Source organism: Hyperolius riggenbachi, chromosome 3 (genome assembly GCF_040937935.1).
Source record: "Hyperolius riggenbachi isolate aHypRig1 chromosome 3, aHypRig1.pri, whole genome shotgun sequence".
In the NCBI taxonomy this organism is placed as follows: domain Eukaryota; kingdom Metazoa; phylum Chordata; class Amphibia; order Anura; family Hyperoliidae; genus Hyperolius; species Hyperolius riggenbachi.
The window spans coordinates 280,591,385-280,798,233 of NC_090648.1; the positions used below are offsets into that span (position 1 = coordinate 280,591,385).

The 206,849-nt window shown below is 44.0% G+C and overlaps 4 protein-coding genes across 11 annotated transcripts; 2 read left to right on the top strand and 2 right to left on the bottom strand.

The window, feature by feature from the left end:
• Positions 1 to 31,226: 31,226 nt before the first annotated feature.
• Positions 31,227 to 46,921, bottom strand: LMOD2 (leiomodin 2). The gene is made up of 3 exons (XM_068276377.1): positions 46,523 to 46,921; positions 35,757 to 37,172; positions 31,227 to 31,502 (listed from the first exon to the last, which is right to left on the bottom strand). The coding sequence occupies exons 1-3, from the start codon at positions 46,790 to 46,792 to the stop codon at positions 31,476 to 31,478; spliced, it is 1,713 nt and encodes a 570-aa protein (XP_068132478.1). The 5' UTR covers positions 46,793 to 46,921; the 3' UTR covers positions 31,227 to 31,475.
• Positions 46,922 to 54,062: 7,141 nt separating this feature from the next.
• Positions 54,063 to 138,748, bottom strand: ASB15 (ankyrin repeat and SOCS box containing 15). 5 transcript variants are annotated; one of them, XM_068276388.1, is made up of 12 exons: positions 138,623 to 138,748; positions 131,345 to 131,412; positions 105,630 to 105,748; positions 85,783 to 85,904; positions 69,746 to 69,801; positions 69,540 to 69,671; positions 66,889 to 67,047; positions 64,627 to 64,872; positions 60,959 to 61,130; positions 57,384 to 57,954; positions 56,569 to 56,722; positions 54,063 to 54,209 (listed from the first exon to the last, which is right to left on the bottom strand). In XM_068276388.1, the coding sequence occupies exons 4-12, from the start codon at positions 85,878 to 85,880 to the stop codon at positions 54,151 to 54,153; spliced, it is 1,647 nt and encodes a 548-aa protein (XP_068132489.1). In that variant the 5' UTR covers positions 85,881 to 85,904; positions 105,630 to 105,748; positions 131,345 to 131,412; positions 138,623 to 138,748; the 3' UTR covers positions 54,063 to 54,150. The 5 variants fall into 5 exon arrangements, with proteins under 5 accessions (XP_068132489.1, XP_068132482.1, XP_068132487.1 ...); XM_068276381.1 differs by lacking the exon at positions 54,063 to 54,209 and adding an exon at positions 55,744 to 56,350; XM_068276386.1 differs by lacking the exons at positions 54,063 to 54,209; positions 105,630 to 105,748 and adding an exon at positions 55,744 to 56,350.
• On the top strand, positions 95,713 to 111,176 carry NDUFA5 (NADH:ubiquinone oxidoreductase subunit A5). Of its 2 annotated transcripts, XM_068276391.1 has the most exons (6): positions 95,827 to 95,883; positions 97,910 to 97,961; positions 100,630 to 100,674; positions 100,816 to 100,932; positions 108,699 to 108,764; positions 110,985 to 111,176. In XM_068276391.1, exons 1-6 carry the CDS (start codon positions 95,834 to 95,836, stop codon positions 111,084 to 111,086), a joined length of 432 nt encoding a protein of 143 aa, XP_068132492.1. In that variant the 5' UTR covers positions 95,827 to 95,833; the 3' UTR covers positions 111,087 to 111,176. The 2 variants fall into 2 exon arrangements, with proteins under 2 accessions (XP_068132493.1, XP_068132492.1); XM_068276392.1 differs by lacking the exons at positions 95,827 to 95,883; positions 97,910 to 97,961 and adding an exon at positions 95,713 to 95,810.
• Positions 138,749 to 138,782: 34 nt separating the features above from the next.
• On the top strand, positions 138,783 to 205,874 carry IQUB (IQ motif and ubiquitin domain containing). Of its 3 annotated transcripts, none has more exons than XM_068276379.1 (13): positions 138,783 to 138,847; positions 147,921 to 148,520; positions 151,793 to 151,927; positions 152,814 to 152,981; positions 153,552 to 153,727; positions 158,073 to 158,228; positions 159,347 to 159,557; positions 165,323 to 165,498; positions 175,200 to 175,370; positions 181,414 to 181,590; positions 183,726 to 183,974; positions 185,100 to 185,285; positions 205,556 to 205,874. In XM_068276379.1, exons 2-13 carry the CDS (start codon positions 147,959 to 147,961, stop codon positions 205,727 to 205,729), a joined length of 2,541 nt encoding a protein of 846 aa, XP_068132480.1. In that variant the 5' UTR covers positions 138,783 to 138,847; positions 147,921 to 147,958; the 3' UTR covers positions 205,730 to 205,874. The 3 variants fall into 3 exon arrangements, with proteins under 3 accessions (XP_068132480.1, XP_068132481.1, XP_068132479.1); XM_068276380.1 differs by lacking the exon at positions 138,783 to 138,847 and adding an exon at positions 138,917 to 139,072; XM_068276378.1 differs by lacking the exon at positions 138,783 to 138,847 and adding an exon at positions 140,331 to 140,358.
• The last annotated feature ends 975 nt before the right edge of the window (positions 205,875 to 206,849 follow it).

Sequence of the window (206,849 nt, forward strand, 5' to 3'; positions counted from 1 at the left end):
TACAGGAGAGGTAACGTAAGGAATGAAGAGATAAGATAACTCTCTTACTGTGTGGAGGTAAGTTTTCTCTTGCCCTATTATCTCCAGCATGATCTTAGTGATTTGAGGCCAATTGTCTTGCCTTTCTCTGTTTTCACTTAATCATACCTCCTGCATAGTAATACGCAGGCAGATTCTTTATTGAGGTTTTTTTTATGGAGTTTCTTATGGGGACTGAATACTTGCCTGTCTGATTTGGATGACCTTTCAGTGTTGGAGACTGAGGGATGAATGCATCCTCTTGCATACCACATACTTTAATGGCATCCCATTCCATTCCAATGGTGGTTTTCACCATGTTCACATTGTATATTACTGTTTATTTCACTGAACTGGAATTCTGTGCTGCTATGGGAATAGTGACAGACAGAACAGGTTCAATTTTCACATGACTTTGACTTATGGTCTGTATAAATAGTATAAACTGCTGTGTGATCTATACACTGCAGATATGAGACATCATTTATGATACGAAGGTGGACAAGCTGTTTAAAGTACTCCTCCAGGGGGGCGGAGCCGGCAATGGAGGAGTAAAGAAGTGCTGCTGCTGAGCTCCCGGGCCCGCATGCCTCAATAAGCTAACATATGCGCTCAAAACACCTCTTTTCATGACCAAAGTGGTATGGATAGAGTGCAGAAAGGTAGGAGCAAGAAACGGAAGCCTCAAACCCCGTCTCAGCGCCCTGTGACCCGGTATTTTCAAGCTGCCACTCCGCGCACTGCAACTCCTAAGATGGCGGATCCCGCTGATGTCTCCCCGCAAACACCCAGCCCTCAGAGGCCCGGACCAGCGGCCATGAGCAACTTGGAGGACATTTGGAGGTACCTCCGCTCCCTCCCTACCAAGCAAGACTTGGATGAGCAAACGGAGCGCATTGTCTCCTCCACGAGAACAGAGATTGCGGCCATCCACGCAGATATCTCAGGCCTCAACACCCGCGTATCTACTGCAGAGACAGACATTGCTCAACTACGCGCTGAAGTTGCCCGTCTGAGGGAGTCGAGTGAGAAGCAGCAGACATCCACACAAATGATGCGATCGCAAATGGAAGACATGCAGAATAGAGGACGGCGTAACAATATCAGAGTACGTGGCATACCTGAAACCGTCCAGGCAGACGACATAGTGCCGACCCTGAGGTCCCTCTTCAACAGCTTGCTAAACCGCCCGCTGACCCAGAAGATCAAGTTTGATCGAGCGCATAGAGCCCTTCGGGCTGTGCCTAATGATGGAGACCAGCCAAGAGATATTATATGCCGGCTGCACAACTTCACTGACAAAGAAGAAATCATGGTCGCCGCACGCAATGGAGGCCCGTTAGACTACGACGGCACACAGGTCACCTTATACCAGGATTTGGCGCCTTTCACCCTTGCTCAACGCAGGGCACTGCGCCCTCTAGTACAGGCCCTGAAACAGAACGGAATATCATACCGCTGGGGCTTCCCTTTCCAACTGATAGCGACAAAGGGGTCCCAAACCTACATACTGCGTCACCCTCGAGACCTACCATCTTTTACGAACTCTCTATCGCTTCCGGATCTATCCGAATGGGATCCGGACTCTCCGGACTTTGGTCGACCCCAAAAATCAAAGAAAGCACGCGGAAATTCGTAAGTACTGACGCCATGTTTCCCCCCTGAGACTCACTATATATCGGGTATATGCTTCTCCCACACGAAGATACGCCCCACGTTTAATATCAACACCCTGATCTAGAAGCTTGGACACAAATAAAGCTCCCCGGACTACCCCACTTCGGGGACACAGATGTTGCTTGTGTGTGTACTGCCTCCCATGTCCCCTCCGTGCACGAGGACGGGCTTCCACTCCCCCTCCCAGTCCTGTAGCAGTTTCCTTATGCTTCATCACGATGCCCGCAGACACTGGAACTATCAGACATGCCCATCTATCTCAATGCTTGTGCACGCTACGTTATATGTCCACATTAACATCTGAAGATATATGAGACCACGAGAATGGCTTGGGGGAGGCGGACATTGGCTCTAGGCCGCAGGGGATGTGGGGGGTGGGGATACAGGCTATGCTAAAATACTCTCCGCTGATACGGGGAAGGTATATATGTGAAATGTACCCCAAGTATGCATAACAATGTCTCATGGGAGGTGTGGAACATGACTAAGCTTTGACAGTCCTGGTGTGCCCTGACCTAGTAGATGCAGGCGCTGCCTGGCCCCCGACGCAGTGGCCCTCGCGGCTGTGCGTTCGGGTGCTGGACAGGAGCCTGTCTATGCTGTGAACCCACTAAGTGCTTGATACTTCCTTATCCCAAGGCACTCTGCAGGAAGGTAGGGTAACAGGCTTAATATATAGAGAGAAAGCAGGATATCTTGGAAAGTGGGCTTGTTTCGGTTGTACCCCTTCTCTCTGTCATAGCTCACCCTGCTTTTATTTGTTTGCTGAATATGACTATCCATACTACTGTTAAACTGCTAAACTTATATGTTCTTTTAGGTTACCTTTAGACTGACATGCGGCCCCCCGGGGGATTGCGGCTCACTTGCTGTTTTGTTGTGGGCTTCCTTACCCCAGGGCGTCTCGCCAAAGTAATAGGGAACCCTTGTGGTTCACTGATAGTCGAGTGAAAGCTCCCCATGGATTCAACCTTTGTTGGTCTGATCCAGGTAATACAATGCATCCATAATGTACTAATGTACACTACGTGGATTCTTACACGTTCTCTTACTTCATTTCTCTTCACTATCCCTCCTGCTAACTATCCTTTCACATTACTACTCAATACTATTATATCTCTTAAGATGGACTCTGCGACACCTTGGTACCACCCTCTGAATGAAACCATTCCAGCAGTCACTTAAACTATTAACACTCAATGCCAGGGGACTAAATGTACCCGAAAAAAGGTCTTCTGTCCTACACCTGTGTCGTAGAGAGAGAGCCAATGTGGTCTGCCTTCAAGAGACACATTTCAAAGGCCCGAGGCTACCTAAGTTACTAAATAGGTACTACAAAACTGCCTTTTTTAGTTCACCCCAGACATCAAAAATTAAAGGAACAGCGATTTTAAACTCAAGAGATACACCCTTCACGTTACTTGATCAATATCAAGACCCGCAAGGCAGGTATAACCTAATAAAAGGAACAGTTTACGCCCAAAAGATTACCATTGGCTCCTTCTACGCGCCCAACTATCAACAGGCTACCTTTTTTCAGTCATTTATGTCTAAACTAGATTCATTTGCTGAGGGCAGTATCTTACTAGGGTGGGACCTAAATGCTACCTTAGATCCGGAATTAGACTCCTCCTCAAGGAGATCCTCTGTTTCCCATACTATTCTACGCAAATGTAAATCCCTCTTACGCTCAATGCAGTTGATTGACGTTTGGAGGCTGCACAATCCTTCGGCAATCGACTACACATACTACTCTCACCCTCACAACACATACACAAGAATTGACTACATCTTCATATCCCATAACCTACTTTCAACTTCTGCAGCCCCAGCAATTGGTAATATATCTCTATCTGACCATGCACCAGTCTCTGTAGAGGTAGCTATAGGGGAGAACAGACGTGGCCCTGCTTCCTGGCGATTAAATAACTCACTCCTAGAGGATAAACAGGTTTTCTCAAGACTCAAACGGGAGATAGAGGAGTTCTTTGAGATAAACACTGCAGGAGACCCGCCTCCCATGTTAATTTGGGAAACACACAAATGCTTCACGCGAGGTCTACTGATCCGCGAGGGAGCGAGGAGAAAGAGAGAGAGAGACAAAGAAATCAGCGATACCTTGATATCAATTGGCGAACTAGAACAGAAACATAAAAGGGATAGATCCCCAACAACCCTTGCGACCCTTACAAAGCAGAGAGAGACCCTCAAATCTCTTCTATTTTTTAAGGTTAAGTATGCAGCGCTACGCTGCCGCCGCACCTTCTACGAATTTGGTAATAAGTGCAGCTCTATTTTGGCCAAGGCACTAAAAGCCCAACAACTATCCAACTATATTCCATGTATAAAGGATAAAAACTCGGTAATACACCATAAATATGAAGAAATAGTGCGAATTTTTAAAGACTACTACTCTGGTCTTTATAACCTTCCAGCCCATCACCCCACATCTTCGAAGGGCACCAAGCAGAGTAAAATCCTAGAATATCTTAAACATTCACAAATGCCAAAGCTCCTCCCAGAAGACATTAAAACACTAGAGGAACCATTCTCAGAAGACGAATTATATATAGCTATATCCCAAACCCCATCAGGCAAGGCCCCAGGACCGGACGGGTATACGGCTGAATATTACAAGAAGCTCAAACAGCTGTTATCTCCACACATGATTAAAGCGTTTAATGCAATTTCAAACCCTTCCTCAGGGGGGGCCCCCCTTTCCCCACAAATGCTTGAATCACATATCTCTGTCATCCTGAAAGAGGGGAAAGACCCTGCACAATGCAAAAGCTTTAGACCTATATCTCTACTCAATGTAGACCTGAAGCTCTTTGCAAAGATGCTAGCCAACAGATTGGCTCCTCTCCTTCCCTCTTTAATTCATTATGATCAGGTTGGATTTGTCCCTGGCCGTGAAGCCAGGGACAACACCATCAGAACCCTGAATATCCTGCACTGGGTGGGGTCCCGGTCCGACCCTGCACTTATGCTGTCAACTGACGCAGAAAAGGCTTTTGACAGGGTGGACTGGGACCTCATTGAAGGCGTACTCAGATATATTGGTTTGCCGGATGATATGCTAACTCGCATCTTGGCCCTATATACCTGCCCCAACGCCAGGGTTAGGGCGAATGGAACACTGTCTGACACATTCTCCATTCACAATGGAACTCGCCAGGGGTGCCCCCTCTCGCCCCTGATCTTCGCCCTAACGTTGGAACCGTTCCTATGCACAGTTCGTAAAAACCCAGATGTATCCGGGGTCAACCTTCCAAAATCTACCCACAAAGTGGCAGCATATGCCGATGACCTTTTATTTTTTCTCACCAGTCCTCATATTTCATTACCTAACTTACTAGCTGAATTCAAGACCTATGGGGAAATCTCCAACATGTCTATTAATTATGACAAAAGTGAGGCACTGGGGCTACAACTCCCCAGAGATCTTAAAGCCCTATTACAAAGCAATTTCCCATTTAAATGGCCTACCCGCTCTTTGAAATATCTGGGTATCCAACTCACTCCTAATCCTAGAGATCTGATCTCAGCTAACTTCTCCCCGGCTTTTGAACGTATAAAACAGGACCTCATGAGATGGGATAAACCTCAGTTCTCCTGGTTCGGCAGGAACTGCATCATTAAAATGACAATAATGCCCCGTCTCCTCTACCTATTTCAGACAATGCCCATATTTCTACCCACAGCATATTTTAACCAACTAACGAGAGCCTTCTCCCAGTTTATCTGGAATGGTCGGAAACCCAGGCTAAAATACCTCATACAAACCGCCCCTAAGGAGTCAGGGGGAATGGCAGTGCCAAATCCCCGCTTGTACTACACTGCAGCGGTGCTAATCAGGATAGTCGATTGGCATAGACATAGGTCTCTTAAGAGATGGGTGAGCATGGAGGAAGAGTTGATGGGAGGTGAGTTACAAGACATGCCCTGGTCCATTAGCCGTCCCTCTAGTGCTTCCTCGGCGGCAGCCATTCCTTACCAGACATTGCGCATCTTGGCCAAGTATAGAAGCTTTCCACTTATCTCCCCATGGCCTTCCCCGTTAATGCCCATCCTAGATAACCCGAACTTCTCCCTGGGCCTTAACTCTAGACGCTATACACTCTGGCGATTGGGGCAGTCTTTACGAGCTCGCCAATTGGTGTCAGGAGGAAGCTGGGTGGAAATCGAGGACCTCCGTCTTGCTCTTAACACTCCAGAGTTGGACATCTGGAGCCTAATTCAATTTAGGCACTTCCTTTTGTCTCAAGGAACTAGAACAGGATTTGATAGGCCCAATACGCCGTTTGAGCAATTATGTATTGACAAGGGCCAGATCAGGGGAACCCTCTCTATAGTTTACTCTCTACTTAATAACACTGATGAACCCTGTCAATCATATAAATCCAAATGGGAAGGTGATCTAAACATGACTTTCACCGACAAACAATGGCGGAAAATTTTAATCTTTGCGCATAAATCCTCTATATCCTCTAGGAGCCAAGAGGCGGGTTATAAAGTTTTTACCAGATGGTACCTGACTCCCTCCAGACTTCACAAAATGTTCCCCTCCACTTCACCACTGTGCCTGAGATGTGGACTGGAGACAGGCACCTTGGTTCATGTCTTTTGGTCCTGCAGCAAGTTGAAACAGTTTGGGGTTGATGTGAGAGACATTATGCAGATACTGACGGATTACCTTCCTCCTGACTCACCTGCGTTCTTCTTACTACATCATAACCATTGGTCAGTTAGGCGCTACAAGAAAACTCTGACTAGACACTTGGTCAATGCAGCCAAGGTCCTAATTGCTCGCTGCTGGAAATCAACAGAACCGCCCACAATTAAAGATTGGCTTAGAGAGATTGACTGGATACAAAAAATGGAAGACCTGACTTCTACTATACAGGAGAGACGGGACCAATTCATGAAGACATGGTGCGGATGGTTTGAGTTTGTTGAGACTCCAAGATATGCTTCTCTCATATCCACTTAGCCCCTACATCCCCAATACAATATCATTTGCGCATTCTCTCCACAACAAGCCCCCCTGGCATTCAAATATTTAGCAGGGTGTTGCCGAGTGTTACCGCAGACTCCATCTACTCTTCTTTCCCCCCTTTTCTCTCCTTCTCTCTTTTTCCTCTTCTTTCTCGTTTCTCCCTGTTCCTTTTCTTCTTCTGTATATGTTAGCTTTCTGTTCGCAACACAGGTATTTCTAGGTTACAACTGGATCACTACAAACCACCTAAGCATACCATACGGAATTCTTTTGGTTAGAATGGGCTCCCTCCCACTATTACATAACGCAAAGTCCAGGTGTATGATCCCCTATGGGCCCTAGACCTCCACTGTAATCGTTTCATCAACCGGTAGAACCCTATTCTTTCTAAGGCAACCTTAATTATTAGCAGAATCTTTGTTGGAATAATATGCATTGTTAATTCTCACTTGTATGTTGTGATACTGCTTGCTTACATTATGGTAACTCTAGTTGAATACCAGATTGTACCTTATCACCTATTGATTCTGCTTATCACTATGTAACCTGTATTCACCTTTCATTTATGTTCCAAAAAAAAGTTTATCTTGAAAATAAAAAAAAATCTTAAAAAAAAAATAAAGTACACCTCCAACCAGAAAAAAAGAGTTTCTGCAGACTCATTGCAAACAACATTGAATTGGATTTTTTGAAAGAAATGCGTTGTGTTTTGTTCACAGCTTCCCATAAACTACATCCACATTAGACACCTTTTCAATCATGTAAGGGGCCAAAATTTAAAACATAGTCTAACTCCCAGGCCAAGTTATTTAACCACTTGAGGACTGCAGGGCTAACCCCCCCCCCCCCCCCCCCCCCCAGGGACCAGGCCATTTTTACTAAAATTGGCCACTGCAGCTTTAAAGCTAAGCGGCAGGGCCGCACAACACAACACACAAGTGATCCCCCCCCCCTTTTCTCCTCACCAACAGTGCTCTCTGTTGGTGGGGTCTGATCGCTCCCCCATGTTTATTTTTTTTTGTATAAATATTGTTGTTTCTATTTTTAATTTAAAAAAAACCTGTTTCTTTAAATACCAACCCTCCCCACAGCCAGCCAATTATGGAGATCGGCTGTCATAGGCTTCTGCCTATGAGAGCCAATCGCTCTCTTGTCCCCCAGGGGGACAGTCATGTCACACAGCTGTCCCCAGTGCAGCGCTGCTGCTGATCGCAGCGCTGCACCATGTAAATAGACCGTCTCCCGAGCGGCAATAGCCGCCCGGAGACTGAGGGCGGGGCGGAGCTCTGCCTCCCAAGCAAGAGATATGCACGCGCAGCCTGCGCGCAATCTCCTGCAAAACAGAGCCCCAGGACTTTATGCCAATTGGCGTTAAGCGGTCCTGGGGCTGCCTCCGCGGCCACGCCCATTGGCGTGACGCGGTCGGAAGAAGGTTAAGCTTTAACATTTATTGGGGAGGGAGGGCTTCATCCCCTTCTGCAGAGTAGCACAGTGGAGCAGTTTAATATTTACCTGCTCCTGTGCTGCCTAAGGTCTCCTCTAATCTTCTTGACAGACACATGATCTATCCTGCATACCTCACATTTCATACATGTCACATGATCGGGAGCTGGAGGTGTCAGGAACCGGCCCCGGGCAAGCCTGCAGATACGGTTCCCGACTGCGGGTTTGACCAGATCGAGAGGGAAGTAGCCTTAGTCAAGCTACAACAAGGCTGTCGCCCCTCAAAGCACTTCTCACTGCCACCACTAGCTGCTGCTAGACACCTCCACGATTCCCACTCTGCTGTCGAGTGATGTGCGCGCAGTCCGTGTTTTCGTATTCGGGTCAGCTTTGCAGTTTAGGCCGAATACGACACACACACACACACACACACACACACACCCCTCTAGGCTATGAGCGTTGGCTTAGTATAGCAGAAGTCAAACTTATTAAATAACGATTTAATATTCCAGAAAAAAAGTGGAACAATGCAGAAAATAATATATACACAACATTTACAAAAAACAAAGTAAAAATTACAAAATAAAAGTTACAAAGATACACAACAAGACAGGTTGCAGAAATAAAAGGGAAATAACATTTACCAGCGTGTAGGTTAGAACGTTGTTTGTGGGAGAATGCAATCTGACCAGGGCAGCTCTAGCGTCTTTGCTATCTCCGAGGAACTACAACTCTAAATCTTCCTAGCTTGGGTTTTATAGCCAGATTTGTGACCCGGGGGCCACGCAAATGTCCAGATCCAGGAATAATCCAATTTCCTCAGGTGTGACTGGCTTGCTGGCTATGCAACTTCAAAGCTTTCCTGTCCCACCTTGATCTTTTGCAGAGATTTCCTATCTCCCAACAGAACTAATTTCCACAGGTAAAATTGTATGTACACACACATCAAAAGGACTTCCCTACTCCAGGTGACAACTGTCCAAGCACAAATACACATCTGAGACAGTCTTTCATAGCAGATCACAGGTAAGGACATGGCTGCCTAGTAGCCATCTCCTTGCCAGAGGCTAGCAAATCATTTTAGCATTTCCTGCTCCTATTCAGACCAAAGGGTAGCCGATCACCTGTATAGGGTTCTAAGTAACTTAAGTGTTTCCTAATTAGACGCAGACAATGGTAGCTTCCCTGCTCTACTGTTCACAAGAATTCACCTTCAGATGCAAATGTACTATTTCCAGGCTACACTACAATTTCATAGCCCCACACATGTGAAGTAGACAAACAAGATAGAGGCTACCTTTCTTAGATACTAATAAGAAAACGGTACTCATGTTCTGCACATTACTGTACATATCACCACATATATCATCACAGGAGGTATGAAAGTACAGAGCATGCGGCTGCTGGGAAGAACAGAAGAGACACGACGCATTGCTGGAGCTCCAGCAGGAGCATTGGCTGCAGCTGGAGGGAGTAAAGATGGCCCCTGCCAGCGAACAGAATTCTCTCCATTTCCCTTTTTTTTTATTTTATAAAGTTCACTTTATAAAATAAAGTAAGTAGAGCTAGTATTTATCTACTTTTATATGTCGTTTTTTTTTATCTGGCATAGTATGGCTGACAGCTCCTCTTGAAAGAGAGACTGAAGCAAACAAAAATTGCTGTTTTTACCTGCTAGTTCGCTTCAGTCCTCTCATTAGATCTAAACTGCCGCATCCTCACCGCAAAACGATCCCTTTAGACCCCCAACTCTCCGGGGGAAGGGACAGAGCTTTCAGCTGCAGCTCTGCCTCTCCTGATGTCAATTGCCACGGATCGCCGCCTCTCCCCGCCCCTCTCACTCTTCCTTCACAGAGAGGGGCGGGGAGAGGCGGAGATCCACGCGGCGACTGACAGCAGGAGAGGCAGAGCTACAGCAGAAAGCTCTGCCTCTCAGGGCCTCAGTGGTGGGAAGCCTCTGGCTCCTGCTACAGCCCAGTCTGTCTTGTGGCTGTGCAGTGCAACCACTTTTGTTCACAGATGGGAGTGCAGCCATGCAAACCTATTCAACAAGTCCTTGACGAATAGCTGTCTAGATTACTCTTCCATCCCATCATCACCCATATTAAATAGCAGGGGCAAGAGATGGTACATACAAGTTGTCTTTCTCTGTAGCACATATCTCCTGACCCAAGCCTCCTGCACTCTATGAAAGTCAATAGAATCTGTTCACATCTGTCTATTCTGTACGGATCTGTTCATTCATTTCCGAACTGAAGGCTCTGCGGTACATGATAATTGTGGATACACATATGTATTGTCAGCACAGCGGATGCCAACGGAATCAGTGGGACCCTATGAAAATGGACAGTGTCTGTTGTCACTAGGCTGGTCACTGCATACATTTCTGCACTTTACTTACTTGTCTTCTGTCATCTTAGGTCCATTGCCATCACCGCTCAGGTCCACTGCACGGGACAAGCACTGATACATATCCGAGTCCCAACAGAAGGATGGGGTTCCCCACTGGATTGGAACAGACCAATGAGAATCCATTCTCAAAGGAGGGGCTCAGATCTGTATACCACCAATTGCAGTGGACCCGAGCGGTGATGCCACGGAATGGCTGTGGTAGTGATGGACTGGACGGATGGCAGCTACAGTGGACTGGATGCACGATGGTGTGTGTGTGAATTAGTCAACATTCCACAGCGCATCTTTTTATGGAGATATAGGCCCCTTCTACTTATTAAAGCCTTTGTCCACAGCTTGGAACCAATTGATACATTTTTTCTCTGCTATTAATCTTTCTTTCGATTATTTGAGGCCACCCTTCAGGGGTGGCTTCAAATCACCCAAAGAAAGATTAATAGTAGAGATAAAATGTATAAATTGGTTCAAAGTTGTGAACAAAGGCTTGGATAAGAACACAAACTTTTTATATTGGTATGAGGTTGATGATATTTAATGCCTTAACTCTTTCTCAGCCTATATTGCATCCACTCTGCTTGTAGTTAAAACTTGTGAACTCAGAGTTTACGATGCCTCTGTGACAGTCTGAGGCCCAATGTACAAAAAAAATATCTATGTATCTGTGAGAAAACGCAGAAAAGCCGCCGCGTGCGCTCAGAACAAGGCGGCTGATTCCGCATCCAACGCGGCGGGTTGCACGCGTAGGCCTACATCTGCCGGTGTGGCTGAACGCGGAGAAACCGCCGCATGCCTTGATAGAGGTGCGGCTGGCTCCGCGTCCAGCGGTGCAGGTGGTACGCAAGACATGTCTGGTGTGGCTGGGACTGATAGTCCACACAGGTTCAGAAGGACGCGCGCGCACACGCTGAGAGGCAGAACTTTTATGACAGCCAGAAGGGAGTCAGCTGACCAAGCCGGTCAGCTGACGATTGTACCAGTTCCCATTGGTCCAGCACTTGGGGGAGGCGCTGGAGAGCGCGGGGCTATATATACTGGGTGCTGGTCATTCGCTGGTTGTCTGCCGTTGCGATCACTACGTGGTAGCACTCAGACCTTATTGTCAGTATCTGTGTTATTACTCTGTTATACTTCAGACTAGTTCCAGGGTGTTGATGATCACGGAGCTCACACCCAAGACTAGGCATTGTTTATTATCTGTTATGACTTTCTGCTTTCCTGACCACTCTTCTGTTCACTGATTTGGTACTTCACTATATCTGATACTCTGTTGCCAAACCCTGCTTGCCTTAGGATTACCAAATCAGCCTCCTGTCTTTGTACTTTGTATGTCCGTGTGTTACCGACCTGGCTTGTCCGACCTTGAGAGCTATCTCCCCAGTTAAGAGAGAGTTCACAGATCAGTCAGTGACATCCTCCTATTGGTGTCACTCACGCTCTGGTCCTTCCCTCTCCCAGTCTGACTCCTCCCTGCGGGAGAGTCTCAGGCTGCTGGAAGGTACTTACTCTAGCAGTATTCCTTACTGCCTTGTACCTGTCCTCCTGGTATTGTTCTCAAAGTATTACTGTTGCACCAAACACTCATATCTCTCAGGTGTCCAGAGGTTAGTAATATATCTGATTATCGGTGATACTGCAGATCATCAATAATCAGGTATTTGTCTGTTTTTTTGGTGATACTGCAGATCACCAATAATCAGATCCTCTCTGTGTTACACCGATCGTTACAGAACGGCAGACCAAACCCAAATGGACGCACTGTATAGTAATGTTGAAGTCCTGCCTGCCGCGGTAAACAATCTTTCCGGGGCAGGTTTGAACCAACAGACCCAGATCAACCAGCTATTTGGGTCTATTCAGGAACTTCAATCAGCTATAAACTCAGTGCGATCTCCTCCTAGCACAGACATACGTATGCCTGTACCAGAAAGATTTTTCTGACTTCCGAAATTAGTAGAGTGTTGTCATACTTTGAGTTAAGACCTAATTCTTCAGGAACTGTGGCCCAAAGGGTTACCTTTATTAAAACCTTGTTATCTGGCGATTCTCAGACCTGGGCGTATAGCCTTCCCACCAGTCACCAGGCCCTAACCTCTGTAGAGGAATGTTTTAAAGCTATGGCTATAATTTACGACGATCCAGACATTGCCTCTACTTCTGAGCGGAAGCTCAAACTTTTACGTCAAGGCAAGAGTCCGGTAGAAGATTATGCTGCTGAATTTAGGAGATGGTCAGTATCGGCCAGGTGGGACACATTTGCCCTATTAGATTGTTTTTTATCAGGGTTGTCAGACGAGGTCTCCGATCTTATGTTAAGTCAGCCGGAACCTAAGTCCATCGATGAAGCCATTTCATCGGCCATCAGGATAGATCGCCGGCTGCGATATCAGAGACAGACCCGGGGTAAAAGCCATGTGAGAATGGTGTCCCACGCTGCACCACCAGTGACTCCACTTCCACCCGCTTCACCTCCACCAGAGCCAATGCAGATTGGTCGGTCAAAGTTGTCTCAAGTGGAGCGGAAACGCTACTGCCTAGGTGTAGTCGGGGGTAATACCCTAGGCATGCAGTTTTTACCCCTGGATGATAAACGTTTGCTTCTTCCCTGTATTATTTCATGGGAGGATAGGTCTGAAGTCACTGAAGCATTCATTGACTCGGGCTCAGCGGCTAATTTTATGGATTTTGAATTTGCAAAAAAATTGGGTATTCCGGTCACCCCGGTAAAACCACAGATACAGGTTACTGCAGTAGACAGGGGCGTAGCAATAGGGGGTGCAGCGGTAGCGACCGCATCGGGTCCCTTGGGCCAGAGGGGCCCTGAAGGGCTCTCCCTCAACTACATTATTAGCTCTCTATTGGTCCTGTGCTCATAATAATCACTTCTATAGATACTTTGAATAGTGGTAATCACTAACACACTGTTCCCCATCCCCTTCTTGCACCTCTGACACTGTAGTTGCCATTGGCAGGTTTTGGTGCGCCGTATCAATTGTTATGTATAGAGTGCTTGGGGGGGCCCCAATGTAAGACTTGCATCGGGGCCCACAGCTCCTTAGCTACGCCACTGGCAGTAGATGATTCCCCTCTACAGGGTAACAGTCCTCTGTCACAGACTCCAGAAGTGGGGGTCACTATCGGGGTGTTGCATAGGGAAAATTTGTTTTTTTTTGTGTTACGTATGACGACCTCCACGATCATTCTTGGCATGCCTTGGTTACAACTTCACTCACCTCAGATTAACTGGGCCACGGGTCAGCTAACAAGCTGGTCTTCCCAGTGTTTTCAACATTGTTTAGCGAAGGTAACCTTGGGTGAGACCAAGATTCATGTGGAAGGGTTGCCAGATCAGTATTCTGAGTTTGCAGACGTGTTTTGTCCTAAATCAGCCGATAAACTTCCTCCACACCGCCCTTTCGATTGTCCGATTGATCTCCGGTCTGGTTGTATGCCCCCAAGAGGTCATCTCTACAATTTATCTGGGCCCGAAAAATTGGCCATGCAGGAATACATTCGTGAAAATCTAGCTAAAGGGTTCATTCGCCCTTCCCGGTCGCCTGCTGGTGCAGGTTTCTTTTTTGTAAAGAAAAAAGACGGAGGCCTTCGGCCGTGCATTGATTATCGGGGCCTGAATAAAATCACAGTAAAAAATCGCTATCCATTGCCTTTGATAGACGATTTATTTACGCAGGTCACCAATGCTAAGATTTTCTCAAAGTTGGATTTACGGGGTGCATACAACCTGGTACGGATCAGAGAGGGCGATGAATGGAAGACGGCCTTTAACACACCCGATGGGCATTACGAGTACCTGGTGATGCCCTTCGGGTTGTGTAACGCCCCGGCCGTCTTTCAGGAGCTCATTAATGAGGTGTTCAGAGAAGTTTTAGGCAAGTTTGTCCTGGTATATTTGGATGATATACTAATCTTCTCAGCCAACCTTTCAGAGCATAGAGATCTGTCTTAGCTTGCGCAACACAAACCTGACATGAACATGTTATATGCCAAGTTGGAGAAATTCATTTTTGAGGTAACATCTGTCACCTTTCTGGGGTACATAATTTCCACCTCGGGCCTTTCTATGGACCCCGCCAAGGTCTCTGCTGTTCTGGAGTGGCCTCAGCCCGTGGGTCTGAAGGCTCTCCAGAGATTCTTGGGGTTTGCTAACTACTATAGAAGGTTCATAAAGGGGTACTCCACAGTCATCGCACCCCTTACCAGTCTCACAAAGAAAGGAGCAGATACTAACCACTGGTCTTCCGAAGCTCTTGCTGCTTTCTCCACCCTGAAGGAATTGTTTTGTACTGCACCCATTTTAACCACTTGAGGACCCCCCCTTTACCCCCCCCTTAAGGACCAGCGCTGTTTGTTGGGATCTGTGCTGGGTGGGCTCTGCAGCCCCCAGCACAGATCAGCGGGCACGCAGAGCGATCAGATCGCCCCCCTTTTTTCCCCCCTATGGGGATGATGTGCAGGGGGGGTCTGATCGCTCCGGTCTGCAGGCATGTTGCGGGGGGGGCACCTCAAAGCCCCCCTCCGCGGCGAAATACCCCCCTCCCTCTCCTACCTGTCATTCCCAGTGATCCGGGCTGCACAGGACGCAATCCGTCCTGTGCAGCCAGTGACAGGACGTCCCCTGTCACATGGCGGCGATCCCCAGCCGCTGATTGGCCGGGGATCGCCGATCTGCCTTACGGCGCTGCTGCGCAGCAGTGCCGTACAATGTAAACAAAGCGGATTATTTCCGCTTGTGTTTACATTTATCCTGCGAGCCGCCATCGGCGGCCCGCAGGCTATTCACGGAGCCCCCCGCCGTGAATTGACAGGAAGCAGCCGCTCGCGCGAGCGGCTGCTTCCTGATTAATTAGCCTGCAGCCAGCGACGCAGAACTGCGTCGCTGGTCCTGCAGCTGCCACTTTGCCGACGCAGGGTATAAGCGTGCGGTCGGCAAGTGGTTAAGACACGTTGACATCTCCTATCCCTTTATTGTGGAGGTAGATGCCTCAGAGGTTGGGGTAGGGGCTGTGCTGTCTCAGCGTTCTGGGTTGCAGGGAAGGTTACACCCGTGTGCCTATTTCTCTCGTAGATTTTCACCCGCAGAGAGAAACTACGATATAGGCAACAGGGAGCTCCTAGCCATTAAATTGGCCTTTGAAGAATGGCGTCATTGGCTAGAGGGAGCAGAACATACGATTACAGTTTACACTGATCACAAAAATTTGGAATACATCGAGGGGGCTAAGAGATTGAGTCCCCGACAGGCTCGGTGGTCACTGTTTTTCTTGAGATTCAGATTTATAATTACGTATACCCCGGGTAGTAAAAACATTAAAGCAGATGCTTTATCCAGATGTTTTGAGCCAGAGACAGCACAGCCCTCAGACCCAGAGACTATTCTCCCACAGAAAGTGGTGTTGGCAGCCACAGAGACCTGGAGGAACTGGACTGAAACTTTAGGTCTTTTCCAACAGGATGTCCCTGAGGGAAAGCCTGAAGGGGTCATGTTTGTACCGTTGCCATTCCGCCTCCAGATCTTGCAGATGTTACACTCCCACAAAAATGCTGGACATCCTGGTGCCACCAGAACACAGGATCTTGTTGCTAGGTGTGCATGGTGGCCTTCATTGGCAACTGACTGCAAGGAGTATGTGAGAGTATGTGAGAGAATGTGCAGTATGTGTGTAATGATCCGCGCAGCTTTTTGACCACTGTTCAGGTCTGCATTCTGCAGGTCTCTGGAAGAGAGACCTTTTGTCAGTTTTGCAGCTTGCTGCTGCTGAGGAATTTGCATACGTTTGTCATGCAAATTGCCTAGCCACATCCTTTGTAGGCTTGCTCTATATACTATGTGATTCCACAGTACTTCGCTGGTCATAACGGTTTGTCCTGTTAAAACACTCCTGGAGTGTCAGCCATGCTCATTGTTTAAAGATTAGCTTAGAGTAATTCTTGGGACTGCACTAGGCAGTTTCCCTAGTGCAGTTAGGATTGCATATCTGTTTTGTTTGTCTGTTGCGATTGTTCTGTCCCAGCGGTGGTCGACAGGAAGTCGTTCTGATCTTTGTTCTTGGAGTATAGCTGGAGCAGCCGTTGCTTCCAGCTATCTCATCTAATCTGTCTTGCCTGGATCGCACTCGCCTTGCGCTAGTGCTGTGGATCCGTCTGATCTCCATCTCTCTTGCTGTACTTGGATCGCACTTGCTCTGGCGGAAAGAGCAGTGGATCCAGCTCGCTCTGTTTCTATACTTGGATCGCACTCGCTCTGGCGGAAAGAGCAGTGGATCGTATCTCTCTCTTATTCCTGTTTTCGTGTATCTGTCTTGTCTGCTACGAACGCTTGCTGGAGGCTCGGTGAGGTAACCGTTAAGCAAGCGCTCGCGTCCTCTGTTTCATGTTTGTCTGTCGGTGGTTAGTTAGGCGTGCTTGTCTCTGTTGTGCTTAACACGCGGAGACCGCGCATAAACGCGTGCACTGTTGCGAATGAGTGGGGTGTTCGCGTTTAGTTAGCGTTTGTTATTTTCCTTATCTTCTCATTGTATGATTTGCTGTGCCTTTGCTACTCTCGTGCTCTGCCTTGCTGTAGCCTTGTGTCACCTCTGGCAATCGCCTCTCTCGCGATTGCGTTCCTACTTCATATCTGCTGTTGTGTGTGCACCGTCGCGGATTGGTGACTAGATTGGGGCACATACATACATTCTGTCCCTGTGCTCATTCTCTTTCGCAATCGCTTCTCTTGCGATTGCGTTATCACTTGGTTTCTTCTGTTGTGTGTCCACCGTCGCAGGTTGGCGGCTAGATTGGTGGACATACATACATACATTCCTCATCTGTGCTTATTCGGTCTTGTGTCGCTGTTAGCAATCGCCATCTCTGGCGATTGCCTTCTCACTTTTTCTTCATGGTTGTGTGTTCATCGTCGCAGGGTGGCAACTAGATTGGTGGACACACGTACCCTCTGTCACTTTGATCTCTCTCTTTCAGGGCTATCTTGCCCTGCGTTTCTTCCCTTCGTGCAATTCCTGTCTGGTGTGTGTGGCAGGGCAGAGGAGCTGTTCCTCTGCACTCCACAGCTCCACCTGCCGACAGGAATTTCCCTCTACAGGTGCATTGCACCTTTTGCTGGGTTTCCTCAAATTATACGCTTGTGGAGGATTTCCGCAGTGTCAGTGCACGTCTTGTGCGCTGATCACAGAGAAAATTCCACAATCGTTACAATGTGCAAGAAGTAAACCCTCCCGTCAGGCACCTGTGGGAACATTGCAGCCTTTACCCACCCCGAGTGAATCATGGACCCATTTGTCCATGGATTTTGTGGGTGAACTTCCGAAGTCTGAGGGCATGTCGGTCATTTGGGTGGTAGTCGACAGATTCAGTAAAATGGCCCATTTCGTGCCCCTGAAAGGACTCCCCTCGGCCCAGGAGCCGATCTCTTCATCCTGCATATTTTCCGACTACACGGTATTCCGGAAAATATAGTGTCAGATCGGGGAGTCCAATTTGTTTCTAAATTTTGCAGGGCATTCTGTCATCAGTTGGCATGGAACTTTTGTTTTCCTCAGGCTACCACCCACAGACCAATGGTCAGACCGAGAGAATTAATCAATCTCTGGAACAGTTTTTAAGGTGTTATGTGGCGGATGCACAGACTGATTGGGTCAAGTTCTTGCCATTTGCAAAGTTTGCACACAATAATTTGAAAAGCTCTTCTGGATTCTCTCCATTTCAGGTGGTAACAGGAAGGTTGCCTAGGTTCTCCTCATTGCCAGTAGCTTCTACTCCGTTTCCAGCTCTGGAGGCTTGGCAAAAGTCTTTTAAAAACATTTGGGGAATGGTGAAAAAGAATCTAGAGAAGGCTTTTCAGAGTCAGAAAAGACAAGCTGACAAGAAACGTTCCATACAGTGGGAGTTTTGGCCAGGAGACTTGGTCTGGGTGTCCACTCGTCATTTGGCCCTAAAACAGCCTTTACCCAAGCTAGGACCCAGATTCGTGGGTCCTTTCCCTGTAACCAGGAAAATCAACAATGTTACTTATGCCATTGATCTTCCTGCCAGTATGCGGGTTGTGAGATCATTCCATGTATCCCTGCTTAAGCCAGCAGTGCAGATTCCACTCCTCCTCCCCCTGTGATGGTGGATGATCAACCTGAGTGTGAAGTGGAAAAGATTTTAGACTCACGTATTGTGCAGAACTCAGTACAGTATTTGGTTCACTGGAAGGGTTATGGCATTGAGGAAAGAACATGGGTACCTGATTGCCGCATGCATGCGGATTAATTGAAGAGGGAGTTTCACGCCCTACACCCTGAGAAACTGGGTAGGAGCTGTCCGGAGTCCACTCCTCAGGGGGGGGGTACTGTGAGAAAACGCGGAAAAGCCGCCGCGTGCACTCAGAACAAGCCGGCTGATTCCGCATCCAACGCAGCGAGTTGCACGCGTAGGCCTACATCTGCCAGTATGGCTGAACGCGGAGAAACCGCCGCATGCCTTGATAGCGGTGCGGCTGGCTCCGCGTCCAGCGCGGCGGGTGGTATGCAAGACATGTCTAGTGTGGCTGGGACTGATAGTCCACACAGGTTTAGAAGGACGCGCGCGCGCGCTGAGAGGCAGAACTTTTATGACAGCCAGAAGGGAGTCAGCTGACCAAGCCGGTCAGCTGACGATTGTACCAGTTCCCATTGGTCCAGCACTTAGGGGAGGCGCTGGAGAGCGCGGGGCTATATATACTGGGTGCTGGTCATTCACTGGTTGTCTGCCGTTGCGATCACTACGTGGTAGCACTCAGACCTTATTGTCAGAATCTGTGTTATTACTCTGTTATACTTCAGACTAGTTCCAGGGTGTTGATGATCACGGAGCTCACACCCAAGATTAGGAATCTGTGTTATCATTCTGTTATACTTCAGACTAGTTCCAGGGTGTTGATGATCAAGGACCTCACACCCAAGATTAGGAATCTGTGTTATCATTCTGTTATACTTCAGACTAGTTCCAGGGTGTTGATGATCAAGGACCTCACACCCAAGATTAGGGACTTGCGTTATCATTCTGTTATACCTCAGACTAGTTCCAGGGTGTAGATGATCACGGAGCTCACACCCAAGACTAGGCATTGTTTATTATCTGTTATGACTTTCTGCTTTCCTGACCACTCTTCTGTTCACTGATTTGTTACTTCGCTATATCTGATACTCTGTTGCCAAACCCTGCTTGCCTTAGGATTTCCAAATCAGCCTCCTGTTTTTGTACTTTGTATGTCCGTGTGTTACCGACCTGGCTTGTCCGACCTTGAGAGCTATCTCCCCAGTTAAGAGATAGTTCACAGATCAGTCAGTGACATCCTCCTATTGGTGTCACTCACGCTCTGGTCCTTCCCTCTCCCAGTCTGACTCCTCCCTGCGGGAGAGTTTCAGGCTGCTGGAAGGTACTTACTCTAGCAGTATTCCTTACTGCCTTGTACCTGTCCTCCTGGTATTGTTCTCAAAGTATTACTGTTGCACCAAAAACTCATATCTCTCAGGTGTCCAGAGGTTAGTAATATATCTGATTATCGGTGATATTGCAGATCATCAATAATCAGGTATATGTCTGTATTTTTGGTGATACTGCAGATCACCAATAATCAGATCCTCTCTGTGTTACACCGATTGTTACAGTATCCCTTTTTATGTTGCATGTATATAGCTCTCTGTTCCAACAGCTTGTAAGCCAACTGGATTGAGTCTGATGAATGCTGCACAGCCGAAAGCTTACTCTTATTCTTACCGAGGACAATAAATTATATCATCCTGATTCCATGCTTCTTGCTTTTACTGATGGCTAACACGGTACAATACTCTACTGGTGGCTGGATAGTGTAATGGTTAAGGGCTCTGCCTCTGACACAGGAGACCAGGGTTCGAATCTCGGCTCTGCCTGTTCAGTAAGCCAGCACCTATTCAGCAGGAAACCTTAGGCAAGTCTCCCTAACACTGCAACTGCCTATAGAGCGCGTCCTTGTGGCTGCAGGCTGCAGCTCTGGCGCTTTGAGTCCGCCAGGAGAAAAGCGCTATATAAGTGTTTGTCTTTGTCTTTTGTCTTTTACTGCAACTAAAAGAAAACCGATTTACAAAGTAATGTCCATGTTTTCCTATGGCACAATTCCCACTATACACGTTTTAACTGAAATCTACTAATGCATATTAGTACACTAACGCATACGAACGCATTAAGCATAAAAGAGCCCTAACTTGTAGCTACAGTACTGCAGAGGCGTAGCTAGGGTTTTCAGCGCCCGGGGACAAAGACTATTAATGCGCCCCCTAAGGTGAAGGGTCGTGACCAAATGTGGGCGTGGTTATGGGTGCTCCACATTTGGTCACGCCCCTTCAAATGTACATGGAGGTTAGCAGGCTCACGCTCACCCACCCTCCCTAAGTATGTACCTTCCAGCATGTTCCAAGACAAATTCAGCAATCATGAGCCCCCTCCATCAAGACAAATTCCGCAATCATGAGTAAACATGAGGCCCCCAACATGACCAACTCAGCAATCATGAGGCCCCCAACAAGACAAATTTAGCAATCCTGAGGCCCCCAACAAGACAAATTCAGCAATCATGAGGCCCCTAACAAGACAAATTCAGCAATCATGAGGCCCCTAACAAGACAAATTCAGCGATCTTGAGGCCCCCAACAAATCATGAGGCCCCCAACAAGACAAATTCAGTAACCATGAGGCCCCCAACAAGACAAATTCAGCAGTCATGAGGCACATAAATAGACAGCATTTCACATAAATGGGCAGAATGCCCCCTTAATATGGTAGACACCTCTCACCTGGCAGCAGTTCCCCAAAATACACTCAATCTGACAGCAGTGCTTCCCCAAAAATAGGTAGCCCCAGGTCTATAGGTGTCCCCAGAATAGGTGGCCAGCAGTATAGATGTCCCCAGAACAGGTAGCCAGGGGTAGAGATGTCCACAGAACAGGTAGCCAGGGGTATATGTGCCCAGTATATGTAGGCAGGGGTATGTGTCCCCAGTATATGTAGCCAGAGGTATATGTGCCCAGTATATGTAGCCAGGGGTATATATGCCCAGTATATGTAGCCAGGGGTATATATGCCCAGTATATGTAGCCAGGGGTATATATGCCCAGTATATGTAGCCAGGGGTATATGTACCCAGTATATGTAGTTAGGGGTATATGTGCCCAGTATATGTAGGCAGGGGTATATGTGCCCAGAGTAGGTAGCCAGGGGTATATGCCCAGTATATGTAGGCAGGGGTATATGTGCCCAGAGTAGGTAGCCAGGGGTATATGTGCCCAGAGTAGGTAGCCAGGGGTATATGTGCCCAGAGTAGGTAGCCAGGGGTATATATGCCCAGAGTAGGTAGCCAGGGGTATATGTGCCCAGAGTAGGTAGCCAGGGGTATATGTGCCCAGAGTAGGTAGCCAGGGGTATATGCCCAGTATATGTAGGCAGGGGTATATGTGCCAAGAGTAGGTAGCCAGGGGTATATGTGCCCAGAGTAGGTAGCCAGGGGTATATGTGCCCAGAGTAGGTAGCCAGGGGTATATGTGCCCAGAGTAGGTAGCCAGGGGTATATGCCCAGTATATGTAGGCAGGGGTATATGTGCCCAGAGTAGGTAGCCAGGGGTATATGTGCCCAGAGTAGGTAGCCAGGGGTATATATGCCCAGAGTAGGTTGCCAGGGGTATATGTGCCCAGAGTAGGTAGCCAGGGGTATATGTGCCCAGAGTAGGTAGCCAGGGGTATATGCCCAGTATATGTAGGCAGGGGTATATGTGCCAAGAGTAGGTAGCCAGGGGTATATGTGCCCAGAGTAGGTAGCCAGGGGTATATGTGCCCAGAGTAGGTAGCCAGGGGTATATGTGCCCAGAGTAGGTAGCCAGGGGTATATGCCCAGTATATGTAGGCAGGGGTATATGTGCCCAGAGTAGGTAGCCAGGGGTATATGTGCCCAGAGTAGGTAGCCAGGGGTATATATGCCCAGAGTAGGTAGCCAGGGGTATATGTGCCCAGAGTAGGTAGCCAGGGGTATATGTGCCCAGAGTAGGTAGCCAGGGGTATATATGCCCAGAGTAGGTAGCCAGGGGTATATGTGCCCAGAGTAGGTAGCCAGGGGTATATGTGCCCAGAGTAGGTAGCCAGGGGTATATGTGCCCAGAGTAGGTAGCCAGGGGTATATGTGCCCAGAGTAGGTAGCCAGGGGTATATGTGCCCAGAGTAGGTAGCCAGGGGTATATGTGCCCAGAGTAGGTAGCCAGGGGTATATGCCCAGTATATGTAGGCAGGGGTATATGTGCCAAGAGTAGGTAGCCAGGGGTATATGTGCCCAGAGTAGGTAGCCAGGGGTATATGTGCCCAGAGTAGGTAGCCAGGGGTATATGCCCAGTATATGTAGGCAGGGGTATATGTGCCCAGAGTAGGTAGCCAGGGGTATATGTGCCCAGAGTAGGTAGCCAGGGGTATATATGCCCAGAGTAGGTAGCCAGGGGTATATGTGCCCAGAGTAGGTAGCCAGGGGTATATGTGCCCAGAGTAGGTAGCCAGGGGTATATATGCCCAGAGTAGGTAGCCAGGGGTATATGTGCCCAGAGTAGGTAGCCAGGGGTATATGTGCCCAGAGTAGGTAGCCAGGGGTATATGTGCCCAGAGTAGGTAGCCAGGGGTATATGTGCCCAGAGTAGGTAGCCAGGGGTATATGCCCAGTATATGTAGGCAGGGGTATATGTGCCCAGAGTAGGTAGCCAGGGGTATATGTGCCCAGAGTAGGTAGCCAGGGGTATATATGCCCAGAGTAGGTAGCCAGGGGTATATGTGCCCAGAGTAGGTAGCCAGGGGTATATGTGCCCAGAGTAGGTAGCCAGGGGTATATATGCCCAGAGTAGGTAGCCAGGGGTATATGTGCCCAGAGTAGGTAGCCAGGGGTATATGTGCCCAGAGTAGGTAGCCAGGGGTATATGTGCCCAGAGTAGGTAGCCAGGGGTATATGTGCCCAGAGTAGGTAGCCAGGGGTATATGTGCCCAGAGTAGGTAGCCAGGGGTATATGCCCAGTATATGTAGGCAGGGGTATATGTGCCAAGAGTAGGTAGCCAGGGGTATATGTGCCCAGAGTAGGTAGCCAGGGGTATATGTGCCCAGAGTAGGTAGCCAGGGGTATATGTGCCCAGAGTAGGTAGCCAGGGGTATATGCCCAGTATATGTAGGCAGGGGTATATGTGCCCAGAGTAGGTAGCCAGGGGTATATGTGCCCAGAGTAGGTAGCCAGGGGTATATATGCCCAGAGTAGGTAGCCAGGGGTATATGTGCCCAGAGTAGGTAGCCAGGGGTATATATGCCCAGAGTAGGTAGCCAGGGGTATATGTGCCCAGAGTAGGTAGCCAGGGGTATATGTGCCCAGAGTAGGTAGCCAGGGGTATATGTGCCCAGAGTAGGTAGCCAGGGGTATATGTGCCCAGAGTAGGTAGCCAGGGGTATATGTGCCCAGAGTAGGTAGCCAGGTCAGGTGTCCCCCTCCCCAGCAGGAGGGGAGCAGCGCAGAGAAGAGCTGCTCTCCCTTCCTCGCTGTCCCCTCCAATGTCCGGGTGGCTGGCAGCGGCGGGCGGAACTTACCTCCGTCTCGTCGCAGCGCCGGATGGATCTGCCACTACTCTGGTCTGGTCCAGACCAGAGCAGCGGCTGCGCACCCGAACTTCCGCCCGGCGCTGGAGCAAGACGGAGGTGAGTTCCGCCCGCCGCTGCCAGCCAAGAGCCACCCGGACATTGGAGGGGACAGCGAGGGAGGGAGAGAGCACCTAAGGCGAGGGAAGGAGGGGGGATATGACCCCCCTTCCCCACCGTCCGCACAGCTCTCCCTCTTCTCTGCACTGCTCCCCTCCGCCGCCAAAAAAAAAAAAAACAAATGAAAAAAAACCCCGCAGCTCAGCCAGGCGGAGGGCGCCCTTGGGGACCAGGCGCCCCGGGGCACTTGTCCTACCCCGACCCCCCCTAGCTCCGCGCCTGCAGTATTGGTCGCAAGTGGATAATCTCTGGGTTCACATTGCACCATGTTGTGTTCAGTAATCACAGATGCAGAATACCTGGAACTAGGTTTATTTACAAGTCACTGCAATTCTTTATATCAAGTCATGCTTATAAGTTTATCTCCTGAAATACCTCCTTATTTGTCTTAACCCACTATTTATATCTTCTTATTTGTTTTACCTCATGATTTATATCCTCTTCCCCAATATGCTATTAGATTTTCTTTTCAGCACTTGAAAAAGCAATTGAAAAAGTGTCAAAAAATACAGTAGGAGAAAAACAAAATCAAACTTGTTTTGAGAATTTTCTTGCTTGTTGGGGGCTTAAAAGGTATTTTATTGAGAAAATGTAAAAACATCTCCTGTGGGAAAACTCTGGTGAAAATATAATTAAATAGGGTTCCTTATCTGTCTGTTTACCTTTCCTTATTTGTTTACTTTTGTATTATTTCTCATTGGGATTAATCACTAATAGTCGTTACTATTGCCATGCGCAGACAGTGCACAGCCATAGTAACGGTACTTACGCAAGCAGAGCATGCCCGATCACAAACACAAAATGGCCTTCTTTCATTGTGGGAAATAATAGCTGTTTCCAACTGCCAAAAAGCAGTCAGCATCTCCTTCCAGTGACATCACCTGCCAGCAGTAAAAATGTTACCATGTAATAAATGTCTGACTATAAATCAGGGAGAGGAAAGATTTTACAATGAGTAAACACTGACTAAATCATTTCTACTTAATTATTGTAAAAATTAAGCACTTTTTATTACATTATTTTCACTGGAGTTCCTCTTTAAGTCCACGATCATGTATCTAACACCCCTCCAGCCAGTTTCCCATCAGTACACAGTACAGACTACGTTTCACTTGATATGAACATGTCTGGACTTTGAAGTTGCTGTTTATTTTTTCAAATCATTCAGTGGATTTTAGTTTTCTTTTAAACAACTAGCACAGGGGGGGCTAAGAAATAAATATATTATCGTAACAGGCGCCAGCAGGATAAAATGTAATAAAAGTTTTAAAATTTGCTGGCAGGCAATGGTGGACTTACCTCCGGAAAGCAGACTCAAAATACTGTCTGAATTAAACAAATACATTTATTATTGGTACCCCAAAAGATGCAACGCGTTTCGCAGGCACAGCCCACTTCATTAGGCAATAAGGCGCTATTCGTGCTACTGACGAGCTACTGTTTGTCCCCTATCCTATTGCCTGATGTGGTGGGCTGTGCCTGCGAAACGCATTGCATCTTTTGGGGTACCAATAATAAATGTATTTGTTTAATTCAGACAGTATTTTGAGTCTGCTTTCCGGAGGTAAGTCCACCACTGCCTCCCAGCAAATTGTAAAACTTTTATTACCTTTTATTCTGCTGGAGCGTCTTTTCTCATACAATAATACTGTGTCCATCCCTGGTGGAGGGGTGACCTACAATATTTACAAGAAGGTATTGCACACCCTATGTACGCTAATTAATGCACTGGGTGCGGTGGGTGCTGAGTCTGTAATTAGGCTAAAAAAGCCCTAGAGACAATATATATACAAAAGGACTCGCACACCAGCATAAAATTCATCAAAATTATATTGTAAACACAAAAACTGATTATATACAAACAAGTGCAAATAATGCACTATGCACAAATAACATAAGTGTATTGGCAACAAAAGACCAAACCGGTCAAAAGAAATACAGCATAATGGTATATGTCAGCAAAACATGAAGTAAATGACTGCACAGGCAGTATCCCTTTAAGAGCAGCAGTGAGAAAGCAAGAACAGTATTAAACATAAATGCAGTACATACAAACAGTAAAGTAGCACTGGAGCAGTAGTCAAACTATTGTGCAGTTACAACATGAATGGTATACCCTGACAGCGGCTGTTTCGGGGGTTCCCTTCCTCAGAGGGTATCACCTGGCTCAGTGCTGCTAATTCAGACAGTATTTTGAGTCTGCTTTCCGGAGGTAAGTCCACCACTGCCTCCCAGCAAATTTTAAAACTTTTATTACCTTTTATTCTGCTGGAGCGTCTTTTCTCATACAATAATACTGTGTCCATCCCTGGTGGAGGGGTGACCTACCCCTACTTTTCTGATCTACAGAGAGCAACATCTGAATCCTGAGTGAGGACAGGTCTAATCTCCCCACCTGCATCTACAGTGGTTGCCTAAGAGGTAACCCATGTTTGTGAGTATATTCATCTCACACTTACATTTATCCACGGTTTCCAATACATCAATCATCAGTCCCTGAAGACGGGGCAAGGCCGAAACCGGTAGGAACTGGAGACTGGGCAACTTATATGAGATCGTTTTTGGGATTTTAAATGTGTACTGGGTTACACTATATGCTTTTAACTACTAAGGGTCCCTGTCAAAAGGACCCTGGAAGTAAGTCATTGTATATGTGATGTAGATTCAGCTTCTAATAAATGTTTATGTGATTTTTGGATGGAGAAGTGACCTTTCTCGATTTATTTCTGGTGATGGTCACTGTGGAAATATGCTTTTGAGCACTGTGAGGTTACTGCAGATGCCGATTTGAGTACCAAGCGCTGTGGATTTGTATGCAGGTTTCCAATACATTCTACACTATATTGGGCTCTCAGTGTTTCCTATTTAAGAAAGAAATATACATGTTTCTGTATTATTTGTGTAATAATCTTTTAGTGTAAGAAACCTGTAATTAAAAAAAAAGTGTTACTCTTTAAAGTGTTAAGGTATTAATGTACTTATGCTTACAGTTGTATAAAATATCTCAGAGTAAGGCCCTGATAATTAATGAGCTGTACTTGCAATATTTATGTTACATCCGTTTTTAAAGAGAATCTGTACTCTAAAATTCTTACAATAAAAAGCATACCATTCTATTCATTATGTTCTCCTGGGCCCCTCTGTGCTGTTTCTGCCACTCCCTGCTGCAATCCTGGCTTGTAATTGCCAGTTTAGGCAGTGTTTACAAACAAAAGACATGGCTGCTAACCAGAGTGTGATAGGCTGAGAGGAGAGCTTGGAGAGGGTGTGTAAAGCTTCTGCCTATCACAAGCAGTGCTGCACATTCCACACATTCCAGCCTGAGCCCGACAGAGCCGACAGAGGAAAGAAGATACAATTTATTACAGAGACAGTGCAACTAGAAAAGGCTGCAGTAAGACAGAGCACATTAGAACAGGTATAGGAACTTATAGGATAGAAGAAATAAGGCTCAACATTTTGTTACAGAGTCTCTTTTAAATACAGTAAAACTGTTGTTACTGTATCTAATGCTAAACAAGCTGCATCTGTTGCTGATCTCTGCTTAAAAATGCAATTGGAAGCCATCTGCACTGCTTCTAAGGGGTAAAATAAAAGGGTTAAATTGACTCTTTCAACTCTCAGCATATCTCTGCTTAAGTAACTTCTGCAAATAACTACCAGGACTGTGGCCCACAGGGATTGGGACTTGATCCCTCCCCTCTTGCAACAGCCTAGCAACAATTTTGTTGTTATGGAGGGGTATGGAGGAATGACAGTGCACCGTATGATGGAGAAATTTCCAGCAGGCAATGTACGGAGGGGAACAATGCACTTGGCTGAAATAATCTGGCACTCTGGATGTCTTGACAATGCAGTTTAATCCTACACTAATTTCACTGCTGCTAATTCTACCACTAACCTTCCTACCTCTACACGTTACAATACTCTTCTTTCTCCTACTTAGTGTGATATGCCTTCTCCTCCCGGGCGTTCAATTTCCCCAGGATTTCTGTGCAAAAAGTGATAAAATTAATTTTTATAACTTTTTTTTTTCCTGTAACTTGCCAAAATGTGCCGAGCAAGGGTCTAGTATACAGTGCAGGAGAGTATTGATGTGTATGCACGTTTATACTGTTCACAGCATGTTTTGTATGGATGGATAATCTGTCCATACCGTTAGGGAGGTTAAAACAGAAGGTATTTGTGATAATTCAACTTTAAGTGAACATCTGTGGTGGAAGTTGCCCCCTGCTGATCACATTACTAATGAGCCATCGCTTCCCAAACGTTATACTGCTTGCAGATCGTGTTACTTTTGCACCATCACTTTCTGAATGTAATGCTAATGCGCCACCGCTGCCTAAAAAGTACATTTATAGTGTACCCAAGGAGGATTTAGGGGGGGCAGAGAGGACACAGAGGCATGTTCCCTGTTTCATGATATGCCTCTGTGTCCTCTCTGCACCACTCTATGCCCTCCCTGCCCCATGCTGCCACTCTTCGAATCTACTGATAATCTGCTTGTCGGCAGACTAGCCGACCCCTCTCAGCAGTCTAGCTCTACCTCTCTCCCACCCCTCCATCACTTCTTCCCCACCTCTCTGTGCTCTGTGCTCTCTAAAGAGAAGCACAGAGCCAGAGCTACAGCGTTGTTACCCCGGTGTTGCTGCCATTTTTAAAAAGAGAACGAAACTTGGGAATTATGAATAGTAGGAGCGGTGGTAATGGGTGCTACCTGATCTGGCTAGCCCCCCGCATCAGGTAATATATTTCTTTTTACAATAGTTTGATACTCAAGTTCTCTTTAATGTTTAATTGTCTCAGTTGAATGACACAGTCTTTCGGATACAGTACAGTATATAAATTATTGACCTTTTTTTTATCAATTTCCTGCATTCTGATGCTGTTCTCTTCCAGGGAAAAGTTTTATGGCTGAAAATCGTTATCATTGAGGGTCAATGCCAGGCCGATGCAGAGGCAAGAGAGGCTCCAGCCTCAGGGCGCAGTGTAGGAGGGAGCGCACAACTCACTCAGCTATTATTCTTCTATTGTGTTTGAAGCAGAGAGAAATAAGAAAAGGGAATACATGGCAGTGACTGCAAGCCAGATAACTAGAGATTAAGGTGTTGGGGGCCCTGAGGCACCTCTTAGTCTAATAGCAATCAGTGTGTGACGGCTGGGGTGGGAGGGATGGAAGGGCGCACTTTGGTATCTCAGCCTTGAGTGGTGGAAGACCTTGTCCCAGCTCTGGGTGTCTATAGTCCTTACTGGAGAAAAACGTGAAATGTCATTTGCATGCATGAATATTTAACTCTTTCAGGCAGAAAAAGATAAAACAGCAACACAGTCTAGTTATTTGCACATACAGGTACACTTTAAAGTAAACCTGAGATGGTGGAACAATTACTTACCTGGGACTTACTTACCTGAGACTCGTGGCAGGGACAGTACATGCGCAGTAGCCTGAAACTCAGTCAGTTGCAGACTTTTTAAAGTGAGATTGTCAGCCATCAAACCAAATTCCATTAACCCACTGCTCTGTGTTTATTATGCAGCCTGCAACCTGACCCTGCATTGCAAGCTTTCCAATCTAATCAGAAATGTTTCTGTTGTAATAAATCTTATACCAGTCAGCCTGGCTCTATTTGGAACATTGCCATTGAGAAGGAAGCTTGCCATCACACCTCCCACATTCCTGCTCCTCACTGATTGGCTTAGGGTAGTTCAGTGAGATGCTGAAATACGATCTATTCTGTGCTCACATGTGTTTACAAAGCAAGCTAGCTATGACAGTGCAGTTTCTAGGAGGAAAAAAAATAGTAAGTGGGGAAATTAAATCAGGATTGGCTTCAGTCAGAAGGAGGAAAATCTGTCATTAGCATAGCTGAATATTAGCTCTTTCAGGCAGGGAACAAAGAAAAGGAGCACAGCATATTTATTGGTATGTTTGCCACTGTATATGCACATGTCTATCGCATGATGTCACATGTCACTTATCTGTGATGGCTTATTGTGGTCTCCACTGTCATGAATTTTCCCCTAGTTCTTATTCTCCGTGACACTGTCCCTAAAACAAGAACTGGGGAATCTTTTCAATGAAAAGGGACAGGTGCTGAATGAGAAGCCATGCATGTTGATCTTATTCCTGCAGCAAGAATGTTGTTTTTTTCAACCTATAAACCTTTTTGGCTGCTTACTTGACAACACCCACTTTAATTATTTCTACTTATTAAATGTTATGTCATCTATGTGTCTTGTTCTAGTATCTACCATTCCTTCTTTCCGGTAGCTAATTGTTGCTGCCATTTGTTTTGCCTACATGGGCACAACATTCTGATTGCGATGTCAGCACCTCACATAGCAGTATGGGATGATATTGTATCTTCATTCTGACTCTCTGCAGAGTGATCACAGCTTGTTATCTGAGCTACTTGCTAGTCACAGAGAAGTCCTTTCTTATCAACTCAGTATTTGCAGAAGGAAGATAAGAGTTCTGCAAGTAGAAAGTGGCTGCATCTCCTTCAGGGCCTGTTTCCCCTAGCTACAAATCACAGCCGTTTTCAGGATGCAATTTTGGATGCAGAATCGCAGCCAAATGAGATAAATAGGTTGCAGCCAATTCGCATGCGGGCAAAAAAAAAAAAAAAAAATGCCCGCTAAAGTTCTCCACAGTACACGTCTGAATCCCCATGCATGGCATAGTAAAGGGATAGCGTTGTGAATTCAGAAACGGACGCTGCAGCCCAGTGGAAATGTGCTCCTGGGGGTGTTTTGCAGCTGTAACAATCTCTATACTGTTTTATCTAGAAAGGATTGTCCTAGTGAAAGTTTAATGACAATAACTATACATCCAATTGTTCTGTTTGTTTGTTTTTTATTAGAAGTCATAAAAAATACAAACCAAAGACATAAAACATTTTAGTGCAAAACACCAGGCTTGTGAACACTTTTCAATATAGATAAATATGTCTTTATTCTCTAGAAAACAAAAAAAGAAATATTTAAAAAACAGAGAGAAAAGTTACTTGGTATTTACATATAGTTGACGTTCTCTTGCAATTGCATTTTCTTCAGAAGAGTACTTTGCTAGCTTACGTATGTTAGCAAACTGCAGATTACCCAGAAAAGCTTCTTATTTCAACATTTAGGCAGGTGTGAATTTTACTGTAGTGCAACAGGTACTTCCACCTACAAAACAAACAAATACATGAATGTACTGCCATAGTGCATCCACTACATGTTTTGTTTAAACTGGGTATGATAAAATAGGTAAATATGTATTTAGCACAGGCATATTACATATGACATTTTGGATTATACAGAACCATTCAGAAGTATTTTTGTCCATCATGTGAGCTGAAAGAGACACTGAAGCGAAAAAAAAGCATGATATAAGGAATTTGTTGTGTAGTACGGATATTTACTAGAACATTAGTAGCAAAGAAAATGTTCTCATATTTTTATTTTCAGTTATATAGGTTTTTTTTTTATAACATTGCGTCATTCTCTAATATTTAGTTTACACACTACTCAGCATTCTAAATGATCTTACAGAGCAGGCCAGTGAACTTTTAAACTGTTCTCTGCATAAGAAAAAACAATACAGTGACTGACACTTGAGATAATAAGCTTCAGATGACAGAGCTCTCTGCGAATTTTATTTGTGGAGCTCAATGGCTCTTTTGCATAGATAAGAACTGGAGTTTCTTAAAGAGAACCCGAGGTGGCCTTGTATTACGTTAGTGGGGCACAGAGGCTGGTTGGGCACACTAACACCAGCCTCTGTTGCCCCATCGTGTGTCTCAAAGACCCCCCTGCTCGCCGCTATACTCTCCGCAGTGCTGGTGACACGCAGCGCGTCGCCAGCACAATGTTTACTCTAGCACTGTCTGTCAGCGCCGCTCCCACGCCTCCTCCGCATCGCCGCTACCCGCCCTCGTCCCTTCCCTCCAATCAGCGGGAGGGAAGGGACGAGGGCGGGTAGCGGCGATGCGGAGGAGGCGGCGGAGCGGCGCTGACAGACAGCGCTAGAGTAAACATTGTGCTGGCGACACGCTGCATGTCGCCAGCACTGCGGGGGTATAGCGGCGAGCAGGGGGGTCTTTAAGACACACGCTGGGGCAACAGAGGCTGGTGTTAGTGTGACCAACCAGCCTCTGTGCCCCACTTACGTAATACAATGCCACCTCGGGTTCTCTTTAACTCTTCCTGTACTGGAAACAATATTAGACGTATGTCTCTGCTCCTAATGTTTTATTTCTTAGCTGTACTACACATACAAATCATTATTTTATCTTTTTTTTTGCCTTAGTGTCTCTTTAAGGTGGTCTTACCCAGGGGCATAACTACAGTGGAGCAGTCCTTACGACCAGGGGCCCAGAGCTGTAAGGGGGCCCCAATACTACTTTATTCCCTCTGATAAAGGGGTCCATCCTTCAGATGTTTTTGTGGCTACACTTGTTACGGATGTGAAGATTATGATGTCCACACTTGTCTTATTGGAACAGGGTTGTGAGGAGGCGCTCAAACTGTATGAGGTCTTGTGACTAATAGATTTTATATATAAAAAACAACGAACAAAAAAAGAGATTTCTTACCTCTATAGAAGACTCACAAGAAAGAATTGTCAGGGAGCCTTTATTAAAAGAACGGTTATACTGTTGACAATGCATTTCACGGGACCAAGCCCGCTTCCTCAGGTCAATTAGGTTTTCACTTCTGCTTCCTCAGGTCAATTAGGTTTTCACCGTGCATCACACGGCTCTATTTTAAGGTTAATTGTTCTGTAATTGACCTGAGGAAGCTGGCTTGGTCCCATGAAACGCGTTGTCAACAGTATAACCGTTCTTTTAATAAAGGCTCCCTGACAATTCTTTATTGTGAGTCTTCTATACTGTATAAGGTAAGAAACCTTTTTTTGTTTGTTGTTTTTTATATATAAAATCTATTAGCCACAAGACCTTATACAGTTTGGGAGCCTCCTCACAACCCTGTTCCAGTAATCCCACACCCTTAGAGGTGACGACTTCCGCTACGGTGGACCAGTTCCATCAGTAAAGAGGACCTAAGGAGGGGAGCGACCACCCGGTTCCAGAATAGTCCGGGGTGCCCGAGCGGGAACAGTGTTTTTTTCCGCACATCTATAAGGTGGATGCAGGATTGCAACCCATGTTTGTGAGTATACCTTTCTTTGAATTTCAAGCCATCTGGTGGCACTACGATACTGCACTATGGGGCTCCCGGTCTTCCCTTTTTCAACAGAAACAAAGGGACCCTACCTCCCAAGTGGAAGAGGGACCTTATATCTGTTACACTACTTGAGCGACACTTGTCTTCTGACCCTTGCAAGATGGGCCCCAGGCTATGAGAGTCACAAGGGGTAGGCAAGGGTAAGGGTGAGAACATTGGGGGGCCCCATCAAAGTTTTACTGGGAGGGGATATGATTTGTAGTTACACCCCTAAACTCTTACCTGAATTACATACACATATCACACAGATGTTGGTAAGATTGTACAATCCAATTGTATACAGTATGTCCAACTTTACAGTCTAATACCCCTACAACATTCAAAGGGCGATTTCTTTTTGAAGAAAACAACGTAGCAGTATGTTTTTCAGACATATGAGGAAACGGATGTTATTGGGGGAATCCCACGCAAACTGGAGCAAATAGCAGATAGTGTCAGGAATACTACTCATACATTTACTGCTGCAAGGCGGAATGGCTGTCACTAAGGCTCCAGGATGGGTTTCACTATCTTCCAATACAGGAACCATTTTACTTCCAGAAAATGAGAAAGCATATTTTGCATTGCACTGAGAAGAAATATATTTTATTACTGGCACACAGTTTTAGAGACGGTACGGTCTTTAAGAAGATACATTCTCGGGACAGGTGGAGTGCTTGTGGTTGCTGATCCTCACACTTAGCAGATGTAGCCTCGGCCCCCTACACTATTACCATATCTAGAATTCTCTCTAAAACCACATAATATACTGTGACTAAGTTGTACAAATGCAAAGCATGAATGTCAAACACCAATTTCAAAGCAAAGGTTCCGATCATAGAGACGCAGCAAACATAGTGTGATCCAATGGCCACTTTAATGATAAGATTTAATGTTCATGGCAATCAAAGTGAGGACAGAACAGAACAACAATAACAGTAACATGTCTATAGCGCTTTTCTCCCATAGGGCTCAAAGCGCAGAAAAAGAATTAGCATATAACAATTATAGTTTGCAAATGCCAACTGAGCTGGGTTATGACTTCAATAGAAGTAATGGGAATGACTTGTCAACATGGATGTAATTACAGAGTATGAGGCTCCCTTGCAAATATCTCATGCCTACTCCCCCCTCACCTTAGTTCCACCCTCCACCAAAAGTTAACCACCTTAACATCTCCCATTATCCCCTTAGTAAGTGAGGTCTATTGACTTCTTAGCAAGTGAGGTCTACTGACTCCTTAGCAAGTGAGGTCTATTGACTCCTTAGCAATTGAGGTCTATTGACTCCTTAGCAAGTGAGGTCTATTGCCCTTTACACCAACTAAAAACAAGTGTAGCCAGCCAAACCCCTAAGTATGAGCAGCCACCACAATAGTTGCCCTCCCCTCCAGCAGGGGGGCCTAATATAATAAGCCCCTCCCCCCCCCCCACACACACACAGTAAGTGTGGCCAGAATACACCCTCCTCCTCCTCCCCTTAGTAAGTGTGGCCAGCATTTTAAATACACCTGCCTCTCCAATTAAGGTAGTCACTATAATATTAAGCATGACCAGAATACACCCTCATTCTCTGTTTAGTAAATGTGGACACTAGCCGACATATTAAATACGCAACCCCCTCCCCCCCCCCCCCCCCAAGTGTGACCAGTATAACAATTTTCTCTCCCCTCAGTTTGCCCAGTATAATAATGCCCGCTCACCCCACAGTGTGTCCTTCCCTCTTGGTGAATTTGTCGGCACTGGTAGGCAGTATAAATAATCCCCCCCACCACCTATTAAATGCAGCGATCATGAGAAATTCTTCCTCCCCCAATCCAGTAGCAGAGCAGTGCAGCAGAAGACCAATACCTGCTCCATCAGCCCCGGGTCCTCGGGAGACAAGACGATGCTGCTCTGATGGAAGTATTCTTTCGCTGTGCTGCTCTGCTATTGAATGGGAGGAAAGGTGGCACCCTTAGCCCCTGCACCCCTCTCCGCCATGGTGGGGGTTGTGGGGGGCTATAGTTATGCCCCTGCTAGCCAAGGACATTACAGATGCAGCTAAGATGATGTGTGCTAGCAATAGTTCAGGATATCATTGAAATATTTCTAAACAAATATACTTAATTTTCCTTAACATGCACTGATCTTTCTAGTTGAACCGCAGATATTCATTACGTTTGATACTTACTGCATTTTGTTGAGATGAAATGAGTTATGTTATTATGCATACCTTCTTTAGCTGTCGTACACTGCTTCCTCTTATGGCATCCATAAGGTCACCATGTGCAGATCTCTGTGGTGTAGAAGGTCTAGAATTTTCTTCTACTTTCTTGTCTGAAATTGACCTTAGAGAATTTTTTATTTCTTTTAATATATTAGTTTGTTCTTTTTTACTCTTTTTTCCTTTTGTTTTACTGTGTCCATTTTGAATTTTCTTTGCAGATCTTTCGTGTTGTTTGATAGCTTCAGCTATATTTCTTGTGGGTACCTTTTTTGATTGAACTGCTGAAGGTACTGGAGGGGCAGGTGGAGGAGGTGGTGGAGGTGGTGGGGGTGGAGGAGGAGGGGGAGGTGGAGCTAAGGTGATTGTAGCCTGAACCTTTCTAGTTGTTTTTGGCGATGACCATGGTGAACCTTTAGGGGAAGGACATGGAGAAACCCCAGGAGTTCCTCTCTGGAACGTCTTGGGCCTTAGGGTAGATGAGGGATCATAACCAGATTCCTTTTGTTCTTGCATTCTTTTTTGCCTCTGTTTGTCCATGTTTCTGGTAAGTATACTTGTCATAGACATACGTGGTCCTGGAAGCTCAAAGTGATAACCTAGTTTGACAATACTTGTGTTGTCCCTTAATAATTTAACTATTTCCATTTCCACCTGGCTTCCCATGATGTGTCTCTGATTATGAAATCTTAGTTCTGTCAGCACATTGTTGGCGTACTGGAGAGCTCTCATAATAGCCGATATTCCTTTCCCAGTGATGAAGTTTGATTCTATGTTTAGACATGTGATACTTTTATTAACCCTCAACATGTTAGCGATAGCCATTGCAACATTGTCATCAGCATGAGTATTTGCTAAACTGAATATTTTAACACTAGTATTGTTTTTCAAAGCTTCTGCAAATGCTATTAAGGTATCAGTTGTTGCATTTTCTATGTTGTTCAGGTTCACTTCTATGGTGTCAGGATCATCTATTTTGATATTTTCCAGTGCTTCTTCAATAACAGTTGGGTTAGAGAGGAGAGGGCCACAAGAAGGTTTATTGTTTACAGGATCATCTGCTTGCCTGTTGTATTTGCTACTACTTCCACCAAAGCCATTGCAAGTGGGTTTCTCAACAGTAACTCCATTACATTGTATGGTAGGTGCTTTGATGAGAATTTTCATGGCTTGGCGATGCTGCACAACTTCATTTTCTATTTCTTCTTTGCTGATGTCTTCTACTTCACTTTCTACTTCCTCATCGTTTTCTACCTCATCCTCCACCTCCTCCTCCACTTCTTCTTCTTCTTCTTCTCCTCTGTCCTCTTCCTCTTCTTCATCTTCCTCTGTATAAACCTCCTCTGAAACCTCGCTGTTACTTCCTGTAAAATCCTCCTCTTCACTTCCATTTTCATCTTCTTCCTCCTCCTCCTCCTTAGGATTCTAAATAAAATACATATAAGTATATCTCAGTTACTGTAAAAGGCTATACTTTTGTATTTTTGTGAAAATGAAAGAAATCCTTATTACATTTGCAGCATTTAATCTGTCTCTCCATATATTGTAAATTTATTACAACAAATTTCATCACCAGTATCACACTGGGTTCAAAAGTGTTATACGATAGAAAGAATTGAATAATGGGATAACGTTGAGAAATAATTGTCCTTTCCTTAAAGTCTAACTATAGGAACAAATGTTTTCTTGGTGATGTGAAAGAACACAGTGACCAGACCTCTTTTGAGTAAGTAGAAGTTCCTTTATCAGCAGAGGTCAAATAAAATAATGTTAAAGTACAAGAATTGAAAATAACACGATCTGTTTTATTTAAATCACTAAACTTTGTTTTTTTTGTTTTTTTTTAATAACATGAGTTTTATGGGTGTGTTGAGGATGCTGATAGATAAGGAGAAGCAGTAATACACAAGGCCCCTTATGCAATTAACTTTTCTTATGACATTTATCTCAGGAGATGTTTTCACACTTTATTATTAAGCCCCCAGCAAAAAAAGGAAATACTCAAAATAAATGTGATATTATTTTTACACAATTTTTCAGTCGATATATGCTGAAAGATTATTTTGTAAATGAGATTAATAATTATTTTATCCTGAGACAACTCAGGAAAAAAGTTACTTGCATAGGGGCAAAGGTATGAAGGTCTTTTTTCTCATGAATTTAACGTTCATTGCTCTGTCTACAAAGATTTACTGAGATTTAATACTTTATAAAGATTTAGTCACATTTTGTACACTTCAAAGATTCACTCAGATGTGGTACCATACCAAGATTCACTCAGATTTGGTACCCTACCAAGATTCACTCAGATTTGGTACCCTACCAAGATTCACTCAGATTTGGTACCCTACCAAGATTCACTCAGATTTGGTACCCTACCAAGATTCACTCAGATTTAGTACCCTACCAAGATTCACTCAGATTTGGTACCCTACCAAGATTCACTCAGATTTGGTTCAGTTTGTTTTCCACACACATCCTTGCAGTTTAAATAACAGGAAGAAGTCAAACAGTAAGATTACCCCCCTTTTTTCCAAACTCAGCCAAACTGTAGCTTATACACAACTAAGCATAAAAACTTCATTCAAACCTTTTTCATGTGCCTACATATAGTGCTGCTGCTGCTTGAGTTGGACGCACGGGATTTGCCTATAGTAAAAATATTTGTAATTTAAATTACTGATAATTTACTGCAGACAAACCCAGCACTCATTCACTTGAAACATTCCCCTAGTGCCTAAAATGAACTCCCACCTAATGGCTAAAACTAATCCCCTCCTAGTGCCTAAAATGAAACCACACTTCTAGTGCCTAAAACCGATCTCCCTCCTAGTGCCTAAAACTAATCCCGCCTCCTAGTGCCTAAAACTAACTCCCCCACTTAAAGGAATACTGTAGGGGGGTCAGGGGAAAATGAGTTGAACTTACCCAGGGCTTCTAATGGTCTCCCACAGACATCCTGTGCCCGCGCAGCCACTTACCGATGCTCTGGCCCCGTCTCCGGTAAGTTCAACTCCTTTTCCCCCAACCCCCCTACAGTATTCCCTTAATGTCTAAAAAATAATCCTCCCTTCTAATGCCTAAACCTAGCCCACCCCTCCAGCACCTGCTATTTGTATATTTGTAACTGGTTGGCTACTCTACTTCAAACCTATATAGTATCCTATATAGTATCCACTAATGCAGAGTAATCAGGCACCTGAGTGGTGAGTTGGGCACCTAATGCAGGAGAACTAACTGATTGGCTAAATAAGTAGCCAACGGTTATTACTTGTGCATCAGTCGCCCAATTATCGATACCCGACATTGTAAATTGCATCTTTTTTAATAGGCAGATATGATGGTGCCCTTCTTTCCAAGGTGGCTCCTGCACCCATTTTTTCAGCTTTGTCTACAACACCTATCTGAGTGCATGTCTCTATGACAGAGCCTGCTATTAACTCACTCAGATCAGCTGCTTGAGGTCCTGGCCAAATAAAAAAAAAACTTTATGCAAACGTTGAATATATGGATACTCCCATCACTAAGATATAAAGGCTTTAATATTATCTTTGCACCATCTGACACATATGCCAGTGAATTCAGATATTTGAAACAAAATATTTATTTAGCTTTCCTGTTCTTTAAAAGACAAATCATAGTGCTATTTCCTTAAACAAGGATTATTTCTTTTTTTGTGCGAGTGCCTGAATTGTATTACACTGCTAATAATAAAGAGAAACATTGGTTCCTGCTTTACCTTGTCAAGCCTGTATTGTTTTTACTCAGGCATCTGACAGGTGGTAGGCTCACTGTGCAGTCACTGCCTGCCAGCTGCTGCCATGTTCAGGGGGTATTTGGAGGGTTGATGGTACACAGTAGTGTGCCAGTTGATCCTGGTGTCTTTTTCCCCTTATAAATATATATACTTTTGAAACTAAATGGGGAGTTCATTCACGATAAGTTAAAGTCTCGTGTAACAGAATTCAACTAAGTCCAAAGTGTGTGGTGAGCCTACTTTTTTTTGCTACATGTAATATTTTATGCATGATTTAAAAGATGCAAGGAACACAGACTGTGTGTTACAATAATGCATCAACCAAAGGCTTAACATCCCACCGCCATACCCATGAGCTTAACGGATACATACTGCTTATTGTCCTTCATGTTCAGTATTTTGTTTCACAGAAGCCTAACAAGTCTCAGCTGATTAGCTATAGGCCCCTTTTCTGTATTTTAAGTCTACAAATGACCTGCTTACTTAAATTCTTTGAGAATGGTGGCAAATTCTTTTAGTTGTGAGGATGTTGTGGGTGGGGGCATTGATTTTTAGCACAGTGGAGATCAGTTAGTAGAGAAAAAAATGTCAAGGACACTGTAAGTCTGTTGATAAGTGAAGCCAGCAGTCATCCAACACATTGTCGTTCTCCTGAGACTGAACTGAGATTATAGAGGGGTTATAAATAGAAGCTAAATAATAAGCGTTGATAACTACCATGTTTGGAAAACAATCAAATACCAGAGACCACTGCCTGGCTTTCCTTCAGCAAATGGCTCCAACAAAGGCGCAGCTGTAGATGCTTTCTACAAACACTTTCCGATTATCAGATCTCACCTAAACTTCCAACAATAACAACAACATGCAAGCTTACTGTGATGGGGTGGAATAGTCTTTGATGCCGGTACACACCCTGCAATTTCCCGTAAGAAAGACTGGTCAAATCGATTATTTCCGACAGGACTGATTTGATTTCCCATTTTTCTGATCAATTTTGTATAGAAGTGATTGGAAAAAGGACCAGAAAAATGACTGGAAATCAGATCGGACCTGCCGGAAATAATAATTTCGACTCGTCTATCTGAAAGGAAATTGCATGGTGTGTACCAGGCATTAGAACCACTAACAATAATTGTCTTTGCACCGTCATGATCTCAGCACAGATTAAATAACGGTATATTGCCTTCCCAGTGTTAATATTTAATAAACCTGCGCTGCTATCTGGAAATCTAGAAGACATGAGCTTTTAGAGGTGCATGACGAGGACAATGCAGTTTATGTAGATTTTTTATTTTTTTGCTACACGATATGGGAGACTGTTACAAACACACACTGGTTGAAAATATTTGTATTACTACATGCTAGTGTTGGGCGAACAGTGTTCGCCACTGTTCGGGTTCTGCAGAACATCACCCTGTTCGGGTGATGTTCGAGTTCGGCCGAACACCTGACGGTGCTCGGCCAAACCGTTCGGCCATATGGCCGAACTAAGAGCGCATGGCCGAACGTTCCCCGAACGTTCGGCTAGCGCTGTGATTGGCCGAACGGGTCACGTGGTTCGGACCCGAACGCGCTCTGATTGGCCGAACTGTCACGTGGTTCGGGTAAATAAATACCCGAACCACGTCATATCTCCGCCATTTGTCTGTGGGTTTAGCTTTGGGTAGGCAGGCAGGGTAGTTCGCGCTCCAGCCACGCTAGCCAGGGTCCCCCCCAGTCATTGTGTGTCGCTGCTGGGAATAGTAGTACACCGCTCGCTCAGCATTCTGTTTACTGCCACTCTGTGTACCTCGCTCAGCCACACTATATAGCATTCTGTTTACTGCCACTCTGTGTCTGCTGGGAATAGTAGTACACCGCTTGCACAGCCACACTATATAGCATTCTGTTTACTGCCACTCTGTGTACCTCGCTCAGCCACACTATATAGCATTCTGTTTACTGCCACTCTGTGTCTGCTGGGAATAGTGGTACACCGCTCGCTCAGCCACACTATATAGCATTCTGTTCACTGTTCTGTGTCTGCTTGGAATAGTGGTACACCGCTCGTTCAGCCACACTATATAGCATTCTGTGTACTGTTCTGTGTCTGCTGGGAACAGTAGTACACCGCTCGTTCAGCCACACTATATAGCATTCTGTGTACTGTTCTGTGTCTGCTGGGAACAGTAGTACACCGCTCGCTCAGCCACACTATATAGCATTCTGTTCACTGTTCTGTGTCTGCTGGGAATAGTGGTACACCGCTCGCTCAGCCACACTATATAGCATTCTGTTCACTGTTCTGTGTCTGCTGGGAATAGTGGTACACCGCTCGCTCAGCCACACTATATAGCATTCTGTTTACTGTTCTGTGTCTGCTGGGAATAGTGGTACACCGCTCGCTCATCCACACTATATAGCATTCTGTTCACTGTTCTGTGTCTGCTGGGAATAGTGGTACACCGCTCGCTCAGCCACACTATATAGCATTCTGTTCACTGTTCTGTGTCTGCTGGGAATAGTGGTACACCGCTCGCTCAGCCACACTATATAGCATTCTGTTTACTGCCACTCTGTGTACCTCGCTCAGCCACACTATATAGCATTCTGTTTACTGCCACTCTGTGTCTGCTGGGAATAGTGGTACACCGCTCGCTCAGCCACACTATATAGCATTCTGTTCACTGTTCTGTGTCTGCTTGGAATAGTGGTACACCGCTCGCTCAGCCACACTATATAGCATTCTGTTTACTGTTCTGTGTCTGCTGGGAATAGTGGTACACCGCTCGCTCAGCCACACTATATAGCATTCTGTTCACTGTTCTGTGTCTGCTGGGAATAGTGGTACACCGCTCGCTCAGCCACACTATATAGCATTCTGTTTACTGTTCTGTGTCTGCTGGGAACAGTAGTACACCGCTCACTCAGCCAGAGTATATAGCATTGTGTTTACTGCCACTCTGTGTACACCGCTCAGCCAGACTATATACCATTGTTTACTGACACTCTGTGTACACCACTCAGCCACACTATATACCATTGTTTACTGACACTCTGTGTACACCGCTCAGCCAGACTATATACCATTGTTTACTGCCACTCTGATTCTGCTGGGAACAGTAGTACACCGCTCGCTCAGCCAGACTATATACCATTGTTTACTGACACTCTATGTACACCGCTCAGCCAGACTATATACCATTGTTTACTGCCACTCTGATTCTGCTGGGAACAGTAGTACACCGCTCGCTCAGCCAGACTATATAGCATTGTGTTTACTGCCACTCTGTGTACACCGCTCAGCCACACTATATAGCATTGCGTACTCTGCCAGTCAGTGTGTATATTGCTGGGATCAGTAATACTCCACTCACCGTCAACCACTATATGAGCTCAACATGAGTTCCCCAGAGACCTCCGCTGTGAGCAGCACTCCCAACAACAGCAACAGCCAACGCCCCACGCAAGCTATAACATCCACCCCAGCAGCCAGTGGTCAGCAGCAGCCCTCCCCGGAGGAGAACGTTGTGTCCATCAGTCCGTCGCCAGAGCGATTAATGAGGGCTGCCATTGAGGAGATGATGGGGCCTGATGTGGAGGAGGAGGTCTGGCTCAGGCCAGCATCCCAAGTTAATGTTGAGGACGATGAGGGGTCTGTGTCTGGGGATGTTGGGGTGGCAGAGGTGGTGGGTGGGTCAGACTCAGGAGAAGAGTTGTATGATGAGGATGATGATCGGGACCATCTGTATGTGCCTCAGAGTCCGACCCCGGAAAACATGTTGTATCGTGTGTTTAGGTACTAAAATCTGCGTTCCCTCCCAGTAGTGTTGGGCGAACAGTGTTTGCCACTGTTCGGGTTCTGCAGAACATCACCCTGTTCGGGGTGACTATATAGCAGACTATATAGCATTGTGTTTAATGCCACTCTGTGTACACGGCTCAGCCACACTATATAGCATTGTGTTTACTTCCACTCTGTGTCTGCTGGGAACAGTAGTACACCGCTCACCCGCCACTGTATAGCATTGTGCTCTGTGTCACTGCTGACAATAGTGGTACACCGCTCACCCACCACTGTATAGCATTTCTGTACTGCCACTGTACTGCTGCCAGTCAGCGTGTACTTTAAGGATAAGTGAAATGAGGAAGAAATCCGGTGAAAGAGGGAGGGGCAAGGGAAGAGGTGTTTCCCCTGACGGTTCACGTACAGGCCACAGGGGAGCACCCAAGAAAACCCACTCAATACTGCCCATGTTGTCCAGGACAACAACCCTCACAGATCCAAAAGAACAGGACCAGATAATTACTTGGATGACCTCTCAAGCGTCCAGCAGTGGGTTAAGCAGCACCAGCACATCACGCACGAGGTCCGAGTCCTCAGCCAGTTAAAGTCTGGGCTTTCTTTGAAGACTGCACTGAGGATGTTACCATGGCGATTTGCAAGGTGTGCAAGACCCGCCTGAGCAGGGGGAAAAGTATTAACAACCTCTCCACCACCAGCATGAGCCGCCACATTCTATCCAAACATCCCACTCTGTGGGCAAACGCGGCAGGACAGGGTACCACCAGCAACACTGCCTCCCTTGGGTTCACCAGACTCACCACCAGACCCGCCTCAGCAGCAGCAGTAGCCCAGCCATTGCGTGGTTCACAACATTCACAAACATCAGACGATGCTGACACTGTCACTTTCCGGACTAGTGCTCTTGAGGTCTCCCAGTGTTCATCAAACACAACAACCAACAGCCCTTCGGTGTGCAGCGCTACGGTTGAGTTGTCTGTTTCTGAGATGTTTGAGCACAAGAGGAAATTGCCAGCAAATGACCCCCGGGCCGTGGCAGTAACAGCCAGCCAGCATAGCCAAGCTTCTGGCCTGCGAAATGCTGCCATATCGAGTGGTGGAGACAAACAGCTTCAAGGGCATGATGTCAGTGGCCATCCCACGTTACGTGGTTCCCAGCCGCTACCACTTTGCGCGCTCTGCAGTGCCTGAGTTGCATGAGCACGTGGTCAGCTAAATAACCCGAAGCTTGAAGAATGCCGTTGCCTGCAAGGTTCACCTCACCACTGACACCTGGACGAGTGCGTTCGGCCAGGGTCGATACATCTCCCTTACCGCGCACTGGGTGAACCTTGTGGAGCCTGGCAGCGATTCCTCACCTGCTACGGCGCGGGTGTTGCCCACGCCGCAAACAGCTGGATAACAACAGCAGCACCTACCTCTCTGACTCCTTCTCCTCCAACGCATCTCAAAGCTGTACCTCATCCGGAAATGCTAACCCAGCACCAGCAGCAGTAGGATCGTGGAAGCAGTGCAGCACAGCTGTTGGCATGCGTCAGCAAGCGTTGCTGAAGCTGATCTGCCTTGGGGATAAGCAGCACACAGGGGAGGAAATTTGGAGGGGAATAAAGGAACAGACGGATTTGTGGCTGGCACCGCTGGACCTGAAACCGGGCATGAAGCTAGACACCTGGCACGAACTGGCAATGTACGCAATAGAGGTGCTGGCTTGCCCGGCAGCCAGCGTTATGTCGGAACGCTGTTTCAGTGCTGCCGGAGGCATCATCACAGATCGGCGTATCCGCCTCTCCACAGAAAATGCAGACCGTCTGACTCAAATTAAAATGAATCAATCCTGGATTGGAAACGACTACGCAACACTCCTGGACCCCAACCAAGTAACATGACCGATGAACATCTGGGATGGTTTAGCGTTTCCGGTCCCTGTTTATTGAACCTCTCATCTGTATTACATTTATGACTGCATGGCGGCAAAAAGCATTGCTGCTATATCCGCACGCTTTTTGTCCTCATGCAAGGCCTGGGTTGTTGTGTCTCACAAAGCGTGGCCTTCTCCTCCTGCGCCTCCTCCTGTTCCATCACGTGTGCTGCTGCTGCTGCTGGGTTACCGTTGCCGCGTGGTCCCTGTTTATTGAACCTCTTATCTTTATTACATTTATGACTACATGGCGGTACAAAGCATGCTATCCGCACGCTTTTTGTCCTCATGCAAGGCCTGGGTTGTTGTGTCTCACAAAGCGTGGCCTTCTCCTCCTGCGCCTCCTCCTGTTCCATCACGTGTGCTGCTGCTGCTGCTGCTGCTGGGTTAGCGTTGCCGCGTGGTCCCTGTTTATTGAACCTCTTATCTTTATTACATTTATGACTACATGGCGGTACAAAGCATGCTATCCGCACGCTTTTTGTCCTCATGCAAGGCCTGGGTTGTTGTGTCTCACAAAGCGTGGCCTTCTCCTCCTGCGCCTCCTCCTGTTCCATCACGTGTGCTGCTGCTGGGTTAGCGTTGCCGCGTGGTCCCTGTTTATTGAACCACTTATCTTTATTACATTTATGACTGCATGGTGGTACAAAGCATGCTATCCGCACGCTTCTTGTCCTCATGCAAGGCCTGGGTTGTTGTGTCTCAAAGCGTGGCCTTCTCCTCCTGCGCCACCCTCCTCCTGTTCCATCACGTGTGCTGCTGCTGGGTTAGCATTACCGGTCCCTTTTCCTGGAACCTCTTATATGTATTACATTTATGACTGCATGCCGACAAAAAGCATGTTACCTGTGCAAAGAAAACAGACATTTCCCGCATTTAAAAGACAGTTTTCCCTTTGAAACTTTAAAATCGATTTTCTCAAAAACTATAAGCTCTTTTTGCTAAATTTTTTTTTCCTCTTGTACCCACTCCCAAGGTGCACATACCCTGTAAATTTGGGGTATGTAGCATATAAGGAGGCTTTACAAAGCACAAAAGTTCGGGTCCCCATTGACTTCCATTATGTTCGGAGTTCGGGTCGAACACCCGAACATCGCGGCCATGTTCGGCCTGTTCGGCCCGAACCCGAACATCTAGATGTTCGCCCAACACTACTACATGCTTTTGTATTATATTTGCAGTTCATTGCATCTGCATCTGTATGTTATCAGAAATCCAGGTAACTGTCATATTGTACACAGAATATTTTGTCTAACAAGCTAAAAACAGATTTTTGAACTCCATTACCACATAAATAATAAAATGTGCCTTCTTACCTCAGCACATGCTCCTATTTCTTTCTCCAGCAGCTTTTTGGTCTCTTTTTCCCAGTAAGCCATCAGGGCTTCTCTGCTGAAGTTTGCTGTTGGAGACTTTTCTGTTAAACTTTTTTGCCTCATTCCGACAGGAAGATTGCGATTTGGTTCAATGTCCTCCAGTTCCCTTTCAAGTTCCTGAAGCTCCTCTGGTGAGAGGGAAGCCAGGAGCTCATCTTCATCAATATCTTCATACTTACTGATCTCTCTCCGGTATCCAAAGGTAGACATGGTCCCCTCAGATGGTTTAGTCTTGTCAAGCCAGTCAAGTGCAATATGTAGGCTGGGAGTACAAGGAGGAAAAGGAGAGACAACTGATCTGTGTGGTTTATGTGAGCTGCAACTGACACATTAGATGAGGAGAGGCAGCCTTTTAAGATAAGCTTAGTGGGTGTCCCCATAATACAAAGAGGGATGAAGCATACTCTATTTCAGCCTCAGACGTCAGCTGCACACAAACAGCGACAAAGTGACATCACAGGTGAATGCCAAGCTGTCAGACTAAGGATTATTAACATGTTAGATCATACCATATAAGTTTACACACCATACCATATTAGAATCCGCACACATCGTCACAGTTAAATGATTTATCTTTTTAAGTAAAGTAATTGGAAATAAATTTTTGTGAAATGCACTATTGGGTATTTAGAATGAGTGAATGAGTACTGTTATTTTTAGCAGCATTACCAGGGAAAGGAAGAATGTTAGAATCCCACAAAGATCCCTTCTTACAAATGCTACGCAAGTACTTCTGCTCTGGAAGTACATTCAATTCTTCTACTATGGATTATTCCATAGGGCTGATGTATGTTCATGAGTAACTCCAGTGAAAATAATGTAATAAAAAGTACTTAATTTTTACAATTATTAAGTATAAATGAATTACAACTGCAACAAACACAATTGCTAACTTCCAGCTAGAGCAATGTCCTGCCTCTAACTGGCCAGCAGACGCCAGTCAGCCAATCAGCTGTACTGTACTGTCATACACCCTTTGCCTGCTGTACCAAATCTAGCAGGAATTACATAAATTAGCATTCAGGTGGGAGGCTTCGGTTGGACGCAATCGTGGATTGCATCATTTACAGGGACGCAGCGGGTAGGCACATCTCCCACACGGTCCCCTCCCTAACCACTCACCTGTCAACCGCATCCTGGAAGCTGCAAAGGACATTGCTCTAGCTGGAAGTTAGCAATTGTGTTTGTTGCAGTTGGCATTCAGTTTAGAGGTGGTGGGGTGAATTCCCTGTAGGTCAGAGGTCCAGGGCTTGCCCACACTTCCCTCTGGGTATCGCATGGTGGTTTGGGGGCCCCAACTAATGAGAGAGACCTGGGGCCCCCCGGCTGTCATGCGAACCAGTGTTTGTGATTATAAATTAATTAGTCAGTGTTTGCTCATTGTAAAATCTTTCCTCTCCCTGATTTACATTCTGACATTTATCACATGGTGTTGGTGACATTTTTACTGCTGACAGGTGATGTCACTGGAAGGAGATGCTGCCTGCATTTTTGGCAGTTGGAAACAGCTGTTATTTCCCACAATGCAACAAGGCTCCCACAGTATGATGTCAGTACCTCAGTGCTGTGAGGCACTGACATCACACTGTGTGTGTGGGGGGGGGGTTCACCACAATATCAGCTATACAGAGCCCCCTGAGAAATGGAATAGATTTCTCATGGGAAAGTGGGTATCAGCTACTGATTGGGATGAAGTTCAATTTTTGGTTACGGTTTCTCTTTAAACATTGTAGGAATACATTTTCTATCTTAGATAAATTACTGAGGGTGTTTCAATACAGGTTATATTTCACATTAGGATTTTCAGAAAACTCTAATCTTGGAATCTAAACTGAGTCTAATGTCTGCTATTTGCTGCATGCTTTCAACTATAATGTCTAACTTTAGGCATAATAAAAAATACTTTCCCACACTGTCCCCAGTAACGTCTGGGGGTACCTCTAAAACTCATACAAATGCACAACTACCGCTGCTCAAAATAATTGTTGGTAATCATTTTGGGTGACATTTTTAGTAATGATCACTGTACAGACATATGGCTAGTTTTCTGCACTATGGAATGATAGGGGGGAGGATAATTGGGAGTTTTACTGTGAATTAAAAGAGGATTGGAACCATAAATCATGGTGTTCCCCCTTAGAAAAACTCTTCTTCATCCCATTCCCCAACAGGCTCATCAGCCAGGGGTTTATTATAAGTGAATTCTCCATGAATGCCCTCCCCCAACCCACCATTAAAAGCACTTCCAGCATAACCCCTTCATGCAGCCACTATGGCATCCTCCGATGAAACCCATAACAGGTGCAGCCACTAATTAATCCCTTCCCTCCTCTCCTACTGCAGGTGTGGCCACAATGAGACCCCCCCCCCCCACACACACACATAAGTACAGCCCTTCCCTTTTCCAAAATCCCCAATAAGTGCTGCCACCGTGAGACCCCTCTTGCTATGCAGAGTAGCGCAATAGTGGTGGTCGCAATTATTTCCTTCAGCAGCAAGTCCTACTCTTTGGTGCAACCACCTCAATGCTTTTGCTGCTGAGTCTTTTCATGTGACATCAAACAGCATAAAAGAACACTCAAAGCCAACATAACGATTTCGCGCAAAAATGTTTAATTGCGCGCGAAAATTTGCGATTGCATGCAAACGCGAAAATTCACGCGAAAACGGCCGTGCTAACAGTTAGCACTCTTTTGTGAATCAAGCTCTCTGTATTTTAACCTGGAAAACAGTGACAGTGTGATGCAATGTTATACGGTAAATAAAACTATATGACTGAAAATAAAAATATGAGCCTCTTTTCTTTGCTTCTAATGTCCTATATATTATCCGTACTACACATACAATTCATTATCTCATAATTTATTTTTCCTTCAGATTTGCTTTGATGCGGAACTTCAGACACAAAATCTAGAAACATATAGTTGAAGGCCAAAATAATCTAATTTAGTATCTGAACAAATGCAGTCTTTTTAGTAAAAACATTAAAAAAAAATCTATTTAAAATTGTTATTTTAAGTTGCATGTATTTTTCATTTTCCAAGATTTTTTTTTCTATTCTCCTTATGCTTTACCCATAAGAAAGGTACATTGTTGCAAATATAAAAAAAAATCCCATTATACCAGCGATGGCGAACCTATAGCCTCAACTGCAGGCACGGCATCGCTGCTGCGCTATGTCCCGGGAAATTTAACTGGCCGCGGCGTCTAATAGACACCGCGCGAGTTCATAGCCCGCAGCCCTGCTCCAGCCTGCAGTCTTCCGGCAGGCAGACCGGGGGCTACGGGAAGATGGCGTCCGAAGCCCTGTACTGGAGACTATTTGTGTCTCCAGTACAGGGCTTCGGGCGCCATCTTCCCGTAGCCCTGCTACTGCATTCAGCCCGGTAGACTGCAGGAGGATCGTCGGGGAGCTGCGCACCAGAGGCTGGCCGGGTGAGGGGACTTCTGCCAGGTAAGTAAATTCTTTTTTTTCTTTTTTGCAGGTGAAATGCTGCCCTCATTGCGTTTATTTTCTGGTGAAATGCTGCACTCATTGCGTTATTTTCTGGTGAAATGCTGCACTCATTGCTTTTATTTTCTGGTGAAATGCTGCACTCATTGCATTTCTTTTCTGGTGAAATGCCGCACCCATTGCGTTTATTTTCTGGTGAAAGGCTGCACTCATTGCGCAAAAATGTTTAATTGCGCGTGAAAATTTGCGATTGCATGCAAACGCGAAAATTCACGCGAAAACGGCCGTGCTAACAGTTAGCACTCTTTTGTGAATCAAGCTCTCTGTATTTTAACCTGGAAAACAGTGACAGTGTGATGCAATGTTATACGGTAAATAAAACTATATGACTGAAAATAAAAATATGAGCCTCTTTTCTTTGCTTCTAATGTCCTATATATTATCCGTACTACACATACAATTCATTATCTCATAATTTATTTTTCCTTCAGATTTGCTTTGATGCGGAACTTCAGACACAAAATCTAGAAACATATAGTTGAAGGCCAAAAATAATCTAATTTAGTATCTGAACAAATGCAGTCTTTTTAGTAAAAACATTAAAAGAAAAATCTATTTAAAATTGTTATTTTAAGTTGCATGTATTTTTCATTTTCCAAGATTTTTTTTTCTATTCTCCTTATGCTTTTCCCATAAGAAAGGTACATTGTTGCAAATATAAAAAAAAATCACATTATACCAGCGATGGCGAACCTATAGCCTCATCTGCAGGCACGGCATCGCTGCTGCGCTATGTCCCGGGAAATTTAACTGGCCGCGGCGTCTAATAGACACCGCGCGAGTTCATAGCCCGCAGCCCTGCTCCAGCCTGCAGTCTTCCGGCAGGCAGACCGGGGGCTACGGGAAGATGGCGTCCGAAGCCCTGTACTGGAGACTATTTGTGTCTCCAGTACAGGGCTTCGGGCGCCATCTTCCCGTAGCCCTGCTACTGCATTCAGCCCGGTAGACTGCAGGAGGATCGTCGGGGAGCTGCGCGCCAGAGGCTGGCCGGGTGAGGGGACTTCTGCCAGGTAAGTAAATTCTTTTTTTTCTTTTTTGCAGGTGAAATGCTGCCCTCATTGCGTTTATTTTCTGGTGAAATGCTGCACTCATTGCGTTATTTTCTGGTGAAATGCTGCACTCATTGCGTTTATTTTCTGGTGAAATGCTGCACTCATTGCTTTTATTTTCTGGTGAAATGCTGCACTCATTGCATTTCTTTTCTGGTGAAATGCCGCACCCATTGCGTTTATTTTCTGGTGAAATGCTGCACTCATTGCGTTTATTTTCTGGTGAAATGCTGCCCACATTGCGTTTATTTTCTGGTGTCTGGGGTAACTGTTGCTGCATTTATTATTTAATGGTCATAGTTGGCTATATTTGCTGCTTTGGGGTTACGATATACTAATAAATAGCATCACACAGTTTCTGCACACCCATGATGCGAATCCTCGTTTCACCACATCATGGCGGAAACACTGCTTTCTTATGCATCACTGTTACATCATTATGTTAGCTTCGCCCATACAATGTCATGGCCATGCCCATTTTTCGGCGCGGCGCATGTTGAACCCAGTAGTTGAACCCAGTAGCTGTTTACAGCTGTTTCCAACTGCCAAAACAGCAAGCAGCAGCTACATCACCTGCCAAAAGTAAAAATGTCAGCATGTAATAAATGTCAGAATGTAAATCGGGGATTTAAAAGATTTTACAATGGGCAAACACTGACTAAATCAATTATACATAATTATTGTAAAAATGAAGCACTTTTTTATTACACTATTTTCACTGGAGTTCCTCTTTAAACTACAAGGATGTGTGTGGAAAACAGACTTAACCAAATCTGTGTGAATCTTGGTAGGGTACCAAATCTGAGTGCATCTTGGTAGGGTACCAAATCTGAGTGAATCATTGAAGTGTACAAAATGTCACTAAATCTTTATAAAGTATTAAATCTCAGTAAATCTTTGTAGACAGAGTAATGAACGTTAAATTCTTGAGAAACAAGACCTTCACACCTTGGCCCCTATGCAAGTAACTTTTTTTCCTTTTTTATTACATTATTTTCACTGGAGTTCCTCTTTAAGAGCATATCCAGAATCTGAGTCAAGGGTTGCCAATGAACTACACTGGGATTGGAACTGAGGTATAAATACATGGCTGTTAGTAGATTTTGTTCCAGTTTTATTTTAAACTAAAACCTCCAATATATGTACGAGGCATGGTGCCCAGCGGGGACCGCAATGTGTTCTGTTGCTATGCCAGGGGGAAGGGGGGATGACATCACACAGTGGGCAGAATAAATGGGGAGAACAATACGATCGGCTCAGGCTGATTGGGGGCATGGCATCGGGGAGCATCGGGGCTGCGGTACACATGCTAAATTCTTGGTGGGGGCAGTTGTTATGCCAGGGGGGAAGGGGGGTTGACATCACACAGTGGGCAGAGGCAGTTGTTAGCAGCTATCTCTGCTAAGTTAAGCCTCTTACAACTTGTGTAAAAGGTTTAATTTTTCAGTTTACATATAAAATACAATTTCTCTCTGTCCCAAACCTCTCCAGAACCAGGGCCAGTGCTACCAATAAGGCGAAGGGGCAATTTTACCAGGGCCCTTGCATGCTGCTGGGCCCCCCCACACTGCCGGTCCCCCACCAAGGTCTCTCCCCACCAAATTTGTGATCTCAGGGGCCTCTACATGATTTGTTACAGCATTGCAACTCTCCTCATCCCCACTGACTGCCTCATCTCCATGACATGTCACGTTATTACACAATAGCATGTGCCTAGTCACTAAAAAGAGGCAGCTAGCAGCATGAAGACGGGGAGCAAGGACAGAGCAGCGCACCGGGACAGGTGAGTTGCAATATTGTAACAAATCATGCAGGGGCCCAAGGGAACACAGTAGAATTAAGGTGTAAGGTAGAGGCGGAAGCCCTTGGAGCTGAATTTTCTCAGCAGGTAGGGGGGGGGGGGGGGCTCCTCTTTAATTTGCCCCAGGGCCACATTGGAGCTTGAACTGACCCTGTCCATAGCTACTTCTATTTTTATCCAACCATCTTTTGATGCCCACTTAACACATGCAGCCCATTCAAGAAATCTTCTGTCATTATCTAACATACTGTAAGTATCTTTTCACTCAACAATGGTGGTCCGGATCACATAATTTGTCACTTGCATGAGGGACACAGGCACCATCTCTTTATTCTCATGGGTTGATGAAAACCTTTAATTTCTTATATACAAGTATGTTTTGAATAGATCAAGGAATAATACTTTTCTACTCTTTAGGTACTTTACAAGTAGTTGACCATTCTAGATTTTGCAAAACAAAAGAATAGGCCAGCGGCGGGGCACGACGGATCGGAGGAGGACGGCGTGGGACATTACTGCTACATGGGGCAGATAGAAGCCTCAGGTAAGTGGCGGTTTTTATCCCCAGGTTCTCCCACAGAACACCTTTAAGCTTTGTCAGAAAAGTTTTGCAGGCTGTTATACCTCCCTAAATTGTATCTTTTTTACCCTCTCTGGGTTGCTGTCCTGAAACGTTCTGGCAAATACCAAACTTACTTACAGTAACATCTTTTCCAGGAGTTGAAAGGACAGCACCCTTACTACCCTCCCTGATATTATATTTCTTAAATTCATTTTTTGAAGCATCATTCTGTGTGGAGTTTTTTGGTCTTTCATTTCTAAGGAAGGTACGTTTTTAACAAAAATAATAATGTTATATAGTAATTTAAACATGTGCCTATTGATTACATGAAGAGTGGTTTTTATTTATAGGTCCACCTAAAACAGAAAATGTTCTTCAGGTTTGAGCATTTTTCAGCTCTATGAACTCTACTTACATTAATGAGCTGAGAACACAATGTCCTCTATTCATCACTCACGAGTTGTTTATTTCTCAGTAGAGATTTAAGTAGCATGCTTGCACTGTTCATTGAAGAACACCATGTCTTATCTTTGTTTTATCTCTGTTGGTGAGAATACAAAGATCTCACATGGCTTAAAGTGGTTTAATAATGTATTGCAGCTCTGGCTGTTCCCAAAAAGGGTCTGATTTCTGGAAACCGGTTTAAGAATTTATAGCACCTTCAGATATGATCGCAGTGGAGTCACTGACACAAAGGCACACTATGCAAAAGATAATAAAAGTCAAAATTATTACACAAGGCTTTTAATTACTTATCTTTAAGTACTTCTTTTAATTAGTCAGACAAATTAGTCAAATATAGTTTAAACATTTTCAGACAGAATATAATTTTGCATTTACATAGTAGACGATTTATGTTCTTCTACATATGTTATTGTTAATATGGAAAAACTTGAGAAACATTGTTAATAAAAATCTAAGGATTAATATTCAGTGGAACCTTGGTTTGCTAGCATAATTTGTTCCGGAAACCAGAGCCGGGACAAGGTCCTCCAGCACCCAAGGCTGAGACACCAAAGTGCGCCCCTCCATCCCTGCCACCCCATCCATCACACACTGATTGCTATTAGACTAAGAGGCGCCACAGGGCCCACAACCTCCCCAACACCTTAATATCTAGTTATCTGGCTTGCAGTCACTGCCATGTATCCCCTTTTCTTATTTATTTCTGCTTCAAACACAATTAGGAATGACAGCTGAATGAATTCTGCGCCCCCTCCTACACTGCGCCCTGAGGCTGGAGCCTCTCCAGCCTATGTCTCGGCCCGGCCCTGCCGGAAACATGCAAATCCAAAGCGCTCTTATGTCAAAGTGATTTTCTCCAACATGTTTAATGGAAACTCAGATAATTTGTTCCACAATCAAAAAAAATATATAGAAAAATATTTTATACAAAGCACTGTACTGTATAAAGTAAAAAATGTAAAAAAGACTTTTGTTATAACTAACAGAATCCTTACTATCTGCTGGCTCATTCTCTGTACTTGCATCTCTCGAACTACATCTCCCGGCTTGTATTACAGTACGCGGTCAGAACACTGCTAGGCGATACATACTGTGACCGTTATAGGAAGTGTGAATCGAAGAAGGCGATGGGGGACCAGAGGAGTACCACCCATAAGAAAGTAATGGTGCCACCCCCAGCCCCCCAACGGCAGTGTCAATTTAGAACCTCCTTTATGGGCAAGGTAATTCTTAAAAAATGTAATCAGTGTTCAGTTCCCTTTAAACTTTACTTTGCTGAAATTGTAGTTTTACTTGTAACCTGGCTCAGAACTCTGTTAAAGAGGAACTGTTGCGAAATTCTTAAAATTTAAAACACATACAAATAAGAAGTACATTTCTTCCAGAGTAAAAAGAGTCATACATTACTTTTCTCCTATGTTGCTGTCATTTACAGTAGATAGTAGAAATCTGACATTACTGACAGGTTTTGAGTTAGTCCATCTCTTCATGGGGGATTCTCAGCATGGCCTTTATTCTTTATAAAGTCATTCCCTGAAAAAGATTTATACAAAGATGCTGCAAAGCCTCCCTGTTTGCTACACACATTTTTGGCAGTTGGACAGAGCAACTGCCATTCACTAAATGCTTTTAAAAATAAAGAAAACCCTGAGAATCCCCCATGAAAAGATGGGCTAGTCCAAAATCTGTTGGTAATGTCAGATTTCTACTACTTACTGTAAGTGACAGCAACATAGGAGAAAAGTAATTTATGGCTCATTTTACTCTGGAAGAAACGTGCTTCTTATTTGTATATGTTTACATGTATTTTACATTTTAAGATTTTTGGGACAGAGGTCCTTTAAGTACCAGGTGAAATGTTCCTATATTGTGGTTGCTGTTCCCCAAGTGCTCCTGAACCTGCAGAATTCATATAACACCTAGTCTATCTGAAATGGCCAAATCTAGCAAAACATTTCACCTGGTTGGCTCAGCCACCACTTGGTACAGCTGCATAATCCAGTTTTAAAAAGCAAATCAAACAATAGAAAATGTAGATGAATCCAGGCAGGCAAATCACCCAGATTACCTCTGGTAAAAAAGACACAGCCTGTCATGATTGATTGATATTAACTTGTCAGTTTGATTTAGCAGAGATGTGGCTGTTGAAGGATAATTGTTGACCTGTGTGGTCAGTGGTGGACATTCATTTCTGCATTTTATCATTCATCGAACTGCAGTCCATTCCCATACAAATCATATTCTTTGTATAATAAATAGGATTTAAGGAGAGGTGGCAGAGGAAATCTCTTCATTAATGATGGACTTTGCAAGACTTCCAATCCAGCAAGTTTGCGTATTTTAAGCCGACACAGGTGCTTTAATGGACGTGGGTTTCCTAAAGTAATAACACATTCAATAATGAAAAACATAAGTACATGATTTTATTCTAAGAATCTTTCATTTCCCTGTCAACAATTGATCTCATTTGATCTAATTTTGTCTTTTGTTTCCTTTTACCGCTTAATTACTAGGAATATAATTGTTTGCATGCATCAGATAATGTAATACATTTTTCACACACTGCTTCTACATTTTGGTTTGGTGATCACTTACCTATAATCTCTTGGATCTCTCCCCATTCTTTCTGAGCCTCAAGTGTGACCTTCAGGTTTGTGCAGATTGGAACAAAATCCATGTAGTCCACTAATACTCTAATAACTTTCCCCACTAAATGCTTCATCCAGGAGACAGTAATAAAGTTGCAGAACTGAAATAAGTAATAGAACGAATAAATAAAAAATAATGTCAACTTAATATGTCCCCCTATAATGTACATATAGTCCTCCTATAATGTAACTATAGTTCAGCTGACATTAAGGGCTTGATTCACAAAGTCGTTTGTGGACTTTTGCTAGCACAAAGTGCCATGATTCGCGTGATTGCAGACTTTTGCGCGCGCAAATTGCTTTGCGCACGCAAAAATCCGAACGGCACTTCACGTGCTAACTGTTTAGCACACCCATGCTAAACAGTTAGCACGGCTTTGTGAATCAAGCCCTTAGACTTTGTAAAGAGTATGATGGTGCTGTGCAATACGGCAAAGCATCTCCACTTCGGTCTCATTTGTCTAAAGAACATTGTTGGTTAGTACTGGGACTGTTCTGTCCTGCTGATTGATTCTGGCACTGTCCTTGCTAGCAGGCCAGTTCTGGGACTGGCCTTGCGACCTGAATGGTGAGGACTGGCTTTTCTTGATAGTTATGGGACTGACTGATAGCTGGCTGGTTCTGGGACTGATATCAAAGGCTGGCTGGTCCTGGAACTGGCTTTGTTGGCTAGTTCTGGCAAAGCTGGCTGGCTAGTTCTATGACATTTGTATTTCTTGGCCCATCATTACTTTATTCAGTGCATGTTACTTGTATACTCACATGGCTATCCTTTATTACACATGATGTCCAACCTGGTAGCTCCTCCTCTTCACAGCCTGACCATATAAATGAGCTACCATAAATGTCCCCATGCATGCAATCAAAGCACTTCTCCACCTGATAGCCATTATTTAGCAATAATCGTAGCATGATCTCATCATTGAGAGCATACTGAATAGCACTGGGGAAATGAGTATCATTGACAATCTGGAAGAAGCAGTTCACGTCAGCCTGATGAGCTAGGAGCAGTCTGACTATTTCGTGGCTCCCCGAGCGCACTGCCACTAATAGGCAGTTCAGAGTGTCTAAGTTTGGATTGGCACCAGCCTTCAGCAACATCTCCGTGCATAAAACATCTTTGTTGGACACTGCAAAAAACAGAGCTGTTTTTCTTTTATCTCCATAGTTTTCAGACATGTGCTCAGCTAAAAGTTCATTGACATCAAAGCCATTTTCAATAAGCAGTTCCAGGCACTGCACACTTTGTCCATCTGCAGCTGAATGTACAGGACTCAGGCCACTTTTTTTAATTGCATGTGGTGACGTCACAGGAAGGAGATACTTCAGTGCTCTATGAAAGAGAAAATAAACCGTTTTCTATAGAAACAAATACATAAATATACATGCAAATAAAGTGATTCTGTTTCATGTGAAGCATACTAATTTCACAGTGGGCCTGATCCCATTCACTTTTTCTCCCAAGTTTTCTCTAAAGTGATATTTTTTACACTATAAATAAAATGCCTTTTAAGCCATCAGCAAGCAAGAAAATACTCAGAATCATTTTCACAGTACTTTTTAACCTACTTTTTAGTACCTTTTCAATTGCAGATGGCAACAGTCATTTTAAACTGAACACGAAAAATTATCTCCTAGGAGAAACAGTGAATTGAATAGGGCCCAGTATATCGTGATGTCTAGCATAATAAATAACATAAGAATATTGCTGAACTTGGGGCAGAATGTTCATAAAAGGTTGAAAGAGGCGAGTAACAGTATTGCAGAAGTATCTGTGTCCTAACAGCAGCTATATCCTTTCTGTACTGGGATGCTTTGATTTGCCAGTAATACAAGGTTTTTCAAAGGGAAGATATTGTGGCTGATCATTCTACTATACTGCAGTGGTCAGAAAGTGGTGTCAGCTTTATTCCCTGCTATATGCAAGTCCGGAGCTTTGTTGGATGATCGTATGATTTGGCGGAAGGGGGAGGAGCATGGTTTCCTTGATACAGAAATTGGGTTCCAGCTAATGACTGAGCTCTGTTCTGTGTCACTGCCTGTCCCTGGAGCTGAGCTCTTTTTAAAAAAAATTAGGTACAAACAACCCAAAGATCAAGGGGTAAAATTTCAAGCGTGCCAATATACTAAGATAATGATGGTACATTTCATTCATAAATACGGGTATATGTGTTATGTCTGCTATCTGGACTTCAGCTTAAAAGAAGAACCTCACCTCTATTCAGCAGGGTGTATAGAAGTGACAGCAGGTATGCTTGCCATACATACTTGTCCAGCGGCTGCCAATAGATTTACGTCAGTCTCCTAGACAATATTTACACATGCACCACACTTATGGTTTGTGGCTTTGATTAAGATTGCTTAGATTATCTTATTATGGGAAGATGTAGATGATAGATTAATAGATTAACATGACGTATCACACAGAGAGCGTTGACATCTGCAGCTGCTGGGGGATGATCACTTAAAGGGCCTTTTTGCACTGTGCACATTGCGTTGAGATACCATCGCAACGCTGCTGGAAAGTCACACCTGCCATTCCATGTGCAGTTGGACTACACAGTGAAACATATGGTACAATGAAAGCATGCTTCACTGTAAATGCACATGTTGCCTGGTTAAATCCACATCAAGCTGTAGGGTACTCCATCAGAATCCGCTGTAGCGCACTCAATGTGAAAACACCATAGGAACATTATTACATCACATTGCAATGATATTGTCCATTGCGATGGAAGGCAACAGACACAGTGTGAAAAAACCCTAAGGGTCGTTCTTACTGGGGCGATTAGCAGACGATTACCACTAATCGCCGGCGATCGATCGCTAGCACTTTTTAAAGCTCTAGTGCAATACTAACCATATGGCAGTGATCTCACTGCCGCAATTACCGCCGATCACTGGCATGTCGCGATTAGCGGCAATCGCAAAACGCGCTACATGCAGCATTTTTCTAGAGTGATTGCGATTAGAATGCTAAAAAAAGCTAATCACGTTCGATCAAAAATTGTGAGAGTGTACAGTGATTTCACCGCGTCAATCGCAGTAAACTCACCAGCGCAAAACGCTAGCGCTGATCAATAGCGTTTTGCGATTCCAAGTGGGAACGGGCCTTTACTAAGCAGATCTGCTGGCAGTCACTGGACAGGTATGTATAGCAAACACTCCTCTACTAATCTCCACCTATCCACCCAAATGGTACTTGGTGGAGTTGTTCTTTAATGACATAGCTCACTATAGTGCTCACTATAGAATTCTGGAATCTGTTCAATTCTGTATTGCTTTTTTTTCTAAACTCAGTGCAAGTTTATTAGAGCAATAAAGTAGAGCAGTAACAATGAAAGTCAATTGGCTAAATTTCAGCGATGCAGAAGTATAATAGTGATTCTCTGACAAAACCTGATTTTTGAAAATAACAAACAAAAGAAATAGAAAAATAAATATTTAGCTAAAAATATAACAAAGTAATTACATTTTCAGAAGAAAAATGTTGCTCAGATCCTTTTACAGCAGGAGTGTCAAACTCAAATACAAAGCGGGACGAATTTGAACACTGGGGCCTAGCTGCAGGCAAACCTCAATGTCTAGTGACCACCTCCTTTATAAAGTTCCCTGGTGCCTAGTGGTCCTCCTCCCTCCCCTGTATAGTTACCTGGTATCTAGTGGTCCTCCCTCCCTATGCAGTTCCCTACTGTTCACCCCCCCCCCCCCATATGGCTTTCCTGGTATTCTAGGGCTTCACCTCCAATATAGCTTCCCTGATGGTCTAGAGAGGGTCAAACATAGTGCAAAGTGGGGAAACAACTTGAGGACCAAATTTAATGGCTCTGAGGGCCAGATTTGGCCCCACGGGCCGGAGTTTGACATTTATGTTTTACAGTATTAAAAAAGAAGCAGGAGCAAAGTAAAAGAAGAATGGATTGGTGGTGGTAGCCATTTCATAGATTAGGTGCTGTGACAGGGCCATGGTGCCCAGGTGCTTAATAATTTAGGGATTGCATTTCTGTTGACATAGATTACTTTACTAAAATGCAGGTATACCATTGTCTCACAAGACAATGTTCCTACTGCATATTAAAGATGAAAGATCCCCAAGATCAAAGAAGAGAAAAATAGTTCTCCTACATGAAGGATATCGAACTCCAGTGCTCATGGTCCTCACACATTTTTGGCACAGCTCAAACTAATTGATGGGACTGAATCAGGAAAGGTGTGGTTCATCAAGCAGAACACATTTCTGCATTTCTTATTCTATCCTATACACTGGCTTGGATATGGCCCTTGAGGAGTAGAGTTTGACATCCCTGTCCTACATGGCCATAGATATAACTACTTACAAATAATGACCTCCGCTGGCTGCTTTGTGTATAGGGAGATAGCCTTCTTTATCAGGTATATTTCCACTTCCACCATACTCTAAAAGAAGAGCCACACAGTCCGGGTTTCCTCCTGCAGCTGCATCAGACAGTACTGTGGATCCATCATCTGCTTCTATATTAATATCACCACCTGAGACAGAGAATATTTGTAATAGGTTATAAGGTTGCTGTAGACCACATTAACAAAATGCATAAATTCTAAGAAAAATGGTGAGCTGATCATTGCTCCTGCAAATTCTGTTAAGATAAATATTATTTAGAATTTTGATATGGCCCAAACTGAAAAATGCATTTTGAATACCAGCAATGCCATTCAATATATGAATGGCTCCTACAAAAGAAGAACACTTTGAAGGTATATGATAAGGAGAAATACTTGGCCTCATAGACAATAGATAAATCACCATTGGCCTGTGCCAACTTAAGATTTGAAAGGAACTTGAAATATCTGTGACTTCTTTCCCTTGGCTACATGTTCTGTCCTGGGAATGAATAACAAGACCAGTGGTTTATAAGAATTTACTTTATATATTATTCCCCCTTCTTCAGGCATATTTCCAGATGTAAGCTGAAGTAAAACACTGTATGCAGGTAAATAGTGAGCACATAGAGTAGATGACAGCTGTACTGGTTACTATTTAGAATTTAGGTGTTAAGTGGTCAGTAGGCTGGAGCCATTAAACTCATGCAGGTATCCAAAGAGTCCATCAGGCTGAAGACCATGACATCAAGTCAATCAGGTTAAATAAGGTGTCATGAAACCCATTCCACAATTTAAAGGGAACCTGAACCGAGTAAAATTATTTAAAATAATCACATGACGTAGCTGCAAATGAATATAACATACTAACCTCACCGTCAGTTCCTCTCAGAAGCTCACCATTTTCTTCTTACAGTGATCCCTTCCAGTTCTGACAATATTTTGTGAGAACTGAAATATACCAGTTGATGTCAGTTATATATCAGCAGCTGTCAGTTACAACTGAATGTGCAAGGTAATGTCCATGTTTCCCTATGGCTCAAGTGGGCGATATTACATAGCAAGGAAATGAACAACGCTACTTAAAAACAGGCAAGTGCCTACCTGCAGTGCAAGCCCCACTTGTGGGATATAATACACACCGAGCATACACATGACCTGTCTACCACTGGAGGATGTTGGTTTCCTGTAACAGCTTGCAGCTGGCGATATTACAGTTTAACAGTGTGCTGACCAGGAAGCTGTTATGGGGTAATGACCATTTTTAAAATGGAGGATGGAGACATCCATTGATCACAGTGGACAAATGAGACGCAGGAGAGGAGAAAGAGATTGAGGAGTAGACTACATAGGAGGTAGGTATGACCTGTGCTCAGGGCCGGATTTGTACTCTTTACTGCCCAAGGCCACTATCACCAGCCGCCCCCCTTCATTATAGGTAGCGAGATTACCCCTCCCCATTTCCCTACAGTATAGGTAGCCAGATGACTCCCTTAATCCCTCTTTTTCCCACCCCCACTTTCAGTATAGGTAGCCAGCTCGCCTTCACTCCGCAGCAGCCATCAGTGTCACTAATTTCTCCACTCATCTCCAGTGCAGAAGCTTCCTCTTCCTTTCCATCTCCAATGTTGCCTAAGTCCATAATTGCCTGCCACAACGCAAACGTGCACAGAGAGCAAGGTGGCTGCTGCACAGGCAGCTAGCAGCAGAGTACCATAGTCAGGCGCTCGCCTGACCTCCCTGCATTGCAGCATTTGCAAGCTTGCAAATGCTGCACCAGTTTAGCCTGCTGCTTTGGTGCCCTTGCTCATGTGGTGCCCTAGGCCATGGCCTAGGTGGTCTTGGCTTAAATCCGGCCTTGCTGCTGTGTATGGTTATTTTGACTTTTTATTTTCAATTCAGGTTCTCTTTAAAGAGGAACTGTAGTGACAATAATCTAATGAAAAAAGTGCCTAATTTTTACAATAATTATTTATAAATTATTTAGTCAGTGATTACCCATTGTAAAATCTTTCCTCTCCCTGATTTACATTCTGAAATTTATCACATGGCAACATTTTTACTGCTGGCCAGTGATCTCTGTGGAAAGAGATGATGCTTTTTTGGCAGTTGGAACCAGCTGTTATTTCCCACAATGCAACAAGGCTCCCACGGTGTGATGTCAGTACCTAGGTGCTGACATCACACTGTGGGATGGGTTTCACCACAATATCAGCTCCACAGACCCCCCTGATGATCTAATCTAGAAAAGGTAAAGATTTCTCATGGGAAAGGGGGAATCAGCTACTGATTCGGATGAAGTTCAATCCTTGGTTACAGTTCCTCTTTAACCCTCCTGGCAGTAACCCCAACCTACACTCGGTGGTAGATGCCACAGAGGATTTCTCTGCCCCGGGAGGGATTTTTTGGATAAAATTGTGTAAAGCTTGTAGCTAGCACTTTGCTAGCTACCATTGTCCCCCAAGTCCCTCCGCTCTACTCCGATCCCCCCCAATCGCCGCCGTTATACGTACCCCCCAGGGATCCCAGGTTGGTATGAGGAGGATCGGGATTGCGCATAACATCATGACGTCGATGACGTCAGATGTCATGTCCGATCATCGCCATAGCGATGACAGAAGCTCATTGGGGAGGCTGCGGCTCTCGCTGGATCGCGGCTAGGTAACAAATAGCGGCGGCGATCGGGGGGGATCAGAAGGGTGCGGGGGACTTGAGGCACAATGATGCTAGCTACAAGCTTTACAAAAAGTTACAAAAAGTTTAATTCAAAAGATCCCTCCTGCGGATGCAGACTCAGAAACTGCGTACCGCCAGGTAGGCTAAACCATTTGTCAATTTTTTTGAACATTTTCATGAATTTGTATTCAGAAAATGTTCTTTATTGTTTACTTCATCATCAACTGGCCCTGGGTTTTTGAGGGTTCCTTTGTTGTTATTCTACCTCAAATACTTCTTTCCCTCACTGTATCTTATAATGGCATGCAGACAAAATAAAGGCTGGCACCACCAGTAGTAGTTATGCTCTTTTAGTATATCAGCATAGATGTTAAAATGCTTTGCTGGGCTGGTGGTGACAGAATAAGCGGTCTGTCGCCACCAGCTCAGCAAAGCATTTTAACATCTATGCTGATGGAAAAAAAGAGCATAACTACTACCGGTGGTGCCATCCTTCATTTTGTCTGTCTGCTTTGGAACTTCAAAGTGCAGGGGGTCTTTTAAAGTACACCTGAGGGGAAAATAAACGAATGAAATAAACGACTGTATCCATCGTTCGTCTCCTAAAAATGACTTTTTAAGATATTCCACAGTGTTATTTTATGTTTAAATCTAGTTTTTACGTTTTAACTGTTTTATTGTTTTTGCTCAATGACACATTCATTGAAGTATGCCAGAGCTAAAATCTATGAATTATTGACCCTTTTTATCAGGGCACTATCTGGATCTGCATGTTTATGTTATAAATTCAATTCTCTTCTAACAAGCAAAAATGACAGTGTACAATGAAAATGGTTTAAATAACTGGGGAAAAAACTAACATACTGTGACATACCTTTATTTCTATTAAAGATTTTTTTTATATTTACTTAATTAGGTGTTGATTCACATTCCAGCCACAATTTATATCCTAAAGTTTATTCTCACATACCTTTATGAATTAACTGTTCCAGTGCATCACATTGACCAAACTCAGCAGCTGCACCCAGTGGTGTGACTCCAAATCCATCCTGAAGGTTAACATTTCCACCATGTTTCAGAAGGAGAGAGATAAGATCATTGCGCCCCTGCTTTGCTGCTTCGTGCATAGCTGACCAGCGCTTCACACATGGCTGGTTTATAGTGCAGTTGTAACTTATCAGAGTAGTCACCATATCATAACTGCCAATTCTAACAGCTAGGAAATAGTACAAATAGTACATATAACAAGGTTAGAAAAATATAAAGTACAACAGCACCTTAAACAAGAAAGGTCTAAAAGTAAATAAAATAAAAACTGCATAACATATCCACAGACATCATACGGTAAACAGCTTGCTAGTTGCTGCTCATCATCACTTATACACTGGTGGTGGAATTTCCCAAGTGCCAAATTTAACTTCAGTGAAAATGCCATGCTTAGCCCTAATCCAGTCAAAACACTTTATGGAAGAGTAGGGAATCCTTTCATTGGGGAGATTTTGCTCACGCTTCCTGTATTTTGGGACACTGGTGGGAGAGACAGGAAGCAAGTGAAATTTCTCCAACAGAAATACTGACAGTAATAATGAATTTAAAGATGACAGAAAACCTCCATTACACCCAGCAGTTCAAGGCTTACCAACTGCTGAGACCCAGATTTAGGTTTATCGGCACCTTGGGTGCTTAATGGACGCCCCCCATGTAATGGCTTTTGATGGCTACCTTAGATAAAATTTGCTCCCATAGTGTAAATTTAAATTTTATGAAATATAAAAAGTTATTGCACTTATTTTGAAAGTTGTATTGTCAGATTTTTCACTTAAATATGCAAAACAGATTGCAGTCACAAATATTTATTTCAGTTAATCATATGCATGAAGTACCATTGTTCTGTCATGCTATGCAAAATGTTTAAATGCAATTTTAACATTAGTAAGATTGTGAGTTGGAGAAACCCTTTAACATTTTTTACTTAGAAAGAGACTTGTTCCTAGTTACAGTTATGTTCTATAAAGTAACCAAAACCAAAGATAGGATCCCTGCCATCTTTCACAGTTGTACATAATTGGTTAGGAAAGTTTGGTGGAGGAGATGGGGGAAATAGCGCCCCCTGCTATGTTTCAAACCATGGCAGACACTAACTTTGCCTGATACTTCTTTCTAACTGTAGCCTTAATCCCTAATCCCTAACACAAAGATAAACCCTCATACTAAACATAGTAGGACATATCATCTAATCTCCATATGCATTCTTTTAACCTATTAACGGCCACCTGACTTATTAAAACGTCCTGTTTGACCCTGTTAACGGCAACAGAACGTTTTAATAAGTCGCTCGCTCTCGCCGCCGCTCCGCTGTTTACCGTCGGGTATCCGTGTTCCGTGATTGAGGAAGAGGACCGAGCGGTCCTCTACCCAATCGCAATGCCTGGAATGAATGGACGTGACTGCGATCAGCAGCCGCGGCCATTCATAAAACAGGAAGCCGTTACAGCGTAAAAAAATGTAAAAAAAAAAATAGTGAACACTTCATATGAAACAGGAATGTGTTCCCTAGCGCCATCTTGTGGCCAAAAAGTAAATTTACACACACAGGCACATACATACACATACACTTATACACAATATTAATAAAATTAATAACTTACACTTCCAAAGCCCCTCCCCCCCCCCAAAAAAAAAACGCTTGTAAAAAAATCAGTTATAAAAAACAACACATAAATAGTTGTTTTGGGGACTCAGCTTTTATATGTTATAACTTTACTACATAGGGGTTTGTAATTACGGACCGGACAAAACAGAAAAATAACACCTATATTTCAAAATAATATATTGTGGCCATACATCGTGATAGGGACATAATTTAAACAGTTTGATAATTGGGATAATTGAGCAAACAAAATGTATCAAAATTAACCACAGGAAAACATTTAATTTTAAAACTATAATGGCCGAAAACTGAGAAATAATGAATTTTTTGCATTTTTTTCTTATTTTTCCAGTCAAAACACATTTAGAATAAAAAAATGCTTACCAAAATGTACTACCCACAGAAAGCCTAATTGGTGGCAAAAAAACCGGTATAGATCATTTTGTTGTGATAAGTAGTAATAAAGTTATTAGGGAATAAAAGGGAGGAGCACTGAGAGGTGAAATTTGCTCTGGTCCGTTAGGGTAAAAAACTCTTGAGGTGAACTGGTTAATTTGTGGAAATTGTAGAGACAAAACGTACCAATAAGAAGTGGAGATTCTCCTCTCCTGTTCTTGGTGTTTGGCCATACTCCTTTTTCTAAAAGTGCTTTCACATTTCCAAAAAGTCCAGATTTTGCTGCAAGTGTAAGTGGTGTTTCTCCATCATTAGTCTTCTGTTCCCATTGTGATTTATTAATCGCTATATGAGTAATGCAAACAATTTATAATAGATAACTCATTAATAACAACTTAATTTTATATGTCATACAGTATGTTCCTCACAATGCAGGCTATCAATAACAATGTGATGATCAGCAATGGCGGCCTTCCCAGTTCTATCAATACAGCTTTCCATGACAGGATAAGTGCGTTTATAAATAGATCTGAGCTGTTCAATCCTGTGCGGCTCTAGACAACTGAATGATGTTATGTTGTATTTACTGTTGGCAGAAAGTCTAGTATGTTGGTTCAGGAACTACCAAAAGCTTGGGCGATGGGCACTTGCCCTGTGTTCTTCTGAGCACTAGAGGTCACTATGTAGACTTGTCTCTCCAACACCAAATAATGCCTTCTTGTGACCATAGGGAGGGGAGTGCCAAGAGTTAATACGCAGGGCCAGCGCTACCATAGAAGCAAAGGGGGCAATCACCCAAGGGCCTGTAGGGGCCCCAAAGGTGTCCCCCATCTTAACAGGTGCTCCCCGGGGCCTCTGCAGAGCCTTTGGAAGAGTAGCGTCACACAGTTAAAGGGATACTTAAGTGAAAAATAAAAAATGATTTTTACTCACCTGGGGCATCCCTCAGCCCCCTGGAGCTGTATGGTGCCCTCGCAGCCTCGCTCCGATCCTCCTGTCCCCGCCAGTGGCTACTTTCGGGTTCAGCGACAGCCGCCGACAGGCTGGGAACGCGAGTGATTCTCCGCGTTCCCAGCCGCTATATCACCCTCTATGCTGCTATAGCGTATACCATATACGCTATAGCAGCATAGCGAGCGAGGCTGCGAGGGCACCATACAGCTTCAGGGGGCTGAGGGAGGCCCCAGGCGAGTAAAAATCATTTTTTTATTTTTGACTTAAGTATCCCTTTAAGTTGGAAGGTGATTAGGAGGGAGGGTCAGCTGCCAGCTCAGGGGCCCAGGAGGGAAATTTGGCTGCAACTAATGGCCCCTTATGCCGCTTTTTGGTCGGATGATGTCTGTTGGGTGGCCCCTGGGCTAATTTTGCCCCAGGGCCCCATTGTTACTAAAATCAGCCCTGATAATACGGTAGCTACTGGGGCATCATTTAATTCTAGGGGGAAGTTGTACGGTAGGACTGGATAGTTTGAGTGCACTTTTAAGAATAATTATAAAGAGTGTTTAAATTTTATCCATAAACCAATGCAAGATATGCAACTTGCTGTTTTTACTTTACGGTCATACTATGCAAACATTTTTATCTTAAAGGCTATTATATATGTGCATTATCCTCTGCTGATAAAGCACAATATCACAAGGCAAATCAAACAGATTCATTTGGAGCGAAAGATCTACATAGTAATGGGTGGTAATAGAGGAAACAGTAAAAAAGGGCGCAGGAGACTAATGGACAAATCGGGCGCCGCCATTCACTCCCATAATAAATATCAAGAAAAGTTGGGAGGAAAGGCTGCGCATCCCTAAACACATGCCGCAATTGAATGGTTAATCGCACAGGCATACACCGCCTCTGCTAGACTGAAAAATGGATGCCCTGCATCCAAGACAAGTGCTAACATTTATTAAACTAGGAGGAACTTTAGCTTCCAACATAGTTTGCATGCAAAGTATATTATACTAGACACTTGCACCATAATAAATATCGTTCACTGGGCGCCGAACGGGAAAAAAGGGCGCCCGAGAATAATAACGTTTTCTAACGGCGCCCGAAGATTTTTAATGTTTTATAACTGCTTGTGATGATTTACGTTTCCTATTTCAATAAAACATTATTTTAAATGTTATCCCTTACTGTTTGTAAAACATTATTAATCACAAAATAAAGCGATCAGTACGTAACGTAAATTGTAATATATTTTATCCCTTACTGTTTCTAAAACATTATTCTACACACAATACAGTGATCACTAAGGAGGGTCTTAGGTTTAGGCACCACCAGGGGGGTCTTAGGTTTAGGCACCATCAGGGGAGTCTTAGGTTTAGGCACCACCAGGGGGGTCTTAGGTTTAGGCACCATCAGGGGAGTCTTAGGTTTAGGCACCATCAGGGGAGTCTTAGGTTTAGGCACCACCAGGGGGATCTTAGGTTTAGGCACCACCAGGGGGTCTTAGGTTTAGGCACCACCAGGGGGGGTCTTAGGATTAGGCACCACCAGGGGGGTCTTAGGTTTAGGCACCACCAGGGGGGGTCTTAGGTTTAGGCACCAATACGGGGGTCTAGGGGTTAGGGGTAGGTACAAGGAGGGTTACTTACTAATTTTTTTTTAAACGTTATTATACAATTTACTTTTTAAACGGAAGATTAACGTTTTCACAATTGCCGATTTCATGCACATTATTTAATGATTTATAACTTTATAAAAACGAATATTTAAACGAAATATAGTACATTATATTTTTAAACGTTATCCATGTTTATTGTTTAAAACCCCGCGCCCTTTTTTCCCAGCGCCCCTTTTTAACGTACTCGGTAATAGATATTGTATGTGCAACTTACCATCAAGCACGATCTCTGTAATTTGTTGGATTGGTTGAACTACTGCCTCATGCAGAGGAAACCAGCCTTTTTCATCAGCTTCATCCAATGCATACTTATGTTGTATACATTTCTGGAGTTCAGTTATTTCCCCTAAACATAGTTCATATTCAGAGTCATAGTTTCACTTCATTAATCAGAAGTAAAGTAATGCTTATTTGACTTACCCTGCTTTATCGCAGCCACAATTTTGCGGTTCACCTCACTCGTTGGTACAAAGCCACTGTAAAATGCAAAAAAAATTGAGGAACTGTAGGGAAAACAATGTAGTTAATAAACTTTTTTTTTTTTCACAATACTAATTTATAGAGGATTTAGTCATTGTTTGACCATTGTAAAATATTTCCTCTCCCTGATTTACATTCTGGATGTATCACAGGCAGCAACATCTTTAGTTCTGCCAGGGGATCTCTGCAGAATGTTCGTACTGAGAGTTCAATGCACGGTGGAAGATACTACTTGCTTCGCAGTTGGAAGCAGCCGTTATTTCCCACAGTGCAATGAGGATCACTGAGGGAGGGGTCTCACCACAATATCAGCCAGACTGATATCCCTGATTATCTATTTCAGAAAAAGTAAACATTTCTCATGGGAAAGGGGGTATCAGCTACTGATTCGGATGAAGTTCAATCCTGAGACTTGCAGTTAGAGGGATATGGAGGCAGCCACATTTATTTGCTTTTAAACAGAACAGTCATTCAATTTGCATTGTTTAAAGAGACTCCGTAACAAAAATTGCATCCTGTTTTTTATCATCCTACAAGTTCCAAAAGCTATTCTAATGTTTTCTGGCTTACTGCAGCACTTTGTACTATCACAGTCCCTGTAATAAATCAACTTATCTCTCTCTTGTCAGACTTGTCGGCCTGTGTCTGGAAGGCTGCCAAGTTCTTCAGTGTTGTGGTTCTGCTATGAACTCCCCCTTCCAGGCCCCTCTATGCACACTGCCTGTGTGTTATTTAGATTAGAGTAGCTTCTCTCTTCTCTCTTATCTTTTACAAGCTGGATAAATCGTCCTCTGAGCTGGCTGGGCTTTCACATAGTGAGGAATTACAGACAAGGGCAAAGCTGTTTGCAGGAAGAAACAAGCAGCCTGAAACTTCAGTGCATGAGAACAGGGGGAAAGAAACACACAAATGATCTCTTGAGATTCAAAAGGAAGGCTGTATACAGCCTGCTTGTGTATGGATGTATTTTTTATGTGTGGACATACTGTACATCAACCTACTTCCTGTTTTGGTGGCCATTTTGTTTATTTATAAACAAACTTTTTAAAACTGTTTTTAACCACTTTTAATGCGACGGGGAGCGGCGAAATTGTGTCAGAGGGTAATAGGAGATGTCCCCTAACGCACTGGTATGTTTACTTTTGTGTGATTTTAACAATACAGATTCTCTTTAAAGGGAAATATTTATGTCAGGTCACCATATATCTCTCACTTCAAATGTGCTTTACAATCCATTCTGAATTTCTGAGAAGATGTAGTATACAGGAATATTGAATGCTCTCTGACTCCAATGGCTGAAAATTAGTGGCAAATGTGTTTGGAGGTTGACTCAATGAATAGCCTTACTACTTTCACCATCGGTTTTATCTGATATTTTAAGACTTTGTGGATTGTTGTGAAGACCCCAATTTAAAGGTTAGTATTTCCTTGGTCGGGCTGAGCTGATGTGATTCTCAATTAGACAGAAATTAGGATATAAAGGTACCAGCTTTATATTCTTGTTGTGCACTACCAATTTTCTGGCCAAGTCCATCACTTTGTTCAAATCTGCAGGTGCTCCCATAATTCACATCAGGGTATCGACATATGCATATTGTTATAATGCATTAAGTGATACAGTGCTAGCTCCTAACTGATTTTCAATCTGATTTCTGCTAAAAAATCTAATAGTAAAATCCAGATGACAAGGTGTTGTATCGATTACTTCCACCCAATTGATTTTCAGTCAAGTTTTGAACAATTGTTTGCGAGGTAGGGAAATGATGGTTAGTATAAATTTCTGCATGATCTGTAAGTTTGTTTTCCCACCTAGTGAGAGGGTTTCTACATACTGACCAACAGTGAGTAATTCAATAGATTCCAAATATCAGGGAAAATGCTATTACTTAGACTGGTGGAGAGCTTCCATTGGATGGACAGTGTCTATATTACTGTATAATGAGGTTCATTTCAACATACTAAAGAGGACTGTATGTCCAGAGTGGTCAAAATAGTTTGAATTACATGGCTTAAATCCAAAATGTAATGCAGGCATGGGGTTAGTACTTGCAGAAATGTAAAGCTGGATAAAACTCTGTCATAACATTCAATAAAAATGTGTTTTACTACTTTTTATTATCCATAAGCGCTCTTCTAAGCGATTTTCCAGAGCGGTTTTGTAATTCACTCCCTGACGCAAGTCAGGAAGTGAACTCTTTGACCCGGAAAAATAATAAATACAATGTATTGAAAAAAGGCTAAAAACGCCCCTAGTGTGGAGCCCTATGTGCTAAGTACGAGCCCTATCTGCTCTGAAATCTGCCATAGCATTTTATTGCATTGCTGATGTTTTTATAAATTAAAATGTATCTAGTGATCATTTGTCTCTTCTTTCTACTTCGCTGCAACTGAGTTTCAGCACAGCTAGGAATATTTACTAGTGGTGGCTGATAAAATGTAAACAAAAAACAATGTAATCACCACTTCATCATTGTAGCTAAGCTTCCAACTGAAGAAAAAAATCCTGTGTTTATTTGTTTGAATGCTGTTCTGCTACCAATTTTTAGTGGTAGTAGGTTTTATGCTGTAAGCAATATTTTGGAGCAACAAAGAAATGCTAAGTCTCATACCACTTTAAAAAGGAAGAAGTATGGATGGAGTGGGAATGGATAGAAATGTGATGGGGGCAAAAAGAAAACTGACAGGGAATGTGGTGGGATTGCCAGAGATGTGATAGGGATGGGTTAAGATAGATAATTTGATGAAAATGAGGTGTGGACAGGTAGAACTCTGATGGGTATGGGGTGGATTGATAGACATCTCATTAGGATGGGGTGGATTGATAGACATCTGATGGGAATGGAGTAGATTGATAGAAATGTATTCAGGATGGGGGTGGGACAGACAGAAATTTGATGGGGTGTGAGGATATAGCAAAGCGGATAACATTGTATGGCGGGAGAGGGATTGATATTTGATGAGATAAGGGTGTACATAGAGTGGGAAGGAAGAAACTGCCGAAGATGGGTCAGGTGAGGATTGTACAGGACTATGTTGCACAAAACTCTAGTGGGCAGGCTCTAAGGCTACATTCTTCCAGTATTACAAGTGGGTTTTATAGAAGCGCACAGGACGGCTGGATTTTGAAAAGGGGCAAAAATACTTAATTATTAATCTATGGAAGCAACCTCTACAAATTGTTGCTACTACAACTAAACTCTGAAGCTCACCTTTACCGTAAATGTATTTACTTATTTGATTTGGCTTTTATTTTCCTCACCAGTTTAGCATGAAGCTAAGGTTAATTGCTGTTTTTACCTGAGATTTTTCTGATATTGCTACAGTACATTTTTTTACACCCACAAAACAATAACCTCTTGCACAACAAAAATTGTTTGGCTAATAGGTGATGTTTTGTTTGCAAAACAATATGTTTAAACCAGGATGTTCTTCTTCTAATTTTATCCCGGCAAAACAATTCCAAATATTTGGCAGCAGAAAATGAGCTTCTAACCCTGAGACTATTCAGTGTAAAGCAACTGGTCATCAGACATTACTGGTCTATGATGCTAAATTCCCACCGGACTTGTATTTCTACTGAGCTCTGGAACAATGATTCATTAACTATGCCTGAATCATTGCTGTGACCAAGCTTGTTCCATTATGCTATGGAAAAAAACATTATTATGAACGTATTGGTGTACTTATAAACATGGAAAGGTATTTGGATACTCTAACAACTATTACATTTATTTGTAAGTAAAACCAAATGCTAAACTGACAGCTTTTCTTGTATTTCCAACACTTGCTCTGTCCTCTTAATGTGGACCTGAGTTCTTGCACAGGACAGAAGGAAAACATAGAGAAATGCACCCTGTATGTATTTAGAGATTTTAGCCTAATCCCCCAGCATCTGTGACTAAGCACAAGTTGTAAGTTGATCCCTCAGCTGTGTCAGCTGCCTGCCATGGCAGAGAGGTAATTGGTAAGCACGGGATGTTAACAATATGTCTGCTTCAATGAAAGCAGGAAGTAGAAACACTGTAGATTTATCTATAACCTTCTTTAAAGAGAAACCAAGGTATGATTTACTTATGCTAATGGGGCACAGAGGCTGGTTGTGCACACTAACACCAGCCTCTGTTGCCCCATGGTGTGCCTCCAAGACCCCCCTGCGCACCGCTATATCCCACGCAGTGCTAGCGACACGCAGCGTGTTGCCAGCACAATGTTTATCTCTGCCTGTCTGTTAGCGCCGCTCCCCCGCCTCCTCCGTATCGGCGCTACCCGCCCGCGTCACTTCCCTCCCGCTGATTGGAGGGAAGGGACGCGGGCGGGTTGCGCCGATACGGAGTGGGCGGGGGAGCGGCGCTAACAGACAGGCAGAGGTAAACATTGTGCTGGCGACACGCTGCGTGTCGCCAGCACTGCGGGGGGTATAGCGGCGCGCAGGGGGGTCTTGGAGGCACACCATGGGGCAACAGAGGCTGGTGTTAGTGTGCACAACCAGCCTCTGTGCCCCACTAGCATAATTAACCACTTCCGGATTCCGGGTGGTTTGGCTGATCTGTGCTGCGGGGGCTCTTCAGCCCGCAGCACAGATCAGAAATCAGGCAGGGCGATCAGACCTCCCCCCTTTTTTCCCCACAAGGGGGATGTCCTGCTGGGGGGGTCTGATCGCCGCCGCGCTGCTGTGCCTAGCGGGGGGGGGGGGGGGGGGAAAGCCGTCCTGCGCCGGATAGGATAGGCTTTAGCCTATCAGATGCCGGCGATCTCCGGCCAATCAGAGGCCGGGGATCGCCGATCTCCTCTACGGCGCTGCTGCTGCGCAGCGCCGTATATATGTAAACACCGGGGAAGATCTTCCCCGCGTGTTTACATTTACCCTGCGAGCTGCGATCGGCGGCTCGCAGGGTGTTCACGGAGACACCCTCCGTGAACTGACATGGAACGGCCGCTCATACGAGCGGCCGTTTCCATGCTATCCACTTCAGGATTCAGGGGCGTAGTTAAGCGTACGCAGAATCCTGAAGTGGTTAAATCCCACCTCGGGTTCTCTTTAAAGGTTATTATGCTGTTTCATATCTTTTAGAGCAGAGAGGAAGTTTTCAGTTCAGTACCGCTTTAAAGGGAACTGAGCACATTCTCTTTCAATGGAATATCTCCTGGCATAGAAGCTGCCATGTTCCCCCCTCCCCTTCTCACATTCCTTATTTACAGAAGTCAGAGATGCTATCTTGACACATTGACACAAACTCGGTCTTTGAAGAAACAGTCCTAATTACTAACCCCCTTTGTTGTCTAATAGCATTGTTTACCTCTTGGTAATTAGCCCAATAAAACAATTAGGGACCTGAAAGCTCTGCGGCCGGGGACGGCCGGGCAGCCCTGCTGAAACAGGGTAATTAATCTACTTTGAATGTAAAATACAAGGTAAAATGAAAGTTTATTTTAATAATGAAACAGATTGTCGGCATGCATTTTTCATGTGCTATAGAAATGTCCTGAATGATAAAAATGGTGCTCGGTTCACTTTAAGGCTCTCTTCAGCCAAAGGTTTAGAAAAGTGATGCCACGCTTGATGTCACACTCTGTACTCATGAGTGGGAAAATAAAAGTACAGAGAGACTGGCTCTGTATGTGAATGTAACGATCGGTGGGCGCAGAGAGTATCTGATTACCGGTGATCTGCAGTATCACCGGAAATACAGATATATACCAGATTATAAGTGATCTGCAGTCTCACCGATAATCCGATATACAAACTAACCTCTGTTCACCTGAGTAGAGTGTAGTGTTTGGTGTAACAGTAACACTTAGAGGACAAGGCCTCAATGCAGCAAGGAGTACTGCACAGATTCCTTCCGCAGACCTGAGCTCTCCAAGACGGGAGGAGTCAGACTGACAGTAGGAAGGTATATCTGAAAGTGACCCTCAGGAGGAAGGATCGCTAACAGAGCGAGGAACCGCCTCTAACGGTAAGGTCGGTTCTCGAGGTCGGACAAGCCAGGTCGTACACACACGGACAGATAAAGTACAAGATCAGGAGGCAAAGGCGGAGTCAAAGTACAGGCAGGGTTCAGCAACGAGGTATCAGATATATCGGGGTACAAAATCAGGAGGCAGAAACAGAGTCAAGGAACGAGCCGGGGTTCGGCAACAGAGTATCAGAAATATCGAGGTACAAGATCAGAGTTCAGGAGGATAGTCAAAGCAGGCAAAAGTCATAACATATAATCACAATCAAACTAGTACTTTAGCTATCAACAGAATCTAGCTAAGTGTAGGATTACAGCTCCAGCTGGTCCCGGCACACTTAAGGATCTGACTACAGGTCTGAGTGCTCCCACATATGTGATCGCACGCCAGACAAAGAGCAAGTGAACAACCAGCAGTATATATACTCTAGGACCTTTCCAGGACCTCCCTAATTGCTGGTCCAATGAGAGCAGTGGAATTTGTCTGCTGACCCAGCTGGTCAGCCGACACCCTTCTAACTGCTATTTAAACTCTGCCTCTGTGCTCGCGCGCGTGTAAGTCTGAATCCTGGTGGACTATCAGTCCCAGCCACACCAGTACTGTCATGCAATGTATCTAGTGCGGGGGCCGCCTCTGATGCGGATTCCGCCGTTACCAATGCGGATTCCGCCGCACTGCCCATGCGGCATGCAGCGTTTTTTCCGCGTTGTGACGCCATGCTGGACGCGGAAACAGCCGCCTCACCTCGAGAGACGGCGGCTTTTCCGCGTTTCCTCACAGTACCCCCCTCCCGAGGAGTGGACTCCGGACAACTCCTACCAGGTTTCTCGGGATGTAAGGCGTGAAATTCCCTCCTTAATTCGTCCGCATGCATGCGACTCCCCGGTACCCATTGTCTCTCCTCAATGCCGTACCCTTTCCAATGTACGAGATATTGTACCGAGTTTTGTACAACGCGTGAATCTAAAATCTTTTCTACCTCGTACTCAGGTTGGTCATCCACCAACACAGGAGGAGGAGGAGTGGGACCCACATGGACTGCTGGCTTAAGCAGGGATACGTGGAAGGACCTTACCCCACGCATGCTAGCGGGAAGATCAACAGCGTAAGTGACGTTGTTGATCCTTCTGGCTATCGGGAAAGGCCCGACAAACCTGGGACCCAACTTGTCTGAGGGCTGTTTCAGGGCCAAGTGACGTGTGGATACCCAAACCAAGTCTCCTGGTTGGAATCTCCACTCCAAAGACCGTTTCTTGTCAGCTTGACCCTTCTGACTCAGAAACGCCTTTTCCAAACTGTCTCTCACCGTCCGCCAAATGTCTTTAAAAGACCTTTGCCAAGCCTCCAGAGCTGGAAACGGAGTGGAGGCCACTGGTAACGGTGAAAATTTGGGCAATCTTCCAGACACAACCTGGAACGGAGAAAATCCAGTGGAAGAACTTTTCAAATTGTTTTGTGCAAATTCTGCAAAGGGCAGAAATTTGACCCAGTCATTCTGCGCCTCTGCAACGTAGCATCTCAAAAACTGCTCTAACGACTGGTTGACCCTCTCCGTCTGACCGTTAGTCTGTGGGTGGTAGCCCGATGAAAACGACAGCTTCATGCCCATTTGATGACAGAATGCCCTCCAGAATTTAGATACGAATTGGACTCCCCGATCGGACACTATGTTTTCCGGAATGCCGTGTAACCGGAACACGTGTTTGATAAACAAGTCGGCCAATTCCTGGGCCGAGGGGAGTCCTTTCAAGGGCACAAAATGGGCCATCTTGCTGAAGCGGTCGACTACCACCCAAATGACCGACATGCCCTCTGATCTGGGAAGCTCACCCACAAAATCCATGGACAAGTGGGTCCATGGTTCATTCGGGGTGGGTAAAGGCTGCAACCTCCCTACAGGTGCCAGCCGGGAGGGTTTGCTTTTAGCACATACCGCACAATCCTTAACAAATTCTTTGCAGTCGGCTGCCAGAGACGGCCACCAAGCGCACCTGGCCACAAGATCCTGCGTTCTAGATGCCCCAGGATGTCCCGCATTCTTGTGTGAATGGAATATCTGTAGCACCCGGAGACGGAATGGCAGAGGCACAAATAAAACCCCCTCAGGCTTCCCCTCAGGGACATCCTGCTGAAAAGGACTCAAGGTCTCTGTCCAGTCTTCCCAAGTCTCTGTTACGGCCAGCACCAAATTTTGTGGGACAATGGTCTCTGGGGCAGAAGGCTGTGCTGTCTCCAACTCAAAGCATCTGGACAGGGCATCTGCCTTAATGTTCTTGCTACCCGGGGTATACGTAATTATGAACCTGAACCTCGAAAAAAACAAAGACCATCGAGCCTGACGGGGACTTAATCTCTTAGCCCCCTCGATGTATTCTAGATTCTTGTGATCCGTGTATACAGTAATTGTATGTTCTGCTCCTTCCAGCCAGTGACGCCACTCCTCAAAGGCAAGTTTAATGGCTAAGAGCTCTCTGTTGCCTATATCGTAGTTTCTCTCTGCCGGAGAGAACCTACGAGAGAAATACGCACAAGGGTGTAGCCTTCCCTGCAAGCCTGACCGCTGAGACAGCACAGCCCCTACCCCAACCTCCGAGGCGTCTACCTCAACAATAAAAGGATAAGAGGTGTCTACATGTCTCAGGATGGGTGCGGAACAAAACAAATCTTTTAAAGTGGAGAAAGCACTTAATGCATCAGGAGACCAGTGGGTGGTATCTGCCCCTTTTTTCGTAAGACAGGTGAGGGGTGCGATAACCGTGGAATACCCCTTTATGAACCTTCTATAATAATTCGCAAAGCCTAAAAACCGCTGTAAAGACTTCAACCCAACCGGCTGAGGCCATTCCAAAACAGCGGAGACTTTGGCGGGGTCCATAGACAGGCCCGTGGTGGAAATTATGTACCCCAGAAAGGCGACAGATGTGACTTCAAAAATACACTTCTCAATCTTAGCGTAAAGTGAGTTTTGTCTTAATTTGTTGAGTACAAATTTCACATGTATTCTGTGCTCAGAGAGGTTGTTGGAGAAAACAAGTATATCGTCTAGATAGACCAGCACAAATCTCCCCAACACCTCTCTGAAGACCTCGTTGATGAGTTCCTGGAAAACGGCCGGGGCATTACATAACCCAAAGGGCATCACCAGATACTCGTAATGCCCGTCTGGCGTGTTAAAGGCCGTTTTCCACTCATCGCCCTTTCTAATGCGCACCAGGTTGTACGCGCCCCGTAAATCCAGCTTTGAGAAGATCTTAGCATCGGTGACCTGCGTAAATAAATCGTCTATCAGGGGTAACGGATAGCGATTCTTTACCGTGATCTTATTTAGTCCCCGGTAATCAATACAGGGCCGCAGGCCCCCGTCTTTCTTTTTAACGAAAAAGAAACCTGCTCCAGCAGGCGATCGGGACGGCCGGATGAAGCCTTTGGCTAAATTGTCACGGATATATTCCTTCATAGCCAATTTCTCTGGCCCAGATAAATTGTACAAATGACCCCGAGGGGGCATACAACCTGAACGTATATCAATGGGGCAATCGAAAGAGCGATGTGGGGGTAACTTGTCTGCAGCCTTGGGACAGAATACATCAGAATATTCCACATATTGCTCAGGTACCCCCTGAACATGAACCCTGGTTTGGCCCAATGTCACCTTCCCTAAACATTGCTGAAAGCAGTGTGCTGACCAAGAAATTAGTTGGCCGGTGGCCCAATCAATGTGTGGAGAATGAAGGTGCAACCATGGCATGCCGAGTATAATGGTGGAGGTTGTCATATGCAACACAAAGAACTGTAACTTTTCCCAGTGCAGTACCCCTATGGTGACCCCCACCTCTGGTGTCTGAGACAGTGGGTGATTCCCTTGCAGAGGAGAGTCATCCACTGCCGTAACCTGGATGGGTGGTTGTACTGGTGTGAGCGGAATACACAATCTCTTAGCAAACTCAGAATCCATAAAATTTGCCGCGGAGCCTGAATCGATAAAGGCTTCCGTGACCTCAGTCTTATCTTCCCATGTAACGGTACAGGGAAGAAGCAATCGTTTTTCTTCTAGGGGTAAAAGTCGGACGCCCAGGGTGTTACCCCCCACCACTCCTAAGCGGCAGCGTTTTCCCGGCTTATTGGGACAGTTCTGTACTATATGCCCCCCTTCACCGCAGTACAAACACAGCTGTTCGGTCATTCTCCGTCTTCGCTCTACCTGGGTTAATTTTGACCGAGCAATCTGCATCGGCTCGGAAGGAGGCAAGACAGGAGAAGGTGAAAAAGTAGTAGGTGGAGTCACTGGGACCGTGGTGTAAGATACCCCTCTGAGACGGGAACTACCCCTGGTCTGTTTTTGGTAGCGCAGCCTGCGGTCGATTCGGATGGCCGCTGAGATGGCCTCATCGACTGTTCTGGGCTCGGGCTGGCTTAACATCAAATCAGAGACCTCATCGGACAGCCCTGACAAGAAATGATCTAATAGGGCATAGGTTTCCCACCTGGCCGTAACTGACCACCTCCTAAACTCGGCCGCGTAATCTTCGACCGGACCTTCGCCTTGACGCAAAAGCTTGAGCTTCCGCTCAGAAGTCGAGGCAAGGTCCGGATCGTCGTAAATTACTGCCATAGCTTTAAAAAATTCCTCTACAGAGGTAAGAGCTTTGTCTCCGGCGGGCAGGCTATACGCCCAAGACTGAGAGTCGCCGGACAACAAAGTTTTAATAAACGTGACCCTCTGGGTCTCAGTACCCGAAGATTGGGGTCTCAACTCAAAATAGGACAACACCCTACTCCTAAAATTCCGGAAGTCAGATCTGTGGCCGGAAAAGCTTTCAGGTACAGACATACGTATGTCAGAGCTAGGAGAGGATCGCACATGATCCACTGATGTCTGGAGGGTTTGTACAGACCCTGATAGGGCATCAATAAGAGTTATGTGAGTGCCCAGTACTTGATTGATGTTGTCCACCGAAGCGGCAAGTACACCCAGACAATCAGTGTTTGCGTCCATTTTGTATTTTGGTCTGGCGTTCTGTAACGATCGGTGGGCGCAGAGAGTATCTGATTACCGGTGATCTGCAGTATCACCGGAAATACAGATATATACCAGATTATAAGTGATCTGCAGTCTCACCGATAATCCGATATACAAACTAACCTCTGTTCACCTGAGTAGAGTGTAGTGTTTGGTGTAACAGTAACACTTAGAGGACAAGGCCTCAATGCAGCAAGGAGTACTGCACAGATTCCTTCCGCAGACCTGAGCTCTCCAAGACGGGAGGAGTCAGACTGACAGTAGGAAGGTATATCTGAAAGTGACCCTCAGGAGGAAGGATCGCTAACAGAGCGAGGAACCGCCTCTAACGGTAAGGTCGGTTCTCGAGGTCGGACAAGCCAGGTCGTACACACACGGACAGATAAAGTACAAGATCAGGAGGCAAAGGCGGAGTCAAAGTACAGGCAGGGTTCAGCAACGAGGTATCAGATATATCGGGGTACAAAATCAGGAGGCAGAAACAGAGTCAAGGAACGAGCCGGGGTTCGGCAACAGAGTATCAGAAATATCGAGGTACAAGATCAGAGTTCAGGAGGATAGTCAAAGCAGGCAAAAGTCATAACATATAATCACAATCAAACTAGTACTTTAGCTATCAACAGAATCTAGCTAAGTGTAGGATTACAGCTCCAGCTGGTCCCGGCACACTTAAGGATCTGACTACAGGTCTGAGTGCTCCCACATATGTGATCGCACGCCAGACAAAGAGCAAGTGAACAACCAGCAGTATATATACTCTAGGACCTTTCCAGGACCTCCCTAATTGCTGGTCCAATGAGAGCAGTGGAATTTGTCTGCTGACCCAGCTGGTCAGCCGACACCCTTCTAACTGCTATTTAAACTCTGCCTCTGTGCTCGCGCGCGTGTAAGTCTGAATCCTGGTGGACTATCAGTCCCAGCCACACCAGTACTGTCATGCAATGTATCTAGTGCGGGGGCCGCCTCTGATGCGGATTCCGCCGTTACCAATGCGGATTCCGCCGCACTGCCCATGCGGCATGCAGCGTTTTTTCCGCGTTGTGACGCCATGCTGGACGCGGAAACAGCCGCCTCACCTCGAGAGACGGCGGCTTTTCCGCGTTTCCTCACAGTGAATAGATACAGCGTCCATGGTGTGATGATGCAGTGTAGCAGAGACATCAGGGGTAGAGGTGTAAGTTTGTAGGTAAAACAGATGCTGTTTCTTACAACACACATATCACACTTTCTCCTCAGTCTCAGATTCCAACCATTGTTTACAGATTGCAGCCCATCACAGCTGTCTTTCTTCCAATAATTATGCTGATAAAAATACTCTGGAGAGAAAGGACTGCTTGTGCTGAGAAGAGTGAATGTCACAGCTTTGTTGAACATAGATTGCGTGACATTTCCTTTAAGTCTAGGTGTTTTTATCTGCATGGGGAAAACACATTGGTCCTCAGTTTTCCTGTGCAGAAAGCGAGGGGGTGGGGGCCCCATCCAAAGTTTCGCAGGGGGGCCCAGTGATGTCTAGTTACGCCCCTGTGCTGACTGAAAGCGACAGCATCGGAGTACAGTAATTTATGGTGCATTTTAATCTGGGAGAGTACATATGTAATTCTTACAAGTATATGTACATATGTATTTTATATTTTACAATTTTTCATGATAGTCCCTTAATATTAATACCAGTAAAGGCTGTATAAGCAGCCCCAGGAACCTGATCAGCTAGTAAAATTCATTCCACTCTGTTTCCAGTATACACTAACCGTATACTCAGCCCCAGGACCTGTAGAGCTCCACCCCATTGCATTAGAAAAAAATATACAAAATGTTGAAGCACAGCCTGTATGCTATAAATACTTTGACAATAACACATCGCTTGTCTTTCACAAAGTTCCTCAGTCCTCATCTTCTCTCTTCCACAGTAACCTTTCAACTGCTGTGCCATGGGCTCTATTTCACTGTCAGTATGACTTCTTGAGAAGCGCCTTGGTCTAGTTCCATTCCTACAAATGCAATTTTTCTTATTACGCCTACACACTGGACTGAACATGATAGTGACATTTACATGCCAACTGCTAATCTTCCTGCTCAGGTTCAGCCATAGATATCTAGCTGACACCTGGCACTTACTCCCTGCCTGATCAGTCAATAAAGACTTGCTGAAAATAAAGTTTATCCCTCTCATATCATTTCCTAAACATGTTTCAGCATTCAGGCTCACTAACTAGATATAATGGAACCTATACACTAGTAAAGCTGATATTATTTCTTTCTGTCATTTATTATTGGCCATACATTATTACTGCATTCTCATGAACAGTAGTTGCTGTATTTAAGGTTATAGAATTCTTGCATTGTCTCTCATTTCCATATAAGCACTCCAAACCTTACAGGGTTATTGAAAGATAAAATGTACACTAGAAATTAAGATGTCACTGGTAAGTAAAAATTATGTATGCCTTGCATTATTTTTAGATTCAGGAGCATATGAGAAAGTGGTTCTACACAAAGACATAAGATAAAGGCAAGCCCATCGGCCATTTTATATTTCTCTTTGAATGACTTGCCTGATGTTGACTACCACCTCCCACTATGTCATCCCACTGCATTCACTGAGCACCAAGCAGAGCCGGGACAAGGTCCTCCAGCACGCAAGGCTGAGACACCAAAGTTCTTCCCTCCATCCCTCCCACCCCAGCTGTGACACACTGATTACTATTAGAGTAATGGTGCCCATACATGGTACACTTTTTTTCATTTTTTTGATTAGATAATTTAGTTCAATTATTGTATTAGATTGAATATTACGATTTTTCCAACATTTTAGGTCAGATTTTTATTAAAAAAAACAGGATAATTGTTCGTTTTTCTTGATCGAAAAAAAAAGATTATTTTCAATTCGATTGTTTTGGTCGAATTAATGGTAAAATCGAACATTTTATTGTACCATGTATGGGCACTATAAGAGGCACCCCAGGGCCCCCAACCACCTCCAACACCTTAATCTCTAGTTTTCTGGCTGGCAGTCACTGCCCTGTATCCCCTTTTCTTATTTCTCTCTGCTTCAAACCCAATAGGGGAATGATGGCTTAGTGAGTTGTGCAACCCCTCCTACACTGCGCCCTGAGGCTGGAGCCTCTCTCGCCTCTGCCTCGGCCTGGCCCTGTGTGTGCCCCCTCCTACACTGCGCCCTGAGGCTGGAGCCTCTCTCACCTCTGCCCGGCCCTGGCACCAAGAAATGTATAGCAGCCACCAGAGTGTAGCCATCAGACCCAATGCTGGGAGAACACCAATTGAACAATGCAAGAGACATGTGCACATTTAGTATGCGTTCATCATTCTGGAACACTGCTTGCAATGTTTCTAGTTCTTGCATCTTATCCAGTAAAAATCACCCATTAATATATCATCAAACATAACTAGCACAAAATTAAACTTTATGGGAATATTAATATTTTTGCAAACAAAATTACATATTTTTGTCTACAGTCATTGTGTTACTTTATACTCACATAAAATAAAATCAATAGAATTTAGTAAAAGGTACATGATGGCTAATGGCTGTAGCTCACCCGGTACATGCTGTTGCCCTAAAATGTCCAGTCAATAAGGGCTGGGGCCCACTATGTGCAGCACTTGCTAATCGCCAGGGATTGGCAAAAAGTGCTGCAACAGTGGAACCTAATGAGGGTAGTTACACTAGGGAAATCGCAGCGATGGTGATTTCACTTAAATTGCATGCAGCATTTTCAGTGCGATTTAGTTTGAGGCAATGCAGGCAAAATTGCATTCCCTCGAATTAGCCCCAAAAATCGCTGCATGAAATCATGATTGCAAATGCATTCACGTCTGCAAATGCAATTTGTAGGCACAACCACTGCTGTAAAATATGCCAATTTCACGCACCACCATCGGTTGTTTAAAATACTAAGAGGAATATGGAGGAGGCAGAGGATCAGTAAGGCAGCCAGGCAATCTGTATGTTTTAAAAGGAAATAAATATGTCAGCCTCCATATCCCTCTCACTTCAGGTGCCATTGTCTAAATCTGTATTTTTAGTAAAATTTAGAAGCCATCTATTATAGTCTCGATGATAATAATTGTATAATGTATTCAGAGAATGCCGGTATAAACCAACTACATTAAAGGGACTCCGAGCACCTCTCATGGGCATGCCTTTAAGACTCTGACCAGTACTGCAAAGTACTTAAAGATGCATACCTTTCTGTAGTTTGTGCTCTCCTCTTTCATTTGATGCCTGAACCGCCGTTCAATTTCAATTTAAAAATCGTGGCTGACATCTTGGCTAGGTTATAACTTCTGGGTCACCCCTGTCTTCTCTGTTAGAGAAGTGCATCACTGAATGAAGCAGGAAGAGGAAGTGACACGCATGGCCATTGCAAGAGGCTCCTCCAGAGGGTTCATAGCCCGACTTTGTTGGAAGTCGTCTGTCTTAAAGGATACCACAACTGAAATGTGACATAATGAGATAGACATGTGTATGTACAGTGCCTAGCACACAGATAACTATGCTGTGTTCCTTTTTTCTTTCTCTGCCTGAAAGAGTTAAATATCAGGTATGTAAGTGGCTGACTCAGTCCTGACTCAGACAGGAAGTGACTACAGTGTGACCCTCACTGATAAGAAATTCCCCTTTTTTTACCTCTTTCTTGCTCTCAGAAGCCATTTTCTGCTAGGAAAGTGTTTTATAGTTGGAATTTCTTATCAGTGAGGGTCACACTGTAGTCACTTCCTGTCTGAGTCAGGACTGAGTCAGCCACTTACATACCTGATATTTAACTATTTCAGGCAGAGAAAGAAAAAAAGGAACACAGCATAGTTATCTGTGTGCTAGGCACTGTACATACACATGTCTATCTCATTATGTCACATTTCAGTTGTGGTATCCTTTAAAGGCATGCCGATGAGAGATGCACGGAGTCCCTTTAAAGACATGATCACATTATTTCAAAATCACAAAAAATAAATAAATACAGGTAGTGCAGTTTAATACCCATCTTGATATGCAGAAGATGTGATGGTTTGTAAAGATTCCTGAATACCAATCTGAATCTCATAACTGCTCAGCTGGTCTTCTTCCTCTTCATTCATTTTTATCACAACAATGCAAATAGCCTGCAAAAAATGCTAAATAAATGACTAATAATGTGTTAAACATATAAAGACCAATGTTTGGCTACCCCTTAGCAGTCTCAGTAATGAAATGTACTTCCTAAGACATGAGGTTAGTGGATAAAACTCACTTACTGATGCCTATCTTCCACATTAACAAATTCTTATAACCTATCCTTTCTAAACACTTAACCTTGATTGATCTCCTATATCTAACTGACCCCCCCCCCCCCCCCCCCAACAAAACCTAAGTCTATCTGATAATGTTAGCGTTTGCTGTCTTTGCTGAACTTGCTACCAGATTGCAAAATTATATGGTAGTGAGTTCTAGAAACAGCGGTTGTCAACATCTTGACTTAGGCATTTGTAAAACATTAAACTGCCACCAAAAGCACATGAACACCTACCTAGCACTACCTCTGAACTCTAGGTGGTTAAACACAATGGCTGTGAAGTGATATCAACACCACTTCACCACCAGCTATGTGCATATGGCCTTATTATTGCCCCCATTTTTTAATATGCATTTTTTAGAATGTTGCTTAACTTGCTTTATATGAATTATGCATTCAATTCTTTTTGCAAAATGCAAATGGAGAAACCCGCTCCTAATTTCTTCTTCTTTTTTTTTTCCTTCCTCCTTCTTCTGTCTCCTACAGCCTGCTCAGTGCCTCTCACCGCCTTCTCAGTCAGTCTGTAGTCAGTATACACTATCGGTGAATAGACAGACATGGATTCAGCTGACTGATCAATCACTATCATACCTTGGTCCTCATATGAAATACAATGATATCATATAAGGATGTAAATGGGATATGAAACAGGGTAGTGTTTCAGGCAGACTCAGGCCCGGATTTACATCACAGGAGCCTGTAGGCACAGATGTCCTGGCACCCTAGACTTTGTACTCCATGGACCTACAACCCCCACCAAATCACAATGCAAGTGTGCTGGCTGGCTCAGCTGTCACTTCTCCCTTACTTCTGCCCATCATAGGTATCTACAGGTGCCCCTTAGTATTAGGTAGGCAGAAGTACCCTCTGTATTAAGTAGCTAGAGGTGCCCCCAAGCATTAGGTAGCTGAAGATGCCCGTGGCTGAAAAGAAATCTGGTCAGTAAAATGGTGAGAATGGTGAATATCCTATCATTCACACACCGCTTGGGACTCTGCATAGAGAAGGAGGGAGAGAGGCACTTGTGAAGGGGAGTGAGCCGCCTTTCCATCATCAGGCACCTGTAGGCACGTACCTACAGTGCCGTATGGTAAATCCGGCCCTGAGCAGACTGGGTGTGAGCAGGCAGCTTTTTTTTTCTTTGTTTTGCAGTAAAAAGTTGTGTTTTTTTTGTTTGTTTTTTTTACAAAATAGCTGATGTGAGGTTAACAACAATAACCTTCTTTTAACTGCTTATAGCATTGACATGGAAAGCTAACACTTTACTGGTTGCCATTAAAGATGGTCAATCAAATGCAAACAATTCAGAGTTGATGCAGAATTATGCAACATTTACATGCAAATATATGCTGCAAATATATACAGTATATGCAGTTTGAAAATTCAGAGAAGCTGCTATGGACTATGATTGGTCCATTTTCAAGATACATATATTTACACAAATAATTTGTATAAATCTGCATCAACTTAGAATAATTTGCATCCCATTGACTATTGCCAGTTGCCGAGAGCGACCTCACTTTTCCTCTTCTTACACCTCCTGAGTAAAGCCTGGTGGACACATCCAATTTTTAATTGTGCAAACACTGGCCAATTTTCCATGTAGTAGAGAGAGAGAGAGAGAGCCTAGCTACACATTCTGTGCACAGTGTTCAAAATTGGTGAAAGTGACCAATCCTTTATCAATCAAAATTGGAGATGTGTATGCACCCTAAGAAATCATAATCTAATGGAAATAGTAAGAGTTAACAAATTGGTGGCACCTTGTAACATTAGCCTTGGCAGCTGTTCTTGTCATAACACAGCACATTTGTTATGCTATCATATCCAAATCCCAGATCAAGAAAATACTTTGTGCTTTAAAGACCAGTTCGGATCAGGGAAACACAGTCTTGTCCTGCAGATTCCGCACACATCTTTCTATCATTAATAATAGATATCCTGCAGTACTCTATAGTGTACTAAATGATCACTGCCCTGGCAACATTATGGTCATGTCAGATAATACCATCAGTAACTGTATATACTAGTGACAGAACAATACACCCTGTTTAAATTGCCACTCAGCATGAGGTCAGTGACACCCAAGACTGCACCATACATTGCATATGGTGAATGAATATTTTAACACTGCACTATGTAATATTCAGTACATTGCATATGTTTCAAGCACTGGGTTAAAGTAATTAAGGTGTACCATTCCATGAATGACAGACTTCTGTGCAGAAATACTTACAGAATAATATATCCCCCTGGCTTCTGTAAGAACAGAAAATCTGCTAATAACTATGGTATGTTGATGAATATTTAAAGGGATTTCAGACAGCCTGCAGCCTGCGTGGGAGCTATACTTACTTCTTGTGCATGCAGCATCATACACAATTGTCTGTAGTTTACAAATTAAGCATTTCTCACCTTTTCCAATCCTCATCTGAACATGTCACTAGAACAACAGCCTGCAGAACATGAGTGACACAGCCTTTCTAAAATTAAACATGAGTTGTTTGATAAAAATAGGTCTGACCTTGTGGAGCAGCCAACCAAGCACACAGACTCCCGGGGGAATAAGTGTGTCTTTAGCATGCTACTCTTTCCAATACAAGTTAGGACCACCATGATTTACGGTAGTTGCCTTGTCTAACATAACTTCCATATTTACACAGTAAGCCTGTTTACCAATGTTTTGCTATGCTGGAGATTATTAGAATACATAAATGAACCGGCAAACCTGGCCTGCATGTATTAAAAATAGTTTACAGCAGTTGCACACACATACAAAAATGAAGTCACACGACACCTAAGCTTCAATAACCCTTATGATCTCCTATAACTAAGAGGAGACATCTCCTATAGCTAAGAAGGCACAGGCAAACAAGGAAGTTTTCCAGGGCACCACCTACTGGTGGGGCACTGAGAAACCAGGGCAAGCACACCATTGTTGAATTGTTATACACATTTTCTGGTGACATAATAAATACTGTGCGCATCAAAGTCAGGCAGTTCGGTCTGCAGCAGAAGTGGCCCGTCTGCCGTTGCCACGGCAATGCATCTATTTAGCCGAGGAGACAAGAGAAGCACAGTGAGAGGCTAGGCAGAGCACTTCTCCTGCCCCTCAATGATTGTTGCCAATTATGAATGCAGTTCATACCCTGTTTCCCCAAAAATAAGACCTACTCTGAAAAATAAGCCCTAGCATGATTTTTTCTGGATTTTTTGAGGCTCAAAATATAAGCTCTACTTCAAAAATAAACCCTAGTTACAGTTAAAAAGTCAATTAAAATAGTGTCCAGTATACTTGTAAAAAAGTAAAATCAACTGACAATAGAATGCAGCAAGACCGATAGACACTTCACCAAGGAAACCAGACACTCCAAAAAGAATCGCACTCAAAAGACCATGAGGCCCAAAACAATAAGGGTTGGCAAGTGCTGGACTCTCGGTAAATACAGATTGTTGTACATGGGAAAAGAAAATACAGTCACAAGAAATTCATGATGGAGTCGAGGATTTGGAGACTTATGATGATGTTCCAGAACATGATGACATGACTACTGTTTTTTAATTAAAGTTAACCTGAAAGGGGAAAAAATGTCCCTGGGGGTGTACTTACCTTGGGAACGGGAAGCCCCTGGATCCTAATGAGGCTTCCCCCATCCTCCTCGGTCAGCCCGATCCTGTGCTGGGACCTCCAGACGGAAAAAAAACCCCACATAACAAATAATTCACCCCTGTGTGCAGGCCCGCTAGTGGCTCTCTACTCAGGCTCCAGCAGAAACAGCCAAGTCTGATCGGGTCTGCTCTACTGCGAGACGCATGCCTGCACACCGACAAGCAGATCTTCGGGGGTCCCAGCACTGGATCCTCTCTGCTGAGGAGGACAGAGGGAGCCTCTTTAGGATCCAGAAGCTCCCCCTCCCGAGGTAAGTACCTCTCAGGGACACTTTTTTTTTCTTACAAGTACACTTTAATGTTATTTTTTGTTCAAGAATAAATGTAGATTATTGTTCATGGAAAAGTAAGACATCCCCTGAAAATAAGCCCGAACACATCTTTTGGTGCAAAAATTAAAATAAGACCGACCCTGGCAGTTTTACTCAGGATGAAGATTACATTTTTTTTCAAAGCTAGAAAATTATTTAAAAATAACTGTTCCAAACTAGTTGGATCCATACCAAACAGCCCCTGGCTTATAAATGGCTGCAGGGAAAGCCTCCTGGCAAATTTGAAGGCACAGGATGTGCAATTCCATCTGCAAGACCAGAAATAGCAAAGGCTGAAACCACCCACACCATCTATTCTTCCTACAAAGAAACATTGGTTCACATATTAATGGAATTACGTGTTGGCACGGCTTGTGTAGGCTGTCTCGTGCCCCCTCTTAACCTCTCTTGAGTGGTATCTAAACTTTGGGAACATATTTGCTATGTCACTTGGGAGCTTCATTACCTGAAAAGAGGAGCCGTACAGGATGTGAACCAATGTCTTTTTGTAGGAAAAAGAAATAGGTGCTTTCAGCCCTCGCTATTTCTTGTACTGCAGATGCAATTGCACGTACTGTTTTTTTCAATATGCCAGGAGGCTTTCCCTGAAGCCATTTGTAAGCCAAGTGCTGCTTGGCAATGAGTACTTACTATCCTTCATGTTCGAGTTTATAGCCTTCTTTGTTTGGGGAATAGCTGTGGGTGGTCGTCCCAGGGGATGGCAGCACTGGGGCACTGCCCCCTGCCCTTTTTGGGGTGTAGTTGCAGGTGGTTTCCTAGGCAGTGATAGTGCTTGGGGTGCTGCCTGTAGTGTTCCCCCTTCCAGGTAATGTAGCTCCGAAGTCACATAGCAAACGTGTTCCCAAAGTTGGGATAATGCTCAAAAGGTTAGGAGAGAGCACAAGACAGCCTTCATGCGGTGCCTGTGCCAACACGTTTAAATTATTATTTGAACCAATGTCTCTCTGTTGGAAGAAGAAATAGTATAGTTAGTTTCAGTCCCTTTCTCCAGGGAGGTACAAATTGTACCACTCACACTGTTAAATAAATGGGATAGGCATGGAGACAAGTGGGCCACAGCCTGCAGCCAGACCACAATGGCTGCTGAAACATACAGTATATACAACCAAAGGTGGCTATTGCCATCCTGTTGAGAATTAAATAAGACAAAAAACAGGAGCTAAATGATGTGGTCAGTTTGCAAACCCTCTGCAACCAAAACACATGCTCTTAGTAGTATCTTTTGTACTCAACGTTCTCTCCTTAGAACTGGCCCTTACTCTACCTAAGCCAGTAAGCATGCATGCAAACATCTCATGCTCTAGAACAGGCTTTCTCAACCAGGGTTCCCTGTAACCCCAGGGTTCCTTGAGTACTCTGCAGGGGTTCCTTGGCATTTTACCCCATCATGGGGGAAGTATAATAGAGCACACTATAATAGATGGTACTGTAACAAGAAGCACTAAATTGGGGAGTCAGGAGACAGTATAATGAGTGGCAGTGTAATAGAGGGTAGTGAAATAAACAGCCACACAGACTTTTAAGACCATGCCTCCTGCAAAACAAATGCAGGGGTTCCTCGAGATCAAAAATTTGTTTGCAGGGGTTCCTTGAGATCAAAAAGTTATTTTCAGGGTTCCTCCAGAGTAGAAAGGTTGAGAAAGGCTGCTCTAGAACCTAGAGTTTCAAGCTGAAGGCAATTCTAGTTCTTAACTTTTAAACAAAGGGACCGCATGCATGCTTATAAAAGTTTTCCCCCATTTCCCCCAAAGTACAGCTGTCAAGTGCATTCCTACTGTATAAGTGAAGGCATTCTATGTGAATTTATAGAAAATTGTGACCCCGGACACTACCAAGGTGCTCATCCATGCCCTCATCATCTCCCCCCTTGACTACTGCAACTCCTTTCTGCCTGGCATCCCCTGGAACTGCATTCCCCCACTCCAATCAGTTATGAACGTGGCAGAGTAATCCATTCTTCTCACTGCTCCACATCCACCCTCTGTAAATCCCTGCACTGGCAACCTATCCAATTCAGGATAAGTTTCAATATTATGTGCCTGGCCAATAAATCTGTGCACAAAACCGCCCTACCTACATCTTGGAGCATGTTCACGGTTAAACACCAGGCTGCCCCCAGAGGTCCTCCACTGATCTTTGCCTAACCGCCCCGCACATTTCCCACTCCCATGCACGCCTGCAGGATTTCTCCTCTGGAACGCCATTCCACCGCTCATTGCCCTCTCCTTCAACACAGTCAAGCAAGCCCTCAAGACCCATCTCTTCATGATGGCCTATCCACCCCTTTCCACGTAGGTTCTCAACATGTGGTGCGCGTACCCCAGGGGGTACTTCTGATGGTTCCAGGGGGTACTAGGGCTTAATATACTTAACCAAGAATAAGAAATTTAGAGTTTTAGAAAATAATAAATCTTATTTAAACAACACCAAATTAGTGTTTTACCGGTAGTTAATTAAAAGCAATAGTAAATGCTTGGAAATTGTTTAGAACAAATTATCATGTACTACGATTAAATATATATTTGTCAAGGGGTACTTGTTTACTATGCCAGGGAGTACTTGGTGAGTACACTGTTTTAAAAGGGGTACATACCAATAAAATGTTGAGAAACACTGCCTACCACACAGTAACTCTCTGCTGAATACTTATTCTACAGCCCTATCTAATGTGTCCATCTCCCCTCTCCTTAGATTGTAAGCCTTTGGCAGGGCCCTCCCTTCCCTAGTTTATTCTACATGATCATGTGCCCCCATAATTGTGATTACTTGAAATTACTGGGCCTACCTAACCTGCCCAAATTGCATGATCGTGTATTTTGTACCGTTTGTCTTGTATAACTTTGTCTTATGTTGCATAACCTTGTTAAGTTATGTCTGCCATCCTTAGTACCATTGAATGTATTTATTGTTTAGTGCTGCATAATATGTTGGCATGTTATAAATACAATAAATAATAATGTCTTCCCCAATAACCTGCAGCCATTCACCATAAGAGGCACAGACATCATGTGTCACTCTATGATGAGCCCATTTGTTTTGTTTCCCATCATAACAAGTTCAGGCACCAGGTTTTATCCTATATACCAAGCACAGCCTCATGCAGCTCCACTCATAGCAACTGCCCCCCCCCTCCCTTCCATGCAGAGTTTGGGCAGGAAAACGCACTTAAAGAGACTCCGTAACAAAAATTGCATCCTGTTTTTTTATCATCCTACAAGTTCCAAAAGCTATTCTAATGTGTTCTGGCTTACTGCAGCACTTTCTACTATAACAGTGTTGTGGTTCTGTGATGAATCTCCCCCCTCCAGGCCCCTCTCTGCACACTGCCTGTGTGTTATTTAGATTATGGCAGATTCTCTCTTCTCTCTTATCTTTTACAAGCTGGATAAATCGTCCTCTGAGCTGGCTGGGCTTTCACATACTGAGGAATTACAGACAAGGGCAAAGCTGTTTGCAAGAAGAAAAGAGCAGCCTGAAACTTCAGTGCATGAGAGCAGAAGGGGGAAAAAAACACACAATGATCTCTTGAGATACAAAAGGAAGGCTGTATACAGCCTGCTTGTGTATGGATGTATTTTCTATGTGTGGACATACTGTACATCAACCTACTTCCTGTTTTGGTGGCCATTTTGTTTGTTTATAAACAAACTTTTTAAAACTGTTTTTAACCACTTTTAATGCGGCGGGGAGCGGCGAAATTGTGACAGAGGGTAATAGGAGATGTCCCCTAACGCACTGGTATGTTTACTTTTGTGCGATTTTAACAATACAGATTCTCTTTAAGTGTACATTCACTAAGTAATCTCTGAGATTTACCTCACCTGCACCCTCCCCTCACCTGTTGTGTGGCATCAAGTGACATTAGAAATGCATAAGAACAGGCCTGTTGGATTACACCATACAACCAGAGTAGATGAATATGTATACTCTAGTCAGTGTACTTCAAGCATTAGGGACAGTGAAAGATATAGCAGATACCGTAGTAGCAGGAAAGGAGAGAGGTAAGAAAAGGTGCTGCTGCCAAAAATTGAAGTGGCGCTCTAGCTCTCCGCCTAGGCAAACTGTGCTCCCAAACAGCCCTGCCTACTGTCACATAAGTACATGCAAAAAGGGCGTCGGGGAAAAAAGGGCACGGGGTGTAAACGAAAAGTGGCAATAATGTTAATAAAAAATATTGTGTTGTATTTCGTTTACAATAAAGTTTTACAAATTAAAAAACATTTAATATTGTGTATGAGATCGTAAATTGTAAAAACGATAATCTTTCCTGTTTTGAAAGTGAAACTTATAATTGCGTTTGTTAAAAAACGATAGTATATGTATAATCATTATAATTGTATAATACTGTGTATAACATTCATTTACCGTTTCTTCATGTAATAAAATCTGTAACTATTGTTTGTAACAATGAAAAATAACTGTAGTAAAACATTAGTAAATACAATTAAAATTTTACTACAACTAAACCTGACCCTACTCTCACACAGAACCTACCTATCCCTAACCCTTATGCTGGGCATAGACGGTTCGAGAATGCGCCGGTATCGAGCCAGCGTCGATTCCCGCTCGTCCCCGCGGGCATTCTTTATCAGCCGCTCGATTCCCCGCTATTGTCCACCCGCGGGGATCGAGCGGGGAATCTATCCGGCGGGTCATCGGACCTGTCAGATATTATCAATCGAGCCATCAGCGGCTCGATTGATAAGGGCACAAATGAACCGTCTATGCCCAGCATTAGACCCCCTGGTGGTGCCTAACCCTAACCACTCCCTGGTGGTGCCCAGCCCTAAGACCCCACTGGTGGTGCCTAAACCTAAGACCCCCTGGTGGTGCCTAACCCTAACCAATCCCTGGTGGTGCCTAACCCTAAGACCCCCCCTGGTGGTGCCTACCCCTAAATCTCGCCTGTTGGTGCCTAACCCTAAGACCCCCCTGATGGTGCCTAACCCTAAAGCCCCCCTGGTGGTGCTAACCCTAAGACTCTCCTTAGTGATCTCTTTATTGTGTGGATAATAATGTTTTACAAATAGTGACTGTAAAAAATATATTACGATTTACTTACTGATCACTTTATTATGGGGATAATAATGTTTTACAAACAGTAAGTGATACAATTTTAAAAAACGTTTTAGTTAAATACATTAAGATATGTTTAGTATATTTGTAAACGTGATTTGTCACAGGCACAGTTATAAACCGTTAATAATCTCTGGGCGCAGTTATAATACGTTAATAATCTCCCGCACCCTTTTTTCCTGTACGGCGCCTATCAAACGATATTTATTATGAGAGTGAATGCCGGCGCCCTTTTTTACTGCTTCCGCAGTGATCAGTTTAAAAGATAGGTGATTTAAACAGATTATCACAATAATTAATAAATCCACCTTATTACAATAAAGCCTTTCCCATACAGTGAAGACATTTTCAGGAGCTATACATACTCGATTTTTTTTATTACAGTATTATCAATGTGATTTTCTCAGCACACTAAGCAGTAGCCCCATAAGCACATCAATATCCAGCACTCCCACTTCCTCCATCTGCCACACTTCCTCCCTTTCTAGCGCATGAGCGCGCTCAGCGGATAGTGCCTGAGAAGAGCTGGCGGGAGCGAGCACGTATGTACGCGGTGATGGAGCCGCAATCTTTATCGTTTGCTTCAGTCTAGTTCTGAGCATCGGTTGCTCCTACCCAGCGTGCAACGCGGCACAGCCATGGCTGGTGTACTGAAGAAGGTGAGACGCTGGAGGTCAGCAGGATGGCAGCTGTACTCAGTGCTGGGCACTGTCACTGCTGGCTGTGTGAGAGGTGCTGCAGTGGGGTCCAGTCTGTGGTCCCTGCATGTCGTTCTTGCCTCAAAGATTGTATATGACATTTTATTGCTGCTGCTGCTGTGTGGTTTGAGCACACCGTTCTTCTTTGTGAACTGTACCTGAGCTCAGGATTGCACTTATTATTACTACATATTTATATGACAATGACACTGCTTTTACATAGTATATTTATAGTCGTGCATGTCTAGCTGTTAGAGGAGCTCACAATCTAATCCCTACCATAGTCAGTCATTGTGTTATACTTTTGTAGTCTATTTTCCGGGGGGAAGAACCCCTTCTGTAAGAGGGAACCCGTGCAAACATGGAGAGAACTTACAAACTCCATGCAGATAGTGTCCTTACCCATGTTTGGATCCTGGAATCCTAACGCTGCAAGGGGAGGGTGCTATCCACTACATCACTGTGCTGCCCTAGTTACAACAAAAGCTATGTTGCACCATGCTCCAATCACCTCTGGTATACCTGCATCATTTTTTTTTTTTAACCAGATAGCCAGCTTATAGGGCCCTTCGGCACTGCATGCGCTTTGGTCCGATTGTTGAAGTGCATGCCTTTTGACGATCACAAGAGCACTGTGATTAACACAGTAGTTATGGTGCCTTGTACAGAGTGATGTGCTAGTCTACTTTAGGGGACCCAGCTGGAAGCCTCATGAGCAACAGTTCTTCAATCACAACACCTTCCACTGCACTAAGAGTTATGATAGTGTGGCTGAATAGTGTGGGCGTAATTCACTAAAACTTATCTTAAACCTAGGAGTTGGAGAGGGTGCCGTCCACCCAATCACGTCAGAGGATTTTGACTATGAGGTTTCCTGCTGGGTCACACAAACTAGACTAGAACCTAGAGTGGTGCAACCTGGTTTTAATCTAATCGCAAATGTTTTCCTGCCTTTGCAAATATGTTAAATTAATAGAAGTACATGCAGATTCCATAGAAAATGTGGTGATGTGCTATTTGGTATATGATCTCCCATTTTGAAAAACTTGGCTTTTATTTTCAAATTTGAATTGATTGCATCTGTTGATTGAACCTGTATTTGTGGCCAAACACACTAAAAGACAAGTGTGAAATTGCCCTTAGTTGCTCTAGATTGGGGATTTATAGCCCCAGTTAAGCCTGCCCTTTCTAATGCATATTATGTAAACATATTTCCATTAATTAGCAAGTTTGTGCATTGTGTATCTGTTCTTTTTGCAATAAATATATGAAAGTACTTTGAGTGATAGCATCCAATAGCTCCTTGTTGCCAGTAGAGTGGAAGCTGTTTCCCCAGCACAGAACAGATCACTCGGGCCAGTACACCACCTCCTACCACTAAGAAAGATTAACTCTCTGTGACCAGCACTGTAGCTCAATAGTCTTGTCATCTTCCAGTTTCCAGTGAGTAGAGATCATCAGTGAAGGCAGCACAGTGGCGTAGTGGTTAGTGCTCTTGCCTTGCAGCTCTGGGTCCCAGAGTTATGAAATAATAATGATGCAAGTAATTCTTGGTTATATGTGGCTTGGAACTGATATATTCAAAATTTGGCTGGAAGTGCATTTGATTGCCCCAATTCCAAACTGCATACTATCTGCGCTAATTGTATGTGCAAACCAGAAGTAGTAACCTCTAACCTACCATCTCTGCCATTGAATGAAAAAAAAATGTAATACTTCCCACACCATCTTCAGGGCTGTTCCACACTGCAAGCACTTTTCTAAGCAACAGTGACTTGCTAATGTAATGCTATGTGTGATTTATTTATTTTACATTAACTCGCATCACTCAAGTGAGAACACACGTAGCATTACATTAGCAAGAGCTTAGAAAAACACTTGCAGTGTGAACCAGCCCTCTGTGTGTTCCTCTGATTACCCTGTCTGCACTAAGAAAGCATTTCTTAATATGCTTTCATGTAACTCTTCTATAAAAACACTGAGGAATATTCAGGTTGTTTTTTGTTTTTACATTGTAAAATCTTCCCTTACCCTGCTTTACATTCTGAAATATATCACAGGTGGCAACATCTTAAAGGAATACCGAGGTGGAAAACAACTGATGAGATAAACGTGTGTATGGACAATGCCAAGCATATAAATAACTATGCTATCTGTGTTCCTTTTTTTTTTTCTTTCTCTGCCTAAAAGTGTTTACATTCAGGTATGCAAGTGACAGTCGGGATCTAGTCAGACTAGTGTACCCTTACTGATAACGAATTACATCCATAAAACACTTTTCTCACAGAAACAAAAAAGAAAAACCGAGAGCCCAATATGGTGCAGTAAGTCTAGCAATTGTTGGCAAAATAATTAACAGATGTGGATATACTCACAAACACGGGTTACCACATAGGCAACCACTCGAAATGCAGGTGGGGAGCATTAGAACCTGACCCCACTCAGGTTTAAAAAGTCGCTCTCTGTAGATAGAAAGAAGGGGAGAGTCCCCTCCACCCAAGGTGGACTATATACTGTGCAAATTTGGACAGAGGCTCCAGGCAGGTTAAAATGATCTAAAAACAACTAAAAAGGAAGAATACAGGTGGACTTACCTCCTGAAATGATGGACAATCGAGATTGTTCAAATTGCAAATAATTTAATTTGGCACTCCGCAACGCGTTTCGCAGGTATAACCCGCTTCATCAGGCAAGGAGTGCAAGCTCAAAAAGGTCCAATAGTGGCAATGCGCCTCTTCGACAGAGGCGCATTGCCACTATTGGACCTTTTTTGAGCTTGCACTCCTTGCCTGATGAAGCGGGTTATACCTGCGAAACGCGTTGCGGAGTGCCAAAATTATTTGCGATTTGAACAATCTCGATTGTCCATCATTTCAGGAGGTAAGTCCACCTGTATTCTTCCTTTTTAGTTGTTTTTAGATCATTTTAACCTGCCTGGCGCCTCTGTCCAAATTTGCACTTTTCTCACAGAGAACAACTTCTGAGAACAGGGAAGAGATTAAAAGGGTCAATAGTTCATGGATTTTAGCTCTGGCATATTTCAAAGACTGGAACAATAAAACATTAGAAACTTAAAAAGTAAATTTAAACAAAGTAAAACTGTGGGGTATCTCAAAACTTAATTTTTAGGAGTAGGAAAATAAATACAATTGTCTATCTCAGTTTATATTCACTTTCAAGCAGGGCTGTGGAGTCGGGGCAATTTTTGGGTACCTGGAGTCGGGAGAAAATGCACAGACTCTGACTCCTAATGAATTTAAACTGTAATTAAAATAGAAATATGATAAAATGTTCTATTTCTCAGAGAATAGTCGTCATAAATAATTGATATATACAGTAATAGCTCTGCTTAGTCCACAAAAATGAAATAAACCAATAAAAAAAAAATAGTTACTTGTGCTGCTTCAATAAAGCAGTCCCCATATTTTTAACGTCCGATATACATATCTGATTGTGACTGTATATATTGTGTACACAGGAATCTGTTATGTATATACTAAATAACATCTATGCTGTAGGAATAAAGCCTGATGTTTAGCTGTGTCACTAAAGCTCAACACACACCATACAATCTTGGTTGTACAGATTTACCAAATCTATGTAGTATAAAGCCGCATCTACACGAGTAGATGCGGCCGCGATGCTCCTTATCAATCGAGCCGCTGATGCGGCTCGATTGATAAGATCCGACAGGACGGATCTCCGCACCGCCGATTCCCTGCTCGATCCCCGCGAGGGGACAATGGCAGGGAATCGTGCGGGAGATAAGCGGGGACGAGCGGGCACAAGCGGGGAATCGAATGCGGCGCGCGAGCGGGGACGTGGCGGGCACGCGGAAGAGGTGATCCGGCGGCTAATCGAGCCGCCGGATCGCTGCAATGTCCCATGGTGTAGATGGGGCTTTAGGGCCAACAGATTGAAAATACCTTGAATGATTGATTGGATAAGCTCTTACACTACATGAAAGTGGTAAGATTGAACAACCTAGATTGTATGGTGTGTGTGTTGAGCTTAATAGAGATTCCACAGTGCTAAAAAGCCTAGGCTAAACATCACTGTGAGAGGCAGGGCTACATACCAAAGTGCAGCATTATATAGCTGCAGGAAGTGCTTCTGATGCTGAAACCAGGAAAATTACCAGAAAAGTGGGTATCCTGAGTAATTTACTGCATCTTTAGTGCCTCTTTAAAGGGAACCTATACTGAAGGAGAAAAAAATGAGTTTAACTTACCTGGGGCTTCTACCAGCCCTCTGCAGCCGCCCTGTACCCGTGCTGACAGCCACATGCTCCCATTGCAGGCAGCATTCTGCGCAGTAGAGATTTTTGTGTACTGCGCAGAGTGCTTCCGTCCACGGGAGCATGATCAGAGGGCGCGTCGACCGAGGCCATGCATTCAAATGACAAGAGGGTCGATGCGGGGCACTGGAGAATCATTTTATCACGGCATGGGCACATATGATAAGTTAAAGTGAGTGCTTAATGAGGTAAGAAGATTGCTTTGAAATCTTTGGCCCAGATTCACTAATCTGCGGTAAGATTGATGTGCGTAGGTAGTGCACAACAATTTTATCGATACTTACACTGGAAGAGCACTGGTGGGTTAATTGGCAGCACTCCCCCAGTGTAGGTAGCGGTAAAATAGCCGCACACTGCCTGTGCATGGAAATCTTACTGCAGTGTCCGTTTGTTGCCAGAATTGATCTCGCTTATCTAAAATGTTTGTATCTCATTAAATCGACAAGTTTACCAGGAACATTATCTGTTTGTGTTCTTTTTCAGACCACTGGCTTAGTTGGATTAGCGGTTTGCGAGAATCCGCATGATGTAAGTTTCAATACTAATTTATGCACCAGACCAGATTGCAGTAACAATATTTATGGGCTGCAGTTCAATGGTTTGGTATAGATACCAGACAACTGCACTTAGAATTGATCACCATTTACCGTACGTGTCTTCCATTTATAGCGCTTGAGGATATTGTATACAAGAATCCTTGGGGCCCTACAGAACATTCCAAATGATGCAGCATACCGAAGATACACAGAGCAAATTGTCAATGAACGAATTAATGCAGTACAGACAGTAAGTAATGTGGTGTTAATTAGCAATTACAATCATTATATAAGTGAATGGATTAGGATGGACTTGCTCTAGAAAGCATAGCACCCTAGGAGCAGCTAATCGTGAGCTTGCATGAAAGTGACGTTTATTGGAAAATGTAAAAGCTTTTGGTGACGCATATTCTCCCTCTGAGAAAAATCTGCTTCTCTTTTATTTTTTACTTGCTAGTTTCTATAGCAAGCCATCTGAATTAATAAGTGTTTCAGAGACCTGCGGCCATGGACAAATTTGGGTGCGGAGTGAAGCAAAAAGACTGCTCACCCTGCGCCTGCTGAAAGTCTGGGGTGGCGTTAAAGCGGATCTGAGGTGAAAAACTATCTATAACAAGTAACTTGTGTATATATATTTTATCTAAAGTTTAGATAGTTTACACAGCAAATCTAGCAGCAAACAGCTTCAACAGCATACATTTTTTTTTGATTTCTGTACAATTCACAAAAATGGAGAAGCACCCATGCAAGAAGACGAGATTATGATTTGAGTTTTTGTGTTTAATTTTGATGCTTCAAGGGTGTTGGCCGTGATCTTGTTGGCCTATGCTTCTGTCTTTGTAAACCATTGGCGATGCCGTCAGGGGTTGTTATTTTTACCTGATGTTTTTATTTATTTTGGTTTTTTTTATGATCTATGGTGAGACCAGTTCCTTCCCCTCCCTGCCTTTCCGTCTCCCTCCCTTCTCCTTCCCCTTCCTCTCCTTCCCCCCCCCCTCCCTCTTCCCCCTCTCCCTCCCCCTCCCTCTCCCTCTCCCTTTTTCCTTGCCTTCCATCCCTTTCCTTCCTTCCCCCTCTTTTGCCAAAATTTGGTGCTCTCCACAGTGTGGGCCGACTGTTTCCTCTTTGATGTGGCCTTAACTGGGCTTGTCTTTATGATTAATCACATGCTTCCTTTGTGAGGCTTTGGACTTTTTAAGCTGGCCACACTGGGGAGAGGCCTAGGATACCTTTTTTGGTAAATTTACGCATCCGGTGACGCATGCGTAAATTTTTACGCGTACGACACGCGTTGACGTCATTTTTGCGTTCCGGAAGCTTTTATGCGTATTTTCATGCGTATTTTTGTCCGCATGCGTATTTCGGTTACGCGACCAGCGTTCCTATTGGTCTACCATGGATCACATGATTTAGAGCAGTTCCCCATCAGGTCCTCACCCCCTGTCAGGCATTCTCATTGGATGTTGCGATTTCAAACTCATTGGTTGATTGTGTAACTGACCACTATTTAAAGGAGGTGTGTTTTATGTTTAGTGATAGCAGTATGGCTTGACAAAGGACGTCAAGTTCGAAACAGCGGGCTGTCGCCATTGCTACATTTTTGATCATTGACTGAATGTCATTTTAATGACGTTTGAATAAAGAGCTATTTTACTACATTTGGTGGTGCCAGCTTCGTGGAATTTTTTGATTTCTGTGAAACAATGAGGGCAGCAATGTTCAGCTTGTAATCGCATTACACAAGCTGATCTGCATCCCCACACCCCCCAGCCTATGAAACTCCACTCACCTCTCCGCCCCCTTGCCTCTGAAATCCCGTGCATGCCCAGTGTGTGCCAAGTGACCACACACACACACACGTAACACCACACACACACACACGTAACACCACACACACACACACGTAACACCACACACACACACACGTAACACCACACACACACACACACACGTAACACCACACACACACACACACACACACGTAACACCACACACACACACACACACGTAACACCACACACACACACACACACACACACACACGTAACACCACACACACACACACACACACACACACACACGTAACACCACACACACACACACACACACACGTAACACCACACACACACACACACACACACACACACACACACACACACACACACACACGTAACACCACACACACACACACACACACACACACACACACACACACACACACACACACACACGTAACACCACACACACACACACACACACACACGTAACACCACACACACACACACACACACACACCACACACCACACACCACACACCACACACCACACACCACACACCACACACCACACACCACACACCACACACCACACACCACACACCACACACCACACACCACACACCACACACCACACACCACACACCACACACCACACACACACACACGTAACACCACACACCACACACCACACACACACACACACACAATAAGTGAACCGCCTCGCCCCCCTCCCTCCCAGCAGTAAGTTAGTAAATGAGTGTGATACCCATTCCAAACTCCCCACAGTTACAGTAACCGCACACACACATTGCGGTGAAGAAGGTGTCAGATGCTTGCTCGTTCCTGGCGCTGCTCCCGGCAACACGGAAGTTAGCCGCCCGCTGTATGTAGTGCAGTGGCCTGTTTCAGCGTTATGTTGCTATGGCAACAGTGACGCTGGGCTGTGCACAAAACTACAGTGAGCGGCAGTGGGCATGATGCAGGCTGCGGACATGTGGTCACGGTGCAGCCAGGTCAGGACCCGGGCTCCCTTCAGCATCGAGCAACTACAGGACTCCATAGCAGCGATACGGCTGCTGTAGCGATCCTTGCTTCAGGAGACCTGTGCTGAACTCGCGCAAGCATCGTGTGAGCTCAGCTGCTTTGGCTGGGAACGCCCCCTCCTCCTGCGTCATTATGCCTCCTCCCTCCTAACTCTGTGTTCCCATGAATACTGCGGCATGGGACAAAGAACGCCGCAGTGTTAGAGTGGTTGGGGGCGCGGCATTTTTAAATTCTTAAAGAAATAAAGTTATAAAGAAAAAGTAAAACCTTTTTGGGGTAAGATTGCCTTAAAAGGTGTGTGTGTATATATAGGGGGCACCTTTTTTAATTGAGCTAAAGTTCACCTCAGATCCACTTTAATGCTATTTTCCCTCCTGTATTGTTGCAATATTGTTAGTGAAAATGCCTTGTCGCTAATCTTTGGGGGCGTGGGAGCACTCAGAGATGGGGGACATCAGAATTCCAAGGGAAGCCTCAATAAGATCTTGAGGCTCCCCTCTCTGTAAGTATCTCATTTTGTACCCGAGTTTTGGCTTGGGTACACTTTCAGTTGATATAGCTAGAGCAGCAGCAGTAGTACAGCAAAACATACAGTAGAACAGTCAAACAAAAGCTTGAGGGGGGTGATTACCAATTGGACAGGATTACTGTTTTCGATCAAAAACAACCTGTGAGGCCTAGTGCACACCAAAAACCGCTAGGAGATCTGCAAAACGCTAGCGGTTTTTGAAACGTTTTTTCTTATTATTATTATGAAGCGTTTTGCTAGCGGTTTGCGGTTTTGTGTAGCTTTTTTTTGTGTAGCAGAAACGCCTCCGAAATCCCAAAAATGCTGCAGCCCGGGAGTATGTGTTTCTGCAAAACGCCTACCGCTCTGGTGTGCACCAGCCCATTGAAATACATTACATTTACAGGCTGATGCGGCCGGCGGATCACATCCAAATCCGCTCGGTGTGCACTGGGCCTCAGATAGTAAATTGTATTTCTAAATTTTTCCTTGCCCTGAAGCAAGAGGGAAACCGAGGCCACCATATTTATTTCCTTTTTAGCAATACTAGTTTCTTGACTGTCCAGGTCTTTCTGACATTGTCTGATCTGACAAAATTAGCCGCATGCTTGTTTCTGGTGTGGTTCAGACACTACTACAGCCAAATAGATCAGTAGGATAGCCAGGCAACTGGTATTATTTAAAAGGAAATAAATATGGCAGCCTCCATATACCTCTCAGTTCAGCTGTCCTTTAAAGAGAAACCGTGACCAAGAATTGAACTGATCCCAATCAGTAGCTGATACCCCCTTTTACATGAGAAATGTATTCCTTTTCACAAACGGATCATCAGGGGGCACTGTATGGCTGATATTGTGGTGAAACCCCTCCCACAAGAAACTCTGAGGACCATTGTACTCCTGGCAGTTTCCTGTCTGTGAACCTTGTTGCATTGTGGAAAATGGCTGTCTACAGCTGTTTCCAACTGCCAATAAAAGCATGCAGCAGCTACATCACCTGCCTGCAGTTAAAATGTCACCATGTGATAAATGCCAGAATGTAAATCAGGGATTTAAAAGATTTACATTGGGCAAACACCGACTAAATCATTTATACATAATTATTGTAAAAATGAAGCACTTTTTTTTTATTACATTATTTTCACTGGAGTTCCTCTTTAAGGTGGTTTTGCTACGGTTTGCTTGCTAGGACAGAGTCGTCCTTAAAAGTTGGGTATGGAGTTTTGTGTCCCTCAGGAATATTTTTTTTTTTTCTCCTTCTTGACTTGATAAAAAGTGGCCTCCCTTATCCTCCTGGCCTGTTTTGCTGCTTTCTTTGGTGGCACAAGTGACCAGATTGCGAGGAATAGGATGATGGGAAGTGTGCTGCTACCTGCTTGGTACTGTCCATGATAATTATGTTTGGCCATGCACAAGAGTTGCTTGGTCTACTCAATATTTAACTCTTTCCGTTTGTCAATAGTCTTGACTGCATACACCAAGTTGCATTACTTATGTTTCTTTGTGTTGCTGGGTTTAAAGAAACTGATGTGATTTTTGCTAAAAATCCTCCTACACTTCACTGGTGCTCTAGCTATGTACAGGATCACAATGTTGTGCTGTGGTTTCTAATTCTTACCTCTGTATCTCGGATTGGTGTTTTCTTTTACAAGAGTCCGATCTAGGTAGCCACAAACGGCTACCTGAGGCCTTTGTATCCCTTTAAAGCGGACCTGAACTCAGAACTTCCTCTCTGCTCTAAAACATACACAAAAGCATAATATAATAACCTTTAAAGAAAAGCATTTCTTTGTTGCAGCTGGTATAAATCTACAGTGTGTCTAGATACCTGATGTGACACAGCTGAGAGATAAAATTACGGTGGTGATTAGTCACAAATGAGGGGGAATTGGGGCTGGTGCACACCAAGCGTTTTTGGTAGCGGTTTCAAAACCGCTGCCGCCTGTGCAAACACTTGGCTAATGTATCTCAATGGGATGGTGCACACCAGCGGTTTGAGGTTTTTAGAAAACCGCAAATGTGGCTCCTGCAGCATTTTTGCGGTTTGCAGATGCGTTTCTGCCCCAATGTAATGTATAGGAAAAGCTCAAACTGCTCTGAAAAACCAGGGCTGTGGAGTCGGTCCAAAAATCCACCGACTCCGACTCCTCAGTTTAAGATTCCACCAACTCCGACTCCTCGTCTCTTAACCACCCTGGCGTTCTATTAAGATCGCCAGGGCGGCTGCGGGAGGGGTTTTTTTAAATAAAAAAAAAAACTATTTCATGCAGCCAACTGAAAGTTGGCTGCATGAAAGCCCACTAGAGGGCGCTCCGGAGGCGTTCTTCCAATCGCCTCCGGCGCCCAGAATAAACAAGGAAGGCCGCAATGAGCGGCCTTCCTTGTTTTGCTTACATCGTCGCCATAGCGACGAGCGGAGTGACGTCATGGACGTCAGCCGACGTCCTGATGTCAGCCGCCTCCGATCCAGCCCTTAGCGCTGGTCGGAACTTTTTGTTCCGGCTACGCTGGGCTCAGGCAGCTGGGGGGACCCTCTTTCGCCGCTGCTCGCGGCGGATCGCCACAGAGCGGCGGCGATCGGGCAGCACACGCGGCTGGCAAAGTGCCGGCTGCGTGTGCTGCTCTTTATTTGATGAAAATCGGCCCAGCAGGGCCTGAGCGGCAGCCTCCGGCGGTGATGGACGAGCTGAGCTCGCCCATACCGCCCGGCTGGTTAACTGCCAACGCTTAGGAATTTTACAAGACAACTGAAGTGAGGATATGTAGACTACTATATTTATTCCTTTTAGACTAAAACTAGTCGTTGGTAAGAGTACTTGTAAAAGGTACAAACCGGAACAAAGAACATCTATCAGGCCCTAGGCAATGTAAGTGTGGGTACATGTAAGAATGATGTGCAGGTACTCTGCAGGGGAATGAGGAGATTGTAAACAGACAACACCTCTGTGTTCAATGTGCACAGCATTCTCAGTGGATTCCCTGCAGCTCTGTGGGGAGTGCATATGTAGAGTATAGTACTACTGTGTAACAAAGTAAACCTGAGACAGATGCAATTAAAGTTTTATACATACCTGGGGCTTCCTCCAGCCGCCTTCAGGATAATCAGTCCCTCGTTGTCCTCCTCCACCACCTGGATCTTCTGCTATGAGTCCAGGTACTTGAGCCAGTCGGGCGTAGTGCGCATGCACACACTCCGCCGCCAGGAGCATACTACACCTGTGCAGCACTATTGCGCAGGTGCAGAATGTTACTGGCTGTGGGAGCGGCATGCGGCTGGACAGCGCTGACTGGCTGAATTACCAGGACTCATAGCAGAAGATCCAGGTGGTGGACGACAGCGAGGGACTGATTAGCCTGAAGGGGGCTGGAGGAAGCCCCAGGTATGTATAAAACTTTACTTTTCATCCATCTGTTTAATTTGTAGTCACCAAACCAAATTTTAACAACATATCAAATTATTTGATTTTATCAGCAAAGGGAGTGCTTACATTTGCATAAATCAGCATCAGTGCAGAATTATTTCCATCTCATTGACCATCTCTATTTGTGACACAGCTACACATCAGGCTTTATTCTTACAGCATAGATGTTATTTAGTATATATAAGAGATTCCTGTGTACACATCATATATACAGTCACAATCAGATATGTATATCTGACCTTAAAAATACGGGGACTGCTTTACTGAAGCAGCACAAGTAACTCATTTTGATTGGTTTATTTCATTTTTGTGGACTAAGCACAGCTATTACTGTGTATATATACTGTATATATACATTATTTTAATGACTATTATCTGAGAAATAGAACATTTTATCATATTTTCTATTTTAATTACAGTTACAAATTCATTAGGCATCGGAGTCGGTGCATTTTTTCCCGACTCCAGGCACCCAAAATTGCCCGACTCCACGACTCCGACTCCACGACTCCGACTCCACAGCCCTGTGAAAAACTCTAGATCAGAGCAGTTTTCCAGGCGGTTTTGCTACAGAAGGTGTTCAGTAACCGCTTTACTGTAACAATATATGAAATCGGCTACACAAAAACGCTCCAAAAATGCTAGGCATGTTTAGAAAACCTCTCTAAACAGGCCTAGAATCGCTCTTAAATCTGCTTCAAAAACCTCTAGCGTTTTGCGGATCTGCTAGAAGTTTTTGGTGTGCACTGGCCCTATGACAGGCTAAACTCTATAAATACATACAGGGTGCATTTCTCTTGGTTTTCCTTCTGTCCTGTGCAAGAGTTTAGGTCTACTTTTAAGGTCCGTACACACATCCAATTGCCATCCAATGGCAGTGGTAAAATTGGCCAGTCATCTGCAGATTATAATCCAGATGTGTGTACGAAGCTACTTAGTGTATGGAAGTTATTTCAGCCATCTGGTGGTGTTTTCTAATACTCCGCTTGAGTTCCAGAGAGAGTTTAGATAAACAAGGAGGTGGTAGGCGGTGTATGTAGATTTCCTGTAGACTTCTGTGTCTAAATATCCTTTCTCTGGTGATTTCTGGGGATCACCTGGATTTTACAGGTAAGGCCCCACTGGAAAGAGTTGAAAAACCCTGAATGTAGCCTGCTTCATTTAATTTTGAATTTCTTGATGCCAGTTAATTTTTTCTTTATGTATGATCACTCTTTGCATTTTGACTACATGTATTTATAGTCTCATTTCTTTTGCCTTTCAAGGAACCAAGTATTGAAAAACTAGAGCAGAAAATTAACTGTGGACAAATAGAGGAAGTTATTTTACAGGTGAAACAATTTTTCAGTGTTTTGTTTGCTTATCTTGTATCATTGAAGCTTGTGTTTTATTTTCACTAGTAGGGCACATCTAAAAATGTAAAGACTTATACAGACGCTAGATAGTTCTTGGCTGCAGCGGCCGGTCGAGGAGGCCCCCAATCTCCCTCAATTCATCAATGGCCATCTGCCTGGTGGTTTCTCAGGCGAGCGTTGTTCTCTTACTTGCTCTGCATGGTCCGTTGTGTGCTGCACCATCACCCTCCCTCCTGTCTCCATAGCAACAGAATACATCGCTAGCAATGTGCCTTTACAGACTTGGCCCTGAACGATCGCTGAGGGATCGAGTCCCTATCCCTGCCAATCATCATTCCTCTTACGTGTGTACAAGACTTCATGATCCATTCATGCCTATTCAAACTGCAATTTATTTCAAGTAAAATAATAATGTTCTCATAACTGAAAACATAAATGTGTATTGCATTCTTCACACAGTGCTTTAGAAGTTTACACAAATATATGCCATTTTTATTTTTGACCCTTTTCAGAACTTTCCCTACAAAGGAGGGGGGGGGGGGGGCGGCCCACGGGGTAGGCAAACAGTCCATGTCAAATATGGCTGACACTGTAAATCGTTGAATAAAACCAGAAGATCCCAGTAATTGTTAATATTGTTGTGGTACACCTTCTGGAAATTTGTGCTTGAACCTGAACCGACTCATATGATAGTGCAGTAGAATCCCTTTATAGTAAACGCCAAGTCACCAGGAAAAGTAGTTTATTATATTAGAGTTACTATATCTGAATTAGTCATACATTGTATATTTATGCAGATGCATTTGCTGGGACCTGAGCCTGAGTTTACTATAGCCAGAGGTTTACTATAACGAGAGTCTGCTGTACCAGCCTCTTCCATTACCTCTGAGTGCTATTAATGCCTTTAACTTTCCCCTGGCTCACACCTAGAATTGCATAGTGAAGGAAAGTGGGTGAGCTTTATGATTCCAGAGGAGGAAGCTTGTATCCGAATTGGATTTATTTGACCTGCCAAATGGTCGGATATGAGCTGAGGATGAGGGAAGGAACTTGCAAATCATAAGCACACCCACACACACACCCACACACCCCTTCTTAGGATTCTCCATTTTAAGTCTATCTTGAAGCCAATTTTGATGTCATTTCCTCCCTTACTCTCCTCTGCCTGATTGTGTATACATTGCCTGCCTTCCTCCCGGTCTTCAGGCACTCCCACCCAGCTCTGCAATAGATAGGGCATTGTCACAGCATGATAAATATTAGCGAATCAGAGAGGAACAGAGGTGTGGGAGGGGAAAACAGGAGGGAAAGAGGCTTCAGCCAATCAGGCTACATTAGTGAAGTCTGCAAGGAAAGCAAAGAAGCAAAAATAGTCAACCCAGCATGCCCTGCAACTTCCTTTGTGCGGCAATGTACCAAATAAGAGTCAGGTAAACTGGGGAATGATCATTTATCAACAAGAAAAGTGATAGTGATTTTTAACTTTTGGATTGCCTGGTTAGCATCCTTATAACTTGTTTACCAGATAAACATAAATAAATGCTTTTTGATTTTATGCCCGACAGTTACACTTTTAAGCTCCCAGAATCTCTGTAAAGAATGATGTAATAGTACAGTCAAATAGAAAATGTGTGTGTTTTAAAGGGAGTCTGATGCCATTTAAAAAATAAAATAAAAATCAGATACTCAAGAAGGAAGGCTCTGGGTCCTAATGAGCCTTCCCAGTCCTACAGTGCCCGCATTCCATCACTGGCTCCACCGTAAGCAGTGTCTGCCACTTCCCGAGGCTTCGGGAGACTGAGTGCTCCCAACGACAAGTCGCTCCGTACTGCGCTTGCGTGAGCATGCTGTCTCAAGCACGTGTGCAGTACAGAGCCATTCTCTCGTCAGAGCCAGTCTTCGAGAGCACTACGGCTTCCAAAGAATTCCGGAGCCTCCCGTGGCAGAAGATTTGAGCTGAGTATCCAGCGCTGGGACTGTGAGATTAATGGGAAGGCTCATTAGAATCCAGAGCTTTTCCTCTCCTTAGGTAAGTATCTGTTGTTGCGTTTTTGTTTTTATTTTTAAATTGATTCCCTTTAATTATAAAGTCAAGTATATATTGGTGTTCAGTGCATACCTGAATATAGCAGGGAAAGCTTCAGAGAAACTAGTCTCTGTACGGGGTGCATTTTTGATGTTTTTATATTTTTACAGGCTGAAAGTGAATTGAATCTGGCAAGAAAAATGGCAGAATGGAAACCCTGGGAGCCACTAGTTGAAGAAGCTCCTGCAAATCAGTGGAAGTGGCCAATATAGACTTCATTTATCTATAAATATTTATAAAGCTGCAAGGCACAACTTCCTAATGTGCTGTCAGTTCATAATAAAACCTCCTCTATACATACATATCTATTGTACATTGTGTTGTATTTGTAAGTCATTTTCAAGGATTTTCCATTCAGAGCAAAAAGCTAACTAGGGTTCACTAAAAGGTAAAAAGCTGAAGCTGTATGCATGATGGAAGAGTCACAAAACTAAGATGCTTATTCTGCAATTTGAAGGCTTCCTAATGGGCCATATTACAATTAAGCTTTCTGTAGCTGAATCTATGCACACTGTTGAGGGGCCCATACACTGGTTGATTTCAGCCATTGATCGAGCGATTCTATAGGATCAAACGAACATCGATTCTTTCAAATCAGCAAATCGAACGATTTGCAGCCGATTTCGATTAATTTGATATATTTGACAGGATGGAAAATTTAGGTCGATCTGCTGCTGGCAGCAGATCGATGGCCCATGATGTTACATTGGATCTAATGGTGCAATAATGCATTTAGATCGATTTTCAATAGATTTCATTCTGAAATCTGTTCCTAGTGTGTGGCACACATCAGATAGATTCCTGACAGATTCCACTTGACAGGCATCTGACAGAAATCTATCAGATGGTCGAATCTGCTGCAAATCTGTAAGTGTATGGCCACCTTAAATCAGGCTACAGCGTATGTTGTGCACACTCAAGCTTTCACAGAAGACGTGCTGCTTTGTTTTCTGACTTGGCAGAGGTCTTAAGTAGTGACCATTAAGGTAGCCATACACTGGTCGATTTGCCATCAGATCGACCAACAGATAGATCCCTCTCTGATCGAATCTGATCATTGAGGGATCGTATGGCTGCCTTTACTGCAAACAGATTGTGAATCGATTTCGGCGTGAAACCGATCACAATCTGTGGTGGTGGTGCTGCCGCTGCTACCACCTCATGCCCGCATACATTACCTGCTGCGCCGGCGCGACTCCCCCGGGTCTCCGCTGTCTTTTTCTCCGCGCTGGTCTCCCAGTCCAGCACGCTTCACTTTTTCCTGTCTGGGGGAAGTTTAAACAGTAGAGCGCCCACTACTGTTTATAGTTCCTGCCGGGACAGGAAGAAGTGAAGCCTGCCGGACCCGGAGACCAGTGCGGAGAAAAAGACAGCGGAGACCGGGGGAGTCGCGCCGGCGGAGCAGGTAATGTATTGCAGCTGTATTGCATCGTTCATCGGGCATTTGAATGCCGCTATCGACGCACTCCCGACCTGCCGGCGATCGAGAATCTTCCGCACGGACGAATCGATGGGAACGATTGATTTCGGATGGAAATCGATTGTTCTCAGTGTTTGTGCAACAATTTCACAGCAGATTTGATCACCATGATCGAATCTGCTGTATATTAGTGGCAAAATCGTAAGGTGTATGGGCCCCTTTAGGGCTCTTTCACACTCAGGTGGTGGGTCAAATTGACGCACTGCTACCGCACTCCAATGCAACCCTATGGGGGAAAACACACCTGCCTCGCAGTGCGATCCGCCATAAGCCCTCGATCTGACGCAGCTCCAAAACTATGTTACGGCGCAACTTCTGTGGCAATCTGTGTTGGCCTGGAAGTCATGTTACTCTATGGTGACGTGGGCCTTTTTCAACACTTTTCAACGCAACACACATGCGTGGAAGTTCTTTTTTTTACAATACACTTCCACACACAATTGCTTGGCTGAAAGGAAGTGAGTGTCACTTCCTGTTTGGCCAGATGGGGAATACCACGCAGTAACACGGTATTCCCCGAAGGCCTGTTTTCGTGTGGTGCGGCTACCACACTGCCGGTTTGCAGTGTGAATCCAGCTTTATTTGCATTCATTTGCTAGGATTCAGAATTATGATTGATACTTGTGTGTTTTAGCTATATTCCTTCCTTGTTTGGGAATGTGAACCACACTGTCACAAAAGACCTGTATTAAACTTTGACAGGTTAATTATGAAAGGAAGGGTAGCAGAAATCTACCTTATGGCCATTGATGTAAGGGCAAACTACAGCATTGAGTTCAGAATTATGCATGTTGGAGAGCTCTCCAGAATGAACTCGGTGGAGAGATTGCAGTCATTTATTCCAAAGGAATGAGTGATAATCATTTAAAGTGACAAGGATTGGTGCAGTGCTGGCCCTAAATGCAAGTGATTTAAGAATATGCCAACAAGTTAGTATTAGGTGTTGTTTCACTGTGAACTTTCTGCCATCTAGTGGACAATCTAATAAATACTACCTTTACTAAGCAGCTCAGTGTTAAAGGAAACCAGAGACTTAATATAAAAAAAAATAAAAAAAATTTATACATACATGGGTCTTCCCCCAGCCCCATGCGTTCAGATCGCTCCCACGCCCCTGTCCTCGCTCTTTTCCAGCTTCGGTACTGCATCAAGTAAGTTCTGTCAGTGGTGGCCAGTCTGCGCAAGAAAAGTCCGCCGCCACAAAGATATGTAGAGGGCATACTTTTCTTATGGGACCCGGTACCAGAGCTGGAGAAGACTGAGGACGGCGGCGTGGGAGCGATCTGCGAACATGGGGCTGGAGGAAGCCCCAGGTATATTTCTGATACACTTTAAAATAAGGACTGTATATTACTATAGTTGCTTTTCCTACATGTAAAGCACTGTCAACTCTGCACATTTGAACATAACAAGTGAACGTTATTCTAAATTCTTACCAGTTAACCGATCACTTAAGGTAGCCATACACTGGTCGATTTGCCATCAGATTCGACCAACAGACAGATCCCAATCTGATCAGAGAGGGATCGTATGGCTACCTTTTACTGCAAACAGATTGTGAACCGATTTCAGCCTGAAACCATTCACAATCTGTGGTGGTGCTGCCGCCGCTTTCCCCCCCCCCCCCCCATCCCGCATACATTACCTGCTCCGCCGGCGCGACTCCCGGGTCTCCGCTCTTCTTCTCCGCTCTGCTCTGGTCTCCGGCATGCTTCCCTTCTTCCTGTCTGGGGGAAGTTTAAACAGTAGAGCGCCCTCTACCGGGACAGGAAGAAGGGAAGCATGCCGGAGAAGAAGAGCGGAGACCCGGGAGTCGCGCCGGCAGAGCAGGCGCGATCGACGGGATCGGACGGATTGGATCGAAATTCGGGGTGTAGCGCGAACGATTGGCAGCAGATTCGATCCCAGTGATCGAATCTGCTGTCGAAACGGCGGCAAAACGGGCCAGTGTATGGCCAGCTTTAAAGTGAACTTTCATTTTTTTTTTTGTTTGGTGCGTGGGGGGAATCTAATCCCTCAGAACAAACAGAACTATACATCAGACAGGTTGTTTTTTTTTTAAGTTTTTTTATCTATCGAGAGAGAGAGAGAGAGAGACATTCCACTGGACTGCTAACAGCATAATGCCTAGTGGGCGTGCCAGTTTCCTGAATACTCCAGATGTGTAGGAATAGTTACACTAATGTTATGCTAGGGTGGTTGTTTTTTTTTTTTTTTTGTTTTTCTCTTCTTAGGCCTGGTGCACACCAGAGGAGTTTTTCTGAGCGGTTTGAGTTTTTAAATCTGCTGCTAATGTCATCCTATGTGTCTGTGTACACTGGAGCAATGAGGTTTTGTAAAAACCCCATAGCATTACATTGGGAAGAGCTTTTAAAACCTCTAAAAGCTCTTCCCAATGTAATGCTATGGGGCTTTTTACAAAACCTCATTGCTCCAGTGTGCACAGACACATAGGATAACATTAGCAGCAGATTTAAAAACTCAAAACGCTCAGAAAAACTCCTCTGGTGTGCACCAGGCCTAATAAATAAAAATGTAGAATTTGTCTGAGTAGAAATGGATCTGGTAATCTTAGAGAAGAAACTGGGAAATATTGTTTGATTCTGAATCTAAGCAATCTAAATCCTTATCTTAAGGATCTTAGGAATGCATTGTGGTACATCCCTATATTTAACAAAAAGGCAGGTCTAATTAAAATGTGCATTAAAGATTGGCTATTTATTAGCATTTCCAGTTTTTATGTCTTTCTCAGGACATGTACGTACCTAACAGTCGTTTGAACGACAGTTGGTCTAACAGATCCGCTGAGCGGATCGGGAAACCTGGCTGTTATGTCACTCGACAGTGCGTACACACGTCCACCTTTTCGTTCAAACGTTGGACATGTGTACGTATCTTAAGCTTCCTGAAGTGGTATGTCTGATGGATGAGGGTTCCTGATTATAGAAAGTCGTAATCGCAAAAGTCTTTATTCTTCGTAGGGAAACAGAAAATCAAGCAAAACCCACTTGCTGCCTTTAAGGAGATCTATGCTGAAAAGTCAGGTAAATTACATTGGTCAACAACTGCAAAATTCATGTAATCCTCCTCATAATAGACACCTACATTCACCACAATTGTAATCAGAAAAAGTCCATTGCAAATGGACATGCCTAAACAAAGGCAAGTAAAGTGTGAGCCCTTCAAGTTTAACCACTTTGAAACCTTTGCTACGCTTATCTACTCCCCACAGAACTTTACCTGGGGCTCAGGGGAGTAGATAGGCGTACTTGTGGTAAACAGTGTGCTGTATGCCGAATAAGCTATCTGATTATGTATATAGGGTATCATTTTAACCGTGACAAGTGAGAGAATAGATTTTGTGGTGTTTGACAACTGAGGGATAAGTCATGTGATTTTTTTTTTTTTACCGGAAAACTGAATGAAAAGCAATAAAACTGTTATTTTCATGTACTCTATACCCCCAAATAAATACTTGTAAAAACAACAAAAGTGACAGCATTGAAAAGAGAATACATAGTTACCCTAGGGACTTAGCTTTTAAAATATGTATGCCATGAGAGTGTATTACTGTTAATCATGAAGAAAAGTGCTTTTAATGAATGATAGAGTACAATGAGAAAACAAAAAACACAAACCAGAAACTAATATATTTTCGCCATACATTGTACTAGGAACATTATTTAAATGTTGAGATAACCAGGACAAATTAGCAAATACAATGTGTGTGTTTTACCTATGGTAACATTGTTTATTTGAAAACTATAGTGGATGGAAATGGAGAAATAGTGTATTCTTTTTTTTTTTCTCATTTTTCCCTTTAAAATGCACAGATAATAACATAATTACTAAAAGCAAATATCACCCTCACAAAGCATAATTTGTGGCAAAAAAAACAAGATATAGATCATTTACATCTGATGAGTAGCAATAAAGTTATTGGTGAATGAATGGGAGGAGCGCTGAAATGTGAAAATTGCTCTGGTTTTTAAGCAAAAAACCCTGTGGTGCTGAAGTGGTTAAAGAGAATCTGTATTGTTAAAATCACACAAAAGTAAACATACCAGTGCGTTAGGGAACATCTCCTATTACCCTCTGTCACAATTTCGCCGCTCCCCGTCGCATTAAAAGTGGTTAAAAACAGTTTTAAAAAGTTTGTTTATAAACAAACAAAATGGCCACCAAAACAGGAAGTAGGTTGATGTACAGTATGTCCACACATAAAAAATACATCCATACACAAGCAGGCTGTATACAGCCTTCCTTTTGAATCTCAAGATATCATTTGTGTGTTTCTTTCCCCCTGCATCTCTCATGCACTGAAGTTTCAGGCTGCTCTTTTCTTCCTGCAAACAGCTTTGCCCTTGTCTGTAATTCCTCACTATGTGAAAGCCCAGCCAGCTCAGAGGACGATTTATCCAGCTTGTAAAAGATAAGAGAGAAGAGAGAAGCTACTCTAATCTAAATAACACACAGGCAGTGTGCATAGAGGGGCCTGGAAGGGGGAGTTCATAGCAGAACCACAACACTGAAGAACTTGGCAGCCTTCCAGACACAGGCCGACAAGTCTGACAAGAGAGAGATAAGTTGATTTATTACAGGGACTGTGATAGCAGAAAGTGCTGCAGTAAGCCAGAACACATTAGAATAGCTTTTTGAACTTGTAGGATGATAAAAAACAGGATGCAATTTTTGTTACGGAGTCTCTCAAGTTTAAAGTGTAATCTATAAGGGCTCTTTCACATTAGGGCAGATTTTCTGCGTTTCAACTCAACGGGAAAAGTTTGCGTTACCCAAGGTAAAATGAAAGTCCATAGACTTTCATTTTAGCTTTCACATATAATGCAGCCTTTTTGTGCGTTGCGTTACACTGCACCCAGGCGCAGTTTTTTTCGGCCGACGCTAGCTTTATGCGCTATGTTAGTCAATGTAAAACGCACACTATGCGCATTTTTAATCCGTTAACACAGGCAATCAGTCCCAGAATGCAACAGAGGAACAATGTAGAAAGTTGAAAACTAAAAGAAAAAAAAAATTACCTGCGGTTTCCTATGTGCTGTAACAAATTAAAAAACGCACACTCACTGCAGTGCAACGCATATCAAAACGCATACAACAAAGTGTATGCTTTGAGCGTTCTCCAATGCAAGCTCTGATGTAAAAGAGCCCTATCCTATAATCCAGCGACTGTGGTAAGTGTAATCTAATACAGACATCAGACAGGAAAAGAGGAGAGGAAACCCCAGGCCTTTATGCATATTGTGTTAAATGTACTTCATCAGAGATCTATTAATCACCCTTCAACCCAGTGTTACCTGGTGGAAAGAGAAGGCACGATTCCCGCCCCCCCCCCCCATGTGGTGTCTGACATCAGGTGAAGCATGGGTAGGAAGACCTGCCATTGACTATACCGGTAATTCACACTACTAACAAATGAAAACTAGATGTAACACAATTTCTGTAAACTATGAAGTTCAGATATGCACAAAAAGGTTAAGGGGCAAAAACAAAATGGAGAGATGAAAAGTTGCATTGTTCAAGTAATTCAGTTACTAATGTACATTCCAGTAGTTTTCAGACCAAAATCTTTCAATCATGAGTCTAGCAGCAAACTGCAGTAAATCTTATGTCAAGGAAAGGAGGAATGGTCAGTCTAGGAATGAAATTACTACATTAGTAACAGATCCAGATCCAAGATGGCGCCGCACCGGTAGCCACGGCCACAGGGCTCCGGCCTCTTCTTCTCTTTTCTATCTCCTTTCTCTCCCTAGTCCTCCCTAATCTGCAGGGGAGGATGCGGGGGCACATGAGAAGGCATGCGGAGACACACGGAGATCTGTGCTGGCCCACGGCGCCCGGTTCAGATGCGGGCTGTGGGCCGACAGCTGATCAGCTGTTCGGACCCTCGTGCTCACTGCACCCCCATCTCTGCCCGACTCTTTGCTGCAAAAACCAGTCCGCTCACTGTACAAAGGGGAGCCATCTCTATTGCTGCAGATGGCCACGATGGGAGGGACAGAGACACGTGGCGGATCCCATGCAAATCGCAGCTCTGCTGCCGGGGCAACCAGACGCCGTCCAGGAAATGTAGCCGCTCCGACCCGGAGACTGCGTATCCTACACTGCTGCAGCCAGCTACAACTCTGCTGCCAGGGTAAAAAGACGCCGCATGAGACATGCGGCTCCGCCGCCACCATCCGAGACCCGGAAACTGCCTGATCCACACGCCGCTGCCAGGAGCCACTACACCGCCGCTGCCCGGAGATGCCATCACAAAACAAAAGCAGGCAGCTCCATCTCCGCGGCCCGGAGGGGTATGTGTTCCACCACTCTCCCCTGCTCCCTCAGGACCACTGAAAATCAGGGCTGCGGCCGCTCCACCACTTTGGGGTATGTGCGCCCCCGATCACCCTCCTGCTCCATACAAGCCAGGCCCTGCACCCCACCACCGAGCCCTGCAGTCACCAGCAGCACAGTACAGCCCTGGAGTACCCTGTGCTCTCAACAATAGGCCACTCAGACCAGCCTACACAGCAGGCCTGGATCCCCATACGGTGTACTTTCTGCTCCCAGGAGCACGGGGCCCCCTCTGGCCCTGCCAACTCGGACTGGACTGCAAGCCAGGGCTTTTGCTTAAGCGCGCCCCCCCCCCCCCCTCAGGGATACCCTCAGTTCGTCGAGGAGCACATGGTCTCGGACTGGATGAATGGGTGCTTCAACCTGCAGCTCAAAAGGGACTCTGCCTCTGTCTCCTCTTACATTATTTTATCTCTCTCTCTCTTCCTTTTACTCTCTTAGCTATCCTTCTCTCTTTCTCTATCCACTCCTTTCCAGGACACACTGCGGGGCATCTGGAACTGCTGCGGAGCTGTGCGAGCGCCGTCGGTAGTCGGCAGGCTGCTCCCCTCACATAGCATTCCAGACTTCCCCACGCGTCCTTCACTATAGTTATGTGCTGTATGTATATATAGGTAATGCTTACTTTGTACTTACTGTACCTGATTGTATGTGTTGTAGGATCGCATGTATGTGTTGTACCATCACCAACCCTGTATGAGCTAAAAACAATTCCGGGTACAACCCCCGTTGTACTTGGCGAAATAAACTATTCTGATTCTGAAATACATTGATGACAAAAACCAATTGAAGTCTGAAATCTCAGACAAGCTGTGTCCCCTATACTTTGAGGGACACTGCCATCTAGTGATCAAAGAAATGAATAACCCTCAATGTGAAATCTTGCATGATTAACAGATTGTGACCATTGCCCTAAGGGCTCGTTTACCCTACGAGCCTTACCTTTTTTTTTTTTTAAAAGCGCTGGTGATTTTTTTATAAATCGCCCTAAAAGCGCTTGTTTTCTGAGCGCTTTGGCTCAATGGAAGGTATAGAGAAATTGCAAAACGCTTAAAAGCGCTTTGTATAGCGATTTCCCAAGCGCTTTTATGACTGACATCAGGAAGTGAAAAAATGAATTGCTCAGCAAAAGGGCTTTTCAAAGCGCAGGGAAAAGAGCTTAAAAAAAGCTCAAATTGCTCAGCGCTAGCAATAGCGCTGGCGATTTATGTGAACAAGGCTCGATTCACACACAAATCTGTACATGTCCAGTCCTGTCAGTTTTGTATTAGTTTTACCTGACAGGATTGGAACTGTACACCTTTTATGTGTGAACACACCCATAGAAAACTGTTATAAAGCTGATTGGACTGGACCAGAAATGTACAGATTTAAGTGTGAACCAAGCTGTAGAAAACTCACAAAACTGATGCCAACTGACAGGACAATTTTTTTTTCATGTGGGAAACCATGTTCATACTCAATGGAGATATTTTATAGCATGTAAATCCACTGGCTTGAAGTGTGTGTGTGTGTGTGTGTGTGTGTGTGTGTGTGTGTCTTCACCTTCTCGGGGGTCTGAAAACACTTTTGAATCTTTCCAAGGAAATATGTGCACTAAGAGCAATCTAATAGGGGTAAATATTTCTGTAAGCTGCAGCAAAGCTTGCTACTGGTCTGCATCTTTTTCTACTTTGATAAGCGTTCATAGATCACATTTTTACTACTGCAACTTTTTTTATTTAATTTTTTTTTTTTTGGAACACAAATTTTTGTTTAGTCCCAGGGCCATTTCATACTCCTTTTCTGAATATCCAGATAAGAGTAACTACCATGCATCCCCATCTTATTAGATTTAGTTCATTTGAACTGACTATTGCAGGGCATATATATAATTCAAAGTAGGCGCTCACACAGTTATGGAGTCCTTTTTATGACTATATCAGCTCACCACAGGGTCAGAATGTAACACTTGCCAATGTTTAAAGGACACCTGAAGTGAAAATAAACTAATGAAATAAACAATTGTATCTATCCTCCTTCTTTTAAAAATGACTTTTTAAAGGGTTACTTAAGGCTAGCTAAAAATAAAATGTTTTACTCACCTGGGGCTTCCACCAGCCCCCTGCAGCTGTCCGGTGCCCACGCAGTCTCGCTCCAATCCTCCTGTCCCCGCTGGCGGCTACTTCCGGTTTTGGCGACAGGCTGGTAACGCGAGTGATTCTTCGCGTTCCTGGCCGCAATGGCGCCCTCTATACTGCTATTGCGCCCAGGAACGTGAAGAATCACTCGCTTTCCCAGCCTGTCCCCGAAACCGGAAGTAGCAGCCGGCGGGGACAGGAAGATCGGAGCAAGATTGCGTGGGCACCGGACAGCTGCAGGGGGCTGGTGGAAGCCCCAGGTGAGTAAAACTCATCTTTTTTTTTTTAAGCTAGCTTTAAGTGACCCTTTAAGATATTCCACAGTTTTATTTTATAATTAAATCTACTTTAAGTTTTTACTGTTGTATCGTTTTTACTCAATGACACATTCATTGAAATATGCTAGAGCAAAAATCTATGAACTATTGATCCTTTTATCTCTTTCCTGCTCTCAGAAGGGTCACACTGTAGTCTGACCCAGTCCTGACTCAGACAGGAACTGCCAATTACATACCTGTTTAACTCTTTCTGGCAGAGAAAGTAAAAAAGGAACACTGCATAGTTGTTTGTGTGCTAGACACATACAGTACATACACGTCTATCTCATCATGTCACATGGTACCTTATGTATCATTTAATTCTATACAGGGAAGACCACTCATAATGTTTTACAGACACTATAATCTTACCCCTATAATTTGTTTTTGATGTCATTAAAACGTGTTAGAGCTCAGATTGCTTTCTGTGCCGGTAGCACCTTGGTCCTTAGCTTAGGTGAGATCCTTATAGTCTCTCTTTTTAGGGGCCTGTGACAGGAATCTACAATCCTTAACCACGGGCTTAAACCAAACCCCCACCCCCAGTGCCCAGGCCATTTTTTTACAAATTAGGCCACTGCAGCTTTAACCACTTGAGGACCCACCCTTTACCCCCCCTTAAGGACCAGCGCTGGTTTGAGTGATCTGTGCTGGGTGGGCTCTGCAGCCCCCAGCACAGATCAGGGTGCAGGCAGGGAGATCAGATTGCCCCCCTTTTTTCCCCCCTATGGGGATGATGTGCAGGGGGGGTCTGATCGCTCCTGCCTGCTGTGGGTGGCGGGGGGGGGCACCTCAAAGCCCCCCTCCGCGGCGAAATCCTCCCCCTCCCTCTCCTACCTGGCCCCCTCCTGGAGATCCTGCTGCACAGGACGCTATCCGTCCTGTGCAGCCAGTGACAGGCTGTCTCCTGTCACATGGCGGCGATCCCCGGCCGCTGATTGGCCGGGGATCGCCGATCTGCCTTACGGCGCTGCTGCGCAGCAGCGCCGTACAAATGTAAACAAAGCGGATTATTTCCGCTTGTGTTTACATCTAGCCTGCGAGCCGCCATCGGCGGCCCGCAGGCTATTCACGGAGCCCCCCGCCGTGATTTGACAGGAAGCAGCCGCTCGTACGAGCGGCTGCTTCCTGATTAATTAGGCTGCAGCTGGCGACGCAGTACTGCGTCGCTGGTCCTGCAGCTGCCACTTTGCCGACGCACGTTATGAGTGTGCGGTCGGCAAGTGGTTAAGGGCTTACTGCAGGGCCGTACAACTCGGCACACAAGGGATTTACCTCCCCCCTTTCTTTTCTGCCTGCCAACAGAGCTTTCTGTTGGTGGGCTCTGATTGGTGCTGGGGTGTTTATTTTTTTTACAGATATTTATTTTTATAACGTCGCTTTTTTTTTTTTTATCCACCCACCCTCTCTCCGCCAGCCAATCAGCACGATCGGCTGTCATAGACTGCAGCCTATGACAGCGGATTGCTTCTCTGCTACCTAGGGGGACAGCCGTGCCTTAGATTGCAGCGCTGTACAGAGTAAATAGATGGTGGTTTCGCTGTCTAACAGTCTCCTAGCGGCAATCACAGATCTCCTGCAAAACCCCACCCGAAGGACTTCATGCCGGTTCTGGGGCTGCCGCCGCTTTCACTCCAATCGGCGTGGTTGGCAACTAGTTAAAAGACAATTGAAGCAAGAGGAATATGGAGTCTGCCATATTTATTTCCTTTTAAACAATACCAGTTGCCCAGCAGCCCTGCAGATCCTCTGCCTCTAATACTTTTAGCCATAGACACTAAACAAGCATGCAGCTGATCAGGTGTTTCTGATATGGTCAGATCTGACAAGATTAGCTGCATGCTTGTTTCTGTTATTCACACCCTACTGCAGCCAAATAGATTATCAGGGCTGCCAGACAACTGGTATTGTTTAAAAGGAAATAAATATGGCAGCCTCCATTCTTCTCACTTAATCTGTCCTTGAATTACTAATTCTAGTGTATTTAATACACAAATGCTGTTAATGGTATACTGAGACCTCTTTCACAGTGGAACGTTGCGTTTGATGCGACGTTAACCCATTCAGGTTCCGTGGTTTTCACGAGAGAAATGTTCACCTCCCATTCATTAGCCTATAACTTTATCACTACTTCTCACAATGAACTGATCTATATCTTGTTTTTTCAGCCACCAATTAGGCTTTCTTTGCGGGGAACATTTTGCTAAGAGCCACTTTACTGTAAACGCATTTTAACAGGAAGAATAAGAAAAAAATAGAAAAGTTCATTATTTCTCAGTTTTCAGCCATTATAGTTTTAAAATAATACATGCCTCCATAATTAAAACTCACGTATGGTATATGCCCATATGTCCCGGTTATTACACCGTTAAAATTATGTCCCTATCACAATGTATGGCGACAATATTTTATTTGGAAATAAAGGTGCATTTTTTCCATTTTGCATCTATCACTATTAACAAGTTTAAAATAAAAAAAAATATAGAAATATTTCATCTTTACATTGATATTTAAAAAGTTTAGACCCTTAGGTAAATATTTCCTTTTTTTTTTATAGTAAACATTTTATTTGGGTAGTTTTGGGAGGGTGGGGGTAAACAATAGATTTATAATGTAAATGTGTGTTCATTTTAATTTATTTTTATTTTCAGTTGTAGTATTACTTTTTGGCCACAAGATGGCGGCCATGAGTTTGTTTACACAACGCTTAGAGTATGGGCATATACAATACGTAGTTTCTACGTCCAGGAACCAAAATAGGTTAATGTCGCACAACGTGCCCCTAACGTAGCGCATGTAGGTTACAAAATTGGACATTATTTTGCGCTACGTTATGTATCTCTTGGTGCGCCGTTTTCGTCGCATACTGATAGAACAAAAACGGCACATGCATTACATTTTTTAAAAAATAATTACTGAGCATGTGCAACACACAACGCAGCAAATGTATTGCTAAGCGCACAGCATGCAGCACTTCCTAAATATTGCTACATGTTACACACAATGCAACGTGTGCACTGTGTATGTCGCACAGACTTTGTATTGCTGTGTATTAGTCTGCATTATATTTTTTTATAACGTGCGACTTTAACGTCCCACTGTGAAAGAGGCCTTATAGTACCTGAATGTACCTTCTGCGATTGAGCAGCAATATAAATCAGCTGTTCGCTGGGAAAGGGCCATAATTGTTAATACCCCCCTCCAATAAATTTAGAGCTCTGTGTGGCCACCCAGTGTTGCCATGGGAGAGAGTGGGGGGTGTTTCTTGGTTTATATTGCCACTGAATTGGTTCAGGTAATTCTGGTATTATGTTACCATTCAAGTGGTTGAAATAATGTTGCAGTCACTTATGAATGGTTACATTATATTTACATGTATCAAAACAATAATGGTAAAAGTAGAAATTGTTGTGTTCCCTGTTAAACTACTGAATTAGGGCTGGTGCACACCGAGCGGCTTTTTGAGCGTTTCTGCAGCCGCTTGTGGCTGCGCATACGCTTGGTCAATGTATCTCAATGGGGTGGTTCACACCAGAGCGGGAGGCGTTTTGCTGAAACGCATACTCCTGGGGTGAGGCATTTTTTGGATTGCGGATGCGTTTCTGCCTCAATGTTAAGTATAGGAAAAACGCAAACCACTCTGAAAAACACCTGTTCAGAGCGGTTTTGCCGGCGTTTTTGTTACAGAAGCTGTTCAGTAACAGCTTTACTGTAACAATATATGAAATCTACTACACCAAAACCGCTACACAAAACCGCAAAACGCTAGCTGAAACGCTACAAAAAAAAAGAAGAAAAGGCGTTTCAAAATCTGCTAGCATTTTGCGGATCTGCTAGCGGGTTTTGGTGTGCACCAGGCCTTACTAAGGTTTATTACAATGAAGAACACAAGAGGACTTTGCAAGCTGGGTCTAAACTTTCAGAAAAAATTTGCTATAGTCTTCTAGGACACAGTCAGGGTTGCAGATTTGTGCCTTCTAGTAGCAGGCAATGTTTAATATCTCCTGCATATGATTACGGAATCATGTATGTTCTGCAGTGTTCTTCAACCTAGAAATGGTCAATAGAGTGTAAATAATCTGACTTGCAATGATATCTAATGCAAGTTGTATGCGGCTTGGAAGTGAGCCAATCAAAATTGTCAGGAAGTACATTTAATTGGTCCAATCCCAAGCTTACATCGAGTATGAATGCAAAAGAGGGCAGACAGGAATTATCATCTCACTGACCATCTCTACTGCATCCTTAGTAAATCGGCCACTATATCAGAGCGTAGCAATAGGGTTTGCAGAGGTTGCGACCACATTGGGGCCCTTGGGCCAGAGGGGCCCCGAAGGGCCCTCCCTCAACTACAGTATTAGCTCTCTATTGGTCCTGTGCTCATAATAATCACTGCTATAGATACTTTGAATAGTGGTAATCATTAACAAACTGTTCCCCATCCCTTCTTGCACCTCTGACACTGTAGTTGCCATTGGCAAGTTTTGGAGCGCCGTATCAATTGTTATGTATAGACTGCTTGGGGGGCCCCATTGTAAAACTTGCACCGGGCCCACAGCTCCTTAGCTACGCCACTGCCCTATATCATTCCAAGTTCAAAGAGTTGAAACTTGAAATAAAAGGTTGGAGAGTTGTGTGAATGGATGTGAATTAGGTAACTGTTTAATTCTGCTGGACATTTGCTTGCTACATATGATGTCCTTTATGGTTTCCCCAAATCTTCCCTAATGCTGGGCATACACGGCTCGTTTTGGCGCCGGTATCGAGCCAGCGCGCCGCCGCTCGTCCGTGCGGATCTATTCCGGCTCGTCCGTGTGGGTGCTTCCTAATCAGCGATTCGTTTTTTCTTTTGTTCTGCCCGCCGGTATCGAGCACGGAATCGATCCGGCGGGCAATCGGACCTGTCGGAAATTATTAATCAAACCTTCAGCGGCTCGATTGATAAGAAGTATCGAGCCGTGTATGCCCAGCATAAGACATGGAATGCTGACCGCTGTTTGTAGTGCTAGGCAACAAAGTATTTACCAAAACAGGTCTTTCATTACTTCTTTCCTGAGAGTCATTTATTTGCAATCTTTGAAAGAACGCATTTGCTATTTGGCTGGCGACTCTTTAAATGTCAAGGTGGAAGTGAGCTGACATTAGAGGACTATTCTTTTTGCAATTTTTGTGCAAGGCATGTATTGCTATTTGCTTATTGGTAAATGGGTTTCGGATATGAAAGCTTTTCTACTTATACAGAACAATGAGTAGCTCTTGGAGCAATCACATCACTGCTTGTTGTGTTTATAAAAACAATATAAAAAAAAAAATCCTAAAGCTACTTTCACTCTTTTATATGTTGAGTTGCGCTGCAACGGACAATATAATTGCATAGCAGCTGTGATTACATTGTAATAGTAAGTTCACATTGGCGTGTTAGTAGTGTGGTGGAGTGGCGGAATATGGTGAAATAATGAGACGCATGCTGTGCATTACTAGTGATGCCCATTTTACAGCTGCAGTGAAGCATACTGTTACAGTGGGTTGCAAAAGTTTGGGCAACCTTGCTAACCATCATGATTTTCCCGTATAACTCATTGGTTGTTTCAATAAAAAATGTCAGTTAAATATACCATAGGAGACACCAGGCACGTGCAGAGGGGGGTGCTCTGGGTGCCCAGGCACCCCCCCTTTTTAAAATCAGCAAAAAGGCCCCTCTGATCGCGCACAATAAGCCCCGCCCCCTACCGCGGTAAGCCCCGCCCACCCGCGAGAAGCTCCGCCTGGGGCACTTTCAGGTGAAGAGGCCTGGATAGGAATCCTAGTGTGGCATACTCACCTCACCTTCCACCTAGGACCCATACTGACCTCTACCTCCCCCAGCACCCATAGTGACTTCTCCCTCACCCACAGGGACCTCTCCATCCACCTAGCACCCACAGTGACTTCTCCTTCCCCAGCACCCACAGTGACCTCTCCCTCCACCTAGCACCCACAGTGACCTCTCCCTCCACCTAGCACCCACAGTGACCTCTCCCTGCACCTAGCACCCACAGTGACCTCTCCCTCCCACAGTGACCTCTCCCTCCCACAGTGACCTCTCCATCCACCTAGCACCCACAGTGACCTCTCCCTCCACCAGCACCCACAGTGACCTCTCCCTCCACCTAGCACCCACAGTGACCTCTCCCTCCACCTAGCACCCACAGTGACCTCTCCCTCCACCTAGCACCCACAGTGACCTCTCCCTGCACCTAGCACCCACAGTGACCTCTCCCTCCACCAGCACCCACAGTGACCTCTCCCTCCCACAGTGACCTCTCCCTTCACCTACCACCCATAATCACCTCTCCTTCCCCAAATCTAGCAGTGATCCTGCCTACCCCAGCACCCACACTGACCTATCCTTCCCCCAGCACCCACAGTGATCTTTCCCTCCCCCAGAGGCTACCCTCCTGTCCCCTGCAGCACTTACAGGGACCTCCCATCCCAAAAGCAGCGCCCACACTGATCTCTCCCAACACCCAGCATCCACAACTACTCCCTCCTCCAATAACTACAATGACCTCTCCCAGCACCCACAGTGACCTCCCCTTCCTCCAGCACTCATACTGACCTCTTCCTTCCACAGAACCCACAGTGACCTACCTTTCCTCCAGCACCCACACTGACCTCTACCTCCCCCAGCAACCACACTGACCTCTACCTCCCCTAGCAGCAACTATGCCATTCATAGCAGTACCCACAGTGACCTCCCACTCCCTGCACCCACCACAATCCCACCAATATTCAGCAGCCACATTACACTCAACCAGTAACCCCCACTATAGCAAGCACCCAGTACTTGCACCAAGCAACTTTCACCCAATACTTATATCCGACCTCCATATGGCACTTAGTACTTGCATCATTTACCCTATAGCTGGCACCCAGTACTCACACCCACTTGGCACAGTACTTGCACATTATCTGAACTCACATAAACCAGTACTAGCACCCAAAGTACCTGCACTCAGAATCCACATGACACACAATGCCCACCCATAGCTAGCACCTAGTGCAGACAATGCACCAAGTATTCGCACCAATGTACCTGCACCCAACACCCACATGTTTCATCTGCAGTAGTTCCAGTTGCACTAAGCCTCCACTTGGTGCCCGGTACAAACACCAAACACTCACATATGACATCTAGCACTTGCACCCAGAACTCACAAGGGCTTGAGTAACTGCAATCAACACCTACATGATGCTTGACACCAACCCATACAGCCAGAATGCACATGACACCCTGTGCAGCACCCAGAACCCACATGGCACCCAGCTTCTGCATTTAGCACTCACATGACAACAAATACCCCACTAACCAGCACCCATTACCCAGATGTTACCATGTACTCGCTCCCAGTACCCACTTGGCACTCAGCATTTGCACCTAAGACCCACATGACACCCTATAACCCCCATAATCAACACCCACATGGCATAGTACTCACACAGCACAAAGTTCCAAAGCCATTATATGCACCTAGTACCCATCCATGGCCAGCACTCAAATAGCAACCAGTACCCACCCTTGGTCTGAACCCATATGAGACTCAGTTCTCTCCCATGGTACACATCCAGACCACACATGGCACTCCCTGCTCACTCATGTCCAACACTCACATGGCTCCCTGTACCAATTAGCACTCACATGGCACCCACTATTGTTTATCGCCTTCTGCTACTCATTCAGCACCCAATACAGCATAGCATCCACTGCAAATAAACACCCAATACAAACTGGACCTTGGTACCCACAGCAGCTTGACACACACTGTACTTTGGCACATCGGCACCCACTGCAACTTAGCACAAACTGGACCTTTGCGTCTTACCACCCACTGCATCTGGGCACCCACTGCACCTTGGCACTTACTGCAGTTTTGCATCTACTAATGCTTAGCAACCACTGCATATTGGCAACCACTGCTTCTTTGCCTGAAAAGAAGCTTGGGTGCTGATCTAGAGGGACAGAGGTCCCAGTAATGAAAGGTGAATCCATGCCTACATCAGGCTCCACTGTGCCCACTCTAATAGTGCGCACCTATGACTGCTGATTTGAGGGTGGTGGCACCAAAGAAGTTGGTTGGAAGAAGACACAAAGTCTGCCTGATACTTCTATAAAGGTGTGTGTGTGTGTATGTGTGTGTGTGTGTGGTGGTGGTGGGGTTAAGACTGCCTAGTGCTTTCTGGAGAAGGGGTATTACATACACAATTTAGCACAATTTATCGATTAGGGCCCCTTTTTCAAATTTGAGCACCCCCCCTTGAGAATCCTCTGCACGGCCCTGGGAGACACGCACAGTGATATTTGAGAAGTGAAATTAAGTTTATTGGATTTACAGAAAGTGTGCAATAATTGTTTAAACAAAACTAGGCAGGTGCATACATTTGGGCACCACAAAAAATAAATATCAATATTTAGTAGATCCTCCTTTTGCAGAAATTACAGCCTCTAAACGCTTCCTGTAGGTTCTAATGAGTCTGGATTCTGGTTGAAGGTATTTTGGACCATTCCTCTTTACAAAACAGCTCAAGTTTGATGGCTTCTGAGCATTTACAGCTCTCTTTAAAACTCACACCACGGATTTTCAATTATATTCAGGTCTTGGATCTGAGATGGCCATTCCAGAATGTTGTACTTGTTCCTCTGCATGAATGCCTTAGTGGATTTTGAGCAGTGTTTAGAGTCGTCGTCTTGTTGAAAGATCCAGCCCCGACGCAGCTTCAGCTTTGCCACTGATTCCTGGACATTGGTCTCCAGAATCTGCTGATACTGAGTGGAATCCATGCATCCCTCAACTTTGACAAGATTCCCAGTCCCTGCACTGGCCACACAGCCCCCCAGCATGATGGAACCACCACCATATTTTACAGTAGGTAGCAGGTGTTTTTCTTAGAATGCTGTGTTCTTTTTCCTCATACATAACGCCCCAATAACTCAATTTTAGTTTCATCAGTCCACAGCACCTTATTCCAAAATTAAGCTGGCTTGTCCAAATGTGCTTTAGCATACCTCAAGCGGCTCTGGTTGTGCTGTGGGGGGAGAAAAGGCTTCCTCTCACATACAGCAACTCCTTGTGTAAAGTGCGCCAATGGTTAAACGATGCACAGTGACTCCATCTGCAGCAAAATTATGTTGTAGGCCTTTGGTGCTGCTCTGTGGGTTCACTCTGACTGTTCTCACCATTCGTCGCTTCTGTTTATCCGAGATTTTTCTTGGTCTGCCACTTCGAGCCTTAACTTGAACTGAGCCTGTGGTCTTCCATTTCCTCAATATGTCCCTGACTGCGGAAACAAACAGCTGAAATCTCTGAGACAGCTTTCTGTATCCTTCCCCTAAACCATGATGGTGAACAATCTTTGTCTTCAGGTCATTTGAGAGTTGTTTTGAGACCCCCCATGTTGCAAATCTTCAGAGAACATTTAAAAGGAACCTTAACCGAGAGGGATATGGATGTTTCCTTTTAAACAATACCAGTTGCTTGGCAGTCCTGCTGATCTCTTTAGCTGCAGTAGTGGCTGAATCACACACCTGAAACAAGCATGCAGCTAATCCAGTCTGACTTCAGTCAGAGCACCTGATCTGCATGCTTGTTGAGGGGCTGTGGCTAAAAGTATTGGAGACACAGGATCAGCAGGAGAGTCAGGCAACTGGTATTATAAGCTATATCCTTCTCAGTTTAGGTTCCCTTTAAAGAGGGAAACCTAAAATTGACCCCCTTAAATAGTCTCTCATAATTGGATTCATCTGTGTATGTAGGTCAGGGGTCACTGAGCTTACCAAGCCAATTTCAGTTCAAATAATTAGTTCTAAAGGTTTTGGAAGCAATAAAATGACAACAGTGCCCAAATTTATGCGCACTTTCTGTAAATCCAATAAACTTCATTTCACTTCTCAAATATCACTGTGTGTGTCTCCTATATGATATATTTAACTGACATTTTTTTTTTGTAACAACCAACGATTTATACAGGAAAATCATGACGATTAACAAGGTTGCCCAAACGTTCGCACCCCACTGAATATACTGAATGCTTTACGGTATGCATAGTACCACACACAATGTACAATATGACTTTTCCATTGCGACCCTGTTTTCCCAGGATGTGCAAGGCAATGCACTAATGTGCTAGTAGCCTAATTCTTGAGCACAGATGTTCTTTACCTGAAGCCTTTAGGATCCCCTTCTGCTGCCTCAGAGGAATAAATCTGTACTATGTCATGACAGGGAACCTGAAGAGAGAGAGATATGGAGGCTGTCATATTAACATTCTTTTAATCACATCACATCTAGCTCTCATTTCCCCCTTATGGACCAGAGCAGCCTAACCCGCCATTTACGCGATTCAAATCCAACAGTCTGCACAGTACCAGGAGCAACTACTAACCGTGCCACAGAGGATCCACATGCAGCCCATCTTCTTCCTCCTAGACGTCCTGTCTCATTAGGTAGAGCCCCACCTCTTATCGGGGGGGGGGGGGCTGGCTGACTGACTCTCTCCTTCCCGGATGGCTGATCCTCTCCTCCCCAACTGGCTAGCAGTGTTGCCAACTCATCCCTTTAATTACTGACACATATGAATTATACAGGTTCTGTGGCTAGGTAGATGCAGTTAAGGCACTGATTATGTGCAAATAGCCCCAGAACCTGTATTACTTACATGTGTCAGTAATTAAAGGGATGAGTTGGCAACACTGCTGGCTAGCAGTCAACAACTGCTCGCTTTACTTTATTATTTCTCCCCCACCCTCCATATCCAAAGGCTCATACACACATCAGACCATATGCTACGTACACACATGCGACAACGATCGTTCGTTAAGAACGACGAACGAACTTTTAATTGATGAAAGAACGACCTAAGTAAAGGTAGTTTTAAAATGTGTGTAACGATCTGATCGTTAGAACGAACGTTACATCACAGAAAGCAACTATTGCGCCTGCGCATAAAAATGAGAAGTTCCATGGAGAAATAGTGAAATGCGCATGTCAAGCCTAGTACGAACGATCGTTTCCAACGATGTACAACTTTTGCAAACGATCGTCGTTGGTTTAAATCCGCCGAGACAGAACTTTCTTTTGTAGCGATTTGGCTCGTTCGTCGTTTGCCTTAATAGTCGGTGGTTCGTTTTTTGTAACGATCGTCGTTGGTAAAGATCGGGGAACGATCGTTACAAACGACTATAGTCGCATGTGTGTACGCACCTATAGTCTTTGGAAAATGAAAGATCACAGACCAATTTTACCCCCTTCCATGTAGTATGAGAGCCATACCTACACAGTCTATTCTATGGAGCTGAACTCCCCATCAGACAGAAATCTTTGCAAGATGCTGCAAACTGAGGCCTGGTGCACACCAAAAACCGCTAGCAGATCCGCAAAACGCTAGCGGTTTCAGCTGCGTTTTTTCTTATTATTTTGAAGCGTTTTGCGGTTTTGTGCTGCGGTTTTTGGTACAGCAGATTACAGATATTGTTATAGTAAAGCTGTTACTGAACAGCTTCTGTAACAAAAACGCCTGGTAAACCGCTCTGATGTAGCATTTTTCAGAGCGGTTTGCATTTTTCCTATACTTTACGAGGCAGAAACGCCTCCGCAATCCAAAATCTGCAGCAGCCCGGGAGTATGCGTTTCTGCAAAACGCCTCCCGCTCTGGTGTGCACCACCCCATTGAAATACATTACCCTAGCGTTTCCACATCCGCAATCGGATCTGAAAACGCAGCCGAACCGCTCTGGTGTGCACTAGGCCAAAGATGCTGTAGACATTCAAAAGATCAGTATCTGCAAAAGATCTGTTCCTGCAAAAGATCCATTCCTGCAAAATGCATTCATAGTCTATGATATCTGCAAATCATCATACACACCTTGTTTAACAGACATTCATCTGCAGATCAGATCCACCAGGATGGATTTTCAGATCTGCAGATGATTGTCTGATCTGCAGATGAATGTCTGTTAAACAAGGTGTGTATGATGATCTGCAGATCTCATAGACTATAAATGCAATTTGCAGGAACGGATCTTTGGCAGGAACAGATCTTTTGCAGATACTGATCTTTTGTGTCTGTACAGCATCTGTGTGTGCAGCATCTTGCAAAGATTTTTTTCAGATGGGGAGTTCAGCTCTATAGAAAAGACTGTAAAGGATGGCTACTACATGGAAGGGGGTAAAATTGGTCTGTGATCTCTCATTTTCAAAAGACTATGGTCTGATGTGTGTATGTGGCCTTAAGGTGGGTACACACGTCAGATAAAAGTCTTTGGAAAATGAAAGATCACAGACCAATTTTACCCCCTTTCATGTAGTATGAGAGCCATACTCTACACAGTCTGTTCTATGGAGCTGAACTCCCCATCAGATAAAAATCTTTGCAACATGCTGCACACAAAGATGCTGTACAGACACAAAAGATCAGTATCTGCAAAAGATCAGTTCCTGCAAAAGATCAGTATCTGCAAAAGATCAGTTCCTGCAAAAGATCAGTATCTGCAAAAGATCAGTTCCTGCAAAAGATCCGTTCCTGCAAAATGCATTCATAGTCTATGATATCTGCAGATCTCATACGCACCTTGTTTAACGGTCAATTATCTGTAGATCAGATCCACCAGGTTGGATCTTCAGATCGGCAGATAATTGTCTGATCTGCAGATGAATGTCCATTAAACAAGGTGTGTATGAGGATCTGCAGATACCATAGACTATGAATGCATTTTGCAGGAATTGATCTTTTGCAGGGATTGATCTTTTGCAGATACTGATCTGTTGCATGTGTACAGCATCTTTGTGTGCAGCATCTTGCAAAGATTTCTATCTGATGGGGAGTTCAGCTCCATGGAATAGACTGTGCAGAGTATGGCTCTCATACTACATGAAACGGGGTAAAATTAGTCTGTGATCTTTCATTTTCCAAAGTCTTATCTGACGTGTGTACCCACCTTTAGATTAACCTCCTCAACGCGGACTGCCTCCCTTAAATCTTTTGGTGTGTGTGTGTGTGTGTGTGTGTGTGTGTGTGTGTGTGCGTGCGTGCGTGCGTGCGTGCGTGCGTGCGTGCGTGCGTGTGTGTGTGTGTGTGCGTGCGTGCGTGCGTGCGTGCGTGCGTACGGTTTGGTACTTTTCCGTTAGCTGGGCGCATCCACTAGGTGGTGCTAATTACTAATCCCCCTCCAGGCCGCCATGGATAGTAGGGAAAGATGTAATTCTGGTGGAGTTTTATCGCCACCTAGTGGATGCGCCCAGCTAACGGAAAAGTACCCAAGGTTTTACTGGGATCCCACTAATATCTAATTACACCCTTGTTACTGTATAAAATAGTGTCAGCGGCCATCAGACAGCTGTATATAGTTTAATCAGAGTCTCTGTCTATTTTGGATTGAAACGTGTACAAAGGGACAGACCTATATTCCTGCTTCCTAGTGAAAAGTAAGGGCCGGTTTCCACTGGAGGCCGCTTCCCTTTCTGACTCTGCCATGGCTCCCATACTGCTGTGTAGCTGCAGCCTGAATCACTGGGCCTGTTTCCACTACACGCAGATTCTGCATGCAGAAAACTGACTCCAATGAATATCTATGGGCCTGTTTCCACTGAACGCGATTTTTCTGATGCAGATTTCCCATAGGCATTCATTGGAGTCAGTTTTCTGCATGCAGAATCTGCGTGTAGTGGAAACAGGCCCTAAGCCCTGCCATGCACGGCTATCTGGATTCAGCTGTGTGCTGCATAAATCTGCAGCACACAGATCTGGATGGCAAGCCATATGAGAGATAGGTAGCATTTCCCCTCCTCTCTCGTATACAAGGAAACACTGCAGATTTGAGCTTAGTGGAAATAGGGCCTCATTGTTTACTGGTTCTGTAATCTCAGGTCAAGTTAAGGTCCAAGGTCCCTTTTTTTCGTATGAGATGCCAGTCACCTGATCTAGTTATTATCAGGTGAAGATACAGGATGTTCTTTACAGACAATTTTTGTTGGGAGGAAAAAAGTTATTGTGCACAGGCACACTGGAAAGAAAAAGAAAGTTAAAGTTGCCACCCAATGAGGCAAAATGATTGATTTCTCTCTGATCTGTATCGATTCCTACCACACTCAGCACAGTCAGTGCAACTGTCTGCCTACTGTTTGGCTGTATCTTGGAATATGAAATATTTATTACATCATGAGCTTGGCTAAGGCATGGTTAGAAAGCCATTCAAACATGTCAAACACGTCTAGATACTGCATTTTAAGGGTGATGTGGAAACCCCTGTTGTTTTCTGCCATGCTTACCTGCAATACACGCACTGCTATTAAAGCACATCTGAAGTGAAACCTAGTACGCACTTTCAATGTTGTGTGGCCAATTTTACCACCTCCACGTAGCATGAGATATTGCCTACACAATCTGCTCATAGTATTCAAAGTCTGTTGGCCCTCATACTACATAGAGGTGGTAAAACTGGCCATTGATTGGCCAATCAAAATTGTATGTGTGTACTAAGCTTGAGGGGGATATGGAGGGTGATCTATTTATTTCCTTTTAAACGATGCATGTTTTCAACACAAGCTGAATAGGTGATACAAGGAGACGCTATAGGTACCTAACTGGCCGGTATATGTACGAGTACACATACACCTTAGAGATGCAGTTTTCCTGATTGTTTGAGTGCTGGTGCAGTGTCTCACCGAGTCAATCTCGCACAGTTTGTGTACAGACAAACACAAATGGGGGTGCACTATATACAGTGACATGCACTCCACTACACCAAGCGTCACATGATTAGCATGTGACGCTTGGTGTAGTGGAGCGCACACGCAGCCCAGAGGAGACAGAGGGATCAGCGTGCTTCTGAGCCGCTCACTATGCACTGGCCAGAAGTGAAGAGAGGAGGACATACTGCGCACACAGGGTGCAGTATGTCCGGGTCAAGCAGGTCGCCAGACACCGGGATGTATATTACACTAACGGCGACAGACGGAGGGGGCAGGAGGAGCGGTTTCGGTTCTGGTATCCTTTAAGTACTCCCAATCCAAAATATGATTAGACAGAATCTCCCCATAGTTAGGCAGAGCCCACCATCGCAAATTTAAATTAAAGTGCACCTGAGACAAAAGAAGTCTCCGGTTTTATACTCACCTGGGGCTTCCTCCAGCCCACTTAAGCGAAGCAGGGATTTTTGGCACCTGCTGCAAGACAGCACGGCGGTGAAGCTTGGCACGGCTATAGCAGTAATGCTATAGTCTGCACAGGGTAATGCGGGGATCCGGAACTTCTCCCTCCGAGTTGCGACGACTCGGAGGGGGAATAGTATTTAGCAGTGACGAGAGAGAGGAGAAAAGCTGGAAGAAGATATTTGCCTCACCAGGATTGCACTCAGTGGCGTAGTTAAGAAGCCATGGGCTCCCCAGTGCAAGTTTAGCATTGGGGCCCCCAAGAATGCTATAGATAACAATTGATACAGCACACAAAAACCAATCAAGGACAACCACAGTGTCAGAGGTGCAAGAAGAGAATGGGAAACAGTGTGTTAATGATTACTACTATTTACATCAACTATAGAAGTGAATATTATCAGCACAGGACAAATAAAAACCTAATACTGTGTCTCATGGGTGGGCCCCTCTAGCCCAAGGGCCCTGATGTGGTCGCTACCTCTGCACCGCCTATTGCTACACCACTGCAGTTATATTGTAGAGGTGGCACACCTTACCCTAAATGAGGGTGCTGTAACCTGTGGATGCTGAGCCCAAACATCCAACGATATAACAAGCAAAGAAAGTCCAGGTCAGCACACCATTGGAAGATGCAAGTTTCTTCAATTTATTGCTTCATTAGCACATAGATATGACAATTGTTTCGGGGCCAACAGCGGGTCCCCTTCTTCAGATAGTGCAAACCACTGATTTTTAAGTGCTGTCGATTTTTCAAAATCGCCCTGAAAGTGCTAACACCATGCTTTCCTATGTGCTAGTTTAGATTGTGGCGTTCCATTCTCTTTCCGATCTAAAAAGCGATGCATGGACCATTTTTGGGGGGATTTTGCGATAATGGGAGGTTCAGGAAAAGCGCAAAGAGCTAGAAAAAGTGCTTTTGCCAGCGATTTCATGGGCTTTTTTTTTCTCTGTCAATTTATATGTGAAGTGTTTCCGGGATTTTTAGGTCCTCCTTCCTTTTAAAATAAGGCCCAGGGCACTTAGAAATCGCAAAAGGCCCAAAAAAAGTACTTAAAAAACATTTAGCAAAACGCACAGAAATCACAAAAAAAATTTGCATCACAACGCAAACTCGATCGGAACGCAATGTGAACAAGGTGTTATTCAGGTTTCATGTATGACAAGAGACAACCAGCATTAGGGGAAGGGGGGGAATTAAGGTGAGTGAGGGAGAGAGGAGGAGTGAAGAGACTAATGCGGGATCCACGCCATACAATTTTTCGGCAGATTTACCTGCCAGATTATTTCCAGCATGTCCGATCTGAAAATCGATTGATTTTTTTTTTTTTTTTTGCGATTTTCTGAATGACTTCTGTTAGTTTGTACAGAGATCGCTCAGAAAATCGCTCAAAAAATCGATCGATTCTCAGATCGGACACACTGGAAATAATCGATCGGCAGGTAAATCTGCCGAAAAATTGTATGGTGTGGATCCAGCATGAGAATAGCCTGAGATGGAGCAGAGAGTTTATCAGTGTTGCAGTCCCACATAGGGTATTTGCAGGTAATATGACTCAGTCCCAGCCAATCTAGGGACTGTGGAAGACTTTTCAACCTGTGTAATACCTCCTCTAGCTGTGCACATGCAGGCATGACAACAATGGTGAGAAAGCAGACTGATTTTTTTTTTTTTTTCTACGGACCATGCAGGCAAGGCAAGCCTCTGTTCTGCTTCATGCTGTGTACATTTACCAGCTTGCCCATCCCTCTAATTGCCCTTTTTATCTCCCTCAGCCAGCCTAGTGGTTCACATTGCCTTAGGGCCCGTTTCCACTATAGCGTTGCGAAATCGCCGGCGAATCACCGCAGGCAAATCGCATGCGGGTGCGATTCCGCATGCGTTTTTTGCCGCGATTTCGCATAGGTAAGGCTGTATGCGAATTTAACCATGTCACTGCCTGTGTGAATTAACATGGGTACCTATGCGAAATCGCGGCAAAAAACGCATGCGATTTCCCTATTAAATACATTGCGTGCGATTCGCCTGCATTCCACACGCAGGCGAATTCTGAGGGCCCTACCCTGCAGATTTTTTCTGCACAGAAAAACGTGCGGGGAAACGCACAAGTGGAAACAGTCCCATCCACTTGTACTGACTGTGCGAATCCGCATGCGGGCAACGCATGCGGATTCGCGATAGTGGAAACGGGCCCTTATACAAAAACCTGAATGCACCAGGCACTGCACTGGCCCTAAATCATTAAATGAGAGGCAGCCTGGGGGAAAATCTCCCCCCTAGCCAGTCCACACCTGCCCTCCAGTATTATAGTTCCTCTTCATAAATAATGACAGTCAGATGACCAGACAGGACTGCTGCAGGAATCTAGCAACAATAGCCAGGTATAATGTAACTTCAGCATATCCGCCTCCCTCCTTGTGCTCTGATGCACGCCTTCTTGTTACTGTAGAAACGTGTCCCGCCCTCTGTTACCCTGGAGATGCCTTGACAACAAATCAGCCTGGAGTCCAGGGCCGGTGAGCTGGGCATGGGGGGGCGAGAGGTGCTATTGATGCTAAGTTTTCAGGCTATTCCTAGATTTAAACATCCTAGTTTGAACATACTGCACAGCAGACAAGCTCTATAAATGTACACAGCATGAAGCAGAACAGAGGCTTGCCTTGCCTGCAGGGTCTGAAGAAAAAAAATCTGTCTGCTCTCTCACCATTATTGTAATGCCTGCATGTGCTCAGCTAGATGAGGTATTACACAGGTTGAAAAGTTTTCCACAGTCCCTACTCCAGGAGGTCTGCTTGCAGCTAGTGTGAGAGACTAGCAGTGACTGGAGTCCTATTGTTTGGCAAGGAAGCATCTGTGTGATGTGAGACTGCAATACAGATAACCTCTCTGCTCAATCTCAGGCTTTTTTCATTTTGTATCCTCCCTCTCCCTTATTCACCCTTGTTCCCCCCCTTCCCCTAGTGCTGGCTGTCTGTGTCTTCTTGTCATACAGGAAAGCTAAATAAAAGAGCAATCCTGGTGAGGCAAATATCTTCTTCCCTCGCTTCCAGCTTCTCTCTCCTTATTGCCTCTCCACTTTTCTCTCTTCTGTCACTCTCTACTTTGTCCCCTCATTTTACCCTCACAATTGAATCAGCCCAATCTTGTCATTAGTAACTCTAACCTAAAGCTGGCCATACATGCATCAATTTTTACTTACAGATTCTTTAACTGATCAGATCTGCTGGTTATCAACCAGCCACATCGATTGTAATTCCAATAGTTCTGTAGCAAGAATTGATCAAAATTACTATTAAATGGTAAATTTGGGTGGATTGGTCATATCGGTGGAGTGGCGGTCGATCGACGGCCCGCAGCATTACACTGTGTCAAACAGTGCAATGCTGCAGTTCAATAGATTTCATGCTCAGTGCAGGGAATACTGTGGTAGGGATGGGGGGAGGGGGAACTAAACCACCAGGGAACACTGGGGATTTAAGGAGGTACTATGCCTACTTATGTTTGGTGGTGCATTATGTGGAAAACATTACAATTTTTTGTTCTGTTCAAAAAGCTTTTTTGCAGATTAAGATTAGGGGGGGGGGGGGGGGTGGGGGGTCCTGTAGGTTTTCCCAGTATGAGGCCCAAACATTTCCGATGGAGGCCCTGGATGCATTGTACATGCATGCACCCATCTGGCTCTGTCTGCCGCCGCAGTGCACGGCGCGATAGCCTGACTACAGGAGGCGAACTACTCCGCCTCCTGTATTGGAGCTTTCTGTGCTGCCAGGTCAGACTGCAGACTGTCAGTCACAGGCAACGTGCTGTGACCTAGCTGTGAGAGACTTGAGCGAGGCTGGATTGGAGGAGAGCGGGATCCTTTCTGGCTGCCAGACAGTGCCTGCAATCGAGAAAGAGACACTTTCTGGGGATCACATTTAGCCTGACTCTGAGGATGGATGAGCTGAGGTCTGAGGAGGCCACCAAAAAAAGTTCACTAGTCACGGAGAAGTGGAGGGAGGAAGAACTGCCTGGATGTTACACTCAGGTTATCATAATGGCTTTTTCACCTATTAGTACCTAGTATGTATGTAGCCTGTAGGATGTCATATTATAGAGAAGTGTGTCATGGGCAGACAGTGATGCACTGCCACTGACCACCAAAAAAAAACACAGGTAAGCAAGGCAAGGGGAGGGAGACAACAGTGATGGAAGGAGGGGAACCAAAACTTCGGTATTAGCAGAGCAGAGATCATGGTGCCAGGAGGGAGGTTAGTAAAAATGTTTTGCCTGACTGAGGGAGATGATGGTCTGGTAAAGGGGGAGGGGGGCATCAGAGATGGAAGAGGGGCATATTTGAGGGATTAGTAGAGATGGTGGTGAAGGGGAAGACATAAGTGTGGGGGGAAGATGAACCTTGGGGAATTAAAGTGGTCATACATCTGTCGACTTGGTGGACAATCAACCAACTATTTTGATAATTACTGGTATTATCAAATCGGATGAAAATCTGTGCCCCCACAACCATGTCCAATCGACAATTTGACTGATTCCAGGCGGAAAATGGTTGAATGTATCTGGGCCAATGTAGTTGATGATCAGGTGCACGGCTGTAATGGCGTGCGATAATCACGGACGGACGCATCAGTAACCCCTGACCATAGTACCTCCAAATGTATTATGTGACCCCCCATGCCTGTGCATTTATACTTTACCTGTCACACTGTCCTGCAAGTGCCCTTGCTGTATTTCCGCATTGGCGCCCCATGTGACTACCAGCATATAGCACATGGGGCACGTCTGTGACGTCATTTGGGCTGGGGCTACCATGAAAATGGGCCTCTAGTTTGTGTTTTTCCACCGGCCAAAAGGTCCCAGTCCTCCCCTGACAGTAGATGCTCTGGAGGTTTTGGAACAAAGGCACAGAGCACTGCCAGATTTTTCACAACATTTCAATAGGCGATGATACCTTGAAATGCGGATAAATTGCTGAGAAAACATTGTACATAAATTACATGGTTCTCTGAAATGTTGCCATTTTGAAAATTGCTTCTGCAATGCTTTTGTCACGCAGAGCAGATTTCATGCTGGCAGCTTTTTAGCTTTCTCTACTCCACAGGGTTTTTTTTTTTTTTTAAACAAAGTGCAATGGTGATAATTCATGTGCAGTGCTTGAGAAAAAACAAGGACAAATAGCACACCCAATCTCTGAGTAATTAGCCACATCCTCCTCAGTAGACTTTCTTCCTCAATGTAAAAGTTAGATAGAAAATCTGCGTACGTGTTATCTGGCCGCCCGGTCAGTTGGGAGCAGGATGAACTTAATGACTGTTCACCCTGCAGCCACTGAAATACCGGGCGGATTTAAATACTATTCCCTCTCTGAGAAGTAGCAATTTGGAGAGAGAAGTAATTTGAGGTCCCACTATTGCCGGCACCCAAATTACATTTAAAATCCCAGGTCAGGCGCAGCCTGAGGAAGAGCGTTTTTTTAAAGTGACCTGCTTAGAGAAAATCCAGCTAATTTCTATCAGTTCAGATTTACGAGCAAGTGTATGTGGTGGAAGAAGGAGCATGCTTTGTAAAAAGAGCTAAATTTGAACAGTATTAAAGGGACCCTGAACAGTGATAAAAATGGTATAGGCTTTTACCATCATTTGCGCAAACGTTGTGCTAGATCCCGTCATCTTGCCTAGTCCTAGCTTCTAGGTTCACCTAAGCATGACGCTCCCATATCTCATTCAGGGTCAAATTGCGACAAACTATAGGATCGGTTCTAACATGTCTGTTTTAAAGACAAAACTCAAAGTCCCGCCCTGCATGACTTTTCCAGACACCGGACAGAAATCAGACATGTAATAAATAACACGCTATCTATAAGATGTATGTTACATGGACATATGAGAGCAATAGTATGGTCAAAGCACTTCATATATTGGCACATCTGCTGTCTAGTGCGAACCCAGCCTAAATGTTATAAGGGGTGTGTAGCTACTTTATAAAACATTATACTACTTATGTACAGCCTGGATTTTTTTGGTCTGGCAAAGATGTTCAAATACCGTGGCAGAGCTTGGTATAGTCTTGTGAAAGACTGGCACAATCTCAGCATGAGATGGGAGACTCCTGGTACAGGCTAGCATATTGTTGGAGAAAGCTGCCAGGATGCCAGCAAAGCATGGAAGAGTTCAGCTCTGTTGGCCTCATCGCGCCCTCTTCAATGCTCTACTGACAGAACTGTTCAGCGATTCTCTCTCCACTTGTGTATTTCCTCTGTTTTCAAACAGGAACTCTTACTTCCTATTTTGAAGGAACCTTTTGACTCTTCTCTTCTTTCCAGCTATCCTTACATTTTTAATGTACTAAGTATCTAGTCCTCACTTCTCTCACAAGGAATTTCAGTTCAGACCAGCACAGTTTTTGCTCAATCTCAGCATATGCTGGCGTATTTCTAAAGGTTGGCACAGGGCAGGTTCTAGGCTAAATTGCACCCAGGGCCAGGGTGTAAAAATTGTGATACGCATCCTCCTGTCCCCCTGCCGCCAGCTAGTTTAGTTTTTGCCGACAGGCTTACTGTGCCTGCGCAGGCTTGGCCACACGTCTCCTTCTTCGCGTTCGCAGGACGCTATTGCGGACCAGAATGAGAAAAAAAGCTACGTGTGCCAAGGCCTTTCGGACCTGTCGGTGAAAAAAAATCTAGCTGGCCGCAGGTGACCGAAGGATCTGTGAGTTACTACGAGAGCACGGGACGGCTGCAGGGAGCTGGTAGAAGCCCCAGGTGAGTAAAACTGATTTTTTTTTCGAAGGCTTAAGTATCCCTTTAACACAGGCTATGGTCTCAGTAAAGGAAGAAAGCAATTCAGTAAAAGCCAGCAAAGAATGCTAATATTTTTGTAAACATCAGCAAGATAGCTTTTTGCAAAGGTCAGCTCAGCAACATATATTAGGTTCTTGGCAAAAACCAGGACAGATTGGTAGAGACTCAACCAAGACCAATACAATGTTGGCACTGTCTGTACCTCAGCACCAGTTGGCTGTGTCTCTCAATACTAACTTAGATTGACCCAGCAAAGTATTGACAGCGTTTTGGCACAGGTAGCAAAATCTTGGTATGAGATAAAAAATGATGAGCTGGAAATTGGCATCTGGCATGGCATAGCAGAGTGTTGAGAAAAAGGTAAAAAAAAGAAAGAACATAGGTCAACAAAGACTTTTTTTGGTAGGGAAAACTGGTTCATAATTTGGCAAAGATCAGCAGCGTTTTAGCAAAGACTGACAAAGATATATAGCTTTGGTACAGACTTCTAGAAAAATAGTACATACCAATAAAGACTTGGAGAAAGCTTGCAATATCTCAACATTGACTCACAAACATTGGTAAAGTCTTCTCAAAGTTTGAAGTAAAAGGCTAGTTAAACGAGCTGAAAATGTATTTAACATCCATTAGTTTCCACAAATACTGGCAAAGTCCTTAGCAGAGACCACTACAATCTTGGTATGGTACAAGAGACTATTAGGTCAGACTTGACATGATGATCCATCAGAGTGATCATTAGATCCATTAGAGTCTTGACAAATTTGTGGCATAATCCACCAGAGTCTTGACAAAACCTTGATTATCCTTATACCCAATCCATTATATATTTCATGTCCTAGCAAATACCTGGGATTATCAATCCAGATTTAATATAGATTGGTATAGTCAGTCCTGTAATGGACTGACTGTGTCTCTGCTGTGATCAAAAGTCTTAACATGATCTAGTTAGAAATTATAGGGTACAAGTCAGCTGAATCTTCTCAGAGACTGGCACAAGTTGGCAATGTTTGTAGTTGAATCTTGGAAGGCCCATCTAGTCAGTTTGGCCTGGCTTCTGATATTTGTTTGTCCTCCACCTGCTTATACTTTTGCTGTTATGACTGAATGCCATTTTTATAGACCTGTGGCAGCTCTATATTAAAATACATTTTTGTGAAAGCTCTCATATTCGTGACAATGTGCATCTTCATTATTTTTCGCGAATTTAGAAGTTTTTGCCAAGTTACATATAATAATTATGATACTTGCAAAATTAATTTTGCAGTTGTCTTTTAGAATTTTTTTATTTCAATTTTGCACCATAACTGCCAATTTTGCTGCAAAATTGCTGCATGAAGCTTAACTTAGGACACTGGTTAAATTGTACTTGAGGCTAATAAAATATAGATACTTGCCTAAGAAGAGCAAAGCCTCATCAAACCCCCCCCCCCCCCCACCCGGAACATATCTGACAAGAGCTTACCAGATATGTTACGTGGCCATGTTCATCTTCATGCACGAGCGTGGCCGTAGTGTGCCTGTGCGAGAGGTGAAGCCACTTGTACACTAGTAGCTCTGTGCGACTGTGCAGGTGGCTTTAGCTCACTGCACAGACAAAGCCATACTCGCACAGGCACACTACGGCCACGCTCATGCATGAAGAGGAGTGCAGGTGCAATCATACAGAGGATCCTGGGCAGCAGCAGTGGTCCCCAGGAGGACATGGGAAGCCTCTGGTGGATCCAGAAACTTCCCTCTTCTTAGGCAAGTTTTTTTTTTCTTCTTAATTTCACCTTGGTTTGATTTAATGTCACAATGAGCTTCTTATCTAGTTCTAATACATTGTTTATGCCCATCAGAAAAGTGATGCTTTGCTTGTTGTTCCATGTTTGTGAACTTTTCTGTTTTATATTATTAAACTCTAAAGCACCTGCATCCCCTGACTCATCTGTGAGAAGGGTGCTGAAAGAAAAGGTGATTGGTATTATACCTTCTGAATCACTGTTAACAGATATTATACACAGTGTTAATTAATCAGGGCCTGTATGCTCTAGCATATGTGAAAATGTGTAAATAAATTGCTGCATTTCTCTGACAATTCTGCTTAACTCCTCTTTATTTTTTCTCTCCATTTTTCTGTTGAATTGTTTCCCTTTTACCCATCTCTGTGTTTCTGCCCTTCATGTTCTGCCTCTCTCCCTCCCTCATCTTCTCTCTTGTACTTTCTTTCTCTCCTCCAACCACACATACAAGGATTTTTCAAAAGAAACGACTTCAGCAGGAAATTAAGCCCTTGTTAATCACACGTTTATATTTAGCGAGTAACAGAATTTCTGCACTTGTGCTTCTGCTCAGTTAAAGGGAAATGTGATATTATATAATGTCCCTAGGAATTTATCATTTAATGGACTTTTGTTACTATAACATAAATCAACACTGCTAAATAAACTCCAATCTAATTCCTTATTGTTTGCATGTACTGTATATACCCCCCCCCCCCTTACCAGCAGCCTGTACCTACTGTATATAGCTGCTGACTTATACACTATCAGCATCCCCATTCAGTGGCGTAGCTAAGGAGCTGTGGGCCCCTATGCAAGTTTTACAATGGGGCCCCCCAAGCACTCTATACATAACAATTGATATGGCGCACCAAAACTTGCCAATGGCAACCACAGTGTCAGAGGTGCAAGAAGGGGTTGTGGAACAGTGTGTTAATGATAACCATTCTTCAAAGTATCTATAGAAGTGATTATTATGAGCACAGGACCAATAGAGAGCTAATACTGTAGTTGAAAGAGGGCCCTTCGGGGCCCCTCTGGCCCAAGGGCCCCGATGCGGTCGCTACCTCTGCACCCCCTATTGCTACGCCCCTGTCCCCATTCTTTTTCCTGCTCCCGGCAAACCTTTTACTAATTTGCATCTCTGTGTTAAATAGCATTACTCACATGATCTGTTATTTGTTTATTACGTTTGATTAGTGATAGTAACACTCGCTGAGACATTGCAGAATGCACTCAGACATGATATGTAGAAACACATCACAGATATGTGAGTACAGTAATGGGATACAGTAGTGGGTGGGGTGGACTAGTTGTCATTGAAGGAAGCAAGCAGCGTGTCCAGCAGTGTGCTGGCAGAGGGACTGGAATGCCTGGAACACACAATGCAATTTCTCATCAGATTGACGATCAAAACAATGATTTCCGACAGGTCCAATCTGATTTCCGATCTCTTTTCTGATTGATTTTCCAATCACTTCTATACAAAATCGATCAGAAAATGACCGAAAATCAGATCGGACCTGATGGAAATTTGATGGGAAATTGCATTGTGTGTGCAAGCATAAGGAGGAAAGACAGATCCAGTAGAGAAGCACTACTTTGCAAAGGAGACAATAATTATAGGTAGTATAAACACACAGACACACACACACACACACACTCTGGTCCATATGATATGGAGGGCAGGTAGTGGCAACATAATAAATGCTAAACTTGAATTTATTTATTTTTTAATATATGCTCAGTTGAAATTTGATGCCAGCAACACCTTTCAAAAACTTGGGACAGGGGCAACAAAAACTGGGAAGGCTGTGTAATTCTAAAGGGAGAAAAATGTAACAAAGCAAGGGGTCGTGAAACAAGATATGGCCGAAAGGGCATCATTGTGATAGTTAGGTTGTAAGGTCTGAAGGTGGGCGATAGAGTCGTGTATCGCCTGCATATAAGTGGTATTGACATCCAAATGAATAATTAAGACCATGCATCTAGATGGTGAAAAGGATAAGTAGAGCTGTGGTATGAGATGGTAGGGATTAGGCTCCAAGGCACAAGCAGTAACGTGAGCTTTGGAGATCAGACAAGAGTCTTGTTGAAAGAGGCACAAAAACCTTGTTATGCTGGGTACACACTATGAGATTTTCTGGTCGATTTACTGTCAGATCGATTATTTCCAACATGTCCGATTTGCTTTCTGATCGGTTTCAGGTCACTTTAATAGGAAATCGATCGGAAAATGCTCGGAAATCGATCGGAAACCAAATCGGACATGTTGGAAATAATCGATCTGACAGTAAATCAGCCAGAAAGTCTCATAGTGAGAGGAATCTAGAATGAAGGGTATGGCCATTAGTTAAAGGGAACCTTAACTGCCGTGGAAAAATAAATTCACTTACCTGGGGGCTTTCCCAAGCCTCCTGCAGCCGTCCTGTGCCCGCGCCGGTCCTTCGGTGCCCTCCGGTCTCCCTCCGCCGCTAAGTTTCGTTTTCGGACGACTGCCAGTCGTCCTCGGGCCACTTCCGCATTCCTCGTCATAAACTGCAGTAAAGCGCGTCCGCATGACGCGTTTGCCGTCATGCACATGACACGTTTGGCGTCATGCGGACGCGCTTTACTGCAGTTTACGACGAGGAATGCGGAAGAGGCCCGAGGACGACTGGCAGTCGTCCGAAAATGAAACTTAGCGGCGGAGGGAGACCGGAGGGCACCGAAGGACCGGCGCGGGCACAGGACGGCTGCAGGAGGCTTGGGAAAGCCCCCAGGTAAGTGAAATTTATTTTTCCACGGCAGTTAAGGTTCCCTTTAAGGCTGTATGGTGAAGTCATTCTACCATACTGTGATTTCTGGAAAAAGCATGTGAATGACAAGATGTAATATATATTTTTTTTCTTCAAGTAAATTATTTTCTACGTACAGTATATATTCTAACAATCTTTGTAGCAGTCACTTTGACGTTCCACTTTGCCTTTCACTTACATGATGCTACCTACTGTAGATGTTTACAGCACAGTTATTTGTATTTCAATGTTTTAGATTTGGGAGGCATCTCATTTGGCAAAAGGAATCTAAACATGGAAGATCCTGTTCAAGCATCCAGAAGTACAGATGCAGAGCAGCAAACTGAAGAAGACGATCAAGAAATTGTGAGTCAACTTGGTGAAAACATGATTTCCAGTGAACATGCAACAGAGGAGAATGTTCATAGTGCAGGGGTACAAACCATAGACCAACAACCGGAAACTGACACTGAGAAAAATCCAGATATGTCAGAAGATCAGAATACAAGAGATGAAGTGGACAAGACAGAAGATAAACCACCAGATTTATCAGCTTCTGAGGAAAAACATGAACCAGAGGCCAAATCTGAAGATGCTGAAGAAGTTATAGATCCCAATGTTTCCACAACAGAAGAGGAAAGTAAAGATCAGGTTGCTCCAGAGATAAGTGCTGACCTACCAGGAACAGAGCAGGCTCCAGAGGCAATGCAAGAAGACAGTACAGAGGCATCAGACACTGTGAAGGATGCTGACACAGTAGTTTCACAAACGGAGGATAACCTGCAGCAACCATTTCCAGAGAATGATAAAAATGAAAAGAAAGTATCTTCAGATGTGTCCAGTTCAACAGCAACAGGTAATTTATTTGGAATGGTCTTCACTTGTTCACTATGTAGCTATGTACAGTAACTAAATTTTATTATCAATCAAAAATAATTTAAATAACTCTTAGAGTACCTGTGCGGGAAAAACAAATCCAAGTTATATACTTATCTCAGTAGAGGCAAAGCTCTGGATAATCCTTCTACATCCTCCTCTTCTGCAGCGATCCAGCACTGGAACCCTCTGAACATATTCGACAAGAGCTTGTCGCATATGTTCTCATGAGCAGTGGCTGCATAGTGTTTTGGTTAAAGGGAACCTTAACTGAGAGGGATATGGATGTTTCCTTTTAAACAATACCAGTTGCTTGTCAGTCCTGCAGATCTCTTTAGCTGCAGTAGTGGCTGAATCACACAGCTGAAACAAGCCCGCAGCTAATCCAGTCTGATTTCAGTCAGAGCACCTGATCTGCATGCTTGTTTGAGGGGCTGTGGCTAAAAGTATTAGAGACACAGGATCAACTGGAGAGTCAGGTAACTGGTATTATTTTAAAAGGAGAAATGCATATCCTTCTCAGTTTACGTTCCCTTTAAGGGCTCTGCCTCTGACACAGGAGACCTGGGTTCACATCTTGGCTCTTCCTGTTTGTATGCTGCACCTAGTAAGGCGTTTCTTGAGCAAGTCTCCCTAACACCATTACTGCCTATTGAGTGCGCTCTTGTGGCTGCCTCGCAAGTGCTTTGAGTCTGACCAGATAAAAGAGCTATACAAATACTGGAATTAATTAATTAATGTTGAGTACATATGCTGGGATTTATATGCAGTCACATTTAAATGTGTTTTATGCAGCTCAGCAAAGCCAGTGTAAATAAGAAGCAAGCAGGCTTAAGCAGGCATGAGACAATGCACTGAGCAGAAAGCAGACAGGCTAAAAAAAACAGGTTATTTGTGTGCATACTGCCACATAGATATTATACTGCCTCATCATCCTCTGTTGGTCTGCTTGCTCCGTGCCCTGCTCAAACCAATTCAGGTCATTGGACTTGCTCTGCTTGCTCATCCACTCAGCACCTACTGCCTGTTCTTGCTGATCCACTCAGCACCTAGCACCTTCTCTATCTGCTGACTTACTCAGCACTTAATCTTCTCTGCCTGTTCATCTATTCAGGACCTTGGCACATATGCAATTCATTTTTTCACCAAAGTTATCTCCTATGAGATAATTTTCATATTTTCTTTAAAGAGAATCTGTATTGTTAAAATCACACAAAAGTAAACATACCAGTGCGTTAGGGGACATCTCCTATTACCCTCTGTCACAATTTCGCCGCTCCTCGCCGCATTAAAAGTGGTTAAAAACAGTTTTAAAAAGTTTGTTTGTAAACAAACAAAATGGCCACCAAAACAGGAAGTAGGTTGATGTACAGTATGTCCACACATAGAAAATACATCCATACACAAGCAGGCTGTATACACCCTTCCTTTTGAATCTCAAGAGACCATTTGCGTGTTTCTTTCCCCCTGCAATTCTCATGCACTGAAGTTTCAGGCTGCTCTTTTCTTCCTGCAAACAGCTTTGCCCTTGTTTGTAATTCCTCAGTATGTGAAAGCCCAGCCAGTTTAAAGGACGATTTATCCAGCTTGTAAAAGATAAGAGAGAAGAGAGAAGCTGCTCTAATCTAAATAACACACAGGCAGTGTGCAGAGAGGGGCCTGGAAGGGGGAGTTCATAGCAGAACCACAACACTGAAGAACTTGGCAGCCTTCCAGACACAGGCCGACAAGTCTGACAGGGGAAAGATACATTGATTTATTACAGAGACAGTGATAGTATAAAGTGCTGCAGTAAGCCAGAACACATTAGAATAGCTTTTGGAACTTGTAGGATGATAAAAAACAGGATGCAATTTTTGTTACGGAGTCTCTTTAAGCTTAAGTTTCAGCATTTTACAATTGAAAAAGTACTCAAAAGTTGGCAAAAAGGTACCAACAAATGTATTTTGCATATTTTCTTGCTTGTTGGGGGCTCAAACGGCATATGCATATGGGCCCTAGTGTCTTCTCTGTCTAATGATCTTCTCAACACCTAGCCTCTTTTTTTTCCTGCTGATCTACTCCCCACTTGGCACCTTCTTTGTGTACTCATCTGCTGAGAACCTAGTGTGTTTTTTGCCTGCTCATCTACTCAACACCTAGCTCTTTCACATGTAAACTACCTGGTAACTCTTATCTGCAACAACCAAGTATTTAACTCAAAGAAACATCCCTCTCAACCTGAGGGAGGTACAGACTAACCTGCAAGCTCATGGTGAACCAGAACTCGTTGGAGTGTGTGAGGGGCTACAATGGTCCTAAAAGCCCCCTTACTAAAATACTAAGAAAAACAAAAGTTTGCTTTCTTAAAACAGAAAGAATTTGCAATAATTCAGGTTGGATTGAGCTTGAGATGTCTCCCAATGCATCACTGCTGAATATATGCAAATTAACCATTGTTACCCTTAGAAACTAAACACACCTCCAGAACCGCTGGAATGCAATGATGTGTCAGCTTGTTAATTTGTACAGAGCCATAATAATCCAACATGCATACAGACTGTTTCGGATTGTTTGATCCTCATCAGTGCATGGCATGGATTAATTTGCCTCTATGGAGTAGGGCTTGTAACACCGAGAGGTACAGACTAACCAGCAAGCTCATGGTGAACCAGAACTCATGCTTAACCATTTCACAACTGAGGGGTTTTACCCCTGAAACACCAGCGCTATTTTTACCTTTCAGCGCTGCCTCCATTGTAGTATTTATGTACTATGATTGGTTATTGGGGACTGGAGAGTCTCCATAACCAATTATTGTACTGCAGAGCCGGGGTGTGTGTGTGTGCGCGCGCGGGTCGTTTGTTTACATTACATTGTTTTGAATGAAGACGGCTTTTGTTTAAAGCCGTCTTCATTCTACTCGCAATCGGCGAGGCTAATTGGATTTAGGAACGCTCGTTCCTAACATCCAATTAGTCACCTGCTGTGCGGGCTGGCTGGAGTGTGCGCGAGAGTTCCCCGCCCACTCCCAGCAAGTAAATAAACAAGTGCGCCTTTCTCCGTCCCTGGGGGTGAAGCGGTGCGCAGAGGGACGGAGAAATTTAGCACTGGGGGGGTGAAGTGGTTAAATATTAAGTAATCGGGCTCTCATTCTATATAAGATACAGTATAGTGTGTCAAATAAAGGAAATGCTAAGAAGTATTCTGTATATAACTTTGTTTCTCAGTATATGTATGCTATATGTTGTGACTCTTTTGTTGTATTTTTAGTTAAGGTAATGCTGGTTCCTGATGGTCAAGTAGTTACTATTGCATTTTCCATTGGAAAGTCAGTGGGAGACCTTAAAAATTACTTTGCATCCCAGATGAAAATACCAGAAACAGTCCTACAAATTATGTTTGAAGGTATGTAAAAGCTATCTGAATTCAATTTTGTACATTGACTGTTATCAGTTTCAATAACATTTTTATGAAACATGTACTGAAGATGGTGACATTCTCCATCCTTATAGTCACTCATGTAATAACAGCAGAATACAAAACCTCAATATATTTTCTATGATTATAGTTACTCGTGTAATAACAGCAGAATACAAAACCTCAATATATTTTCTATGATTATAGTCACTCATGTAATAACAGCAGAATACAAAACCTCAATATATTTTCTATGATTATAGTTACTCATGTAATAACAGCAGAATACAAAACCTCAATATATTTTCTATGATTATAGTCACTCAAGTAATAACAGCAGAATACAAAACCTCAATATATTTTCTATGATAGAATGATTAAAATTGACACTTTGTTATGAGCCATGTGATATTCCCTCAGAAGCCAGCAAGGCTTCTGAGAGGTACAGGGATCCTTACCTTCACACAGTCCCTCCTTCCTGGCAAAACTTCAGACACCTATAATTCCATTGGTTACTGCATTGGGGTACTGGAAATCTTGACAGACGGAAGAGACCAAGTAAAGCGTCACCCCTGCCCTAATCGGCAGTCCTGGTGACCTGGCTTGTGTGTAGTAGAAAGTAGACGTTATGGAGAAGCATGTGATAGTATGCAGGCAACGCTATATAGAGTTCTGCTATGGGGATGTGTAGGGACTGGATGGAAGGATGTTGAATTTGATTGTTATGATCAGACAGTGGGAGGGAAGAGTTGAAGAGTTTGGATAAGGAACAGCACCTAGTGGCGAGTTTAGAATGCTACATTAAATTGTTTACATTCCATAGCACCTTAGCATTTTTTTAACATGTGTATTATCATTTTGCTTGTTACTTTAGGGCGAATGGTAGAAGATTATGAGACCTTTATGGATCTTGGCATAACGCCTCATGGAACAATCCAGCTGGATATGCATTCACTAGATCCTGAAAACTATCCAATAAAAACTATGAAGTTTCAGCATGAATATAGCATGCCAGATGTTATAACTGTCCGTGTACAAACAGGTCTGAAAACATTTAAACCATTCCCGCTGAAATTCCCATGGTTTATTCATACATTTTGCTTCTGTGATTTCTGAATTAAGGGGTAAACATGCTTTTAATGTTTGATTGTGGCCAGTGACAACACAGAATGGGAGGACATTAAACTTACCAGTTAAGTCTCAAGCAGTAGTAAAACTCTGGCATATGTCCCTCGCTCTATTTAAAACAACAACTTAAAAAAAAGCATTTAGGCTGAAGTTGCAGTAGTAGCAAGGTCTGTATAAAAATGTCAAGTTAAGCTTGAGTCTATCTCTTGCTACCTGGGTTGCTTTATTTCGGTCACTGAGACTGTCGGATGAAGTAACTAATACACAGAAAGCCAAAGACCCGAAGTCTAGTGTGTGTGTGTGTGTGTGTGTGTGTGTGTGTGTGTGTGTGTTGCATAGATGTTCTATTGAGTTTAGTTTACATATGTGTTTTTAAAAGCCTTGTATGTAATCATAGGGGGATTGGGAATGACGAATGCCTGCTGCTTGTAACCAAAAATGTATTGAAACTTGGAATTGTTTTTTAAAACTTTAACTCTCTTAGGGGACAGCACTTACCAGGATATAGCAGTAGAAATTGAAAGGCTAAACTACCATAAACCATATCTGGGTGGATATCGACATAAAGTGACAGGTGTGGTGTACTATCATGCGGGAACACAGACTTTACCCAAAAAAAGGCCAGACAAAGGAGTTGAAGTGTTCTGTAGAGACACCCAGGTAAGATTTGGTCATGTTGAAATTTGTTTCGTTCATTGTCTGAAATGTGGTATTCGTTTGTTGGTTAGTGCACTGTGTATGGGACTACTATCGCTAATGAGATTTACACTCACTTTAGGGAGGATACCGCTGGCCTCAGAACGTTTATGTAGCCGTGAATTGTGGAGAAATACGCTCACTCTAGTACTGGTTGCCAGTAGTTATATTACAGTGAGCATTGCATAATAGTTTGTGTAGGTTTGTATTAGGTTACTTTGGACATTTTGGAAAAGGCCATGCTCTGAATGTATGATGGTAGTATAATTATATTGTAAACTTGGGGATTTTTAATAACCTAGGTTGGCACTTGAATAGATCAAAGACTTTTTAATATTACATGACTGGTTACGTTTTGGGGAAACACAGCTGTGGTACATGTGGCTTAAAATTTCTGAGCATTTGAATCACAAATTGTTATGATACTAACATATGGGTAAGCAGGATGTATAGGAAGATGGATAACAGATGGCAAGGACTTTTAAAACACAGTCACTCTAGCTCACCCGCCTCAACAGTAAGTATACCCTGAAAGCAAATATAGAAAAATCTGGTTATCCTCACCAAAAAATCATGTAGTCTTCTGAAGGTGGGATGCTTCATTACTGCAGTGGGCTGACTTCCTACAGTGCCTTATGGGTGGGAAGATGATGCATACTGGCACTCATTTACCATCATTGCACCTACCTGCCTCTTCATTGTTCATAAAGGGTGGGGTGTATGCCTATGGCTTTACCTGCCTTACCTGCCACTATGCCTCCTGAAATGTGACACAAGAATTTTGAGAGGCAGCATGGTCCACCGACTAATCTCTTTTACTTCAGCTTTGAGCAATGCAGGCAGACATGTTCTGGGTTAAGCAGGCAAAGTCAAGGTAGCTAGTATTCCAGCAAGTAAAGGCTGCAGCTTGGCATTGCATTAGGAGGCTCTCTGTGAGGAAAGTATGAGGGGTTATGAGTAATAGATTTTTCTTCACCTGTTGGGGGAGTGGGGTGACACCAGACTCCCTGCATCCCTACACACAAGTACAAGCACACTTAAACTCTCAAATGTTATTGATTGTACCAGCTGGTGGAATGCAATATGCTGCATGGGGTAGGAGTGCGAGTGCCATCGCCCTGTATACGACGTGCACTATCCATGTGTGTACACACCAACTATCACGCCACACACACCATCCAATCAGCGCTGCGGCCAATCACAGCAGGTAAGGCGGGGCTTGTCTGGTCTGGACAGACACACATATATACAGCGGAAGGCTTGGAAATGATTATAGATATTGAAATTTCCGATCATCATGGTGGTGGAGACACAAGCCTGTAGATATAAGATCACAAAATTCAGTTTCTTAAAGGGAACCTAAACTGAGAGGGATATGGATGTTTCCTTTTAAACAATACCAGTTGCCTGGCAGTCCTGTTGATCTTTGGCTGCAGTAGTGACTAAATCACAGACCGGAAACAAGCATACAGCTAATCCAGTCTGACTTCAGTCGGAGCACCTGATCTGCATGCTTGTTGAGGGGCTGTGGCTAAAAGTATTAGAGACACAGGATCAGCAGGAGAGTCAGGCAACCGATATTTTTTTAAAAAGGAAAAATCCATATCCTTCTCAGTTTAGGTTCCCTTTAAAGAGACACTGAAGCGAAAAAAATATATATGATATAATGAATTGGTTGTGTACTATGAATAATTACTAGAAGATTAGCAGCAAAGAAAATATTCTCATATTTTTCTTTTCAGGTATATAGTGTTTTTTCTAACATTGCATCACTCTATAATATGTCCAGATTACACAACACTCAGCATTCAAAATGAGTCTTTCAGAGCAGTCTGTGAAGTAATAAACTCTCCTCTGCTAGAGGAAAAGTAAACAGTTTAATTACAGTTGAGATAATAAAAGTCAGATAACAGCCCTCTCCACGACCAAGTTGGTCGGAGAGCTTAATAGCTTTTTTGCATAGAGATAACTGGAGTTTCTCAACTCTTCCTGCACTGGAAACAATTAGACTGATGTATCTGATCTTAATGTTTTTTTTCTTAGCTGTAGTACACATACAAATCATAATATCATCATTTTTTTTTCGCTTCAGTGTCTCTTTAAGCATCTTTTTTATATAGTAATGTAGAAGCAAGCACTTGTATTACAGTGTACTAGGATGGAGAAGTAAGCCATTTGAGAGCTGACTGAGAAGTAGATTAGTTTAGCTCATATCAAAATGTGTTGTTAATGCTTATTAGTATCCCATTTACAGAGTTCTGTCAGCAGCAGTGGTTGAAGTAAGGGAACAATGACCAGGCACCATTTTTAGATCCATGCTGCAGTGCCAGGTTTTAATCTCAAGCAAATCCATTTTATTCTGCTGGCATCTATTTTTTATTCCCATATTAGATTGCAGTATATTTGTATACTTATTTAACTATGTGCTGAAAAGTTACAGTACAAGTATGCTTAGCAGATAGCTGATGTGTGACATTATATTTTATATTCAGTGACAATATCTCAGTAGTGTGAGATCTCACATTGCAGAACATGCTATCTCACTGGGCTGGATCCCACTGATAGTTTCAAGACAGTGTTGACATAGTTACTGCAGTTTAGTCAGTTATAAGGGTATAGTAAAGGGTTCCCAGGCTTATATTAAGTGATAGTAGGGAGAGAACTGGGACTCTTATGGTTAGGTTATATGTTAAAACACACTTGACCTGAGGCAAAGCTACCTAAGCTAATCACAGAGACATGTTCATGTTGGGTCCACTAACCGCTGTGTGTTGTCCGTTCCTTTCCTTATTCCGACTGACCCCTGCAATCACTACTTGAAAAATGTGACTTTTGGCTAAAGTGTAACTTTCAGGCAGGAAGAGGCAGGCTTGCTGTGATGTTCCCTCCCATCATCCTCCAATTTCCTTCTCTAGGGAATGAATGAGGCAAAAGAGAGGAGGGAATGAGTGGGTTATAGGAGAAAATACTGCAGAAAGTCTGCCTCTTCCTGTCTAAAAATTTGACTTCAGACAAAACGAGGAGAAGAAAGGACAATTCACAGATGTATGCGGATCCAGCATAAATATATATACTTCTGTGCTTACCTTACGTTGCTTTACCTCAGGTCAGGTGTGCTTTATGTGTCTTGTTAAGGAGTAAAAATAAAACTGCAAAAAAAACCTGAAGGTTTTGTCTAGTCCATGTTAGAAGTCCACCTTAAACCTTTTATCTATTTATTTATTTATTTATTTTTAATTTTTTTTTTTACAAAAATGTTCCCCATCTGTACAGGGCTGGCACTAGTATAGAGGCAAAGGGGGCAATCACCCCAGATCCTGTAAGGGCACCCCAAGTTGTCTCTTCTCCCAACGTAACTGTGCTCCCTGAGGCCCCTGTAGAGCCTTCAGCAGAGTAGCATCTCCCCTGTCCTGGTGGGGCACACCTTTTGTCAGTCTGTGGCTGCAGCATGATATTACTTAATAACATGCGCTAGGTTACAAAGGAGAGGTGCCCCTGAGAGGATGAAGCTGGGGAGCACAGAGTTATGGACTGATAGAGGAATCCTCCCTCCACAACTGATGAGGCGCTACTCTGCCAAAGACTCTGCATCGGCCCTGGGTTGAACAGTTAAAGGGAACCTCCTCAACCCACGGCAACTGCGCATGACATGCTTGATGGCAGGAAGGCGAAGAAGAGTACGCGTTGTTGGAGACTCTCAGTCGGCTGAAAATGAAACTAGTCAGCGGCGGGGACCGGAGCTCACTCAAAGGAGTGACAAGGGCACAGGACGGCTGCAGGGGGCTTGGGGAAGCCCCTGGTAAGTGAAACGGTTTTTTTTGGGCCGTTGGTTAAGGTTCCCTTTAAGTGGGGGGTTGGGCAGCAGCCGGCTCAGGGGCCCTGGGGTAAATTTCGCTACAACAAAGAGCCCTTTCATGCAGCTTTCTGGTTTGGGGATATCGGTCTAGGAGAGGGGGGGAGCCCCCCTGAATTTATTTTGTCCGGGGGCCTCATTGTTGCTAAAACCGTCCCTGCATCTGTAACCTTGTACACATACGTATAGCCATATCTTTTGCAAGCATTTTCAATTACTAAGCTCTCCTTTATTTTCCAAACATTTATGCTGTAATGGTCTTAGCAACAGATTGATCAGTGTCAACGGTTTATATTCTATCTAAACAGCTTCAATCTAAGTCTTTTTATTTTCTTTTCTTTATTGTTTTGTTCAATATAGAACATTTTCTGTGCCATGTAATAGCCTGTTCATTTAGCACCATAGCAACATTTCACCCTATTCTAGCAAAGCCACTTACTGTTTCTTTATCTACAGACTGTATTTGTGAAGAACAAGATCCAGCAGTCTAGAAATACAATGTCTACACAAATGACAAAAACAGGTTGCTATGTATCAAATGAAACAGATAAACTGCTGCAGCCCCAAAAATATGTAACAGCAGATGATCATCATGCAAGAAGACTTAAAGCAGTAAGTTATATTGTGTGCGTGCGTGCGTGCGTCCTTGCGTGTGTCCTTGGGGAACAGATGGTCTCCTGATTTGTATTTGATGCTGTAGGATGTCTTCTGCTCCTTACCAGGGAGTATCACTTGCTGGACAGAGAATCATAGTTGGGTCATGCTTTTCTTGTCTGTATGTAAATAATACAGTATATTGCTGCTTTGGGGAAAGAGCCAGGTTCCATAAGGATAAATAAATAATCAGAGTCTGAATTCTTCTCTTGCATTGATATGTTAGTTTTACACCTTACTGACATTGCATTATAATGAATGGCCAAAAAAGAGAAATATTCTCCTTTTAGAGACTTTTAAGTACCAGGTTTAAAAATATCTGTTATATTCTTTAGTTGTAACACATATTTTGGTTTAAAATGTTTGTACTGATCTTATCATTTAACACATTTTTGCTTACTATGGGGCAGCTGGCACCTACCGTATTTTTTTTTACTACTATCAATATTGTTTATAAAAAGCTGGTGTAATTATAAACACAAAAATATTATGCAGTGCTGTCTGTTACATAAAGAAGTGTTGTACATTTTAAATGCACATACATAACATTTAAAAATGACACAAGAAAACAGACTGCTCCCCGATCTAGCTTATGCTTTAAGACATAGTGACAGAAAAGGAGATGGGTAGGTGATTTGGAAGAGGTAGGTCTTGAAGATTTGTTTGAATGCGAATAGGTAGGAGTTGGCCTAAAGTCTTGTGAAAGATGTATTAGTAGTTCATTGGATAACTGTGTAGAATAGTTACTGGCATGTTTTTCTATGAGATCAGAACTATATTGGGGGACAGGATGGATTTAAAGGCAGAGTATAGTAGCTTGAAATTTTATCTAAGGTGAATTGTAGAAATATGTAGAGATGCCCATTAGATAAGCTGTTCTTAGATGACTAAATACATGAACTGCAGCCTTCATGATGGATTATATAGGCAAGAGAATTGTTAGTGGAAAACCAACTTTGAAGATATTACAATAGTTGAGATGAGAGCTTATGAGAGTGTGAACTAGTTACAGTCATATATGTCTATAGAATAAATGAAAGATTTAGAGCTGATATGTAACAATCTGTTCCACTTAGGTGATAGTAATACAGACTTACTTCCGACGATTTCATGCTAAAAAAGTGGTGGAACAACTGAGGGAGGAAAAAAGGCTGAGACAGGAGTGGGAAGAAGGGGAGGAGTTGAGAAAGAAAACCGAGAAACAAGAAAGGTTAAGAAAAGAATATGAGCATCGGATGAATCCAAAGACTAAGGAAGATTTTGAGCTGCTCTACCATGCTCTTGAGTGTAGGTATATTATTTATTTTGCGTATATTTTGACGTGTAAATTATCTGTATATATTGTACAGCTTTGACAGTAAACATCATGCATGCTCGCTGTGAACTTTAGAGCTACAAAAACTAGGCTCACAGGTGCAAGAAACACTCAAAAGAATTGAAAAAAAAATCGGTATCCTGAATATTTTTTATGTCCTACTGTGAGTTGGTACAGTTTCTCTTTAGGTTAGGGTCCATCTTGTCTTTGGTACAGTTCAAACTTCAGATCATTTAAAAAATAAGTCCGATCTGCATTTCAAGAGTCAGTTTGCTCTAGTAAAGTGCTTCCGAGTAATAGTACCAGTAGTTCTGATGGTAGAGGAGAGCCTATCAACGCTGTTCTGCGTCATCTCTTCTGGCCTCCTACTTGGATGATGCAGACCCTCCTCATTCAATCAAACGTTTTCAAGGGAGTGTTGGCAGTTTATAATACCCAGGGGAAATGCCCTTAATGGCAGTATTCCTGGGTAAGCCCATATTTCTATAGGACACAGCTAAGCAGAGTTTTAACCAGCAGATTACTTATCAAATTGAAATTGAGTTGATAGACACCAAATATATGATGGATATTTTTTCTTGTAGTGCCTAATAAAACCATATAGGGGTGTATGGAGACCAGAGGCCTTCTGTATTTCTTTTCTTCCCAGTCTAGTTCCATACTGCAAGTGTAGTTTTCACTGGTGTTGTAAGAACATTAGAGTATTAAGGTTCACTGTATATATAGTGGGTTATCGAGTAGAGAGAGCCACCCACCAATGCCTCCAGAAGGGTAGCCAGATTTTGTATACTTACCTCCAGCCGCAATGTTTATGCTATGGCTATAACTATACAGTATAATTACAATGTACACACTATAGTTAATTTGCCAATGTAGTAAAACTGGTCTCTAACAAGTGTATCGCATATGCAACATGCAGCAATTACTGTGTAATTTCTGAGCATTGCAGGGCACATAGGGTAGTTGTAGGTTGTGGTTGTTTCCTTCTTAGGTGTGAGCAGGCAGTGAGCTCACCACTGCCAAATGTTCTTGTAAATGAGGTCTACATAAGGTTAGTATAGTATGTCTTTATCTTCATGGTCCATCAAAATAGACTTGCATACACCAAACAATAGGATTTATTTGTAAACATGCATCCAGTTTATTTGAAGGGCACAGGTTCTTCTGGAAATGGATAAAAATATGTCACAGCACTTCACTAAGGTTATCTTTTGTAATAATAATGTAATATTGACATTTATAGGCTCCAAAATGTCTGCATTCTAAAGGCCATGTTTTTCTGCTGTGAGATTTTTACAATGAATAATTGAAAATGGTGTACTCAGCAAACATGCCTGTACTGCCAAAAGAAAAGACTTGTAGAAATAGAGGGTGGAAAAGCATCAATATGTGTACAGTGGTTTGCAAAAGTATTCAGCCCCCTTAAAGTTTTCCACATTTTGTCACATTACTGCCACAAACATGCATCAATTTTATTGGAATTCCACGTGAAAGACCAATACAAAGTGGTGTACACGTGAGAAGTGGAACGAAAATCATACATGATTCCAAACATTTTTTAAAATAAATAACTGCAAAGGGGGGTGTGCGTAATTATTCGGCCCCCTGAGTCAATACTTTGTAGAACCACCTTTTGCTGCAATTACAGCTGCCAGTCTTTTAGGGTATATCTCTACCAGCTTTGCACATCTAGAGACTGAAATCCTTGCCCATTCTTCTTTGCAAAACAGCTCCAGCTCAGTCAGATTAGATAGACAGCGTTTGTGACCAGCAGTTTTCAGATCTTGCCACAGATTATCGATTAGATTTAGATCTGGACTTTGATTGGGCCATTCTAACACATAGATATGTTTTGTTTTAAACCATTCCATTGTTGCCCTGGCTTTATGTTTAGGGTCATTGTCCTGCTGGAAGGTGAACCTCCGCCCCAGTCTCAAGTCTTTTGCAGACTCCAAGAGGTTTTCTTCCAAGATTGCCTTGTGTTTGGCTCCATCCATCTTCCCATCAACTCTGACCAGCTTCCCTGTCCCTGCTGAAGAGAAGCACCCCCAGAGCTTGATGCTGCCACCACCATATTTGACAGTGGGGATGGTGTGTTCAGAGTGATGTGCAGTGTTAGTTTTTCACCACACATAGTGTTTTGCATTTTGGCCAAAAAGTTCCATTTTGGTCTCATCTGACCAGAGCACCTTCTTCCACATGGTTGCTGTGTCCCCCACATGGCTTGTGGCAAACTGCAAACGGGACTTCTTATGCTTTCCTGTTAACAATGGCTTTCTTCTTGCCACTCTTCCACAAAGGCCAACTTTGTGCAGTGCACGACTAATAGTTGTCCTATGGACAGATTCCCCCACCTGAGCTGTAGATCTCTGCAGCTCGTCCAGAGTCACCATTGGCCTCTTGACTGCATTTCTGATCAGCGCTCTCCTTGTTCGGCCTGTGAGTTTAGGTGGACCACCTTGTCTTGGTAGGTTTACAGTTGTGCCATACTCCTTCCACTTCTGAATGATCGCTTGAACAGTGCTCTGTGGGATGTTCAAGGCTTTGGAAATCTTTTTGTATCCTAAGCCTGCTTTAAATTTCTCAATAACTTTATCCCTGACCTGTCTTGTGTGTTCTTTGGACTTAACGGTGTTGTTGCTCCCAATATTCTCTTAGACAACCTCTGAATCTGTCACAGAGCAGCTGTATTTGTACTGACATTAGATTACGCCCAGGTGCACTCTATTTAGTCATTAGCTCTCATCACGCAATGTCTATAGGCAACTGACTGCACTCAGACCAAAGGGGGCACACCCCACGCACACCCCACTTTGCAGTTATTTTTTTTTTAAATATTTGGAGTCATGTATGATTTTCGTTCCACTTCTCACGTGTACACCACTTTGTATTGGTCTTGCATGTGGAATTCCAATAAAATTAATTCATGTTTGTGGCAGTAATGTGACAAAATGTGGAAAACTTCAAGGGGGCTGAATACTTTTGCAAGCCATTATACATGGCAACCTCTACTCTATAAAATGTAGACCCTGAACAAGTATGCAGATCAGATGTTTCTGACAATAATCTAACAAAAATTAGCTGCATGCTTGTTTCAGGTGTGTGAATCAGACAGAACCGACCAGAAAGATCAGCAGGACTGCCAGGCAAGGCAACTGGTATTATTTAAAAGGAAATACATCCATCAGCCTCCATATGATTCTCACCTCGGGTTCTTTTTCACAAAATCGTAAGAAAAGTTCTCGGTTGTGCTTCATTAATAATTGATTTGCAGAAAAAATGTACATCATGGAATATTATACTTAGCAGAGAAATGACTTTGTCAAATGGTACTAATTTTATAACGTCTACCAAAACATGGTGGCATAAATATCAGTGGTTGTGACTTGTGCATATGGTGGTGGCTCTAGTCTGTGACTTCATTGGCTGATTTACTGCTGCCACCATTTTGTGTTGGGTTTGTGTTTTTCTATGAAAACTTTACTAAGTCTTCCAAACACCATGCAATCTTTGAACTGTGTGGTAGGGTGAGCATCGCACCCCAAGAAAAAAACACAGATACAACAGGAGCCCAAATTGGGCAGTATGTCACAAAGTATATAAAAATGAAAATTAGGTGAAATGAATACTCACAAAGGGAGGTTGCACGTGAAGTAAGCAACCACTGGAAGCAGGTGGAGATGCACAAACTTTACTCCATTCAAGTACCCAGAGCAAAGCAGGTGGTTTTGGCTCATGGCGCTCACCGCCGGGCGCTGAAACCAGGCGCCCCATAGCAGCAATGTAATGCGAGGGGTGGGGTTTGGGAGAAGGGAGACCTCTCTTTTTTTTTTTTTCTTCCTCAATTTCTTTTTCATTCTATGGCCTCAATTCATAAAGCATTACCGCATTCAGTAATGTAGAAAACAGCTGACTTTACCCGAGCACTTAGGGAAATGTCAATTCATAAAAGCAGTTACCGCATGCAAAGCTGAAATTCCAGAGCAGGGAGGTAAATTACAAAACATCAGTAAAAGTCAATTCATAAAAGCTTTAACATGCGGCAAAGCACGGGAAAACTACCGTCAGGTTTGATGTGGCGAAATCAGAGCTGAGTCTGTGTGAGAGCTATGATTGGAAGAAGCAGGGAACTAGTAGAACGAGCCCCTGTCTCCTGAAAGAACACTGTGATCTATCTGATTGGACCCGCAGGCTTCTCCAGCAGGACCAGCATTCCTACCCCTCCCCCCCCCCCCCCCCCCCATGCAGCTAGCAGAGAGATTATGGTATAAAAGAAGTTTCCCATGGCTCCCTTGACATTTAACCCTTTAAGTTCTGTTTGAAAATGCGGATATGCTACTGGGGAAATCATCTAAGCAGGGCATGTGTAACGTCTCCTGGAAGTTCATCTCAGCTGTGACAACTAAATAAAATGTTAAGAAGAACGAATGGACAGATTGAGCGAGCAGCAGCATAGTTAAATAGTTACATAGTTATTTTGGTTGAAAAAAGACACACGTCCATCGAGTTCAACCAGTACAAAGTACAACTCCAGCCCGTCCCCCACATACCCCTGTTAATCCAGAGGAAGGCGAAAAAAACCCCACAAGGCATGGTCCAATTAGCCCCAAAAGGGAAAAATTCCTTCCTGACTCCAGATGGCAATCAGATAAAATCCCTGGATCAACATCATTAGGCATAACCTAGTAATTGTAGCCATGGATGTCTTTCAACGCAAGGAAAGCATCCAAGCCACCTTTAAATGCAGGTATAGAGTTTGCCATAACGACTTCCTGTGGCAATGCATTCCACATCTTAATCACTCTTACTGTAAAGAACCCTTTCCTAAATAAATGGCTAAAACGTTTTTCCTCCATGCGCAGATCATGTCCTCTAGTCCTTTGAGAAGGCCTAGAGACAAAAAGCTCATCCGCCAAGCTATTATATTGCCCTCTGATGTATTTATACATGTTAATTAGATCCCCTCTAAGGCGTCTTTTCTCTAGACTAAATAAACCCAGTTTATCTAACCTTTTTTGGTAAGCGAGACCTTCCATCCCATGTAGTATAACAAAACATACACAGCTAAAGGGGTGTCAGGATGCCTCTATTGTAATGCTGTCTCTGCACGGAGAACAGCATGTAACAACACAGACAACTCACTCTTCTGCTGTTGCTTCGGTAAATTACCGAACTTCTTCCGCAACTGTGAAAAGTTTTATGATTTAGCACATTAAAGTCTAAATTACCGAATGCGGTATTTTCCTAGCCAGATTTTTTTTCCCACACAGCCTTTTATGAATCAACCCTTATGTAGCCTGTAATTCTCTACTCATCATAGCCTTCATTTTAGTTTCTCTTTTTATTTGTTTCTTCTTTTACCCTGGATGGCTTTTTAATACATTAATTTGAAAATAATAGTTTTGGTTCCATTCATGATTCTTTTGAGTAAATATGGCTTCTATGTATATGACCTTTGTTGTTGTTTTTATGCTTTAATCTCGAATAAGGCACTTATGTGTGCATGATTGGTTATAGTATTGCTTATCGTGAGTATGCAACAATGACAGCAATTTTCTTTCCATCTTCATGTGTTTGGGTTGAGGCTTTTCCTGCCCTTGTATAATGCACTTTTTCTTGTGGGGGAAAAGAGATTTTACTATCATGTCTGCTGTGCAAGTTGTTCTTTTTTCATTTTCTTTTTTTTTTTAATAGTTACATTTTTTATAAATTGTACTTTTCTTCTATTTCTGATAAGTATGGCGGAAAGAAGAAGTGGAGCGTATTAACCAACAATATACAGGCCCTGAAAGAAAAGCAGCTCTATGTGCATTGCTGGAACAAGAGACCCAGATGATCTCCTCTATTGGCAGGCACAAAATAGATGCTGGTGAAGAGAACCAACAGAAAGCTATACAGTCTCTCCTAAACAAGGTCAGTGACATTCTAGTCCAACACAAGCATTGTTATACAATCATCATAGCTAGGATCTGTACAGGTGACAGATTAGGGTTCACAGGGACATTACCTTGCTAAAATGGATTTGATGCTTGTGGATATTTCAGATGCTGTATAAATTCAGTAAAAAGAATCTAGTGCTCATTATGGGCCTGATGCACAAAAGATATCAACGCTTCGTGTTTTATCTCATGGTTAAAGTGTACTACAATCTGTAGTTACAGTGCCTCATTAAGTCTTGCATGAAAAACACCTTGCCATCAGAATCCTCTTGGTATAAAACTTGCCCTAAACAATTCTCAAGGACATTATTATTATTTGGTATTTTTATAGCGCTGACATCTTTTGCATCGCTTTAAAGTGTAAATACAGCCATGCCACTAAATGTCACTCTGAGGAGCTCACAGTGTAATCCTTACCATAGTCATACGTCCATTTGTAGTCTAGGGCCCATTTAAGGGAAAGCCAATTAACTTATATGTATGTTTTTTGGATGTGGGAGAAAACTGAAGTGCCCAGAGCAATCCTACAAGGGGAAAATACAAACTCTGTACACATAGTACCCTGGCTGGGATTCAAACTGAGATAAGTGTGCAACTAACTTAAAGTGAACCTAAGAAGAAAGACATCTCAGGTACCATAGTTACCTGGGGCTTTTTCAGATGGACAGCTGTTGGTGATTGTGCCTGGATATAATGTTAGGGATTCACCAATGCTTTGTAATTAAGACAAGAGCATTCATCTCACAATGTTTACCATAATTTCTGTCGTTTGGTCAAGTGGCGCGGTCGATCGAGTTTCCATAGATGCTGCATGCAAAGTCTCCGAGTCGATTGCATTCACAGTTACAATGAACTCCCCTAGGGCTCTAAATATGACGTCAAACATTGATAAAAGATGTCAAACATAGTGGCAGAAAAGCATTTCTGCAAGGCAAAATAAACCACCGGGGGCTGTCCATGGGAACCGGCCCTAAGACTCACAGATCCCAGAATATACAGTGTGTAAATATTTTGGTGTTTTCCCATTATTATTATTATTAATAATTTATAAAGCACCAACATATTATGTGGTGCTGTACAATGTAAGAAACAAACATGAAGTACAAAATAATATAGACAATGGTTTGTACCAACTCTGTATTTTGTATATTAGTGTATAACACAGAATTGGTAATTACAGTGACAAAATTAATATGAATGTGTTACAAATTCCAAGACACAAAGAGTGAGAGAGCCCTGGCCTTGCGAGCTTACAATCTAAAGGAATAGGGGTCAAACATGTGGTGGGGTAGTATATATTCATACCTAGAGGCAGTGTGTTTTAGGTTATCTAGTAGGAGTACAACTTGGCCAGAAGGGAACTGGCTTAAAGGGAACCTGAAGCGAGTACAATTATTTAAAATAAACACATGATGTAGCTGCAAATGAATATTACATACTAACCTCCCTATCAGTTCCTCTCAAAGGCAAACCATTTTCTTTTTACAGTGATCCCTTCCATTTCCGACAATATTTTGTCAGAACTGAAATATACCAGTTGCTGTCAGTTATACTGTATATCAGCTGCTGTCAGTTACAACTGAATGTGCAATGTAATGTCCATGTTTCCCTATGGCTCAAGTGGGTGATATAACTGTTTAACAGTGTGCTGACCAGGAAGCTGTTATGGGGTAATGGCCATTTTTAAAATGGGGGGCCGAGAATTCCATTGATCACAGCGGACACATGGGACGCAGAAGAGGAGAAATGGCCCATACTCACGGGCTACAATTGTCGCCGCAACATGCAGCGCGCGCGTGTTGCAGCGACATGTCGCCCGTGAGTATGCGGCGTTGCATGGGCGCGCACCCGAACTGTCGCCCGTCGCTGATGTCGCCATGCGATTGGCGCGGTCAATCACCTGGCGCCAGTCGCTGCCGCATCTCCGCCGCAACTGTCGCTAGTCCGCGTGAGTACGCGGACTAGCAACAGCAACATAATAGCAAATAGACGGCGCTTCCGGCGGGGGGAGGGACAACAGCGACAGCTTCCGTCGCATTAGTTGCCAGGTCCCTCTGCTGTGTGTATGCGGAGGGACCTGGAGACGAGCTGTCGCCGGCCTGTCGCGCACACGCTCACGTGTGCTGGCGACAGGCCACTTTTGCAGCCCGTGAGTATGGGCCAAAAGAGATTGATGAGTAGACTACACAGGAGGTAAGTATGACCTGTGTATGACCTCTTTAAGGTAGAGCATATGCTTGATATAAAAAGTGAGATTTGTGGGCACATTTAATGAAAACAAAGGTTGGCTAGTGACGGATGTGTTGTGGCAGGGGTTTCCAGGGGAGGAGTGAAGCACGTGCAAAATCTTGTATACATGAATGTTAGGAAGTGATTTTAGAGGAGGACAATAGAAGGTCATGTGCAGATCTGAGATTGCGGTTGGGTTGGTATCTGGAAACTAGTAAGGGGATGTACACAGGAGAGAGATTGTGGAGAGCTTTGTAAGTTAGAGTTAAAGGTGGCCATACATCAGGCGACTTGGCGGCCGATCAACCATCCAATTCGATTATTAAAATCGAATTGGATGAAAATCGGTGCCCCCAAGTGCATGCCTGACCGACAAAGCGACCAATTTTGGGATGGAAATTGGTCGATCGCACATGCCCCAAGATGTCTGGCCGTATTTGGTTGGTCGGGTGTGCGGCGGTACGGCGGTGATTTCCGGAACGAGCGACGAGATGACCAAGCCCCCGCCGCAATGTATAAATGTTCCCGGTGTGTGCATTTATACGTTAACTGTCCTGTAGCAGCCTCCGCGCGGTGTCCGTAACTTCCGGGGCGGCTGTACGTACACGCTACTGGCGCATAGTGTCTGACATCTGCACATAGTGTCTGATGTCACAGGCCATGTGCCAGTGGCATGTATGGAGAGCCGCCTGTAGGATTACGGACACCGTACGGACACTGCTAAAGGACAGGTAACGTATAAATGCACAGACTGGGCACATTTTACAATGGGGGCAGCAGCAGTGCGGACGATTCCCTGAAGATTTCATGCTAAAATCGGACGGGAAACGACCTGTAGTGTTTGGGCAGAATCAACAAAAAACAAATTTATCTCTAATCAGATTCGATTAGAGATACATTTGTCTCTTTGTCGAATTTGCCCATACTTCGCTAGATGTATGGCTACCTTAAGAGTTTGAACTGGATCCTCTGGTTAATTGGTAGCCAATGAAGAGCTTGACAGAGAGGAGCAGCAGAGAAAGAGCGGGAAGAAAGATTAATAAGACGAGCAGCTGAGTTCAATACAGATTGGAGAGGTGCCAGTCTGTTAGTTGGTTGTCCACAAGGTAGTATGTTACAATAGTCCAGATGAGATATTATAAGAGCATGTATTAACATTTTAGTTGTGTCCTGAGTGAGAAAAGGTCTGATGAGAGATATGTTTTTGAGACATGTCACATCAATAACCAAAAAACCAAGTTAAAATACAATTTTTGGCATAACTGTTGTTGAGCATAGCTCTTTCAACAAATAAATTGTTTCTAAAGGGGCCCATACGCCTAACGATTTTCCCGCCGATATACAGCCGTCCGAAATCGATCGTTCCCGTTGATTCCCGTTGACCCATCCGTGCGGAAGATTTTTCTCGGTCGCCGGCGGGTCGGGAGTGCGTCATTAGCGGCGTTCGAATGCTCGACGACCGACGCAATACAGCTGTAATACATTACCTACTCCAGCCGGCGCGAGTCCCCTGGTCTTCTTCTCCGCTTCGGGCTCCAGAGCTACACAGAACTTACGGTCCCGGCAGGAAGTTTAAACAGCAGTAGAGCGCCCTCTACTGTTTAAACTTCCCCTGGACAGGAAGTTCAGTAGCCGGAGCGTGGCGGGGCAGTAAAGGTGGCCATACGATCCCTCTTTGATCAGATTCGATCAGAGAGGGATCTATCTGTTGGTCGAATCTGATGGCAAATCGACCAGTGTATGGCCACTTTAAGAAGCAGGAAGGAAAAATACCCAGAAAGAATTTGTACTGTGTTAATCATTTAAATTACAGTTTGGCACTAGATGCAGAAGAAAACCAGATTTATCCAGATTTACTATACTACCAGTGCACTTTGGCCTCCTTTGTAACCATTCACAGGATGACTGAGCCTATTCTGGACTGTTACCAGCAGTTAGTTGTTTAACTAAATTATCTGTTGGTGTATTGCTTTTTTACAAGTATAAATATTTTTTTACATCTGAATTCTTATTTACTCAATGTAAGTACAAGGGCAAATTTAGATTTCAGCAGCCTATAGGCACAGGTCATTTGTTGCCCTAAAGCTCACCTTTCAATATGTGCCACATCCCAGGTCACAATGGATACAGTTTGAGCACACACAAGGTACATTATTATCAGCTAGTTTATTTTCTCATGCTAATAAGATGCATTTCCTATAGCTTCCCAAAATGTACCACTGTATGTGTCACACATTCCAAAGATCATGATGGGGCATGATGAAGGAACAGCAGGAACCTGGAACACATCTTGAGGAGCACTGGAATGCTGAGGCACACACTGGATGCCATTGGAATTCTAGGGCAGATTATGGGGAGCACTAAGAAGTTTTGGCTTCCTACTGGCTGCACTGCAACATTGGTACTGTGTAGTTGCTACATCTGATCTCCCCATGCCTACTTTTGTACCACCTATTCTTGAAATGTCCTGTGCTCTGATTTCTTCCATTTTCCCCTTTCTTCACATTTCTCTGTGTCATACAGCCAGTAGGCCGGCAGGAACCTCCTCCTTGTGTCACATGTTCACTCGGCTTGCAGAAATGCCTTAAAGAGAACCTGAACTGAAAATAAAATAACCATACACAAGTCATACCTACCTCCTATGTAGTCTACTCCTCAATCTCTTTCTCATTTCCTGTGTCCCATTTGTCCACTGTGATCAATGGATTTCTCTGTCCTCCATTTTAAAAATGGCCATTACCCCATAACCGCTTCCAGGTCAGCACACTGTTAAACTGTAATATCGCGCACTTGAGCCATAGGGAAACATGAACATTACCTTGCACATTCAGTTGTAACTGACAGCTGCTGATATATAACTGACAGCAACTGGTATGTTTCAGTTCTGACAAAATATTGTCAGAACTGGAAGGGATCACTTTAAGAAGAAAATGGTGAGCTTCTGAGAGGAACGGACAGTGAGGTTAGTATGTAAAATTCATTTGCAGCTACGTCATGTTTATTTTAAATAATTTTCCTCACTTCAGGTTCCCTTTAATTATGTCACACAGCCACTTACTCTGCAGAAACTCCCTATCTCCATGTCATGCAGTCGCTTAGCCAGTAAATAGCCCTTCACTCTCACCTCCAACCATAATTTGCAACTGTTGGGAAGTGCTCACCTGGTGCAAACTGCACTGGAATAAGGAAATGAGAAGTGCCAATAAGAAGGGGTTGTGGGGTAGGATGAGGCAGACCCTCAGGCCAGTCAGACAAACATTGTATCACTGGTGGCGCTAAACTCAGACTAGACCTTCCACACTTGCGCTACGATAAAAAGATCTGGTAGGCCCAACAGCTGAGTCGAGATGATATGTAATCTCCCACTTTTTTGAGTGGAGGTTTGGGAAAGGGCACATCTCATCAGGATGAGCAGGAGCGTGAAGAGGAGGAAGAGTTTATGGTGTGGCAAATTGGAGAGGGGGCAATGTCATTGGCTGCACATGAGGAGAGGGAGGAGTCTGAAGAGCATTCAGAGGAGGGTGGTGGCTGTGGTGGTGAGGAAAAGCAAGAGGAACAAGCTTCCAAGGGGCTTCTCACTTTTCAGGGGACCCTAGTCTTGTACGTGGCTGGGGGGAACAAACTGTGGTGGAGGATGATGCCCTGGATCGGTAAGGGGAGCTGGAGTCTTCTGCCTCAAACATCATTAGAATAGGGCAGTTCATGCTGATGTGTCTGAGGAAGGACCCCATATCAAAACTATGAAGGACACCGACCTGTACTGGGTGGCAACCTTATTAGACCCTCGGTACAAACAGAAAATGGTGGAGTTGCTACCTCAATCGCCAGAGGCGCTTCTAGAGACCAGCTGACCAGCTAATTGCCTAGAGCAGCAGATTTATTGCAGGGCGGCTTTGAGGGAAAAAAAGTTTGTTTTTCCTGTCCTTAGAGGCTGAAAACTCAGGGAACGGAGATAAAAAGTTCTAATGAAAGCCTCTACTGCTCAGCCTCAAATAAGGAATCTACAAACCTTTTGTCTACAAACACTTTGTATGGCATTCCCTAATGTTAGTGTTATCTCAGGATCTAGAGTGTGTCTGTGTGACTCCTGTCCTGCCCGCCCCTCCTTATGACTTAAGAGGAGGATGGTGTCTTTGTTTGCATTCCAGAACGGGACTAGCCAGGAGGAAGGAGTGAGTTTTTTTCCCCCCTTGCTGCTGGTACAGTGTATAAGTCTGTGGTTTATGGAGAGCCAACAATGTGAAGCACTAGGCTGGCTGAGGGAAATACATGTACAATTTGATGGCAAGCTGGTAAATGTACACAACATGATGCAGAAGAGAAGCTAGCCTCCTACAGTGTCCTTAGAAAAAAAACTGTCTGCATTCTCACCATTGTAAAGACTGCATGTGGTCAGCTAGATAAGGTCGTAGCTCCCAAATGTCCCTCTTTTGGAGGGACAGTCCCTCTTTGGGAGCCCTGTCACTCTGTCCCTCTTTCCTCCTCATATGTCCCTCTTTCAGGATTTTGTCTCTCTTTCTATGTAAATATATATATCTCTACTAAAAATGTGTTTGACTGTAAACTTTATTCCCATCCTTTACATTGATATATTACTAATTTTAAAATGTTAATATGAAGGAAAATTACCCAGGATAGAAAGGACCAGGGTGGTTTGAATTATAAAACAGCATATTTTTCTTATGAAATCTGTATGGTATGCGTGAGTAGGGGTGTGACGGGGGAGTGATCAGGGGTGTGGCAGGGGCATGGCAGAAGTGTCCCTCTTTTTTTCATCTCAAAAAGTTGGGAGGTATGTATTACACAGGTTGAAAAGATTTAGACAGTCCTTAGACTCCAGGAGGGCTGCTGCAGCCTTGTGTGAGAGACAGGTAGGACAGGCGTCACATTACAGGCAAGTCGCCTCTGTGTGATGTGGCTGCAATACAGATAAGATCTCTGCTCCACCTCAGGCTATTCTCAGTCTCTCTCCACTCCTCCTCTCTCCCTCATTCACCTTTGATCCCCCCCCCCCCTTCCCCTAGTGCTGGCTGTCTTCTTGTCTTAAAGGAAAGCAAAATAAAAGTGCTTTTCCTCCTCTCTCTGGATAGTGTAATTGTTAAGGGCTCTGCCTCTGGCACAGGCAACCTGGGTTCAAATCTCTGCTTCTTCCTACTCAGTAAGCCGGCACCTATTCAGTAGGAGACCTTGGGCAAGACTCCCTAACACTACTACTGCCTAGCGAGTCAGCACTGAGTCTGCCAGGAAAAAAGTAATTATAAATGTTCCTTGTTACTCTCTACTTTGATCCCCCCCCCCCCAATCTTACCCTTACAATTGAATCACCCAATCTTGTTATTAGTAACCCTAACTACATGCATTCATTTTTACAGACAGATTCTTTCAAAATGATCGAATATGGCGATTATCAGCCACCACATCGATCAGAATTTCAATCAATGGCAAATCCATGGCAAAAATGTACCAAAAGCACAATCAAGCAGTACATTTTTCCAATTGGACACAGTGGTATAGTGGCGGTAGATCAAGGGCTCGTAGTATTGCGCTGAACCACTACTGTAATACGATTATTTTCTGGTGAAAAGCTGCCGCATTGCGAATATTTTCATGGAGAGGGCGGGGGCGCCACAGGTCTCCTTGCCTGGAGTGACAAAATGGCCAGGGGCGCCCCTGTCAGTCGCAGAGAGTGGCCAAAATGCAAAACTTCCATAACAAGCTGAGACAGGTGCTGTATTCTGCTTTTCATACTGGTGGTGGCATTGCAAGCCTCACCACAGCACACTTCCTCCTTCAAGCCGGAAGAAGAAAATGCACTGGAATGAGGCTTGCAATGTGACCAACTGGACACGTGCAAGCTGTTTAGAACGCAGGGCGGACGGCGATGTTATGGGTAAAAAAAAAACCTTGTATCCCCGCCGCACACCTGCGCCAATTAAGCCTCATTTGAATCACGGGTAATTACTCATGTGAGCAACCCTGCTATGAGCATTTTTTTTTCTCTTGTCTACCCTATTGCCAGATCATCCCACCACCAGAGTGGACCACAGAGCGGCACCAACCACACACCCTACCCATAGACAACCGACTTTGATCACTCCTTTTGCAATCCAGCAAAAGTCTCACATCCTTCTAGTTCACAGTGTTTTTTGTGTCCCAGAAAGCTAAAAAACATTTGACCTTTTTTATCCATCCACTGCAGTCAGAAACTAATCTCTGCCAGGAAAGAGCTTTATGGCTGTAATTCCTTAATAATGTGAATAAGAGCCTGTTTCCACTAGAGCGAATCCGCATGCGTTGTCTGCATGCGGATTCGCATAACCAATACAAGTGGATGGTCCTGTTTCCACTTCGCATGAAAACTAAGGTAAATTGAACCAGGCAGTGACATGGTTAAATTTGCATATACCCTGCCTATGCGAAATCGCATGCGAAATCGCGGCAAAAATGCATGCGATTTCGTCAGCGGTGGAATCCCGGCGATTTGCACCGCACTAGTGGAAATGAGCCCTTACACTAGTCCAACTGGGTCCCAACTGAATAGAAACTGTCAGCTGGATTGCTGAATGTTAACTTTTTCAGGCAGAAAAAGAAGAAAGGGAACACAGCATAGATATTTGTATGCTTGCCACTGTACATACACGTCTATCTCATCATGTCACAAGTCACTTAAAGAGGAACTCCAGTGAAAATAATATAATAAAAAAGTGCTTCATTTTTACAATAATTATGTATAAATGATTTAGTCAGTGTTTGCCCATTGTAAAATATTTTAAATCCCTGATTTATATTCTGACATTTATCACATGGTGACATTTTTACTGCTGGCAAGTGATGTAGCTGCTGCTTGCTGTTTTGGCAGTTGGAAACAGCTATTTTCCACAATGCAACAGGGTTCACAGTCATGAAACTGCCAAGAGTACATACGCATACTCAGAATTTCTTTGTGGGAGGTGTTTCACCACAACATGAGCCATACAGCGCCCCCTGATGGTCTGTTTGTGAAAAGGAATAGATTTCTCATGTAAAAAGGGGTATCAGATACTGATTGGGATAAAGTTCAATTCTTGGTCGGAGTTTCTCTTTAAGGTTTAAGGTGAGTTCCTAAACCAAGCTCAGCTGGAACTCTGTGACTAGCCAATTGCAGTGAGTGATCATGGAGGTCACATGCTCAGAGACCACACTGATTGTTTGCGGTCATTCTCTGCTTGCCAAGTCTGTGAGGTGCAGCATTGTTCCAGAAAGAAATGCCTGCACAAAAGCTCACGGGAATAGAAAGGTGGGGAATATGAATGAATTCTCCAACAACACAGGGAATATGCTACCAGAACGTTCTTTTATTGCACATTTTCTGGTGAGAGTCCATGTCCTGTGATGAAAGTGGCTAAAAATATTTTGTCTTATTTAACTAAACATTTATTTATCTGTAATTTTGGATTCCCTGGAAAGTGTTGTGATCCCAAGAAATGGAAAGCATTTGATGGTAAAACCACGGAGATGGATACCCAGTTTACAATCCGTGCCAGGGAGCTATGTGACATCTATAACAGCATTAATGCCAAGTACTTCACTCGTGATGAGAGACTTGATGCACTCCTGACATTAAAGCACACTGTTAAGGTAATGTCTTTTCTTATTCATGTTTTAATCTGGTTAGGTAAACATGTTTTGTAGCGGTTAATATTTTCCAACTGGGTTATTGCTATAATCATTAAACCTCAGTCTTTTCTAGATCAAATTTAACGTGTATTAGACCTGTAGATGTCATTCTCAAATAAAGTGTATGTGTATGTTTTTCTCTGGAGCTTGAAAAGCTACATGCTGTTACTTTGTCTATGTGAGGTCCTGTTCCCCAGATATTCCACCTACTTGCTTGTGGATTCATGGCCAGATGACCCTGTGAGTCTGCTACCTCACACTTGTCACCTTCTGATGTAAACATCAGAGAGTTTGGAGGAAGAAAAATATTTAGAAAATGTCATTTTACAGAACAACTATCAAAGAAACCATTTTTTTGTGTAAACCCCACATACCTATAGAGCTTTTAGCCAGCTTTTAGCCAGCAACACTAAAATGCTTTTCTGAGGTCTCTTAGCACAGCCTGTGTGAAAAAATGCGTGTTTACCAATTGTTTTGTAACAATTTTGTGTCTGCATCGGGGGGAGAGGGAAGCAGAGCTAAACTGTAACCTGGCTGTAAGCTGTTTACTTTACACTGCATGGCAGAGAGAGACACGCAGACAGGAACACAGAGCTTCAGCTGATGATTATTTACACACATTTGAAGCTATATTTCTGCTTTGTATCATTCTGAACAGATTTCAGTCACAGTATTGCAGCCAGTGAAGATTGTTTCTGTATGCTGGTTTTGCTGGGCACAGTCTTCCATAGTAAAGCCCACAATGAGAACTGTTCTCTGTAAATGTCATTTTCTTCACATAAAACAAGAAAAGATTACAAAAAGCCTTTGTATTGCTATTTGCTAGTAATTACTGGAAATATACTGTACATGGTATTTAGAATTTGAGTTAACTTTGATAGTTTTCCTTAAAGAATTTGCAAGATGTCAGCCTACATCACACTAAAACTATACATTTTCAAAAATCAACAAGAACCAGAAAGGTACCTCGCACACAATGTGTCACTGCTGGGATAACCTAAGTCACTCTACTACGTGCCTCTCTGTTATATCTCCCTGGTGGTAAACGTTATTGCACTAATTTAAGATATTCACAGCAGCGATTCCTCAATAGGTCTCACTCCAGGTCCTAAAATAGCAATAAAACATATACGCACATAGAGGGTAAACTTCCAGCACTAGTACACCCTGTGTATGAAACCACACTTTGTGCTAGGAAACCTCCACCGCATGCAGGACGGGGGTCACGCTCCCCACCCCTAAATCCCCTGCTCACCAAAGATATTCTTTCAAACCGGTGTATCAAACATAGACTTCACCAGCAGAACTAGGAGAAAACATATGAAGCCGCCTCTCATGGCATAAAATCTTTTTTAATATGGCTAAAAAAGCCCCACATTAAAACTGCGTACCAGATAAAAGAAACATATCTCACACATCCAATAGACGTCCGCCAGGTTCCCCACCGCGGCGCCGGCAACCCTCGTCTCTGGTGTGTTTTCCTGGAAACGTGCGTGTCCAAGGCTCCGCCGTATGCGTTTCGTCACTAGAGGGCGTGACTCATCAGGGGCAATGGACACGCTCGCACGCTCTATTCTTTCATATGCGAGTGCCCGCCCACGTCACCGCCCACCTCTACAAGACCCTTGACAAGGATGTAAGTCTATTGGGTCAACTAGAAAAGGGGCGAGGACCTTGGCAGGCGACTTTTACACGTTATGCATAAATAAAACACTACAGCAATATACTAAAACGCTCTAACATTATATTAACCTAACATAAAAAGTGCATTATTCTCCTCAATTTAAGCTAGCTACAAGGCTACTTTTTCTCTTTGCACCTACAGTTAGCCAAAGTTTAGTTTACTTTATTGCACTATCGGTGGTTATATGTGAGCACTTATCTTTTTGGGTGTCTATGTATGACTTTACTCCTTCTTCGCTTTCTCGTTGAATATATATTTGAATGCAGTCCCGATCCGACCCATCCCCGATTCTCACTTATATTTTCCCTTACTTTTAACGGACCCTCTAAATGTCCCAGCACTGGTGGCCTGGTTTGTTCAGGCCAACACAGTGGGACTTCCGCTTTTGGTGAGTCTCCTTGGTAACGCACCTCGCCACGTAATAAGACGAGTGTGTGCCGGGTGGCTGAGCATCCAAGGAAGTGATGTAAGTGCAGTGTTGCGCTCCATTGTGGAGCGCATACGCATTTACGCCTTCCGCAAAGGGGAAGGTGAGAGGGGGCGGGCCGGGTGGGTGAAGTAAGGCACGGGGTCTTCCTCTTAACGCCGAGCTGAGGGAATGGCGGTGAGCTTCTCCCCGCCATGGAGTCCTGTCTATGAAAAAGCGCTCGTTAGCGCGAAACAATTGTCGACGATCATACCATCTACTCTGTCTACTGTTAGCTACAATGGAGCGGTGATGTATAATTGATTTATCATCTGCGAATGTCTGTTTGTAAACACTCCTGGAATAAATAAAGCTTCCTTATCTGGTGCCCACGAACTTTTTCTTGTTGATGCAAAACTATACATTTTGTAGCTCCAGCCACTGGCTATAGGCCTGGCAGCCCTGCTGATCCTCTGTCTCTAATACTATTAGCCATAGCCCCTGAACAAGCATGCAGCAGATCAGGTGTTTCAGACTTTAAAGTCAGATCTGACAAGACTAGCTGCATGCTTGTTTCTGGTGTTATTCAGATACTACTGCAGAGAAATAGACCAGCAGGGCTGCCAGGCAACTGGTATTGATTAAAAGGAAATAAATATGGCAGCCTCTGTATACCTCTTACTTCAGTTCCCCTTTAAGCTGACAGGCTCTATTGTTGTATAGATCTGAACAAGGGAGCAAAGTCTCAAAAAAACCTGTTGTCCTTCTAGTGTATAAACAAATTCATGTTTCCGGTTCATTGCTGGCCCCTTCTACAGGAAAGGTAAGTCCAACACTGGTTCTCCTTTTTAAACTGTTTTAAGTGTTTTACCATATCGGGTACCTTAGAAATTCTCTTTGTACTAATAAATAAGATGGATGGCCTGCTTTACTGTGTAGAGCGTTGTTCAGGGAAGCAAAGGAAGTTGTACACAGGCATGCACAAATACTATTCATTTCAATTAAACTTGCGGTAGTTCCAGATCTGGCTCTCTGCACTCTGTGGCAACATTACCAGTGCAGTAGGCTGCTGTTACATTCAAACTAGTTATTCCAGGCCGTATGAAGCTGAAGGATTGCTTTTTGCAACTAAGGCATAGTATACCAGACCCAGTCCAAACTGAGCCACCATCATTCATACCTACACTTTAACAAGTCTGCCTCTTAAAATACCAATATTTACATCATGGCGAGGCTTCTGTTCAGGTCTCTGTTAACTTATGGAGACATTGTAGTGGCCCAGCCTCCTGAAAGTGACATCCTCCAAGGGGACATTGTGCTCAGGCCACATACACCACACTCTTTTCCAGTGATCAGTGGAATGGCATGGTAGTTACAGCAACAGAACTTCCCCCAGTATTTTGAGCCCCCAGGGATGAGAGGGGGTTTATGGTTGCTGTCGGGGCACAGGAAAGTGGGAGCAATGCAAGGGTTCTCAGATATGGGGGGAGGATGGTGAGTGGGTCTGACCCCAGGGCCTATCTAGCTGGAGGTGGTTCAAATGACCCATTAAGGTGGGTATATAGAGGAGTTTGGGAGGTACACTGAGAGTAGTTAGGAGGGGCGAGGGCATAGTGGGATTTTTTTTTTAAAATCATGGAATTATATTTTAAATACAACTCGTATTGTGGATGATATGCAGTGACATCAGACATTGATGAGAAAGCAATGTGCAACTTTCCGTTTCTGCATTGCCCTGCAATGTATTACAAGAATGTGCTGTATATATATTTGACTACCATGCTGCTCAATTAACCGTTTTGAATGGGGTCAGATCTTCACTTGGTAGAAATGTGGTGACCCTGAGTTGTGGTGTAATATATGGCCACGTGTGTTACATAGCTTAGCTTGCACATTCTGAGGGTGAGGGTGTGGTTCTGGGAAACTCAGCATGTTTACATCTTGCTCTGTACTCTGTAGTAAAGTACAAAATTGTGCAGTTGAAGTTAGTTTTGAAAGCTGTAAATATGGGAGCGTCTTCTCTATGATGACATCAACCAGCAGCTCTTATCATTCTTTCATAAAATCATTTGGCTGCCAGCTGTAGAAGATTGCTTTTCTCCTCCACACCTTCCCGCCAAGAGTAACTTTGTGACTTATGACCTCTCCTTCCATTGGCTAAAGTCACTGAAGTCACATGACTCGCTTTCCCTCAGCCATACTGCACCAGTCATCTGTCAGCTAATGTTCCCATAGAGGTATGCAGCCCTCATGTGGATCGAGAGATTTAAAGCCTTCTAGGTATTAGCTTCACTTGCAATACCATGATTTTAAAAGTGGCAGTTGACAAGAAGGGGATAATACCCATATATATATCACTAGATGAATAAATTGGCATACCTTTACCAATATAATATTTTTTGTAATTTTTGTCCGATATCACTGAAAAAATCAACATGACTGCACTTCCTGTTTTTGCATGGGAGCTGGCGTTATACTGCATTTGTTGTAACAGAAACTGACGTCAGCCATTAGAAACTTTGCAGTGCAGGAGGTGAAGGTGGCAGCAACAATCCCACACATTAGTCCCTCTTGCAGAGCACCCTTTTTCGATGTTAAGGAAAAAACATTTTGGGAAATAAAATCTTGAATGTAAAAAGGTCAAAATTGAAAAAAACTATTTTTAATGTTCCAAGCTACAATGCAGTTATGGTGGTCCTTTGGGGATTTCGTTAAAACTAGGCTGGGGACCCCCACCGCCAATCTGAACTGGCACTGGTAATTAGGATTCGCATGGAAGCCCTGACATGAATTTCAAGCTGGTGACTTAATGTTAAAGGGGTATTATAATCACAGATCCTTTCTTTTGTTGACAGAAAATTACACAAACTGGAACTTAAAGGGACTCTGAGCAGTGCAGAAACTATGGAAAGATGCATATCATTTTAAAGCTCTCTTTCTCCTCTTTCCAATGATATATAAACCGCTGCCCTACGCCTTTTAGTTTTCGCTATTTTCTCGATTGAAATTGCCGCGGCCGCGATTTCAATCGCGAAAATAGAGAAAACTAAAAGGCGTAGGGCGACGATTTAGGTGTCGCCGGAAAGAGGAGAAAGAGAGCTTTAAAATGATATCCATCTTTCCATAGTTACTTGTATTACACAGGACGACACTTTCCCCAGTGTCAGCAGCTCCATTCAGCAGAATGAAGCTGCTGACTTTAGGAAAAAGTCGGCCTGTGTAATACAATGTAACTATGGAAAGATGGATATCATTTTAAAGCTCTCTTTCTCCTCTTTCCGGCGACACCTAAATCGTCGCCCTACGCCTTTTAGTTTTCTCTATTTTCGCAATTGAAATCGCAGCCACAGCAATTTCAATCGCGAAAATAGCGAAAACTAAAAGGCGTAGGGCGGCGGTTTATATATCATTGGAAAGAGGAAAAAGAGAGCTTTAAAATGATATGCATCTTTCCATAGTTTATGCACTGCTCGGAGTCCCTTTAAATATCAGCAAACAGGAAGTGTCCTCATGAGTCTGCATGATAATCAAGCATTAGGCATCATGCAAGTCCCAGTAGCATAAGAGTCCATAGTTACATATTCTTAAAGGCGTTCCCTGTTTGTGTCATGTTCTGTCAGTTTGAGAAGGTCAGGGATTGCCCAAAACTGTTGCTGTAATTTGAAGATTAAATTGCTGATGTGCAACAACCTTTTTGTTTTCTTTGGATACATATTTACACACCACCACATTGATTTACTACAAAGCATGTGCCTTTTCTGGCCATAGGGCACATTAAAATAACCTCTGTCTCTGGGCAGCATAGTTTATCACAGCACCCCACTCTTTGTGTGCTCAAACCCGCCCAAGTTTGCTCATTAGAAAAGTACAGATCCATATTGTATGTATTAATCGTGTTTCCTGTGTATTTTTAGGAACATAATTGCAAATTAACCCAAGAGATTGTTGAGCTGATTGACAGAGAAGCAGATCTTTTAATGCGTGGGGTCCGAGATGGCAACTTGGAAGGACTTCGGAAGAGAATATCTACTCTTTTTCTGCAGTATATAAAAACGCCAACTTTTAACCCGGAAATTGCCAGATTGCTTAAGGTAAGGAGTATGGAGAACAACATGTACAGCAGCACCTTATTACCAGGTGTAACTCCCTTTGGCAGCAATTTGTGATGCCAGTACTATGCACAGAACCAGGAAAGTTCACAGGATATTTTGGCCTGCTATGCACAGTCATCGCAGTCTGCCATTTGAAACAACAAAACTGATTTCCAATCACATTTTTATTGTGCATAAATGAAACATCAGTTCATACTTAACTTATTTAGTGTAAACAGAAAGTGGTGATAAATTCTCATTAGCTGTTCATTTCAGCATGGATCCTTGCCTAATGTTAATCTTGCATTCTAAGTAATCAGTCCTAAGTCTTATTTGAATGGAAACAGTTTTACCCTACTACTGAGCCGTAAGGAATGCTAGCTTTCTGTTCTGTACCTGCCTTGCTCTCCTATTCAGCACATGGCGATCTGCAATGTTAGTTCTTGCAGGGAACTTAGGGCCTTTTTCCACTAAACGCGGATTCTGGATGCAGAAAAAATGACTCCAATAAATGCCTATGGGCATGTTTCCACTAAAGCGATTTTTTTTTCTGATGCAGATTTCCCATAGGCATTCATTGGAGTCAGTTTTCTGTATCTAGAATCCGTGTGTAGTGGAAATAAATCGGCCCTTAGAGTGGTCAGGAACTTGACTTAAGCTGCACTGCTAAGCGAGAGCGCTGCTCACCCTTCAAGTATCTTCTCCTAAGACAACAAACAGCTCTGTAAACACCTCTTGCAGGTGGATTTTATGGCACATATCTGGCAGCTGTAGCCAGGTGGATAAAATGATTAAAAGAAAAATGAGCAAGAAAAAATTGCTGATTAAAATTGTTTGTACCCCTATGGCTCTAATGGCCTAATAATAAATATACCACTGACTGCGGAATAGACGGTCCCCTACGTGCAATTAGATTATGTTTCCAAAGGTCATTAGTAAGTCCAGCACATATTGTATATCAAGGTAAATATTTTACTATTAGACAACTATGGATTTCGACATACAGCATGAACAATGTTTTTGGTTGTTTTTAACATGCTTTAAAAAACTTAAAAAAACTTACAACAGTATATAATAACATATGTAATAACAAAAACAGTACAGCATATTTTGTACTTGAGGACAACTTTGTTTGTTTGGGTGAAAGTTTGTAATTAACATTTTTTTTTTTTTAAAGTGGGGGGTTATATGTTTTAAAGTAACCTTCTAACCATATGGTACTAGTCCAGGATTTATACTCTTCCTGATGAAAAACTGATCCTGTACAAACTGATCAGTTTGCATTTTAAACAGATCACTTTGTTACATTGGACTACAGTTTTTTTCATCTGGTTTTCCATTTTGTTTTTGGGTCACATCCCACTCGGTATCTTTTGCCATCTATTCCGGTCCCTGCATGTTGAAAACCTGGTATACTGATCTCGGAGCCCCATCAGAATCAGCAGGCTCTCATTGCTTTGCAAAAGACCATTGGGAATCCTTTCTTAGCACCAGGGAGGATTTTCATTGGTGCACTATTCAGTGAACCAATGAGAATCCTCCCTGGGGAGGGACGATTCCCATTGGGCTTTTACAAACCAGTTGTTGCCTGATGTTTCTGATGGTGCTCTGGGATCAGTATTCCAATGTTTCTAGCGCACAGCGACCTGAATGGAGAGATGCAGCAGCAGAGGAGGACCTCCATGGATGGCAGCAGATGAGTATTTTACAAAACATACACAGCAAGCAGCCTAGTGATTTTGACAAACTCCATCTCCTTCCGCTTCGTCCGACCAATCTGGAAAAATCGCACAGGACGCAAACTTGTGTTACGCCTGTCTGAACAGATCCGTTCCGGTAAACAGACTGCTTTATCTGGCAGTGTGAAAGGAGCCTTAGTGACTGGCACATACATAAAACGATTTGCTAAGTAAAATCCAGCCTGTTTGGGTTTTGGATAAAGTTTAAAATGGCTAGAGGCTCCATCACTTTATGATTTCTGTGTGTAGGGACCCATCATATTTCCTGTCCTCAGACATACTGCAGGAAGTGAGGGGAACTCTTCAGTGAGGACACAGACAGTAATCAAAAACTGACACAGATGGTAGCTTTGTAAACTATTTTATGCTTCTCTTGTTATATATAATTATTTTCAGGTGCCTCAAGACTCTTCTGTTCTTCGGAAGAACATATACTTCTGTCCCAGCTGCAAAAGTTACCTACCATCCACAGAATTCTCTCTATCTGCCAATGCTCGCAGTATTGGGAGGTGTCGGAAATGTTCCAAACTGGACAATGAGGCTCGACAGAGGGAAGAGTTTTCCAAATACCGACTTTTACTGAAACAACTGAAAAAGTCAGAATTAGAATATGGCGATGATTCTAAAATAGCCTTTCTGCTCCAAGTAAGTCTGCCTGGTTAATTTGGAAGGTATATGTTAGTATTTAAGTTGATGTATTGGTAATGGTAGTATCCATGCTAGTTTTTTAAAACTGTTGATATATAATTGTATTATTGATGTATACTTGACACTAGCTTCACCTAGCTTTAAAAAGAGGGCCATAGTACTTGCTAAATACTATAGACATCCTTACTATGTCACACAAACCAGTTCCTACATTTTCTGTCAATCCTATACAGTAATTGGCAAAAAAACAAACAAACAGTGTATCCCTTTTGGATCTACTACCACTTGCCCTTAGGTATTTGCAATGGCTGAAAATGTCATTTTCATTAAAATAATACCAAATGAAGTTATGCCTTCCTAAAAGTGAAGATGTTCGCAAGTACAGTAGTCTTGGTTATCCGGCGCTGATGGAGATCGGCGAATGCCAGAGACGTGTGCTTTCTAGTTGCTTGAGACTCACTGTTAATAATAGGCAAAGCTAAAACAGTACTATACCCTACTCTATATACATAAATCACAGAATAGAGACACCGAGAGCCCAATATAGTGTAGTATGTACTGGTATGTGGATATGACAAGTAAGTATCCATTTATACTCACAAACATGGGTTACCATCCAGGTAACCACTGTATCAGCAGGTGAGGAGATTAGACCTGTCCCCACTCAGGATTAAGAAGTCGCTCTCTGTAGATAGGAAATAAGGGGCAACACCTCTCCACCAAGGGTGGACTCAGGAACACCTCTCCACCAAGGGTGGACTCAGGAACTGTATAAGCAGACAGAGGTGCCAAAAGGATAAAATATTCTAAAACGTTTAAAATGAGGAGACAGAGGTGGATTTACCTCCTTCAAGCAGACACACACGAGTGTTGTGTAAATTCAAAACAGCAAAAATATATTTATATACCCCAGAAAGTGCAAGTGCAATGCGTTTCGAGGGCATCTCCCGCTTCATCAGACAATAGAAATGGAGCATAAAACTCAAATAGGTCTGGTGCAAAGCTCAGCGCCTCTGTGGGTGACTCAGCAGCCTGTGACTTTTGTTCTAAAGCTGCTCTGATTTACAAGTCTGTAGTTACATGTTTTAATGTATTTAACTTTCTATGAATGTCCTATTTCAGCAAGAAGACCTTCAGTATCTGGTTGAAAGTATATGGGCATCCCAATCAGCTCTCAGTGCCGGTGATGATCTCTATGACCTAGTCATGGTTAGATGGGACAAATACTATGAGTGGTCTCCTTGGAACTGTATCCTTCTAACAAAAGATGAAGCCGCCGCCCATATAAAACTTGGCAATGCTGAACAGGTTTGTTTAAAGTAAACTTTTGCCTTGCAGTATCAATTATATTTCTTGCTGAATATTTTGTATAGCATAGAATATATGTTCACATGCAAATGCAAATGGTTAACACTGTGAAACCACATTTACCATAACCCACCTCTGCATTTAGAACCATTAACTAGATTTATTATCAGTAATAACCACCATTTCTCCTTAACAGGTTACTTTGGTTAATCAACTCTGATTAACGTTTGTTTCATTTCTCTTGCAAGAACTATACATTTCTGCCAGCAGAGGGCGTTGCAAAATCAGCTCTTGCACTTTGTAATTATTAATCCAGTGATTCAACTTAGCTGAGGAAAATGTGTTGCCTGTTTCTGTGTAGCTGCAACATTTTGCTTCATTCACAGAAAAAGTGTCTGGTGTCATTAAGGAAGTGACATTTCTTCCTAGCACCGAGTGTTAAAAATAAGGCAAGATGAGTTTCGTATGAAACTTATCTTGCCTTATATTTAACAAATGAAATAATCACATTAGTCAGTCTATCTACAGTGCTGCCCATAATTATTCATACCCCCTGGCAAATTTTGACTTAAAAATTACTTGCTGGTTGAATAAAAATAATAATAAAATTTTGCCAGGGGTATGAATAATTATGGGCAGCACTCTGTCTATCTATTTATCTATCACATGATTACCTCAAAAAAATTCTTATGGCCAGTGGAAAAATAGCAGTGCTAGCAAAGTAATCAATGGTATAAATGAATAATACCAAATTCTGTCCTAATTTTTCCCTTAACCCTCCTGGCGGTCAATTAAAACCGCCAGGGGGCAGCGCACCACTATTTTTATTTTATTTTTTTTAAAATCATGTAGCTAGCCTAGCGCTAACTACATGACAGCCGCTGTGTAGCGGCATCCCCCCACCCTCTTCCGTCCGGAAATCCCGTTCTGAACGGGACTTCCATTAGGGGCTTCGGGCAGGATGACATCATCGATGCCGTGACGTCAAAGGGAGTCCCGATCCACCCTCAGTGCTGCCTGGCACTAATTGACCAGGCAGCGCATGGGGTTGGGGGGGGTGGCGCGGCAGGGAGCGGTGAAACGGTGCGGAGTGGCGGCGATCGGGCAGTACACGCAGCTAGCAAAGTGCTAGCTGCGTGTACCAAAAAAAAATTATGCAAATCGGCCCAGCAGGGCCTGAGAAAACCTCCTGCGCGGCATAGCCCGAGCTCGGCTCGGGCTTACCGTCAGGAAGGTTATAGAGAACCAGAGTTGGATTCTAAGAATCCAATTCGCATACAGAGGCTGGGTCTGCATATAATACCCAGCCCCTGTTGTTATACTGTTTCCCCAGTCTCCCCCCTGCGCTCTGCTGTGCCCCCATAAATCGATTGCCGTGCTGATGACATGCAGCGTGTCGCCAGCCGGCTGTTTACATCTAAAGTGTCAGTCTCTGCCGCTCGCCCACCTCTGATATTGCGGCTCCCCACCTGCGACCCATCCCTCCAATCAGCAGGGAGGGAAGGGATGCAGGCGGGGAGCGGTGGTATGGAGGAGGCGGGGGAGCAGCAGAGACTGACACTTCAGATGTAAACAGCTGGCTGGCGACACGCTGCATGTCACCAGCATGGCGATTGATTTATGGGGGCACAACAGAGCGCAGGGGGGAGACTGGGGCGAACAGTATAGCAACAGAGGCTGGGTATTATATGCAGACTCAGCCTCTGTATGCGAATTAGATTCTTAGAACCCACCTCTGGTTCTCTTTAAGTTTAAAAGTAACCATTTCTTGCCTCATGCAAAAAGGCTAATTTTCTGTGACCTTGTATGAGCCAACATCAGGTAAAATTGTTATTCTAGCAATGTTATCCCTTATCCTGAGGGTGTACTTTTTGTATAATTTTTCCATGTCTACAAGCGCCTTATGTGGTAGAGGTGGCTCCCCCTCCCTCCCCAAATAACCCCTCCTTTTCCCTCCTGATGCAGAGACACCACTGCAGGACTCCCTTCCCTGGGGCGTACATGTCCTCATCTCTGCTCCGCTCCCTTCCTCCTTCCAATGCAATGTATGGTATCGTGCACAGGTGCAGGCAGTGGAATTCACCCTATATCCTACTGCTTAGCATAATCCAAAATTGCACATAAATTGCACAGAGCCCGTAAATGTGTACTGATGTAGGCTCAGCATTCCATTTACTACCGCAGGTGAGCAGCCATACATGGACTCTGTGCCTTCACCATTATGCTTTTTCAGGAAGCTGGACTTTTTCCCCTTCAGGGTTGTAAACTACAATTCCCAGCATGCAGCTCTTTGGCTGCTCCCCCAGCAGGTGATTTTGCTCCTTGTGCTGCCAGCTGTTAACTGTAACTGGGGGAGCTTCTGTGATTTAGCTGCATAGCTGCTAGAGGCAGGTGTTATGTCAGGGCTCAGGGCCCGGGAGAAGGAGAGCTGCCAGTGGCTGCTGGATCTGCTGGACAGTCTGGATCTCTCCTCTGTGGTGAAGACTGTCGCCAGCCTTCTGATCCAACTAATCATCTGGGAGGGTGAGGCATACTCCAACACACACAAGCAATAGAACAGCTGTCCCTGTGTCCCAGTTTTTTTTATTACTGCGCACACAGCTGGGACCAGGGAGCTGGGAGGACAAGCCAGGTGGGCGGGTGCGGGCGACCGAGGTGGGCGGGCGTGCACGGGCATGCGCACTGGCGGCTATGGCCGCCGGAAAAAAACCTAGAGCCCGTTTTTAAACGGGCTTGGGTCTACTATTTGTATTTATAAAGCGCCAACATATTACGCAGCGCTGGACAATAAATAGGGATACATACATTGCAACAAGGGGTGGCAGGCAGAGAGGTAGCAAATGGATATACAACATAGCACAAGGTTATACATGCAATCAGGGTATAAAATGCGTTTTACAGAGACCTGGCAAAACAAGTCAGAGTTAGTCCATGAGAAGGGTGTCATTGCTGGGGTAATAAAATTAAGAAGGATACACTAAGGGAGGGGGGAGGCCCTGTCAAAGGCTTACAATCTAAAGGGTGGGGAAGGGACACATAAGGTAGGACTGTGGAAAAGGTGGTTGACTGAGAGAGTTACAGTGTGGTAGATATGGAGTAGGCCATTTTAAAGAAATGTGTTTTGAGGGCTTGCTTGAAGGTGTTGAAGGAAGGAGCGAGTCTGAGGGGAAGTGGAAGGGAGTTCCATAGAGTAGGGGCAGCTCTTGAGAAGTCTTGTAAGCGTGCATGGGAATGAGAAATGCGTGAGTAGGTCAGGCGGAGATCATTGGAGGACTGCAGGGGGCAGGCAGGTATATATCTGTTAACGAGCTCAGAAATGTAGGTTGGACAGGTCTTGTGCACAGATTTGTAGGTAAGGCACAGAACCTTAAAACTGATCCTGAAGCAGATAGGGAGCCAGTGTAGGGCTTTGCAGAGGGGAGAAGTGGAAGTAGAGCGGTGGGAAAGATGGATGAGTCTAGCTGCTTCATTTTCATGACTGATTGAAGGGGTGCAATGCGTTTTGAGGGGAGGCCAGATAGTAGGGCATTGCAGTAGTCAAGGCGGGAGATGATGAGGACATGGATGAAAAGCTTGGTAGTGTCCGGGGTCAGAAAGGGGCGGATTTTGGAGATGTTGCGAAGGTGGAAGTTGCAGGTTCTGGTAACATTTTGGATGTGTGGGCTGAAGGAGAGGGCAAAGTCTAGGGTGACGCCCAGGCAGCGGGCCTGGGAGGTAAGGGTGGATGGTAGTGCTGTTGATAGTGGCGTGTATATCTGAGATGGTGCAGAGCGAGGCGGGAAAATCATGAGCTCAGTTTTATCCAGGTTATGGTGGCCATACATGGTACAATTTTTCATACAATCTTACCATTTTTATGTAGTATAAGGGTAAATTAAGTGAATATACTTATATTACATAGAAATGGTAAGATTGTATGAAAAAATTGTACCATGTATGGCCACCATTACACTTCAGGAACCTAGCTAACATCCAAGAGGAGATGGCTGAGAGACAGGAGGAAACCTTGTCCATAGTGGAGGGGGAGAGATCGGTGGTGTGGAGATAGATTGGGGTATCATCGGCATATAGGTGGTATTTGAAGCCCAGGGAGGAGATGACTTTGCCAATAGAGGAGATGTAAATTTAGAACAGTAGGGGCCCCAGAACAGAGCCCTGGGGTACTCCAACCGAGAGGGGTGTGGGAGTTGAGGAGGAACCATTAAAAGAGGTGGTGAAGTGGCGATTAGAGAAGTATGAGGAGATCCAGGCAAGGGCGCTGTCACAAATCCCTAAGGACTGTAGGGATTGAAGGAGGAGGGGATGGTCAACTGTATCAAATGCTGAGGAAAGGTCAAGCAGTAGCAGGAGTAGTTTCCTTCAGCTTTGGCAAGGGTAAGGTCATTTGCTACCTTGATGAGAGCGGTTTCTGTAGAGTGGGCAGGACGGAAACCAGATTGTAGGGGGTCGAGTAGGGACTGGGTGCTGAGGTAGTGCGTGATGTGTCTTTGGCCAAGGCGTTCATGGAGCTTTCAGGCAAGAGGGAGGAGAGAGATTGGGTGGTAGTTGGAGGGTAAGGAGGGGTCAAGTGAGGGTTTTTTTCAGCAGGGGAAGTACGGTGGCCTCTTTAAAAGCTGAGGGGAAGGTGCTGGTTGAGAGGGAGAGATTGAACAAGGAGGTGAGAACATGGGCCAGGTCAGGGACGTGGGGGCAGAGGGTGTCAGAGGAGGACAGGCTCAAGGGGTGAGGAGGTGGCAGGGGAAATGGCAAGCAATAGATTCACCTCTTCAATGGTGGCAGGAGTGAAGGAGGTGAGGGAGGGGGGATGCATTGGAACAGTCTGGATGGAAAAGGTGAGGGGGGGTGGGGCATGGGAGAGGCCTGGAAGGTGAGGCATGACAGTGGCCTGGGGGGAATTTGAGGGAATTTAAGAATGTAGGAGGGAGATTTCATTTCGGATAGCTGCGATTTTACTGGTAGGGGAGTTAATGGTGGCGAAGAGACTTCGTGGGTTGGAGGCTTCAGTTCCAATCAGGGCTGCAAAATACTTTTGTTTATCTTTTGTTTAGCTTCTGATAGTGCAGTGTGGAAAAGAAGCATCTTAGCTTTATAATCCAGGAAATTGGGATTGAGATGCAATTTCCTCCATTTTCGCTCAGCGGCTAGTGTCCCTTTCTTAACTATTTCCGCCGCCTGGACGTGAAGCTCACGTCCGGGCGGCAGCTCTGCAGCACTCCCGCGCTTGGGCGCGTTCCCGCCCACGTCCCCGTTGTGTCCCCCGGTAGCCCTGGGATCAGTGAAAGGGAACATGGTTCCCGATCACCAATCCCTTTCCCCCGCAGAAAAACCCGAAGCGCTCACCTGTGAGGCTTCAGTTTGTCTGCCCGGACAGATTTCGGCATCCCCCTTGTACTTCCGCTTAGTGAGAAGTACAAGGAGGGTAAACAAAAATGAAGGTGGCCATCTTGTGGCCAAATAGTAAAACTACAGCTACACATTTTTTACATTACAATTTACACAGATAACAACATTAAAAATGCCCTGTTTATGTCCCACACCAAAATATTAACCAAATAAAAATTTTAATGGAAAAGAATTACAAAGAAAAAAAAAAAAAAGACATAAATAGTTACCTAAGGGTCTGAACTTTTTAAATATGCATTTGAAGGGGGTATACTACAAACATTTTTTAAATTATAAGCTTGTAAATAGTGATGGACGCAAAACGGAAACAATGCACCTTTATTTCTAAATAAAATATTGGCGCCATACATAGTGATAGGGACAAAATTTAAATGGTATAATAACCGAGACATACGGGCAAATAAAATACATAGGTTTTAATTATGGTCGCGTGGATTATTTTAAAGCTATAATGGCCGAAAACTGAAAAGTAATGAATTTTTTCAATTTTTTTCTTATTAATCCTGTTAAAATGCATTTACGGTAAAGTGGCTCTTAACAAAATGTACCACCCACAGAAAGCCTAATTAGCGGCGGAAAAAACAAGATATAGATCAATAAATCGTGATAAGTAGTGATAAAGTTATTAGTGAATGAATGGGAGGTGAAAATTGCTCCGATGCATAAGGTGAAAAATCCCCGCGGGCTGAAATGGTTAAGGTTGCATGTGTGGGTGGTGTGCCAGGGTTGGGGATTGGGGGGGTTATTTGGGGCGGAAGGTTAGGGGGACAGCTTCATCTAAGGCTGATGAGATGGCCTTGTTATATTGTGCTGTTGCTTGATTGGGGCATGACAGGGTGGGGAGGGTGGAGGAGAGGGAGAGGAGCTGGCCAGCTAGGATGGTTGGGTTCAGATTGCGCAGATCCCTCACTTCCCCTCTCTCTCTCACCCACTCTAGCTCTCATTCCCCCCCTTCCACCTCTCTCTCACACTCCCCTTCTCTCTACCCTCTCTCTACCCTCTCCCCCCATCCCCCCTCTGCCTTTCCCACCCTTCCCCTGTATAGACACCAATGATTCCTATGTACACTGCCTGTACGCCTGTATCTCATATATCCCAATATTTTCTGTGTGCACCATATACAGCCTTTATACTTACCTTACCAATACATACTGTGTACCCCAAATATGAAATGTGTATGCTCCAATATGTCTTGTAAGAAAGCCAGTATATCCTGCAAACATACTGTTATCACTGACCTGAGGAGCTTACAGTCTATTCCCCGCCTCAGGAGCTTACAGTCTAATGCCGCATCTACACGAGTAGATGCGGCCGCGATGCTCCTTATCAATCGAGCCGCTGATGCGGCTCGATTGATAAGATCCGACAGGACGGATCTCCGCACCGCCGATTCCCTGCTCGCTCCCCGCGAGGGGACAATGGCAGGGAATCGAGCGGAAGATAAGCGGCGCCGGCGTGGACGAGCGGGCACGAGCGGGGAATCGAATGCAGCGCACGCGCGGCGAGCGGGGACGCGGCGGGCACGCGGAAGAGGCGATCCGGCGGCTAATCGAGCCGCCGGATCGCAGCCTCATCTACCCGTGTAGATGAGGCTTAAGTCTTACCTCATATCACTCACCTCAGGAGCTTACATCTTAATCCTTAAAAAAGTATTTTGAACTTGACCAACTGTCATTAGCATCTCACACTCCAGGAGAAGTCTTTGGGATACTGAATGTTCACATTTCCACTAAGATTCTGCTTTTTGCCTCAAGGAAATGGACAACAATGTCTGATGGTAGTAACATTACTGGTCATTTCTTTCCTGTGGAGGGAATGAGAAAGATACAGGATCAAAGTAAGGTTAAGTGGATCAGAAGCTGGAAGCTCACTGGCCGTGTGATCACTCAATCAACTTAACAGTAAACACTTTATTGTTTATGCCCCAAAATGTAGACGAAACAAGACAAGACAAATAACACTTATTTTGCGCTTTTCTAGGACTTACTGAATAGGTGCTGGCTTACTAAACAGAAAGTCTGTCAGAGGCAGAGCCTTCAACCATTACACTATCCAGCCACATGTAGAGATATGACAATAGCTTAGAACAGTGTTTCTCAAACCTGTCCTCGTGACTCCCTAACGGTGCATGTTTTGCAGGCAACCTCACCTATGCACAGGTGGGGTAATTAGTGTCTCAGCTAGGGAGATTCCATTTAGATTAGCAGGGCCGGATTTCGGCCAAGGCCACCTAGGGTACGACAGGTGCAAGGGCACCAAAGCAGCAGGCTAAACTGGTGCATTTGCAAGATTGCAAATGCTGCAATGCAGGGAGATCAGGTGAGCGCCTGACCGCGGTACTTTGCCACTAGCTGCCTGTGCAGCAGCCACCTTGCTCTCTGTGCATGTTTGCATTGTGGCCGGCGGCTATGGACTTGGGTAGCATTGGGGACGGAAAGGAAGAGGAAAGTTCTGCCCTGGAGACGAGCGGATGGCTGCTGCGGTGTGAAGGTGAGCTGGCTACCTATACTGAAAGGGTGGTGAGAAAAGGAGGGGTTAAAATAGCCATCTGGCTACCTATACTGGAGGGAAAGGGGGAGGGGTCATCTGGATACCTATACTGGACTGGAGGGAAGGGGGAGGGGTCAGTTCACTACCTATACTGAAGGGGGCCGGCCGGTGACAGTAGCCTTGGGCGGTAAAGAGTACAAATCCGGCCCTGTAGCTGAAATACTACTTACCTGTGTAATGATTCCAACCAGGTTAAAGGGACACTTAAGTCAAACAAAAAAAAAATGAGTTTTACTCACCTGGGGCTTCCAATAGCCCCCTGCAGCTGTCCGGTGCCCTCCCCGTCTCCCTCCGATCCTCCTGGCCCCGCCGGCAGCCACTTCCTGTTTCGGTGACAGGAGCTGACAGGCTGGGGACGCGAGTGATTATTCGCGTTCCTGGCCACAATAGCGCCATCTATGCTGCTATAGCATATATCATATACCATATAGCAGCATAGAGGGCGCTAATGTGTCTTGGAACGCGAAGAATCACTCGCGTCCCCAGCCTGTCAGCTCCTGTCACCGAAACAGGAAGTGGCTGCTGGTGGGGCCAGGTGGATCGGAGGGAGACGGCGAGGGCACCGGACAGCTGCAGGGGGCTATTGGAAGCCCTAGGTGAGTAAAACTCATTTTTTTTTTTGTTTGACTTAAGTGTCCCTTTAAGGCTTTGCAAACCAGTGGTGGGACAGCTAAGTTTAAATACACATAAGGGGCATTTGTATCAAGTGTATACTGTGAAATAAAAGGAAATGGCTGAAAACCGGGGTGACCATTTACTAAAGAAATATTTGCATACAGTATATAATGACCAGTAATAGAAGAACATTTTTAAACATTAGGGTACATTGGAAGAATTATTTACATTTAGCTGATTGCTTTCACACATTTATCTAAATATTCTGCTGTTGCAGACACGTTCCCTATTTTTAAGTGAAGCTGCACTACCTATATCAAAGCATTCCATTGTTGCCTAGATACAGGAAGAAGTATGAACAGAGCTGGAGAAATCTCTCCATCTAAACAAACATTTTTTCTGTATCTTGTCTTATCACACATAAAAAGTTAAAGTTGTACTTCAAGCATCACTTTGAAAATGGCTCCAGGTGCTGCCACATTGTTCTGTTAAAAAAGCCTAACAAAATAAATACATAAAAACATAATTTTTTTCATAATAGAATCAGCACTCTCTGTCCTGCTGGTTGGCAAATACAGCATTTTGAGGGTTATCACTTACATCCAGCTGGAGAAGGATATGGAGGGAGAAATCTCACTTCACTTCTAACTATTGAAGGCTTACAGCTTTATTATTCTTATTAATAATAACAATTACATCAGAATTCAGAATAGCATAAAAAGTCATTACAATGCATATAAAGAAAGCAGAGCTACATATCTGTATCTAAAAGCTGTACTTCTGTGTTGTTTGGTAGTGTTGCAGAACACAGAGCAGGGAATGTGTATAAGAACATTATCACCATAAGAGCAGAGGGAAAGGATTCACTTCTCGCTCATTTGCATTACTGCAGCTCATCCCCTGTCCCATCCTGATCAGTTACTAGGAATGGGAATCTGCAGGGTTAAAGGGACACTTAAGCCAGTAATAAAAAATAATTTTTACTTTCCTGGGACATCTACCAGCCCCCTCCAGCCGTCCCATGCCCTTGCAGTTACTCACGGAGCCTCCGGTACCCCGCCGCCAGCTAGTTTTGTTTTCGCTGACAGGCCCAACAGGCCTGGCCATGCGTATTTTTCTTTGCATTCCTGTCTGCAATAGCGTCCTGCTCCTGTGCAGGACGCTATTGAGGACTGGAACATGAAGAAGGATGCGCATAGCCAGGCCTGAGCAGGCGCAGAAAGCCCGCTGACTTCCTATCAGGGCCTGTCAGTGAAAATGAAACTAGCTGACGGCGGGGGACAGGAGGCTCAGTGAGTGACTGCAAGGGTACGGGGCGGCTGCAGGGAGCTGGTAGAAGCCCCAGGCAAGTAAAACTGATTTTTTTTATTCCTGGCTTAAAAAAGGAACTCCAGTGAAAATAATGTAATAAAAAAGGTGCTTCATTTTTACAATAATTATGTATAAATGATTTAGTCAGTGTTTGCTCATTGTAAAATCTTTAGTCTCCCCGATTTACATTCTGACATTTATTACATGGTGACATTTTTACTGTGGGCAGGTTATGTAGCTGCTGCTAGCTGTTTTGGCTGTTGGAGACAGCTGTAAACAGCTATTTCCTGTCTGTGAACCTTGTTACATTGTGGCAAACTGTCAAAAGTACCGCGGTCCTCAGACCTTCTTGTGGGAGGGGTTTCACCACAATATCAGTCATACAGCGCCCCCTGATGGTCTGTTTGGAAAAAGCAATAGATTTCTCATGTAAAAGGGGGTATCAGCTACTGATTGGGATACAGTGAAACTCTTGGTTGGAGTTTCTCTTTAAGTGTCCCTTTAAGCACAACTTTGCTTGTTTGTATCTGAATGTTAGCCACTATGGTCTGACTGTGCATTGTAGCTCTCCTGTACTTATGCTATTGCAGACACCTTGTATTTTATGTAATAAATGTTCTGAGTAATCTGTTGCTCCCTTGTTAAATTAGTAGATGCATGAAATGTATGGTTACTTGTAGTAAAGGCTAAGAACTACACGTGTGTTCCCAATAGAGGTATAATGCCAAAATGTCTGCTTCCATGCTAAGTGTAGGTTAGAGTAGGAACCAGTTCCAAGGAGGAAACCTTGATACTCTGTGAACTGGCTTAATGCAAATTATTGCAGTTCTTTGATAACTAATGTCTTCCATTTCCAACACCTTTAGAGGTTTTTATATCTATTTACCTGGTTCAGGGGCATAACTAGAGGGGAGCAGTCCCTGCGATCGTGGGGGGCCCAGAGCTGTTTTGGGGCCCCAACTACTAACTTTCCTTTCCTCCAATACGGGGACTATACTGCAGATCAGGTGTTTTGTGGCTACACTTGTTATGGGTGTGAAGATTATGATGGCCACACTTGTATTATAACCCTTTTGAGATGGACCCAAAGGCTGTGAAGGGCACCAAGGGGAGGCAAGGGAAGGAGTGTAAACATTGGGGGGGGGGGAGGCTCCATTAAAGTTTTGTTGGGTGGCCCCATGAATTGTAGTTATGCCACTGACATGGTTGTTTGATTGCATGTAGTTTGTGAGTGGAAGGGGTTAATATTGATATTTACTTGATTTGGCCACTCCTTTTAGCACCTGTCTTCAACTATTTAAGGTCTTTGAAAGGATGAGCACAGCTCTGTTTGTCAGCATCTGTTGTAGCACTGTCATAAGTCACAGAGTTTAAGCTTGAAGATCAGATAGACAGCAAAAATCTAAATTGACTAACTGTTTTGTTGCTGGATTGCTGTAACCAGCATATGTATACTTCACATTATCTGCATAAAAACTGTCTGCTGAAGGATTTTTGTTTTAGCCTGAAGATATACTTTAAAGGGACTCCGAGCAGTGCCTGTGGGTATGCCTTTAAGCATACCCACAACTAATTAATTACATCCTCACACCTACCGGCATGATGTTTGTAATTATATCCCTCTGGGTTCCTTGTATTTCATTGCATTGCACTGAATGGAGCTGCCGACACTGGGGAAAGTGTCATCCTGCATAATACAATGCTGAATAAGGAATCCAAGATGGCGGCCGCAATTTCGATCGCAAAAATAACGAAAACTAAAAGGCATAGGGTGGCGGTTTATATATCATTGGAAAGAGGAGAAAGAGGGCTTCAAAATGGTATGCATTTTTCCATAGTTACTGCACTGCTCGGAGTCCCTTTAAAGTAGAACAAAATGCTCTTCCAGTTGAACATACTGTAGCTGTGAAGAGTGTAATTCAGCTGTTTACCAACTTATCAGCGCATCCCTATATCTAGACACCAATGCAGCCCTTTCACATGGAAAGTGTACATAAATATTGTGTTCCGAAAATCTGGTGCCAGGAAGTGAAAGGTTTCTTTTAGTAAATAAGGGAATGGATAGAAATGAATTAAAAAAAAATGACTCAGTGGCAGGTTCCCAGGTTAGATCTGGATGTGTAATTGTCTCATGCAATGATGATCCTTAGAAACCTCAATGGCTTGCATCCGAGTCATACAAGAGTTCCTTCTCTTGCCAAAAATATTACTTTAGTGTCTGACACCAAAACTGTAAGTAGAAGTCATTTCAGGACAATGCACTACCTCTGAAATTGCACAAGTTTGGCTTCAATTTCTCATGAGTAGTTAATTCTGTCTGCCTTTAACCTGGGCTGTCAATGTTCTTTCTGTAGAAATACTGGAGAAAGACCAAGTAGATGTGTCTTCTGTAACAGTACAACACCATTTTAAACAGATTTGTGCATATGGAAAGTGCGTGTGTAAACAGTAACATATAAAATGTGTACGCTTATTTGTTTCCTAGTCTGTGGATAGATTAATATCTACTTTGAAATAGTACTCAATACAAGAGTTGGATTAAGGCCAAAAGAGGGCCTAGCTTAGGCAAAGAAGCAGTTATGGGCCACCTTGCTGATAAATATGATAGTCACATGTTAAATTTGTCATGAGAAAAAAACAAAGTGAACTGTAAAATCCTGTCACCAATACTCTAGTATACTGACTTTTATTATCTGTTAAAACCACTGTCACAAACTATTGTCTCTAATAGTTTGTCTATCCCTAACTAGTACCATCATTTGTTTTCTTGACACCTAGCCTCCATACCTAACATAAAACCCTTTCACATGCCTAAACAAGCCTTAAGCCTCCCTAAGATTGAACCTCTGCCACCCTATCTCCAAACGCTAACCCTCTTAAAGCAAATCTGTAGTGACTATGGAGAGAAAAGGCTTTGGATCCTATAGAGCCTACTCAGGTCTCGCTTGGTTTTCTGGTTGCAATGCTGTCCCCAGTTTAAATCTTCCACCTTTGGAAGTACTGCTGTCCTGGAATGCTTCCAAAGACAAGTGGCTCTGTAGTGCGAATGCATGCTTGCACATATGTAGCATGCACCATGAGCTTGCTGGTTAGTCTGCACATATGTAGAACAGTGAAAAAAAAAAGAAGAAAGAACGGAGGAGAGGATCCAAAAAAAAGGAGAAGAAGGACAGGGGGAAAAGAAAAAACAGACAAACAAAAACATCCACAAAAGATAAGAGATATAGGGGCAAGCTGAAAAAGAGCACATGGAAGACTCATACTCCTCCCTCTAGAATTGACCTCTCTCACGCATGCCTCCTCACACAAACACACAACTACACCCCACCCCTTTCTCCTGCCCCTCTTGCACCACACCTCTCGGTCTAGCTTGCTACTCTGTCGCATAAAAGTTTTAAGTTTTGGTTATTTGAGTTAGGTATATAATCTACCCCTTAATTTATTTTTCTCTCTAGAAATGTAGACATTTCTATGATCCAGTTCTCCACTAGTGGAAGATCTGGATCCTTCCACTACCGAACAATCATTATTTTAGCTATATCAGTACAGATTTTAATCAGATTCGCTATTGATTAGTTGTACATCCTGCCCTATTTCCTCTACAAGCCCGAGTACTGCTAATTTTTTTGTTCAGATTCAGCAATAAGGTTGGTAGCGTAAAAAGCCTGACCCAGAATTGCTGTCTAATAAGGCACTTCAATACCATATGTATCAGGGGCTCTATCTTACTCCCACAACTCCAGCATCAGATTGGAGTAATGTATATCATCTTGTTGCCAATTTAAATAGGAAAAGATTCAGGTAAGTTTCAGAGGAGTGCCAGAAGTTTTGAAATATCTTACCACTTGATCCTGCCCCCAGTTCCATTCCCCCTTCCTCCTCCCAGCAGGCCCGTTTCTAGGGCCGTGCGGCCCGTGCGGGCGCCCTGGGCGCCGAAAGACTGTGGGCGCAGTAACGGAGGGGGGAGCCGCAGCCGCGGGGAGGGCAGCCCGACCTCTCCCTCCCTTCCTCTCCGGGCGCCCTCCGTGCACCCCACTCCGAGTCTGACTGCACAGGAAGCGCTGTGTACAGAGCGCATTAGCGCAACTCACCTCCCTCCCTGGTTCCAACCGCCGCCGGTCTCCTCTTCTCTTTATAGCCGCTCATATACACGCTGCTTCCTGTTTACCCGGAAGCAGCGGTTCAGCGGCTATGAGGAGAAGACAGAAGAGGAGACCGGCGGCGATTGGAACCAGTTATGGAGGTGAGTTGCGCTAATGCGCTCTGTACACAGCGCTTCCTGTGCAGTCAGACTCGGAGGGGGGAGCACGGAGGGCGCCCGGAGAGGAAGGGAGGTAGAGGTCGGGCTGCCCTCGCTGCGGCTCCCCCCTCCATTATGGGGGGGCAGCTACCTAATCTAACCTATACTGGGGGGCAGCTACCTAATCTAACCTATAATGGGGGGCACCTACCTAATCTAACCTATACTGGGGTGCAGCTACCTAATCTAACCTATAATGGGGGGCACCTACCTAATCTAACCTATACTGGGGTGCAGCTACCTAATCTAACATATACTGGGGGGGCACCTACCTAATCTAACCTATACTGGGGGGCAGCTACCTATCTAACCTATACTGGGTGGCACCTACCTAATCTAAAGTATACTGGGGGGGGGGGGCACCTACCTAATCTAACCTATACGGGGGGCAGCTACCTATCTAACCTATACTGGGGGGCACCTACCTAATCTAACCTATACTGGGGGCACCTACCTAATCTAACCTATACTGGGGGGGGGGGGGCACCTACCTAATCTAACTACACTGGGGGGGGGCACCTACCTAATCTAAACTATACTGGGGGCACCTACCTAATCTAAACTATACTGGGGGCACCTACCTAATCTAACCACACTGGGAGGGCACCTACCTAATCTAACCTATACTGGGGGGCACCTACCTAATCTAACATATACTGGGGGGGCACCTACCTAATCTAACCTATACGGGGGTCAGCTACCTATCTAACCACACTGGGGGGGCACCTACCTAATCTAACCTATACTGGGGGGCACCTACCTAATCTAACCTATACTGGGGGGCACCTACCTAATCTAACCACACTGGGGGCACCTACCTAATCTAACCTATACTGGGGGGCACCTACCTAATCTAACCTATACTGGGGGGAAGCTACCTATCTAACCTATACTGGGGGGCACCTACCTAACCTATACTGGGGGGCACCTACCTAATCTAACCACACTGGGGGGCACCTACCTAATCTAACCTATGGTGTTTACAGCATAAAAAAGCTTTATTCCATTAGGCTTCATGCAAAGTGCTAGGCATACATGTCCATATAAAATTGATCCTACCCGATACTTAGATGGCTGTGGGGTGAGGTGGGAGCGGTGGGGGTCGCCTTACGACCGTTTCGCTCTCCTGAGCGTCTTCAGAGGCAGTGCGCACGTTACAGCGTCGGCTCTCGCCGTATTTAAAAATAAGGGAACTTCCCATGGTGCTAAGCGTGCGTGTCCCCGCCGTGTGTCTACTCTTCCGGGAGGTTGTCGTCATCTGACAAGTTCCGCCAGGAAGCTGTAGCATTCCACATTGGTTGTAGCCACATGCGCACAATAATATTGCGTCCGCATGATGGTAGTACAGCCACTAGATGGCAGCAAAGTAAAGGGAGGTTGCTAACCTGTATCCATATGCAAGTGATTCATTGCTATACAATGGATACAAGTACACAAGTTCTACGAAATAAGAAAATGGGTTAAAACATAAACAATTACAATGAAAGTGTCCTTAATACAGGGATTGGCTCATATCACTTCATGTACACTTACTTATTAGTATTATATTTATAGTATTGATCAGGTTTGGGGGGTGCTGGGTTCCAACGAGCTATTTATTAATTGTTTGGGGAATAATTACAATATCCTCCCTTTACTTTAAGCTTCATATCCCTCGAACCTGCTCCACACCACTTAGCCATAACCCGATTTTCGTATAAAGACATTTACACAATAACCGTTCTAAAAACACATTTAAAGCATCCTGACCTAAACTACCTAATGAATAAATCCAGCAATATCTGACACTATCTAAGGGTCTAAGAAACAGGCCATGTCTATGTGGTCATTTAGCCCTAATGCTCCCATAGCGTCCGTTTTAATGATCCATCTGGATTCTCCTCTTAATAAAAGCTTCTCTCTATTCCCTCCTCTAGAAGGGATATTTACTTGTTCCAGTCCTACGAATCTTAAGCAATTAGGGTTACTCTGGTGGTCAGACCTCACATGTTCAATCAGGCGTGGGGAGCCTCTACCTGAAGCTATTGACCTAACATGGTCCTGTATCCTTTCTTTCAATCTTCTCGTGGTCATTCCTATATAGAAGCGATGACAAGGGCACCAGATGACATATACTACGAACTTTGTCTGGCATGTAATTAAGGTTTTGAATTTCCTGTCTATTGGGCCTAAATGTAAGCGGGGGCATTGCATCATAAGGGGGCAGACTGAGCAGCGGCCACATTTAAAGTTGCCTTTGGGTTGTAGCTCTTCTAGCCAGTTCTTATTAATTGGAGTTTTGTATTCACTACTTGTTATTTTGTCTCCTATAGTGGGAGCTCGTTTAAATGTGACCATGGGTGGTTTACTGTATATTGCTCCTAAAATGGGGTCCCTCTTGATCACTTTCCAATTGTTCAAAATACTCCTCCTGATCTCTTTTGACATAGGGGTATACTCAAATGTGAAGGTTGCTCTTTCTTCTATGCTCATCTCTCTTTTTTTACTATTGTTCTTTCTGTGTAACAGATCTGCCCTATTGGCTTGTCTAGCTCTATGAAAGGCCTGCTCCAACTCTTCTATGTTGTATCCTCTCTTTTCCAAGTTAACTTTCAATTCTTGTGCTTGTTGTTCAAAGTCCTCTTCCTTCATGTTGTTTCTCTTTAATCTTAAGAATTGGCCATAAGGTAGAGATTTGAAGGTGTGCTCGGGATGGTAACTATGGCGGTGTAGGAGTGAGTTGCCAGATATTGGTTTTTTGTAACCCCTGGAGATTAGTCTACCCTGCTGGATATCCAGGATCAAAAATCTTAAGATTAAAGAGAAACAACATGAAGGAAGAGGACTTTGAACAACAAGCACAAGAATTGAAAGTTAACTTGGAAAAGAGAGGATACAACATAGAAGAGTTGGAGCAGGCCCTTCATAGAGCTAGACAAGCCAATAGGGCAGATCTGTTACACAGAAAGAACAATAGTAAAAAAAGAGAGATGAGCATAGAAGAAAGAGCAACCTTCACATTTGAGTATACCCCTATGTCAAAAGAGATCAGGAGGAGTATTTTGAACAATTGGAAAGTGATCAAGAGGGACCCCATTTTAGGAGCAATATACAGTAAACCACCCATGGTCACATTTAAACGAGCTCCCACTATAGGAGACAAAATAACAAGTAGTGAATACAAAACTCCAATTAATAAGAACTGGCTAGAAGAACTACAACCCAAAGGCAACTTTAAATGTGGCCGCTGCTCAGTCTGCCCCCTTATGATGCAATGCCCCCGCTTACATTTAGGCCCAATAGACAGGAAATTCAAAACCTTAATTACATGCCAGACAAAGTTCGTAGTATATGTCATCTGGTGCCCTTGTCATCGCTTCTATATAGGAATGACCACGAGAAGATTGAAAGAAAGGATACAGGACCATGTTAGGTCAATAGCTTCAGGTAGAGGCTCCCCACGCCTGATTGAACATGTGAGGTCTGACCACCAGAGTAACCCTAATTGCTTAAGATTCGTAGGACTGGAACAAGTAAATATCCCTTCTAGAGGAGGGAATAGAGAGAAGCTTTTATTAAGAAGAGAATCCAGATGGATCATTAAAACGGACGCTATGGGAGCATTAGGGCTAAATGACCACATAGACATGGCCTGTTTCTTAGACCCTTAGATAGTGTCAGATATTGCTGGATTTATTCATTAGGTAGTTTAGGTCAGGATGCTTTAAATGTGTTTTTAGAACGGTTATTGTGTAAATGTCTTTATACGAAAATCGGGTTATGGCTAAGTGGTGTGGAGCAGGTTCGAGGGATATGAAGCTTAAAGTAAAGGGAGGATATTGTAATTATTCCCCAAACAATTAATAAATAGCTCGTTGGAACCCAGCACCCCCCAAACCTGATCAATACTATAAATATAATACTAATAAGTAAGTGTACATGAAGTGATATGAGCCAATCCCTGTATTAAGGACACTTTCATTGTAATTGTTTATGTTTTAACCCATTTTCTTATTTCGTAGAACTTGTGTACTTGTATCCATTGTATAGCAATGAATCACTTGCATATGGATACAGGTTAGCAACCTCCCTTTACTTTGCTGCCATCTAGTGGCTGTACTACCATCATGCGGACGCAATATTATTACGCGCATGTGGCTACAACCAACGTGGAACGCTACAGCTTCCTGGCGGAACTTGTCAGATGACGACAACCTCCCGGAAGAGTAGACGCACGGCGGGGACACGCACGCTTAGCACCATGGGAAGTTCCCTTATTTTTAAATACGGCGAGAGCCGACGCTGTAACGTGCGCACTGCCTCTGAAGACGCTCAGGAGAGCGAAACGGTCGTAAGGCGACCCCCACCGCTCCCACCTCACCCCACAGCCATCTAAGTATCGGGTAGGATCAATTTTATATGGACATGTATGCCTAGCACTTTGCATGAAGCCTAATGGAATAAAGCTTTTTTATGCTGTAAACACTGCATGTGCCAACTGCTTCCCTACTGTTTGCTACATTGGAAATTGCTGTCGTTTCTCAGTTTGAGCACGCAACTAACAGCAGTACCCGATACTAATTCCTCAGCACCTCATACTTATCTCTATGCATGCTTCCTGACTATCTGCAGTGCCGGTTTCTTTACTCTACCTGCTACACACTAATCTAACCTATACTGGAGGGCCCCTACCTATCTAACCTGTATTGGGGGCACCTACCTACCTAGCTTATACTGGTGGCAACTATACTGGCTACCTATATTGAAGGAACCTACCTAACTAACCTATACTGGGGGCACCTACCTATCTAACCTAGGATGGGGGCAACTATTCTGACTCCCTATATTAGGGGCACCTACCTATCTAACCAATACCGGGGGTAACTATACCGGCTACCTATACTGGAGGCACCTACCTGGCTAACCTATACTGGGGCACCTATGCCTGGCTACCTATACTATGCCTAGCTACCTATACTGGGGGGACCTATAGCTGGCTACCTATACTGAGTGCAACTCGACCTGGCTAAGCTACACTGCAGACATGTATACCTGGCTTCGCGGGGGGGGGGTGGCTACAATTTTAACCCTCGCCCTGGGTGTATTTTAGCCTAGAAACTGCCCTGCCTCCCAGCTAGCACAGTACAGTGGGATTCCTGTGATATGAAGCATCAATTAATTTGTGTGATAGTAGTAGTAGATTTGTGTGATTTGCGCGATAGTATAACAGGAGGTCTTTTCTTAAAGCATGTTTCATAATTGTGTAGTATTCGGAGATCTTTTCTTAGTTTGTGTGTAAACCATGATTTGTTCATTGCTGGCCCAAATTTAGGATAGGAGCTAAGTGAAGTAAGAGGAGATGGGCCCCATAACTATATCATCTGTGCAAAAGCCTCTAGGGTTGATTGTATTAGAGGGTGGGAGTCATTGCTGCCTTCCGAATATTTGCTGGTAACCACGAGAAGAGAAGTTCTGTTTTATTTGGTTTATTTCTAAGTGCTGTAAGCGTGACACGCGATATCTGAGTAATGCAAGAGTTGTTGTGGTAACACACGTTATGCCACTTGCGTTATTAATTGTACATTTTGGGGGTATCGATTCCCAGCAGATTCAAAGCCTGTCCATAGCGATAATAATTGTTTAAACAAACTGCTTGGAGAGGAGAACATTTATAGGTGAAAATATAGGGTGTTCCTCTGACTTGTGTCAGGATGTATTTATACAAAACTCAAGTTATTTTAGCGACTGACCCTGTATGGTTCCAGTAGATTGTGAACTGCAGCTGGAGGATTGAATGAAAATAACCTCCCAAATAATACTGCATTGGATTGCAGCCTCACTACGTTTAATGCTTCCAGGTTCCATGTTTGTGACAGGAGTTTACACTGTATCATTTAGATTTTATATAATGTTTGCTAAATTGTACGGAATAATCATCTTTATTTTAAGCTTCTCATTTAGTCTGGCTTTTCTGTTTACCTTTATCATAATGTTAAAGTAATTAAAAAATGACAAGTTGTGCATTATAATTCTTGATGAGCTACTAATGTACTTACGCATCTAATTGGGAAAATACAACCACATACATTGTTTTGTTTCTTTTCCCTTCCAGGCTTATGGCATTGTTTTTATTCGGAAAATCAAGCACAGACATACTCTTGCCAAGAACTATTTTTCGCAGATTCCAGAGATGGCACCATTTCTTCATCGAGAGAAATCAGATCAGATGTCTGCAGCTAATGATTTGGTTATTAGTAAACCGATAGCTGCTGCTTTCCAAAGCTAGATCTGCTGTTCAATATGCTTATCATTTTCATGTTATGCCATTATATTTTCTCACTTCGCTGAAATTTCATGATACATTTTATAGTTTTATGAATAGTCTCAAACTTCTGTAGTGGTGAATGAGGCCTCATTAAACTAAATAAGTCAAAACCAAATTATTATTATTATTATTATTGATTTATAAAGCGCCAACATATCACGTGGCGCTGTGAAAAGCAAGAAACAAACATGGGGTACATAATAATACAATTGAAATCTTACATGGTTGGTGATTTGCATTCTCAATTAAAATGACTCAAGCTATGGAGCTGCTACTTGGGAAAGATTTTGGGGAAGGCCACGCAGGTCTGGGCCTTGGGTAGCTGCTACCAAAATGGATGGCTAGACATGGAAGATGGGTTGCTGCATATGGAAGAGGAGGCTGCAAATAGATCAAGGAGGCTTTATATGAGAAGCAACACATGGAAGAGGAGAGCTGCTGCACTAGGTGAAGGGGAGGGGTTACTGCACATGGAGGTTCCGCATGAAACAGTGGGTGGCTGCACATTAAATGGTGATGTGGGGAAGGGGTTGAGAGGAGCACATGGTAAAAAAAGCCAAAAGAAAGTTATCCTAGGTATGAAAAAGTATAAATTCTGCCTTGACTGCTACTTAACTATACCTGCCTTCTCAGGATTTCTGCTGACTGGATGCCTGCTTCTGAATGTTGTGGAAATCCAACTACTGAACTACCTAAGTTAAGTTGCTAAGTGTACAGACACAATACAATCCTTCCCAGGATATCTGACCCCTGACAGTGCTGCGCACAGGAAGCTAGGCTTGGTTAAGCTTTTCTATTCATTTTGGGGAAGGGTAAAAAACAAGCCACATACTTACCTTGGGAAAACAAGCTACACACAAATCTCCCTTGCAAGGGAATATGAAGGGAAAGCTGTTGTGGCTTGATGTTGACAAGGTTTTAATTTAATGCATCGCCCGTGACAAAACCTATGCAGTAGATAAGAACACAACTCCACTGAGGTTCAGTACATAATGTTTAGGTAACATAGCAAAACCCCATGTACTGTATCACAATGGGGTTGTGTGTTCTTATCTACTGCATATGTTTTGTCACAGATCAT

What these genes read in the sequence shown, in the direction of transcription:
- LMOD2 (XM_068276377.1), bottom strand. Translation starts at nt 46,792, where the DNA reads ATGTCTACCTTTGGATACCGGAGAGAGATCAGTAAGTATGAAGATATT. An exon ending in AAATAGGAGCATGTGCTGAG is followed by an intron (nt 37,173 to 46,522) that starts GTAAGAAGGCAC and finishes TATTTTATTTAG; the next exon opens with AATCCTAAGGAGGAGGAGGA. An exon ending in GTGTACGACAGCTAAAGAAG is followed by an intron (nt 31,503 to 35,756) that starts GTATGCATAATA and finishes TTTGTTTTGTAG; the next exon opens with GTGGAAGTACCTGTTGCACT.
- ASB15 (XM_068276386.1), bottom strand. Translation starts at nt 85,880, where the DNA reads ATGAATGAAGAGGAAGAAGACCAGCTGAGCAGTTATGAGATTCAGATT. An exon ending in TCTTCTGCATATCAAGATGG is followed by an intron (nt 69,802 to 85,782) that starts GTATTAAACTGC and finishes TGCATTTTACAG; the next exon opens with TGGCTTTGTACCAACGAGTG. An exon ending in GGAACAGTTAATTCATAAAG is followed by an intron (nt 61,131 to 64,626) that starts GTATGTGAGAAT and finishes TCTCTGTCTCAG; the next exon opens with GTGGTGATATTAATATAGAA.
- NDUFA5 (XM_068276391.1), top strand. Translation starts at nt 95,834, where the DNA reads ATGGCAGCTGTACTCAGTGCTGGGCACTGTCACTGCTGGCTGTGTGAG. An exon ending in AAACAACTGATGAGATAAAC is followed by an intron (nt 97,962 to 100,629) that starts GTGTGTATGGAC and finishes GTTCTTTTTCAG; the next exon opens with ACCACTGGCTTAGTTGGATT. An exon ending in TAGAGGAAGTTATTTTACAG is followed by an intron (nt 108,765 to 110,984) that starts GTGAAACAATTT and finishes ATATTTTTACAG; the next exon opens with GCTGAAAGTGAATTGAATCT.
- IQUB (XM_068276378.1), top strand. An exon ending in GTCCAGTTCAACAGCAACAG is followed by an intron (nt 148,521 to 151,792) that starts GTAATTTATTTG and finishes TTGTATTTTTAG; the next exon opens with TTAAGGTAATGCTGGTTCCT. An exon ending in ATGCAAGAAGACTTAAAGCA is followed by an intron (nt 158,229 to 159,346) that starts GTAAGTTATATT and finishes TGTTCCACTTAG; the next exon opens with GTGATAGTAATACAGACTTA.